This window comes from Xyrauchen texanus, chromosome 44 (assembly GCF_025860055.1).
Source record: "Xyrauchen texanus isolate HMW12.3.18 chromosome 44, RBS_HiC_50CHRs, whole genome shotgun sequence".
In the NCBI taxonomy this organism is placed as follows: Eukaryota; Metazoa; Chordata; class Actinopteri; order Cypriniformes; family Catostomidae; genus Xyrauchen; species Xyrauchen texanus.
The window spans coordinates 19,762,244-20,050,601 of record NC_068319.1 but is presented as its reverse complement, the minus strand read 5'-3'; the positions used below and the strand labels follow the sequence as shown (position 1 = coordinate 20,050,601).

The 288,358-nt window shown below is 39.7% G+C and overlaps 1 protein-coding gene across 1 annotated transcript; it reads right to left on the bottom strand.

Moving 5' to 3' along the window:
• Positions 1 to 47,816: 47,816 nt before the first annotated feature.
• LOC127637129 (protocadherin-1-like) lies at positions 47,817 to 181,400 on the bottom strand. The gene is made up of 5 exons (XM_052118051.1): positions 180,845 to 181,400; positions 174,834 to 175,652; positions 165,094 to 167,280; positions 86,706 to 86,925; positions 47,817 to 51,467 (listed from the first exon to the last, which is right to left on the bottom strand). Exons 2-5 carry the CDS (start codon positions 175,623 to 175,625, stop codon positions 51,097 to 51,099), a joined length of 3,570 nt encoding a protein of 1,189 aa, XP_051974011.1. The 5' UTR covers positions 175,626 to 175,652; positions 180,845 to 181,400; the 3' UTR covers positions 47,817 to 51,096.
• Between the last annotated feature and the right edge of the window lie 106,958 nt (positions 181,401 to 288,358).

Genomic DNA, 288,358 nt, shown 5'->3' with positions numbered 1-288,358 from the left:
CTCATTAGTCATGTTGCACATATTTCCCCTCCTCTGGGGTGTGGGGAACCTAAGGTCTGTACATGACATCTCTTTTGGGGGCGTTGTGCCTCTAGCATGCAGTAGCCTGCTTGCACCAGTCTCAACAGTTCACGTAACAAGGTCAGTGCGTGCCGTTTTTAGAGGGGAACCCTTGTGTCACTTCATTCGACACAACGTCGAGTGAGTGACAGAAGGGGAACTAGTTTCCTGTCCATAGAGTGGCACCAAAAGCACGTTTTTACAGCCAATGTTATTTTAGTTGTAAATGAAGTAATACGGCCAATATGAATGCATATTTTATTGATGCTACCCCATAACTCAAACCCAACCCTAAATCTAAACCTAAGTGGAGTAAAAATGTTACATTAAAGGGAAAATGCAATCTCTGAATTGTGCTCATCATAGATTATGTGAATGTCTTTACAGTACTTCCTAGCTTCCTCGATCAGAACTTTGTGATGCAACGCGCTACCAATCATGCCACAGAAAAAGGTAGACACATTTTAACTGATGCCACTTGTCAGTAACTCAGCAGAAAGGGGTCAATGTCAGGGTACCAGGACTTTCATTAGCAACATGTCGACTTCTTGTGTAATCATGTTGGAGGAAATAAAGACATTTGACCTGTTTAAAACAAGCTTATTTCATGCTAGGTTAATTTTATGTTAGATACTATTCAAACGTATCGAATAGTTCTTACAAAAACATTGAATTTAAGTCATGGGACACCAAAGTGTACCATATTTGTGAAAAGTGGCAACAATGAAGCTTGTCAAAGGTACACACCACTGATGTTTCCTTCTGCTTGGCTGCAAGCTGCTTAATCTTCCAGTCATTGATTTTACCAGAGGAGATCGACAACCCTGACAACCTCAAGCAGGGCCATGGCTTGTTGAAAAGCAACGATGTGCTCATGTGTCCTCTGAAATTTCTATTGCAGCCCAGTAGTAGTCAGGGTCAGCTCCCACAATCCCACCTGCGTCTAAAACTCTGGAGAGAATCGATTCTTTTTTTTTTTTGGCTTTGCAGCTCAGTGGCAGTCTTGCATTACTAACGTGATGCAAATTTACAATTGAGGACTTATATTGGAATGAATTAGTACATTTTAAACACCATATTCAGGGGCACCATTGTCAGGCGCACCCCTGTCGAGTGCGGTGGGGGAGGTATGTGTGTGTGAGTTCTGTTACCTTTATTAGCGTTTGGTTGAGAGCCGTCCCATTTTATGCGGGGGAGGGGGGCTCTGATTGCATCCCCATTAGTGAGCTGCCGGCACCCCCCTTTACACGGCACCCCTATGCTGCATACACTGCATATCGTTTTTGCACCTCTGACCATAGTAAAACGATAATAGAACTTTCCCTTTAATTTATTCATTCTACCGCAGCTTATTCAAAACCAAACAACGGCTTTAGACTAAAAACAGCACCTGGGGAAAGAGCATATTTTCAAGTACATTTGGACTCCATTAAAAAGGCCAAATTCTTAAGAGCATGAGCTCTAAGGGCTTTAGTTCTTACAACTGTGACAGCCAATGCATGTTGCCATGGATTTCTCCCAGCTCCCTTGTTGCCAGTGGCAACAGATCAGTTCAACAGTCACTGTATTGTTTGGAGGTAAGAGAAAAATCCCATTTAAAACCAAGGATCATTCTTTCGAAATTGAATTGACAGTTTGGTTCTGAGCTGTCAATTCTGATCCACCATTTCTATTTTATATGATATACTTTAAGATAAGAATTGTCTAATATAATCATGTTAAAATAACCTCAAATATTGCTTAACTAATAGCTTTTGATACTTCAAGATCCTTGATTGATCTATAACTATTCGGCTGTTCTTTTATCCTATTAAATCACACGTTGAACAAATATCAATCAGGCATAATGTAAAGTGACACTTATTTTGATTCTTTGACTTCTTTTCTAATCATAATATTTTTACAGTCAATTTTTTGTGGAATTAAAATTTAAGTCACCATATGCAACTCTATTGAACTGGATGCAGGGGTAGCTGTTATTCTTTGATAAAGGAGCAATAATTGCCCAACAATGTCTAACCAAATTGTTCAGGCTTGAATAAGCAATTAGGCTAATCTACCAGTATAATGGCAGAAGAATTGCCACAGTCCTCTCCCATTAGTAGCTCCTTTTCCAAGAATCTAACCGAATTGACATCCTCACAATCTTCTGTCTGACTCATGCTGCCTGACACTTTTTCACGCCTTTACATTCTCGTACATTTCCTCCAGTCTCTCGCATTCCTTCCTGCTGCATCAATTGCATTACTAAACCGCTTTCATTCATTTTCTATCACCCCAAAGGCAATTATACTGAAAGTACAGGGCCTGAAGTTGAGAGTCAATGTTACTTTGAGCCAATATATTTCATGCTGGGAAAGAAGCCTTTAATTGGCACACAGTGGCAGGAGAAATAAATGGGAATGTGCTATGAATCCAGTTAAAGATATTTTTTAGTGTCGCAAGGAAAATGTAAACTCCAAGGAAAAGATGTCTTCTATTCCCACATTATTGACTCCTTTTTATTATGGGAGAGACAGACAGAAAATGTCTGTTTGAAGAATTAGAAAGCTTTCTGCTGAATTTTGATGTTTCATCGCATATGAGTGCATCACTAGGGACTATGTGAGATGAATTCATGAAATCAAATGCTCGTTTGCATAATTCCTGCATCAGTCTGCTGTTTTACAGTTCTGACAATCAGAAATGGCTATATTAACCACATCTCGAGATTTAATCTGAAAATGTAGCTTTGTATAATTAACTTGCTTATGAATAAGTAGAGCTGAATAGGACAGTTTTCAGATCTGTTCAGATCTCTTTTCTTAAAACATCTAAGACAGCTCAGATTGTTATGGCAGAGGAAATAATATGTCTGAATTTGTGCTGCAAACTGCTGAATGTTGAATTGAGGTACAGGCATGTGAAAAAAACATTTCTGACTCTTTAATGCCTTGAAATGATGAAAAATTAACTGATAAAAAGGCTTGTTTTTCTATGTTTCTCTATTTCCCACTCTTTGAATCAAAAATAAAATATGCACAAATTTACTTTGAAAAGTCAAGTTTGGACCATCTTAACCATAACTATTTATTATATCAAACAGACAATATCAAAACTTTAACTAATTTAGATGAAGTTAGATTTCATGAAACTGCTTTGTATGCTCAATGATGATGAAAATTTGACTGATGAAAGACTTGATTCTTAATCTCTCTATTTTGAATCAAACATAAATTATGCAAATGTATCCTTTCATAAGGTAGCACTTTAAAAGAGTCTTCCTGTATTTCAATAGTTTGACCCATTTAAGGCATGACTGTATTCTATTCTGCAGTGGTTGGCATTGCAAAACAAAAGTTTATAAAATTCTACTCTATACATTAACTGAAAGACATTCTTCCAAAATTTAAAAACATTAAGGTTTAAAAAAAGGGCCCAATAGTATCAAGAAAGTATACAGTAGGTTTAGGCAAGAACAACCTGAAATAAGTAATTTTTCAGTAAAACTCTTGATGCCCGTTGCATTCTCGTGAGTGCATGAGAGAAGGTGCACAGTAAGCCATGAGACTACAATACATAGATCTTCAAATGATAAAATCACTCAAATGCCAGTAACATAGTTTTCTAAACCAATGTAAAATACGTAATTTATATGCCAAACCTGATATGTGCTCTGGCCGGGCAGGTTTAAATTTTTGTGAGGCGCACGCTAGTATTGCCATGTGTGCTGAGTTACACTGCTGTGGTTAATAATCCTTTTCAGGATGCTTGGATTTTTAAATGTTTGAACATTTAACTTGTGGAATTATTGTATGTCAATCGGCACACCAGAGCAAATGTGAATCAATTGTAAGTCACATGAAGTTTTCTTTGCAATCTGAACTTCAGAACGTAAAATGTCTGTGACACCTGCGCTAAAAAAGCTAGATGCAGTGCAACGTATGAGATAGAATGGAGGTATCTCGAGAATTTTTTTTTTTTTAACTTGACAAGGTGTCTAAAAGACACTGCTATCCTACATCCAGCACATACATCCCTGTCCAGCACATTTATACAGAAAACAATTGAAAAGCAGCAATGATGCATGTAAAAACATGAGTCCACTAACAAATGCCCCTTACTCGCCCAATACTTAAAAAAACGGACACAAACCTGGCCAAATCCTTCAGGTTGGGGATGCTCACCAGATGCATCTGGCAGACGACATGGTGCATTCTAAAATTTTAAACAAATGTTTTCTATGAATGTACGCACACCGCCACCACTCGGCGTCTGTCGGCAGCATCCAACTGTGACTCCGGAGGCTGCAATGGAACTCAGCTCGCATATTTCCCATGAATTATTTACATAGATTATTTACTCTAGCTTTGTTCATTCTTGAAGAAGGAAAAAACCTTGTTAACTTTTGTGTTTACTGTCTGACACCTGAACCGCATCGACATGCGCCCTGTGTTTGATACCTGTGCCGTGTCCTAGCCATGACATGCAGTGGAGCTTCTCTTCTGGTTTGCGACTGCCTTAAGATGGTGAAATTGGAGAAAATTTAACATACTATATACAGGCAAGCAGATGAGCCCAGAATCTCAACCCAAAATGCAAAGAGGCACGTTTTGCATTCTGACCCCATAGAAAATTGTTATGAAGAAAATGCTTAAAGTGGCTTAATATACTAAAACAGTGATATTTGAAGACCAAATTCAGTATGCACCTCATTGTTGATACATACTATATACAGGCAATCAGATGAGCCTAGAATCTCAACTTAACGTTACCCAAAAAAAACTTTATAATGAAAATGCTTATGTGGCTTAATGTACTAAAACAGTGGTATTTGAAGACCAAATTCAGTACGCACCTTATTGATGAGTCATACTATATACAGCCAAGGAGATGCGCCCAGAATCTCAACCCAAAATGCAAAGAGGCACGTTTTGCATTCTGACCCCATAGAAAATTGTTAAGAAGAAAATGCTTAATGTGGCTTAATGTACTAAAACAGTGATATTTGAAGACCAAATTTAGAATGCACCTCTATGCAACGCTGTACATTAAGTGTTTTTCCACATAGAAAACATTATGAAGAAAAAGTTTGAAGTGTTATAATGTACTAAAACAGTGGTAATTGAAGACCATATTCAATATGCACCTTATTGATGATTCATACTATATACAGCCAAGCAGATGAACCCAGAATCACAACATGCAACATTGCACATTAAGCGTTTTCCCAAATAGAAAACGTTATAATGAAAAGCTTAACGTGACTTAATGTACTAAAATAGTGGTATTTGAAGACCAAATTCAGTATGCACCTCATTGTTGATGCATACTATATACAGGCAATCAGATGAGCCTAGAATCTCAACGTAACGTTACCCAATAAAAACGTTGTACTGAAAATGCTTATGTGGCTTAATGTACTAAAACAGTGGTATTTGAAGACCAAATTCAGTATGCATCTTATTGATGATTCATACTATATACAGCCAAGCAGATGAGCCCAGAATCTCAACCCAAAATGCAAAGAGGCACGTTTTGCATTCTGACCCCATAGAAAATTGTTATGAAGAAAATGCTTAATGTGGCTTAATGTACTAAAACAGTGATATTTGAAGACCAAATTTAGAATGCACCTCTATGCAACGCTGTACATTAAGTGTTTTTCCACATAGAAAACATTATGAAGAAAAAGTTTGAAGTGTTATAATGTACTAAAACAGTGGTAATTGAAGACCATATTCAATATGCACCTTATTGATGATTCATACTATATACAGCCAAGCAGATGAACCCAGAATAACAACACGCAACATTGCACATTAAGCGTTTTCCCCAATAGAAAATGTTATAAAGAAAAGCTTAACGTGCCTTAATGTACTAAAATAGTGGTATTAGAAGACCAAATTCAGTATGCACCTCATTGTTGATGCATACTATATACAGGCAATCAGATGAGCCTAGAATCTCAACGTAACGTTACCCAATAAAAACGTTATACTGAAAATGCTTATGTGGCTTAATCTACTAAAACAGTGGTATTTGAAGACCAAATTCAGTACGCACCTTATTGATGATTCATACTATATACAGCCAAGCAGATGAGCCCAGAATGTCAACCCAACTCTCAAAGTTGCACTTTAAGCGTTTCCCCCCCATGGAAAATGTACAGGTTACTTTCATAACCTCCTTTCGCAGATGGAGGGAATGAGAAGTTGTGTCAATGTAGTGACACTAAGGGTTGCCCTTGGGAGCCCCAAACACCACTGATCTTTGAGAAAAGGCCAATGGGAATTGGTGAGTGGAATATGCATGCCACTATGCTGAACATATGGGTATAAATGGAGCTGCCTCTCAACCACTGATTCAGGTTTTGTGCTGAGGAACTGAGACTCAATAGCTGACATTTCAGCGGGTAGTTGTGACAGACAAAATGTCTTGTTCCCTCCATCAGGGAACAGAGGTTGCAAAAGTAAACAGGATGTTCCCTATCTGTCACTCACTCGACATTGTGTCGATGTAGTGACAATAGGCGGCCCTAAACAAATGGCACAACTAGCTGAACGTCTAGGTTACAGTTGTAACCTCCGTTCCCTGATGGAGGGAACGAAACGTTGTGTCGAAGAAGCAACACTAGGGGTCTCTCTTGAGAGCCTCGCGCATCTCTGAACTAGAGAAAAAGCCAATGAGAAATTGGCAGACAGAATTTGCATGTCCCGCCCCCGGACATGTGGGTATAAATGGAGGGAAATGCATCTGTTCATTCAGGATGTGGGCAGGCAGTTGCATGCCAAAGCGACAGACCGTGTCAGACTGTACGTACCCTTCTCCAACGCCCCATTAGATCGTCATAACTTTCTGGCTCCCTACACCCCGATATGGGGGGAACAAGGCGACGAGCCAAGCATGGGATCAAGCCTTTTCTCTCTCAATGTTTCTCGCATACTCCATGAAGTCGCCCAGGATTTGAGTGGCGTACAATGACTTGAGTCACTGCTGGAGCAAGCTGCAGCAGATTGGTGTGATGACTACACGATGTGAGCATCGGCGTCATGCCCATCTCGGGACTCAAGTCTGAAGCCAGTGCTGAAGCGGTCTCATATGCATCAACCCGAGTGGCGTGACCGCCACCGAGGATGCCATATGCACCGGGAGCATCTGAAATTGCTTCAGTGGGACCGTCATTCTCCTACTGAACGACTTTGGGCACGTACTCGCTCGTGAGGCTGAGTTTAACTCCAACCGGAGAAATGTGATGCTCTGGGAGAGCTTGCACTTTTCCCAGTTGACCCGAAGCCCCAACCGGCTTCCGAGCCAGTTGTTGAGATAGTTGAGGATGCGGATGCCCACTTCTCTTAGCGGGACAAGGGCTGCCTCTTCGATTTTCATGAAGACATGAGGCGACAAGGACAGAATGAATGGGAGGATCTTGCACTGGTATACTCAGCCCTTGATGGCGAACTGCAGAAAGGGCCTGTGCCAAGGTAAAATTGAGATGTGGAAGTACGCATCCTTCAGGTCTACTGCTGCGAACCAATCTTGATGCCGGACACTCGCTAAAATGTGTTTCTGCGTCAGCATCTTGAACGGGAATCTGTGCAAGGCCTGGTTCAGTATTTGCAGGTCCAAGATTTTTTGGGTATGATGAAGTAGGGGCTGTAGAACCCCTTCTTCATCTCGGCTGGAGGGACAGGCTCTATCGTGTCCTTCCGCAGGAGGGTCTCGATCTCAGCATGCAGGGTGGCGGCATTCTCGCCCTTCACTGATGTAAAATGGACACCGCTGAACACAGGTGGATGCCTTCTGAACTGAATCTTACCCATAGGTGGTGCTCCTGGACAACCAGGGTGGAAATGGCCTGCCCAAGAGTTCGCACCGTGACCTTCGTCACCCGTAGTTCGAGATCAGTCACCGAGCGCAGCTCCTGGGTCAGAACTTCTTAGTGACTTGGCTTAGTGCAGCTGCAGGAGAGCCATGGCGTGCAGGACGGAGGCGGCCTGTCCAGTGGCACTGTAAGACTTAGTCACCAGTCAACCGGTGCACGAGGGGGAGAAACCGTCGTAATGCACTGTAAATCCAACTACATGCAGAGGTGAATGGACTCACTGAAACACAACTTCTCTGCTCCGAAGAAAAAATTTGAATGAGTGGTTGTGAGCCAGCTCCTTTTATGCCTGTATGTCTGGGGGAGTGGCATGCAAATTCCACTTGCCAATTCCCATTGGCCATTTCTCAAAGATCAGAGGTGTTTGGGGCTCCCAAGGGTGACCCCTAGTTTCACTACATCGACACAACTTCAAGTGAGGGACAGATAAGGAACTTTATGAAGATAATACTTAATGTGGCTTAATGTATTAAAACAGTGGTATTTGAAGACCAAATTCAGTATGCACCTTATTGTAGATGCATAATATATACAGGCAATCAAATGAGCCCAGAATGGCAAACCACGCAAAGTTGCATTTTAAGCATTTATACCCCATAAAAACCATTATGAAGAAAATGCTTAACATGGCTTAATGTACTAAAACAGTGGTATTTGAAGACCAAATTCAGTATGCACCTAACTGGTTATGCATGCTATCTACAGGCAAGCAGTTGAGCCCAGAATCACAATGCACAACATTACACATTAAGCGTTTACCCCATAGAAAACATTATAAAGAAAATGCTTAACGTGGCTTAATGCACTAAAACAGTGGTATTTAAAGACCAAATTGAGTGTTTTTATTGTATTACTCTTTTAGTACTGTAAGAGAAGAATGTTGACACAAAGTTTTATGAGTTTGGATGAGACTCTCGCAGACGTTTACACGAGAGTGAACAGAGGGGAAGAACATTTTTGATCCGGTGAAATGGGTTTTATATGCCTGGGTTTTATTTATATCTGAATGTTTCATAAACGGCTCATGCCTTCAATCATTGTGTCCTACATTGACTGAGGTTCACAGCCGACCGGCAGATAGCCTAGGCAGATAACTCGTGAAATCACGCTCGGTAATAACGGTTAGTGGATCAACGCTAAGCTCACGCAATACCGCAGTATGAAGATGGCAGTTTTACAGTACATTAAACCATGCTAAGCTTTTAATGGGTGCACATACCTAGTTTATATGCACTACAAACAGCTGCAAATTGAGCAACACTTCCAGTGTGAGCCAGAATCCACATATGATCTAGGAAGGCAAAAAGTTTCCTGCTAAAGTCCTCATTTAACAGACTATACTGAAAGATAAAAAACTGCTGGTGTAAAGCAGCTAATGGTAGAACTTTCTATTTCTTTACTGAATTTTCTAAACATAATGAGACCTATTTCTCATGTTGTTGTTCATTAAAGATGAATTTGTCATTTTGACAGCAACAAGGAGTTTCTTTACATCAATAAGTAAACATATGCAAAAGTTTACTTTAAACTACATGCTTTGTTTAAAGTCAGGTCACTGTCTTTTACATTAAACAGCGTAAAATGGTATGCCGACAAACGCATATGCCACGACATCTCAACCAGAGTCTGTTCTGAAATGCTTTATAGAGTAGTTTTATGAAGAATGAGTGTGTTCTGAGCAGAGGCCAGGATGAAAGATGAATCAGAGCTGCACACAACTGCATCGCATCTGAAATGAGGACTCGGTAATGAGGATTAACTTGTGCAGTCAAGCCTGATCCCACCTGGCACCCCTCATTCTCTGACACTGCTCTAAACTCCCTTGTGATTTTCACTCGTATGTTCACTAATATCAGCTCCTACGCTGACTCCTATCTCCACAATTGGAGAACAACTCTCAATCACACATCGCCAATTTCCACCTATGACATTTCGGAGTTTGTTAATTCAGAACCCAAAAACTTTAAAATTCATTATTAGTTTCAAAATAGTAACGGTTGTCTGACACCTAAAATGCATGATTTCAGTTTTAATTAATTTACATCCAAGAAATTAGTCAATTATGCCAAAATTTCATTTTAATTAGCGTAGCGTATGTGAATACAAAGAATTTTTTTTTTCAAGTGTCAAAATTTTGATGTTGATTGTGTGACCTTCGATTATATTTTGGAATATTTCATGAATGCAGGAAGATATGTTTCAAAAGATGGGCTGATTGCACAGAGCCATGAAATGACTTATGCTTTCTACCCTTTGTATGACAAAATTTCAGCACCCCCGCATGACCTCCTCATTTCCAGTGAGTTTTTTCCAACATATTTACTGTAATTAACATGCCAGTGTTTCACTCAGTATCTGAGCAAAAGGGTCACTCCATTTCGGCTACACTCTCAGCAAATGAAATTCAACCTCAATTACTGCTCAGAAATGGCATTTAGCCTTTTAGTTAGACTCTGAGCGTTCCGTTTTGTTAAGCAAACAAAAACATCACAGTTTCCCTATTTTGAAGTCAAAACATGTAACCTAAGCACAGTTGTAAATGTGCTATTTGGCTTTATTTTCTAAATATGAAAAATAAAAAATTTTGAGCAGTGAAATGCGTTTAGTTTTTTAGGGGCTCGGAGCAATAAGGTAATAATGAAAAAGGGTGCAATGTTCTGGGGATGAATGTAATAATAACTTAGAGAATTAATTTAGTAATTAATTGCATAGTATACTGTCTTCTATTCTTGTAAATGTGCCATGCAGTCACAGATATAAAATGTATGTTAGAACTTTATTGCAATCAAAACGGGAAAGTATTGCAAACAATAACTTTTTTAAGCTGTGATAAATGTTTAATTTAAAATACAAGACATACAAACGAGAAGTCATATTTCAGGGTCATTTAAACCATCAAGCTGGTTCATGCTAAAAGTGGAAGGCATATGCAGCTGGGCCACAGAGATTTGTGAGAGATTGTGGCATGACGGTCATTTAAGAGGCAAGGGTGCTCATTCTAGTGGGAAAGCAATTCCTGAACAGAAAAATACATTAATTTCCATGGAATGTTATTTCCAGTGGTTTGTGAGCCCTTTGGAATTATCTGGTTTACTACATAAATGACACTTGACATGTGACCTAATTTGAATGTAAGTCTATTATAGACATTGTAATAGGATATTAAAGATGCACTAGGTCATTTTTACTCATTAAATGATGTTACTCACTAGATATCAGTATGAACAAGTCAGGTGACCAAGGCGACTGCCATATTGACAAAAGCAACATAAACGAAATTACACAAACTAAATACCATCCCAGAAGTGGATGACATTCTTTCTTCTGCAGAACACAGAAGATTTTTGAAGAATATTTTAGTTCTGTAGGTCCTTTTAATGCAATTGAATGGTGACTAGACCTTTCAAACTCCAAAAATCACATAAAGTAAACATAAAAGTAATCCATAAGGCTCAAGTGGTTTAATATATGTCTTCTGAAGCTATGCAATCGTTTTGGGCAAGAAACAGAGCAATATTCACCCGTTGATATGCAATCGCCGGCACGCGGTAGTGACGTCACTCTGATTGCATTTAATATATCATTTACTGTCTATAATTGTAATAAATGTTAACAAATTCTACATCTTTTCAAAGGTCTAAGGGTTCAATATTGATATCCGATCTCTGTTTCACAATAGCAATACTCCACAAACAGCAATTTAGTTATTTGTGCCAGGAGTACAAATGAAAACACGCAATATCAAAACGGGACTTCATAACTTTGTTATGAAAACACGATCGCCAGATGAATCCAGTTCACCACACTTGGGTCAATTGTCCATGACAAGCGTACATTGAAAAACATCCAATAGCACTTTATCCATAAAAGTGATACATTTGAGAAATATTTATATATTCTACATTGTTTACATGAGATCTCGCCAGAAAGAAACAAACTATGCAATCTGAGCAGCATTCATGTTGTAAAACATTGTATTTCTGGGTTGTCTTGGTACATTTATTATTGTTTTTTTAGATTATAAAACATGTTCAGCACAAAATATTTCCATTACTATAAACTTCAGCTTCTCTAACTTTACAAGATATATTAATTCTGGGAAATAAACTTGGGAAACAAAGCCCAAAGTGTCTTCTTTCAAAAGATGCTATAACTTTTTCCATACTCCAAAGGGTTCAGTAAATACAACCATTTAAGTTCAGGTATGCCATTTTCATGGTTTGTGCTCAAAAAGGGGTACAGGTTAAACAGGTTAAAATCCTTTTTTTTAACCATAAATCTCCACTTTCATTTTCACTTTAAAAAGTGGAGATTGATAGTAAAAAAAAGAAAATAAATATTGATCTGTTTCTCACCCAAACATTTCATATCTCTTCTAAAGACATAGATTTAACCACTGGAGTCTTATGGATTACATTTATGCTGCCTTTATGTGATTTTTGGAGCTTTAAAAGTCTGGTCACCATAAACTTGTATTGTATGGACCTAAAGAGATGATACTCTTCTAAAAAATAATTGTTCTGCAGAAGAATTAAAGTTATACACATCTGTGATGGCATGAGAGTGAGTAAATGATGAGAGAATTGCAGTGTTGTTTGCAATACAAGACATTAACAAACAGCTTGCTCTTTTTGGACCAAAAATCATATCTCAATCTCATGCAAATTACATTATTTATCTAAAAAATGAAATTACATTTGCAAATTTAGAATGATTCAGGATTGTTTTGGAAATGTTACTCCCTCACATCACACCCAAGTAAATCGTAGGCTGTTTATTCATTTATGAAACCTTTGCTTTCAAAGTACAAAATACTATGATGTGAATCAATAAACTATTCCTAGTCCCTTTGCAAACTGTTTGATTGCATTGCCGTGTAGCATTTTTTGTGAGATGTTATCAGTTCCTTCAGAGATTTCTGGTACTCATCTGTCACAGATGGTAGCTGGTATCCATCCATCCATCCATCCATCCATCCATCCATCCATCCATGATCTGTCTTTGAACACAGACCTGGTGTTCTAACAAGAAATGTGGTGGGTGTAACACCCACTCACTGTTAGTACAGAGAACAGAGCAGTTTGTTTTTCCTTGTGTCTCATTTTCACCTGTCACTACAGATGTGACCAAACACTAACATCTGTTTGAATGTCTGTACTCAGGGAAACAATATGTCGACAGACACACACCATTGTAAACTGCTCATACTTATTTTGCATGTTTTGCTCTTTTGCTATCTTTTTTTTCTCTGCCAAAGTCCCCCCCAAGAATGCACTTCTATATGGCACAGGAACTGTCTGGTGTTGATTACATGGCAGACTTAATAGTGTTAATCCAATTAAATAGAAAATTGAAGAATCTGCATTTGCAAAATATTCACATGTATGCATAACTTTCCAGTTTTAATTTATCATGAACTAACAATGAACAAAACCTACAGCACTTATAAAGCTTGGTTAATGTTCATTTCAACAAACTCATACATTAAAATAAAATCTATATATTAAAATTAGTAAATGCATTTTAAACTGACATGAACTAACAACGAGCAATTGTATTTTCATAAATTAACATTAACCAAGATGAATAAAAGCTGTAAACACGTACTGCTAATTTTTATTTCATTTTAACTAATACAGTAACTAACGTTAATAAATGCAACCTTATTGTTAAGTGCAACCTGATCTCATGAAAATTTGTACATGTTTTATGAGTTGGCTATTTCATATGATTTCAATTGTATGAATTCATATGATTTCATCACCTGCAAATACCGGCTGTGTAATGGATAAGAAGGAGTCAAGGACATGATTATTAATGTTATGCCCTTACCCAAACCCCTTATCTAAACCTAACTGATCAGTAGAGTGTGTAAACATTATTGGAAGCTGTTGTGTGTGACAGAAGCAAGTAATTGTCACATATTAGATGGAAACGATGTCCAGCAAAGTCATTGGCTGTAGTGAAAGTCGTACGAATTCATACAAATTAGCCGAATTTAGAAAAGTCATACGAAACCTCACGACTTCACTGTGAGAGAGTGTGTTGCAAAGTTTTACCAAAATAACATTGTTGTTATTATCTTATTTTTCAATATTTTTAGATGCGTCGAAGTTTTCATGTAATCTGCTTGAAGATTCTGATCTACAAAGGCTAAGGGGCAGATTCACTAAGAATGAACTGCGTTTTTCTTTTTCTTTTTTCTTTTGCACGTGTTACTTGCGCTGCATTCACTAAAGGAATATGCAGATCAGGCAACGGCGCAAAAGCAACCATAAAATCGCTGCTGAATGCCATTTGCACATGTAATTCTGATCTTGTGGTCTGATTCTGAGTGCAATATATCCGAGGATGCCACAGTCCACCGTATTTGAACCTCCCTGCCGATGAACATCATCACCATGGTCTAGACAGCTGGATCATCTTAAACATGCAGAATATGCACTTGACAACACAGCACATCTGATATATGACAGGTTATAAAGCTCTTCAGCATCATTTGATGAGTATTTGATTCATTACTGCTGAAATTATCATTTGAAAATGTTCACAAACATCTCTTTTGAATAAAATTCATTTGACCGCCTACTTTCGTTTGCAGTTTTGTAAATGAAGTGCAATCTTTAATTAACCCAATTTACATAGAAAGGACTGCTCGGAAAATATGACAATGACTTACATCACACTCACACTTAAAAGTGGCACAACTGTTTAGTGTATCTGCCCCCAAAATGTTGTAGCATGCCAAAACTGAACTGGCTTCAAGTACGATTTCACAGTTTGTTCAACTTAATTTCTAATGTGGATTTTGTAGTTACTCGAATTTTTACTGTTTTATTAGAATCTGAGCATTGACCCTAACAGGACAAGAGACCCGATTTCAATTATACCATAACCTAATGTTGACAAAATGTGCATAGTTAACACTTTTTTACCTTTGAACAACAATAGCCCAGAATGATTAGGTTTTCGAAGGTAACGAAACTCAATAAAGAATCTTTTGTGATGGAAAACAAGCACAGCGTCCTTACAAGATTTCCGGTCTGTTAGCATGATTACAGTGTGTGTTTCAAGCAGAATGAATTTCTAGAGGAAGAATTATGGGATCAATACGAAGCAGCCTCGTTCATAAAACCATTGCCATGAAGTGCTATACAGACGGCTGTCCACTGTCTCTCTGATCCATCTGCAAATGCAATTAGTAATGCACAAAGCAACAAGAGGTCTGATACAATCAATAGCATACTTCCTTTTGTGAAATACTCAGAAAACATTCAGAAAACACGATCCTGACAATGAAAAAAGAAAATGGCTTGCAAGAAATAGTATTATAAATACTATTATAAACAGCAATTCATGGTCATAAAATGAATGTCTGAGTGGACCATACCATTTATGTGTTAGAAACATCTTCACAACACTAATGGACAAAAAAAAAAAAAAACCACAGTCTAATAGGCGCATGATGTAACACGTATACTATGCCAGTACTGAAGAAACATGGCTGTCTGTCAGTCTGTCTGTCTGTGTGTCTGTCCTCTCTTAGATTTGTGGGAATAAACGTAACTTACATTAAATCTTTAGTTCAACAACATTCAACAAAACTTATGGAGAAAAAAAAGAGATGAAACATTTGAACTGGGGCAAAAAATAGCTGCATAAAAAAGTATGAGAACATAAAAAGCACATTCTTCAGAAAAGATTGCAATGTGGTTGTGCAACGTGTGTGTGTGTGTGTGTGTGTGTGTTACTGCCAGATGAATATTTTAAATGGAAATGCTTTAGTTATGGTACTGTTCAGCAAGTGCTAGAGAGTTCAGACATGCAGAGTGCTGGTCCAGCGGGGACTGGCCCGAGAGCAGCAAGCAGCGCTGAGCACTTTGGCTGTGGTGTGGTGTGGCAGTGCTGGGTGTTGAAGAGGAAAGCAGTGGCTTGGGTCCAGCTGAGATAATGGAATTGGTGTGTTCTCCCTGGGCGGTGCTCCCAGCTGGAGTTAATTCTGTTAATAGCGACCGACTCTAGCATCTCCCTTTGGTCCTCTCTCTCTGGCGGAGGCTGCACGCAGCAGGGACTAGGAAGTGTGGCTCAAACGGCCAGTCATGGATGTATAATGAATTAAGCAAAGCTGAAGGCTACTTATAATTGCTCTCTGTGTTGCTAATGTGTCATCACAAAAGTACCGGACCCCGCACACTTCATTCTTAAAGGCCACCATTGCAAGCCAATCAGAGTGATGCGCTGGCCCACGCCACTATGAATGGAAACCTGCCGCTACAGATTCAGTCACCCTGTGAACACTTATTCACTTCAGTTCTACACCTGTTTTGCTTTCATTGTGTACAAAGTATAATTTAACCCACAGGGTTGCAAAAAAAGCTGTCCAGTCACATTGGTGAAATTATAGTTGTTTTTCTTCATAGGCCTTATTCATATGTTGATTTTCCTGAAAAGTCTGTTTGGTCTGTTTGTTTGTGCACCCCAACCAGTCAGACACAACAACACTGGCTAAACCAATGGTGTTATCTGGGGGTGTGACTAACTTTTTGTCTGGCTAATAGAGCATAACAGTCTGATTCCGGAAGTAAAAATCCCATTTATGTATCCCATAGACTTGATTTTCAACGATAACTCATAAACCTTTAAAGATAGACCTATCTTAAGGTCCGACATTGTTTATCGATGGTAAATGCTTCTGTTGAAGTCATCCTTCAGGCGTTATTTCAACTTCATTGTTTAAAACTTATGTTTGATATGGAAATTCATGGTAAAAAACTACAACTACATTCACCAATCAGAGAACCGCGACTAAATAAGCCAACAAAACGTGCTTCAGAGCGACTGCACACTCCCATGATGCACTGTAAATGACATAATCAGGTCGGTGTCTCTTCACCCTTAAATTACATATCTTTCTGTACATATCGGAATATTTTGCGATAAACGTAAAATATGTTGTTTCTATACTTCTAATCAACAACCTAAAATCAATAGTTTTGATTCATGGCTTACAACTCTTTTATGAAGGATTCAATAAAAAGTCTATGTGAACACTGAATGGGAAAAATACTTCTGGAACCCATAATGCTGAATATGTGGGTGGGCACTGTTGCACACTATAGCAGGCGAGGGGAGTGTTCAGGAAAACCTGTTTGAAAACTGTTATTAATTGTGCAATTGCAGTTTGTGGCACATAAATGACTAATTAAATTAATTTAAAGGTCGTTCCAAACACAAATGATTTTCATTCTGATGCGGAACACAAGCAGAGATGTTTTAAGAATATGATTGCGGTGGACAGTGCTTCACTTTAAAGCTTAAAAAAGGACCCAAAAATATAATAAAAGTTGTCCCTGCTAATTACGCAACATTTTCCAAGACGTCTGAAGGCATACGATAGGTTTTAATGAGAAACAATCCCAAATGTAAGTCATTTTCAGTGAAAATCTTGTGCACTTTTAGAGGAGAGAAAAAAACAACATGTGGACCAAGTGCCAAACGGGCTCTCGTTTTGGGTGAACTATTCTTTTAACATGTTTACCTGCTCCATGATTAGACAAAGAAAAGGAAGAGATGGGAACATGAGCCGAACGTGATGATCTAGACTGATTTACACTCTGTCAGCTCTGCAAATTGAACTGGCAATCCTCAGGGCGGCAGCACCCTCGAATAAGAAGGAAGTTATAAAGACTGATGAGATTAAGGATCGTTATGGACAATCATTCTTGCCAACAGGGATTTTGAAGCATGATAGAGACTTGCACAAATAGAATATACAATTATATTTGTCACCAGCAATAACGAGATTGTCTTAATTTTACAGATGTCCAAGTTCATATTTCTCTGGTATGGAGCAAAATGAATAAACTCATGTATATTTATTATGACAAATCACAGAAGCCTTGTCCCACTGTGCTGTCGTCCTAGAGGAAGGAAGCTGCACTTTGAACAATGACACTACAATTATCAAATGACAAGTCACCTTCAGAGTGATTCTTCCACTCATAAGAACAAAAGAGCCTCTCTTTTTTTTCACCAACAGAGTTTCAATAAAACATGTTGTGGCTGAGTGATGCTGTTATTAAATAACTAATGGTCTGATCTCCTCCACTCCTGAAGAACTGTACGTGTACATGCCAGTCTCATGGGAAAGCACCAGGATCACTTTGCGACAGCCTCTCAATGAAACCTTCTCCCCCTGGATGTCCCTGTAGACCGAATGTCCTTTGCTCTAACAGCACTCAGGGGAATAATTTCAGCCTGAATTATTTCTTGCCTCACATCTATGGTGAAATGTCCACTTTACAGTTCAGAAATCAGTTCAATACAACACAATTGCATTAGCAATTAACTTCAGATGACCAAAGGGAGTATTATTTCAGCCGATGGGAGCTCTGGAGGCAGCATGTGGGGGAGCTCTTGAGCTTTGCTGCACATCTATAGCATTTATGTATTGGGAGGCAGTCTCACCACAATCATCTCCCTACCTCCGACCTGTTGATAGTAATTAAATGATAAATGTCTGCAATAGCAATAGAACCATAGATTGTTCCTCTCTCCAACGCGTACAAATGGGGATGCCAAGCTGATGGCTGCTATGCTGTAAATATTGACGGAAAATGCCAGCTGGATAGATTAGTATGCTTTCCTGTATCTGGTCAATCCCATTCTTCAAAAGAGTGGGAAGATGCTGTAAATGCAGCCCATTGTTTTTGCAGCTTAGTGCCACGTTTCGGCATGATTCACTCGTCAGAGGAATCAGCAGTAATCTTCTCCCCCAGTTAATTAAAAAGCCACCAAACAGTCTGTTCCAGAAAACAGACAGAGGCTTTCTAGTGGCTGTGTACTGTGGGATCAGTAAGCCTGAGTTGTCCCTTCTCAGCTCAATTGATTTAAAATGTAAACAATCTTTTCCACACTACAGGCATTTTGCTCCGTAATCAGATTTGTCCTGTCTTTCATATAAAATGGTGTGGATCATACTGGCGCGCATGCATTCACAAATGACATCCATTACTTCCACTGAAGATCTAATAAGTGCTCTCACATTTTCTGGCTTTCCATCTCTCTCTCCACAGCTTTACCACTCTACGACTTTACAAGGCATATTTTTGATTATTGGCAAAGTGGCCTTAATGTTTTCTCTGCATATTTCATCAAAGCAGCAAATCAACGATGATAAACTCCTGCCTGAATTTGTGACCCATATAATTTTGATTCACTGACGCTAACTGTAGCAGCCTACATCCTCCTGATTTGTAATAGGTATGCATTTTAAAGAAACATCAACATTCTACCCTTGAATTTGATGATTCAGTGATCAGCTTTGCTAAAATTAAAGTTCACCCTGGGAGTGTGGTGGCTTGCAGGTTTCCATTGCAGTGTAGGGAGTAACTAACTAAAAATAGCAAAGTTTTACCAGTTATTTTACCTGTAACGGACACTTTTTTTCAATGACTAGCAGTTTTGTGTTTCAAAACACATAGGAGTAATCAAACGCACTCACCTAAATGTAGGGTTGGAAGTCCAAATCATTGGACATGAATTGGTTTATTTTTACAGTTCATATACACTCACTAAACACTTTATTAGGAACAAGGCCTTCAACAAGGCATTTTCGTATGCAGAAATACCGTTCAATGGATTTGTTTGGTTTTTGGCACCATTCTGTGAAAATCCCAGGAGATCAGCAGTTACAACCCATTCATGCCACAGTTGAAATCACATAGATGATATTTTTCCCCATTCTAATGTGAACATGTTGATGTGAACATTAACTGAAACTCTTGACCTGTAGCTGCACGATTTATGCATTGCACTGCTTCCACACAATTGGCTGATTAGAGAATCGTATTCAGAAAATTCATGCAAAGAAATGTCCAGCATCATCCAATCACTGCCAAGCATGTTAACATAAAATGAAACATTATGTTCTGAATCTATGTACTGATTACCATTGTCCCATGTCAGCCAAACATGTTGAGTGGCCCAAAATTCATCTGCAGCCTGAAACTAAATTTTATATAGGAAGTTTGGATTGAATCCTCTTAGCTCCATAGAGAGCTATAGGATTATCCCTTGATCACTATTTAGTGAATGACTTAACCACAAGTGTTCTGTCTGTGGACACTGGTCTCAGAACAGTTCGAAATGCACCATATTTTCATCCTAACTCCATATAAAGCCCCATAAAGCAACATTTTCCAGGTTTTGGATGCATCCATTGATTCTCAATGTGATCATGCACAGTGATTATAGGATATTTTAAATGAAAGTTAAACTAATGTGGTAATTGTGTTTAACAGTGTGCAAAATAGTTCTCAAATTTTTTTAATGTTTAGAGACTAGAAACGAATCTTTTGACACGTTTTAGTGTAAAACCTTAATTAGTTTAGCTACTTTGTAATGAGTAGCTTGTAACTTTGCAAGCCACAGCTTCAAAGGGGCTTCTCTAACACTGTTTCAGTGTAAAAAAAGATGACTAGATTCTGCATCAGAATGACTCAGACTATTCCTTAACCACATTAGTTTTAGAGCCATTGCCATGAGCATTTCCGTGAGGCTAAATGCAACTCTTGGGTCTGTCACCACGTCATCCGTAAAAGGTCCACGGCTACAAGAGCTCATTGGATTGGCAGACCATAACAGAGCAAACAGGATACATTAAACGATACTGCCGGAATCCCCCAACAGCAAAAGTCTGTTGACCACCGCAGACATTACTCTTTAAAACTGCTGACCAAAGCTATCACAGCGTCTAGGATGTCAGACAACACACAACTCCTACCTGCCAGGACAGACAGACAGCAAGAGACAGAGAGAAAGATACAAGAAACAGAAATCAAATGAGGTGTGTAAGAGGAACCGTGGCATAGAGGAGATTGATCATGATTCCACTTCAAGGATAAAGGATGAAGGAGAATGAATCAGATTAATAGGAGTAATGCATGAAATTGCAATTTTATGGGTCCAGGTTCCCTGCTTTTATGAACACAAGCATGATCAATTCAGGTTAATTTCACAGAACTTAGTTAGGAGAGTGTCATTTGCCCTTGGTGGACAAGTTTTTCACCATTCAGGACACCAATAAATAAATAAACTTTATAGTTTCACACCATTAAAATTTAAGTTGAATGATACCCATAATGCACATTAATACTTTAAGAATGGTAGTTAGGTTAGAGTGCTGCTGAATGAAATGCTTTGTATTTGAATTGCTGTCATTCTTCATTTGACAATTTCAGCCCACAGATTTCCCTCTTCAACTATAAAAATCAGAATAAGTATTTATCACAATCAACTGTCATGTGTGGCATTATATATTTTTATGAGAATCATTGTTGTTTGAAAAAAAAAACAGCTGATTCTTACTGGATGCAGGAAATGTATCATTTCCATCCCACCCTTCTCTGATGTCATCCTGGGAACAGATTCAGAAAACCATCAATAATGAAGTAATTTTCATAAAAGCCATTAAAAATGAATGCAGACAATTGCTTTTAAAAGTGTCCCACTGATGACCCAAATTTACGCATCAACATTATATTGGAAATGGCATCACATGAGTGTTGGGGCTCGACGTTTCCATAATAAATTCATAAATCTCTTTAAGACAAAGGAGTGAATTCACTTAACAATAGAACCACTTTTGTACATATTTAAGCACATTAACCACCCACATTCAGGAAGATCAGGAGTTTTGCTGAGCAAATTATTTTAAGTTCTAAATATTTCGGTGTGTTTGTGGCATCACCAGATTTGTTTAATTCTTTTAGTGAACTGGGGGCTAAAACAATGCAATTCATTCTTTGTGAATTCCCTGTGAGGCCAGTTGGGTTTAAGAATATAAGTTTCTTGTCTTAATCGTGCTTGTTTCTAAGATTTATTATGTACACACTCATCATATGCTGTCAGTATCTACACATTATTAGCACAGGCCAGCAACCCAGAAATGATGAACAATGTTTGACAAAAACAGCTCATTAATATGGCCCTGTCAAACATAAGTTAAGTCACTAGGAGACCAAATTTGAAATGCTTGTTTGTATTGCATATATTAATAGGTCCCAGTCAACAGATTGCAACAGCCCCCTTAGAATCCTGCAGCCGCATCTACAGAAAAGGCTTATTTCTGTCGAAACACCTTTGTTAAATCAATTTGTTTGTGTGTGTGAGGGTTGGTGTTTATTTTTGTGATCTGGCTGATCAGCAGGTGAGTTATGTACTGTACAAGCAGAGGAAGAGCAACTGAGAAGCAAAACATTTGTAACAGCACAGAATTCTGACTTAATTCTCCATTCTGCAGGCAGAAAAATGTTCTACTTGGGCTTCACATCTGGAACAATTAAATGGTAGGATGGGAGAACATGCTGAACACTTAATATATTACAAACAAACAAATAACGTAATCTCAATATACCATGTATGGTGTTAAAAATGTGTTGGTCAAAGTTTGAAATTTGGTCATTAGATAAAATAATGTGAGCCTACTTGCTCTGGATGGTGGCTCCAAGATGCAGATGGCTCCAGTGATTCAATGTATTCTTTTATGTCTGTCGCACTATGAGTCCTAGAGACACCACATTTGGTAGGATGGTCCCAAATCCCCCCATTTTTATCATGAGGGTGTCTAGATGATACATGCAAAATTTTGCAAGAGGTGTGCAGGTGTACAGTTGAGGAGTTCGAAAAAGTATTTATTTCAGAAAACTCAAAATGGCGGATGCAATACCAACAACTTAACTAGAGCAACCAACTTGATCACCATCATCGGTCCTCCAGCCCCATGCGGTCTGCAGTAAGCCCCTCCCTGCTCAGCGGCTGGTAGGGGCCTCGTCCACCCCTGGCAGCAGCCCTGACCTCTCCAGACGATCGTTTAGGACCCCCTCCTCCCCTTGCGGTCGGCAGCCGTTCCTCCGCTTTCAGGCTTCCGGGCTCCTCCGTCCCCCGGCAGATGGCTGCGGCTGCTCCATAGGGGTGGATGGTAGTGACGAGAACTCCACTACGGCGTATCCCTCCTCTTTCCCGGGTTTTCTTCACCACTGTAAAGGGAACAATGGAAAGGAGGAGACGAGAACCGGCTTGACAATATAAATCATATTTTTAATAAAGAACTAATACCATAAGACACAAACACACACATAGGATGGACAGCTGCCCGTAAGCGTTCTCTCTCTGTCGCACCACCATACACAGTTAGCCTTTATCCCTCTTGAAGGCTTGATTAGCCTGAAAAGGGGCTGGCTGTGTAAAATCACGACCCAGCCCCGCCCTCTGCCCTGTCACACATTGTTTTGGCAAGTTTTGATAATTTAAAATCAGTCTGGCAGTAGTCTAAAGCAGTCTTTTGACAGTACACTAGGAACAGAAGCCACCTTTATCTATTTATTATCTATATAGCATATTACTATAAATCTTGGTCCCTCTATCTATATAGCTATATAGAGAATGGCTGGTCTTTCCTTCAGGAAAAGCAAATGTTGTTGAATAATTGAATAAATCAAACATTTCTTATTAGTCGATCTTAATAGTTAGTGGTGCTTGCAAAGCATCACTATTGTAATCTCACATAGTTATTAGTGGTGCTTGCAAAGCATCACTATTTTAATCTCACATACTTATTATTATTTTCATTTTTATTATTTTTATATTTTTATATCTCCTTAACAAAACTTCGGCACATAACTTGTCCCACGACCGTTTGGCGTAGACCCACGAATGAGGTGTCAAATCGAACGGCCTATTGATGACACGTGTGCTATGACTTTTATAGCTTATCGGGGTATGGTATTTGCCCCAGGGGCAAAAAAGCGGCCGAAATATCCCATAGACTTAACATTGCGACAAACTTTGACGCGTCACAGCTCCGATCGAGGACTTCACAGAAACGTGTGATTTGCCACATTTGAAGAGGCTGGCAGGCTCTGTAAGAGCATACCTCAATATGGGGTAAAAGTTGCACCCCTGGGGCGCAGGAGCTACCCAAAAATGCCCCAATTGACTTATAATGGTGTAGGACGGCCCATGAAATGAAATGGCATAGGGATTTTGTATTGAACATAGCTCTGGATCACAGTGTCATAGAGACGAGGGGGCAGGCTCATTTTACTCAGACAACCAATTAGTCTCTCAGGATCATTGTTAAAGAGCAACATGCAGGTTGAATTTATAACTGAATTAATACTTTATATTGTCTGCAGAGGTCTTTTAAAAACACATATGTAGAAATTACTAATGAAATCTCATTTGATGTAGAGATTTTGATGAAAATGTGCTAGGCTCTGGAATACGCCTTTCCCGCTATCAATGCGTCATATGACGTAGGGCGAGGCAAACAAAAGAGCTCGCGGTCAGCTCTCATTGTGGGTGTTGATGTAGTTAGAGCAGTACAGAAAGTTTTAGAGAAGCCATAATGGTAAATTATTGTGTTTGTGCTGGTTGCACGAATTCCAGCCTGTCAGGACATCGTGTCCATCATTTTCTTTCTAGAAAAAACAAGGCTTTTCGGTCTTGAGTGCGTTTTGTGCAGGTGAAGAGAGCAGACTTCACTGCCGCGTCTGTTACCACACACTCGGTCGTTTGTGGCGCACATTTCACTCCGGAGAATTATCGACCTGGAGATTTGTTGGAGTCTCGAATGGGATTTCGGAGTAAGGACCACGTGAGGCTGATTACTGATGCTGTTCCCTCAGTGCACTCGATGGAATCAAGTCCACCGTCAAAGTTTACACCGGATTTTGGCGCGGGCTGGACTGGAGGACAAAGTGCTAACGTTAGCAGACATTCTGTGCAACGAAAACGAGGACTTAGCAGAGTAAGTCTTACTTTTAATTATTTTAACTCTTAATTTGCTCATAATTATAGGCCTGTGGGCCATCATAGGCATGTTCGTCCACACCGGAGAACTCGGATTCTTCATTAGCATCCATTGTAACCTGAGCTTGAACTTGACCAGACTCCCTCGCCCATCGTCACTTCCGGTTAGTGCTTTATGGACGCGGAAGTTATTTTATCACAATTTATCTCAAAATATCGTTAATGGCTAAATATATATTACTCCAGTTCAGAAAATCTAGTTGTTTTATCATCAACATACACTATGCTATATAGGGGTGTCCAACCTGCATGTTGCTCTTTAAGCTATCAAGCCACGCCCTAGCAACCATTTACAGCACCTTAGCAACAAGTCCCATAGACTTCTATTGAAACAGATCAAAGGGATATCTCCGGATAGAAGTGTCATAGAAACACAAGGGTGGTCTCGTTTGACTCGGGACAGCAAACAGCCAATCATGAATCACCTCAACGTTTCCTAGCCCCTCCCTAGCAACCATTGTCGAGCACCTTAGCAACCAAAATCCATAGAGGGATATCTTCCATTCTGAATGTCACAGAGGCATGGGAGTTGGTTTATATCATTCATACTGACAAGCAGCCTTTGGAGTTTCATTATTGCCAGCTGCCAAGCCACTCCCTAGCAACTAAACACAGTACCCTAGCAACCGAGTAACAAATCACGTATTTCTGCACCAGAAAATCGTACAGACTTCCGGGTTGATTTATTTCAACCAGGATGGCAAGGACACTTCATTACTATCACTATGGTAACTGCCTAGCAACCAGATGGGGTTACCCTAGCAACCGAGCAACAAATCACATATCTCTGCACCAGAAAACACTACAGACTTCCGGGTTGACTTATTTCACTCAGAATGGAAAGGAGCCATGTATTGTATTACCTTGGTAACTGCATAGCAACCACATGGGCTTACCCTAGCAACCGAGTAACAAATCGCATATTTCTGCACCACAAAATCCTACAGACTTCTGGGTTGATTTATTTATGACCATAATTTTTGCTCTTTTCAAGTTATAACATGCTGTTTGACGAGTTTTGCCACGGCAAGCACCACTCACATTTTCTTCAGGAAATATACCTATCTAGTTCAATATTGATATACAGTCACTGAATAAGAAATGTGCATTGAATCTACTCCAAGTTCTATGGCATACACAGGCCCTGGATTTTTTCCTCTCTCTATTAAAAGAATAGTGAATTTGTTGTCCCATCTTCCAGTCAGAAGCATTTTTGTGTAGGGAGACATGTCCTGTGACAAACTGTCTAATGCGAGAGCACTGGCTGCCCGTAAGTTTACCATCACTCTCATTCCGTCTGTGCCTCACTGCACACTGGGAAATATTTCATGAGCTTTAAGTGACTGAAATAGTGTGCAAGCATTTTTATCGGCTGGTCATTTTAATTAAATGAGGTTGGGAGAGTTTGGAGTTTTAAAGAGGGCCTTTTAGCTGTGTGCTTAGACATTTATAACCTACGTCTCTGTGTCCATTTAGGTCTTATCTGCTTTGACCCATTATGGCTATGTCGCTGCAGACGTACATAGAAAATCTTCAAATAAGTTATCAGCACTGACCCAGACTTGATTATGGAAAGGCAGGAATTTAGAGTCCATATTTCTGCTTTCCCTCAAGGGTACAAGCACAGGAGCTGTGTGGATATCAAAACATAAACAAACCAAGCTGTGCTAGATGGTGGACCATCTTGTGATCAATCTTTAGTCAACTCAGCTGCCCCACTTTCCACTGGAGACTTCTGTTGAGCATGACTCATCGATTTCCTTCCCAAAAGAAGACACCCTGTGTGCTGATTGTACCACATTTGAACAGAATAACTTTTTGCTTTCTGCTCCAGGCAGCAGATATATGGCTGCATAAGGAGATGTTCTGTACCAAAATGTGTAGCGAGCCAGTGTCTTAAGATCTGCACAGGTCTGCTTCACACATGCTGTTATCCAGTATAGCAGACGGCCATTTGGGAAAGGAACAGGAGATATTGAAGGCTTTTTCATGGAGATTATTTACGAACTCTTCTGAGCCTCACTAAGGAATTGTCTGCAAGTAAAAGGGCCTCACAAATGAGGTTCTTTAAGAGCCCTGGAGACTCTCCTCTCCCTTGGAGAGAACTGTCACCTCTGTCTTTTTGGCACTTCAATTACGAGCAAATCATTACCCACAAGCATGAGTCATGTACAGCACATATGTGATGAATGTTAGAGCAACAATAAGATCCTATAAGAGACTGACATTTGCACTCACAGTGTCTCTGTGTCTCTATTTTAATTGGGGATAGACCGATGGTTTTCCAGATTAAACCAGAGTGGTTCTGTAGTTTTTATGATTTGAGAGAATTTTTTAAATGTTGAGGACATTGTGTAAGTTATACAGTGACATTCAGGAGCATAAATATTTAAAACAATTTATGTAGCAAATTTTTTGGTTGAAATGTGTGAAGTTTGACTTGCACAACCCAAATTTCCTTATGGTGTCTCTAGCACAGACTATTGTTTAATGAATAATCAGAGTTCAATACAAGGGTAGCTCAATCGATACTATTTGTTGCATAATGCTGACAACCACAAAAATTATTTTGACTAAACCCTTCTTTTCTTAAAAAAAAAGAGGTTACAGAGAGGTGAGATACTGAAAACTGTGTTGACTTGGTCTATCCACAAAAGAGTACCTGAGGTGTCATACCTTGAAGAATTTACAAGTCAAGACATTAGCGGTTTTTGCTAAACTCTTTTAGTTAAGATGCGATGCCATGAACCTCCCAAACACTTACATATCCAGAAATATTTTTTTCCTCATGATCACCTATTTTTAACAGCCTGCTAACTTCTAAATTAATAATATATAATATTGTGAATTGTACACAATGTGATTTAACTACAGAAAGCTGAAAGGGACTAAAGGAGTGGGGTTTTTTTTTTATCACATTTTAAAGTGTATAGTATTAAAAGCAAAATGTATTCTGCTCTTTGAGCTAATCTGATATCAACAACACCTCATAGATGTAACTTTTATTATACACTCTCAATTGGTTTGATTTTGACAGACATGAAGTTAACTGAAATGCTAATGAGCAAGCATGACATATAAGAGTGGGACATTACATCAATGCAAAATCGAAAGTTGCTTCAAAGATTTTCTGATTCTGTGGTCTGCAATTGTTAAAAGTGACAATAATCTCAGACACATCTGGAACATCGTTTTGGATACAGGTTTCAGAGATGAACAATCGATTCCAAGAGGACATAGACAGTACCATGAAAACATCCGATGCCTGCCTGCCAGGATCCACAGCATTTGGGCACTGAGAACAATTGGAACCAACATGCAGGCTCTATGGACTAGTTATTGAGAATGATGAAATCAGAGTCTTTATTCAGCATTTCAATCTAGCAATTGCTTGTGGAGGTGCTACACTGCAGCCCCATGGACATTTTTCCCAACATAAGTGCAGTGTTGAGAGTGATGGTGCCTTGCCAATGACAACATGCACTATTGAGAGACTTTTTTTCCACAGAGAATAGCATCAAAATGTCAATATGGTTCTCAATGTCCATATTCTGGCACATCAACATGTCTCTATTATCACTGGAATGGGAACTTGCAGACTCTTTGGACAACAAGGAGATAATTGCACTTTTCAATTTCAAGCCCCGGCGTCTCCGACTCATTCTGTAGGTTCATGCTGGCCCAATTGAACTGTAAGTAGGTTGTGTTGATTTTTGTCCTACATGCCATGGTAAATCAGATCTTTCTTGTGTGTTTCTTTAGTGTGGGGAGTGTGGACGGGGTGGTTGCTATCCTAGGCTATGCTGTTGTCAGTGTTGTATTATTTAATTGACAGTTGCTAAAAGTTTGTCTATGTTTTGTATTTGTATTAATTTGTGTGTACTACTGATGAAGTGGCCATATATTTGGTCAGCCCTATTAATACTGGTTGACTTGGGAGATTCTGTTTCCATAGATTTGTTCTGACTTTATAGTTTCAGCATTGTGAACCTACAACAGTAGATAATACTGTGCCCATTGAGATTATATTCTGCATTTTTTATGTGACTAGACATGCATTTTACCTATGGTTAGAAACGTGTGCATGATGGTTAGTGACACTGTAGTTTTTGGTGCAGTGCATATGTTTTAATACGGTTCCCGTTTCAATTAAAACAAAGAATGGAAGATTGAACTGGCCAGGTTATTGAGTATGCTACATGTGTAGGCTAGTGATGGACCCTGAGTTAATGTCGTGCCCACTCGCTTTTGCTGAGGCCCAGCCAAAAATTTTATTCTGCCTACACCGCTGCCTGTTATAGTACAGTAAGTGTATTTTGTATATCAGAAATGATTACTTTGCTTACAATGGATGGAATATAATAGAGTAATTGAAGAAATTTGGTATACTTACTGCATTAACAGATTACATTTATACATCATTGAGATTGCATTAGGTCTATATGGCCCCATTTACACCTTGCATTAACATGCTCTTTCAGTAAATGCTTGACCACATTAAATGCACCCAAGACACATTGTGAACAGATCATGAAAGAATCACTCAAACCAATTTCGGAGGTGATCAGGAACGGATTCTGACCACTTTCAAAAAAGGTGTAAATGCACATGGACTTTCGTGATCTGGATACAACTATGCAACTATGTAATTAATTATGTGATGAGGATATGCTACAGTCATCCATTGTAAAGCACTGTGTTGTGTTTTCTTGTCCTTTTCTGTAAATCCAGCCATTACAATGTGAAGAATCCAAAAGACACTGCTATCTTGCAATCTTGTCACCCAAACAATGAACAAAACCCCATGTATTATTCCATTGGAACACACTTGGAATATCTCATCTCTCTCCTCAAATCCCCACTCTCTAGTGTCTCTCTTATGTCTTCTAATCTCCTGCGACACTGATGTGAAACCAGCATTCGCTCGCTCAGTGCTGAATGCAAGATGAATATCATAAAATGTACTTTAGTGACCTGTAATATTGCTTTGTTGCCCACCAAAACATTTTAAATGAAGGAAAAACTCTGACTGTTAAGTGATATAAAGCATTTGAATTTCAGTGTTTTAAAACTTGCTAAAAAACGAAAACATTTCTGATATTACAGGCTTTAATGTAATATGAAAGTAGTGTTTTTCATTGACTTGTGCTAATTGAGCCTCTTCTGGTCTCAGTATTGACTCAGACTTGCCTCTCTCTGGACTTGGTCTTGACTCAGACTCAACCATCTTTGGTCTCGTGCCCGGATGTGGACTCGTACTCGGATGTGCTAGTCTCCACTACAACATTGATTTAAAGGCAAAAAAAAGGGAAGCTTATGAGTTTATAAAAGCACTTACATTAATTATTCTAGGGTTCACAGCATTATATCATAATGACAATGAAATTGTTAAATTGGCTATAACTTTACACTGAGATTGGCCCCATTAACATCCATTGTAAGTGCCTCACTGTAACCCAGATTCTTTTAAAGAAAACGAGGCGCAAGTCAAAACAAATTTATATGATTATCAATAATATGCCACAAATGCTTTCGATTTAGCTTAACTTGTATTGAACACGGAATATTCCTTTAATGATGGGGGTAAGACCCCCCCAATCCCCCCATAAATCACACCCTGGTTGAGGATTCTTAAAAGCAATGATTTCAAGTAAATTTGATCTAGACATATATTACGATTGGCCCCATTCTCTTCCATTGTATGTGCCTCACTGTAATTTAGAAGCAGACACTGACAACCCAGTGGCAACCCAGAAATTTATAATTTTTATATCTATCCTATTGGGTCTAAAAGTATCACTCTCATAATACTCATAACCTGACATACCATACGTCTGTATACAGTCATGGGAACAATCCAAGAAATTAACCAATTAAAATAACCATGGGAAGGTTCTGTAAACTATAGAGCAGTATTGGTAGACTTTCAGGACCTGGATAGACAAACACTGAACTTGAGATGTTTATATTACCTCTAATCTATAAATTCAGGTTATCAACCATTTCTTATGGGTGGTGAGAAGAATCCTTTCAGTCAAGCATATCTGTTACCATGGTGACAGAGGCCTTCTGGGTTCTTCAATACATGCAACATGTGTTTGACACACTGTGCCATGAGCACAACAAACTCAATTCACATGCAAAGATCCTTACATAGTTGCAATAAGTAGTACACATGCATATGACACCAAAGCAGTCTTTGTACCTCCTTGGTATCATTTGCGCATTGTGTGCATGTACATTTAAGTTTGTGTGTCTGAATGCATCTCTGGGTACCAAGTGTGTGTGTGTGTGTGTGTGTGTGTGTGTGTGTGTGTGTGTGTGTGTGTGTTGTGGCAGAAGCAACTTTGACGTGCTCATCCATCAAAACAGCGAGTTGAGGTCTCCGTCAGAGATACAGTGGACCGCGGGGAGGGGAGGTGTCACTCTTAAACAGGATATATGGCCTCTCAGTGAGACACAAATTACAGAGTAAATACATTATGGTGCTGCAGGACTTCCCCACTGCAACATCTCTTCACTGGCTGCGGCCCAGTCAGCACACGCACTTACGCATTAGACGGCAAGCTCCACACCGCATTCACAATCACATTAGAACGGCCTGCCAACACCACATACAGTCACATTATGCAGAGTTGGGAACTCCTGGGCAATCACTGGCGAATGTGAAATTAACTCGCTGGATCTTAATGCTCATCGACCCACAGTGAGCAAATTTAGCCACCACATTTTGCCCCTGCAGCATACCAGATTGAGGATGGTCTCCAACTAGAAGAATATATATATATCTATTGTATATGATGGCATTTCTAGGCTACAATCTGATCTGTCGAAAGCCTACCGGCATGTGCAACTTGACACGCACACAGTTACTTTTGGATGAAATTGCTTTCCTTCTCCTCCTTTTCCCCCTTGCTTCACTTTTGATCTAATTGAAGAGAAATACGCAAGATTCTTTTCTCCACTTTGTGTTATCAATCTGCCGGCCTCCAACATAAATACACCACACAATCACCAAGCAGGTCAGTGTATCAGTGCATCAAATGCCCACACGTGCTCCATGCTTTCAACATCCTTCATATCTAATGAAGATTGATGACCAATATCAGGCTTTAGATTTCACCACCACCTTTAAAGCAAAAATAGGTCTCTATACATTATTCCAGAAATGTCAAAACAGAGCACCCTCGACAATCAGTAAACAATTCTCCATCTATAGAATATGATATTTTTTAACTTGGAGAGCAGTTTTACATGAATTATGCCCCGTTCGTTTGAAGCACAGCTATAATTTTCATAACTACATCCACTGATAATAAAGTGCCACGGGTGGCTGTCTGTCACTTTGCCGGCATTCTGTGACAGATGACATCCTGCTTGGTTTATTCCCAGCTCTCTGCTCTTGTCTCATACCCTCAGCGAATCACAGCAGCGCCCTGCAAAAGCACAAACATGCTCGACATGAAATTTTTTTTCAGTCAACGCTGTCAGATAATGCTGCAAGGATGACGGTGACTTGTTTTACGACCTTATTTCTCGTTTTGAAACCTGCAGATTCACTCTGTATTTCCCTTCCTTTGTGACTTCACCCATGAGAAAATGCAGGGTAGGGTGCACGGAGCATAGACGAATGGGCTCTTGGTTTCAAGGGGGAGTAGTGTTTATAGCTACTGGAGAGAAATAAAGATGGCCAAAACAAAAAAAAAAGGTTAATATAAACAAGTGTATAAGTACTTTTTTTTAATATTATTTAGAATTACTATACTGCTAGATAGACCACTGTTTGTGTGTGCAGGTTTCTCTCAGGCCGAGCACAGGTAAAAGGACAATTAGATCCACACAAGCTGATCTGTGCAGAGTTTTCCCTCCAATTATCTCTGGTGTAAACCACAGGGAGGGGAGGGGGAGGGGGGTTGGTGGACTAAATAATTTGCTAAACCTAGCTTTTAGCAAATAATGACGTACAAATGAGTGGAGGGAGGGGAAGTGAGGAAAGTGGAGGGGCAGAAATGGGAGTCCAGAGAGGCTCTATGTGAATATAGCCTGTGAGGACTGTCTGTAGGAAAGAAAAATCACAAAGATCTATTTATAATTTCCATTGTTTCTCCTAGACATCAATCAGATGAAAGTGAGAGCAAATTGAGACTCTTGCCTGAAGTCAGCATGATGTGGTTTTTGCAACCCATTTTCTTTCATTGTGTGACATTTCAAAGTGAAATAATATAGTCAATAATAAAAAATAAAAAAGTAGGCTGGCACTTGATTTTTTAACCTTGTTGGTAATACCATTGTTGTTGCCTTGTTTTTGCTGTCAAAAATACTGTTTGTTGCTTGAATAATTAAATTAACACAAACTATAAAAATGTTACTCTAGGCCTTAACCCTAAAGTACGAGGCTTAATATCAAACTGAAGTTGAACTGCAAACTAACTTGTGCAATTCAACTTCAAGTGAAAGTTTTGGTTAGTTTTCACCATTTCATTTAATAATTTTGATTCATTATTTTATTATATGCATTATATTATAGTATCAAAATATTTTTTTATAGATTTCAGTGTTTCCACAAGGATTTATTTCAGCAGCGGTGCTGTTGTGCGTGCATCCATAAGACTGCAACCCCAAACCTGTATTAATGAGTGTTGGTTCAAGAATAGATTAAAACAGGGATGTCAAACTCAATTTCAGCCTCAGTCACATCAGGGCCCTTTGAAAACCTGCTTTGGTAGCACCTATGCAAATAATATTACATGTTATGTGCATTGAAATGCACATTTGCCAGTACAGCATTGATTTTGAGGTTGGGATGCAGATGAAAATTATATTAACAACAGTAACATCTGTGGAAAAAATGAATACCTATTTTTATATGGCTACATTTAAATATTCTGACTAATAGTGGGTCTTCTTTACAGATTCCTTTCATCAGGCTCCTACTGATTAAACTACAGTCATGTCTTGGAATTCCAGAAGGCAATCTTACATTTTCCTACAATCAGAGAGCATTATGAGAGAACAGATTTTACACAGATGGAAAACTGTCCATAATTATGAAAATGCACCATTGTTCTTCCATAGTATCCAAAGTTTTAACAATGATATTTGTAATAGTTCATGGTAACCATAAAACCATGCATGGCTTCTCACTACCATGGTTAGTAACTATGGTTTCTAAACTATGACATTTTTGTAATGAGAAAACAGGAGTCTAAATATATTTAGAAAGTTTTTCTGCCACAACTACCTTAGTAAATACAATACAGTTGGTGTTACTTCAGTAAATCCATCGTAACGTTTTCCAAGCATTGTGATCTGAGACTTGAAAAGCCTTCTAATTTATTTTCTCTCCTGTTTTCTTTGTCAGGGCAGTTTAGAATGTGGGGGCTGTTAGTTTCATAACTGAGACATAAGAGTTTTGCAACAGACAATTCTGTACCACATTCAAACGGGTTTCGCAATCCCCGCCGTGCATCTTACTGCTTCAGAAGACCTGTCTGTGAATAACCGCACCTGCTCTGCCCTCGTGCTCCTATGATTAAGCCGTGTTGATAATTGACCCATGTAGCGCCATTTCATTCCGTTTTTGAAGCGAGCAAAATGTGTTCTGAAATACGAATGACAGGGGAAGGCTCATCTATATTTATGAGGAAAGTGCTAACTTATTATTCAGTGAAACATAGCGCCACTGCAAAATGCATACAGGGGAAACACTGGATTTATTATTTTTACATTCTTTCTATTTAGTTTTGTTGGATGTTGGTAATATACATCAGTTCCACTTTTACTTGTTGCCACTGGGAGTGGGATAAGGGTGACACACTCTCTCGTGAGGTAAACAAATGACAGGAGAATGGAGGAAGAGCACAAGTTTCTGGACTGTACAGGTGCTAATGTTGAAGCTATTTGCTCAGCAATCATTTAATAAAGATGTCTGAATTATACCCCATCTTTTATTCTGCATTATTGTTAAGATACCTGTGCCTGGCAGAGACTGAGATGCTGCTAACACAGATGATAATAAAAACGCTTCATGCAGGATGTGCCGGTTTTAGTGTTAATAAAGTGCGTGGTGCATGTACGCAAAGAGAACTGAACTCTGAGCACTTCTGTTACTCTAAGCATGAGATGGAGTTGTGGGGCACAGTACCCAGGGCTGGACTGGTAATCTGGCATACTGGGCATTTTCCCGGTGGACCGACGCACTTTTAGGCCAATCACGTGCGTAATGGCCATCGGGAGAACAGAGCAGGCAGGTGGTTTGGGCCTCCGCGTTATGCAGAACATACCACAAAACGGCACCGCGATATGCAGAATAAGACAGCGAACACTCATTTTACCCCGGGGACCTTGCTAGTCATAATCCACCCCTGGTGTATATGTTTCATATATACAGTACTCTGTGTAAAGTATTAGGGCAGATATTAAAATTATGACACTCTTGAACATTTGATTTGGTCATGGAGATGATTGAGGTTGGCTCTGTATTTGCTTGATGGAGAGTAATGGACTCCCTTAAAAATCAATTTCTTAGGTGCAAAATGTATGGGTGAAATGGACGTAGCAGGTTGTCTTACTGAAAGCCTTTCATTTATACAGGCCTACAAAATGATAAATTCATCTTATCCCAAACCCGTGGCTTAAGTGGGGGGTTTTCCCCTCAAGATCTCTTCTTTATAAAACCTCTGGGAGAGGGTTAGTACTAGACTGATTTTTTTCTGAGCTTTAAGGTAAGAGAGTGTTCGCCCATGATATGAATCTTATTTGAAGCAGCCGGAAACATTGCTTTGCATGAACAGCCCTATAGCGCCACTGTCACCCAGTACAGTAAACACTCGGTAACCGCCACAAAGCAGCCCAAAACACAACAGGCCATTAAAGTTACCTCACCATGAAAGGAGACTAAACCACCTCCAGAGGAAAAATGTGGAAAGAACAGCCAAAAAAAAAGAGAGAGAGAGAGACTTGTTTAATATTGGTACGTATGTATTATTTGTTTTCTGTCACTACTTTTTTAATTTTCAGACTGCAACCAGACCGCACTCGTCAGCTACTTCAGACACATTATGAGAGAGAGAGAAAGAGAGAGAGAGAGAGAGAGAGAGAGAGAGAGAAAGCTCTCTGCTAGCCGTCTTACATCTCAGAAGAACAAAAAAGAAATACATGTTTAGTCAAGTGTGAAGGAAGTACTCATTATAAAACTGAAACATGTCAGTTCTGGTGTAAGAAAAAAAAAGAGAAGAATTTAATATGCATTTGACTTCCTGCTTTGCTCTGACAATGGAGTACTTTTACATTTAATGATTAGTGTCTGAAAAAAGAAAGCTCATTTTCACACTTTAAAACTCTTTATGACGTCAACATATCCTCTAGAGAATATTCTCCATTCCATCATAAAATCTTTGAGATTGTAGTTGAGAGGTTATCAAGTCTCACTTTACCCCCACTTTCCTTCCCAGAACAAAAGACTTTATGTCTCCTGGCAACAAAAGAACAAATTTATGAAGAGTGGAAGAGAGAAATTTGACTATGTGGTACCCAAAACACATGCTTTCTATTCTTTTTTACAGAGACTATTCAAAGCCCCTCAACCGTTTCTTCAAAAACATCATACACTAAATAATAGCTTTGAGACTCTCCATTATCTTGAATTTAATGTGTTGTTGTTTTGCGGCACTATCATAATTGGACGGCCAGGCCTGCTGTGTGTATTTCTTTTCTGAAAACACAGCAACTCAGGTCTGTGTGTTAGTGAACTGGGAGAGAGACTTCTCATGGGAGATTTGAGTCCAGCACCAAGGACAGAGGAAGAAAACAAGGCAAAAGAAGTGACTCTGTACTCTGAGTTGGAGATGGAACCACTAATTTCACATGGCTTTAGTAGATCCAGTCTGGGTAGAAACAAAGTGGAAGGACTGAAATTGGCTAGATGCCGAGGGAGAGAGGTGTATTGTTAGGGCAATGGAGAAGCCTCACTGCCTGAGGATGGAGACAATGATCTTCAATTACCAACAACTCTCAGTTCAATTTACTGCGGACATGACGAAAGTACAAAAGAATTGTCTTCAGAGGAGAGATGCGGGTAGTAGCAGAGGGTGAAACTTTCAGAGGTGATCTGTAAACAGAGAAAAGGTAAGATTTTGTATGTGTGGTTAAGTGGATCGACATATAGAAAAGTGAATGGGAGCCTTTTAATTTGATGATGGACACAAAGAAAGGGTGGTTTTAATTAGAGGGTAATCGAGTGTGCAAGGAGGAAAGTTTTATTCATAAGGGAGAGAGCAGAAAAAAGTGTGAACTTTAATGAGACTACAAGATCAGAGCTTGAGTGAGAGGGAGGAAAGCACTTTTAAAAAATTTTCTGAGGTAGGTGTCAAGCGACTCTGAGAAGGGCATGCCATTAATGGCTGTGCTTGCCTGTCATTACAGCCTTACTGTATTTTGTTATTTCTCTTTCACTCTAGTAAGTCCAAGACACACATGCTGTAACTCGAATTGCAGTGGATACGGGCGAGAAACTAAATCACAAAGAACACTTCACAAACAAAACATTTCATGGCTGTACTGGTGAAGTAAATGAGAATTGCATTGCATTATACACTGAGACACACACAGTTTTCTCTCTAATCACATGCATCCAACCATATCAGTCAGCAAACAGGTGAGACTCTTCTCTGCATGGCTGAGATATAAAAACAGACTTAGTCCGACAGCAGAGCAATTATACTTTGTTGTGGAAGGATTGAAAGAGCATAAAATGAGCATGAGGGTTTGATCACACACTCCCACGGCTGAGATCAGCTGATACTATCAGCTGCCCAGGTGTGTGCCTAATCAGGAGAGCTTCTCCTTTTGGTTTCAGATCGGACAGAAGGAGCAGGTCCGCCTGGAGACCGCTTGTCAGTATTCATCTTCTAAATGAGAGCCCCCTTCCCCACTCCATCATGTAGCCTGTCTCCTCTTCTATGGGAACTGCCAGTTCTGCTCTCACTGGCAGCTACAACATTTCTCAACAAAAATGCGGTGTTTTCCAACTGTACCATGACTGTCTTTACAAAGCCATCAAGAAAGTGCAGTAGAGCTGCCTCCACACCCTTAGAGGCAGAGGAAACACTATTGCTCACCGTGCCTGTAGGGCTCATTCAGGTGTGAAACAATATCTGACAAACCTCCAAAATAAATGCAGACAATGTTGCTGTGTTTATATACCAGTACATAAAAATGCTTTTGCAATAATACAGCCCTACTTCCAAATCTAAAGATAAATATGTAGAAATGCTGGAACAGTTGCGATTCAACTCTCAACTGATTTCCCTCCAAAACTAACTGCTTCTCTCCACCATTAGCGGTGTGTTTGTACCGACTCCATGTGCCTTCAATAAAATCATTCGGCACAGCTGTAAACATGATGTTTAATTGCACCCCCTGTGTTTAAAATAAAAGATCCATCTTTCCTTTGCTCTCTATTCCTTTCTTTACTCTCTACCTCTTGAGCATCTGCTTCTTTCCACTTTGTCTAAGGTTCCTCAGTGAGTTTCTCATGGGAGATTCTTCTTCTTGTGCTATTGAATCTTCCCTTGATTTAAGAAGTTTTAATTTTCTTTGGAATCCAACTTTCCTTCTAAGCTTAAGTTTCATACTGAAAAATAAACAGGATTGCCTGACTGGGCCTCTTTCCCACAAGACTGGAAATAAACAGCGGCCACCGACGAGAGTAGACATAAAGGAGAAGTCACGAATGCAGAAATAAACAACATGGAACTGGAACTGGAGAGGTATTCTAAAACACAAACTATTATCTTAACAACTAACCATTTAAACAATTATTTGAGTTTGTTGCCTCTTCAGATAAGAATCCAAAAAATTCTCTCTGATGATAAGGAGTCTTAAGAAAGAGAAAAAATGCATAAAAAGGGCAAATAAACGCAATGAATTAATTTGTACTCTTCAAATCACTTTGCAAACCTGTCTAAATAACAGGGTAATTAAAATCAATTTTCACCACCCATGACAAAAGTGTTTACTGACATTCTCAGTGCATTGTTTTGAACTTGTACAAATACTTCCTGGATGATGGAAAACCTTCTCAAGATGCTAACCATTCACCAAATGAGACAACAAGTTACACACTCCCCGACCATGTTATTAGATACCAACTTATTAATGCAACTATCTAATCAGCCAATCGTGTAGCAGCAGTGTAATGTATATAATCATCCTGATACAGGTCAGGCAAACATACAAAAAAAATAGATTATATACTCCTCAGAATGCATCAACACCATGCATTCATAATGAAACAGTTATATCAAATTAGGTAAATGAATGCTTTAACAACGTGCAATATATTCATTTCTAACAGTTGAAGGTGTGGGCATGATGAGAATGGTATAAATGTTAGTATAACTGCAACAGCGCCGCCTACAGTACATGGGTGATATTGTTATTTCATTTTTATTTCTTTCGTCGGATGTTTGTCTCACATAATCGTCACGGATTTGGTGTGAACAGACCTTTAGCGTGGGCTAAACATTTGTCTCTCATGGGCCGGATGTGGCCCACGGGCCGCCTATTGAGGCACCCTGCTCTACAGTATAGAGAATGGTGTCAAAAACAAACAAAGAAAATACAGTGATCTACATTACATCAGACGGAAACACCTTGCTGATGAGAGAGGTCAAAGGAGAATGGCCAGACTGGTCTGAGCTGACATAAAGGCTACGGTAACTCAGATAACCACTCTGTACAATAGTTGGGAACAGAATGTCATCTCAGAATGCACAACATGTTGAACCTTGAGGCTGATGGGCTACAACAGTAGAAGACTATCTATATGACTGAAACATGAAACCTTGGAGATGAACATATATATTCACACATACTGTGTACATAAATACATACTGCAGGTGACATAGGCATTGTAGAATGCAGACAAGACAGCAGTTGAGAAGCTTTTTTAATTCCATTTGGGCAGACACTTACTGCAGATTAGATTAATGTTAAAGTGTCATGTTTCTGGGATTAGAAGATGAATTCAAACAAGTCCCCGGGTGTGTGCAGTGTTTGGCGGGTGGACAGGAAAGTGTTGAGCTCTCTCTCTCTCTTTATGGCACAGTTGATACACCACTCTCTAGCATGTATCTGCGATTTCAGTTCTCCCGCTTTAATGGCCTGCAAAATAAACACAGCAGAAGTCGATAAAATATGGCGGTAATCAGTGTTTCCCATCGAGTGCTAATTAATCTGAATTAAAATTGTAACCGTAAACTCAACATCAATATTTTATGATTATTTTAACTTTCACAACGAAGAAAAAAAAAATGTCAATATAAATGCAACAAAAACACGATTATAAAAAATATGATTAGTATCCTGCTGAACAGACTTCAAAGTGGTTTCAGAATGAAAGCATATGCTTTAGGTGTATGAAGACAAAACTGTCCTTCAACACACTTCTTATTGCTATCTGTTGACATTTCAATTATTTGTTGCTTTTTCCCCTCCCCTCAAACAAAGAATAAAGAAAGTGAAAGATGTGTTATTCTTTACAACCAGAGATTGTTTTTTATTTCTACTTTATTTTCAATATGTCTTTATATTTAGTTTAGTTTTATCTAAAATGATCCCTTTCTAAAGAAATAATATATACAGAGACTTTTTTGTCTCTGTATAATGAATTTAATAATGAATCAACACAGTAGTAATTAGCAATCGCATGACTTGACTACAAATGCTACATCCAAAAACACTGGAAAAGCTCACTGATAATATTACGGCCATTTAACAAGGACATATTTGTTAATTCACGGAAAACGCTGGGCATTTCTGCACACTGCTTGTTCACCTGAAACCCTGATGCGTCCGTGTGTTATTGTTTTAAAAAAATAAGAGGTATCATAAAAATTGATTTAGTACTACCTTGAAGAAGCTATTTGACGACAGATACTCACATATATTCCACAAGACAAAATGGTAACTGAATTTAAACAAATGATCCGGTTGAAACGTTTACATTCCCTTGGTTCTAAAAGGATTAGTTCACCCAAAAATGAAAATTCAGTCATTGTATACTCACCCCTGTGTTGTTAGAACTCCATATGATTTTCTTTCTTATTCTTAACCCAAAGGGAGAAATTGTAAAAAAAAAAAATGAATTGTGCTCAGTGATGTCACACAATGGCAGATTATGGTGACCACTTCTTTAAACTTCAAAATGGCACAAAAGTATAATTCAGAACTCTAAAAAATGATTGTATGTGACTCATGTCTTGTTCTCAAGAAATACTATAAGATTTGGTGAGAAACAAACTGAAATCTGATGTATTATTAAGTGAAACTCTTGACCGACTGTTCATCTCCTGTGCGTGTTCATGAGACAGACTCCACGTGAGCTTTAGAGCTCCTGGCATGAGAGTAAACCCTTTAATATGGTGTGTTGCTTTCTCTATGATTAATGACTGTTTGTGTAAGAATTGTTCACAAGTCCCTGTTTTGTCCTGAGCTGTGAAGCTGTCCACTTTTCTTAATAAAAATACTGTACATTCTTTGGTTTCCCAGCATCTTCTGCACATTTGAGTTCTTCCCAACAGTGACAAAATGATAGAGACATCCAGGTTTTGACACTTAGGACAATTGATGGACACATACAAAACTATTACAAAAGATGCAAATATTCATTGATGCTAAAGAAGGCAACACAAGAACCAAGAACCAAGGGGATGCAAACTATTGAACAGGATGATTTGTGTAAATTACAGTACATTCTTATTAATGTAGATTTTGAAAGGCAGAACTACATAAAATATACATCCTTTTATCTCTTATATCTGCATACATTCTGAAAGGGGTGTGAAAACACATAGGCCTAAAATAAAAGGGGTATGCAAACTTCTGCAATATAGTTTGTGAAAATGCACATTTTATTTTATATTTTGTTTTTCACTATTTAACCACATTTTAGCTTTTTTAATTGACAAATTCCATGTAGCCTATTTTATCCATATAATTTCATATTGCTTGTGTAATTATGAGTAGACTTGTCCTGTCAGGTACATATTTTAACACAAATTTCACAACATTGGAACCTAAAATTAAAAAAACAGTCCCCACATCTCAACATTTAAAGAAATGTTCTGGGTTCAATACAAGTTAAGCTCAATCAACAGCATTTGTGCCATAATATTGATTGTCACATAAATTAATTTTGACTCCTTAAAAAAAGCAAAAATCTGAGTTACAGTGAGGCACTAACAATGGAAGTGAATGGGGAAAATGAAAGTGGCCAATTTTTGGAGGGTTTAAACAAAGAAATGTGAAACTTATAATTTTATAAAAGCACTTACATTAATTCTTCTGTTAAAACTTAAGTATTATTTGAGCTGTAAAGTTGTTTAAATTGTCATTTTTACGGTTGTTTTAGGGTTTGTTGTAAAATTGGCTATAACTTTACAGATGCGGTTAGTAAGTGATTTTATCACACTTAAATATGGTTAACATGCATATTGTTTATGTCTTGTGGCTAAACTTTTGAAACATTATTTTAATGTAAAAAAAATGTCCTTATTCACTTCCAGTGTAAAAGCCACACGTAACAGATTTTTGCTTTTTTTTTAAGAAAATGAGGGACGAGTCAAAATGTATTTTTGTGGTAATCAACATTATGCCACAAATGTTGTCGATTGGCTGAACATGTACTGAACCCGGAATATTCCTTGAAGTGTTTGTACTATGTAAAAAGTGCAGTGTATCTGTCTGAATGTGACCCTTGTCTGATTTATCTCTGTGCTCGTGGGGAAAATGAGCATTCAGAAAACACCCCACTTACGTTTTCACGTGTGGTGTAAAGACATAGATCGGCTTCTTTCAGGTCATTGTTGAAAACATATTTTTTTGCAATATTTTGGGTATTTGCGCTGACTGACAAGACTATAGAAGTGCATGACGTCATTGCCATGATAACCAGACCCATTTCAGCTGATTTGATGAAGAATAGAATAAATGTTTCACCAAATCAACGTGCAATGCAACAAAATTGATTTTCTTCTCTGCAAACGATACCAGAGACAATAGCGAGAAGGACAATGAGCAGATTTAAATCAGTGACCCTTACCAAAAACTGGGACTGTCCTGTGTAATAAATCAGGACGTCTGGTCACCCAATCTATAATTAAAATAACTATGCATTTTACTAGTTGTAGTTTCTAGTGCATTGGATACATACCTGTCTTTATGTGTTCGTCGTGCCAGCCACCTCGTAAACGATGTAATACAGCAGTCTCTGTAGTAACATTCAAGTATATTGGTTGGCTGAGTGTGCGACTCTGCAGGTGTGTATTCTCAACACGGTGAAACAAACTCTGTCTAAGTCTACGACATCAGGGGGGTGCTACAGCTGCTTGCAGACAGAGTGCCCATTTATTTCTGTTTTGTAATTTAAAAAAAAAATTTTTTTCATTACATCACAAATCAAACGCAATTGACTCGGCTGGACTCCCGAGTCCCAAAGGTTGGAGTCCGAGTCAAGTCCGAGTAAAAATGCATCTGAGTCCATGGCAAGTTAAAGTCCATTAAAATTGGACTTGTGACTCAGACTCGAGTACCCCAACTCTAGCGTTGTGTTTTGCACCATTGCTTCAGCAAATTTCTTACTGCATTTCTTACTGCAGTCAGCATCTGAGGAGCAGGTAACCACATATGCTTCATTTCTTTAATGGCTCAAATGTATGCTCTAGTTGATTTTGTGTTTTGACGATTTGTGAACTGCGTTAAACTCTTTCTCATTTATCATGCTTTGTGGGTGTGACTTTTTTGCTGTGTCATCACCATTCACATCTATACAACCAATGTGCTTATGATTACTCTTCTACCAGAGCACAAAGTTCTTCATTGATCTAGCTTCTTAATTTTGCTCACAAAGTGCACCAGATTGATGCATTTAACTTTAAAATGTACAAAATTCAAAGAGCATGACTGTAAATCAGTTAAAGGATGGGCAAGGAGGAGGCGAGAACCGGCTTGTCAATATAAATAATAATTTAATGAAAACTCAAAAACACATAAACACACACACATGACGGACATGCCCGTAATTCGCTCTCTCTCGAACAATCGTCAACGGCCGCCTTTATCCCTTGCACGCCTCATCAGGCCGATTGGGGACTGGGCACGTGATATTCCGACCCGGCCCCGCCCCCTTCCGCTCCACATTCCTCCCGGCGTTATCTCAGGCCGGGGTGCCACCGGCATGACGTACACCCCCCCCCCCCCTATCCCTGGGGCGGGGTGTATCTCGCGTCCCGCGTGGTTATCCCCGCCTTCCTCGCCCTGGGAGGAGACAGGAGGGGAAAAACAACAACAAAATAGGCGAGGGAAAAGGCCAACACGGTGCGAAAGGGAGAGAGAGAGGAGAGAGAGAAAAAGCTCACTCACCGGTTCTCTGATGTACAGTCGCGTGGTCCTCGAACACTCCTCCACACTCAGGCGGACGACAGCCGCTCCGCCCGGGCGAACCGAGTGAAACCGTCGACCCCCAGCGGGCAGAACGCGCCTCCGCTTTTCTGGCGGCAAATGGGGACACTCCTCCGCCCCTGGCAGTGGCTCTACCGCTCCGGGCGGTCGGAGAGTTTCTTCCCTCCTCCCCTCGCGGACGGCGGACTTCCCTCGACCCCTCCGCGTCTCTGGGGACGGCAGGGCACTCCTCCGCCCCCGGCAGCGGCTCCCTCGCTCCAGGCGGTCGGGGTATCCAGTCCCCACTTACCCCGCGGACGACGGCCGTACCCCGCATCCGGGCGGTCGGGCTACTTCGTCACCAGGCAGATGGCAGCGGCGCTCCCCTGGGTGGACGGCAGTGTCGAGGACTCTGCGACGGCCATCCCTCCTCCTTCCCGGCTTTCGGCACCAATGTAAAACAGTTAAAGGATGGGCAAGGAGGAGGCGATAACCGGCTTGTCAATATAAATAATAATTTAATGAAAACTCAAAAACACATAAACAAACACACATGACGGACATGCCCGTAATTCTCTCTCTCTCGAACAATCGTCACCGGCCGCCTTTATCCCTCGCGCGCCTCATCAGGCCAATTGGGGACCGGGCGCGATATTCCGACCCGGCCCCGCCCCCCTCCGCTCCACAATGACATAGTTATTCAAAAAGTGATTTTCCACTTGAACATTCAGGAGAAAGCTCCTGAGGGCTCAGTGACTGAAAGAGAGCATTTAGGCCCATTGAAGAGGTGAGGAGGCAACCTTGAGAGAAGACTGCCATGAGGTGTGGCGTATGGTGGCTGTGTTTGGTGCATGTATATGTGTGCTTGTCAGGACTGATGAATGGCTCTATGCTCTTTCTGGATCATAGATGATTGTAAGATTGAGTTCAGGTGGGATGTAATCGGGTATTAAATGAGACAGAGACATTTCATACTGTAGATACTATTGCACAGCAGAGGACTGTGTCCCTTCTCAACACAAACAAAACGATAGACATGTAATTGTGCATGTGTGGGTGTGAGTGTAAGATAAAAATATTTTTTTTAAATGTTTTTTTATGATGTTGCATGTACCTGTGGTCCAGAGCCATCTCCAGTGCGCTTATTGACTTTGCACATAAACCTTTTTAATGATGATGCTGTTTAAATTGCACCATTGATTTTAATGCACCAATTACGCCTATAGTGTATGAGAGTCGATATGTAGGACAGCAGTACAAATAGCAGAATATGAGAGGGCTTTAGTTCAGCAATTTTCAGAAAGATTCTTAAGTACCTAAAATCTGTAAAACACCTCAATTTCCTGAAAAATGTGCAATCAATACTGTGGAGAAAACCTTTTTAAGCCTTGCCGCTACATGTGTTTTCATCTGAATGTAAAAAATAATCATGTTTTTAGCGCCTCGCAACTACAGGAAAAACAAGATGCCTTTTAGTGTAATTACGGCTGCTGCCTGGAAAAGACCGTAAGACAAGAATCTGAGTATTCATCAATCTACAAGTCTGTTTATTTATACGGACAAGGCAAATTTGGAAGCTATGCTTCTTTAAGAAACAGCGTTATTTGACAGTGTTTAATTGGAGAGTACGTTTGAGAGGCAGCCTTGAAAGCCGCTGGCTTTACTTCTAATTGCCAGCAGCTCTGCGCTTAACGAAGCAAGCAAGAAAGAGCGTGGGTGAGGGAGAGCGAAAGGAACAGAAAGAGAGAGGGGCCAAGTTTCCACGGCAACGGCGGATCAACAGTAGGCAGTAGCCGAGGGGTAGTTTCATCTTGAAGAGAGAGCCTCTCTACTGAGGCTCCCTATGCAACGAGAAACAAATGCCTCAGCCACACATAAACAAAACACCACCACAGCCGCTTCTTTTAAACTCAGCCTGCAGAGCGCGAGGCGAAGTGAAAACTATCCATTAGAAGGAGATTAATGAAAAAACCTCAGTGGGTCCTCCCAATGCAGCCTCGGTTAAATAAACTGCTACGAGCATCCCTGTCTGCAAAATGTGTTTCTATGTGGTCTAAATCCACTATCATCCTGATCTCAATTATTTTTCACACGGCTTAGCTCGTTTCATCTGCTGTCCTTGGGAAACCGTACGCCGTACTGTAGGTGATGTCAACAAGAAGCTGAAGAACACCAGTAGAAAGGAAGGCTATCTGATTCATTAATCCTGACTGTTGAGTATCAGGTATTAAATGCTAATCCTTCACTCAGGGTTTGGTTTATGTTGTAATTCTCCTGACGACCATTAGGGGGCAGTTTGACTCTCTAAATTCAGTCTGCTGTACCAGATACTATTTTTCTCCAACCGTCATCTCTCGACAGTTTAATAAATATTTCTCATATTTGTCTGTTTACTGCTCAGAGTATTTACCTCACTTTTCATCCTGTATGTTTGATATTCTTTTTAAACTTGTTTATATTACTCACTTTTCACAGCGTTTGTTCGCTGGCTCACATCCATTTATTTTTATCTTTGAAAGCTATCATTTCAGAGGTGCGCATATTACGCCGTGCCATATCTATGAAGGGAGCACAGCAAATGAAAGCTGGATTGATTTATTGTCTTTCATCTCAGTGTTATCATCTTTACGACTTCGTCTTTATTGTGTTGTCGAGTGTGGGGAGGTCTTGGGTGTAGCAGTTTAACTCCTTGGAAGCTTGTAGAGCAGAGAATTAGGTTTGCCACACTAATATTAAAATTTAGGATCGCTCATATTTGATCATTCATTTTTTGTGAGGTCAGTCTCCCATTCGGTTTTCTGTTCCATTAAGTTTCCAGGGTTCCCGTGGATCCTTAAAAAGTCTTAAATCAGTTTTCCCAAATGTAAGGTCATAAAAGTCTTAAATATCTTAAATAATACATCAAAAGTCGTAATTTTTATTTAAAGAGGTCTTAAATTTGCATAAAGTGAATTTGGAATTAAATTAAATGTGGACTCTTTTTTTTTTTTATTTAAAAAATGATTGGCCGACTAACTGATTAACTGGTTCCTTTCAACACATTATCAAATCAGCACAATCCAATATCACAATCCAGTGTGTGTGTGTGTGTGTGTGTGTGTGTGTGTGTGAGTGTGTGTGTGAAACATATCTTTCTTGAGTATTTTAAACTTGTATATAGCCTACCCTGTTTTACTGATAAGCAATGTTAAGGCCATGTTGAATGCATGCCCCTGCCTGTTTAGGTGAGAGTCTGTGATACATGATTTATTTTGAGATTGTGTTGGTTTGTTTTGGTATGGGGATACAGTATTAATTTTATTTGTTCAGGTCTCCAAAAAAAAAAAAGGTCTTAAAATGTCTTAAATTTGATTTTAAAATCTCTACAGCAACCCTGATTCCTATCAGTCTGGAGAAACCATAACCTTTTCTTCTCTCTCCGTTTACACAGGCATTCAACGATTCAGCGTATGGGAGAAAAAAAAACAACAATGTGTATCTTTGTCAGATCAGTTTGCTTTATAAATGAAAAAGCTTTATGGAGAGATCACAGTTCTAGATTCATTCTTAAATAAAGACTCACCAAGCAAATGCATTTCTTTCTTTTTTTTCACTAATTTTATTACAAATTTTGCAAGGACTTGTTACAAGGAGTTTGTTTTCAACATGCGGAACAGAACAAAACAAAACACATGGGAATCAAACAAACAAGTCGGATCGGACTATCCACTGTTCACGATAAACATAAAAACTGATAAAGCCCTCGGTGACAGGAGCCAGTGAATGACTACAGTGCAGGCATACAACGACCACATTCACACCGACTCAGCAAAAGATCAATCCATCCAAGGCAAGATGTGCACATCTCAATAAACACTTTACGATTTGTATATGCCATCGGCTTATGTTGTAAGATTTAAAAAGCTTCACTTGCATGTACATAAAACTGTACAAAAACAGATCATCACAAGCATTTTAGTCCTATATAAATATAACCAACAATTAAGGATAACAAGTTTTGAACTCTCCTGCAAAAGACATACTTTCAAGGCAGCTGTCTTTAGTTTGGGGTGAACGGTGAAGATGTGTTTGTGCAGCGAATGTCTATTTTGTTCTCAAGGAAAGGTTTCTGAACTGGCATGAACATCTCAGCAAGAACAGTAAACGGTTTCTACCAATTATCTTTGGAATTCATACTCAACTCTGGGGGGAGATTGTGGAGAGCTATGTACAACACACTTTTTTGACAGATGTTTACCACAAACAACAGTTTTTATTCTATGAAGAAAAGTCTCAATCTAGGGACAATAAAAGACTTATTCATTCATTACGGTCTTGGTCACATCCATAAGTCCTCAGCTAGACATCTAACAGTGAAAGAGCACACTTCTAAACACCAGTTTTAAAAAACTACCACAAGAAGTGGACATTAGTCAGTCTGTCCTCTATGGGGCTCAGAAAACAAAACCAGCGTTTCGGGCAAATGACTCAGAAGAGTCTGTAGCCTTAGAATTACAATGAATAAAAGAGCCAGACTCACAAATTCAAGATGAAGTCAGAGAAGGCGAAACCTGCAATTCAGAGTATCTGACTCAGCCTGGCATCATAGTGTGGTAAGGTCAAAGCCTTCTTCACTCAGAGTTTGAAAAGATGAAAGCCTTTAAGTGGTGGTAGAGTTTTGTGGTCATCTCTATCTTTTAGCTGTGTGAAGTCAGGTCAGCGATCCCACACTTTTGCCTAGGTAGAGCTAAAGCTGAGCGCAGTCGCGGTGAAGAGGAGGGAAATGTGAACTGGGCTAATTGTGCTGGATCATGACTCTCGCTGGATTTTCTATCAGAGTCACTAAATGGCTTTGAAAACAGCATAATGTGCTTTCTTTCCTTAGAGCGGGATAATCATTTGCCTTATTTAACCATGGCTATGTCCGGCAATTTCCATATGTTTTGGCCTTAATTATTTAGCGCAAGGCTCTGAAGGCAGTTTTGATGAGTTAAATGCAGTGAAAAGTGTCCCTCTCTAAACAACTGAAGGCATTTTTTCACTGATTGACCGGGATCTTATCTGTGATCCGTTCTTCCTTTGGGGGCTGAAGTGTTCATGTATGCCAACTGCACCACACTCATTACCCTAATTAAGGAAATGCCCATCACAGAACACCCCATCAACCCCCCCTTCAGACAAAAACTCACGTTTGCCCAAGCACTGGGATCTGGGCAGGTATCGTGCTGCAACAATTGCAGAAAAAGTCAAGATATTAAGCCGCTACACTGTGAGTTATGAAAATGTCCATCAGATATCTGAGTCCTTGAGCACAATAGATAGTCATTATTAAAGTAGTCCCCCAAAGATTTTCTCAAACAAGGAGGGAGACAGCTTTAGAGCAGGTTAGATAGTCAGCACAGTGTCAAAGAAAAAACTAAAACGAGTTAAACCCAAAGAAATTCTCAATCAATGGAGGACAGAACATTCATGTAAAAAAGATGGAGGAAAATAGGCAAAATGTGGTGTGTAAATGTATGTTTTCTAGCATTTGTAATTATTTGATTGTGGAAAAAAATAAACATGCACAATTGACATGCGAAAGACAAGACAGGATTATCAGTCTAATTTGTCCATTGTGATTGTTATATACAACTGTTGTTAAGGCATTAATACATTTGTTCATCAAAACAAAATCTAAATAGGACACAACATTTTTCCCTTTAAAATCAGTCGTAATAAAACAATGTAAACAACAAAAACAGGACTGTGAATATGATCGTGCCAAATTGGATCCATTTGATGGAGGCTCTGCGTGTTTATAGACTCTCAATCACCATTGTTACTACCATTTTTAGTAGTGTAAAAATGGTAAACCTACCGATAATCAGAGGGGAGGCAGACGGTCCCCTCCTCACTGAGGCTGTACTATTTGAGCTGTAAGTGTCTTTGCAAGTGCCAAACAGACTGCACTACACCATGGGAGTTCAGGAGGAAGGGAAGATTCACAGTGCCAAAAAACACAAGTTTTGCTGCATGACACAGAAGTATGCACGTGCATTCTCATCTGTTGAATAGGGTGTTAATACCAGAAGCCACAGGCGTTACTTTGTGACAGTAGGTCCCCTGATGCACAAACACACACACACACATCGATATATGTTAAGCTCTGAGTGTTAATCACTTTTAAAAGCACCCCCCTCAACTAAGACACACCCACTTACATACATACAAACTATACACTGTGTGGCCTAGACCGGGCGCAGCGAGGGTCACAGAGCACCAGTCTATAAGAAATTTGTCCCTTCCAATCCAGTTCTTCTAGTCACCTTCCCGACAAATTATTTCACACATTATGCAGCAGTATCAACACACACTATAGGTGTTCAGGCTGGTTTAGATATACCGTTTTTATTATTTTTCAAATCAAGCCTGATAGTATTATTCATATATATACACACCATACAAATGTATTTACAGCATTTTACATGTATAAAGACTGCTCCCCTCTGAGGACAGGATTAAGTTAAGAGTGTTTAACACTCTATATGTGGCTCAAGACCCTTTACAGCAGTACCTCCTGTCCATGGCACTCAGTAGTTAAACTCGGTTAATCACACCAAAGTATCGTCCATTGTTTTTGATGGTATGGGAAAAAAAAGAAAGCAACAGTTTGGAAGAAATAACAGTAAAAAAAAAAAATTAAGTGATAATAAATAGACAGATGAATAAATGAATGAATGATTAAATAAATAAATCTACTCTTTAACACATTTTTGATGACCAAAAATTGATATTTCATCCTGTTGCAAGTCTGATGTTTGTTTACAAACATCTCTATACGAAACTGTGTCTCTGTAACCTCTGATGTGCATCAATCGAAGATGGTGGGTGTGGTTATCTCACAGGTATATCTCCCTTTTCGAGGCATGTTTGGAGGTGGGACTGGTGGGCGGGAACTCTGTCACACTCAGAGGCACCTCCTCCAGTGGGGCGTGGTCACTGGGGGTGTGGTCACTACTGGAGTAGGCACTACGGGAAGGTGGGAGGCGTGGCCTGTTCTCCTCTCCTCCAAGCCTCACACCCCCATTGGCCAGGCGTCCAAGGCTCCCCCTCTCCTGATAAGGCACAAACGTGGACAGTTTGGGGGGGTTGCGTGTCTTGCGAACAGGTGAAGGCTGACCGGGCATCCAACAGGCATCTGAGTGACCCAGCTCGCTACACTCCTGACTGCAGTTTCCCGTCATGGCAACGTCAGGCAATGAGCGAATATCTGTCAGAGAAAGCACACACAAAACAAGCCTTTAATGGCAGCAGTAATTGACACTAAGACAGCAAATCAAAACTTGTTTTGTTACACTTGAGTTAATCTCTAACTGCAGTTAACCTAGCGTCAACAGCAAGCAACTTACAGGCAGTACACAAAGAGCTTGCCGGTGGTTGCTGTGCACTGTGGTTTGGTTGCTATGTGAGAGACAGTTGTTGCTATGCACGGTGCTGTTGTTATACTCTGCATACTGGGATTTCTTCACTTGCCACTGTGGGTCATTTTTTTAGGGTTTGTTCCTTCAAGTGATGTGAATTGAAATGGATTCTACACAGCTGTATCCACAGGCAGATAACTGTTGATATGTTGATTGTTAGTTGCTTTGCAAGAGTTGTTAGGTGCAGTGCTACAATTGTTTGTTGAATTGAAGGTTAGCTGCCGAATGTCCCTTAGGATCCAAACCCTTGATATACACACATTTATTTATATATACGTGCATACATGTTCCGGCATGCCCCCATTCAGTATCCTACATTCAACACTAAATGAGACATACGAAGGCCCCTGAAGGAAAATTCAGTGATAAGGCTTATTGATTGGCAGGTCTGAAATTAGTGTGCTTCTGATTGCTATCCATTTTCCATTCCACTGTTCCCTAATTAATTAAATCGGGCCGAGACCCAGTGACCTCATTCCAAGAGTGCCTCATGGAGAGCAGCTACATTAAATTGCACTCTTTGTAATCCACCTACCACATGCATTCTATCTCTTTCAGTTCTTGTAAACACAAAGAGCCATCTAATCTCTTCTGTGTACCAGGTTCATCACCCTTGCGCATCAACATGCACTACCTCCCATGTTCCTTCTCACTCCACTTTTAATTCTCTTTGCTACTGCATCTTCCATAGAAAATGAAAAGTAGTGGAAGCCCTTAAATGTGCAAGAGATTTACAGATGGCAGCCCTGAGGCAGACGTCGGGCCCAGGGGATGCACCTCCACTGGCCTTGAACATCCATGCAGCTTTAATGCACTCATTAAAAAGAGCTCTACGAGGCTCCACAGGCACAACATAACTGACGGTTCTCTCCACGTGAAAACACCATGCTGACCCCACCGTGGCGCACAAACATACAGTATGCTTAAAAAAAACTCCCAATAAGCAAGAGCCGACATGGTAAATACATCAAAAAGATCTGGAAGAGTGTAAAAAAAGCAGTTTACTGGAGGAGGAAAGAGGCTTTATATCTCACCAAGCAGAATAGATCGACTCTCCCCTCTGGAACAAACAAATTAAGTCCGGTTTGTGTGTGTTTTGTGATGGTTGGAGTGTGTGGTTAAGTCAAAGTGTAATTTAGAGTGTGTGCATTAATGGCATAACGCGTGTGTGTGTGTGTGTGTGTGTGTGTTTGTGTGTGTGAGAGAGAGAGAGAGAGAGAGAGAGAGAGAGAGAGAGAGAGAGGATAAGGCATGCATAGGATTGGGAGCATGTGGGTTAGAGGCATAGTGTGTGTATGAGGAATACATCCTTCATAAGGCATGCATAGGATTGGGAGCTTCTGTGTTAGATGGGGCTTATGTATATGTGTTTGAGTGGAGTGTGTAGGTGTGTGCTCATGTGCAATACTGTGTGCTACAGATGGTGTGCATGAAAGGTGTGGTGTGGGGAGGTCGATTTGTGTGTTTGTGTGATATTCTTTTTGCTCTACAAAGTGAATGTGAGTAGACATTACTAACTTCAAGACACCATCCCCCACCACTGTAGTGAACCAACATCTGGCTGATAACTTGAATGTGTTTTACAGTAGATTTGAAAAGTCTCACACCCCACACCTGACCTTCACTTCATTTCACACAAACACCTCCTGCAACCCCCACCCCCCTCCCCACTCAAACTGCAATGAAGATCTGTGAAGAGGAGATGTATGGGGTCTTTCGGAAAAACAAAAGACAAGGAAAGCACAGGACCCAGACTGTATTTCAGCCACTTGTGTAAAATCCTGTGCTGGTGAGCTGGCTCCCATCTTAACACAAATTTTCAACAGATCACTGTAGCAGGGTAAAGTTCCCTGCTGCTTCAAATACTCCACAACAATTCCTGTCCCATAGAAACCCAAGATCAAAGGACTTAATGACTACAGACCTGTCACTCTGACCTCTGTGGTCATGAAGTAATTTGAGAGACTGGTGTTTGCCCACCTGAAGGACATCACTGGACCCTTTCTAGATCCACTTTAACTTTCTTATAGAGCAAATAGGTCTGTAGATCATGCAGTCAACATGGGATTGCATCATATCCTGCAACATTTGGACAGACCAGGGACAAATGCAAGGATCCTTTTTGTGGACTTCAGTTCGGCTTTCAACACCATCATCCCAGCTCTCCTATGGAATATATTAATACCAGCTCTCTGTTCCAACATCTATATGCCAGTGGATCACCAGCTTTCCGATGGACAGGCAGCAGCTAGTGAGACTTGGGAAATTCACTTCCAGCACATGTACGATCAGCACTGGTGCCCCTCCCAGGGATGTATGTTCTCCCACTACTCTTCTCCCTGTATCTCCAAGATGACAATGAGTCTGCATACAGAAGGGAGGTTGAACAGCTGGCTCACTGGTGCAGTCATAACAACCTGGATCTCAACACGCTTAAAACAGTGGAGATGATTGTGGACTTTAGGAGGAACACCCCAACATTGACCCCACTCACCATTCTAAACAGCTGTGGAGTATTCTAATCCAGTTCTACTCAGCAGACATTGAGTCTGTCCTCCTCACTTCAATATCTGTCTGGTTTGGTTCAGCTATGAAATCAGACATCAGAAGATTACAAAGGACAGTTCAGATGGCTGAGCAGATTATTGGTTGTCCCTTGCCCTCCCTTAAAGAACTGTACTCTTCCAGAGTGAGGAAAAGGGCTGGTAAAATCACTCTGGACCCCACTCACCCAGCCCACTACCTTTTCGAACAGTTGCCTTCTAGCCGACGCTAAAAAGCACTGAGCTCTAAAATCGTCAGGCACAAGAACAGTTTTTTTTCCATCTGGCTCTCCATCTCATGAACAGTTAAAAACTATACTATAATTACGTGCAATACACAGTCTAGTCAATTATATGATTTAATATATCCTTCATCTGCATTACATTCCCTTGTATATACATATACTGTATATACAGTTAAAGTCAGAAGTTTACATACACTTAGGTTGAAATCATTAAAATGACTTTCTTTTACCACTCCACAGTAGGGTTGTGCCGATGGACGATATCATCGTCCATCGTGATGGCTGACCAACATCACGATGTAGAGCCACCATCGTGATGCCACGCCACCTTTTGCGAGTCTTGCTAGTGTGACTCACTAGTCTCTTCTATAGTTAACCTAAAAACTTTGCAGGGATTGCTCTGTAAATTAAATTGAGAATATAACTAATGCATATATGCTATTTTAAATACTGTAGTATATGCCAGAGACGTGACGTGTTAGTCTGTGAAAATACCGTGTCAGGCAGGCTACACAAATATTGATCTTGACATTGTTAGCTTCTTGTCTATTTTTACATGTCTTACACTGTACATTTAGATTAAAATATTTTATGTTGTAGGCTACAAGAAAATAGCCTTTATTAATTAATTATTAGTAGTTGTAGTGTCTCAGAAAATCTTGCTCATTGTCACATACTCTTGTATACACTGAAGCGGCAGTTTAAGATAAACCCAGACCAGCGAACATCAAATAACTTTTGTCTGGTTAATACTTTTAAAGACAAATTTCCTTGGCCATAAATCCATAATGTCAAATCAAATGAAAGAAACAAGGTGAATATGAATAACACACATTTATTAAAACATAGAAGAACAACAAATAAAGAACAGGAAAACGGGAACAACACTCAGACCGAAACTCGGCATTAACATTTCACTTATAATTAGCAGCACAATTAACTTCAGCACCGGCTACAAAATAAATTATGTTACTGAAATATTGTAAAGTGGTCATATGAACTACACAAATGAACGTTTAAAAAATAATATGCAAAATCGAATAGCTCCGCAACGGATGGCGAAAAATGCGTAAAGAAGTCTAATATCTTTCACCATAGACCATGTTTAAATTTCGATGTCTCTGGCTAGAAATACCAACATATTCACTTTATCTGGTTTTAATAAGCTGCGGATTGGAGTAACTACACTTCCCGCTGTGCTGAAGACCCGCTCTGATGGAGTACTGTTAGCACATATGCACAGATATTTCCGTGCTAATCTTGCCATGAACGGAAACCTTTTGTCGTTCGTTTTCCACCAAGTCAGCGGGTCCTCTTCCCCATCAATGGCCATTTCCTGCAGGTACATGGTCATTTCTGCCTCGACCTTTTGCTCATCAGTGAGTAAAATAACGAAATTATAGTTTTTATATGGAAAATAGTATTTATGTAAAGAGATATATTAAAATAAAATGCACAACTCTTCTTAAGTGACAGCTAAAAAAAAAATGCTTCACGTGTCGTGCAACCTACTGATAAAGCGCCGACGAGTCATTAGTTGGGTTAGTAAAATAACGAAATTATAATTTTTCATATAATTTTTGAAAATTATATGAAATTATATAATCCCCCGCCCCACCCCACCGACGATATCATCGTCCATCGCGATGTTTTACTGTCAACATCGTCAACTGCCAATTTAGGGGACATCGCCCAACCCTACTCCACAGATTTCATATTAGCAAATGATAGTTTTGGAAAGTCGTTTAGGATATTGTTATATTTTATCTTGTAATAGTCACAGCAGAACAGACGAGAGCCACACACTAGAATCAACTTCACTTAAGTCTTTTTTCTTTTTTTTTTTATTCCTCCTCTCTTCTCTTTTTTTGCGTATCATACAGTCCCAGAGAGCTACGTCGCCCTCTACAGGTTACAACCGTAACTCAATACACAACATATTTCCCCTCTTGTTTAGGAGCTTACCAGGTAAAATCAAAATGACTACGTCGTCTCTTAAATCACTTAGACCTCGGTTGTAATATAATACAAACTTAAATGTTTATATATTTTTTTTTTAACCCGGTAGTTGTAACCATTTAACAGTAGGCTATAACATGCAACCTTATGATGATCACACTTCTAACAGAAGCGTTAAACTTAAGTGAATTTAAAACAAACAAATTCACAAGCAAAACAACATTCAGATTATTGTTATTTTTTTTCAGTGACATTTCAATGTCCTTTTTTTTAGATTCCCCCCCCAAAGACCATGAGAAAGATTACTGTACGTAATCATTAAGCCATGCAGGCTTTTTTCTGACCCTGGCAGACATCCGCACATCACCGGAGGATTGTACAGGTCCCGATTCAGGTACCGGAACAGAACTGTCAATGGTATCTTTTACCCTGTCAGGAACCAGTGAAAGATGAGTAGCGTTCCAAGTGCATCCATCTTCCAGCACATACGCATTTGCACCAGCTCTCCGTACCACCCTGGCAGGTCTATGGAACTTTGACAGTCCTTTCTTGACATGGAAGGGTTTCCGTACTCTTACTAGGCTTCCCTCTTTGATCTTTGGTACTTGTGCACCTCTCCTCGCATCTGTGTAAAGTTTTGATGCATTTTGTTTAGAGATGACACGGTTGCGCAGTTGTTTTTCTGTCAGCAGAGTAGCTTTGCTTGCTGGACCGATGTTCACCTTTGTGCGCATTTTCCTATTGAACATGAGTTCATATGGTGACACTCCTGTTGTACTGTGTGGGGTTGCACGGTATGTAAGCAAGAAGTCCTGTATGAATGATTTCCACGGTTTCCTCTCCTGCTCAGCAGTAAGAAGAGTTTCTTTGAGAACGCGGTTCCAGCGTTCAATAGCTCCGTTTGCTTGTGGGTAATACAAAGTCACTTTCCTGTGTGTAATATCTCTCACTGCCAGAAATTCTGTGAACTCGCTGGAGGTAAACTGCGTCCCATTGTCACTAATGAGTTCTGTGGGGTTGCCGAAGCGGGCAAACACAGCAGACAGGAAGGTAGTGACCGCCGTGGTTGTGATTGAATGTGTAAAAGCCACCTCCGGCCACTTTGTATAATAATCAATCAGAGTCACTGCATAGCGGCAGTCCCAGTTCGCTGACTCAAACGGCCCGACTATGTCAATTCCTACTTTCTGCCATGGACCGTCTGGCAGTGGAACTGGCTGAAGTGGAGCATCATGCGTCTTAGCGCTCTTATCATTCATCTGGCAGGTCACACATGCACTAATGCTGTCCTGCATCAACATGTCCATGCCGGGCCACCAGTATAAGTCACGCAGCCTCTGCTTGGTGCGCACAACACCCTGGTGAGTTTCATGTGCCAGGTCCACCAGCTGTTTTCTCAGGGCCACAGGCACTAGCCGTCGGTGAGGGCCCCTGTATATTGTCACATCTTGAACTGAGAGTTCATCTCTAGTAGCTAAGTAGGGTTTGAGCACTGCAGGTAGAGACTTTGCTGTTTTAGGCCACCCCTTTTTCATCTGTGCCCTGATGGCAGTAAGCTCTGGGCATGCTTCACATGCCACAGCGAAGTCCTTCACTGAGAGAGCTTTCAGTTCTGTATCCAGCAGAGCTACAAGTTCGGGTTCAGTCACTGCCTCCGCATTCTCTTCTGATGGTAGAGGCAGACGGGAGAGACAGTCAGCAGCATAGTTTTGTGCTCCTGCACGATACACCACGTCGTACGTGAAGCAAAGGAGTCTGGCTGACCACCGGGCAATACGCATTCCTCGCGCCCAAGTCCTTTTGTGTGTAGCAGTGTAGTCAGAGCCTGGTGGTCTGTACGCAGTGTAAATCTTGTCCCCCATAAAAACGTCCTCCACTTTTCCACAGCCCACACACAGGCTAACGCCTCCTTTTCCACAATGGAGTATTTTCGTTCGGCAGGGGTAAGTGAACGTGAGGCAAAAGCAACTGTGCGCTCCGTGTTATCAGCATGCATTTGTGTCAGTATGGCCCCCAACCCATAATCCGAGGCATCTGTAGACACGATCGTAGTAAGGCTGGGGTCAAAGACGGATAGCGCTGAACTGGTTACAATGCGAGTCTTGACCGTGTCAAAGCTTGACTGTGCTGCTGCCGTCCACTGAAATATGTCGATCACGCAGGCAGTCTCGCATGGGCTCCACCAGAGATGCATAGTTTTGCACAAATTTTGCGTACCAGGCTGTGAGCCCCAGGAATGAGCGCAGTGTGGTGGCGTCGCTAGGCGCTGGAGCCGCTGTAATAGCCTTGAGGTGATCTTTGTCTGGCAGCAAACCCTGAGCTGAGATGGTGTGTCCAAGGAACCGTAAGCTTGTCTGGTTGAAGTGACATTTTTCATTGTTGAGCTGGAGACCAGCTTCCTTTAGCGCAGCAAGCACCATCTGCAGGTTACGATCATGCTCCTCCTTTCCTGTGCCATAGACTATTACATCATCCAAATAATTCTGGACCCCTTGAGGTCTTTCAGGACCAGAGACATCATTTTAGAGAACGCACTTGGAGCTGAACACAGTCCATATGGAACCCGACGAAACCTGAACAGCCCTTCGATGCGTTATAAATGCAGTCATATCTCTGCTTTCCTCTGCCAGTAACACCTGATGATAAGCATTTGCTAAATCAATGGTGGAGAACACAGTCGCTCCACACATTTCAGAGAAGAGATCATCCATATGTGGAAGTGGGTAACTGTCCATCACTACCGCCTTGTTTGGTTCACGTAAGTCCACGCACATTCTCACTGCACCATTCTTTCTTCGTGTGACAACGATGGGTGATACCCATGGAGATGCGTCAATCCTCTCTATTACATCCATTTCTAACAATCTCTCCAATTCAGCAGAAACAGCTTGTTTAACAGAAAGTGGAAGTCTCCGCAGCTTTTGTTGAACAGGTTGGACGTCTTCCCTGACTTTTACACGGTGAATGAAACCTTTAGCAAGTCCTAGCTTCTCCCCAGTCACAGATTCGGCTTTGATCTCTCTGATTTCTGTTACTGGACCCGCGAGGTGAGAGCACGCTGTTGTTGTCAATAGAAAGTCTCAGTGCTCTGAATAAGTCCATTCCCAGCAAAGCCGTGCCTGTCTTTACGATGTACAGTGTAGCTGGTACTGTAATGGTCGCATACTGCACTGTAGTTAACATGCAACCTAGCACTGGAACGTCAGCTTTGGTGTAAGTCACTAACCTTTTTTCTGGCTCAGAAAGCGGAACACCACTGAAGTGCGTTCTGTAGAGGTGCTCAGGAATGATTGACACCGCCGATCCAGTATCCACCACTAACTCCACAGTACGGGAAGTTGCTTTTGCTTTTATGGCTAATGTGCATGTAATTTTGTCATCTCGTTGTCCATTCTCTATCATTCACACCGTATTCATTTCCAGAATAACCACTTCTCCTACTTTGGCTGTGTTTTGTTTGGACTTACATACACGGGCAAAATGTCCAACCTTATTGCAATTTCGGCATGTCACTTTCCTTGCAGGGCAGTCCTGAGCATTTGCCATGTGAGCAGCTGATCCACATCTAAAACAGCTTTGATCCTGTCTCAGTGCTGCTGCAGGCTCTGCGGAGTAACTGCTCTTTGCTCTGGTTCTGAATGGACGTTTCGGTCTTGCCTTCACCACGTGCACTGGAGCATGCGGCTCCGAAGCTAGAGTTTGAGCATGTCCGATAGCTGCTTCCACTTGACACGCCAACTTTACTGCTGTATCCAGAGTGAGGTCTGCCTCAGTTTGTACTAACAGTCTCTCACGTATTTTTACACAGCTAGCGTGCTCAATAAGTTGGTCCCGTATCATCTCATCTGTATTACCAGCAAACCACGCACGTAGTAGCTAACTCACGTAGCGCCCACATACTCAGCTACAGTCTCATGTGGTCTCTGTACTCTTTGCCTGAACTTGTGTCGTTCCACCACGACATTTATTGCTGGACTGAAGTGTGCACGCAGTGCAGCCACTGCTGAATCATAGGTTGTACCTACGTTCGGTGAGTGTATAAAATACACGTTGGCCTCGGTGCCCAAGCAGTGTAGGAGAATTGCACGCTTCCTCGTGATCGGGCCAGTCATCCCCTCCGCGTGAATCGCGAGCAGGTAATTCCGAACATTTTCATCCACATATCGAACGGGATAGTGGGTTGTCCACTGCATGGCAGGAACAACGCAGGAAGAGGCACACCGGCAGTCGCCATCCTCGTCGCCAATTTGTTATATTTTATCTTGCAATAGTCACAGCAGAACAGACGAGAGCCACACACTAGAATCAACTTCACTTAAGTCTTTTTTCTTTTTTTTTTTTATTCCTCCTCTCTTCTCTTTTTTTGCGTATCATACAGTCCCAGAGAGCTACGTCGCCCTCTACAGGTTACAACCGTAACTCAATACACAACAGATATCTACTTTGTGCATGACATGAGTAAGTTTTCCAACAATTGTTTACACACAGATTATTACAATTCCAGTGGGTCAGATATTTACATTCACTAAGTTAACTGTGCCTTTAAGCAGCTTGGAAAATTTCAGAAAATGATGTCAAGCCTTTAGGCACTTTGCCCATTAGCTTCTGATTAAGGTGTACCTGTGGATGTATTTTAAGGCCTACCTTCAAACTCAGTGCCTCTTTGCTTTTCATCATGGGGGAATCAAAAGTAATCAGCTCAAAATCTTGTGGACCTCCACAAGTCTGGTTCATCCTTTGGAGCAATTTCCAAATGCCTGAAGGTACCACATTCATCTGTACATCTGTACAACTATAGCATGCAAGTATAAACACCATAGGACCATGCAGCCATCATACCGCTTAGGAAGCAGATGCATTCTGTCTCCTAGAGATTAACATAGTTTGGTGTGAAAAGTGCACATCAATCCCAGAACAACAGCAAAACTGGTAGACAAGTATCTATATTCACAGTAAAACGATTCCTATATCAACATAACCTCTCTTCTGTTTAGAAAATATTATATATAAATATATATATATAAAAAAAAAAAGAGAGAATGACTGAAAGCTGCAAACGATGCGTGTTCCCCTGTTCTCGCTCTATAGCTGAAGAGGACAGGCATCAGTTTTTGCTCTGTTTGTTTGGGGGAAGAGCACGCTGCTCTCGCGTTGCAGCAGGGCGGGTGCGGGCACTGCGATTTGCTTTCAGGCAAAGTGCTTCGCGCTCCTCTCGCTTGCTTCCGGGAGTCAGCACTCACAAAAAAATTTATTAAAAAAAAAACACTCCTCTGGGAGTGGCTCTCGGAGGTAATCTCTTCCCTCGACGGCTCGCCTTGGGCGATTCCGAACAGGAAGGATCTTCTATCTCAGGCACAGGGCAATATTTCATCCCTGACCCGAATTGTGGAATCTTTCATGTTTGGCCCCTAAGGGTACCAACTGAGGGCTTCACAGGGCTTCACCTAGCCCCCTTGGGTCTGGATGTTAAGACACAGACATGACCCAGAATGTGTCTGTATGCGTTTCTTTCCCCGGTTTCTCTGCTCCCGAGAGTCTTGGCAATGTTCACCAGCAAGGGTCTTGCCTCCTTTTAATGGCGCTGCGCTGGCCGAACAGGATATGTTTCTCGGAGTTAATACCTCTCCTCGACGGCTCGCCTAAGGGTACCAAATGAGGTTCTCAGGGTTTTATCTTGAGGTTATCGAGACCATTTCAAGTGCTAGGGCTCCCTCCACTTGGATCTGATCTGGGTAGATTTTTCAGGGCAGTAGAGGACCTCTTCGCCTCTGTTCTGCCCTACAAAGGCAAAACGCTGTAACATCATGTTTGGTCAAAAATGAGTTATGTAATTTTTGGGGTATTCAAGACCTCCTTTATCATGTGAATAAATATCGTGAGTCAATTTGATTGTTTTAACGAGAAATTAAAGGGCTATGACAACCGTAACATCCAAAATCATTCGAGAAACCACAGCAGAACGCCGTAACAGTTGTTACGGCTCTTAGCCATTGTTCCGGCACTCTGAATTTGAGTTAAGGTGTTCTGACTTTGTTTCGCCTGGCATCAAGAGAGATGTTACGGTGCCGGTGTGATGTTACTGTACTCTGGCTTTGTCATACTGTCAAAGATTACCGCTCTTTTATTGTCACCAAACCGCGTAACATACACACAACACATCTTTGAAATAAAGTGTAGACTGCCGACTGCTTGTTTGTATTATTGCGATGTGATAGGGCGATGGTTCAGATCTGTCAATGTCAGTGACAGCCCGGAGCTAGCTAAATTTAATCTGTGTCACGTAAATTAGCGCTGACACTCGCCTCACATCAGATGCTGAAAACCAAATATTAAATACAGAGGCATCCTACCTTTCCATGCAATCCAATATAATCCATAGAAGATATAATCCATAGCAATGCACGTCATCTGCTGTATCCACAACAATCCACACGTGTTTGAGCCATATTTCCTTCTTGCAGGTGTTACGTCAGATTTTACAGCTAGTTATCGCTAAAGTCCGTACAAAGTAGGCTAACATAAATAGTAAAAGTAATTCCAACTTTTTTTCGGTATACTCTGTCTATATTATCTCAGAATTAAAAAGTAGTAATCCAAGTCGAGTTCGTTGACTGAGGATCTTGAGCAGTTTGGTGGCCCTTAACCCTTTAACTGTCACCCCTCCCCCTTTTTTCGCATAGACATGAAAATCACTATCCAAACTTAAATGGTTGTATTTCAAGAATGCTTTGTCATATATACCTATGGACAAGTTGTGTTCCAAATTTATGATGATATCTGAAAAAAATTAGCTTTCAGTAAGATTTTATTTGGGCGCAGTAAAAAACTTGGAATGAGCAGTCTCTATTCTTTAATGTATTGGTCTAATGTTTAATTAATTATTTCTCTATATCTTGCATTTAAATACATATACCTTTGTATTCAATTCTAATTAAATTATCTTTATTGTGAAAATATTTATTGTATTTATTCAAACTGTACATACTGTACTGCAAAGTAACTTATCTGTTATACTGTTTAACTGTGTTAGTGTTGCCGCACTATCCTGATCATTATAGCACTAAATAGGAACAACCAAAGGTCTTCTATATAATTTAAAACAAATACCATGATGACTAGACCTTGGTTAGGTGTTCTTATAATGGATGTAAGTATGGTGAACAGCAAGTAAATATTGATTATATGTCAGTTACGGCCTTTTGCCTTTGCATGACTCCTGATTTTTGGCACATGATACAAAGGCAGAGTACAGTAACTGCCAAACAAGGGTCAAAGGTCAATTTTGAGCTCAAGATTTTTTGCATACAAATATATCTTCAGTATAGCAACTAGTTGTGAAATTTTGAGTGTCCTACCTATAATACTTTTGTCTGGACAAAACAGAAACTTTAAAGTCATTTTTCTCAGTTTCATACTCTAGTGAGTTAAGGTCTTTTGCTTTTGCAGGGCAGTGTTGATAGCACAATGTCTCCTCTACTTCTCCCCGAGTCGCCCAGTCCCCCCCCCCCCGATCGTGGTGACGCATACATAGCACAAATGCGCCTGCATGCGTTTATGTAATGATTACCCTGTCTTGTCTCTCTGTTGCCCCCTTGTTTTCTGTCTTGTCACTTTTCACTTCTTAAGTTTTCACTTTAGTCCCTTATTTAATTCCATAGTCCACCCTGTCTCGTTTCACTGTTGCCCTCTCGTTTTCCATCTTGTTGTCACTTTAGTCCACTCTACCAGAGAGCTCTCCACCTCTAAAACCTTGGCTAGAGGTCTCCCTCTGCCGCAAGTTTGTGATGCGGCAGGTTGTCCTCTCAGCACACATTCATTAGATTTTTATAGTTTGGATGCTCTTATGCTCTTATGCCATTTTTATAGTCCGGGCTCTTATGCCCTTGAGTCGACATCTCAAGCTCATGTCTGGACAAGTTTGTGATCCGGCAGGCTGGTCCTCTCCGCTCACATTCATCAGTTTTTATGACAAGTTTGTGTTGCGATAGGGTTCTCTTCGCACACATTCATCGAACTTTATGGGTTAGATGCTTTGCTACTCCGGACTCTTATGTCCTTGAGTCGACATCTCAGCCCATGCCAAAACAAGTTTGTGATGCGGCAGGTTGTCCTCTCCGCACACATTCATTGGACTTTTATAGTTTGGATGTTCTGCACTCCGGGCTATTATGCCATTGAATCGACATCTCAGCTCACGCCTGAACAAGTTTGTAATGCGGCAGGCTGGTCCTCTCCGCTCACATTCATCAGTTTTTATGACAAGTTTGTGTTGCGATAGGGTTCTCTTCGCACACATTCATCGAACTTTATGGGATAGATGCTTTGCTACTCTGGACTCTTATGTCCTTGAGTTGACATTTCATTTATTTTTTCTCCCCAATTTGGAATGCCCAATTCCCAATATGCTCTAGGCCCTCGTGGTGGCATAGTGACTCACCTCAATCCAGGTGGTGGAGGCCGAATCTCAGTTGCCTCTGCATCTTAGACCCTCAATCCACGCATCTTATCACGTGGGTTATTGAGCACGTTACTGCGGAGACATAGCGCATGTGGAGGCTTCACGCTATTCTCCGCAGCATCCAAGGACAACTCACCACACACCCCACCGAGAGCGAGAACCACATTATAGTGACCACAAGGAGGTTACCCCATGTGACTCTACCCTCCCTAGCAACCGGGCCAATTTGTTTGCTTAGGAGACCTGGCTGGAGTCACTCAGCACAGCCTGGATTCAATCTCGCAACACCTGGGGTGGTTGTCAGCATCTTTACCCGCTTAGCTACCCACCCACCTACCTATTCAGATTATTATTAATAAATGTTACTATTTATCAAACATTGAGTCTTTTATCATATTGTAGGGCCCTATGAAATCCGTTTTAATTTCTTCCAGAATTTTGTGTTTTCCATTTAATTTTCTCTAAATTCAAAAATTTAAAGTTTAATTACATTCACTCACATTCACTTACGGTTGAAGCGCACATCTCATGCAGACCACAAATTCGATTAATTAGATCTCATCCTTTTGTAGTTTAAGCATAACAATAGAAGATGTCACAATTTTAATTTGATTATTTGTGCATTCATACATTCATTTCATCCCAAATAAGTCAAATTCCCTGATATTCAACATTTATATTTAATTCTGTTTTTATGACTGGATTCCGTGACTCTGTCCATGTTTTCTGCATCATGGAAATCATAGGGCCCTAATATTGCTGTTGCCTACATTAAAACAAGATGAAGCAATAATAATAATTTCTCTGTATGCAACAAAAGCTCGAGTCCATCCAGGTTTACAGCCTTAATCACAGCACACAACCTAAAAGAGAGATAAAAGGAAAATGGAAAAAAAGAAAAAAAGATGAAAGAGCACAAAAAGGTAAACTGCGTGCTGACGATGCTTTGCCATGACCACTTTAGCATACAGATCTTTCTTAAGACACGTGTAAGGTGCCGGGTTTGCAATGTTCTTGCATCAGGGAACCAGTGGGATGACTGGTCTGGTTTATCTGTGGAAGGTCCAAGGGGTATCTCAAGCCCAGGGGTAGTGGGGAGGGGAAATGGGCATGTTGCTCTTCCTGAGATTTCACAGAACACCTCCTGATTGATCCAGCACGCACACTTTCTAACACACTCTCAGCCTCTTGTCCACTTCCTATCTCTCTGATCCTTATTTTTCTACTTTTCTGCTTTTTCCTTATGACTCTCTCTACCTTGCTTTCCCATTTTATTCTCTTAGCCCCTCCCTTTCTCTCCAATCTGCTTCTTTCTCTCTTTCTTTCCCTTTGGTAACCTCCCACCATCTCTTTCTCTCTACCTGCTGCTCCTGAGAGTGCCACTGTGCTCTAATCAGCTGGAAATTACAGTCCAGTTCAGTGGAAAAGCACATTGAACAAAAATAATTTGACTCCCCAATTGTCCACAGTTTTAATCAAATGTGCAAAATGCTAGTGTAATTATAATAATCTTTTATAAAAAAAAAAAATCATATGTCAACCATGAAAAAACGATGATGTCTGTGTTTCAGTAATAAGTTGTGGCAGCCGTCTTGTGGAGGGAAAATGACACAGCTTGTTTTTGCCTCACATGCTGGGGTTATTATCAGACACAGAAGCTCCTCTAACTAGCTGGCACTGCTGAGTAAATCATGTTCCTCTCTAGACCAACAAGGAAAGACAAAGGAAAAGACAAATCAGCTGAGAAAATAACACAAAATATGACACAAGTCATCTCAGAGTTTTTCACATAATGTCAAAGACATCCCGAGAAAGATACATATTTAAGAAGTCATTTTTTAGGTGCTGAAGTATTGGGGACCTCTATTATCTTATTGTTTTAGCTATTTGGATATTTTTGGAGCTGTTCATGAAGGTAGGTCAATTCTCAGTTGCAGGGGAATTACAAAACCACTCAAATTTGATGAATAGAGAGGCTTCTGAAAGCAATAAAAGCTGACAAGCTGCATTTCAACCAACTGATCATTTTTACCCTTGCTTCAATCACCACCACCACAGCATGGGCCTTTTGTTAAGATAATCTTGGCCTCTAAATTTTTCACTCCAGAAAGTGCGAAAAACAAATTTCAAAGAAGATTTAATTCATTATTGAACACAGAACTTCTCTATTTTTGTAGTTGTGAGTGTGTGGATTGCTGCTCCTAGCGTTCCGACTTCATTTCGGTCTACAAGTGCTCTTGTTCTTCTCCAGTGTCCTGCGTGTTCTGACAAGCCTTTATGTTGGAGGATGTAGAATCAATGGGCAGCTTCTTCTAGAACAGTGGTTCACAACCATGGAGTCAGGGCCCACAAAGGGGCTTCAAAACAATTCCAAGGGGGCCTACAAATGACTTCAAATTATTTTAAATATGTTTTATTAAACTAACTTGATCCTACAGTACAGCAAGAAATCAATGTTTCAATGGAAACTGAGCTCTCACTTAGACAATTTTTTTAAGCAAGGATGGGGGCTCTGTTGGGGTCAGTGTGATCATACCCCTTCTTTTTCATTTTATTTTCATCTGACCTTTTTCTCTTGGGCTGTTTCTTGGCCTTCTCTCCTGCTTGTTCAGCAAGTTAGCATTAGCCATATTTACCATCTCCCTTCTTATTCTAATGAATTTCCCTCTTTGCTCACTGGGGGGCAGTCCATAAACATTCAAATGCACTATGTTTCAAATGTATAACCACCAAATGTAGGGACCATTCACACAAACACGCTTTCTCATCTATCTGTGCTGTATTTCAATTGTTGTAATATCTGTGTAAAGTTAAATTCAATATTACAACTTTGCCGACATTATGTTAGATGAAAAATTGTGATCCCAGATACTGTATTTTTATTACACTAAAATCATTATTTAGTGTAGCACTAGACCACATTGGTAACATCACCCCCCTTAAATGCATATGTGGATCAAAAAAGACCCAGGTAATATCTATTATAGATGCTCATTCTTTATAAAATGACTTTAGGGAAAATTAACTCATGATATTTGTATTAGTCATTTACATTTTTAAATAGCTGATGTAGTTTCAGACAGTAAAAATTGAGTAGGACTTTAGGGTGACAGTGTAAAAAAAGCCTGTATAACAGCAATATAGGCAATATCCATGTTTGGTGGTAAAATATTAAATGTCTCAATAACTCTACCCAAATAAACACAAACCATAGACTAGGATACATTTTGTAAAATGACAACCTTATGTATATTGCCGTATAACACTATATTTCTTTATTAATTTGTTGCTATATTTTTGGTTTGGAGTGGTGAGGTGTACTGAAAACATAAAGGTTGCAGATTCAAATACACAAAGCATTGGTCCAGGAACTATGAACTTTGTGTCCTTGCAGTGAACAAAGTATCTAACCTCTGATTGCTCAATGAGCACTGTCCCTATATTAGGTATAATGTCAAGCACTTTGAATATAAGCATCGGCTGAATGACAGCTTTCTATACTTGCATACTACACGTAAATATACGTGAACACTGAAATTAATATATATTTAATTATATAACAGATGGAAATTGAAAACAATTAGTGTATTACAAAAAAATATTAACTGAATACCATAGGAAACGCATATGGGTTATACAGGACTCTCATATGCATTGTAGGTGTAGTGATAAAAATTCTCTTGTGGCAGATCAAAAGACTAGTTCATGTCAAAATTACACCTTAAAACATAGACCAGGGTTATTCAATTAAAGTTCCAAGCAGTCTCGCCAATAAATTTCCTTCCTAGCAAAGGTCTTTATATATAATAATAGCTTACACGGTGTCAGTCGTCATTATGGCTATGAAAGGATATTATATATTATATATATTAGTTATATTATATTATGTTTTATAACTTTCCAAATTGGCAACAATAGTCCTTTGTAAAAAGAAAGAAAGAAAGAAAGAAAGAAAGAAAGAAAGAAAGAGAGAAAAAATAGACTCTTTAAAACTGGGGAGGCATGAGGAAATTTGGGGCCCAGAGACAGCCAAAGTTGTGAGGTCTGAGGGATCTTCTATCAAAAGATTAAAATATTCCATCAAGAGTTCATCAGTCAAGGACACTTGGATATGAATATTAAAAGATAAGATCAACAGTTTGTTTTGAAGCTGCATGACATCAGTCCAGTTTTTGTGTTTGAATGTATTTACATTCAAATGAATGTATTTTGACAGATAAAAAATATAGTATGGGGGTTCAGGGGTGTCCCCCGAGAGAAAATTTTGAAAATGTATAAGTCTGAAATTATAATTTTTATAATCTCCTGGCTGCTTCCATTAGGGGTTGCCACAGCATGATCTGCATATTTGACTTGGCACAGGTTTTATGCCAGATGCCCTTCCTGATGCAACCTGGGGGACACTCACTCACACCTACAGGGCAATTTAGAGTCTCCAATTCACTTAACCTGCATGTTTGTGGACAAAACCGGAGCACCCGGAGAACATGCAAACTACACACAGAAAGGCCCAGTTGAGCTGGGACTCAAACTCAAGACATTCTAGTTGTGAGGCAACAGTGCTAACCACTGAGCCACCCTATGAACATTTTTTATATTTTCCTTAAAGTGAGAATCTACTAACAACAAACAAATAATTTACATAGCAGTACAGCATAATGATATTGTTTTCTTAATTTAAGTATAAATAGGCTGACTATGAAATAATGGAATGTTCTCATCAGCAGAGGACTTTGTTAGGCTAACTAATAATTTCAAAGTTTTGGTTGCCTGTCCTTGACATCCATGCCAGAGATGATGCCAATGTTGATTCATTTCCACAAAATTAGAACAGAAATCTGTTATTTATCATCATGTTATAGTCTAAAGGCACTATGTTAACTTGTTCTATCACAAACCTGGCTTAACTGAACCGACAGAGTCATATATTAGACAGATGAATATAGTTTCACTTTGCTTCCGTCTTGTTTTTTCGCAGTTTGTTTAAGGGAAAGATGGCAGTATTTATTTACACTCAGTTAGCACTTCATTAGGAACACTAAGGTCCTAATAATGTGCCCGATGTGGTCTTCTGCTGTTGTAGCACATCTGCCTCAAGGTTCGACGTGTTGTGCATTCTGAGATGCTATTCTACTCACTACAATTGTACATAGAGGTTATCTGAGTAACTGTAGCCTTTCTGTCAGATTAAACCAGTCCGGCCATTCTCCGTTGTGCCAGCAACTCTAAGGCTTTATGCGGTGCCTGATGTCTTTAGCAGGGGAGAGAGGCAAATCTCGCAGAGTGGCAATAAAGCAATAACGCACGAGAGAAATAGAGCTTAGTGCATTTTGTAGCTCTGTTGTTTTGACGTGCTGCTCACTTAAACTGTAGAAACAGTAAGATGGGGCAACTGTTGTCATAATGTCTCAAGGTCTGGATGAAACCAAGCTGGGGTCCAGACCTGGACTGCGGTCTGATAATTGGTGTTCATTGACCTATATGCTATACCTATAGTCATTTTTAAATCACATTTGCATTCTAGGGTTAAATGACTTGAGGTTATTCATGGAACTTTACATAGCGAAAGCTGCTAGGTTCTTTGAACTATCTGTTATCTGCTCAAATGTGACTTGTTGAGCCTATCGGCTCGAATGGTGTAAGCTTAAAGGTAATTTATGTGTAATCTTTTAGCCAATCAACAAGTGCACTCTAACTTTGGCTAACATTAAACTGCTCAGTTTTTCAAATAAGCCAGTTTCACTGCAGTGTGCAAAGAGAGTTTTTCTCTGAAACCCTCATTGTCCCAAGCACAATGTCTGTGTATGTTCTAGCAGTAAGAAGTCTTCGTACTTGCTCTGCAACAGCAACAGTATCTGCAGCAGCAGTGCAGCAGAACTAGTGCATCAAGACCAAATCCTATCAATATGTCATACCCATTTTTACATGTTAAATTATTCAGAGAGTTGTCATGACTGAACTCGTATTGAACATGGAACATTCCTTTAAGATCCTCTGAGAGGTGACAAAAATAAGGAAAGCCTTTAAGTGTAGGTGGAGAGGTGGTGCTGCCACTCTGATGAACTGATTAGCTACTTTTTTTTGCCAGGCCCTCTTGATGGGCTGCAATTTTTGAACTAGGGATAATTTTCCTCTTGGCGCCTGAGTAGTGCTGCTTGGCTGTAGCGTGTCCTATGTTTTATTATGGTGATTGCTGGCAGTGCGGTCATATGGTTGTATCTGGCCTCTGTGCAACACATTTTGGCACTATCAGTTTGCTGTTGGATTGTAGGGTAACAATTAATGTCTGGCTTGCTGGCTTGTGACTGTATAATCATAAAGCATTAGAGCATGGAGTAAATGGCCATTGGTGTGTACAAATGCAACAATACAGTGTGAGGGAATGAGAGTGTGTTCTGACAGCGGATTTATGGTGCACATGGACAAGCATGGACGGTACTGCCTTTGGCTGGTGAAAGATGGAGAAGATGGAGAGTGTCTGCAGTGGACTCCAATAAGGAAGTACATGTCAGAGCCACACAGCTCTGCTCCCTGTATTGTCATCCATCATGGTAGGCCAGTTCAGTAGTTCGAGAGCGCTTCACTAGCTCATGCTGGCAGTCTGCATGTATGAGTGTGTATGTGGGCGAGATTGAGGTGTGAGCCCCAGGGCCTTTCTTTGCCTGTATGAGCAGCCCAACTGGGGTGGAAGTGGATTTGGCCACAAGCCTGTAGTCTCTCAAAAGTGCCCTTTGTGTTACCTAGTTTAAGAGAACATTTATGGCCAAGACATTGGAGTGCAGAGGTGGTGCATGGTTTTTGGTGGCGCATCACCCCTCCTTGATCATCTAATACAGTTATATGTATATATACATACAGTGTTTCACTGTACACTACACTGAACCCCTACTGAGACTGATAAAATCCAGATTCCACGAGCCTGTGCACAAAGCTGAGCTAATGCAGACTTTGTTCTTCTTTGGTTGTTTTGAGCTAAACCTCTGTCCAGTTTTACCTCATCACAAGGTTTCTAATGCTGAGTTTAGTCTACATGACTTTAGGTCCGAGTTTCACTCGCTGACAATTTTGTGAAGATCACCGACAAAAGCTCCAAATCATAGGCAATTCTGAGCTCGCTCCCATGAGCGATGATTGCAATGTATGAATTATCAAAGATGCAATTTGAGAGAATCGCCGACATGTCGTCGATGTCAGCAAGATAAAGGACATGTCTGTGATTCCAAATCACGCAATGTGAAATAAGTTTTGACTGAATACAACTCCAGCGTTGACCTACAACCAATGAGACAGCAAGAAATGGGGCACGGGAAGTTTCAGTGGGAGGAGTCCTGATGTACCTGCAACAGAACATCAACTAGCATGGCTGCGGTGTCAAGAAAGTCTCATTGGACCGAAGAAATGGAGGAAAACTGAGTGGAACATTGGCAGGAGCACCAGTGAATATTTGATATTTCATCTGAACTGTACCACAACCGAGTGGAGAAAGAGAAGAGTTGGAGAGAAATTGCCAATTCTCTTGGACAGTTAGGTAAGCAAATAGGTAAATTTTTCAGTTGGAGGTACTTTTTCAAATTGTAACCAATAAAATATATGATTAAAAACATACACATCATATTCTGAAATGTGCATTTCAGCACAAAAAGAAGTGTCTTATTCACTAACCACCCACAATCGAGTTTAGGCAGGTGCAATAATTTCAGAAAAAGTCATTGTCATTCCTTTCTGCACAAACATGCCTCCTTTCTATGTATATTATTCTCATTAAAGATGCAATTTGCCTGGCGAAATAAACGTTATGATATTCCTGCCTGAGAGAAGCAGGAGGAAAACTGAATTTTCTGAAAAAAAAACATGCATGTGTAGATTTAGTTTCAACCATGGCATAAGTAATTAATCAAATAATTATCAAATGATGGATTAGAGCATTTAATCTGTCATATAGTCAAGTGCATTTGTGGCATGTTAAAGAGTTGATTCAGTTGTCTAGATCATAGTAGTGGAATGATATGTGATCAAAATCCCATGAAATCTATTTTGGTGGTCATGGATCCAAAAATAATACGTCTCAATCAAAAAATAATACGCTGAAAAATAAATAAAAAGTGCAGATCAAAATAATTAGCGCAGTTCAAAAAATAAATGCATTTAAAATATGCTGCAAAAATAATAAAATAAAACAGAAAAATGTAAGAAAAGTCATCAGAATTTCAAACAAAATCTTGTTTTCCTTGGTTATATTACTATTTTTTGTGCTCTTTGATAATTTTGCTCATATCTTCATTTTTTGTACACTTACTCTGCATTTTTCTTAGCTTTTGTTTCCAAGTGCTGCGTTTGGTTTTCCAAAACTTGTGAGTAGAGTTTCATGTAACTTGGGGCATTTTGCATCCCCATTGGTTTACTAGCTCTTGATCGACAGCTCCTCCTCTAACCAATCATTTGAAGAGGGGAGGTGATGTCACTCCAGTGCGGCTCCGACGGCTGCTGCTCAATCGCACAATGGTCGATGAAGATTGATAACTGTCAGTTGGCAAATCCTGGACAATCTCAATAAATCACAGGTAATTGAATATAACTATATTATTTGTGGTTGATAAATATGCTGCTTGTGTCTGTTTTGAGTATTTTCTGCCAGCTCTAGTAAACAATGTGTTGTCCGAGTAGGCCATTACCATAGTCCTTTAACACATGTATCGAGTCAGCTGAATTCAGTTAGCAGAGTCTTTAGTTTAGGCATTATTTAAGACTTCCTTGTTTGTAGGTTATTGGTTGCAAGGCTGGGTTGGTGTAGATGTTTGATGCATTTATGTTGATGTTTTTACTAGCTGTGCCAATGTAGTTGCGAGTTCAGAACCCGACTTTATCTGCTTTTCCATGTTGTTGAATGTGCCATTATGTACTGATCCTACGTTGGCATCGTTGGCATGGCTACATGTAGTTTCTTTTTCCACGATACTGCAGCGAAATCAGAAAAAAGTGACCAAGCGTCCCCTTGTCAATAAATAATGCAATAAAGTTGGCTTGACGTTGGACATTTTTTATTCACAAATAGTAGCAAATTTAGGGACTGTCTCTAAAGATACAGGCAACATTGGAGCATACATATACAAAACATTTACAAACATTTCAATAACATAGAGTATACAACTTCAATAACATTTGAAGCAAATGACTTACAGTCATACAACCAACCAGATTTTTGATAAAATAAAAAAATAAAAAATTCTAATTATAAATAAGCAATATAAGCATTTCTATATTCATCAGTATTGTAATAGGCCTTGGTGTCATAATTATTATCTTAAGTCAGGAAATACTTTGTGCCTCAACCAAACAAGAGAAGCCTATTAAATTTACATAAATATTCATAAACTTATTGTAAAGGGATCAATGGAAGGAGGAGGCAAGAACCGGCTTGATAATATAAATAATATTTTTTATATAAAACACACATATGACGGACATGTCCGTAAACGATCTCTCGCTCCAGCACGATCCTCTGCAGTCGACCTTTATAGGTCATCCCTGTCTACCTGGATGAGGGAGGGGTGAAGGGGAGGGAAACAGAAATAATTAAACTGGGGGGGGGGGGTACTTCCTTTAACAGTGTAGTACCCCCCAAAAACACTCTAAAATTTAAAAGAGAGGGAAAAGGCCAACACAGAGCAGCAGTGAGAGAGAGAGAGAGCAGAGAGAGATGAAAAAAAAAAAAAACTCTTACTCGCCAGTTCTCCGACACACCGCAGCTTGTTCCTCGGCCACTCCTCCACCCTCTATCGGATGACAGCCGCGCCTCTCAGGGCGGATCAAAGGCAGACCTCCAGCCCCTGGCGGATGGAACATCCCACTGCGTTCTCGGGGAACAGAAGGGGTCTCCCCCGCACCTGGCAGCGGTTCTCCCGCTCCAGGCGGTCGGCAGTGAGCCATTCCCCGCTCGCGGGTCTCAAACCCCGCCGCGTTTCAGCAGCTGGTAGGCGACTCCTGTGCCTCTGACCACTCCAGGCGGTCGGTTAGGAGCCCCTTCTTCCCTCGCAGTCGGCGGCCATCATCCTCTTTCAGGCGGCTGGGCTCCTCGTCCCCCGGCAGATGGCCGTGGCTGCTCCGTTGGGGTGGACGATAGTGGCGAGAACTCTACTACGTCGTATCCCTCCTCCTTCCCGGGTTTCCGGCACCAGTGTAAAGCAGTCAATGGAAAGGAGGAGGCGAAAACTGGCTTGATAATATAAATAATATTTTTAATATAAAACTTAAACACACACATTACGGACATGTCCGTAAACGATCTCTCTCTCCCACACGATCCTCTGCAGTCGACCTTTATCCCTCTCGAATGCTTGATTAGCCTAATACCGGACCGGGTGTGTAGGATCACGACCCGGCCCCGCCCTCTGCCCTGCCACACTTATATACTGTAAACACAGTACTAAAGTACTGAAGTACTAAAGGTTGGAGAAAAAATTGCACTCAATTACAAAAATGTGTTATATCCAAAAGGGTCTTATCTGATGGCCAGCTGACAGAAATAAAATCCAGATCCCGACACCAAGGTCTATTACAATACTGATGAATATAGAAATGCTTACATATTTGGACTTTTTTTTTTTATTGTATAAAAAATCTTAACGTTTTGGAAAACCAAGTGCAGAACTTCAAAACAAAAGTAAAGAAAAATACAGCGTAAGCATGCAAAAAATTGAAAATATGGGCAAAATTGTCAGAGATTACAAAAAACAATAATATCACCAAGGAAAACATGATTTTATTGGTTAAAATAACAAGTCTAGTTCTTTAGGAAAGTGATACTACACATTTACTGAGGAATAATTATTATACATTTACTGTATAATAATGTTCCCAGAAAGCTCACTCAAATCAGTCACTCACAAAAAGAATACTGAATCTATCGAAACCTGCTGAAAATGTTTTTTATACAAGCAGCAACATTACATCAATACTGGTGTTTATGAATTAACTAACATCTCACATCCATTAAATAAATAATGACGGGATAATATATTATTGAACTTTCATGATGGATTGAATGACTTCAGGCTGGCCCAAGTCTGCAAATCAAGATGAAATTTGGATCATAGATTAATTATGTGTGATAAGAAATCTCGCCTCAGCAAGGGTTACTTCCTGAGTTGCTATCTAATGTTATAGTAATTCGCTTTAAAACATTCAGCCAGGCCTGTCAGTCTGCATGATGTAACTTGAAGAAAAACTGAATGTTATGTGGTGGGAAATGTGTGATGAGCAGTCAAGAGGTTTGAAAGGGCTTATTTGTGCTTTATTGTAATGTGACATGATGAGGGTATAATCAGTTTCATTGAGGCGCAAACCGAAGGCTGATGTTGCCGTTCCGTGAAGGCGATAATCATCTCATTTTATCTATGATCAGCTCACATTGCGGCGCTGTACTTTGAGTGATCAACTTTGTCCTAATGACAGATGTTATCTGCTCGACTTGGGCCAGATCGCCTCACAGTCGTTTCAGACAATTTTGAGTAAATGTTGGTGTGATGTGTGGAGGGAGGACTATGTTGAATAAGGGGAAGCTTGGAGAGTATAAGTGTTGCAGTTTTTCACAAGAGATTAAGAGTGTTTCACACCAAAGTTTAAAGTTCTGGGTTCAATACAAGCTCTATCACCAGCATATGTGCCGTAATGTTGAATACCACAAAAAAAAAAAAAACATGAATTTTGGATTATTCATGTTAAGCAAGGATATCTGGTCCAACCTGGTCTGTGTTTGTTGTTCAGGTGCATCTATGCTCTCTTTTCTCTGATCTCGTACTATGGGAGGATTTTTTTTTCTGCAACGGCACTGTAACCGTTAGCATTGAACTGAAGAATGATAAAGGCAGTAGAAAATAAATGATGGCACAATGACCACACTAGCTGTGCTGGAACCTTCTGGCATTAAGGCCACAGCGTCACTGACAGCTCACCTCTGGATGGTAAGCAGAACCAGGACACATTGTTCCCCTCCTACACCTGAAACAACCACCAGGGAACAAAAATACCACCTGAAAATTCAGAGCATCACATGTAGCTTTCTCTTGCAGGGAAGGTTGAACAGACAACAGAGAGGCTGGCTCAGGCCTCTGCAATCAATTCTACTAACAGGCAGGGACTCTGACAAGGCCCAGAGCCATCTGTCTGAGCAGAGCCGTGCCCTGCATCATCACGCCACGCTGGCACCCGGGCAACAGCCCAAGCTGGCACCCACAAGACAAACAAGCCCCCTTAGACTAACACTCTGTTCGTCAGTCTGTCCCTCTCACTTCCTCTCTTTGAACGCATTCACATTGTCACATACAGAACAAACAAAAACATGTCATCTTGCGTACGCCCAACAAACTTGCCAGCGATCTCACACAAACACAGACCACTCATAAACAAGACCAACTTCCAAAACAACCCAGAGATCTGTGTTTGATGTGTGATTGAACAAAAATGAGCTCAGGACACAATGAAAAATTATTTCATTTAAACTGAGCTTGAAAGTTGAAGCTATGAGAGAGACGTTGTCAGAAGAGCTCAAAAGACATGCTGCATTATTAGGACTTCAGAAGGCTCCAGAACATCACAGGGGCGAGAAAAAAATCACACAGTATTGCAAAAGTTCCTCATCATTATGCAAATGCCATTTTATTCTATTTTATCTCTGTCTCTTTTTCCTCTCTGGCCATATGTGCTGTGGCTCATACTGGGTCTTCAAAAGGAGGCTCTCTTCAGAACAGCAAGTCACATGCAAATACCCCCATCTGGGGATCAAGTCCACTCATACCCCCACATCTGCTGCTCCATCCATGCAGGAGGCTTGAACACGTCATGGGCTCTGAGATGTGGTCAAACGTCACCACTGACCTGTGTAAAAGTCCCAGTGAGCCTCAGATGGTGACCCGCACCAGTGACCATAGGTTATGGAATAACACGGCTCTCGGGGAGAAAACCTGTGCACTCGCCTCTCCCAGTGAGACCGTCTACTTGGCTAGTGAATGCTTCTCTTTAAGAGAACAAAAGCAATCTAACATGAGTAAGACCCAATATCAGTACTTTAGAGACCAACTATTGCAACAATCATGTCTAAAAGCATTTCTAAGAGTCAAATCATTCTAGACACATGCAAGACTGGACTGTCATTAGAAAATGGCAATGTTCAATACAAAAAACAAACAAACAAAAAAAACATGCTTGATAGTTCCTTCATAAATGAAAATTAGCAGACCTAATCAGAGTCAAACAACCACTTATCAGGAAGGAATGATTCATTAGTGTCAATCCCTCCTCTCTCGAGAGCAGGGAGCGAATTGGAAGCCACAGTAAAGAGAAAATCAGCATTTGCAAGCATGTCATTGTTCGCTGGCTGCCACTCAGATTGCCTACAGAAATGAGTTCGGTACACCTGGCTCATCCAATCAAATAAGTCCAATTAAGAGAGAAGATTAAAACTCCAAACCTGTTATGGCAGACATGTTCTCAACGCTAGTGCTGCCTGTCTTGAAAAATTATAATCAAACCTCTCAGAATAGGGTGCACCCATATGCATTAATATGGAAATCTCTAATTTGGGTCAGTTCTGTGTTGGCGTACTTATAAAATAGAACATCATCTAGTGTGGAACTTCAGCACAAGATGTAACAGTGCACTGAACTTGTGTCTACCATCTGTATTTATATTTACTGAAAAGCTACTTTGTAATGCATTTATTGTAACTGAAGCAGTTGGGGCTGCATACGTACACACTAACCGTTGAAAACACAAGAGATGAGAGCTGTAAGTAAAATAACTGCCTATTGTACACTGTACACTTTCGACTTGACGTTCATTTGTCATCATAATACTAATATGATACTAATAAGCATTAGCAAGTACTTAAATTAATGACGGTCATCAATTTTAATCATTTCTATGACAGACTTATTGAAAGATTGTGTTCAATATGAATAAAAAGAGTGACACACAATCATTCAGTACGAGGGAAGCGATAACTTTTTTCCTGTTTATTAACTAGGGAAACTAAAATGATCTTTAATAAACATTAATCTAATGATTATAAAGTACTGTATCATTTATTATCTTAGTACATATTGTGATATAGTGATGCAAATTACTCATCGTTACATAAAAATGTATGGCTGCTTGGGCAAATGTTAATTAAAAAAAATCTTGGTTTGAGGGAAGTTTTAAGCAAAGCCCTGAAAGAGGGCACAAAAAAACCTACCGTTCACAAACACACACAGGATGGCATCAGGCAAATACAGTATGGAACAAAAAATGAGAGCTAATGCTAACACCAAAATGAAAAATGTAGAAATCAATAGTAACAGATAATGTTACACGAAAATCAAATTGAGTATCCCAGATCTCAGGAAGCCTATCTAAGCCATTTCTCTAAGGAGAAAGCCTTGAGTGAGAGAGAGAGAGAGAGAAAGAGAGAGAAACTGAGAGAGAAGAAAGGAATACAGAGACATAGAGCGATAGGAAGACAGACCAAAACAAGACGACAACAAGAGGAAGACAGAGCAAGAGAGAGTGAGTCGGTGAGAGATACAACGACTGAGAGACAGGTCTGCACTTCAATCTGATCCAGGATCAAATGGGAATCACGCGGGTGTCATGGTAACCCACTTTAAAGGCTTCCAGTATAACTGACTGGGTTCTGTTGACTTGTTAACAGTAAGAATATGTCTGACAACTGCATGAGCTCAAATTTGATATTTACCGATGAAAAGATATACCACTCCTGTAAACTGCAAGATGAGAAATGCCAAAAGTATAAATTGTTTACATTAAATAATGTTAGTGATATGTATGTATGATTTGTAATTTCGACACATCTTATTAAAAAACAAAAACATATTGTGTTGACCTAAATGTAACACTTTAGCACATACAATAAGTTTTTCCTGAACTGACAGATCCCCCAGCATGAGTTATTTAATTCACGCTGTAATTTTATAAGTCACCTTACACTTAAAAGCAGATGCACAAGAGACAGATGATGTAATGAAAAATATATAATGTCATGGAGGAGCCCAGCCACCTGAGATCGGGGAGGGTCAGGGTATGACACCGCCGCCCGCGAGCGGGGAGGGGCTCCTGGCCGACCGCCTGGAGTGGGAGAACCGCTGCCAGGGGCGCGTCCAGGGAGGCGCGGCTGTTATCTGTTGGAATTTGGAGGAGTGGCTGAAGACCAATCTACGGCGTATCGGAGAACCAGCGAGTAAGTGTTTTTTCTCTCTCTCTCTCTTTCCCACTGTCGCTCCGTGTTGGCCTTTCCCTCTCTTTTTTTGATGTTTTTGTTAATTTGGCACGATCGGCGTTATGGCGTGTAGGAAAGGGGGTGGGGGGGTGTACGTCATGGCGGCCTGAGAGAACGAGGGAGAAATGTGACAGGGCGGAAGGCGGGGCCGGGTCGTGATGCCACTAATCAGGCTAATCAAGCCTCAGAGAGGGATAAAGGTCAACTGGAGACTGCAGTGGGACAGAGAGAGAAATTTACAGGCAGCTGCCCGACACCTTTGTGTGTTTGTCTTTTTGTTTAATTCCTTATCAAAATATTATTTATATTGTCAAGCCATTCTCGCCTCCTGCTTTCCATTAATACCTTTACAACTATTTGAGCAGCTAGTTCATTATGACAACCGCTTCAGTCCCTTTTTGCTGGTAAACTGCAGCACGAATTGAGATCACACCAGTTTGACAGTACACCTTTGAGCCCAGCCTGGTGTACTTACACTGGTTTGACCGTATGTGCAAAAGGATTAATGGCAAAGGTAACTTTCCCGACACTAAAAAAAAATATCTTTTTTTATTGTCCAACCAAATGTAGATTATAAAATATTCTCACTCTGTTTTCTCTGATTCTGAGCATAGATAATTCAGATCTGTCTGTCACAGCACAGATCATAGTCTAAGACTGTGGTTAACAACCCTTTTCCCTTGAAGCCCCCCTACTTAAATATAAAAAATCTGCCCACTCACCCCCCATATGTATACACTGTATAAGAACAAAAAACTGAGGCTGCAATGGGCACAGACTCTTCAAAACTGGACAGTTTAAGACTGGAAAAATAAAGCCTGGTCTGATGAATCTCAATTTCTGCTGAGGCACACAGATGGTAGGCCCACTACAGCCTCAGCTTTCTGTTCTTGACTAACAGAAGTGGAATCGGACGTGGTCTTCTGCTGTTGTAGCCCATACACCTCAAGGTTCGACATGTTGTGCATTCTGATATGCTGTTCTGCTCGCTATAATTGTACAGAGGAGTTATCTGAGTTACTGATGGCTTTGTCAGCTTGAGCCAGTCTGGCCATTCACCATTGACTCAGATTCTTTCGCTCACAGAATGATTTTGGCACCATTCTGAGTAAACTCTAGAGACTGTTGTGTGTGAACATCCCAGGAGATCAGCAGTTACAGAAACACTCAAACCAGCCCATCTGGCAACAACAATCATGCCAAGGTCGAAATCACTGAGATCACATTTTCCCCATTCTGATGGTTGATGTAAACATTAAATGAAGCTTCTGACCCATATCTGCATGATTTCATGCATTACACTGCTGCCACATGATTGGCTGATTAGATAATCACACTAATAATAGGTATACAAGTGTACCTAATAAAGTGCTCAGTGAGTGTATATATATATATAAAAGGTGTTATTCAGTAATTACTAATGTAATTTATTTGTGTGACCACTTCTATCTCTGTGTTTGCGGCAGAACACCAGGTAGAAAATCTTGATGGTTATTGCAAAAGTTACTAAGCGGAGGGCCAGTACCACACCGCAGAATGCAGCTTTTTTTTTTATTAACTAGCTCTTTATAAATATATTCTTGGAATGTAAAATGATTGGAACCAGAGCTTGCATTACCAAGAAATGTTTAATTATTTATAACTTTTTTTTAAATATCTGTCTGTCATTTTTATAGATAAAAAACAAAAACAAAAAATAAGACCTTTTAATCCAAACAAATAGCCTAATGCAAAAGTAATTAATAGATAAAATAATTAGAATATATAATGATTATATTTAGTGCAACCTCTGATTGGAATGTATTCGAAACCATGCAGAGGCATTTTACATAACCACGTAAGGAACTATTTAAAAAAATTCTTGTACTGGTATATTGATTTAACTGGTATATCGCCCACTATGACTCCGAGCCCAGCAGCCGCTTGCTGGTTTCATTATATATTTTTGGTAGATCCAAGGAACGCACAAGCACTTGGCCAAACAACAACCAGTGCACTTTTCTGAGTTGCAGTAAGGGGTGCATGGCTGGATCGACTTTCACTGTAAGCACTTAACACATTTTTGCATTTATTTTTCCAAACTGCGGAGGGGAACGCCATAAGATTTCCATAAACCATAAAGATTTCATTAACACTTATTAGTAAACACCTTTAATACATTTTTATGATCTAACTTTGATGATCACAGTCTATAGACCACGAATATGTTTGACATTTTGCTGTAATCATGACGAGTGGTAGTACCAAAATATCGGTCAGACTGCAACCTTTTGAAATGATTAGTAACAGAAGTGTTAGCACCAGAGGTGGGTAGAGTAGCCAAAAACTGTACTCAAGTAAAAGTATAATTACTTTAAAAAATAATTACTCAAGTAGAAGTAAAAGTACTAATATAAATAATTACTTTAGTAAAAGTAATAAAGTATCCAATTAAAAGAGAACTCAAGTAGTGACTCTTTACTTTCACAAATTACATAACAGATGTTAACTCTATATTCTATTACATAATACACATTTAACATGTATTACAGAATTATTATTATTATTATTAATGAAAATTCTTCCATCATTCATCATCATGTTGTTCCAAACCCATATGACTTTATTTTTTTTATTCAAAAAATCTTCATTTGAGTTCAGCAGATGAATGAAACTCATACACATCTGGGGCATGAGGTTGAGTAAATAATGAGAATTAAAATTTTTGGGTGAACTATCCCTTTAAGAGCTCTTGTCAGATCTGGATAAATTTGTCAATAAGAAGAGAGGTTTGGAAATACTTCTAGTAATTATTATGGTGAAAACGTGAAAATGTCCCACAAGAACATTATATATAATGCTGAAATATAAACCAATGCAAGATCGTGCTTTATTAATGCCTTCTTTTGCTATTTCATAGCTTTTAAAGTCCTGCGTGGATCCTTAGTTCAGTGTAGTTACAGATTTCAGTGTCAAAGAATTTAGATCATTAGTTCTTGTAACACTTTCCACTAAGGAAGGGACAGGAAACAGCGTCAAAGGTAAGGCTTCTTTTAATCTTTTTTTACTTTCACACAATATTATCACAACAATTAGTTTCTCTTGGCTTGGTGTCGGGCTCTCCCTCTCGAGGCTCTCCGTTTGCTGCTTTTTATGCCGCTCTCCTCACGCTACTGCCATTAGACACAGGTGTTAGACATAATTTGGCCCAGGTGTGAGCGCCCTTACCGCTTCTCTCTCCCGGACGGGCGCTTGACCACGCCCCCGCTGCCACAGTTCTATACAGAAGTACCGCCACTCTCTAAATGCAGATGCACCAACTCGCCCCCTATCCACTATATACTCCACTAATTCCGGCATCTGCCATTTTGTAGGAGTGTCTGAATTCTGAGTGAGCCACACATTCCCTACTTTCCCACAATCCACCATGGGGAAGACGTACCAGCTTACTGCTTCCTTCATTCTTGCAATGTTTTATTTCATGCTGCAAGTATTAAATTACCTTTTGACAAATAATTTCTTGATTAAAATAGCATAATAATATAATGTGTTTACTCTTTATATTAACATACAGTATATATTAAAAATGAAAAACAGAATGAAGATTGTTATTGTATTAATATATAATTTAATAAGAATAACAAGTGAGGTCCAAATATTATTAAAGTTTATATGTGACGTTGTTTCTGCAACAGCCTCTACTCTAAAACTCAAAGTATATTTTTTTTCAAAAAGTTACTCAAGGAAATGTAACGGATAAATTATAGTATGTTATTACCAACCTCTGGTTACCACCCCCTTGTATTAGTTCTAAACTCACAAATTTGTTGATGTACAATGCACATATCCTGTAAAATACAACTTAAATTAATTTCAGCAATGTTTGTATGTCTCATTTGCATTGAATTATTAAATTGTATTATATCATATATTTGCAGCCCATGACAGTTTGAGATATTTGTAGTGAAAAGAACACACTTTATGTGCATAATATAAATCACTAGCATCCAAACGGCAGTCTATCCTGTGTGCGGCATGATGCTGTGTCATGATGACACCAATCAATCATCAAACAACCGACAAACGAGATATATAGTGTGACAGGCTGAAACAATAGCGGAGCTCTTGGTATGTCAGTTTGCGGTCTTATGGATGGATTAGAGGTATCATGTATATTGCACTCTGTATTGATAGATGCTAACAATGGTTGTTGTGTCAAATATCCCGTGAAGGGCATGTGAAATATTGCATCTGCCATTTGCTCAGTCTGAAAAATGGACAAAATTCGACACATTGTCTAGGGATGGGGAACTGATTGGTTTCGAGTTGTAGCCAGTCATTCGATCATTCATGGACTGCAGGTATTAACTTTATATCTAAAAGAGGCAAGCGCACAATGCTGCGTGTTCCAGCACTGCCATTGAGAATTGAGAATCTGGAGGGGAGGTAACAAAAGGCAAAGCAAATCATAAAACACTGTCGTTTCCAGCACGAAAGGGCCAAAGTCAACAGAAGAAAAAGGAGACTTTTCATAACCAAAGGCCAAACCGCTTTGGGGATCCACAGCATCATTTCTGCTGTGGACCACAGGTGCACAGGAGCATTGTGTATGAAGTTCAAATATTGCTTTTCATCCAGATTAAACGGAGTGACATACAAGCACTCAGCAGTGCCCCTCCCTCCTCAACCCCCTTTCTTAACTGTCAATCATCCCAACGGCGGTGAACAAAACCCTCCACCGGTCCTGCTTGTCACCCTGTCACACAAATCCTACTGCAAATATAAATAGGGGGCAGGAACCTGTGCTGTGCAGTAGACAGCTTTGGGGGTTGCAGTTTGCAGATGGGGGGGGGGCAACTGCCTTTTTAAATTCATTTTCCCCTCTATTTTCCAACGAGAGATTTCTCTTTAATCTCCCTGAGGTGAGAATCATATTTTAATTAGGTCTACCTCTGGTTAACAGTTGCCCTGTCTGCCTGATCATAATACGTGCCTATCCAGCAGTGCCTGCAGAGCTCTCAGCCTCGCTCCCTTTCAGATCAAACTGGATCAAATCAAAGATGCAACCAATCCATAGTCATCTCATTTGCGTAATGCACCACTGTGACCACAACCATTTCCCCAACAACAAAAAAGCAAGTCTGTGTCACACTAGTCTTAATAGTTTACACAAAAATTTAAATTCTCTCACCCTCATGCCGCTCCAAACCCGCATGAGTTTCTTTAATATGCAAAACAAATAATATTTCGCCCCGTCTTTTTAATACAATAATAGCATTGCAATGCCTTAGTTTAAAGCTTAAAAAAGGACCAAAACGTATCATAAAATTCGACCATGCAACTTGTGTGTTCTGAAAGCATACAATAGGTGTTGGAGAGAAACAATGCAAAATGTAAGTAATTTCTTTGCAAAAATCATGATATCCATTACAATAATTGTTTTTGTGTTCCACACAAGAAAGAAAGTCATGTAGGCTTGGAAAAACATGAGGGTGACTCAATATTGACAGAATTAGCATTTATGGGTATAAAATTCCTTTAAAACTCTTTATTGTACAAAGAGAATAGCAAAATCAAAAATAACGCATCTCACATACTTGAGACTCACATGCAAATGCACAAACATAGGGTCATGTGTTCATTTCCCATAACATTTTCTATGCCGAACACAGAGCCAGTCACACGCGGGGCAGACATTTCGCCTCCGAAATGGTTTCTCTAGATTCCAAAGCATGGAATCTAGAGAAACCATGTGCAGGTTCCCCGTGTGAAATCACATGACGGTGTGTTTCATGGAGCATGTTTAATCTCTAAAATGTTAAAATGTTAACATTAGCTCACCGAGACGTCCAGAGGGATATCAACATGATAATTAGGCACAACAGCACTAATCAAAAGCTGAAGTAGATAGGTGTGGAAATATATAAGTGGTATTATGGAAGCGTTGCCGTGGTAATGGAGATTAAATTGGACTAGACCAAATTTGGGAGGAGAAGGTTTAAAACGGCAGCTGCTGCAAGGATGTTTCTGCTTTTGAGAATGACAATATAATTGAATTACGGGAAGAATGTCTAGTATGTCTCTGGTGGAATTTAGTAATGGCTGAATGAAACTGATGCTAGACTAACTGCTTAGTCTTGGCATTTCTTTTTTTTTTTGAGGGGTTTTGTTTTCCATTTTCTTGTTTTATGACCCTGGCAGCTGCTTTGAGAGCAGTTTGGCCAGAGCAAAGAAGCTGTTTACGATCAGCACACTGCTGGCTGGGCAGACGTCAAAGTGCAGATTTATTTGGAGACCAAAAGCTCCATTAGTTGGAGTTTTTAATTAGCATCCTTGTGTGAGAGGGTCATTAAGAATGATTTGCTGTTGTGATTGAGGGCTTGCTGATAGGCGAGACTCAGACCCTGCTGAGTTTGCTTTTGACCCTGAATGCATAGATCTAGCTTTAGCCAAAACAAAGCAATGTTGACAATATAGAAAGAAAAAAAAAAACTATTTTCTCTGGATTCAACAAAGCTCTCCCTGCCAGCTAAGACATAACAGACTCAAGCTGACAAGACCAAAGCTCCTACCGGTTTCTGGGTGTTCCATCTCGCCAATGCTGCCATCGGGGGTGGTTCGCTCATAGTGGTCCTCAGGCAGTGCGAGGGGCCCAATACGTGGCCCTGAAGAGCTCTTGCTGCTCGGGGTCTCTGACTCCTCCAAGCCACTGTCATAGTAACTCTGCTGGGAGGAGTCCTGCTGATCTTGCAAGGGATTGGCTGTGGAGAATGTCACTCTGCGATGCGGGAGCTGAAATAGAGGGGAAAAGAAAAGCCTTCAGTCACAACAATCTAATTATAACTTTAGGCCCCAAAACTAGGCTAATTGACCACTAACTGTTTAATATCACACTCCAGCAGACGGGCATTTCAATATGAAATTTCCAGAGGGGTGGGAAATGAGAAAACGTTTTGTTCAAATTGAGGGGGAACAGTAAAGAGGGAATCACTTATCAGAGAGTTTCTTGGCAGAGGAGGAAAAGGAAAACATAATTCTCTTCTGATATTACTGCTTAGAGATGGCCACATTGTTTTTCACAAGGCCAATTGAGGGCAAACACTGATGCTGAAATACAGAGACACATAGCTCATAAAACACTAGAAATCAAAGATCCTGCAGAAAAGACTTCATTCCCAATTCTGTGTGAGCTCACAGCTCACGACTGCAGGAAAGGATCGATAGTGCCAGGCTGCAAACACACGTACAAACAGACAGTCTCTCTCTCTCTCTCTCACTCACACACACACACACACACACACACACACACACACACACACACACACACACACACACACACACACACACACACACACACACACACAGCTACCTATTAGAGCCATTAAGAGAGCCATTTCAGTTCATATAAAAAGTCCATTAACACAGCCATTTAAAACATATAGAGAACATTTACATTTACATTTATTCATTTGGCAGACGCTTTTATCCAAAGCGACTTACAAAAGAGGAAGAACATCAGCGAATCATCTTAGGGAGACAGTGGTACAAAAAGTGCCATATTACAAAGTTTCACTATCATCAGAATAGTACACCAAACAGATTTAAGTGCAACAAGATATGTAAATAAATGTATTTTTTTATTTTTTTTTTTATTTTTTTTTTTTAGTGACCGGTTAAGTGCTTTTGGAAAAGATGTGTTTTTAGCCGTTTTTTGAAGATAGAGAGTGAGTTAGCTTCCCGGATTGAGTTGGGAAGGTCATTCCACCACCGTGGTATGATGAAACTGAAAGTCCGGGAAAGTGTTTTGGTGCCTCTTTGTTTTGGTATGACAAGGCGACGTTCCTTAGCCGACCGCAGGCTTCTGGTGGGAACGTAGCTCTGCATAAATGTTTTTAGGTATGCTGGAGCAGACCCAGTGACTGTTTTATATGCCAGCATCAGGCTCTTGAATTGAATACGTGCATGAACCGGCAGCCAGTGGAGAGAGACAAAGAGTGGTGTAACATGTGCTCTCTTAGGCTCATTAAAGACCAGACGTGCTGCTGCATTCTGGATCATTTGCAGGGGTCTAATAGCACATGCAGGAAGGCCTGCAATGAGAGCATTACAGTAGTCCAGTCTAGTTATGACAAGGGACTGAACGAGCAGTTGTGTGGCATGTACAGAGAGGAAGGGTCTTATCTTCCTGATATTGTAGAGTGTAAATCTAAGAGAAGCCATTAACACTATGTATTTGCCATCCCAAACTCATAAGACTTTCTTTTTTCTTTCCAAATTAGCATTTTTATTTATAAGCTCATTCATCAATTTGTTTGCACATTATTTTTCCTTGACTTCCAACCAAAATGTATGTCCAAAGTACACATACACACAGTGGGTGCACAGAGAGTGAGGGAGACAAGCAGTGCAAAGATGATTACTGATACATTAGGTTTAAATGGTAAACACACACAGAATGCATCACATGTATCCATGTATGACTACAGGGAACACTTCAACAGAATAACAGGCAAATACCGGGCATTTTAGGGGATTTTGAAATCCTGGTCTGACTTTTTTTAGGAATCCTCCAAGGGAAAGGACGTGTTGTCACCCTAAAACAAGCAGATATTTCAGCTTTTCCTACTTACTTTGAAACATGTGGAAAGTTTTGCCACGTCCCTTGATGATCGTTGTGCTGAACTGAATGGCTGAACACTGGGAAAGGTGAATGCTCTGACATCACGATCTGCTTATATCTTCTCCCTCATTACGAATATAATCCATAACAAGCAAATTAAACATTAATCATGATTGTTACTAGAGGGCGAATGCAACTTTTGTCAGGAAATCAGAGATGATGAAACGGCTGCTTTATCAGCTGTCAGTCACTGAAACTCTCTGGCAGGTGGGGCACACCAAGATCGCTGCTTGAACACTTCCGATGGCTTCACCTCCTGCTGACAGTTTACCATTGCATCCCGTTCTATATATATATATATATATATATATATATATATATATATATATATGTGGCAGGGCAGAGGGCGGGGCCGGGTCGTGATCATACACACCTGGTCCCGTATTAGGCTAGCCTCGAGAGGGATAAAGGTCGACTGCAGGGGATCGTGCGGGAGAGAGAGCTCGTTTACAGACATGTCCGTAAACGTGTGTGTGTTTGTTTAAGATTTATATAAAAAATATTATTTATATTATCAAGCCGGTTCTCACCTCCTCCTTTCCATTGATCTCTTTACACTGGTACCGAAACCCGGGAAGGAGGAGGGATACGCCGTAGTAGAGTTCTCGCCACTATCGTCCACCCCAATGGAGCAGCCGCGGCCATCTGCCGAGGAACGAGGAGCCCAGCAGCCTGAAAGAGTACGATGGCCGCCGACTGCGAGGGGAGAAGGGGCTCCTAACAGACCGCCTGGAGCAGTCAGGGCCACTGCCAGGGGCGGAGGAGTCCCCTACAAGCCGCTGAAACGCGGTGGGGTTTGAGACCGCCCACCGCGAGCGGCTCGCTACCGACCGCCTGGAGCGGGAGAACCGCTGCCAGGGGCGGGGGAGACCCCTTCTGTTCCCCGAGAACGCAGCGGGGTGTTCCATCCGCCAGGGGCTGGAGGTCTGCCTCTGATCCGCCCGGAGAGGCGCGGCTGTCGTCCGATAGAGGGTGGAGGAGTGGCCGAGGAACAAGCTGCGGTGTGTCGGAGAACTGTCGAGTAAGAGTTTTTTTTTCTTTCTCATCTCTCTCTCCTCTCTCTCTCTCACTGCCGCTCTGCTTTGGCCTTTTCCCTCTCTTTTAAATTTTACAGTGTTTTTTATTAATTTAACTCGTCCAGGTATACGGGGATGACCTGCCAGCAGACGGGGCTTAGGGCACGCCCTCCCCCAGGGAAAGGGGGTATACGTCATGCTGGGGGCTCCCCAGCCTGAGAGAACGAGGGAGGAATGTGGCAGGGCGGAGGGCGGGGCCGGGTCGTGATCAAACACACCCGGTCCGGTATTAGGCTAATCAAGCATTCAAGAGGGATAAAGATCGACTGCAGATGATCGTGCGGGAGAGAGAGATAGTTTATGGACATGCCCGTCATGTGTGTGTTTGTTTAAGTTTTATATAAAAAATATTATTTATATTATCAAGCCGGTTCTCGCCTCCTCCTTTCCATTGATCCCTTTACATTATATATCAGTGGTTAAGACCAAATGTGTTCTTGCTCTAAAAAAGCTTGATGCAGTGCAGCGAAATGTGTTTTTAAAAGTTGAAGTTCTTTTAACATGACACTCCTGTTCAAGAAAACAGCAAAATGCTGCGCATCTTGTACAAATAGTGCATGTTTACATAAAAAACAACACTGCAACTGGACGCAAAGACATGTTTGGTGTGAATAGCCCCTAAAAATAGTAACATATCGCATATCACATCGCTCATTTACATACATACACCCACTCACACATCTTATTATTCCGACACACACTCTTCCACTAAACATCTCACACTTACGAGTCATAGGCTTGTTCTACGTGTGCTCCCTTGTGCCCTGGTATTTATGGTTAGTGAAGCACTGGAGTGCATAGAGGAATATTCTCTCAGCACAGTAATTACATTGACTTCCTTAGCAAACTCAAACATAGACGCACAGCATGAGACCCTCTGTTGTCTATCAAAGCTTTCGCAAAATGTGTGTCTGAAAGACAGAGAGAGATATGGAAGGGAGAACCATGGGGCCTTTTGTATTGGGGCATAAACTTTAAATGTATTTCCTCTTTTAATTTTCTTATTAATTTGTACTCTTTGAAGTACAAGGACCGCATGCTCATCATTTTTCGGGAGGCACACGTTTAAGTCATTGTTTTATCTTTTGTAACATGTGCTTATCGTGCTTTGTAGAAAATGCAAATGACACTGCTTGATCACTGTAAAGGGATGTGGTGATTACAAGGCCACATGTAGTATGCAAATTGCCATGTTTGATCTACAGTAAGGGACTTTGGAAAGAAAAATCCTCAAATGCAGTTTTATTAGAGAGAGTGCATTATTATGGTTATGATATTTTAATCACTAATATTATTGCCATCGCAGGTACCATCATGGGGTAATAGCATTCTCAGTGTCTAGAATTGTGGTTCAAGGCAGACGCCTTACAATTAAAACCTAAGAGAGGCATTTAGTTGTTTAAATATGGATTCTTGCTTAAACTGTTCCTACAGGCGTTGCTCAAGTGTCAGCAGTTTTTTCCCCCTTCAGTGCTGGAAGCTGCAGCTCTGCAGTTCTGCAGATGGGGGATGCTGTATCTTTCTCTTCCTCTAGGGGAAGCATTGTGGAGTCGGGATGGGGGATGTATGGCCAAGATAAAGGAGCAGGGCCTTGGCTCTGGCAGCAACCATTCAAGCCGGCACGAGTTCTGCAGTGATGCTTGGAATAAAGCTATCCCTGATTAAAATCAATGCGAATTGTATAACTGGAGTTGGATATCAAGACGAGACTTGGAAGAGAGAGAGAGAGAGAGAGTTGTAACAGCGGGGGAGAGATTCAGTCTTGGAATGAAGAGGGTCTTGGACTGGAGAGAGAGTCTTGGATTGAGAGGGATCTGGATTGGAGAGTGAGTCTTGGATTGGGGAAAAAGCTTTGGACTGGGTAGAGTGTCTTGGACTTGTGTGAACTGGAATTGGAGAGAGGGACTGTAAGGAGACTAGACTGTGACTAGTAATCTGCTATCTCCAGGACAGATATCGTGGACTGTAGAAGGGTTACTGGGACTGACAGTTAATATTGGACTTGGAAACATAGGAAGGTTCAATTATGCTCCACAAAGAGACATGGACAAAGTAGAGGAGAAAAAGATAAAAAAAAAATAAAAAATAGACAACGGGGCCCTGAAGGAAGAAATGATGAAACTAGAAGAAAATTTTTCGGTAATAAAGTAGATATGGGGCTGTTCTTAGTTTATAAAATATTAGAAAAAATGCAACAGGCAGAGCTAACAAGGAATAATACAAATATGCTATACTAGACAGTGTCGGGTGTAATAATTTTTTTAATCAAAGAGTAATTTAACATTACATTTGAAATTCTTGTAAGCTGGGTACAGTTACTGACTTTATTTACATTACAATTGCATTACTTCAGTTACACATATTTCTAAAATACTGTTATTTATGTGGAATACATTTAAATCATGAATTGCGCTCACACATATATTTATTCACATTTCTGTGACAGCTGAATGGTGTGTGCCCCATAACAAGTCATTGTAGGGAGAAACAGATGGTGCTGAGTGTATAACTTATATACATCAATGAAGGAGGAGTAAAAATGTTTATTATTTTTAATTTGTTGAGTGGAAAAATGTATACTTCTTTTTGAAAATCATTACTGAGGATTGTAGGAGGTAATTTAAAGGAATATTCCAGGTTTAATACAAGTTAAAGGTGCTGCAATAAATTTGTCCTTTTCTCTGAAAGATATCACTGAAACAAGTGTCCTGAGATATCTCACTGGTCTCTGTGACATTACTAGACTGTGTAAACAGCAAACAGAAATGTGACAGTGGGCCCCGGACCAATTCTTTGATCAGCCAATCAAAATAATTTGATGAGCTTTCTGCCTGCCAATCATTTTGAATGTTCTCATAGTGTAGTAGTTTAAGCGGAACATTCAGGTTTAATATCATTTTTTAGGTTCAAAACAGTTGTCAGCTGAGGGTGCTATTTCGCTACTGTTGTGTTTGACAACCATGAGAAGATGCACATCTCTACGGTTCGGTGTCTCAGTGCCATCTTTTGGAGGGTGGTGCTTTGGAAATATTGTCTAATTGTATGTCTCGTGGTAGTAACACAATGACTGAAATCACTTACAGCATTTGTGGCATAATGTTGATTATCACAATAATGCATTTCAACTTTCCCCTCCTTTTCTTTAAAAAAAAAAAAAAAGCAAAAATCTGGGTTCCAGTGAGGCACAATGGAAGTGAATGGGGGCCAATCCATAAACGTTAAAATACTCACTGTTTCAAAAGTATAGCCACAAGATGTAAACAATATGCATGTTAACATGATTTTTGTGTGATAAAATGGCTTATTAACATTTTCTGTGTGAAATGTTTTCCAATTTTACAACTTCATTGCCATGAAGACATAATACAGTAATCTCAGTAATATAGTATTCCACTGCAAAAACAATGATTTAAACAACTTTACAGCTCAAATAATACACCGTTTTAACAGAAGAACTAATGCAAGTGGTTTTATAAAATTATAAGCTTCACATTTCTGCCTCCAATCCCTCCAAAAAATTGGCCCCATTCACTTCCATTGTAAGTGCCGCACTGTAACCTCGATTTTTGGAGGGACAGTAATTAACATTATGCCACAAATTCTGTTGATTGAGCTTAACTAGTATTGAACATGTAATTTTAATTTAAATGTACAATAATTAGTAATGTCATTACTTTTTCTATGAAGAGATCAATAAAATAGATTGGATTACAATCATAAAACACATTGGATTAAAATTGTAAAGAATTAGCAATCTGTAGTGGATATCTTTGTTTGAGCACTGTACCCCAACACACTGATACTGACTATGCAATAGCATTTCACACTTGTGAAATAAAAGCTCACAGCTATAGTAGACTACAATACAGTTTTAAGAAGTCTCAAGAACAGAGACATGGAGAAGATGGCATTTGCAAGGCTGGGGTGTCATGCCTCGGAGCGTATAATGGAGTGCTGCTTGATATCTGTCAATTTATCATGCACAAGGTGTGGTTTGAGATGAAATACTCCACAAATGGATAGCTGATACATGGGGTGCTTTAAGCTGCAGGCAGGGTGTTGGGCCAAAGCTTTTCCTACCAGTGATTCATTCAGCCCATTACTCCTGCATGCTGTCATACCAAATGGCGTGAACTATGAGATTTGTCATTAGAAGTGGCAGCTCGATCCCCTGTACGCCGTGACGACCAATGAAGCCTTTTACTGTGTCAGCGCTGCCGCAGTCCCCAAACATGTACCAGTTTTAAACAGGCTGCTTTAAGAGCCAGAGAGATAACCACTGAGGGAGAAGCTCTCATGTCTCTCAAACACAGAGGGGTTTGTTTCTACCGAGCTTTTGCCAGTGCAATTAGCCACAAGTGAATGCTAAACAGATCTGACAATAGCTTTCTCCTGCCTTCTTTCATTTCAATCACAAGCTCTTCTTCTAATTTCATGTCTTTCATGACCACCTCCTCCATTCTGTTTCTCTCACTAACACACTCCCAGAGTTCCTTCACCCCACCATACTCTCCCATTCACCCTCTCTGTGTCTCTTTGAAACCCTGAGTGTCACACTGCTTGCCTCCAAGCTATTGCACCTACAAAAAAAGGAGAAACAACTCTGGTAGAGGCAAGAGGAAAGAGACGAGGAGGTGAGAGTCGGATGGAAAATAAGAACTGTTCCATATGTGGTGCCACCCCTTCTCAGCTCTCTGTGATTTTATGCTTGCTGCATCTCTTCCGAGGTGCACTCCTTCATTGTCATGTTTGTTTGCGCAGCTCATTTTTCCTCTGCTCTACATGCCTTCTGAAGCAGCGGCTCATTGATTCTTGCACACGCTCGTAGCCCTGCAGCATGAATGCTCACTGAGATCCCCTTTAACTAAAGCACGGCGGCAATAGTTCACCCACTGACTTGCACCAAGCGAGAGCGCCGGGGTTCACACTACATGTCCCACTCAGTGCAGAAAACATCTCTAGATTTAAAAATCTCTAAATTAACCGTGGGACAGCAGCACAGAAAACAACCTCCAATTCTTCCACATAATACATCACTACATACCTTTGCAGACACCAAAGTGTCCTAAAGGTAGTTAGTTTTAAAGTAAAAAAAAATGGTAAAAGTCAAATAAAAACAGAAATGTATTACTTCCATTATCTAGAGCCCCTGGGGTTCTGAAGAGAAGATATATATAACAGAATTTTCTTAAATTAAAATCAGTGAGTACAAATATGATGTATAAATACTTTAAAATTTTAATATTATATAATTGTTTTCACATAATGGTTAGAAGAATATGATAATGTCTTTTTTACGCATTTGGGAAAGAGATTTGGCTGGATAACATTTGCATAACTATTAAAATGTTACAATTTAATGGCCCTAAAATAGGCTTCATTTTCTATATGCAAAATAAATTATTTCATTTGTTCTTTTGATTTTGGAATAAAATAGGACCAGGATATATTCTTGAAGGTTTTGTGAGAATCACCCATTAAAGATCCACAGAACTTCACTTTGTCGTGGACGCGTTGCAAAAGATGCAAAGAATGTGAGCTGCTCTTCAAAGGCAGAGACAAGCAGCATTGAGAAATGCATTATACTATAATTGCAATTGGCGTCATCACGTCTTACTTCATCAATAGTGTATTAATTCCATGGGGACAGGTGAACCCTTTTGATGTAAAACCAAATTAGCAAATATTTCATATCTAAATCTAAACAACATGAGGGTCAGGAAATGATGACAGAATTTCCATTTATGAGTGAACTATCCATTTAAGGAGTGCGTATTTCCTATCTTCCCCTGTATATGGATAATTTGATTAAAGATTATGTTGAGATCAAGACAAATAACATTTCTGGTTGCTGGCGCAGTGCTATCAGACGGTGCAGCTGTCCAATCTACTGCTATGTCCAGACTAGGAAAACACACAGTAGCCGAATCTCCAATCCAGTTTTGGCATGTACTTGTTAGATCACAATAGCTTTCATTGTTGACCTAGTGTTGACCTAGATGTGAACCTTTTACCTTTCAAACTCTTCAACCCCCTGTCCATCAACAGGATGAGATGTGAAACAAACACTCTAATCTACACTCCTTATAACACCTTTCCATCTCACCTTCTCTTTTCACACCATCTAAATTCTAACCTTTCCCTCATCCCAGTTCTTTCACACCCTCTAACTTTCACATTTCTACCTGTCTCTCTACCATACCTTCACCTGGCATCTGTCACTCCATCTCCGGCTACCTCTCCATCTCTGTCTGTCTCCCACCCCACCTCTCAGGAACTGTAGCCCACCATTGGGATTCGGAGGAAAATTATTTGAATTATGAAGGAATTTCTCAGCAGTTCGATTAGCATCATTTCCCCTCTCACAATAGAACATCATTCTCATATCTCTTCGTGTGAGAGAATGAAAATAGGCCGGGCCGCCATTCTCTCCCTCATCCTCTTAAATTGAATTTTTCATATCAGAGGGCACCCGAGACATCTGCTGATTCTTTTAAGGCAGGGGAGAAAAACCCATTTCATATGAGAGGTATATACCTGCAATTTGCCATGTTAAAAAATGTGACTTCCTGCGAAGAGTACGGATCTTTCACAACATCCCATAAAATAATAACACAGGTCTCTTTTCAAACATTCAAAGGTGCAGCCGAGTTGCTGGTGCATAAGTGTGAAGTTTTTTGAATATTAAAATTTAATCTGGGTGGATCAGATGGTTCTATCTCCGCAATAAGGCCATTTCCCTGAGGTATGTACTCTTCAATTCCTTTAGAAAGCGTTTGCGTTTGGCAGTGGGCAAACTTTGAGGCTCGGTGTGCCCCTAAATTGCATTTCATTTGTGTAGTGTTCTGAAAGTCCTTGTTTTGAAAATGTTGAGTGACAGTGCGAGAGCCAGACGGAATATTAAGCCATAATGAGGAGATGGATGGAAGGATGGAGGGGAAAGTAGAGAGGGGGAGAAGGAGAGAGAGAAAAGCACTTGAGAAATTAATCCTCAGTATCCTTTCCCAAGTGGACACCTTTTTCCTTCTTAAACCTCCATTTTCAGAGTTAATATCTCAGTCCCTAAAGCTCCTGGCTGGAAGACATGCATGGAGCTCAGCTTCAAATTGCTTTAAGGACCTGACATATAATGGGATTGTGGGGAGAGATGACAAAGCTCTCAAGCATGCACAAGGCTTGCGGAGCTCCCTCCAGGATTGTTTTTTGCATCACTATTAATAGGCTATGATGGGTAGATGGCTCTTAGTTGATAGTTCACTCTTAAAATGATACTCCAAAGGACTGTATTAGATCGACAATCTATTTTATCTGTATATTCTCCTACCCTCTTATTAAAAAGACAAGAAGAGACTAACCATGCTTTGAATTTTCTCAACATATAAAATAAGAGAGACTGATATCAAATAAATAATGCTTGATTAGAAGCCAGAGAACTCTTTCATCTCCTGCTCAGAGTTCTCTGCCATGGCTGTGGAACTAGGACAAAATTCCTCAATTGATCCATCTGAGTGGACACGTGGTTTGGCAGCCACCTAACTGTGTTCATCCGGGTGTAAAAATTATGCTTATTATTATTTTTTTTTCTGCAGCATGGCCAGCACACTTGTGTGCTTCCTCCCTGAGCTTTTGGAATCAGATGGACGTCTTGTCTAGGGTTCTGTGTGCAAATAAAAAAGGGATTCGAAGGCTTTTTAAACCCCCAAGCAAATGACACGTCGGTGATTCTGTTCACATCTTATTCTCTTCCCCTTTTAGCCAGTGGGTGAGAGACATGACGAAGAGCTTATGAATTCACAGCTCTGTCCTCTTAATGAATTAAAAGCTGATTACAGATGGGTGAGTATAGCCATGACTACAGCTGGGCCTGCAAGTGAGTCGAGACAGGGAGAGAGAGAGAGATGTTTGTCTTTAAAGAATAAAACAGAACGTGATAAAACCACTGCCGTAAGCCAGAAACAAACTATCTTGTGCAGCCTGGTAATCAGAGAGCATTGATCCGACATTTCCAATTAAGTGAGGATGCATGTCGAGTTGAGGAGTTTATGATTACGCATTCATGCGTGTGTGTACGCGGCAAAGTGTTTGTCTGTGCTTAGTGTGGTGTGATAATGTCCTTAAAAGTCGAGGCTTGCTCTCCCTCTCCCTCTTTCTTTTCACCTCCTCACTCTTGTCTTTCTGTGCAACTAAAATAAGCTAACCAAAGTTATTCACTCTACTCTGCTATGGATGGAGTCCATTTGTGGTAGTGCACAGAATCTGTGGCCACATATTTGAATGCCTGTAGTTAATAAAATGTGACTTATAAAATGGTTAGTTCGATTCTGAAATCTGATTGGTTGTCGCATTCAAAGCCACTATGCAAAATTATTTTGGACACCACAACAAACATAATATGATATCATGCTCTAGGCCTTCTGGTTTTAATAACTATTAAATAAGAAATAACAGGTTTTGTTCATTTAAAACTCCATAGAGCAGCCAAGCTGCATATAAAAAAAAACATAAAAAAGCTTTAAAAATCTAATCTTTTTGGGAGAACATTTAACTTAATTTTAGCACTCCTTAGTGGACATTTCACCTCGGCACTAAAACTAATGAACCATGTTATTTAATTTTGCAAACATATTGCCACAGTCACGTACTCTAATTTTCATACCATCAGGCTGAGACATGAACTTTAGTGTACAGCGAAATGCAAAACTTCATAGAATGAGCTTGTGTTTCAGGTCTCCCGTGCTCAGATGCATTTGTATGGGAGCAAATGGAGCACAAAGTATCGTGTGACCAAACTTTGAGGCTTTTGTACTACTAGGCAGAATAATTGTTTATTGTAATTCTTATAACTTATAAGCGTAATTATTCATTCAACACTGGTGCTCTTCATGATCATATTCCTGTTGTCAACATTATATACTTTGCTTCGTACCTAAGAACACGCCTTATCTGTGGTAAAATCACTGTAATACACTGCCTTTTGTGGCTTTATTGATTTAATATCCTCAGCCACTGGTTTGTTTGTTTAATAAATATTTTGGCTAATTTGATAATGCTACCAATTCTTCTACCATTTTAAAAATGTTACCATATTTAAACCAATTCTGTATAATTCCAATGATTCTTTCCCAAAATCATTTTAGAAAATGTGAGAAAGGGGGTCAAGTTACTTGTGGGTTGTGGCATCCATCAAGGGGAAGTTCTGTGGCTGGAAATGCCTTGTTGATGAGAGTTCAACAGAGAATGGCCAGACTGGTTTGAACTGACAAAGTCTATGGTAACTCAGATAACCACTCTGTACAACTGTGTTTAGAAGAATAGCATCTCAGAAAGTTATTCTGAGATGCGGGTTGACACTGTTTTGATTCATGCATCCTTTACAAAGACGAATCTGCCTGATTCCAGCCTTATGTGTCGTTGTAAAGGATGCATGAAATGAAATAAATAAAACAAAAATTTTAATTTCACTGAACCACATACCTATAAATAGTAAATCCAGAAAAACTGATCATCTATCTATCTATCTATCTATCTATCTATCTATCTATCTATCTATCTATCTATCTATCTACATCTCTCTCTCTCTCTCTCTCTCTCTCATATATATATATATATATATATATATATATATATATATATATATACATACAGTATATACAGTTGAAGTCAGATGCTCACATACACCTTAGCCAAATTAATTTAAACTCTGTTTTTCATTTTTCCTTACATTACATCGTAGAAAACATTCCCTGTCTTAGGTCAGTTAGGATCACTACTTTGTTTTAAGAATGTGAAATGTCAGAATAATAGTAGAAAGAATGATTTATTTCAGCAAGTTCTTTCATAACATTCTCAGTGGGTTAGAAGTTTACATACTCTTTGTTAGTATTTGGTACATTGTCAATATAAATAATAATTGAATTAAACTCAGAACAAAACAAAAGCACAAACATAAACACACACACACAACAGACATGCCCGTAATTCTCTCTCTCTCTCAAACCGTCATCACCGTCCGCCTTTATTCCTCGTGCGCCCCATTAGGCTGATTGGGGACCGGGCGTGCGACATTCTAGCCCGGCCCCGCCCCCCTCCGCTCCACAAGCTTCTTCAAACTGGGCATGTTCAGATGGGTGAGGGTGTTTTAAGTGTCTAATTAGGTATGTTGTTCCGAATGTTACTTTAGCCTTAAAATTATTACACATTTAGAACTTTTTGTATTATTCACTCACATTTGAAGAACTTCCACACCAACGACATGTTTACATGCGGCTGTGACGTTGTTGCCTGAGCTGCTGGCAACAAAATGGACCGGCTTGGAATCGGAAAGACGTCAGGCTCTCCGGCCGGTCACCGGTCCGGGCCAAGCATGTGGAAAATCGGCTGATTTCAGTCCCTGCCCGGTCAATCGGTGCATCTCTATTATTAAGAGATTCTTGAATGGGACTTTTATGACAGCGATGAAGTTATGATGAAGTTCATCTGTGCATTCTCACAGATAGTAACACAAGCTGAGTCATTCACTGCTGCAGCATCATACTATTCAAAGTGAAACACATTCTTTGCTCTACACAGTGAAAAAAGAATAGTCATGCAATGCCTTTCAGGGCGATTCTGAAAATATGAGCTATTGTGACATCAGTTTTAAAGAGTAAATTTGATTTAATTTGGCATGCCCAATTCCCAATGCACTAAGTCCTCATGGTGGTGCAGTGACTCGCCTCAATCCGGGTGGCATAGGACAAATCTCAGTTTCTTCCGTGTCTGAGACCATCAATCTACGCATCTTATCACTTGGCTTGTTGAGTGCATTACCGCGGAGACCTAGCAGATATGGAGGCTTCACGCTATTTTCCACGGCATTCATGCACAACTCAACACATGCCCCACCGAGAGCGAGAACCACATTATAGCGACCACGAGGAGGTTAACCCAATGTGACTCTGCCCACCCTAGCAATCGTGCCAATTGGTTGCTTAGGAAGCCCGACTGGATTTTTGTTCCTTCATTTTTGGAACTTGATAGCTTCAGTCACCCTTTACTTTCATTATATGGAAAAGAGTGGCCAGGATAAAAATTAAATAAAATCTAATATCTTGATGTCATGGAAGAAATTAATGTGGCTTTAGAGCAAAATGATGAGTAAATAATGACAGATTTTTCAGTTTGATTTGTTTCTTAAGTAGGGATGCACCGATATGGAATAATCCTTTAACCTGGAATTGCTAGCTAATTAATTAAAATAAAAAACATATTATATTACACTTGCAAAAATTGTGCTCCGGTTTCCCCCACAAGTCCAAAAACATGCAGGTTAAGTGAATTGGAGACTCTAAATTACCCTGTATGTATGAGTGAGAGTCCCCCAGCCACGGGGGTTGCATCAGGAAGGGCATCCAGTGTAAACCTGTGCCAAGTCAAATATGCTGATCATGGATGGTGTGCTGTTGCGACCCCTAACAGGAGCAGCCGAAACAAGAAGAAGACACTTGCACAAATTGTATGGTGCCCATTTACACTGGTGGCCAGAAGTTTGGAATATGTAAATTCATAAGTAAATTGGTACTTTAATTCAACAAAGTGGCATTCTTATGATCATAAAGTACACATTACTTATGTAAAAAACACCATCACTATTTGAAAAAAAAAAAAAATATTTTATAAAATCTAGACAGGCCCCATTTCCAGCAGCCATCACTCGAACACCTCATCCTTGAGTAATCATGATAAATTGCTAATTTGGTACTAGAAAATCACTTGCCATTATATCAAACACAGTTTAAAGCTATTTGGTTCATAAAATGAAGCTTAACATTGTCTTTGTGTTTGTTTTTTGAGTTGCCACAGTATGCAATAGACTGTCATATCAATTTTAGGTCAAAAATGGCAAAAAAGATACAGCTTTCTCTTGAGGAATGAAAGCTATACAATGCTTGAAATTGCCAAAAAACTGAAGATTTCATACAAACGTGTTCACTACAGTCTTCAAATACAAAGGACAACTGGCTTCAACAAAGACAGAAAGAGATGTGGAAGGCCAGATGTACAACTAAACAAGAGGATAACTACATAAGTACAGTAGTTTGAGAAATAGACACCTCACATGTACTAAGCTGACAGCTTCATTAAAATCTACCCGCCAAACACCAGTTTCATGTACAACAGTAAAGAAAAGACTCAGCGGTGCAGGCCTGATGGGAAAAATTGCAAAGAAAAATCCACTTTTGAAACAGAAAAAGAAAAAGAAAAGGTTAGAGAGGGTAAAGAAACCCAGATATTGGACAACAGATAATTGGAAAATAATGTTATGGATCTTAACCCCATTGAGCTTATGTGGGATCAGCTATACTGTAAGGTGCGTGACAAGACTGGAAGTGTGGGGTGAAATGTCATCTGAGTATCTGGGCAAACTGACAGTTAAGATGCCAAGGATCTGCAAAGCTGTCATTGCTGCATGTTGAGGATTTTTTTTGATAAGAACACTTTGAAGTAGTTTAAGTAGTTAAGTAGTTAAATAAATTCAAATTGTACTAGTCATTTTTCATGTTATAAATGTCCTGACTATACTTTTTTTGTGATCAGTTGAATGCCACTTTGCTGAATTAAAGTTCCAATTTCTTTACATAAGAGCAAAATTTTTATATTATTCCAAACTTTTGTCCACCAGTGTATATGAGTGTTATGGTAAACTTGATGACTCGCTAACTTAATATTTTAATAAAGAACTTAATCAAACACACAAAGGTGTCTCTCTCTGTCACACTGCAGTCTCCAGTCAGCCTTTATCCCTCTCTGAGACGTGACTAGCCTCTGCTAAGTCACTTGATTAACCACATTCCTCCCTCGTTCTCTCAGGCCGGGGAGCCCCTGGCATGACGTACACCCCCCCCCCCTTTCCCTGGGGAGGGGTGTGTCTAACGCCCCGTCTGCCGGCAGGTCATCCCCGTATACCTGGATGAGGGAGGGAAAACAAAAAAAAGATGTGGCACCTACATGCCTTAATGGCGATTGTGCCAAAATAACAAAAACTTTTTACAAAGAGATGGAAAGGCCAACACGGAGTGGCAGTGGGAGAGAGAGAGAGAGGAGAGAGAGAGAAAATCTCTCCGATATGCCATAGCTTGGTCCTCGGCCACTCCTCCAACCTCCAACGGATGACAGCCACGCCTCCCTGGACTGATCGGAAGCAGTCTTCCGGCCCCTGGCGGATGGAACACCCCACCACATTCTTGGGAAACAGAGGGGGTCTTCCCCACCCCTGGCAGTGGTTCTCCCGCTCCAGGTGGTCAGCCAGGAGCCCCACCCCGCTTGCGGTCGGCGGTCTCATACCCCGCTGCGTTTCAGCAGCTGGTAGGGGTCTCCTCTGCCCCAGGCAGCGGCCCTGACCACTCCAGGCAGTCGGTTAGGAGCCCCATCTCCCTTCGCTGGCGGTGGCTATTCGTCCACTCTCAGGCGGCCGGGCTCCTCCGTCCTCCGGTGGATGGCCGTGGCTGCTCCATTGGGGTGGATGGTAGTGGTGAGGACTCTACTATGGCGCATCCCTCCTCCTTCCTGGATTTTGGCACCAGTGCAAAGGGATTAATGAAAAGGAGGAGGTGAGAACTGGCTTGGCAATATAATTAATATTTTAATAAGGAACTTAAACAAAAAATACAAACACACAATGGTGTCGGGCAGCTGCCCATAAATCTCTCTCTCTGTCCCACTGCAGTCTCCAGTCGGCCTTTTTCCCTCTCTGAGGCTTGATTAGCCTGATTAGGGGCTGGGTGTCTAGCATCACGACCCGGCACCGCCCTCCGCTCTGTCACAAGGCGATAAACAGCATGTAGCAAAAATTAAACAACAATACAAACACTTAACTCTGTATACATGGTGTAGTATTAATGATAGCAGCCAGACTTCGTGTGTAGCGGTGTTTTGTGTGTGTAACGGGTGTGTATGCATGTACAGCACTCATCTGCGACAGTTCCTCTGTATAACTTAGGAAATGTGAACACAACAATCATAATGGGAATAGGTAACATCATACAGATGAACGTTAGAGTCACAATGTTAGAAAAGTATCAACTCGGAAAATACAACAAGCAGATTTGTTTTACTCACAAACTAATGTTTTTAGCCATCCCAGGTCACTCTGAAACATTTCTCAAGATCTTTGAACTGTGTTAAGTTGTTTTGGGGCTTGTTTTAATCGTAATGCTTTGCTGCAAGTAACTTATCGTAATAATGTGCAATTTCCCACATTCTGTTTATGTTTCATGAAGTATTAAGCAAAAATGATCACCCCAAAGTAACATACATACATGTTTTTGTCTCATTTTTGTTTATTGCCTAATGAAACAAACAGAATATGGGAAATGGCATGTTGTTACTTACAGCATTAAACCCAGACCCAAAACAACTTAACAAGGTGCAGAGATGTTAAAATAATCCACACAGAGCAACATGAGCTTGGCTTTTATTCACACAGACACTTTGTGTGTGCACACGCACTGTCGCTTGCATCTGTCCGAGTCCCTGCCTGAAGGAAAGACACTGCAGCATTCTCAGCCACAAGCAAATAAACTGTAACAAATTATCGGTGAATATATTGGCATTTAATACATTATCGGCGCGATAATAATATTTTGATTTTCCCAGTTATTCCCCGCCGATATATCATGCATCCCTATTCTTAAGTCTCGACTCTGTGCAAATTTCTGTTAAATTTAAGCTGATGGCTTGTTGATAGAGCAAATATATTAAATCAACGTGCTGATTTGGAAGTGATTCAGGGTTCATTTGAAATGACATGTTAGCTTGGTATAGGCATACTGTATAATGACGTTTGTTGAAATTGAATGTAATTTAATGTGAGTTCTTTGTGCATTTGTCCATAATAGGGCAGCATGCACTTACAAGCACTACTGCAGGCTTATTTGGTTGAAGAATGGCAGGCAGGCAGCCCATCCCTTGACCGCCGCTGCCCACGGTCACTGACTCAGAAACAATTAATTATGGGGAACTTTGATGATTTGAAAGTAATTCACATTATACTGGGAATAATGTTTGGCCCATTTGTGTGACCTTAGAACAAGTGGTAGAATTGGGGTTTATAGTGATGCTACCGTGGTGCTTTAAAAACAACATGAAATCAAAATACCATCCCATAATTACATTCTTAATAAATGTTAGTGGTCTTATCATGTATGATTCACCAAGCCATGTTATTCTAAGGAATTTTAATTTTTTTATAAACAAACATCTGTTTTAATGCTACACTATGTAACAGCAAAATGTTATTAATGAGAGAGTGCAACAAAAATCCATCTTCCTTTACTTCTTTTTCTTTACCCAAATACACTTTGATAAACCTATAATAATGATTTATATTTATAGCTGTTGGGATGGAATTCACAGGAAATTGCATACATACTGTATGTCATTCTCCCGTGCATGTCACATCATATTCGAACACAGAGAAAATAAGCTCTGGCTACTGTAGTGCACGTGTGGGAGTAGCTGAAGCTGAAAGTTTATTGTCACAACGAACATGAAAAATTGACCATGGATCATTCAAAATGGAACTTTTCACTTGCTAGCACGCGTGTATTTTTCTTTATAATGGCAATAATTTATATAAATAAATCCTATATTCCTAGGTTTGCCAAGTACATGTGAGCGTTGAAATGATGTTGAGCACTGGTTGGTAACAATGAGAATCTATAAATTAGTTACTACCATGGTCTATTTGGCTACAAATTCCTGCAGTTCTAAAAACTTTACAAAGTTTGACCTTATCAGACAAGAAATCACCTAACCTTTGTAATATCATTTATTTCAAAACATCAATGTTTCCAATTAGTCAAAACAACAGCATAAGATATGGCACTTGCTGTATTCAGATATCAGTCTTTTCCTTTCTTTCGTTATTTATTTGTCCATTCACTCTGATAAGATGTCCTGTATCCAGTGTACACAGGTGCCTCGAACCACATTCATCCACACAGAGGAGCAGAGCGGAAGAACGACTTGCGTCATTTCCAAAACAATTTTCTTCCACAAGACACATGCTGTTTCATTTTTTAACCGCTAGAGGGCAAAAAGTAACAGTGTAGCTTTAATTAAAAAAATCATTGCTTTATCTGCTTCTGAAACAACTTTTCTGGTGATGTAACCACTGCTGTGCAGAAGAGATCATATCATAGCACAATGATCACAATACTTCTGTATTGTGCTTGTGTCATCAATATGTCGCATTATAAATGGTTAATGCGGATACCGTTTCATATTTGATACCGTTACACAACTTGAAATCAAAATTGACTATTTTTACTTTCTTAATGCACTTTCTTGCACTTATTGTGCACAATCCAACAGTGAACATTTTTCCTAAAATAAAAATAAAAAATGTGTCTTGTATCTTTCATCGAAAGGTAGTAAATGTAGTAATGACTTTCTATTTCCAGTGGCGGGAACCAGCTGAACAGTCAAGGTAATATTTACTGTAAAATTAAACAAAAATACACAAACATAAACAGACACACACACGGCAGCTGTGTGTAGCTCTCTCTCTCCTGAACTACCGCAGCTGGCTGCATTTATCCCTCTCCGAGGCTGATTAGCCCGATTGGGGGCCGGGCATGCGTAGTCATGGCCTGGCCCCGCTCTCCTCCTCATCAAAGTCACCTAGACCGTGTGGACTGTTATGTCAGTAGATATAATCAAGTCCAAACCTACATTATTGCCTTCTAAATTGTGTGGTTAAATGCAATACAAATACTATTTTTAAGTTTCACGTCAACATTGGATAAAAATTGACCCGATTTACTTAATACACATTCCTAGTCTTGTTGTCCATGATTCAACAGTGAATATTTTTCCAATGAAAGAAAACGTTAGGTCAGGCTCCATTTAAGTAATGCCCATGATACCATGTTATGCCCCCTATTCACGATCCAATCAATTCCCACCTTACATTTTTTTCCTTGTTAAATATCCCTTTTCACCTGTAAATACATCACATTAAAGAAGTAAAATGAGTTGCAAAGCCTTTTTATGAGAAATGGGCTTTGTATATATGCAGTGGTTCCAGAGATCAGAGATCATCTATAGCGTGCCTTAGAAGAAGTAATATTTGCAGATAGAGTGAGAAAGTGAGAGATTGAAAAGGGATGTTATAGAAGCCCTCAATTGAGATCGTAGAGAGAGTACTCATGCAGGAGATGGAGTCACATCCCAAATGCAGAATAGAGGTCAACTATTTGAGGGGGTGGGGGTAGAATACAGGGGGATATGTCACGGCGAGTGAAGATACAGGGGAGCCTATTGGGCCGGAGACAGCCAAGGTTGCTAGGAGACAGTGGGATGAGAAGAGATGTGCTGAGTGCATACAGAGAGATAGTGTGCCAGTTTGAAGATGGCAAGCTCTGTGCCAGTGATTTCAGAAAGCTGCCATTGTGAAGGTATCAGCCCAAAGAGCACAAGATATACCAAAGCAAGATGCTCAACCAGGCTCCATCACCACCACAGTTACAACGGGCATCTGGGTAAAAACCCTTCTTCCGACTGCAGAATGGCTGGTTCAAACACACAGCGCAGTGTCAAAAGGGGAAAATCGTTACACAAAGCAGCCCAGCCCATTGTATGCATAATTTAGATGGACGATGTATCAGTAATTGGCAGGGTTTAAACATCGTGAGCTGAGGTAATTGAACAGTCTCTCTACTAATGGAAGCATGTCAGGCATGAGCTTCCACCCAGCAGACAGTGAGTGACAGGCACGCTGCAGATCCAAAAGAGAGGAACAGAGAAGGAAGAGAGAGATAACAACTTGGAGGAAGGAAGTGAGTCAGAGAGAGAGTGAAAGACAAGTCACTCTTCTCTTTGAGAGGCTGTTGAGATGAAGATGTCATGATGAGGGAAACAAGTGTTTGGCTAGCTCACAGCCACAAGGCTGCCCAGACAGATTTCTCCCTCTATAGCGTGAGCTTTTGTCTGGGTTGTCATTTTGCAAAGCAGTCCAAGAGAGAAATTAGGAACTCTTACAGTCCTTTCGGCCTTCCTGATGGCACCAATGTTAGAGAAGGCCCCTTTTCCTGTATGACAACTAAGCCCATTTGCGTCATCAGCATTGAAGACATTTGGATTACCAAAAAATTTACTTTAGTTCACACAGTGGCTGTCACAGGCAGGAATCGGCAGTGACATAGTGACTCAATGAGTGAAATGGGAAAGCAAAAAGAGTCAAAGTAACCATCTTGGGTGAGCAAACTCTTGCACCCTGAGATGCTGATGTGCAGTAAAGAGAAGATATGTAAGAGCAATGTGAGAGCTTGGAAGTAATTTACAATTTGACACAGTGAACACTCTCCTCTCTACTCTCATCTCATCTCATCTCTCCTCTTGTCTCCTCTACCCTCCTCTCATCTACTCACCTCTTTTCTCCATTCTCTTCTTATCCCACCTCATCTCCTCGTCTCCTCTCATAATTTTTCTCCTCTCATCTGGTCTCCTCGTATCTCCTCTCACAACCTCTCTCATCTCATCATGTCATCTCGTCTCCTCTCATCACCTCTCTCCTTCTGTCTCCTCTCATCTCCTCTTGTCTCCTCTCATCACCTCTCCCCTCTAATCTTGTCTCTTCTCATCACCTCTCCCCTCTTTTCTTGTCTCATATCATCTCATCTCCTCTGCTAATGTCTCTTCTCCTCTTGTCTTCTCTTTTCTCCTCTCATATCCTCCCCTCTAGTCTCTTCTTGTCTCCTCTCATCTCCTCTCGTCTCCCCTCCTCTTGTTACTTTCTCCTCTCATCTCTGTTTCTGTCTTATCTCCTCTCCTCTAGTCTCCCCTTGTCTCCTCTCATCAATTCTATATTCTCATTTTGTCTCATCTTGTCTCTTATCAACTCTTCTCCACTTGTCTCCTCCCATCTCTCCTCTCATCTTCTATAATCTTCTATCATCTCATCTTCTCTTGTCTCTTCTCGTCTCCTGTCATCTTATCTTATCCTTTATCCTCATCTTTCCTGATGTCTCCTCTCATTACCTCTCTCCTCTCATCTTGTCTCCCCTAATCTGCAATAATTTCCTCTCCTCTTATCTCTTCTCATCTCTTTTTATATTCTCTTTTCTCCTTGTCTCTCCCCCTGTCTTCTCTCCTCTCAACTAGTCTCCTCTTATCTCATCTCCTCATCTCCTCTCATCTGGTCTCCTCGTCATATCTACTTTCGACTCCCATCCTCTCATCTCATCTTGTGTCATCTCATCTCGTCTCACCACCTCACTCCTCTCATCTCTCCTCTCGTCTATTATCATTTCATCTCCTCTCCTCTTGTCTCTTCTCATCTTGTCTTCTTTTATCTCATCATCTCTCCTCCTGTCTCATCTCCTCCCATCTAGTCTTTTCTTGTCTCCACCCCTCTCATTTCTCCTCACGTTTTGTCTCCTCTTGTCTCCTATTATTTCCTCTCCTTTTGCCTCCTCTTGTCTTTCCTCTCGTCTTCTATCATCTCATCTCCTCTTGTCTCTTCTCGTCTCCTCTTCTGTTGTATTCTCCTCATCTTTTCTCGTCTTCTCTCATCACCTCTCTACCCAGATAGCAAAAAATGTCCGCACGGCTTCTTTTTGCCGCCGTCCCCAAGCTGTCGGCTATAGGTGCGTCCCACTGGCGGGGATGAAGCGTTTGCCGGCGAATTCGTCACTCCCATTTCTTGCGAGATGCCGCCGGCGGTTAGACGGCGGGCCGCCCGCTTCATTTTCTCTGGCGGTTGCCTTGCGGCAATCGACCGCGGCCGGCCGGCAGCAATCGACCGCAGCCGGCCGGCGGCAAGCCGCTTTGAAATAGCGGCTTGTAGTAGAAATAATAGCCTACAAGGACAGCTTAGACTCTCAAAATCGACCAGCCATGTTGGCTATTATTATTTTTCCAAAGCATTAGGGTTTATAACAGATACTTGACTCTTGATTCCATGATAAGGTAAGGTTTAGGAAATGACATTTAAATTACTTTGAAACTCTGAAGCGATTATACAGTAATATATGTAAAACATATTGAATTATTTATGCACAGGTGAAAATTGTTTACATTTCTTTGATTGATGCACATTGAGACATGCAATAAACCAAAAATAATTCCTTTTTGTAAAACTTACTTGGCAATAAATATCTTTCTGATTCTGATTAGGTTTTAAAATAGATATTTAATACAGGGTATGAACAATTTAGCAGAATAAATTGATGAAGTTAGACTTTTCACCAATGCCTGTATCAGTGAACAGTGAAAGACATCTGCAACATGGCCAAAATATCAGGTATACTTTAATTATTTTTTATTAATTTGCAACCATGGTGATATCTATCATAAACATGAAAATCCCTGTTTTGACGTGAAGGATAAACTCAATGAAAAAGCGAAATTATCCTCTGGTTTCACAGTTGCGCAGAAATTTCGTTTATGTCTACATTTTTTCCAACCTCGATTTTTTTTGTTATTTTACCTTTTACAGGTTTTGCAATTATGACCTGTACAAATGTTTAAGAAAGTGTTAAAGTCTCTGTAAAGGCAATAAAAAAAATCTAAATGCATTATAAATGTTAAAAATGTATTGCTAAAACACATGACAAAGACTGAACTGTGAAGTTCCGCTGTCGCCATATCTGTTTCCGGTTTACTTGCGCGTCGCCCAAAATGTCTTTTTACTCGATGTCTCCAGAATCTTCCGAAAATACGCGTCAGCGATGTTCATCGCATTGTTGATGCCTGGTCCCCTTCTCCGACAAGCAAGAGGGACAAGGGCTTTAAACTCTACATATCGAGTTATCTGCACAACTACAAGGGTAAGTATTTTAATCTAATGTGGTGTGCCGGCAGATATCGGCTAAGCTAGTTCGCCACGTGTTCATTTTTAATGTAACGTTAGTATAGAAGCTTGTTTTTTCTTAGTTTTAAAGCAGACTGTTTGTTAATTTTTGTGATAATTGTGATATCAATTATATTAACTTGGTCTCCTCTCAGTTTCTAATAAAGATCAGGACACCGGTGAAGTCACTGTCAGGGCATTGTGTTACAGGTCCATGAGAAAATCAGAATCAGCTTTATTGCCAAGTATGCTTACACATACAAGAATTTGTCTAGGTGACAGGAGCTACCAGTCAACAACAATACAAACAATACCAAAAAACAGCAGCAAGACATAGGTAATTAAAAACAAAAAAGAACACAAAATAAATAATTATACATATACGTACATACACTCACCTTCATACATACCCACATACACACACGTAGTGCAAATCTAATACAATCTGTATATAAAGAACAAAAAACAGTATATTATGTACAGAGCAATGTAAGTAAAAGCAGATAAACCTCACAGTTTGAGTGTATGGTGAAGCTAGAATTAATAAGACCGCAGTTATAGGCTTGTTACTTTAATAGCCCGATGTTCCTGGGGACTCGGCTAAGGTTATTCATGTTTAATGTAACTCAAATCAAATGAAAACAGTTATTGTAGGCAGGTAAGTTTCCCTAGCTGGTCCCCTCTGTGTAAAATGCGTTCTTATTCAAGTTTTCAACTCAGTCATTCGTTTAAGATGCAATCTTGTGTTATAAGTATTAGGCTATCATGATTATACAGTGAGCAAGCTATATAAATAAGTATTTAATATAATAAAAGTGTAGAGCAACAACCGAGGGTATAAGGTAAAGGCTGAATATTGTAGATTTATTACAATATGTTGCATGTTTGAATTAAAATACCTGTGGATATGCAACTTCCCACTAATGAAAGTTTTATTCAAAAGGAGCACACACTCTACAAAGGCCTGACTGGAGATTTGCCTGATCTATCCGTCCTTCAGGTGAGTAGGGATATAACAATAGCACATTTCACTGTACAGTATGATATATCAACCAAAATCTGTATACCAATATTTCATTTTCTTTTTCCTCCCTTTTACAAACAAATATTCTGCTTCAAAGAAAAAAATGAAATTGATGTTATCATAAGGGTTCTTCATTATGAACTTGTATGCCATGCATAACATACTGTGGATAGAAATTACAGGGAAAGTTACTGGTATGATAATTGTGGTTATATTATATTACTATTATATTTAGTGTATTGCTAATCAATATATTGTTACTTCCCAGATGACAGCGGCTCGCTTCAAGAGCAGGTGAAGCAAGTTGGGACAATGTTGAAGACATTTGCTCGCACTGGGCAATCGGGTACAACTTGCAAACAACACCTGTGGTTGTTGGTTTAATTCCCACTGGGGCCACCTGTACATGTAGTAGACCTAGATATAAATGTCATAGTTTAGTAGTTGAAGGACCAGGACTGACTACTTTATTCTTTTATTCTGGGAACCCCTGTAGGTGCAGATCAAACCCTAATGCTGCGACGTCTTGGAATTTGGCGATGTTGTGCGTAGCATGGACGACAAAATGCTATGCTGCAACGTTTCAGTGCCAATGTGTCTGTTGGAGAGTTATCCCTGCCAGGGGATCTGTTACTCCCCCCTAGACACCCAGGAAGATTTGGCATTGCTTGACAACAGTTTGAGGCAGGATAAAGAGCTCCAGCAACGATTTGTAAGTGTACCGATTTCGTTTATAACGGTATAGGGTAATCTAAAAAGTACAATTAAGATCATACACTGCATATTCTACAGTCTGAATCCACAGCCTGTCACATTTTAAATTTATGAGAAGCTTCAGAGAAATGTAATTTGTAACATGTTTTTTTTGTATTTTCAGCTTCGTTTTTGGCAATCAAATGTGGGAGGGACCTAAAGACAACCGTGTGGCGAATGCTTCAGAGTATCTTCTCTAATCACCTTTCCATCAATACAACCTGGACTGGTGTAGGGGATAAAGCATGTTTTAGAGACATGTTCCTGAAGACCATTGTTCAAAGTAAGTTGGATTTTTTTTTATATTTAAGTAGATGTGTATGACCTTATGCCATTCAAATGGAATGACAGATCTTTATTTTCTACAGGAGCCATCCGGAAGAACCCGGCAACACAGGATGCCACTGATGAGGCGATCCAGGTTAACGTTACCTGAAAGGAGCATCTGAACATGAAGGTGGAAAAAGGTGCCGCACAGCTGAGAGGGACCCACAGCCGACCCCTTAAACCTAGGCTGACTACTGACACCCCAGCATCACTGACAACTGGAACCCTTTCATTATCCTGCAGTCAGTAACATCAAGACCCCTAAAAAAGCCTGCTAAAAGTGTCAGACTACACTCACCCAATCCACACTGTTCACTGTGGAAATTGCTAATTTTTTTTTCTCGTGACCCTGCTTTGAGGGCAGCTCCTTGGATGAATATGGGATGGTTTGTCCTTTTATACAGGCGCACAAGGAATCACTGAAGATATGCTAATTTGTACTGCCTCATTCTGGAGGTCGGGGAAAACCGGTGATTCTTAGCCCACTAGGCCACACAGTCCCCAACCTCTCCAGACATTCTGATTGGCTGTGTTCTCTACAGCCAGATTTTCTGCTGTTAATTATATTTATTCCCACTTGTTGTCATGTGTAAGTTGAATGTCAAAATGTATATTATACCTGTTATCCTGCACATTCCTTGATACCAAAGATCTAAATTATTTCATATACAATTTGCTGCTTATTTCATTGTTACAGTGCTTAACTATTCTATTTTTAAATATAGCTTGTAAATCCTAGATTATACATCTAATACTTGATATTTGCACATTATCTGGTATCAAATATTCTACTTACCGTGACTTTAGTATTGGCTTATTTCATTCCGTCAGTGCTTAACAATTCTATTATAGTTTGTAAATCCTATTTCATACCTCTGATACTTGATATTGCACATTAACTAGTACCAAAAATTATACTTTCATTCCATCACAGTGCTTAACTGTTATTCTATTGTTACATATAGCTTGTAAATCCTTGTGCCACAGGTCAGCATTGCAGTTATAATGGTATATTCTACTCCAGAGCTTTACTCTAAATTATTACCACTTAACCTATTGTTAGAAATGACTTGTAAATATGATGTTATACCTCAATTTATTTGGTATCCTGCACTTTCTTTAGTACCAAATATCCTCATTGCTTGTGTTTACTGGTAATTCTTTTCATCCCAGAGCTGACCTCTTTATATTATTAACAATTATTGTAAGTGTTACAATAGTGTTTTTAAAAAAAAAGAAATTGGAAACCTGCATGTTCTTTTGTGTGTGTGTGTATATATAATGTTTGTATTTTTCTGTTATTTATATTTCAGTGATCTGACATCTTGTTTCAATGACAGTTACTGTACTTTGAAATGTGGAATTAAAACGCCAAATGGAAATTTGTCTGGTTTGATCAATCATTATTCTTGATAAACTGCATGCTATAAATATATATATATATATATATATATATATATATATATATATATATATATATATACACACAATAAGCTCGAAAAAAGCGTTTGCCTCCGACGGTCCGCCTTCGATATAACGGCGGCGGAGCGGCGGCTGGCCAGCGGGCCGTCCGCGTATCGAAGGCGGTAGGAAGGCGGCTGCCGCCAGCGGACCGCCGACTTATTGCTATCTGGGTACACTCATCTTGTCTGTTCAGTTCCTATCATCTCATCTCCTCTTCTCTTTTCTCCTCTTCTCTCCTCCTGTCTTCTCTTCTCTCCTCTCATCTATCCTCTTTTCTCCTCTCCTCTTGCCTCCTCCCATCATCTTTCACATTTCATCTGGTCTCTTCTCCTCTAGTCTCCTCCCATTTCCTATCATCTTATCTCCTCTCCTTTTGTCTCCTCTTGTCTCCTATCATCTCATCTCTCCTCTTATCACTTCTCCTATCATCTCCTCTCCTTTTTTTCTCCTCTTGTCTCCTATCATCTCATCTCCTCTCCTCTTGTCACTACTCATCTTCTCTTTTCTCATTGTCTCTCCTCCTGTCTCCTCTCTCCTCCTCTCGTCTCCACACATCATCTTTCTCCTCTCATCTGGTCTCATCTCCTCTAGTCTCCTCTTGTATCCTGTTCTCTAATCTCTCCTCTTATCTCCCCTCCTCTCCTCTCTTCTCGTCTCATCTCCGCACCTCTCTGCTCATATTGTCTCTTCTCTTCTCTTCTCTTCTCTTCTCTCTTCTCTTCTCTTCTCTTCTCTTCTCTTCTCTTCCTTCCATGAATGAATCAGAGCCATAAGAGCACCAGCAGACCTCATAAATAAAGCAAGAGGGGAGCATGGAAACCTCTCTCTTCTTCTCTTTTTCCACTTTTTCTTCCTTTCTATTTCCTCTGACTTAGTCACACGGCATCACTCTATCCCTGTTACATAACCGTTGAAAACAAGCCCAGCAAAAACCCTTTGCAAAGGCCCCGAGGAGTGTCCTAAGAGATTCTGCCAAATTATGAACCCCCCTCTTTATTTTCACACATGATCAGAAAGCATACGGGTAGGTACAAATAGTGCAAATGGAGCCTTATGCATCACAATCAATCAGATCTTCTAAGAAGTCTTTTTTTTTTACCTTTTCCTTCATTGGCCACCTGAAGACCAAGCATTGATATTGATCTTTGATGTTTGGCATAACTATAAATGCACAGAGAGAGAGGGAATTTTATCTCTATTGGATTTCACCTCCCCTCTCTCCTGGGACCCTTCACACACTCACATCAAAATGCCACTAAAATGCCAGCAGGGAAATGGAAGCATTATTCACCGGTCCACCATTCATAGCGGCTCTGTGTAAAAATGCTGGCTGTTGCAGCCCTTCTTCACATCCTCTTCATTATCTACCTCACCTGAAAATGCCACTGATTTTCATATGACTTATCTTCACATCAGATGCCCATGCAAATTAAAAACAGAGCCCGATTTGTGTGTGTGTGGGTGTGTGTGTGTGTGTGTGGGGGGTGTTCTCAGGATTGTCATTAAAACAATGCAAAAAGCACAAGCCCAATATAGACAGACGGAGTGGAAGAGGGGGAACAGCACGCTGTATATTTGATGAAGTGAATCAAAGCACTGCCACACTAGCTGCCACCACTGGCGCATCTCCCTTTTTATTTAAATTCAATACATTATTTGTATTTTTTTAGCTTGACAAGTTAATGTGGGGTTCTTTGATTGGAACTCTGGTAAAGCGCAAGGGGCTGTGTCTTTTCATATGTTTGGCTTATATGTTTATGGAGAGCATTGAGAAGAGAAAGACTGTCAGACAGACACGGATGAAAGCAGCTCTGAAAATGTCCCTGAGCCGCCGGAGGTGAGATGGTTCTGCAGACATGCAACATCTTTAACTGGAATGACAGATCACAGAAAACAAAGTGGAAATTAAATCAAGCCTCTCATTTGCATGTGGGTGGCAACAAGGAGAGATAGACAGACCAAATTCACTGCCTCATCAGACATGCACACACACACAATCTTGAAACACCTATAGTCAGCTGAGTAGATCACAAATAGGTCCAGGGAGAATCACTGGGCTCTCTCTCCATCCCTATAAAGATGTTACAGCTGTGACTGCAGGACAAATGATGGAGGAGATTTATGGAGAATTCAGGAAGCCGCAGTTCTTCTAAATTGGTCTGCGTTGTTCTGCACAGGTCCCAAAAAATGTGCTGTTATTAAGAGAGTGTTTGGTGCACATGCCAGGCAGGCCTCATTAATCCGATGTTACTGGAGCTGCGTTATTGAATGCAGTCTTCGGGGAAAGACTTCAACGGGTTATATCCACGAAGATGTTGTGTCTGCACAGTTGGAGGGTTAAAGATAATGGCTCATACTCATTCCTTTTTTAGATGCTCCAGAGACATTGGAGTGCAGTCATGTGATTGTGCAGTCCCTGTTTTCCAGGGAAGCGTGTACTCCCCGACCTCTGAGAAATGACCACTATATTTATTCATTTACACTACATAACTCCTCAAAATGTCAAGCCCCCACCACCACCACATCACTTATGAAGCCACCAGCAAGGCCAGAAGAAATCTCTCAGGATGGCTCTCCTACATGGGAAATCCATCTACTAAGTGTCATTGCGATGAGTTGTCAACCACAGCTGGTTGAGGCTAATGAAACGTGTCCACTGAGGGAAAAACAGAGGGAAAAAAATAAAAAAATAGAAACATTCTCCATCCTTAATGCCAAATACACTTTTCATGGATTACCTGCTCATTCAGAGAATGATCAGGTAATTGAAGAATACAACACTTCAGCTTTCAAATAGTACCATGTCAGTGCTAATACCAAGTTGGCATAACAAGTGGGTCTCAGATTGTCAGGGTGCATTTAGAACTTCATACAGCACCGATATTCTTTTATAATGCCTTCCGAGAGCGATGGCAGAGGCAGAATACGTCAAACGTCTCCTTTATTCCTGCATTTGAAGTGGAATATATCAAATAGATGCTGAAAAATTAGAAACCAAGGTACAGACATGGGCGGTGCATGGAACTAGGTCCAAAATGGGTCTTATTTATTTTTGGCTACCTAGATTTAACACCACGCTGCGTTTGCAAATGCTTGTTTGAAAACTAATAATGAATATCAATAGCATAATTACCACACTGATGAAATAGAAGAGGATGGACACCGAGTGCTGTTTTCCATGAAAAGGGGAAATGGACGAGAGCTCTGTCCATCAGTGTTAATTACATGGAGTTTTATTCAGCTTGTGAACTAATTAATGTTTTTTTTTGTTTTGTTTGTTAGGGAAAATCTAATGGACCACCTGGTCATTTCATTAGATGCCAAAGGCTTTTATGGGATTAAAAGCTAATAAAGCTTGTTCTAATCCAAACCTTCATTACAAACGAATAAATGATACACTCATGAATATGTAAGTTTTAGCCATATATATATATATATATATATATATATATATAAAAAGATAGATAGATAGATAATGAAGCTTTTTGTGAACAATGAGGCATATCCTTGATAGACAGTGATAAGAAGTGTTAATAGTGAAGCATTATAGATTAAAATAAGCTTTGAAACCTTAGATCGACAGGGTACAAGCAAAAGGATCTCAATGTTTGTCAGTTCTTTCAATGACTCTTCCTACAGCAGTTTATACTGGCAGGTAAGACAGCACATCACTTTCAACATGATATTAAACAAGCCTTTAAACAGAATCTACACACTGGCAGCACATTGTGTATGTGTGCATGTGTGTAAGAGAGAGAAAGAGAAAAACGAAGAAATCATGGTCTGTCAGAACCATGTCTGTATGAACCCTTCCAATACTGTGAGCTAATGCTGTTTGATGCATTAACTGTGAAGATGGGGACAGTATGTGTGTGTGTGTGGGCAGGTTTGGGTGGTTTATGAGGACATTTGTTTAAGTTACAAACAAGTAATTGCAAGGGTATTATGTTCTAAAATTTATGAGGACATTTCTAGTGTCTCCATAATTCAAATAGCCTGTTTTGATGTTATGCACTTTAAAAGTGTGTGCATGCCTTCATCACAAGTCCGACTGAATTTCAATCATTCACAAGGTTTGAGTAATGTACTGTAAGCCCTTCATGAAGCTCTACTACAGTTCCATAATGTTTAAGTTGATGTTTGGGCTTCAAAGACGCAGTGGCTGCTATAGACATTTAATGCATTGTAATGCATTAACAGACACTGTGAATGTGTGATCACCCAAGAGCCTACTTTAAGAAACAGCACACACTTACTGCACAATGAAGAATTGTTGCTAACAGCATTTCTGGGAAACTAGCACAAAATAATTTATTTTCACCAGGATAAAATGGTAGCATGTGTATCTTACTTAAACTACATAACCCTACAATCTGGAGACGTCTAAGATGTATAATCCAACATATAAATAATATATACAACAGTTAATTCAGGTCCCCAAATCTGATTGGACGAGAGATGTTCCATGAGCACTGATGGTCTGACAGGATCAACACTTGGACGCTTCACTGTATATATATCACTCCGTTTGTGTTCGTCTTAGGCGAAAGAGCAGTGCATATTTGTTAGGAGTTACTGTCTTTATTTTTTAAATTACGTATGTTAGCCAGCAGGTGGTGGCAAAATAAATGTTTGTGTAATATGAGCCAGTTGGTGACGTAAAGTGAATCTGTTAGTCATTGTTTACATAGAACAGCGCTCTGTGATCACTCGTATTTTACTATTATTTTATTTCTACATTACTTAAGCTAGGACATTGTTTTAAATGGCTTTAAATGAACAAGTTCAGGATTAAGGACCATTGCAGCTGAGAGACACAAAGGACTGATTGATTACAGAACTCGAGGTGCTTACCGAGTTTCCATATTGGATACACACTGTTTAAAAATGGTGGAGGAATTCGCTGTTTCTATAGTGATCGACTCTTGCGTGGCTACCATGAAATAGGGAGAAATACCCCTGCTTGGATGCTACTTTTCCACTGAGAAAGCTGACCTGCAGAAAGCTGACAGCATATCTGCTTGGGAGTGGCAACAGGTGATCACACATACTCAGTCTCTCTCTCTCTTTCTAACACACACACAACAACAACAACAACCGCCATTCACTAAGTGCCGGTGACGTCACCACGACGCTTGTGCCAGGCTATGTGCATGTAAGGCCACGTGAAGTGTCGAACGCCTGCTGGCAGGAGGTCACGGGACAGATCCAACAGGTGACACGGGTCGAATGACTGAGATAACACACACACACACACACACACACACACACACAAATAAAGACACATAGACACGCACACACCCTCAATCCATCCTTGTTTATCCAATAACTTGTTAGAAACAGCACAAGCCGTGATACTATATCTGAAGTGAACTTTTTGAAGTACTAATGGAGGTTTGGACGCATCATTTGTTTTGAACCAGCAACGGCAGATTCTGATCCGTAGCGTAATAAAGTAGTTCCATGCACAAATGCGTTTTTATGACCTTACTTGGTTTTTCCTAATTTATTCAAATGTAATTGTTCATTGAACTGTTGTATATAAGCAATATCACACTCGCAATCATGCTATATGTCCCTACATCAGCACTGCTGTAATTACCTACGGCACTCGGCCTGCGGCCTTGTGCCTGTAGCCGAATCACAGCAGTGCTGATGTAGGGACATATAGCACTCTTGCGATACTTAAAAATTATATATTTTTATCTATTCTGTCTTGTTTTTGGAGGGTTTTAGCAATAGCAATAGATAAGACAAAAATAAATAAATAAATACTCACCCCGATGTCATTCAAAACATAAAAGGAGATATTAGGCAGATATGTCCTGGCCGTTTTACTTCCGCCATAGCTCTCTAATCTATAGATCATCATATGGTATGAAATTACATAAAATCTTGAAGCACCATATTTGAATATAGATAATGGCAAATAAAATTTTAGTCATTTAACAAATGCTTTTATCTGACTTTTTTACAAACTTTTGGTCCGTTTTTCACAAAAATCTATCATGTGGATTCAGAAGTCTTGGAATATTGGGCAAAATTCATTTAAATTACTTCCCATTTACTTTAATTGTATTTAAAATAGCTGCTTGAATACACTTCAGTACATCTCCTTTCTTGTTTAAAAGAAGAAAAAAAACACTTTCAGATTTGAAATAAAATGATGGTAAAAACAAATTCTGTGTGAGCTATTCTTTTAATTGGTTATCTGAATAGGCTGGAAGTGGTTATTATAATTCACATTCTGCTGCCCAGGTTTTCAGAGTGGAAAATATGGCGTGGCCTGCATGTATCCGCAGGGATCGAGAGCAGGTGTCAGGTTCTTTTTCTGTTTTTATACCGTTTTTTCATTTTTTTTTTTCAAAGCCAATTGCGAATATCTGCCATGGTTACAGATCGTCTGTGAGGATCTGTGCACATTTGAGAAGAGTTCAAAGCTCTCTGTTTATTTGGCACGATCACTGCACTGATAAGATCCCTCAAGCATTATAGCCATGGAAGTGTTATGTTACATATAGGCGAAGGGGGGCTCTCTGCTCCCAGCCTGCCTCTGAGTGTGTGGTCAGAGGTATACTGGACTGAGTTGCTTTAACATGGGACTAATGGGTATTTTTGTCTCTCCCCCACTCTGATATCATGCAGTAGTAATGGAGGTCAGTGCATGCTGCAGAGTATCACCTCTGGCTTCCGATTAGTCCACTGACCTACAAACACCCCTATATAAAAAAAAAAAAGCTATTACCTAAAATCCCAACATACCGATTGGCTGGAATTATCTATAATAAACCTAACAAAGATTCAAGTCTACAGCTCGAGAATCCTTCTCTCCCTCCCATCTACTATTCCAATCCCCTAAAAGTTGACTCACTTTTGATTTTTAATGATGAGTAATGATTGGCTGGCTATCTTTGATCAAAAACAGATCATTCAGGGCTCACGACTGAGACTAAAATGATCGCAAATGTGACCAAAAATTATTGAAATTATAAGAAATTATTTGACAATAATTTAAAATCTAGTTGTCATTGGTGACAGTCAGGATTAGAGATCTGCAACCCGACAAGTTTCGGGCCGTTTCTCTCACAGACACGCGCAAATGGACGAGATAGGGGCCGTTCACACCTAATGTGTTTTTGAGCGCGTCTGTTCTGTTTCCCCATTGTTTAAACACATGCTGAACAAATGTCTTTGACATTTGCACCACATCTCGCTTTTTCTTCAGCGTCTCGCGCAGGACCATCATATTTTAAACACCATGACAAGTTAAAAAGAACTTCAAATTGTCAAAAATGCATGTTGAGACACCTTTGCTCTGTTTCATTCTTTGCGCTGCGTCTAGATCGTTTTTAGTGTAGTTGTCACAAAGATTCAACATTCTAAACAAGTTCAGGCTGTAAAAAGGGGACTGTTGCATTGTTTCATATTATTCCAGATTGTTCTGCACCAGGTGAAGTTTCAGTGCATAAACGGTAAGGCAATGCATTTTTTCCCATCTGCTCTGTACTGAGGGGCTGCCTTGCCTTGTTAAAACTGTGTATGTTTACTGTTTCAGTACTATTACTAATGTTGCCTATATGCTTACATAAAATACAGCCTATTGCAACAGCACTTGTTTGGAGAAGAATTAGATAGTAAGCAATTTCAGGGTCAGGCTCTGGCTTAAAATCTGATGGTATCATTTGAGCCGGGTAGGGTCGGGCCACACAGTTTTGGGAATGGGTCAGGTTTCATTTTAAGGCCCGTGCAGACTTCTAGTCAGGATGTGTGCTTTCATATGCGGTTTCGTCAGATATCATTTTGTGAGTTATTGAATACATCTTTAGAGCACCACTGTGTCTCGCACTGCTTTTCACCCATCTATCTATCCATCTATCCATCTATCTATCTATCTATCTATCTATCTATCTATCTATCTATCTATCTATCTATCTATCTAAATGATTGTTCCAACTATTGGTGAGTTGTGTGAGATAACATGGATGCTAGATGACCGAAGTGGCTGTGGGGGAAAGATCAAGTAAGATCAATGAGATCCATCCAGATCCATCAAAAGAAGGAAATCAAATATTCATCAAATTTCATCAAATATTTAGTCCAAAATATTGCATTTGTGTGTATTATAATATACACCGAATCCATCATTGTGATTCCAAAACACCAGTTAAAACATATTCCTGATGGAATTTGAACTGACTCAAATGAGTACTGTGAGTAAAAACTGCAGCACTTAAAAAAAAACGAATATAAAGAGATATAAACCAAACCCATGTTTTTTGGAGATGTGTTAAGATACAAGAATTTTGGTTGAGGTTTCAGAGATATATGTGTGACGTATTGGACACACAATTTCATTTTGCCACTGTGGCAGGGTGGAGGGTGGGGCCGGGTCGTGATTCTGCACACCCGGTCCCTTATCAGGCTAATCAAGCCTCCGAGAGGGATAAAGGCTGACTGCGGAGGATGGTGCGGGAGAGAGAGATCTTTTACGGACATGTCTGTCGTGTGTGTGTAACGCAGTTCGATGGAAAGGAGGAGGCGAGAACCGGCTTGACAATATAAAAAATATTTTAATGATCAATTTAAACAAAAGACAAACACACACGTAACGGACATGTCCGTAAATGATCTCTCTCTCCCGCACCATCCTCTGCAGTCGGCCTTTATCCCTCTCGGAGGCTTGATAATGGGGCGGTCTGGGGAGATGTGCGGGGTGGCAGCATTTGAGGAGGCAATCTTTAGAAGGTTGGGAAAATGGATAGTGGGTGGATATATGGCTTTTAGGGAGGGTTCTCAGGGAGGGGCAGTAGAGAGGGATTTTTAACTTTTAGTTTGATGTGTATGTGCATTTTTGTTTTTGAAAGTACATTTTTTTAGGTTTTTTAAATGTTTATGTTATAATTGTAAGTGATGTTCGGGGGGAGGGGCTTAATTTATATAACTGATTCCATATTTTAATTTGTGTTTATCTGTCTTGTGATGGAATCAATAAAAAAAAAATTATAACAAAAAGAGAAATACACCACATTCTTGCAAAGCCTATTCTATAAAAACAAGACAAAAAAACATTATTAACATGTACAAAGACAGTGGCCCTAAAAGGCTAAATGTATTTTTAGTTATACAATTTTAGCATATTAGTCAATTACTATAAACGCATGAGCCCAATTTTAAACGGAAAGTGCTTTTCGTTGAACTTTAAAAACGGAAAAGGCATATTCATTACAGGGAAGAAAACCCTTAACGTAAAACATAGCCTACTTGCTCTATTGAGTCTTTCTTTTGGGAAAGGTAGTGTTTATTAGAAGGAAACATGGATATATATTTGTTCTTTCTCAATGTTCATATAGCCTTTTCCATTAGGCCTATTTGTTGGGGCTGTTCACAACAAACGTGTATTTGAGTCCGTCAGTGCTGTTTTTTTCTAGTTGGATCTCTTTGACAGCTGACAGCTTGTCAGTTCAACAATTTGTCTCGATACACCTGATTTCTGCTTGTTGCGTCTTACATTGTTTTAGATCAAGGGTGCGTTTGGCACCAAGACCATTATCGGAATGAATGGATGTATGATTCCCATAAAAGAGTGACATCTGTGGAAAGCCAACGAGCTGCGTTAACTTAAGGGAAAACTTGGTAATTTGGCCCAAAATATCCATGCATTTGCACAACAAGCACAGCGTCTGAAACTGTGCGGAATGAAGATCACTGCTGTCTGTGTTATGCTGGGTGTGGAGGCAGGACAAGATGGACAAGAGGTGCGGATCCAGACGCGGTTTTTATTGAGATAAACACATAAGAAATAAAAGGTAAACACAAAGGAAAGTCCACGATGGGAAAACAGGAAACTTAAGCACAACAAAACAGATTTAAACACGATGAAACAAAACTCGATCAAAACTAAGAACTCTGGTAGGGAACACAGACCAGGCTTGACAACATTCCAGAAACGAACATTCACAAACAACGACCGACAGAGAGTGAACAAACAGACAGGGTTTAAATACATGGACAAAGGAAGACGGGAACCAATGAACAAACAGAACTCAAACAAGATAACAAGGTGATAAACTAAAACCAAGGACAACTAACGAGGGCAGGTGAAAACAATGAACGAAGGCTGACAAGAAGACTATGGAAGTACAAGGGGGACAAAAGTGAAAAACTAAGGAGTAGAAAAGTGACAAAAATGACAAACAAAGGGCAACAGTGAGACAAGACATGGTAATCATTACAGTCTGCAAGTCTGAAAAGGTTGACATTCTCTGTCTTAACAAAAACATTTACATGACTAGTGTACATATGTATTGTTTGGCATGTTCGTTTTGTACAAGGCATAAGTTTGCGGCGTGGCGAGTTGGTTGAGGTTTGTTGAACAACACATCATTTATTCAGATTGCACCTTTGTGTGTGTGTGACTTTTTGTTTAAGTTTATAATTAAAATATTATTTATATTGTTAAGCCGGTTCTCGCCTCCTCCTTTCTATTGAACTTTGTTACATTGGTGCCGCAACCCATGAAGTAGGAGAGATGCGCTGTAGTAGAGTCCTCGCCACTACCATCCACACCAACGGAGCAGCCACGGCCATCCACTGGGGGACGGAGGTGCCTGGCCACCTGAGAGCAGAGGAACGGCCGCTGACTATGAGGGGAGACCGCCTGGAACAGTCAGGGCCGCTACCAGGGGTAGAGGAGACCCCTAGCAGCTGCTAAAATGCGGCGGGGTCAGAGAACCGCCGACCACGAGCGGGGAGGGGCTCCTGGCCGTCCTCCTGGAGCGGGAGGATGCTGGCAGGGGTGGGAAAGACCCCTTCTGTCCACCAAAAACGCAGCAGGGCATTCCGTCCGCCAGGGGCCAGAGGACTGCTTCCAATCTGCCTGGGGAGATGCGGCTGTCCTCCACTCGAGGGTGGAGGAGTGGCCTAGGACCAGGCTACAGCATTTCGGAGAACCGGCGTGTACATTTTTTTTTAATATATTTTTTTCTCCCTCTCTCCTCTCTCTCTCTCCTTGTTGGCCTTTCCCTCTCTTTTATAATATTATTATTGTGTTTTGGTTGGTATTATCACTGTTACAGTGTGTAAATACCACATAGTTGTTTTTGTTTTGTTATTATTATTGTCCCCTCCCAGATCCAGGAAAACGGAGATGACCGGAAAAGTTGGGGGGTGTACGGGGGCTCCCCAACCTGAGAGAAAGAGGGAGTAATGTTGCAGGGCGGAGGGTGGGGCCGGGCTGTGATTCCACACACCCGGCCCCTAATTAGCCTGATTAAGCCAGAGAAGAATAAAGGCAACTGGAGACAACAGTGTGACAGAGAGAGAGAGTTACGGGCGGCAGCCCAATACCTGTGCGTTACACCGGTTTTGAACGCAGATACGCACCAGTATGAAAATTATGATATCATGGCTAACGGGTCTAAAGGTATATATCGACATAAGGGTGAGTAATAAACAACATAATTCTATTTTGGGGTAAAATTATCCCTTTAAGGATCAGTTACTCTGGTTTAGAAAAAGTCCACCTGAAAACGTAAGTCAAAAGCACAAGTGAGCGAGAATAAAACACAAAGGCTTGTGTGAAGAGGAGGGCATGGTCGAGCGCCTGTCTGGGGAGAGTAAAAGCAGTAAGGTCATCCACCTGAGATGAATTGTGACTAATTACGATTTCTATGTTCACAGTGAGAGTCGTGGGAGATAAAAAATTGCCCAGTCCACCAAAAGATAGGGAGACTGGCACACACCAGAGACTGCGTATTATTATTACTTGGCTGAAATGCTAAACTGTGTTTGTTTTATGCTGAAAAGCGGTACTTTGATTTCCTGGCATTTAAGTTGGAGTTTAATAAATCGGTCTCACCTGACTATTGAAACCGGCTCCCACTTCCTCCTTTTGATCCAAATACGACCATCTGTTACAGCTTGCAACCCTCAAGGCTCTGATGCTGGCATACAGAACAGTCACTGGGTCTGCGCCAGTCTACCTACAATTATTCCTACAGAGCTACGTTTCCACCAGAAGGCTGTGGTCTGCAAATGAGTGGCTACATCAAAGAGGTACCAAATCACTTTCCCAGACTTTTGGCTTAACTGTACCTCAATGGTCAAACAACCTTCCCAACTCCATATGTAAAGCCCCTCTCTGTCTTCAAACAAATGGCTAAAGACAACATTTTCATGAGCACTTGACTCTACACTAATAAAAAAAGAAAGAAAAGAAAAAGTGTTGCACTCAAGTCTATTCTTGGCTTGTACCTTTCTAATACAACAGACACTTTGTAACAGAGCACTTAAATTTGCTTGTGTTGTATGCATCCTCGCTTTGGATAAAAGTGTCTGGTAAATGAATAAATGTAAATTTAACCCACACAGAAAGCTGTTAGAATGAAAGTTCAGTGAACTTTGTTAGAACACAGTTATTATCAAATAAATAACCACTTTTACTCTGAATATTATGTTTAAATCAAATTAACTTCTTTCTGTTTGTGCATTCAATATGACATTACAGAACCAAGAGAGACTTTTCCATTTTTCTGGGAGAAAATAGGAAATGAAAACATTTCAATCCATGAGATAATTCTAAAAAAACAGACTGTGGGCATGATCTTCATAGACACACAGTCCATTTCTGGGTTCATCAACTAATAAATCACTGAAACTGTATTGGGAGATTGAATTCGGGTGGGTAAGAGGGGGTTTGAGACAGGGTGGTTGGTCCATAAATTGCTTACAGGGGACATAGAATAAATGGTGGCTGAAGGTCAGAGATCCAGCAAACAGAAGGCAAATTTGAAATTTTGACCATGTCTGGAAGAATCAAACCATATTAATTTCACTTTAAAAAAGTCTTACTATTTTTTTTGTGTTGTAGCGAAAAACAACAGTTGCAAATAAATATTTTTTCTCCACAAGCAATGCTTTGAAGAGAGCAGAGATTAAGATGGAAAGCTCATTTCATATGCTGTGTTTGAGTTTCTCAGTCACACTTGATTCAGGCCGAATGCCTTAAGACTTGTGGAGGCTCAAGCTGTGATGCTCTGGCAGTGTTGCAGCAGAGGCCTGCATCCTTTTCCCAGCTGTGCTTCCATAAAGATGGTGAATGTAGAACACAGCCAAAGCAGGCTGGTTTGGATGCAAGCTGTGCTGCAACAGCATACAGAAATCAGAACAAAAGCATTTAATTCTTTATTTTTACCCCAGCTGGGTAGCCAGGGTGAGACCAGAAAACAGGATGGTCCTAGCACACACCATTGTGGAACCCCAGCTGTGCTGTGTGGGCGATGAAAGCAAAAAGCTGAGGGGTGATACAGATGCACCCCCCACCTCCACCCCCACCCCTTGCCTTGCACGCCAAAACTAGAATGCAGGGTGCAGGGATCCCCTGCACTGGAGCCCATCCATGCCTTTGTAATGGTGCCATCGAGAACATCAGAGCTCCAACACATAAAAGTGGGGCAGAGCTGTATTTTGTTAATGTATCATTAATATGCTCCTTTTTATCTTCACATAAACCAGCACAGACAGGCTTTTAGACAAACACAGCCAATGAGTTGAAGCTAATAATCAGCTTTATCACACAATGACATGGGTTATCCAGGAGGTCACATCTCTCTCTGGTGAACAATATGTAAGGTATGGCGGAGGATCAGTGCCTTAACAGATTCCCGAACAAACAAGAACTTACTGTTAAAAACCCCCCTAATTACTGAAATAGAGCCAACCAGCCTCCACAAGCACAATAAATGTATTGACAAAGAGACAATGAACTATTGACAGAGAACCGCATGTGACATCCGCATGCTCACCACGTGCTTATCATGTGGACAGGAAGGGGGAAACTTTGAACGTAAAAATGTGTGTGTGTGTGTGTTTTCCAGTTAAACACAGAACTGCATATTGCTAATGAAATACGTGTAATCCCTGTATGTTGTGTATTTCTGAGGTATATCAAACTCGTTAGAACTGTTTCGTGTGTGTTTTAAACTCTGAGGCCTCATATTTAATAGCCTCAGTGTATATTCCCTTTCTAAGTGTACTAAATATACTTTTCTTGGTATCAAATTAAACCTTACGATTTGGCCTAGCTAAATTCGAATATAAGATCTTCAGTAGAATGATATTACGTTATGTTTTGCCATCTTTTGAGTCATTCAGCCCAAAATCTCTTACCGTCATAAACCCAGCCAGAAACATGCAAATGAGCCGTGACGAACAAAGGAATCATTCTCCTGCCCAGAGTAATGGAGGCCTTTACGACCTCCAAAGGAATGTTCAGAGAAGTGCTGACCCTCCCTTCATTCTCTTACTGAGAAAGAGAAATGAACCCTGTTAATCCTATATATATATTCTATATATCCATGTGATAAATATTGACATATATCTAGTGTGCCATCTCACATTTTCCCTTAAATGTGCTTGATCTATGTTTTCTTGCAAACTAATGGGTTAATGTTTCAGACTTTGCATACTATGGTTAACCAAAATCATATGTGTGGCATATTTGGTCTCTATAACTTGGTATTTTGAAGATCGAAATGACTGTGTACATGATATGTCGATAACAACAACATATTAGTATTAAAAGTATATTTCCTATTTTCTTTCTTGCACATGCAATGGGCAATTTTACAACAAAGAGCAATAAACCAAATTCCCGCCTGGAACCCAAACCCTTCTCATTGGTCGAGCCAATGAGAGGTGGGACCTGTTTCCCGAGGGTATAAAATTGCTGTGCCCACTTCCTCTTTTTCTCTCTCTTATCTTACCAACTCTTATCCTCTTCGCTGCTCTTAGCCTCTCTTGCTCTCTGAGCCTTGTGCTCTCTCACTCTCTCGCTGAATGATGCCAAACTAAAGGCCCCAAGGACTCCCAAGCGTGCGCCAGGCTACCTACGGCCTTGACTGCCCATTCACCAAGATCCTCTGACTCTCACTGGTTCTCTCTCTCATCAAGACAACATCAAAGATCAACTGGAGCCTCAACAAATTGCATCAGGACAGTTTATTTCAAATGGGACATGCAAGTATCAAACTTAGTCTCATTATTTGATACATTAAGTATCCTTAACCCCTTTCTAAAAGGACGTGTCAGAACTAATATGATGGTTTGCTCAGGCTGTTGATCTGCTGAACTTCAAACAATGCTATAACTTCTTGCCTTCCTGTATTCTGCTTCAGCCCTCTTTCCCTTGGTAAACTGTATGAATGTATGTATATGTATGTTAGATTAGTTTAAATGTTTAGTCTAGTTAATAAAGTCTTGTTCATGTCACATGTAAAGTTGTCTGTGTCTCAAGCTCATATCTAAAGTCACTAATCATAGATTTTGACTACTTGCTCTTAATACTTAGTAAGAAAGACATTTCCCTTGCCCGGAAATGTACATTTCTATTAATTAATTAATTAATTAATAACCAAAATTGAGTGTTCACGGGATGAACCGAGTATTTGGTTGTAATGTTAATGTAGCTACATCAAGTTAACCCGATTAACTGATCCAAATATTCATAATTGATTATAACAAGTTATGATTGATTATTAATATTTCATAGAACTGATTCACTACCTAACGGTGGAAGAATATAGAGCTGATTCAGCTACATAATGGTGGAGAATGTGCGGGCATGATTAAACAAAGGTTATGAGCTTTAACCACTGTCAACTTAAAAGTGTGCATTGAATAATTCCGGTCAGAATAGGACATGACATGCGAAACGGCATTTGCTTCACTAGTTGCTGGCTTGTTTGGATCGCGGATAAAGTGATGGCTTGAATTGACATCTCTACTGTAATTGAAAGAGTCTTAACACATTTAAGCATATTTTCAAAAGGTATCAGTGTACGAGTAATATGATTTTAGCGAAGAAACCCTAATTTCAGTATTAAAGTGTAAGTCTGTTTTGATGAAGGAATCTCAGCTCAGCGGCATGTAAACTGTACCAGAATTGATTGCTTAACCTGTTTCTGAGGAAGAAATCTCAGTACAGTGTTATATAAATGTAGATTTGGGCGATGCTCCCCTTTTCACAGTATAAAGGCCTTACAAATTATAGTTAGATTGATGTCCTTCATCTAAACTTTATCTGTGCATCTGAAAGGCTTAGCTTCCTGGTGGTCAAAACTGTGTTTCACTCACTGAAACTCTGAAGTGCAGTGGTTCCCATGACAACGACTTGTCACAGGAAGTGCTCACTCCAGATAGCACATGTGTTTCCTTCCGACGCCATTTTGTAAACAAACCAGCCTAGGTGGCTAAGCTAACCCAACTTAGCAGCCCCTTAGCTTAGGCTAAGCTAACTAATAGCTTCAACAGTTAGCTGCTAGCATAATTTACATGAAGCCTTTATCTACAGCTTGTGTGCATGCAGAGTGAAGTGATCTAAACTATTTTCCTTTAAACCCATTTCTGGTTTCTGAATTCTCACTTTCTCTTTCATTAACTTTAATTCTTCTCATCTAACTTCACCTGCACCTTTCAGGTGCATCCCTTACTGAACGCTGTTCAGCTAAATTTGCAGTTACTTTGTTAATTAAATCTAAAAACTTAATTACATGTAAACTGTTTAGATAGAGAATAATTTTTATAGTTATTGGGAACTTTCAATGGCACGTTGACTAAACTTTATAGAGGGACAAACACATTGTGTGGTCTTGAACACGTAACAGCTGTGACCAACTATAGAATGATGTCCAAAGCAAATCTAATTGTTAATCATAAGTGCTATTGATTATTCCCAATACAAGGTTATTCTGCTATTTTAATCACTTCTTCAAGTCTTTTTATTATTTTTACTAATAATAGAAGTCAGCTATTCATTTTCCCATTTAACCCTCTTGGTCTAGTGTGGTTTTATTTCCCCATAAAACTGCAAAGTAACTAGACATACTTTTCTTCTCGATTGTGTGTTTATTTGCAACAAGTTGCTTAAATTTTATGAGCCAGCTACACTAGTAATCTAGACGATTTCTATGGCATAATTTTGAGCAACACTAATAGACACAATCTAATAGGAAAGCTCTTTTCTTCCTCTTTCTTTCTCCTCTTCATGTGTTCAAAGATCAAGCCTGTTGTATGCTATCAGTAAGTGCTGATAAATAATTTGACCCAAAGAAACATCTTAAGTCATTTATTAAATCTAGGCTTACGCTCTTTTAGCAAAGCCACTCAGATCCACACAAATCTGAGCATCCTGCTATTTGCAGCTAAGATAGTAATAATCAGGAACACATTTCAATTGTTAACCACACCTAGCAAAACCTAGCTGTACATTATACACCTTGCTGTCTCACTTTGCCTTTAGCTTCAAATTCTGTTTGATCTTGCATTAGTCTCTTGCCCTTACTCTCACCAGAAGTGTGCCAAAAATGTTGCAGATGCTTAGCCTAACTGCCCAGATGGCAGGCCAAAAGGACTGGCTAGGTGTTTTGAGGAACACCCTTTTATCCATGGCTGCTGACGACCTTCAGCAACAGAACAAAAAGCAACTGGAAAGCGAGGGAAAAGAACTAACGACAGGCGACTCAAACCAGAGGTATGAGCACAAATATCTGACTGAGGTTATCGTCCTGGCCCACAACCTCACAGGTTTGAAACAGGAGGTAAACAACCTCAAGCGCCAGATCACTGAGTCCCAAACGGAGCTGACACATGCTAAAAGCCGCATAGACCAGCTAGAGATGGAGGCTCAGGACAGACACAAGGACCCTGGCAGAAGGGAGTCACAGGAGGTAATCCACAGACTTCAAGCGGCTCTGACAGCTGCTAAACAACAAGAGCAGTTGGAAAAGACAGCTAGAGAGCACCTGGAAAAGGTACTTTTTCACAAAGATTCACTGTTAAAAACAGCAAATTCTGAACTCTTGGACAAAGATGCCAGAATCATGGCCTGTGAAGGTCAACTGAATGTGTCCAGAGCTGAAGTTAAAGTGCTGACTCAGCAGCTGGACAACACCAAAGATGAACTTGACATGGTCCAACGAGAACTGAGACACTCTTACCTGCTGCAAAAGGAACCACAGCAGGAGAGACATCTCACTTCCCCACTTGCAATCAGCAGAGAAACCTCCCCAGACAAGCACAGATTTACAAAGGGGAGACAAACCCCTCTGCTTAACACGTCATCGGACAGTTTCCTTAAAGCTTCTGCAGCAGCGGAAGGAAAAGGATTGATTCAGGCGAATCTTGAAGCGACACGTGTAGCGACACTCAAAGACCTCAACCGAATGGCCAGACATATCCCTGCATTTACACCAGAGCTTGCAGGAGACCACGACGTCCACGCTTACCTGCGAGACATTGACTTTCACCTGCAGTCTTTGATGAGTGTGAACCATCAAGATAGACTCTATCTGATCTGGATCACGTCCAGCCCAGAGTTGCGACGCTTTCTGGCTCGACAGCCACAAAACATCCAGTCTAACTACCAGCAGCTGAAACAAGCCATCATAAGGGAATTCTCAGAGTCTAACAATGGACTGATCGCTGCCCTAGACACCAAACAGGGTCGGCATGAAACTCCCTATGTTTACTACCACAGACTCAGGCGAGCTTACTCGGAGCTCGCAACAAACCTGGGATGGAGGAGGACACCAGCTTCAAGAGCCTTTTCCTCCGAAACCTCCATCCTATGGTAAGTCACCATTTAGGCATTATGGCCTGCCCCACACAATGCCTATCCAACAACTGCGTGACCTGACACAGAAGGCCTTTAACAAACACAAGGCCTCACCCAGCAAACACCACAGGGCGTCCCACAGCAGTCTACAACAACATCCTCCTGTACACCTTTCAAACAGGTGCCAAACAGAGGCTGCACAAAGACAGCTAGAAACGCCTGTTTCTGAGTTACAAGAGCTGCTAGCACTAGCAAAAGAGCTCCTGGAACAGAACTCCCCTGAGGAGTACTGGGAAGAACAAACCTCTGACTCTTGCCCAACACCACTCAGGCAAGCTCAAGTCAGCACTGCTGCCAGAGCAGAGTAACACTGCAGACTTCAGACACCTGGTGACTGGGTGCCGAACCGAGGGCGAACGGCCACCTGCTGCCCTTTTGCTACCAGTACTAGGTCAGTCTGAAACTCTCTCCACACTACGCAACGCCCATAACCACTCCCTGCAGCCACAAACAAGCACCTGCCTCAAATGAACTGACTTCATAATGACAGGTGACACACTGTCAAGGCACCTGCTGCCTCTGCACCTGCTGCCTCTGCACCTGCTGCAGAGACCTGGATGTGGCTACTGTCTACATCACCCACCGTGGAACAACCACCTGCTACAAAACCCTCATGATTCACCTGCCATCCGCCATTGTGATGATTGTCGTCCGATGATGTCTCCAACAGGGACACCACCTGGCAAAAAGGGGGACTGTAAGGTATGGCGGAGGATCAGTGCCTTAACAGATTCCCGAACAAACAAGAACTTACTGTTAAAAACCCCTAATTACTGAAATAAGCCAACCAGCCTCCACAAGCACAATAAATGTATTGACAAAGAGACAATGAACTATTGACAGAGAACCGCATGTGACATCCGCATGCTCACCACGTGCTTATCATGTGGACAGGAAGGGAAACTTTGAGCGTAAAAATGTGTGTGTGTGTGTGTTTTCCAGTTAAACACAGAACTGCATATTGCTAATGAAATACGTGTAATCCCTGTATGTTGTGTATTTCTGAGGTATATCAAACTCGTTAGAACTGTTTAGGTGTGTGTTTTAAACTCTGAGGCCTCATATTTAATAGCCTCAGTGTATATTCCCTTTCTAAGTGTACTAAATATACTTTTCTTGGTATCAAATTAAACCTTACGATTTGGCCTAGCTAAATTCGAATATAAGATCTTCAGTAGAATGATATTACGTTATGTTTTGCCATCTTTTGAGTCATTCAGCCCAAAATCTCTTACCGTCATAAACCCAGCCAGAAACATGCAAATGAGCCGTGGCGGAACAAAGGAATCATTCTCCTGCCCAGAGTAATGGAGGCCTTCACGACCTCCAAAGGAATGTTCAGAGAAGTGCTGACCCTCCCTTCATTCTCTTACTGAGAAAGAGAAATGAACCCTGTTAATCCTATATATATATTCTATATATCCATGTGATAAATATTGACATATATCTAGTGTGCCATCTCACATTTTCCCTTAAATGTGCTTGATCTATGTTTTCTTGCAAACTAATGGGTTAATGTTTCAGACTTTGCATACTATGGTTAACCAAAATCATATGTGTGGCATATTTGGTCTCTATAACTTGGTATTTTGAAGATCGAAATGACTGTGTACATGATATGTCGATAACAACAACATATTAGTATTAAAAGTATATTTCCTATTTTCTTTCTTGCACATGCAATGGGCAATTTTACAACAAAGAGCAATAAACCAAATTCCGCCTGGAACCCAAACCCTTCTCATTGGTCGAGCCAATGAGAGGTGGGACCTGTTTCCGAGGGTATAAAATTGCTGTGCCCACTTCCTCTTTTCTCTCTCTTATCTTACCAACTCTTATCCTCTTCGCTGCTCTTAGCCTCTCTTGCTCTCTGAGCCTTGTGCTCTCTCACTCTCTCGCTGAATGATGCCAAACTAAAGGCCCCAAGGACTCCCAAGCGTGCGCCAGGCTACCTCACGGCCTTGACTGCCCATTCACCAAGATCCTCTGACTCTCACTGGTTCTCTCTCTCATCAAGACAACATCAAAGATCAACTGGAGCCTCAACAAATTGCATCAGGACAGTTTATTTCAAATGGGACATGCAAGTATCAAACTTAGTCTCATTATTTGATACATTAAGTATCCTTAACCCCTTTCTAAAAGGGCGTGTCAGAACTAATATGATGGTTTGCTCAGGCTGTTGATCTGCTGAACTTCAAACAATGCTATAACTTCTTGCCTTCCTGTATTCTGCTTCAGCCCTCTTTCCCTTGGTAAACTGTATGAATGTATGTATATGTATGTTAGATTAGTTTAAATGTTTAGTCTAGTTAATAAAGTCTTGTTCATGTCACATGTAAAGTTGTCTGTGTCTCAAGCTCATATCTAAAGTCACTAATCATAGATTTTGACTACTTGCTCTTAATACTTAGTAAGAAAGACATTTCCCTTGCCCGGAAATGTACATTTCTATTAATTAATTAATTAATTAATAACCAAAATTGAGTGTTCACGGGATGAACCGAGTATTTGGTTGTAATGTTAATGTAGCTACATCAAGTTAACCCGATTAACTGATCCAAATATTCATAATTGATTATAACAAGTTATGATTGATTATTAATATTTCATAGAACTGATTCACTACCTAACGGTGGAAGAATATAGAGCTGATTCGCTACAAATAGCAGACAATATGTTTCGGCTCAGGAGAAATCTCCAGCAGGGATTGCCTGCTTCATATAATACTTGTCAAATACCAGTTGACACTGGACTGACACTTCCTATGGACTGCTAATCTGAGACAATCCATCCCTGGGCAAGACCCTGCAGTTTGTGTAAATCTTTTTTTTTTATTATGAGCACAAAACCACAGCACTGCAGTTTGGACGTCATATTGCTGGTCTTTTGTTTGCACTGACATTAATCTGAAAAGGAAATGGGAGAAAAAAAAAACTGAATTTCTAAACAGGTATTCAGTTCAAAAAGGCTAAATGACTGTTGAAAGGGTCAGTGATTGCCAACAAGGATAACAAAAGTATGCAAAACTGATAAATAAAACTAATGGAAATAGACTATTTCCAGGGTTGGTGCTCTGGAGACTCATGCCTCCGCAAGCTCTCTAGTCTGATATTTTTAGATGGAAATTGGAGTGTGAGTATGTAATTGTTTCTCACCTAACAATTATGCCTTGGAAAGTTTGCCACCCAGTTAAGGTGTATGTAGTTCTTCAGCTCCTGGTAAGCTTTTTAAAAAGTCATCCTTAAGAAAAAATAAATATGTGCAGAAAAGTAGCAGGAGCAAGATTCAACTTGACATGGACGTTTTCTGTGGTCCTGGTTCACAAAATGCTAGGGTTTGTGATGTGAAAATTTGAACCTCAGCAGCATTTTGTAAAGATGAATAGGGTAGCAGCTGGAAAATAAGGGGGCTCTGGTGGAATCCTAACCAACCAAAAGTATAAGAATGTGATTACATAAGTATAGCAATTCAAAGCAATTTTGCACGAAATGTTCACGTATTAGCAAAGTAATGAAAACATCTGCCTCTCCAAGGTCTTTGAATGCTGTAATAAATTCTGAAGGACCATGATAGTCCTACAAACAATCTAACACATAATTGCACACCACAGTGAACACTAGATAATTTTTAAAGCTTGTTGAAACCCCTCTCGAAGGGACCGAATCCAATCTCAAAAACTCTCTCATTTCATGCTATACTGCATTACGGTACTGTTAATTACCTTCTATCATCCCTTTTGAAAACAGCCAATATTTCTCCCCATTCTTGTCATTATCAGAGGCTACCTTTAGCTATACTGCACTCTCTTGGGCTAAACTGGTGTGGCGGTTTTGTTCAGTATCCAATGTTATTGGAGCAGATAAAGTGACTGAGCTGTGGTGCAGTGTCATGTGTCCCTGGTTATGAAGTGTACAGGCCCATTGTATTAGCATAGCCACAGTGAGCATGGAGAGGGGGAGATAGACAGGCTCAGTAAGCATCAGGGTGGTCCTGCTCTTCTCTTCTTATCAGCATGCAGTGCTTGACATCCATTACAAAGAAACAAGTGATGGAATGAAAAACGGAGAGTGCGAGAAACAAATACAGAGATATCCAAACAATTAACAGTCTTGCCTAGGCCTGTCACGATTATGAAATTTGGCTGCCGATTAATTGTCAAACAAATAATTGCGATTGTGCCGATTAATTGTCTGTTTTAGGGCTGTGACAATTAATTGTCTCATTAAGGGCTTTCACGAATATTTGTCATATAAATTTATATATTTTTCGCTTCATAATAAATAATAGTAAAATATTTATTTCCTAATTTCATCTCTTTCACACATTATTTTACTGCTCTGATTCAAAGATACATCCTAGAATGCGCTCGGTCACATCCTCAGTGATGTTCCTGAGGTCATAGGGTGTTTTGGGACTTTCAACATCATACACCCTTGCTCTGATTATTAAACCCACAAGCCCTTATTTTTCATGAAGCAAACCTTTGAGATTTAATTTTATAATTTTATCACTCCACAGAAATAGAGTAAGCGAGCGTCTCCTCCTCTTTGTCACTGCGTGTCAACAGCTCGTCTGAATCAGGAACATTTGCCATTACAGGACCATTTAAAGTGAAACCGGAGTGCTTTGCATTCACTATATAAAAGTTTATACTTGTTAGTTTATATTTTCGTGGGACTTTGGCTTCACGTGCTCTTCCGGACAGGTTCTGGTTGATGTCCGCCTGTCAGTGGCGCTCTGAGTTCAACTGAATGATGTACAAACGTGGCGTACTTGGCATCTATACAGTATATTCACTTACAATTCACTTATTTGGGCATTAAAACATGCTTGGAATTTGAATGCCCAAAAATTGCGGTTGTCTTAAATATCCACGATCAGACGGTTATTTAATAATCGTGACAGGCCTAGTCTTGGCATTTTATTACCAAGTCAAGCAAAACAATATTACAAAGACAGTAATAATAGATAGAAAGGAGCTTCTTCACTCTTTTACTCTGAATCTTAAAATAAAATATGGACTAGACTATAGTATTTTAAATGAACATTCACCCCAAAATAGAAATTCTGTCATTTACACACCCATATATTGTTTCAGACCCATATTACTTTCTCCTTAGAACACAAAAGGAGATGCTAGGCAGTATGTTAGTTTCAGTCATTATTCATATTTATTGCATATTTTATTCCATACAATGAAATTTAATAAGACTAACATAACTGTGAGACGTATGTGAATCAAACATACCAACTAAAATTTCCTTTCGATTTCTGAAGAAGCATAAAGTCAAACAGGTTTGGAATGACATGAGGGTAAGTAAACTCAGATTTTTCATTTTTGGGTGAACTGTCTGTTTAAATACACATTAATTTTTTTATAAAATTTGGAGCATGGAAAAAAGTGTGAAATTCAGAGCTATTTCTGAATTAAGTGTTTGATATGCATGCCACACATCGAGACCTTGCCTTAGGTCTTTCCTTCAGAGACAAACTAAGCAAAAAGACATTTCAATATAAGCAGACAAAGACAATATAAGCAGGGGACAGAGGGAAAAGAGTGAGCAAGTGGGTAGCAGTTGGAGCAGAAAAGGGCATGGTTCATTTGTCACTGTCCGATTTGTGTTCTTCTTCCACATAACAGGAAGGATGTATCCTGCCCTAAAACCACTTCAGAGTCCCTTCGCTACGCACTCATCTACACACACACAGATTCACGCACACTATCTTTGCCTGAGGAAGAGCTTTGTAGGATATCTTCAATCCTGTTCTACAGAACTTCTGAGGGATCCTTTTGATTGTCTTTATCCAGGCCAAAGAATGTATTTTTACTCTACAAAATGGAAAAGATCTTTGTTTTAGACTTTAGGCTAAATGCCTATCCAACATTCTCAAACATACTGAGCAGGACACATGATCCTACCCTAAGTAAGTACAGAGCAAGGTGTTTTTTTCTGCAAAACAGAGGTGGCAACAACAGCTTAAAAACCCTAGTTCTCCCTCTCTTACACTGGTGGCCAAAGGTTTTGAATAATGTACAGATTTTGCTCTAATGGAAAGAAACTGGAACTTTTATTCACCAAAGTGGCATTCAACTGATCACAATGTTTAGTCAGGACATTAATAGCATGATAAATTACTATTACAATTTGAAAATAATGTTCAGAACTTCTTAAACTACTTCAAAGAGTTATCATAAAAACAAGTCCTCCATGTGCAGTAAGGACAGCTTTGCAGATCTGCCTAGTATGTCCAGATACTCAGGTGGCATTTCACCCCACACTTCCTGTAGCACTTGCCATAGATGTGGCTGTCTTGTCGTGCACTTCTCACTCACCTTACAGTCTAGCCGATCCCATAAATCCTCAATGGTGTTAAGATCCATAACGCTCTTTTCCAATTATCTGTTGTCCAATGTCTGTTTCTCTGATGTACTTATCCACTTTTTTATTTGTACATCTAGCCTTCCACATATCTTTCTGTCCTTGTTAGAGCCAGTTGGCCTTTGTCTTTGTAGACTGTAGTGTTCACCTTTGTATGAAACATTTTGTATAGCCTTCATTCCTCAAAACAATGATTGACTGACAAGTTTCTAGAGAAAGCTGTTTCTTTTTTGCCATTTTTGACCTAATATTGACCTAATATTGACCTTAAGGCATGCCAGTCTATTGCATGCTGTGGCAAAAAAAAAACAAAAAACACAAAGACAATGTTAAGCTTCATTTAATTTAAATTAATAAGCTTTCAACTGTGTTTGATATAATGGCAAGTGATTTTCTAGTACCAAATTAGCAATTTAGCATGATTACTCAAGGATAAGGTGTTGGAGTGATGGCTGCTGGAAATGGGGCCTGTCTAGATTTTGATAAAAAAAATGACTTTTTTCAAATAGTGATGGGGCTGTTTTTACATCAGTAATGTCCTGAATATACTTTGCGATCAGTTGAATGCAACTTTGGTGAAATAAAGTACAGATTTCCTTCTGAAATCTGTACATTATTCCAAACGTTTGGCCACCAGTGTATGTCCTCTCATTATCTCTCCCCACCCTGCCAGGACTGATATGACAAAGGTTGCAGCTGAGGTAGCAGTCCAGAATTCATTGCCGGCAGAATTGGATAAACTAATTTATTGGTATTGTGTGTACACCCAGAAACCACTGGTGTGTAATGAATGGCAGAGCAAATCTACAGCAGTAAACTTTCTCTCTCTCTCTCTGTGTCTTTCAAATTCAAATGCAATAGAGCTTTTAATGACATGAATATACAAAATACAATATCGCCAAATAAACGTAGAGCAATTTCCAAATATAACACAATACCTCTCTTCCTCTCTGTCATGGTGCATGGTCAAGCAGTTGACCCAGTGTCTACTGGTTCAAATCCCAATGGGAAATGGATGGAGTGTTTTCCAGCAGCTAGATAATTAACCTGAATTCTTCTGTGCATCCAAGTGCATAATGGATAACTGAGCCATGCCAGTGGCTGTAGATAAGGGCATCTGCTCTGCATTCTGATAACAGTCATACTGTAGATATAACACTGATAATGATGTGTTATTATCATCAATTATCTTTCTCGTATTATGGAAACAGAAAAACATGAGTGAAAGTGATCGGATGTTTGTGTAATCCATGATGACAGAGCAGTAACTGTTGTGTGCCTGTGGTTAATAGCCAAGGTGCAGGGTTTGAGTCTCAACTTTGAAACAGAGGGCAAGAAAAATGTAAACAAAACATGTCTGTTAAGGTCCAACGGCAAGAAATTTAAGCTAATGACCAAGCTCCTCCTTTCGCTAGCAGGCCACCCTCCACTCATTGTTGTTTATCACGTTTTTAAAAAAAAAAAAAAATTTTATCCCATTTTCTGGCTTTTAAAGAACATTAATTGGATTTCATCATCCAGACAAGTGCTTTTGGACAGATAATTATCAGCGGTACATTGTCCAGTGCTATCTCTCCCTCTCTCCTTAGTGGCCTTTGTGTTTTAACATACTTTGTATCCAAATAAGAGTGTGAGACTGCCATTCAAATAATCATCTCTAAACACGCTTTAGAACACTCACCCAAAGAATCTCTTACCACAGTAAATGGACGGATTAGACTGCAGTGGACTCTCTCAGCATGTGTCTCTCGTTTTCTTTCTTGCTCTCTTTCACACTAGGGCATTTTTATTTGTCTGAAAAGGGATTCCCACATGGTGGAAAATATTGGATCAGGATCAAGTTCAGCAATGTTATTCAATGCCAGTGACCATTTCTACAGCGAGGAAAAAAGCTTCCAGAAATCAATGTTGTAAGAAATATCATCCATTTAAAATCAACACCGCGTACACAGTCTGATATTAAATTGCATTACGCCACACGGTTGACTTAAACCTAAAAAGTTTACAACTACAACTGAAGACAGATTCAGCAGGGCACTTGAAGCACCGGCTTTTGTCAGAACACATTCAAAACTCCTTTCTTTTTCCCCTAATCCTGGAATACATTCGCCTTGACGCTCTTGCGTTTGAGACTAATACATGGAGGCACATCAGAACAATTCTCATTGTCAGAACCCTCTCCTCTCTCTCCCCATTTTATAAACTTAGCCAATTAAGCCTTGTTCTCTTTTAGTGCCAACATGAAATAGCAGAGAACATTCAACCACTGCCAAAAAGCCAGAGAAAGCTCAATTTTCATGAAATATTCTAATATCGTACCTTCCCAGTGGGGTGAAGACAGCGAGAGAAATAATGATCACTGCTCATGTCAGCCAGTGAAAGCAGGGGAGAGAATTATGCAATATCTCCCAGGCACTTTTTGTGGTTTCTCACTTCTTGTTTTTTTGCAGGATTTTCAGTTAAGTGGATTATTCTCCAATCCAGGACACAAGATAAATGTTGTTTTCCATCACTACTGCGAATAGTTGTGAAGCATCACATATTAAACTAGGCCTTCAACATGCTTGCCGCAGAAAATGTGGGTTGAACAATTTAAACATAATTGTTTTGCTGGTTTCCCCCCAAAACTGCAATGTAGCATTTCCTCAGGGGTGGATATAAAGAGCGGTGATCTTATTAGGACTTGTTTTTGATGGGTCAGGAGTTGAGTCTGTGTTTTGACATCTCTGTATAAGGGGTGTCGAGAGGGTTTGACTGACAAGCCTCTGACGATGACTGTTGTTTTGAAGGATTGATTTAGTTGTATTTCCTTGTTTACTTGTGCCAGGGTGTGATGCATGATTGAGTCAGAGTCAGCTCAAAGCTGGAGAATTAGAGCTGCATGCCACTGCTGCAGGACTGTTGCATGATTTCCTGTCATCCGTCTTGTATAAAAATAAAGTGTGCTCTCCACCATTTCTAATGCAGAGTGTGCTCATGATCAGTGTATGCTCACAGTAAGTGATATTAACAGTAGGTTTGTAAAAGTAAAGCATTGCCGAGTCTGCCCCTGGGCTTCATTTCTGCAGCGACACATATCGTAGTCAAATATAAAACCGTGTTTTCTCTTGGTAGTTTGTAACTTGCATTATGTATGAATGAAGCGCCTGAATAATGAAACTTGATTGTAAGTGTAACAACACACCACTGCAAGGCTGTGAAGGTGTGTGAGAACGTATACCTCCCTAATGGAGCTTAATGGATTGCAAGCAGCTCTCTACCACTCTAATGGGGTGTGCTGTCTGGGCCTTTGTCCTCGTTTCACTCTCTGTGACTCAAACTTTCCCACTGACCCAAAGGCAAGACCAGTGTCCACTAAACGGATCAAGTGGATACAGTGTCTCAGAGTCAAATTTCTATTTGATTATGCTGTAGAATGGCTGACATTTTGTTTGGGATTCCCTTCTTTCTGACAAAACCAGGCTAGTTCAAGCTGGTTTAAATTGTGGACCAGTATAGCCATGCTCTTCACATATATGGTGAAAGGAATAGTTCACCCAAAAATAATAATTCACTGAAGGTGATTACGAGAGTTTAACAGGGCGCGGTGTCGCTGGGTAAATCCCCGCGGACCACCCTTTCCCCAGCACACTCATCTGCTCCCGTCCGGTACCGAGATGAGACCGGCTCACCTTACGGTCTCTTTCGGAGCCCCCGAGCTGGATGAGAGTTTTGCCGCTACATCGGAGAGTGTCTTGGCGGACTCCGACGCTGAGGACTCGACTGGGCTAGCATCTTCGGGTGTGCAAGATGAGCTGATGAAGTCGTGGAGGGCACTTTTCGCTGCCCGAAACCAACTTCCTCAGCCGAGGGCGCCCCCCCAGCGGCGGTGAAACCCCAGGCAGCTCCGCAGCAGCCAGGCCCAGCTCTCAGTCCCAGAGTAGAGCTCCCCGAAGGAGGTGGACGCCCCTGTCTCACGAACCACCTCCCGGACCCGGAAGGCTCCCAAGCGCTCCTGAGACGGGCAACCTAAGGAGAGTGACGTCTGTCACAGAGCTGGTGTTCAGACCACTCCATCCCCCAGTGGAGGGCCTGGTGGAGAATCTTTTGTTTCCTTTTCTTTGTTTGTCACATTCCCAATGGGCTGCTGTACCCACATTGTCACAAAAAAGCAGTTTCCTCACTCCCTGTATTGATCCGCTCAGACAACACAGTGACAGTAGCGTATATAAATCACCAAGGTGGCGTTCGCTCTCAACACATGTTGCAACTCGCCCGCCATCTTCTCCTTTATAGTCAGCAGCGGCTTAGGTCGCTGCGAACCACTCATGTCCCAGGCAACCTCAACGCCACAGCAGATGCACTGTCATGGCAGGTAACACTCAGCGGAGAGTGGAGACTCCACCCTCAGGTGGTACAGCTGATTGGGGTGGATTCGGCAGAGCACAGGTAGATCTGTTTGCCTCCCAAGAATCCACCCACTGCCCGCTCTGGTACTCTCTGACCGAAGCCCCTCTTGGCACAGACGCGCTGGCACACAGCTGGCCCAGGGGCTGCGCAAGAACGCATTTCCCCCAGTGAGCCTACTTGCACAAGTGCTGTGCAAGATAAGTGAGGATGAGGAACAAGTCATTCTCATGGCCCCTAACTGGCCCACTAGGACTTGGTTCTTGGATCTCACGCTCCCCACGACAGCACCTCCCAGGCAGATTCCCCTGTTTCTCAGGGACGGGGCATTCTCTGGCATCTGCATCCCGACCTCTGGAACCAGAGCTCCCTCTACAAGGCAGCTTTATGCCCAAAAGTGGTGCTTATTTGAAAATTGGTGTTCTTCCCGATCTGAAGACCCACAGAGGTGCTCGGTCAGGTCAGTGCTCTCATTCCGGCTCTAGGGGTGGCTGTCCCCCTCCACCTTGAAGGTTTATGTAGCCTCCATAGTGGCTCACCATGACGCAGTGGACGGTAAGTCCTTAGGGAAGCACGACCTGATTATCAGGTTCCTTAGAGGTGCCCGGAGGCTGAACCCTCCTAGGCCATGCCTGTTACCCTCATAGGATCTATTCACAGTCCTGTCGGGCCTTCGGAGATCCCCATTTGAGCCGCTACAGTCAGTCGAACTAAAGGCCTCTCCTTCAAGACTGCCCTCCTGATTGCGCTCACTTCCATCTTGAGGATCAAGTGTCAGCGACACTTGCCTGGAGTTCGGTTTGGCAGATTCTCATGTCATCCTGAGACCCTGACTGGGCTACATGTCCAAGGTTCCTACGACCCCTTTCAGGGATCAGGTAGTGAACCTGCAAGTGCTGCCCCGGGAAGACGCAGACACAGCCTTAGCATTGCTGTGTCTGGCACGTGCTTTGTGCACCTATTTGGATTGCACGCATGCTCTGAGCAGCACTTTGTCTGCTTTGTTGGACAGCAGAAAGGGAACAATGTCTCCAAACAGAGGCTTGCCCACTGGATCGTGGACGCCATTGCGTTGACCTACCAGACCTAGGCCATGCCAGCCCCTTGCAAGTTCATGTTCAATCTACGAGAAGTTTGCCATCCTCGTGGGCACTGACCTATGGCACCTCTCTAGCAGACATCTTCAGAGCGGCGGGCTGGGCAACACCCAATACCTTTGTGAGATTTTACAATCTCCGGGTTGAGCCGGTCTCGTCCAGTGTTTTGTCAGGTCCGGAACAGCTGGCCGGGTGTATCGCTTGCGCATAGCGCCTTTCCCCTCTCCTGAGGCGAAAACGTGTGCTCTACTCCCCAGGTCAAGTCCACAAGCCACTGACCCTGGATGTCTTTCCTCCATAGCCCTCTGGCTCCGAATTCAGTGGAGGAGTTCGCAGCCAGACCCACTGCTGGCACCGAGTTACCTGTATTGGGAAAGGTGCTCCACAGGTACTTATTACTCCGGTCACCTCTTGTGATGTATTTTCCCCTGTCGGCAGACCCGTGTCTCCCTTGGGCAGAGTTCCCTCTGCCCCCCGGTCGCTGTGTTTGTAGCGTTCCTCCCTATCGTGGCAGGACCAACCACCTCCATATGTGGCTGGTAAGCCCATGTGACATATTTTGCCACATATTAACTTCCCCTACTGGGCAGAATGTAGTCTCTGCGAGGTCTTTTATCCCTGAAAGTATAGGATAGAAAAAGAACACCTTCCCCAGCTGCATCTAACACTCTATGGAGAGAAATATAGAGAGAGAAGAGGCCGCGGCTGGCATGGCCTGCTCCCATTGTATTTACGTCACTTCCCCCTCTCAGGGATGTGGATCACTACATGACATCTTTTGGGGCATTGGGGAAGGTTACATGTAGTCTGATGCACCTGCTATTTTTGCACGTAGCAGCCTGCTTGCACCTGCATCAGCAGTCCATGTAATACGGTTCAGCGTTTTTCTATAGGTACCCCTAGTGTCACTACATGACTCACTACATGAGTGAGTGAGAGAAGGGGAACTTCTTGGTTACTGTCGTAACCTCCGTTACCTGATGGAGGGAACAAGACTTTGTGTCTATCTTGCCACAACACTGTACTAGATGCTGAAATGGCCGGGACCATACGCTCGGCTCCTCAGCTCAAATCCTGTCTGAACAGACACACGCTTCCCTCTTTTTATACCCGTATGTCCAGGGGAGGGGCATGCAAATTCTGTTCGCCAATTCTCCTTGGCCTTTTCTCAAAGATAAGAGGTAACAGAGGCTCTCAAGAGAGACCCCTAGTGTCACTACATTGACACAATGTCTCGTTCCCTCCATCAGGCAACAGAGGTTATGACAGTAACCAAGAAGTTATGTGTAGCTTAATATGTGTTTGACAGCTAGTTGTTTCTCTTGAAATTCCAGCAAGAAAGTAATGAATCCTGCTCTAGATTTGTCCTGATTTGTTGCATGATATCTTATATGATATTAATATATGAAAAATAAAACATAAAAATACTGTATGTAAAAAGATATTTTATTTTATTATTTTCTAATTGTTTTGAAAATAATTCTGAAAATGTTTTACACTATCTGTGCATTTTGTAGATCCATTTTTGATAAATATACATGCAGGGTCTCTAAAGACCAGAATATGGAAGAGAGTTTGGTGAAATTGCCATGCATTTAAGTGTTAAACATCAAGAGTTGCTATCAAATGCCATCGCATTGAAAAACAGACTGGGATATTCATCAAAACATCTACTTTTTTTTGTTCCACATAAAAATGTGAAATTACATGAGAGTGAATGAGTTATAACTGATTTTTCATTTTTTGGTTAACTTTTCCTTTAAGCTGGTGGTGAAGCTGGCTGAGCAAGGAAGTATGTTTTGAAGCCTGGTGGGGGCTCACAAAAAGAAAATAAAGTACTAATGATGAGATGACAAAACAAGATCTCTCAGTCTCTCAAATTTGAGAATCATATTAAGGAAATGAAAATGGATGGTTCAGGGAATCTTCAGTCCTCAGGAGCTTGTTTTCTTCTTTATATGTCTTCAGTTTTAATATCATCAATATTTCCAAATAAGCATCAGCAGCTAATGCAGAGCTGTTGCCTGTTTCTCCATGGCAACACACTCAATGGAGAAATGTGCCTCCCAGTTAACATTCAAAGCCCATGATGAGGCATCATGCAAAGTTGATTTTCTGAGAGAATGAACCACTTCATCACTGACACCTGACAAATCTGATTGGCCTTGTTTGTCTTTGAATGAGAAAAATAACAATTCATATTTGCATTGTGAAAGAGAAAGCGAGACAAAGAGAGAGAGAAAGAACACAGAAGACAGATGAAAAACTGAGAGAAGAGTACACTACCAAAGTAGCAAGTAAACAAGCAAAACAGCTCAGAGAGGGGGAAAGATGGAAAAAGGGCATCTATGAGTTAAAGCAGTGAGAGAGAAATGGCATAGCATATTATTGAGAGAAGCATTGGCGCTAAGCTGCTTATTGATAAAAGCACTAATCTGCCTGGTGGAAGGTAAAGGAGGCTGGAATGAGTAGTGATAAAATATTTGAGCTAAAGGCAATGCCATCAGGGAGCTGATCCTCAACACAGCTTTACCTAAAGGAGCTTCTCATTTTTCATTAAGTGTGGCTCTGACTGCCGGTGGCTCACGGAATGCATTCTCCCCAGTGGTGAAATGAGACAGGGGCACTGTATACAATCGCCACAGTCTTTCATCTGCTCAGGAAAACAGATAGAGAAAGAGAATGTCACTGTCTATATTAATACTTTCCGTGGCATCCTCATTTCATAAGCAAAAAGGTAATTTGATGATATCAGCGATGCTTCTGGCACCATGAAAAAAAATGACATGACTTTGTAAACACGCATGAAGAAAAATGCTTCTAAGACAACATTGCCATAAATCAAGCTACTTGTGGTTGTGTGCACAAATTTATTTGGGAGGAAATGAATCTGACTGCAAACACTCAGATATTACCATAATCATTATCATTATTGTCATCCTTGTCTGCAACGACACTATCATTAGTTGCACATCTGTTGCTGCTGTGGTGTGCTGTGCTTCGCTGTCGAAGAGCTCAACAACATCAGCCATCTTTCGTGACAGAGAAACTGTCTCCTGCCATGGGTAGTGGCTCTAATCCCACTTAACAAGTAATCATTGGGATGTTAGATCGAAATCGACAACCTTGCACACAGGGACCAGACCAGAGGCGTGAAGATTTACAAAGGCATTTCCACTACTTGAGCCCAAGTTTCTGTTTCTGAGTTTGTCCTTTTAAAATGAAGCAAAAGGGAGAGAGATGATCCAGTTCTACTGTGTCGGTTCTGCAAGGCCCATACCAGCATGCTTGTCAAGATCATGAGAATCGATAAGCCAAGACTCAAAATGTCACGTCGGCCTCATTTATTTGAAGTAGAGATCCAACAGCATGCTGATATCGAGTGAATCATTTTGGCAAAAGAACCAGCAGTTTGGACATACTAAGTTGGTTGCTGGCCAAAATGTGGTTTGACTACAAATGGCTATGAAGAAACTCAAAACTCTCCTTATTGGCTACACCGTCTTATTGCTTCTGCTGCCCTGGATGAGATTACTCTTTTGTAATATGTCTGTCCAGTGCACTAAATCCCTGAGCACTTGTCCAGGTCAATCGATTCTGAAGTGTCTGCCAAGACCAGTCAGTCCGTATGTGTCTGTAGAGACCTGTTAGTCCCAGGGAGACCCCCTAGAGAGACTATGTACAAAACAAGAATGCATATCTGACTAACCCTGTTGTCTTCATGGCATTCACTGTGTTGACACAAGCATAATTCCCTGGTTTATTGTCCACTGAATGGCACTTAAACCAAGTTAAATTTCTCCCAAACAACAAGGTTTTTAAGGTTAATGCTCTATCAAGTTTTAAATTAACAAATTAAATTGTAAATTAACAGAACCTACCTACCTACCATAAACCATAAACTTTACATGAACCTAACCAATGGTGTCATAATAAGCAATTGTGAAATGAAAAAAGCAACTGCTGAAGCAGCCACGTCATTTTGTGGTGCTTCTATGACACTTTTGGCTCACGTGTCGACTTCATTGTCTCCTCATTGTGCTAATTTCTCATTTTGAGTGATCCCCACAGTATATTATTGCAAAGTATTTTTTTGATAATTACTAAAGTGTTCTTTCCTGCAGGCTGAGAGAGTGCCTTGATCTCTCAAATTCCTGTAAGTGCAGGAGTTGTCTTCACACCATGTATGAGCCTGTGAGGCCTTCGCACCTGACAGTATATTGGTCCGCAGAGAGAGAGCTGAGTGCCTGCAGTATTGTGCTCTAATGAGGAGCAGTCTGAGAGTATAATGGACTGTATTCACTGAGGGGAGATCTGAGAGGGTGGGCGCCAGGTTTGAGGTTTACGGCTGCATTTTGTTATGGATATTAGCCAGCCCATAAGCTGGGCTGAACAGATGCACAAAATATGGGATTCTGGGAAGGGCCTTGAGGCAGCCTTCACAAAAACAGGGCTGCCTCTTATAGAGAATTACAGAATGGGTTAGGAACCGTATAAAGTGCATGGAGCTCCAAAGGTACTGAATATTTAGTCTTTTAGCCTCTCTCTTTGCATGGGTTGATTTATGGCTGTGTTCGATTAGTTATATAGGGTGCATATTTTACTAAACTAAAAGAAAAAAGGATTGTCAGAGAAAGGTAGAATGTTCTGAAGAAAGGCAGAATTTTAATGATAGATATCCTTATCTTAAAGATTCACATGCCAGAGTATACGAGGAGCATGTGGTTGATATGGAAATAAGAGATAGAGTGGATATATCAGGAAAATGTTTGGCTTGGAGCGATTTTTCAGCTACATCGCTTTGCTAGCAGGTGCTCCAATGCTTTTACTTGATTTTGCCCTCCTGGAAGGCTCCATTTGATGGTCATAGCAAGCTAACAAATGATTTTGGGAAATAACTTCGCACAGGATTGTGGGTATTGGGCACAATTGTAATTATTCCTGCAAGTTCCACATTCATAATGCGGAGAATTCCCATACGTGCACATTTATTCATGTTAACATGCACAGTAATTGATCATTTGAAAACAAAACCACACAGATGTACAAATCAAATCAATAATTTGCCTTTCTACTTTAATTCCATAATCAGTGCTCGTAATCGGCACTACTGCATCTCTCTCTTGCGCATTATTCTGCTGCTCACTAGATGTGTGTGTTTAGTGTGACCGTGCAGAAGCACAGAAAGTGCCTTGGTGCAAATTTTCTGAACTTTAAGAGGTATGAAGCTGTTAATCTACATACAAATGGCGTCATACCATGGAGGCGACAACTATGTCTGCACTATCAACTTCTGATAGTACTTCAGGCGCCTACCATGATATCCATAGGTTACGGGGAATCAGGCTTGATAAACGGCTACCACGTCCAAGGAAGGCAGCATGCGTGCAAATTATTTATTTCCACTTCAAGCACTGCCTTCTGGACCACACACACAATCTGAACCTGTTGTCTGAGAGACACAGATAAATGCTCCTGCATAAGCAGCGCTCCAAGCACACCATCAGTTCATCCAACATCTACAGTGGTGCTTACTGTATTATAAAATCTGTCTAAATTGTAATGCTGTACTGCACTGAAAGAAGCGCATTTGAATGCACAGCTGCATTCACCACAAGCACTCTATAGACCATTTTCTCGTGCCCATTTACTTATGAAAATCCTTGTATGTGACCATTTATTTGGATTCACAGTAATCCTAACAGATGTAATAATGCATTAGGGGTGTCCAAATTTCCAGATCCAAAGAGACATAAGGTGTCGAGGGCTGCATCATTGTACTACTAATGTAAAAAATATGTCACTATTGCATTATCTTTATATTATATGCTTAATACAAGTTTTGGGTGTGACATAACAATAATCAGAATAAGTTACATTTTCCTGCTATGATGTGATTCAATGAATTACTGTTTATTTATCAGTTCATATCAATCATAGTTTCTGTTCTGCTGATACTTGTGTTACAAATACGATTTTTATTTGATAAAAATGATTGAACTCCCTTTTATTTGGTTATGCAAGTGCAAGCTGAGGCAGCGGAGTACAGGACAAGATGCGCAAATGTTTTGAGTGCTCTCTCTTATGTCCTAACTCACAAATGGTGCTGAGAAGTCTGTGACTCATGTTTCAATGAAATATCAGAATTAACCAAATCACTACAATTAATTAAACTTTCCTGCACTGCAGAAGACATTCTAGGACAGACATGGGCAACTTACAGCCCATGGGCTTGATCTGGCCCTTCACATGGTTTAAACTGACCTGCGGCTCATTTATCCTAAAAGCGTTTTTTTTTTCATTGGATATTTGAGTTATCTTGCATTGGGACTTCACTCCTCTTTAAGCGTTTAACATGCAGATAAGAGATGCAAACCCCCCAATTAGAGATTTATAGTTGCACAAATTGGAAATATTCTGCCTAATAATATACTTATTTTGTGCAATCTGGCAACCATGCATGGGAGTGTGCTCTTTCTAGCTCTTGCTTTCCAATTTGAACAAACTAAGCGATCTCTAGTGCAATATTTTGCTCGAGGAAAAGTGTTATACAACTTGTGCTGTTTGGTGCTACTAAGTTTCTGAGCAAACATTCTCAGTGATGAACTTGAATAAAATATAAACATAGATATCTACATCATTGACACGCTAGCAAGAGTAAGAAAGAGATGAATATGATTTTTTTTTATTTTTGCAATGTAGAAATTTTGAAGTCCCTTTGTTTTAATTTAACTCTTGCAGTAATAATTTATCATAGTCATGCAGGGTGTTTTATTCAGTTGTGTACTGAATGAAAAGCCTACAAACTAATGACGATACCTGCATCATGACACTTATAGCACTTAAAAAAGGTAATGTTTTGAGAAAATTGGCCTGCTTTGTAACAAACATTAAAAGTTATATAATTTTCATGGGGTCTGGGTAGCTCAGTGAGTATTGACCCTGACTACCACCCCTGGAGTTGCGAGTTCAAATCCAGGGTGTGCTGAGTGACTCCAGCCAGGTCTTCTAAGCAACCAAATTGGCCTGGTTGCTATGGAAGGTAGAGTCACATGGGGTAACTTCCTTGTGGTCCTGATTAGGGGTTCTCACTCTCAATTGGGTGTGTGGTAAATTGTACGTGGATCGCAGAGAGTAGCATGAGTCTCCACATGCTGTCAGTCTCTGCGGTTTCATTCAGTGAGCCAAGTGATAAGATGCATGGAGAAGCGGAGACAACTGCGACTTGTACTCCACACCTGGATTAAGGTGTGTAACCACGCAACCACGAGGACCTACAAAGTAGTGGGAATTGGGCATACCAAATTGGTAAAAAAGGGATAAAAAATGTGATATTATTTTTGATTTTCTTTATTTTTATTAAAACACATCCCTGATATAGAAAGCGTTAAACTGAATAATAAATTACCAGGGAAGTAGACATGATAAAATAAATAATTTTTAATTAAGCTTTGCCTTCAGTATTTATTTTTATGCCAGATAGAAAAGTATCTACCTATGTAGAGCAATACAATACTTTAGGCAATTGCAGAATAGTCCCATTAGTCACATATACACTTCATAAAATTAAGTACACAACTATTTCTGGGCTTAAAAGTTACAAGAAACAAATTAATGCAGAACACTGTATCTCAAGGAGTACAATGTGTCACTCCATGCACTACTTACTAAATAAACCCAATGTGGCATTTGTACCAAAATAGTTGCCACACCTGTTCTAGGAGAATGTGCTTGGCTCGCGCGTCTCTGTGCGTGCTCAATAAACATGGTACAGCAAAGTATCTAACCTAATAAAAGTCCTATAACAAACGCATCATTCTTTTTGAGTGGCACTTCATCCGTGGAAATCTGGAGGATTCCAAACTCTTGAACATTTGGATGAAGCTGGGCACCATTTGGACACCCCTAAATTAAACATAAATGAGACAACAAATTATAAGCATTTAACAAGCATTAAACAACAAAATACAATACAAAACCTAATCTCTGTATATATTATATACAGATACAGTTTTCCATGGATGTAAGATGTTTAATAATTTTCAAATGCAATGTGAAAACTGTAATGGATTTACAACAAAATGGGGAATTTTTTTAGTCAGTGACACAATTTACTTCTGGCATCATCTGACAATGATAGCAAACATGGCTACTCAGATCTGACTTTGTTTTTGCTGCATTACAGAACATTGTTAAAAAACATGGCAAGATACACAGAATGAATTAAAATTTAAGTGCACAAAAAACAGGTCTAACTCTTAATTTTTATAATAATCGGACAGGAATTGCTTTTCCTAGCTGCACTGTTGGCTATAATGTACAAACCTTTTTTATATATACATAAACTTAGACTATACCTTATATATATATACAGTATATATACCTTACATACACTCACTGCCCACTTTATTAGGTACACCTGTACATCTACTTATTAATGTGACTATTTAATCAGCCAATCATGTGGCAGCAATGTAATATATAATCACACAGATATGGGTCGGGAGTTTCAGTTAATGTTCACATCAACCATCAGAATCGGTACAAATGTGATATCAGTAAAATTTTGTGATTCAGTGGTTATGATGGTATATTGGGCGGTAAGTTGTTAGCGATGGTACCATACACTGAACAAAAACACTGTACGAACTAGGGGGTGCACCGATCGATCGCTTTGAGCTTTTAGCTTTACTCTCTTTAACATGAGTGCTCTCTGTGTCAATCAAGCATGCGGGCTCTCCAGGTGCTCTCAATATCTCAGCGCTATTCTGTCAGGATCCCAATTTAAATCAGACTAATGTTGGACACAATAACACTAATAACAGATGTAACTGTTTAACCTTCAATAATGGCACCACGTCTTCACGCATCTGCTTAATAATTAGTTATTTGTGTTACAACAAGATGCAAAAGACAGTAAAGCAATCATAGATATTAATGATTTCTCACTGGAGCAGTTTAAGATCTTGTAATGGATATATTTATTTTTATTTTTAAAAGTATCTCTGCTGTGTGTGATGCTCTCATGGTTTTTGGTTGCCAGTATGTCACAATGACCTTTTGATATTGACAACAGAACTACTCATAACTGTTTTCAATACAAATAAATGTTAGCAATTCACAATTAATGTAATTTTTATGTAATTTTGGTAACACTTAATAAAAAGGTTTAATTTCTTTAACATTAGTTAATGCAACTGGCGACCTGTCCAGGGTGTCCCCCGCCTTTCGCCCAATGTTAGCTGGGATAGGCTCCAGCCCCCCGCGACCCTGTACACAGGATAAGCGGTTGACGATGGATGGATGGATGGATTAGTTAATGCATTAGGTATCATGAGCAAACAATGAACAATATATTTTTACAGTATTTATTAATCATTATAATGTTAATAAAATAAAATTAGTTAATAAAAATACAATTGTTCATTGTAAGTTCATGTTAACTAATACAACCTTTTGATTTAAATGCATTAAGTTCATTAGTTCAAGTTAACTACAGTAATGTTGTTAAATAATGGAACCTTTTTGTACAGTTTTACCATAATTTTACTGTGTGGGGCATAAGCTTATACTGTAACTGTAGCATATAACTTGCAAAAGTGTGGCAAATGGCACAAGAAAAAATCGGAGAATGGTATCAGCCTCAAATTTCCTGATCGGTGCACCACTAGTACGAACACACTTTCAGTCCGGAGAGGCTGCAGCGCTAAACACTCTGTTTGGAGATGATTAAGGGGCATACACACAGGACACATTCTTGCATTCAAAAACAGCTAGATGGTGCACAGCTGATAAAATGGAATGGAAGAAAATGAAGGGGTGAATGATGGATTTAATGTTACAATTATTTTGGTAACACTTTACAATTAGGTTCTATTCGGTAACATTACATGAGCAGGTGTTCTTCGATAACATTACTTCATTAGGTGTCATGATCTAACCTTTTTTTTTCTATACAGCATTTATTAATCTTGGTTAAAGCCAACCTATAGAAATATTATCATTCAATGTTTGTGTTACTTCATAATGCATTAACTAATGTTAATATATACAGCTTTTAATGTAAATGTTTTAAATTATTGTTTTAACTGATGCTAATCAACACAATCTTATTGTAAAGTGTTACTATATCTGTAACTTGACAATGCATTAATGAAAAAATGCAACACTCGTGGCACAAGATCGAGACACGATGCAACAGCAACAGACGTCTGTCTGATGCATATGTAAATAGATCCACATTTAAAAAAAACTGAACTCACTCCATCACCCATCCTCCACTTCCTTAATACTCAAGTACTTGGCTGATTTATCTGTCGAGTAATTCAGCAGTCAAAATGACCAAAATGCACACCCCTAGTTAAGAGATGTGTTCCACTAATTAAAGTCCACCCCAAAATCACGACTCCCAATCCGCCTCCTACCATTGAGTTGGAAGCAAATGAAGGGCAGTCCATGGGGAGGGGGGACAACCAAGTGCTATCACTGTCTAATAAGCTATTTTAATTGTATGGATTTAATTTAAGCACAGATTTACAGCTCCACAAGCACTCATCACGCCCACTTAAAAATAACCGTGAAGGTTTCTCCCTTGATCCCTCTCTGTCTGTTAATGTCCCTCACTCAAGACTGTTCCGGAGAGGGAAGAACACTTCATAAAAAAGGGGGTGTTAGATCTTTGCCATGACCAAGCTAATTATCAGCACTGTACTTGATAAGCCCATGCATTCCCCTTACTAACTGTCACCTAGTCTAATACATTTAGAGGTTATACAGAGAGTTTTGGGAACATTCATGATCTCTGAAAGGCACAAATGGTCACACTTAAAAGCAAGCCACACATTCAAGCAAATCTCTCCTAATGGAGTCAGACCATGCCATTTTGAATTGAGCATTAAGGATTTTGTCACACCTCAGGATAAGTCTTTTCAAACAAACAAACTCTTCTTAATCATTTTTTTTACAGACCAGGAATGGGAGCAGTGAAGCCAGTCATCACGCTCAAACCTCACTGGCAATAAATGGCAAACAAAGCCACTGTGTTTACACTCATCAGAGCTTAAACTGGGAGAGCTTGAGCCAAGGCTGTCACACGCACCTGAGCACATTGCCACGCACACTGAGTCATCGGTGACCGTTTTCCCATTCGCTCTGCCATGCTTCAGTCTCCACATCTGTCACTCAGCTTGGCTGAGATTTTAATTATATATTTTGGTCAATCTGCTCAAGTCTGATGTTGGGCTGGGTTAGGTGGGGAAATAGAGGGGATAGAGGGGATCCCTCATAAGTTCACATCTGCCTGGAGATGTTGCATGAGTCAACATCTGTCCCTTTTTTATACGCCTATCAGTCAACTTGCTGATACAAATATCTATTTATGTAACATATGTTCTTGTCCGAGATTGTGATCAGATATTTGACAAAACCAGGCCAAACGAGAACCTTACCCCCACAAGATCACATGAGTGTATGCAGAGGGCTGAAATTACACACACAAAAACAACACACGATACAACACACTCTCCATAGCTGGAATCTATTGTCACTTCCATGCCATATGCTGTCCATCACAGTGTGGGAGCTGCTGTGGGTAACTGTTCTCCCTAGTCAGTGAGTCTGGAAGGCCTGCATTCACCCTGACTGTCATCTAGCATCTGCTGGGTTTATTAAACTGCAGACTGGTACTGACAGAGTCAGGACCAATGCACCCTTGTTCTCCGTCATGTGCCTCGGCCCAGTAAACTTTACTACAACTATCTCTGGAGATTATAATCAATCTACCACAAACATGCACATATCACTGCAGCTGGTGCTTTGCTGTTTACCTCATTGGCATCAATCTGACGTGAGCATACAATATTAAATTGACATATAAGTGGAGCTGGTTGAATTGCCATCTGAGTCAAATCTAAGACTAATAAATTAAATACTGGCAGTGGATTTAAAAAGTGGCAGAAGGTCAGATAGGCCCCTCTCACAAGATTACAGGACCACAGAGACAGCATGCCTAGAAACCGACTGAAATGTTTTTCTCCACTAATGGGTATGTTTAAGTTTATAGGTACAATTAATAAAATATTAGAGCAGTCAAAATGCATTAGTTTAATTTAAAAATATATATCAGCTTCTGCTGATGTCGCTGCAGTTCGCTTCATGCGTGCGCTTGTAAAATGTATATTCTAAATGCTCATTTTTAAGGTTTAGTATTTCTCTGTAATGTCGAACAGTGTTAGCAATGTTACTTTTAAAAATTATTTCTCAGCCCTAGAACTCAAACCATTTTCTGATGCCCCCCAAAACATAATACCATAAACATGCGATAACTAGATTACTAATGGCTTAATCTAACAACTACTAGTCAACTAGGAATATCTTTGGTTGGGGACAGCCCAATTTTTTACCCTTTGCCATCTTTTTTTTTTTTAAGCATCAGCCAGCGCCAAATGATGAACAAAATATTGGCTGTTTACTGCATGGCATACATAGATATGACAGAAGCAGTAAGAGTAGTAAGGGTAGTATGCCATTCCGGACATGGTCACTGTCTGCAGCGATTTTCATGAGTGAGTTCAAAGCAACGTTTGACTCCCAGATGCAAATCATATATATAAAAAAGCATATTGTCACGAACTCCAGTTCCCGAATCCACCCCACCCCTTCCAACTCTCACGCTCGTTCCCAATCACCCGATTATTAGTTTCACCTGTACTGTTTGTGTTCTCTATTTATACCCTGCCCTTTCACGTTAGCTTGGTTGGTTATTGCTTTATTATTACTTAGCTTTGCTAACTCTAGTGTTTTTGCTTGTATTTTCTCGTTAGTCCTTTCTCGTGTTTGTTTTGTTTATCTGATCTCCTGGCTTTGACTTTTGCTTTCGTCTCGACTACGCTCCTCTGGATTTGCCCCTTTGTACCTTCACCAGTCTGTGAATAAAGCTGTTTTCTGCTACTGAATCCATCTCGTCCAGTTTCGTCACACATATATATTCAAATTTAAGCACTTTCCATATCTGTGATTAGTTGTGATTAACTATGAAAAATTATGCGTTAAATCATGATTCAAATTTTTAATCGACTGACAGCACTATAAAATATGCATTCAACTAACAATTTTTAGAGCTAAAAGCAACTCCCTTTAAAACTTTTGGTACCCCTCTGTGGTGATTTCACCCAGAAAAATGGATCTCATACCTGCCCTTTACTAGGGACAGGGTTGGGGAGTAACGGAATACATTAAAATACAAAATATAAGTAACTGTATTCCTCTACAGTTACAATTTAACCCTCTGGGGTCTGAGGGTGTTTTGGGCCCTGGAAACGTTTTGACATGCCTTGACATTTGTGGTTTTTTCAGTTGCTTAAAAAAATATTACTGTATTCAGCACAAACTGGCCTACAATAATATGTGAGCAACATGTATGTACAGGTTTGTATATTTGAGAAAATAACGGTTATGCATGGTTTTTGAAAAAACTAAAATTTGAAGTCATTGAAATAAGGCCATGTAACACATACTAAACAGTTGTACATAAGACTTTTGAGAACTGGATCTTGTAGCCTAGAGTTTTTGCTGCAAAATGATGTGAAAACCATCCTCATTCATACAAAACAATATACTAATTTAACTTTTGTAAGACAATTTTAGTGTTAGAAAGGTCATATGCGAGGAGGCGTGCATGATCATGAATATTGAGGTAATTCACACCTGAGGAGACAAAAGACCACTCCCCTGTGCCTATCAATGAGGAATGTGACAGAAAGAGAATGAATGTGAGGAGACTTAATGATCAAAACAAGTTTTAAGTTAAAATAAATAATCTGACTATACATTTTCTTTACATAAAGAATTTACTTAATTTTTACAAAATGTAAAAACATTGTGTGAACTCATTTTACAATTTAAAAGAACAGTTTTCTATTTGAATATATTGTAAAATGAGTTTTCAGCATCATTACTGCAGTCTTCAGTGTTACATGATCCTTCAGAAATCATTATATGATGGTGGTTTTCTAATATGGGCATATTTAAAGTGCATTTTACTCATTTACACCTGAACAGATATTTGCAAGCACAAGCATTGATGATAATGAGGCAGCATAAACACTAGATCAAATATATTCTAAACATTCATATAATTTTATATCATATTACATACACAGCATGCAATTTAAATACCTGATTTAGCCAAAACAGCATTTAAATGTAACTAAAACTTGCTTATTAGGAGTCATATTTCAAATGTCAATACTCTGAATCCTGGCTGGCAAGTCTGTAAACAGTCCCACTAGTAAAATATGAAAGTTTATATAAAATAGCATGTCCACTAATGAAAACTAAATTACTTACTCGTCCGAAATTGCATCCTCAGCTGCATCAAGTCTCTCTTCAAAATACAAACGTTCAGTAAAGAGTCCCGCACTTCTTCTGAGGAAAATGTTAACTCTTCCTTACTATCCAGGAGTTTCCTCTCCTGTGTATCATTACAAACGTGCAGTAAAGTGAATGAATTGTGTTTACATCAAACCTCACTGTCAGGGGCGTTTACCATTTGCCTTGATCGCTTCAGCACATTAGCGTAAGAATGGAGTGCTCTGCTGGTGGGTGTGATCACATTAGCTACAATTAGATGAACCAGTAAAAACTGTACATCGCTTTGTTTCATACAGATTACATTGCAGGAGAATATTTGTTTTAAATTTGAATTGTTTTAATTAAAAGTAGAAATCTTAAGCTTTCTTTTAACATATGTTTCATGTTTTTGTGATAAGTATTCACGGAGTTTCAGTTCATTTTTGAGACGTCTTTAAGAAATATGCTCGTGAACACAGAGACTCTAATGATGTCTTATAATTATATATATGCCCCAAAATGACAGACATCTTACAAGCAGACAGAGAAGTACGTTTGACGTAAGTTTGGAGTAGAAGAAATATAAATCAATCTTGTGTAAATTGTCAGCTTTATGCTAAGCTAAAATGCTATTTCTAGCAATTTTACATGCACGATACCAGGTACAATCATATTTTTTTTATCAAGAAAATTCACGTTGGATCATAATTTCTTTTTTTCTAGAAAGACCTTTGATATTAGCGCAAAAATCGTATTCTTCATAATATTTTTTTTATTGTTTTCCTGTAAAAATATCAAAAAATCTTTAAAACAAGATCAATTTGATTCATCTTGTTTTTGAAACAACACTGCATAAGATATTTAGGTTTTTCAGAGAATGTATTTTTAACATGTGTATTTTGTCTTACAAGTGAAAACTCTACCAGTGCTGAAGAAGTAATCCACCCAACCCTGACTAGGGATATGCAAAACTACCAATTTTCATAATTGAGTAGTCAGTCGGTTGTTTGAATGATTATTTGACTAGTTAGTATTAAGGATAATAGCTTTGAATTATGATCTGTAATGTTCATGTAACTCAGACAGAGGGATTTACATATGGTAAGTGCAGTACTTCAACATGGTGACACTGATATTCAACAAATAAATAGGCTAAATAACATCTATAACATCAATAACATCTTATTGCACAAAGCTATCAAAGTAAGAAATAAAAGATATAAGAAAGGCTCCAATACAGAGCAGCACAAAAACTGCATCAATGTAGCCGGAGTGACGATCCTTGCTGCACATTCAAAAGTGTAGAACAGCAATGTAATATTGCAGGTACATATATGGTTTATGACATCAAGATGACAAATTTATGACAAACCTTTTTTACTGCAAATATTTATTTAAGCAGTGTCAGACAGAATTAGCAAAAGACTTTAATCTTTCCACAGCACCTTTCAAATATGGTAATATTACTTTCAGCAGAGGCTTTCATGTCCGACAGTGATCGTCTTGAAATGTATTGTTGATGCATTGCTTTGCTTTAACAACAGTGCATAAAAAGACCTTAACATAAAGCATTAAAGAGATGAAACACAGGGTTTTACTCTGCTGACTGTTATTCACTGTTAAGGACAGCAAGCTATCATCACACAAAAAGAAGTTGCGACTCTCAGTGTGAGAAAAGTTGACCTCTGTTGATATATATTTAAGCTGACATTTCACAGCTAGTACATAGTTCCTATTTTCATAGTGTGTGTGTGTGTGTGTGTGTGTGTGTGTGTGTGTGTGTGTGTGTGTGTGTGTCAGTATACTATATACCTGAACACTCATACTGTGGTGACATTATGGGACAGGAGATAGGCTGTCCTTTACTGGAGGAAACACCAAAACAATGGATGTTTCTTAATTGTCAAGGTTATAATACCGAGCCGTATATCAGTAATTTGGCTGGGTGAAAAAAAAAACACAATTAGATCCGTATCCTAGAGACGGCTCATTTGAAGATCGATATATGAGCGAGGCCAAATCGATGGTAAAAGGCAGGTAGGAAGATCCACAATGGGATTTCCGACTAAACCTTACCCAACCCCAATAATGGCATGAGTCATTCAAGGTAAGAACGATAGAAATTGCTATTACTGTGGCAAGCCGGGACACTTTAAGCTTGAGTGTCAAAAGAAACAATGTGATCTAAAACAGTGCAAAAGCGGGCACAATCACCGATAGAAAGACCATGGAAATCGCAATGACAACCGAAATTACCTAATTGCTCAGCATAATTGACCCTCAGAGTGCTCTGCACCTGCTTACCCAACAGAGTGGACCCCACACTAGGAATGCCTGCCGATTACTGAGCCCTTGTTATATTTTCTACCTTCTGTTTTGCATTTTGACGATTCTACCTTGACCTTTCTTGAGTTGTATGTTGATTGTAAACCCTATACGTTCTTGGTAGACACTGGTGCTTCTAAAACTTCCCAGGCAGGGCATTGTTATGAAGGCTCGATTACGGGACGGACCATAAACTCTGTAGGAATTAATGGCATTCCTGTGAAATGTCAAATGACACAAAAATTGCCCAATACCTCCCCAGACAACCAAACATGATTTTGTCATTTTACCAGACTCTCCATTCTGCTTATTGGGGCGTGATCTGATGCACAAAATTGGTGCCAAGATATCATTTGATCTAATCTAACTCTTTGAAATTCATGCTCCCCTCAGCATTCTCAGTCTGTGTGTACAGGAACTTGTGGTGAAGTGCTCAGATAAACGTCTGTGAAGTCTTCTGATGTGAAACAGGAACTACTCATTGTCAACCCAGCATTTTGGGCTACACACAAAGATGAGGCTGGCCTAATTGTCGTTAGGCCATACGTGGCTAAACTTCGGTCTAACATACCAGTATACTGCAAACAGTACCCACTCTCAAAAGAAAAGGAAAAAGGTATTGTTCCAGTAATACAACAGTTGCTGTCACAAGGTATATGAAACCAATCAATTCACCATATAACACACCAATTAATCCTGTCAAAAAGGCTAATGGTACGTGGCGAATAACACAATAATTTTGGAAAATTAATTATTTAATTATTCCATTGTCTCCTGTGGTGCAAGATGTGTGCATAATTATTAATTCTGTTCCAGCAGACCACATTTATTTTAGTGTTATTGATCTGTAGTCTGCTTTTTCAGTGTGCCAGTCTCGCCTGTCATGCAGACCCTGTTCATGTTCACGTACAGAGGCTTACAATACACGTGGACAAGAATTCCCCAGGGATTTAGAGACTCATCTGCTGTGTTCTCTGCTATAGTGCATGCTACTTTGAAAGACAACAAGCTGCCACCACACACCAGTCTACTGCAATATGCTGACGACATCCTGGTTTCAAGGCGTCAAAAGATGCTCATTGGGTGAAATTGAGACTTGAATATATGGGTTATGAGCTGCAGAAAGGAACAGTTCGTCTCTCAACAGATAGAGTCAAAACAATAACCACCTTTCAGCATCCGACAACAAAGACTCAAATGCAATGTTTTCTGGGCTTGTTTAATTATTGTGGAGCCTGGGTACCAAACTGCTCATTGTATGAAAATATATTGAGAGGCCACATTCTTTGGACTCAATGGACTGCTAAAATGGACATGGCTTTCAAGCACTTGCGTAACAGTCTAAGTTCCCCACCAGCTCTAGGTCTGAGAAACAATAGTGAAACTTTTCATCTGTACGTGCATGAGGCTGGAGGCACAGCAGCAGAGACCCTCGCCCAGTGCCATGGTGGAACATATAGACCAATGGTGCACTTGTCGAAGACTTTAGATTAAGTCGCCAAAGGCCTCGCATTGTTCTTTCACACCCTATGACTGTGCACACCTCACATAGGTAGGAGCATTTATGCATAATATTACTACACAACACATGACAGCAAAACATCGATCAGGGTATGAGGCTATTTTTTTGGCTACTGCTAATCTGACTATTAATCCAACATCTGTTGTGCATGATCCAACTTTGTCATTGCATAAGTTTTTAACCAGTTGCCAGTTTTCTGATGATTCACATGATTGATTGGATCATCTGCATGCATCCACCTCTTGCAGGCCTGACATTTCCTCATCCGCCCTGGAGGAGGGGGATCACTCATATATAGATGGGTCATGCTCAAAACCGAATTATGCTGTATACTGGTGTGGTTATGCCGTAACTGATCTTCCAAATCATATTATTGAAGCATATTCGCTTCAATACAAATCTGCACAAGCAGCTGAGCTGTTTGCATTGATTAGAGCATGCCAATTGGCAAAAGACAATCAATAAATAAATACACTGACTCAAAATATGCATATGGGGTGGTACCCGATTTTGCTCGTATGTGGGAAGAAAGAGATTTTAAGACAGCCGAGGGCAAACCAATATCCCATCATAACCTAGTAGCAGCGCTTCTGAGAGTTATACTGGCTGTAATAAAAGTTGCAGGACACATGACAGGAGAGTCTGAGGAGGCAAAGGGAAAACAGATTAGCTGATGAGGTTGCAAAATGGCCAGCAAAGGAAGTTGTGGTAAACCCTGGACTAAATGAAGCTGATGAAACTGTTTCGATGATGCAATCTACTTTAGTCAGATATATTGACATCAAATTGTTGCAGGCTAATCTATCTGAATCTGATCTCCAACACTGGGCCTCTAATGAAGTAAAACCAGATCAAAACAGCATGTTACAAGACAAACAAGGGCACCTAATTTTAACAAAAACAGCAATAGTAGTACTTTGCCAACATTATCATGGTATTTCTCATGTGTCAAAAGAAAAGGTAATCCAGTCGATTAATCAAACTTATTGCATAAACCAGGTAGGGAATGCTGTACATTTAAACCTGGATTCATGTTTAATGTATGCACAGAATAACAGACATAAGCCTATAAAACACGACTCATTACCACATCTGGAACTACCATTAAAACATCTCCAAATAAATTTTACCCACATGCCACCATGTCGAAACAATAAACTCTTATTAGTCATTATGGACCACTTCTCCAAGTGGACGGTAGCCTTCCTGTGTGCAAGAGAAAATGCTAAGACCGTGGTTAAAATTTTAGCTGAAGAAATAATACCAAGGTTCTATATACTGTCAGTCAATGAAAGTAATAATGGCACAAGAATGGCAAAAAACGAAGAAAAAAAAACTGCCATTTTAACAAACCATATCATCCACTGTCAGCTGGTGTGGTGGAGAGAACTAACCACTCTGAAAGAATGCCTACACAAGGCCTGTACTGGAACAGGAAGAACATGGGTGCATGTATTGCCGGCTGTGTTGACTGAGCTCAGAATGTCACCATACTCTACCTAAGCTTTTTCCATTTGAAATACTAATGGGTAGGCCTTTCCTGACCCCATGGCTCTCATTCCACAGGTGACATGGAAGTGGTGATCGCAGAATATGTGGATTCCCTCATTAAGACATTAAGTGACATGGTAATGTCTCCCTCTCTGCCTGCAGATAGCCCTACTCACCTATTTGTCAACAGGTCAGTGATCAAGTTGGGGAAGTCAAAGTATCTGGGCCCACCTACTATCCTGGTGGTGACCAGAACTGGAGTGCTAACAGATCATCAACCACAGTGAATACATGCAAGCCACATGAAACCTGCACCTGAGGAGAGTCCGACTAATTCGAAAGCAAACAGTGAAAGTACTGGAGGAGATTTTACATCGATCAAGCAGATTAATTTATGCCAATATGTACTGCCTTGAATGTTCTCACATGTTTGGGCTTGATTGGGAATTCAACAAAAACACAATAAACATTTTTGAAAACAATATAATCTCTAAATTAAAATATAGTCAAGTATAAACACCCACTATTTTAGCACCATGCTGGACAACAGTGGAATGATATCAGAAATAATAATCTGTACCGTTTTTGTGCTGTATTTTGGTTGATTGGTCTTGTAGCTGTAATCCGAGTACTGGTCTGAGCCTGTGGAGTTGTCATCACCTCCTGTTCCCACAAAGGTGTTGGCAGCAGGGAGCTCCTGGACAGCCTGGTGCTTTTGGGAGGCAGATGGGGACTGGGCCTGGAGCTGGATGGAGGGCAATGGGGAATTGGAACGGTAGTGCCTGCCTAGGTCAGGACTTCCAGGCGGATATGTCAGAGGTAAATGGATCCTGGGGCTGTCATTGACCCCATCAAGGTTAAATTTGAGACTCTTTTGAAGACTGACTTCTTCTTCCTCTCCAAGAGGTTTGGGTGACTTTGGTGGCTTAACCTTTTTACCTTTTCTCCCTTTGCCACTTTTTGGCCCTTGCTTGGGAGCATACAGATCTTTGGTCTCCTTCTTTCCAGCTTGGTAACCACTTTTAGCTTCTCTCTGAAGGCGATGCCTGATGAAGACCACCACAACAATCACAGTGACCACCCCTGCCACTCCAGCCAAACTGCCATACACAATGTTGCTTCTTTGGGCAGCCAAACCATAATCAGGGTCTCCTGCAATGTCCATGTCCAGTGGGGTGTACAAACTGTGACCTACAAGTGCCTCAACATGACTTACATTAGCAATGGTCTCATTTACATAAATGTGTACCAAGGCAATGGCATGGCGGGATGGCTTCCCCCTGTCACTCACTTTTACCACCAGTCGATGCAAACCACTATGTTTTCGAGTGAGTTCCTTAGTTAGCGTGATCTTTCCATCAGATGGAGCAATGTAAAAAAGATCATGTGGGTTTCCCCCAGCAATGCTATATACCAGCTCAGCATTGGACCCTGAATCAATGTCCTCCCCTTCAACTACTTCCACAACACTTTCTGGAGCAGCCATTGGAGACAGTCGTCTAAAGGATGAGTTAGATGGTTTGGTGACAACAGGTGCATTATCATTCTCGTCAAGGACGTTAATTGTCACGCCAACGTAGGATGACCTGGGTGGGTCCCCTCCATCCACAGCTTTCAATCGGAATGTGTAACTGCTTTCCTTCTCTCGGTCAAATGAGATACTGGACAGGATAGTCCCTGTGCCATTCTGGATCACAAATTTCCCCACATCTGGTTCTACGGAAAGTTGCACTTGAGCATTCTCACCTTCATCCATGTCCTGTACAGTTACCATACCAACAGGGCTAAGAGGTGGCATGTTCTCCAAGACTGAGAAGCTGTAGCCACTCAGCATGAACTTGGGATCATTGTCGTTCCGATCGAGCACCTTGATTTCAACTGTGGCTGTTCCCCTGTGACTAGGAACCCCTTTATCAGCCGCAGTAACACGGAACTCATATCTTTCCTTGTGCTCACGATCTAGAGGGCTCCGAGCACGTACTTCACCTGAGCTGGGGTCAATCTCAAAAAGCCCCCTTGTTGAAGAGTCTGCAAGAATGCTGTAGACAAGCTCTGCATTAGTGCCACTGTCTGCATCTGAGGCGATTACATCTACTACTTTTTCTCCTGGCTGGTTCTCTTCAGCAAACTCCACTTCAAATAGAGTTGGTGAGAAAATGGGAGAATTGTCATTTGTGTCAGTCACTTGGACTTTCAGTGAGTTAGTGCTGGACAGAGCTGGGTTGCCTGAATCCACTGCCACAATCTCCACCCTGTAGTCTCTAATTCTTTCATAGTCTAGAGGTGTTGTGGTCTGCAGGAAGTACTTCCTCTTGTTATCCACTGAGGACTCGCTGGCTGGCCGAAGCTGAAAAGGAACATCACCCGCAACTACACAGGTAACCACAGCATTCTCCCCTTCATCCTTGTCTGAAACCTGCACCAGTGCCACTGCAGTGCCAACTGGCATGTCCTCTGATATGTTTGCTACCCCATCATTATGGGTCACAAGTCCAATACCACGAATCTCCACTGCTGGTGCATTGTCATTCTGGTCTGTCACATCAATAGAAACATATGTTTTGGAACTTTTGGGTGAGGGGCCTTTGTCTCGTGCAACAACATAAAACTTCAGATTGTTGATCTCCTCACGATCCAACAGGCCTTTCACATATATGATACCAGTGGAATGGTCTATCCGGAGTAGTTTGGGCACAGGATCAATTGCCTGATGTAACGTGTATTCAATCTCACCATTAGGACCCAAGTCTGAATCATTAGCCTTTACCTACAATAGAAAAGACAAAAAATAATTACAACTCAACCTGAATTTAAATCAAATGACAATGACTAAATACTAAGACATGATACGTAAAACTGATTTTACACATGTTCAAGACATAAAGCATATGCTAATGTGCAAAGATGAGCTACTTCTTATTTATACCTCTACCATACACTATACATCTCAACCACTGTATGACCACTATTTAAATTCAAAAAAATATATAATATGAAGACTAACATAAAAGTTATTAAAATATTAAAATGATTAATTTTAAACAATATATCAAATTATTCTGAGAATTCTTGGAAGGGATTCACAGTGGAATTCTTGGGGAGTCTTGTGTGTTTCTGACAATAATTATTCAGTTTAAACGGGGTAGACACTCTGGTAGGGCTGCTCGATTATGGAAAAAAATCATAATACAATTATTTTGGTCAATATTGAGATCACACTTATTTTTGACTTTGGAAACATCATGCATTTATTGAACTTTTAAAAAACCTGTCTTTTTAACAGTGGATTTCCTTGAACTTGAAATGCAAATTGCACTGGTAGGAGGCTATCACCATTTGATCATTAGTTTATGTTATGTATGGTAGTCAAATAAAGAAAAGACTCCATCGCCATCAGTAACAGGGTGGAGGGCGGGGCCGGGTGGTGATTCTGCACACCCGGTCCCTTATCAGGCTAATTAAGCCACCGAGAGGGATAAAGGCCTACTGCGGATGGTGGTGCAACAGAGAGAAATTGTTTATGGGCAGCTGTCCATCGTGTGTGTTTGTGTCTTTTTGTTCAGTTTTATATTAAAACTATTATTTATATTGTCAAGCCAGTTCTCGCCTCCTCCTTTCCCTTATATCCTTTACACCATAATTTACAGCAGGTATGCTCATAGTTCTATGGAATGAGATCTACTTTTTCTTCATGTTATTGCAATTGCAATTGTATTGTCTACCATGTACAATAAAGGCGATACCAAAATTTCAGTAGTGGGTAGTGAAATTTGACGATTCTCAATACCACAACAAATAATAAAACTAACTAATATGTTAATTATGGAAGAATGGTTTCAAGTTTTTAAGTAATTATTCAAGACTAGTAAACAGTCAGTAATAAAATAACAATAAAAAGCAGCAAGGAATTAAAATAGATAAAGAATAATAGAACGAAAAATACAAATGAAGAAAATTCTGTGCTTTTTAACAGCTTTAGAAGTTTTTAATAGCAATAAGCTATCAAGTATTCAAGTAAAATTCTGAATGAAATGCAACATAAAACTACTACTGGTCAAGAGCAGTGAGCGTCTTCTCGGTTTCTTGTTACAGTTGTTTGATTATTGTGACACCTGGGACTTTTGCCCTAGCGGCCACCAGAGGTTGCTAGGAGTTTAGAGACTTTTACTTTGTAGTTCTGTGTATTCCTTGTATTATCAAGTGATATGGTTCCCTCATGCTCACGTATCTTGTTCTCAATGGTTTATTGTTTTGTTAACTTGTTGTCAGTTCTGTTTTGTTATTGGTTCCTGTTTAGGACTCTTGTCATTTGTTTCCTTTGTCAGGCATTTCCCTTGTCAGTGTATTTAAGCACTCTTATTTGCATTAGTCCCTGGTCGTGTATTGTCGGTTGTAACTCTGTTTCTATGTCTAGTCAAGTAAAGCCAAGTCATTTATGTTTGTTTTGTTTATTAGCACTGTAAATTAAACTGCACTTGGGTTCACACTTCAGTTACTTCGTCTCCATCTGTTCCTGTCTTCAGCCTGCCAGAATTTTACAATTATGACACACTACACTAGACGGCAGCAGGTCTATTAACTTACATTTATACTTACAACTCCGACATTTTAATAAAAATCCACTTTTTTCTACACTGTTTATGTTGACTTTACACATCTCTGTGTTTACATGAATACCTCACCAAGACGGGCATTTTGGCAGAATTTTGCAATGTATTTGACCATTGAGGCACGCATTAGAGAAACCATTTTCGGAACACGCGCATGTTCAACACACACACATACGCCACCTGTCATTAAAAACAGGGTGTAGCTGTTACTAGATCACTAGTGAATGATAAAATTACGTACTCTGGATTATTTTCAACACCAGAATAAGAATATTATCTTTCTAATAAGTGACATAGGCCTAGGCTATCACAAATATAGCCAGTTATTTTTTCGTTATTGACGTTTTAATCAGTCTGCTTGTCTGGTCGGGTAAGTTTCACTTGTACCTTCAAAAATCCACTTCCGGAATCCGGAAAAGCATTAATGTTGAGCCCTGATTAAATATTAAATTCAATATTCTACGATAACAATTTTTTCTTCTGCAGCATAGCTCCTAAAGTAAATGTACATTGTTTTAAAGGAGTTCGAGTTTCTTTTTGGACTTACTGTCCAACTGACACCTAGGGGCATAGATGTAGCATCTGTGCCCCTTTTTTTGACCACAAGCGTAAAAATTACACACTCAAAATTCAATGGCTGTAGTTCATCACTCCATTTTATCACAGGCATAATTGTAGTCAAAGTAGACACTTGTAAATGTTTTGTCCAAAAGAAACACAATGGAGCTAAAGCCACAAGTCTTATAATGTTCTATTTCAAATTTGAGCGTAATGACTGAAATATTTTTTTTTTTAATGAAACAATTAAACATTTTCCAAGACAATTTTATGTGATTATGGCAACACATAGCATTAGCCTATAACATTAGTTAAATGAATGCAGAATGGTAAACATGACAATTACACATTATCTAGTGCATACTGTATATCTTCTAGTCATAATCGAGTTGTTATAACAGTGTCTTTTGCTAATATCATGTGGTTTACATTCATAAAATCAGCCAGAAAGCAGATTATGTATAGAATAACCGGCGTGCACCTGATAGCAGATGCGCAGCTCTTCTGCAGTGACAGCTCCAGAACTATAAATAAACATATACAAATATCAGAGACCGCATGAAATTAGAGACAAATTATATATTTTTGTAATCGTCTATTTATTTACAACATGTCTCATCAGTCAAATCAATAGTTTTAGCCTTAATACAGAGTTTCTAAGGCTAATATCCTAATGTGGTCTGATGTGCGGAAGTCCCTGTCATGTGGGCACTGAAATTCACACTCAGTCACGGGCGGATCTAGGGGAAGGGCCACAGGGGCAATGGTCCCAGCTGAAATCTGATTGGCCCTTTCAGTGCCCCTGTCCTGAAAAAGCATTTGTCAAAACAAAAAAAAATATTAATGTTGCTTATTTGCATACTCCTGTAGCTAAACCGAAATGTCCAAGCAACATCATGTATGCAGGTACAGCATACTGTTTTGATAGAAACATTTGTGTGAATTACAGTAGACCTCGGGCCAGGAGTGCTACGTTAAAAGAAGTTCAACTTATACATCTCAAAATATGTCTCGAGACCCCTGTGTATTGCCTGTTTCTCATCGCAAGCAAAAGCATCAACATGCAGTGACACAGAAGTGAAGCACACATCTGAAGCACAGTTAAACAGGTACTGCACTAAAATGTTGCATTTGTGCTTAGATTAAAAATCAAATGTATCTGGGAGACACAACGTGCCATCCTTTCTTTACGCACTTTATTATGTTTTATTATTATGCAGTGACACACTAGTCAGTCACAATTAGTGATTGACGTATGTTCTCATGAAAACTTCCCTTGAAATCTAAACACAAGTGATCACAGGAGACACATTTGAGCAACCAGGTTTCTGTCGGACAACACAGTTAGTTGACTACATGGGTCTTCCTGCTTCTTTGACACGCGCAACACTTACGCGGTGAACTTAACAAAAGCACTTTGAAATGCATTAGAATTCTATTTATCAACACAACTGTTTGCAAAATAGCCATTAATAAAGCAATGGAAAACAATGTAGTTAAAAAAATTTTTTTTAGGTATTTGGAAGTTCCACATGCAGTCATAGTTTCCATCCAAGTTACAAATGACATTTTTGCAAAAATTTAGAATATCGCAAAACAACATCACGTCACATAATTCTGTGAATGCTATGCACATTCCTCATTCTTTTGTCTTGTGGATCTATAAGATATTTTCCAAAAGTGTCAATTAACCTGCTCTTCCACATAGTTCACATTTGTATTCAACTTCAGACCAGAGCAAAAGCATTGATTTCGGTATGCCGGTTAGTCCAGTTATGAATTGATTATTTAGTCAAATTACTTTTTGATGTGCATCTTGTATTCCTATTTAAATGATAGGAGTTTATTTGGTAAATGTGTTTCCATCAATATAAGAAGGTTATATTCTGCAAATTGTGGTTTGGGTTTTGTTCTATGTTAATTATGCCTTTTGAATGCAAATGTGGCATTCCTCCTCATGCAAAATAGACTTACTTATAGTTAAGTTTGAAATGGTCCACAGTGCCTCACTCCATTTTATAATGTATGGCCGTTATCACAGGAAAAAACATAATTTAGTTTATTTTATTGTACAGAACCGCAGCTCTGCTATGCTGTCAGTCTATGTGAGCCAGTAAGCATCTCTCTCCCCGCAGATGCAGAATGAAACAGGCTTTACTGATGGAGTAACCTGTGTTTGTCACCTGGAATTATTGTTATTATTACAATATAGATATCTGCATTGGGTGTCTGATACCTTAAAGGGATAATTCACCCAAAAATGAAAATTCTTTCATCATATATTCATCAGTGACGTGCGGTGATGTCTTAAAGAGGCTAGGCACTGAGTTATGAAAGCCAGATTACCTGATTTATTGTTTAAGCTAATAATACGTAATAACAGTGAACGTTACACACAAGCGCGGCATATCAAGAAATGTACAAATCAGGATGTATATCGTGTACTCTCTCTCTCTCTCTCTCTCTCTCTCTCTCTCACGCACACACACACACACACACACACACACACACAAGTGCGTAAACAGTGAACGTTATGCATTTATCAGATCCTTCAAAACCTCTCGGTTTTCCTTTACCTTTTCATTGTGGTAGGTTATATTCAGCTTCCTTTGCTCGTCAAGTGCAAGGTCGATCCAAGATTTTCCAAAGGTTTTCAGTGTAATTTGACACTGGATGTGAGCTGACGACTTTTCATGCTTGGTTAAAGCTGCGGGCAGGTTGTTCAAATCACAATATCCCGCTGAAGTCCAAACAGTCTGACTGGTTGAAAAAAGCAGGCAGGGATAGCAGTACAGCCGCTGATTGTTAGCGCAGCCACATAGCCAATCTTTTCTTACATACCAATCAGTTTGAAATGATCGGATAATTTTTGGGCCCTTTTGCTGTACTAGTCCATCTAAGGCTGGCGTAGACCTCCCTCTTGCAATTAACTCCTATTTGGAATTAAAATCGAGCTTGGAAAAATTTCTTAATTCCGTGATTACGGCTTGTGCTGTCATTTTGAATTTTGCGGGATTAGGCATGTACGCTAGCTGTGGTGTAATGACGTTAGCTACGCAAATGTCCAGGAATATCTCGATTTTAATTGGTCCATGTCTGATACGTAACGGAGATGATTACGGGCATAACATATTTACGTCAAAAGGCACAGCAGATTTGTGCTTTTTGCCGTACATGTTAAAGAATACAGGATCGAAGTGCGCATGCGCAACATGGGTTTTCCGCTTGTCGTCTGCAATGAATGGACCGTAAAAGCACTGCTTATTCTACCATTTGTTTTTAGTTGATTATGCGTAACTGCTACATTTGTCATCATAAAGTCTAAACAACTGGAATAACACACATATTGCATGTATAAATCACAAGAATAAAAAGTAAAAATCCAAATACAAGTTTATTATTAAACATTTTATTTTTGAATTTTGGCAGGGTAGGCAGTGCCTAGTTTGCCTACCCAGACCGCACGTCAGTGATATTCATCCTCGCGCCATCCCAGATGTGTATGACTTACTTTCTTCCGTAGAACAAAAACAAAGATTTTTAGAAGAACATTTTAGCTCTGTAGGTCCTTACAATGCAAGATTTGTTAATATAGATTCATTATTAGTTTATATTTTGCAATTTGAGGTTTGGATTCTGTTCCGTGTACATTTATTATAATTTGGATTTAAATGTGATCATTTAAAATACAATTTTATTATAAACATTTTTCATTTGTTGTCAAAGAACCTCTGTAGAATTGATGGTTATTAAATGAGTTTATCAGAGCATGTAAAATAATGTAACAAAATTATGCAAGTATTGATAAGTTTGTTTTTACATTCCTTGGGTATTAGGTCATTTATTCAGATTTCAAGAGCATAGACTCATGTTGAAGCATTACACATTTGGCCCCTCTCTGCACACTGTGGCCCCCTCTTTTAAAAATGTCTAGATCTACCCCTGCACTCAGTCATGATTCATTTAATCCATGAGTGACAAATAAATGAGAAGTATTCGGCTGGTCATGTGATCCTAACATGGCAGCCCCCATTAGGGGACCTTCTTCATGTAGAACAGTAGTTCTCAACCTTTTTTTGATGAACACCCCCCTTCTTCATTCCCTTAACCCCCCACCCCTCCCCCCTCCCCCCTCCCCCTCCACACACACACTAATTCTGTGACATAATTTTAAAAGCTGAAAATTTGTGTTACAAAAAAAGAAGAAAAAACAAACACAAAACTCAATATTTGTATTATTTGCTTAATTTGCTCGATGCAACTTCATAATTTTAATGTTTTGTTAATAAATTCAGTAGGCTCATGCATCATGAATGTGAGACCAAATATTGCATTTCTTAAATTTATGCAGATGGAGGGCTATATCCATGCCTACATTTTTTTAATGCAAATACTGAAACTAATAATAAAAGGGGTATTGTTATTATATTTAAAAAATAATTGAAAAGACCAATAATATTGCATATTTTGTCCACTGAAATGCTCATTCTACATTACAGCATTGATTTTGAGTTGGATGTAGATGTCGATTTACCGGTATCAACATCAGTATGGTTATCTATAACATCTATAAAAAATAAAAAAAATTTAACACCTAATTTATGTCAATAAATTATTCTAACAGTGTGACTAAGTTTCATCAGGTTCTTATTGATTCAAATGAATCATCTTTTGAAATTTCTGAAAGTTATAAAAATGTAAAAGTTGTAACAAAAAATGTGTATATTCCCTCACTCCCCTAATGTAGCCTATGAAAATTTTTATAGAGCTGAAGTAGTAATATGATCATATGTATTATTAATATTTTAGAATATGGTGTCGCCCCTGTTATAGGCTATTCAGATTATTTCAGTTGTTTTCACATTTTAAAAGTTTAAGGCTAAATTACTTACTTTTTATACATTAGGCTTCTTTAACTAAATTAATATGAATGCAGTGATCAATTTGGATTTTTCTAGTAATTACAAAATGCCAATTTGGTAAGCCAGGCTCTGCTCCACTGATGAATGGCATCAAAGTACAGAGCAGAGGGTTGGGAGGTTGGGACAGCAGCGCTCATTAAAATTTCACACTTCAAGATGATGCAATAGACAATTTATCTTGCATTGTTTGGATCTAAGATTGACATCACTTAGTATGCAAGCCATTTTACCTGCAACACAGAGTGTCCGATTGGGCTGTTCTCTGCAACTTCTGCATCGTAGGATGATTTTTCAAATTTGGGAGCATTGTCGTTGGCATCAGCGATCACAACCCTCAGCAAGGCACTGCTGTAGCGAGGTGGATTGCCACCATCTACAGCTTTGATGGTGAGGTCATAGGAGTCTTTCAGCTCTCGATCAAGGCTTCCCAATACAATCAGCTGAGGCAATTTTTCACCACGGTCTTCTGCAACCTGCAGACCAAAGGGTGCTACAGCCTCTGGTCCTGCTGTTAAGGTGTAGTCAGCTACTCCATTCCTCTCCGTGTCTTTGTCAGTGGCCAGCGGAATTGAGAAGAGTGCCCCCATGTGGGTGTTCTCTGGAACTGAGAGGGTGAGGACAGGTGAGGGAAACTGTGGTGTGTTATCATTGATATCCTGTACCTCAATCCTTCCCTCTATCAGCCGTGGACTCTGATTTTGAATAAGGTCTGTGACCGACACCTCAAACTCTAGAAAGCAAGGCTTGCCTTTATTGCGACAATCCTTCAGTGTCTCTCTGTCTATGGGGATCTCAGTGGTAAAGATATCCCCAGTCTTGCCATCCACCCGCAAGTAGGGAGCGCCCACCTCTAGTTTGTACAGGTGTCCAGTGTCTGGTAGGCCCTGGTCTGCCGCCAGGCTGCCAATGAGCGTGCTGGGAGGCTGTTCCTCATGCACATGGTAGAGAATGCCACCCACTGCACCACTCAACAAGTCCAGTAGCAGTCCCCACAGCAGAAATGACACCACAGGGAGATCCATGAGCCCTCGGAGAGGTAACACCTCAGCCTGCAAAACAGTGTGAAAAACAGGTTATATCATAAACAAGTGCGTCAAGCAGTATTCTCTTCAGTAAACATAGAGAAACAAACTTTGTTGTATTTTCTTTTACTTTACAGTGAGGGACTAGCTGAGGGTGAAACAGAATTCACAAACTGCACACTGTTTTGTGAGCACATTATGAACACTAAATCCAAGGCTAAGAGTTGTAAAAGCTCTCCGGAAAATGCTTCTTCCCCAGACACCACTTAATGCCTCCTCTCTCGTTATCCTACATTATTTATCATCCTCATTTTTGAGAAGATGATTACTTGTACATAAAAAACGGAAAAGCAGACCTACTATACCACGTTCATTCAAAAAGGTGTTTGCTACCATGACAAACTGATTTATCTTCCTCTGACATTTTGCTAAATCATAATGTTTTCAACTTCAGTTAATGATTCAGAAGCACACTGTTCCAAAAAGGATTTTTTTCCCCACCTTAAATATGGAAGTTCAATAATCCCTGTTAATATCGTACAGGAAAATGATAATTATCACCATTTTGAATGCATGTCCAAGCTAAGCTGCTTTTGAAAATTAATGAGTTAGAACAAGCAATAAGACACTTCTTAATGGGCTTTTTAATAAGAAGGTATAGGTTACTGTTAGGCTCAAAAACAACAGCTCAGCAAGCTTTGTACTATTTATTACATTTAAACCCTTCTTATAAGCAGTTTATAAAATACATTCGTCAACGTATGCTTAATCCAATGCATATTCACTGCCAGTGATGGGGCTATTATGCTGGATGACTTCCCTTTAATGAAGGTTACACTCATTTGATTGGCCCATAACATAAAATTAGCAGTTTCTCAATGCAAGTTGCTGATGAGACAAAAGGTAGGAAGAATGCTAACATAGCAAAGGAACCATTCAGCATAACAGGATGTAAAATATCCCCACTCTCTAAAACTCTGGTATAATAAGAAGCTGTACTCCCAGGTCACAGTGCACCTGCAGGCCAGCCCTTATCTTAAAGTACAGATTTACTCAAGACAGATGATAAATCTCTGTCCCATCAAGGCTCAGAAATGTCAGGCTAATTTACACACTGTAATGCTCATGTTTGATTTTCAACCTGCTAGGCCTCCTCATTAATCACTAGCCTCACTATTTTAGCATCTGCTTTGATCCATGTTCCCCTGGCTCACAGTTTTTTCTCTTTTAAGCATCACATGGTTTTAGAGTTTAATTGTTTCCTGAGCGAGAATATCTATTGTTGTGACTTTAAAGAGCAGTGGACAGTTTATTGAGCAGTACCACATAACGCAGTGGTCTTTGAAGAACCCTGTATGTTTATGTATGCAAAACATCCATGTAACATCTAGAATGGAGCATGAGTCAAACCCGAATCAATACAGGCTATGCAAGTGGCCATGATTCAAAGGAAAGTAAATAAGTTTTATACAAAATAGCTAAACACAAGAATGCATAGAAATCCAATCAGAAATTCAATTCCTCCATATCTGTTAAGATTGGGAGTGCAGCGTATTGATGCACTAATTGCCCAGGTATTGATGTGTCCTCTTTTTTTGCATTTGCAGGGCAGCTTCCTGTCGATTTGGCTGTGCTGATATTGTGTAGGGTAAAAACATGATTAGGGACTGTGGCATAAAGCACAGTTTCTTAAAACCTAGGCAATAACTTTCACTCAAGGCAGTGGGGAGGTGAACCCTACAGTAATTCAGTTACACTGGAATAGTGGAGCTAATAGGATATTTGAAACTACTCATAACGTTGAGGATATGTTGGCCTATGAAGAAGACATGAATTATGTCCTAATGGAGAAAATTACATTAAGTGACTTTTTTGTTCTTGGAACCTTTAGGTTTTTCGCAAAATTTTGTAGGCTTTTAGGGCTTTAAGAGACGGTCATAAATTTGTCGAAGGAATGGTTTGTGTTGATAACCCAAACAAAAACTGCACACGACCAAGGGACTTTAGGCTAGTTTTAGTGAATTTACACCCCAAAAACTGTTCACAGAGAAGTAAAACTAGTTCTGTTTGTTGAGGAAACAAGTGTAAGGGTAATGTTTTCTTGCTTAAAAAAAAAAAAAAAAACAATTTAAAGCCACTTGACAGATTGTAAGAGCCATTCTGTTTTTTGTTTTTTTTTGCATTCTCTCAGCAGCCATAACAAATTGACATGGATTCATCCATTGATCCAACAGATCGTAATAATAGTAATACAAATTTAAAACACAGCCACACTCTTTAGATAAGGGACTCTTCAAACAACCCAAGAGCATAAGTTCTTCAACTCATCTTGATAAGACAAACACTTAAACTATTTATGTGCTGTTGATTTTAAACTATTCAGAGTGCCTGACGAAAAAAGGGTTATTGTAATAGCTGTGAACTAAAGTGTAAGCTTCAGAAAATATGTGGATGAAAACATTAAATACATCAGTTGGTTGCATGCTGTGAAGAGGCAACACAGAGAACATATGTTCACTATGGACTGCCTCGCTAGTGAATGGTGGTAACAACCTAGAATTTCTAAATGAATCAAGCAGATACGCTGGCAGTCAAAAGTTTGGAATAATGTACTGATTTTGCTCTTATGTAAAGTAATTGATACTTTCATTCACCAAAGTGGCATTCAACTGATCACAATGTATAGTCAGCACATTAATAACATGACAAATTACTATTACAATTTGAAAAACAATTTCAGAACTTCTTAAAAAAATCCTCCATGTGCAGCAATGACAGTTTAGCAGATTATTGCCATTCTAGCTGTCTGTTTGCCCAGATACTCAGGTGACATTTCACCCCACACTTCCTGTAACACTTGCCGTAGATGTGGCTGTCTTATCGGGCACTTCTCACTCACTTTACAGTCTAGCTTATCCCACAAAAGTTATTTTGTTATCTGTTCCAATATCTGTGTTTCTTTGACCACTCTTTTTGTTTTTCTGTTTCAAAATTTGCTTTTTCTTTGCAATTGTTCCCATAAGGCTGCACCCCTGAGTCTTCTCTTTACTTTTGTACATTAAACTGGTGTTGAGCGGGTAGAATTCAATGAAGCTGTCAGCTGAGGACATGTGAGGTGTCTATTTCTCAAACTAGAGACTCTGATGTACTTATCCTCTTGTTTAGGTGTACATCTAGGCCACATCTGTTTCTGTCCTTATTAGAGTCAGTTGTCCTTTGTATTTGAAGACTGTAGTGTACACCTGTGTATGAAATCTTCAGTTTTTTGGTAATTTCAAGCATTGTATAGCCTTCATTCCTCAAAACAATGATTAACAGATGAGTTTCTAGAGAAAGCTTTTTCTTGATGGCCATTTTTTACCTAATATTAACCTTAAGACATGCCAGTCTATTTCATAATGTGGCAACTCAAAAGAAATAAAATAATAAAAAATAAAGACAATGTTAAGCTTAATTTAACAAACCAAATAGCTTTCAACTGTGTTTGATATAATGGTAAGTGATTTTTCTATTCCTAAATTAGCAATTTAGCATGATTACTCAAGGATAGGGTGTTGTGATGATGGCTGCTGGTCTAGATTTGATCAAAAACTACTTTTTCAAATAGTGATGGGTCTGTATTTTACATCAGTAATGTCCTGACTATAATTTGTGATCAGTTGAATGCCACTTTGGTGAATTAAAGTACCGATTTCCTTCCGAAACAGCAAAATTTGTACATTATTCCAAACTTTTGGCCTCCAGTTTAAGTGTTTCATTCTTATACCGCTCTGAAAATATTCAGTAGGCTGTTGAAATAAACACAAGAACTTTCAGATAGAAACCTCAGTTGTACATGGCAAGCATCGCTTCCACTGCACAAGATGTCTGCAACAATTAAAAAAATGAGCAAGCATGAAATCAAGCCTAAAGTTCTTAAGTCATTTTTGCTCTGCTCTTGAGACTAATAGTTCATGCAGACATTTTATTTTCCCTGAAGTATTGTGACCTTTTATTTTTCTGCAGTGCTGTAAATCATCTGTTATCACATTCATTCAGGTTCAACAGGTTTAGCATTTCGGCTCAGCCTAATTATATCATTTACCCATATTATTACCATCACTCTATGGACAAACCCTTTGTAATATTACAGGTAAATAAATGAATGCAGCGACTGGAATGCATGGCTATTTAAGACTTTGAGGTGAGAGTCCTGGACTAACAGAAATTTTTACATAAACTTATTAAGAATGCTATCATGAGACATACAGTAAGTAAAAGATGTGTGTGTGTGTGTGTGTGTGTGTGTGTGTGTGTGTGTGTGTGTGTGTGTGTGTGTGTGTGTGAAAGCTTTATTATTGTTATTATTATTATTGATATATTATTTACTAAAACATAACTACAATTGTTATCATGCATCTGCCTTGGAGGTAAAATGTTAAACTAATATTTAAAGATGTTTTAGTATCTTAAATCTCACTTTATATGTGTACATCACTTTCCCCTGTAGCTCAGAGGGGTTTGTGGGTGGAGATGGTAGATGGGGGAATCCTGTAATCAGCCTTACAGGGATTTGACCAAACATTGATCCTGCTGTTGACCCAGCCAACCCAGATAGGCGCTCCACTGCGATTTCGTTTATGTCTGCTATATCTACAGCACAGTAGAACAAAATCCGCCGCTGGGAAGCGAGATATTAGCGAAAATTATATTTGATATATTACATGACGTAGGCTACAGTAACGCCGGTTCGCGGCATACATTCAACTGGTCGTTGATCACCTGTCTTTATTGCAGCGAAATCCTTACGAGTGAATGTTTGGCACTTCACAAAATACGTGCAAGCATCTCTGCAGAATGCGTATAGCTACTTATTTGACATACTAATATCATTCAGTAAGAATCTGAAATTCGCATCGCACAGAAAGAATTTAAGAGCTGCGACAAACAAGTGTCTTTTTTTTTTGTTTGTTTTTTTGTCATTTGTAAACTAATATGCCCAATCGATCCTGGACCACATTAATAAACCCCATCCGAATTTGGGCATTTCATACATAATTTCGGAATAATAAAGGACTGAGACCCAATTCACAATCATAATAAAATAAAAACCTAGTTTCTGCAATGGCACAGAAGCGTGTATCGAATATTTAAATGTGACCCAATCGGCATATGGAGCATTCCATTCCGTTTTATTCATTTTTTTTCCCCCAGTCACTTCAATAAAGTTCGTTGCCTACCTTCGTCGATCACTCTTTTTGTCTGCTCTCCAGATCCCTGCGTCTCAACCGAGACCGAGGCTTCTTGTCTGGGTACTACAGATGATGTTCGAGGTAACACAGACCCCCTACACCCCTTGTTTAAAGAATCCAGACATCAAGAAAACATAAAATCCTTTCGTTGGAAAATAGTCCATAAGTGGCCGCGCTATTTCTCCACGCCATTCCCACGACTCCGCGTCAGTTTGATAACGTCGACACTCATTTAACTGATAATAAATGAGAAATTCCGGCTGCAGAAAGGAATTAAAATGTCACTGGTTGTTTTTCAATATAAACTGTTCTACAACGGACAACATCCCCAGTTTTCAGTCCATAAATCCTCAACTCATACGACGTATTTTTAGACAAGGGTTAGGGGTTCTCAGAATTTGATAGTGCTCCTCGTTACTCAGTTATTGGCAGAATTATATCTTAATTAACCGGAAATAATCCAGTACACGGCAGAACGTGTGGACTGATTGGTGTCCCCTTCGTTTTCCTCAGAAGTAGACTATTAACGCAGTTTTGGCACCGAATCTTCTCCGCACAGGGTTAATCCTGCGTGCATTTCTATGCATGTAAGAGAGTGAGTGATGTGATTTTTCAGCACCGCGCGCTGTTCCTCTCTTGCTGCGCGTGCAGACGGACGCGGGAAGCGCGAGGAGGTGGGGCTCTCAAACCCGCGAGCCACAGGCTGTTTGACGGAAGGCGCGATTAGGTTAAGAAAACACTAAACACTGTTTAAAATATAAATGACCCATATCTTCTTTTATTGTTTTCATCGTGCTTCATTTTGTGTAGGCTATGTACTTGCATCCCTCAGCAGAGCTTATTTTTGCAAAACCTTTTGTCATCTTTTTTTGTTTTATCAGTTATGGTTGAAATTATAAGGAGGACATCAAGTATTTATTGCATCAGATTATTCCAAGAGGTCGCCTCGCCTGTAGAGCTCTGCTCGTTGTGTCGTTACTTTGTCGTGCATGGATCATAATCCTGAGCATTTGGGTCGTAAAATGTGACGAGTATTGATCGTGTTGGAATCGCATCCAATGAGCAAACACACTGTCGCATTCAACAGTTAAGAGCCGAATGGGGTATGCTATATGTAGGGCGCTCTTTGCTCTTTTGGCGCCACCCACGGGCGATTGGAGGCACAAACGTCTGGCGTGTTCACGTTGCCTCTAATCCAGTGTCTCCCAAACCACTGTGCCGCGGCAGACTGGTGTGCTGTGGAAAATTATTAAATTCCACAAAATAAATAAATGCATGAAAAAAAAAAAATATATATATATAAAATCAGGGATCCAAACACCTCACCTTTCGGAGAAATTCGTTTTTAAACCACAATCGGGCACTTTTGTGATTGTGAAGAGCAGTGATTTATGTGCAAAAGTGACTGATATTTATATGCATTTAGAGTCTTGAACAAGACTCGCGTCAGCGCTGCAGAATACATTGAAGTCTATGAAGTGACGTCACACCAAAGTATTTTTCCACACACACGTTTTTGCTTCATCGTTAATGTCTTTGAGAGAACATAGCAACAATAAATATTTTAAAACTTTCCAAATTTGTGAAGAGACATTGAATGTCTCATAATTTAGTTTGATTAAATGTTACCTTATCATTTAAGAATAGACCCCAGTTATTGAACTCATTTAAATTCACCAAGAAAACGAACTTTACAAGGATGAACGAACATTATTAAAACTCAAAATTATTATTATTTGTCTGTTATTGTAGTCTTTTCTGATAAAAGCCATGCTCATCAGTTTAAATAGGCTACTGTAGGAAAATGATTCCATAGATCTGCTTTGTGTTTATCATTCTTATATTGAAGTAAGTAGATTTGTATCCATGCAAGTTTTAATAAAGGAGAAGGTAAGGACATTATTGAAACTCACAATTACTAGATTGTATAGAATAATAGTATTATACTATAGTATTATATAGTATTATAATATTAGTATTGTTGTCTTTTTGGATGAAAAATAATACTCAGGTCATGAACGACTCAAAATGATTCACTGACTCACTCATAGCACATAAGACACTCATTTGTTGCCACCTAGTGACATTTCCAGAAGGGGTTACTGAACTAATCAACAAATAAAATTGAACAAATTTGTAAAACAGAAGCAAGCCTCACCAAAGTATTCTTTATTTTGCAGCTAAATCTGCACAATTGTAAATTGAAAGTAATTTGAATCACTAAAATAGCTGGAATTTGTGTTTTTAGCTTATTCTTTAAAAAATATCCCTAGAAAAATGTTTCATGGACCAGTGATTGTCATACCTTTTTGCCCCTCATGAGTTTGCATCCTTGTTTTTTGTTGTAGCATTGCAAGAACAAATCTACAAATTAGAAAATAAGCACATTTGTTGTTTTTTTTTTCATTACCCAATTAGCGCTCTTGTCACCTGTGACCTCACACAGCGTAGCCCAGCTTGACTTGTTTTTCTTTTTTTTTTTTTGCATAGCCAAATTTTAAAGACAGAAAAAATGGACAAGTTCATGAAAAGGAAACATATTGACGATGGTTAGCCTAAGTAGGATAGTGGTGTGCCGTAGAATGTTATATTTGTAAAAAGTGTGCCGTGGCATAAAAAAGGTTGGGAAACACTGCTCTAATCTACCCCATAAATCCACTTCCCTTCACCCACGCATGATACATATACAAATATGCACTCAAAGGGCTAGTGTTGCAGTTCTCATTCTGAAGGATGCTAAATTGGATAACAATTGGTGTGAAGAGCAAGACCTCATCCCTGACCTCTAACACACTATAAAACGAGAGTATCATGAATGAATGGAGATGTATAATGCTCAGTAGCATGAATGAAAACATTTGCAAAAAAAGGCTGCTGTTCAACATCTACATCATGTAGATTAATTTAATGTTTAAATGTGGGTAGATGGGCCCAAAACATGACAAAAGGGATCAAGAAGAATATAAATAAGCATTTTTGTCTTGTGTCACAATGTCTAAAACTACTCATTCTGGCTCAGTACAAGTTAAGCTCAATCGACAGCATTTGTGGCATAATGTTGATTACCACAAAAAATTAGTTGGACTCATTCCTTCTTTTCTTCCAAAACAAAGAAGAAAAAATCTGGCTTCCAGTGAGGCACTTACAATGGAAGTGAATGGGGGCCAATCTGTGAACATTAAAATACTCACTATTTCAAAATATAGCCACAAGGCATAAACAATATGCATGTTAACGTGATTTTAGTGTGATAAAATCACTTACTAACCTTTTCTGTTTAAAGTTATAGCAAATTTTACAACTTCGTTGCATGATGATGTAATTTCAACAAACACTAAAATGACTGTAACAATGACGATTTAAGCAACTTAACAATTCAGTTAATACATGAATTTTAACAGAAGAATTAATGTAAATGCTTTTATAAAATTATAAGCTTCATGTTTCTACCTTTAAACCGTCCAATAATTGACCCAATTCACTTCCACTATAAGTGCCTCGCTGTAACTCAGATTTGTGCTTTTTAGTCAAAACTATTTTTTGTGGTAAACAACATTATGCCACAAATGCTGATAATTGAGCTTAACTTGTATTGAACCTGGAATATTCCTTTAAGAGTCATGAAAATAATAGGATGTCATTAAAACATTTGAACTGTCTTGATTGTATATTGAGATTTAGTTATTCTGTCATCATGGAGTTAGGCTATAAACTAAAGTTCAGGAGAATGTTCATCAATTATAACACACGTGTTTATAAAAGGCTGCTTATCACACAATTCTTCTGGTATTCCTCCACCATCCCAACTCCACTGCTATTTCTATTCATTTCTATTGTAGTTTGCCTATATCAAATAAGTAGTTCAGGGGGCAATTCAGCGCTTGTGTTTTGAAAATCAGTTTACCTTCATCTCAATCATGGTTTGACATAAACTTGAGATCCACTCTTGTGAAAATATTTAACCAATCTGTAATGTTTAAAAATAATGCAACTGTGATGTTAAGGTAAAAAATGACCCATATAGAATACAATAGATTTGTGGTAGATTTACAGCAGGCTCATCTATTAATTCTGAACAGGAAACCACATTGAAATTCAGCATTATTTACACCCAGATCAGATTTGACTGCACATAAAAGATGCAAAAAAAGTTTGACATTGCATATACATAGATAAGTATTATACAAATCTTTTAACATATTCAATTAGTCAATTCTGAAGAGAACCAAAAGGCCTTTTGAGCAAACTAAAGATTAAGGTTAGTTTTTCACTGTTTGTAACTCTTAAACGGGTCAAAATGACCCAAAAATAACAGGAGGGTTAAAGATTCTTCAGCGTGTTTATCTTGAGACGCTGCTTCTTTTGCAACATATCTTGTGAATAAATACTCTAGTACCTTAAAAATTGTTCTGCCAAGGCTTTTATTGACTGTCTTGTGATCAATAGAGCAGAAAGTAGAGGCTGCTATGCTTAATTCGGTGTTTATGTTCCAAAACGGAAGATTCAACCTGATATTTTTAGCCTTGTAGTTGCCAATACTGTAGATGTTTCCTGCACTGGATGTAACAGCATGGCACCTGATGTTGACTGTTAAATGCATGCAGCTACCACCAGCCAAGAAGAGGCCTGTATAAAAGAAAAAGAGCAGGCAGTTTGTCCTTTGGAAAGAGCGCAAAAGATACTTGAGATTTTTTTGGGTTTGAAACCACACATTTTATTATTTCCACCATTCTCTAGGTGCTTTATACAAGCTCAATAAAAGTAGAATTCTGTATAGCTTAATCAGAAGCAATAACCTGGACATTATTATAAAATGCACATCAGTATGTATAATGTTGTATCATTTTTTTATCAAAGTCCATCTTTATGTAGTCATATTTTATAATAAATCGACCTAATTATCAGAGAGACAGATACGCTTTTTCAAGCCACATCTACCTGGTCTCTGTGCAGACATCAAATCTGATCTCTGGCGAACAGTGGTGGCAGAACCCAGGAGCTTCTAGAGCGGCACACTGCAACAGAGCCCAGAGCCCGGCCCTCAGGGACTTCTGCCTTTCTGCCAGGCACTCTGAAGGCAGCCTCTTTCAAAAAGTTCCAGTGTGTGAGTCTTTCTCTTTCCTCCACCAGTCTCTCATTAGCAGCAAACAAACAGCTGTCGGGTTACCTCTCCTGGGCTCTCATTAAGCAGTGCCAATCATTCCCAAGCCCGTTGCGAGCAAATCAAAGTGCAGCTACTGCCAAAGTAGTGCCCGCCTCCATGCAACAGGGCAAGGGTCAGAGGTCAGCTTTATATGAGAGAACTCTATTTTGCTACATACTGGTGTCTCAAAAGCATTTTTAGCCAAACAAACAAAAAACACTCTTAGCATTGTGCTTTCTTACATTGTTCAGCCATCTTGTGCAACTGACAGTGCTAGACACCCAAACAATGGTTTAAAAAAAACATGGACCACATCTTTTACGAACTCAGTTAAACACTCCAGACAATGGCACCTTGTCTCCTAAAAGAGGTCTACATACAAATTTTGTAGAGCATGAAACCTGCTCTAAAAAAAGGTGAGAGACTCTAAAAGCACCAGTCTTTTGTTCTTTGATTGTGTAATAGCGGTGACTCATTCTTCACACAGTTTACAATAATGACACCCCCCTCTGTCAATCAGCATATTTAGAAATATTCAGAGAGGATAAAATCGCATAATGGCACTGAAATCTCTGAGGGGGGTGCAGATGAGTTGCTTTGGTGAGTGCTCTATTTCACAGACCAAGCAGTTTGATTATTCTCCTTTTTAGAGTAGGAGATGGTTTTGACATTTCCTTACTTCACAGAATATGCATGTGGATGACATAATCATTGTTGTACTGCTGCTGAAATTCAGTCTGTTTTTCTCTTTTTCCCTATTTTTCTCATGCTGGTAATTTTAGTCACAAATGGAGAGGACAATGCATGTGGGCACTTTTTCATAGACTTACATTTACACATGAGAACAACTGAGTTTCAGAGAAACTCATGTGAATTAATGCTTCAACCCTGAGGCTGATTCATGTGACAAGACCTCAGGGAACAATTAGCTGGGCTTAGGAACAAAACCCAGGCAGGAACCTTTTCTACACATTTCAGGGTCAACAGCTTTATGACAGCATAGAGCCAGTGCATAGAGAACAAGACATTCCAGCCCAAGGAACCTGTTAACATTCCTCATCTCAAGCACAGCGGTGAATCCAGCCTTGAACAAGGTACCAGAGAGTAATGTTAAAAGAAGGCCAAACACATCCAGTTAGTAGAGCTCCTGGAATCACAAAAAATAAGGCCACATTCTTATTCTGATGTTTTTACAATGTTTGACCCACCAAACTGTTAGATTGATACCATCTAACAGGCTGCAGCTATTGCCCTACTATAATACTGTAAATAATAAAACACACTGCAGAATACATTTACATTTACGCATTTGGCAGACACTTTTATCCAAAGCGACTTACAGTGCACTTATTACAGGGACAATCCCCCTGGAGCAACCTGGAGTTAAGTGCCTTGCTCAAGGGCCCAACAGTGACATCTTGGTGGTGCTTGGGCTTGAACCCCCAACCTTCTGGTCAGTAACCCTGAGCCTCAACCACTGAGCCACCACTGCCGAACACATACTGAGGTTTCATCACTTCAGAACCTATGATCTTCACCTGAACCCCAGACTAAAACAGAGTAAGTATAATGATTCAAACTCAGTGAGACACTGAACAATTTCTGTCTGCTTTCCAAGCCGAATTGCTTTGTTCAAGGAAACTTAATATGGTACACTTTCAACACTTCCAATAATACCATCAAATACCTATCATCCAGAGCCTTGAAAGTACAGTATAGAGATTGTATAAAGTAAAAAAAAGAAAATATAATATATAAGTAAATTATGTCTTTTTGTGTCAATAGAGGACTAATTACAGCAGCTCAATGCGGATGAATGCATGTGCTGAAGGAATGCTTGTAAATTGTAAATGAATAAATAATAATAATGACTATAAACCTTTAGTTTTGTAGTAAACGCTAAGACAATGATTAATGTTAATGGCAGTGATCCAAAGAAACATTAGCTAACACAATGTAAAAATGCATATTCTTGTCTAGAGAGAGAGGAACCTAAAATTAATTATTTTTCATTATAGAACCAGACAATGCTGCTTGAAAAAAGAAGATTGTGCTTCTGGCGTTGTTCTTTTACTATTAGCGAGAAGATATTGGAGTTATCTTTCACCCTCCTTTCCTAAGAAGCCCAATTCTTATCATTATAGCTGCATTCGGTGCTCTTTGCTCATGCCAGACGCAATGGCATCTCCTTCCTCTGATGCAATTTTCTGAACAGGAACTGGGGCATCATCCTTGGAAGAGATTGTATGCACAATGCAGGTAGTGCAGCATTACTGAATAATCAGGCTGTTTTCTCAGATTTCACTCTATTACACACAAGTAATGTCAATTATTTCTCCTGGCACAAGGGCTAAACTTGCTACACAGAGGAATGGACCAAAGGCTTTGGATCTGGGGAGAGCGCTATGAAATAATTTTTTGCTCAGAATTGCAGCCATTCTCTCTGACCTTTTTTTCTCATAAACTATGGATTAATTGAGCTTCAAGACTGGGGTCGAATGTGTTCCTATAAAGCCAAGCAAACACGATAAGACTAAAATTAGTTGTTACTGAACACTTAAAGACTCACAAACTCGAGTTTTCTGTCATGCTGGTGCGCACATTTCACAACTGACCGCAAACTTGTTGCGAGAATGACAAGATCATCCCTCACTGACTTAAGCCTCGATCAAGGAATTAGTTCATACACAAACAGGTTTGAAATATGTTTTAGCGTGTCTCAGAAATGCGCACACTACAAGACCGTCTGCATCGGGCCAACATAATTTCACAGGAAATCGACATGTTGCTACCGAATGTTCCGTTACCTTGAAATTGACTCCATTCTGCCGAATTACTGACAAACACCATCAGGCATTTTTACATTGATTCAAATGTTTTTTTTCTTGTGGCACTTCTAGCCTCCGAGACATGGGTTCTGATCGCATGGAAACCAGGGATTAGATTATGTTTTTACTCCACTGACAGTTAGGTTTAGGGTTGGGGTTTGGGTTTAGAGTGTAGAGTTATTAAAATATGCACTCATGTTGACTATTACAAAATTTACATTTACATTTATTCATTTAGCGGACACTTTTATCCAAAGTGATTTACAAATGAGGAGTACAATAGAAGTGATTCATCCTAAAGAGGCAGTAATACGAGAAGTGCTGTAATACAAAGTTGCAAATTGCTTAGAGAAGCACAAGTAGAGAGGAAGGTGAGAGACAGTTATCAACAAGCATGAATTTAGATTTTTTTATCTAGAAGACAGTAATAGCATTAGTAGGATTGGGTCAAGTGCTTGCAAGAAATATATCTTTAGATTTTTCTAAAGCATCAATGCCTTCAATTTGATTCAAGCAACCACTGGCAACCAGTACAGTTTGATTAAAAGAGGCTTGACGTGCACTCTCTTGGGCTCTTTAAAGACCAATCATGCCACTGCGTTCTAGATCAGTTGCAGGGGTTTGACTGTACATGACTGTAGAGGTTTGACTGTACATTCAGGATGTCCTGCCGGAAGATAATTAAAGTTGTCCAGTCTACATAAAACAAGAGCCTGGGCAAGGAGTTGTGTAGCATGCTCAGATAGAAAGGGTCATCCTAATCTCATCTTCCTAATGTTTTACAGAGCAAATCTGTATGATCGGGCTGTTCTTGCAATGTGGTCTGTGAAGTTCATCAGATCATCAAACATAACCCTGAGAGTTCTGGCTGTCCTGGATGTCACTTCCAGCTTCGGCCACTGGGGGCAGTGGTTTACATTTCAGTAAGCACAGACCAATTAGCAGCAGAGATGTAACCTCCTGTTGGCAAATTCACAGAGTGATTATTCTGCTACAAGACCTTCGGCGTTGGGGGCACACTATGATCTGAGGCTTCTTGCCGCAGACTAGTCGCCGACTGAACATGGCGAATGTGACAAGCTTAAATTGTGTAGTGTGCGATTGGCTTTAGTAGTCAATTTTGTTATGTGACAGGTCATTGGAAGATTGGTTTCGGATTCTCTAGCTTCTCCAGCAGCAAACTAGCTTTAAGCAAGGAGAGTCTGCTTTTAGCTATTATGCCAGCCGCAGCTGGAACCAGCTTCCAGTAGAGATCAGATGTGCTCCTACATTAGTCACATTCAAATCCAGACTCAAAACACATCTGTTTAGCTGTGCATTTACTGAATGAGCACTGTGCCACTGTGTGTCCGACTGTTTTACTGGATTTTATTTTATTTTATTTTATTCTAAACTGTTTCAATTATTCTTATTTTTTTTATTCTTATTTTAATCTCTTCTATGTAAAGCACTTTGAATTACCATTGTGTATGAAATGTGCTATATAAATAAACTTGCCTTGCCTTGCCTTGCCTTTTGTAATTTGCCAGTTTTGCCAAAGCCCAGTTTTTGTCTCCACTTGTACCCCTTTGTAGGTAAAAACTAATCTGAGCATTCTCCAGTTATAGATCTGGAAATGTTTTTGAGCATGCTTTGTATTGGAGTATGCTTTGTATTTGTTATGAGCATTATCCCCTTGACTTCATATTATTGAGGGCAAGCCCGCAGTTTCTGTGATCTACACCAGTGAGACACAGAAATTCTAAAAGCAAACACTAAAAAAACGTATTTGGCCATCGAATGGCCTTGAAGACTCCATAATGCATTACTCTCTCTAATGAGAGGTCTCTTAACGAGAACCCCCGCAGGTCTTTTTCAGCTCAGACTGACCAGACACTGCACAAACAGGTCTAAATTAAGTCCTTCATCAAAGGTCTGTCACACCTCAATGCTCAGAGGCAGCGACCGCCCCCACAGATTGTCACAGAGGTAGATGACGTGGAGGCCTTTTATCGTATTATACTGCTCAATATGGTATAATGACCCCCATATATCACACAGTAATTATAACTGGCTTCTATGTCATTGTAAATCAGTGGGTTCCAATCTGTTATGGGAACGATTAGAAATTTCACAATAACAATGGTGTACTGGAGATGAGTGATTATGTCTATTCTTGTAGCAAACTACCAAAAGAGAAATTGATGAAACAACATGCATTATTGTCATCATTGTCTTTGTTTTGGTCACAACGGGATCTTGGAAACAGAAGAGCTCATTTGCATTGGAAGTGCTGCTGATTGCACCTAAAGTGTCTTATAGTTTATAAGTCCGAACAATAGAATTGAATGTTGGATGAGCATCAAGAACATGTGAGATAGTCAGATAATGTCTTTTAATTGCGTTGTCATGCTTGCAGGTTTATTATTGAAGGCTACATAAAACACTACATACATATGAAACCACGTAATAAATCATATACACATTTTACACAATGAAACATTATTGTTTATTGCATATTTTAAATCACCAAATCCAATTCTGTACTCAAATAAAGGAAGGCATCAAATAAGGGCAAAATTCCAGCCATGATAATCAAACACTGTAGTAAAAAACAAACAAACAAACACACAAACAAACAAACACACAAACAAATAAGCAAACAGTACATTAAAAAACAATATCATAGGTCAGAGAATGAAAATGCTCAGGTATAGAGTCGCAATGGAGAATTTATGATTTTTGAGAATTGAGATTGAGATTTGCAAATTACTTTTCGATTCGTTTGTTTGTTTGTTTTTGCTTTTTACCTTATCTATCATTTTAAAGGTGAAATTAACTTAAGAATGTAAAGAAGTCATCAGAGGTACGCATTTTCATCTGAAGTAAGAAATTGCAATTTGATTACAGTTACTTCAACATCATTGTAGTTTTTGATTTGTGTAATATAATTGCTTTCTCTTGGTTAGTCTCCACTGACATATATTAGATAGTTGCTCATGTGGTTCTGTCAGTTCTTATTGTATGTGATTTTGTGTTGATAATTGCGTTTGTCCTTTACATCTCACTGCAGCAAAACTAAAAATGGTGTTTAATAGATTTTTTTCCTGTTTAAGAGACATCAGCATCTTCATTGGTTTGTGATGCTATTTACACATCGATGGGACTATAAGCTATCCAGTCTGAAATCTCAGATAGGTTTGTGTGTGTGTGTGCGTGTGTGTGTGTGTGTGTGTGTGTGTGTGTGTGTGTGTGTGTGTGTGAGCGTGTATTTATCACTTTGTGGGGACCAAATGTCCCCATAAGGATAGTAAAACCCGAAATGTTTGACCTTGTGGGGACATTTTGTTGGTCCCCATGAGGAAAACAGCTTATAAATCATACTAAATTATGTTTTTTGAAAATTTAAAAATGCAGAAAGTTTTCTGTGAGGGTTAGGTTTAGGGGTAGGGTTAGGTTTAGGGGATAGAATATAAAGTTTGTACAGTATAAAAACCATTATGTCTATGGAAAGTCCCCATAAAACATGGAAACACAACATGTGTGTGTGTGTGTGTGTGTGTGTGTGTTTGTGAACCTGACTGACAGCTCAAAGATTCTGGTGTTTTGGCTCACACAGTGTTATCAACTGATGTCAACCTCCTTATCACATGTAACCCCCACATCTTTACTGGCCTTTCACTTCCTCTGTACACATACACACAGGTAAAAAACAGCAACAATAACAAAAAAACTGGCAGCTGTGGTTGCCAGGACCTTACCGCAAAAAATGTATAATGTTTCAAGCATTATGGTTTGCCATTTAGGTGCCTGTATATTTTACAAATCACTACCATTTACATTGTTAAATTGTATAATGTTCCTTCACCAACCTACTGGAATGATAAAAATCATCTTTGTATTTTTTATATACTGTTAATTACCATAGTAATATATAGTACATATGTATTACTATGTATACGTACACATGGTAAAACAGAGGTGAAGGGTGGCCCTTCCAGGAACAATGGCCAATTACATGAATAGACACTGCAGAGTTTTACACGCAAAGACAAAACACAATCAGGGTAACACACTTGACACTAAAGTAATGCAATAAACAATAACTAAACAACATAATATTTAACACAAAACACGCTAATGTACATAAGGGATATAAAAAATAAGAAGAAACAACTATTTCAATAAAATATAATTAGATGTGATGGTCAAGAAGGGAATTCTTTTCACAGTAACTTTTACAATAATTGTGTACCATTAACTTTAATACTTTTATCATCTAAAAACCTAATTTTAACAATATTTAACAGTAAAATGACACGTATTGTCTTGTTAAAGAAATGTCATTGTTTTGATAAAACATACATTTTCACCATGATAATTATAATTTTCACATCTAAAAAGCATAATTGTAATAATATTTCACAGTAAAAATACATTTATTGTGAAATAATTTTCAAAGTCTTATTTTTGTATTGAATTTTTTTTCTTCCACTTTCATACCAAGTTGCAACGGCCAATTCCCTATGCACTCTAAATATTCGTGGTGGCAAAGTGACTCGCCTCAATTCGGGTGGTGGAGGACGAATCTCAATCGCCTCCATGTCTGACACGTCAATCCGCGCATCTTATCACATGGCTTACCGTGGAACTGTAGTGTGTGTGGAGGCCCAATCTATTCTCTGCGGCATCCACACACAACTCACCACATGCCCCACCGAGAGCGAGAACCACACATTATAGCGACCACAAGGAGGTTACCCCATGTGACTCTACCCTCTCTAGCTACTGGGCCAATTTGGTTCACTCAGCACGTGCTGGATTCAAACTTGCGACTCCAGAGGTGGTAGTCCGCATCAATACTCTTATAATACAAACTTCTTCTTAAACACTTTCACAATTACCTATAGGGTCATTCATTTTTTACATTTAAAAAACATAATTTAACAATATTTTACAGTAAAATTACATGTATTGTTTTGTTAAATCTTATTCACCTTTTTGTAAAACTTAATATAAAATTTCACCATTAACTATAAGGCAATTCATATTTTTATTTTATCATAAAACATAACTGTAATAATATTTTACAGTAAAATTATACATGTATTGTCTGTACATTTTATTTATGTATTTCTTTGCAGTCAGGGCCAACACATCAAAAATCTGTTTACAAGATAATGGAATAAATCTCAATATTTTTCTCCTTCTACACAGCAGCTAAATTTACAGTGTAAACCTTGTCAGTAACATGTGCAGTAAATGTATATACTCTTTCTATTATAGCGTCCAGAGCGAGCATCTGCCAGGGCATTCATGTTGTAGGCAGGTGTGTGTAGGCGCTGCCAAAGGCAGCTGGGCAAGAGAGGTGATGAAGGGTTTAGAGAAAAATATAGAATGCCGAGATGGCTAAAAGACGAGAGATACTGTAGGGAAAGAAACAGGGTGCGCTTTATGAAATAGCTTGTGTGAGCAGACCTGTGCAGAACTTTTTCTCTTAGCTTTGTAATATCTATTAAGTAAGTTTCCCCTGGTTGCTGGTGAAGCATCTACAGCAAGCTGACTACTCCTGCCATTTGTCTTGTTGAGTAACGCCATGCCAGCCCGGCCAGATGAGCTTTTAAATGACTGTCACTTCACTCTCTATTTCAAACAGCCTCATGTTATGGCATCCTATAGCAATTTACTTTATTTACGCTTCCTGCCTCTGGGTGCTTTCATTTATGGGCCGGATAAAAGTTTGGTCAAAAACAGTGAAAAAAGGTTTGGTCTTGTGTTTTTTCAGCTAAAATATGGGAGTTGTTTAACTCATGGAAGAAGAAAAACAGCCCATTGGAGATAAACATCACATATGAGGTCTCTTTAATACAGTATCTCTATTGTTTCTCCAAGACAACAATACATTTAAATGAAGAGGAATTTTATTTACGGTGATGTGTGTAGTTTTTTCTATGTTAAAATACTTTCTCCTATCCCAGAGTAAAATGCAGACAAATATAAATAAGCCATTTATAGGTTGATTTCCCCGGAAAGTGTAGCATTGTGGTACTTTCAAAACACACTGTTTGTTTGAGCATCCTGACCAGCTGGACAGAGCAAGAATGGCAGAAAGGGGGAGTACTCATTGTTTTTGCAATTCCATTTGATAAGAGAAATTCTACACACTTTAAAGGAAATTCTAAACTTAACCTTCAAGTCTCCTGATTCTTCATTTCATCTCCTGAGAAAAACACCATAGTAATATCATACTGAATGCATCTCAGGTAGAGTTTCAGAAAATATCTCAATAATTTAATAAACTGCACTCAGATATATTTGCCAAGATACCAAAGTCTGCAATTGAAAGTCAGAGATTTCAATAGTATTAAATTAATCAAATTCTTCCAAAAGTCAATTATCTGAGCTATACTCCACAATTGTTTAGCTCTAAATTCTTAATGCATGCCAACAATTGTCTCATATATTTCTATTTTTATTTCTCCAAATGAATTGTAACAGAAATACAATATTGACACTTACTGTATATGACACATATTTGAGAACTCCTTTATATCCCCTGAGATATGGGAAAGAGCAATCTTTGAGAAATGTTTCTCTGGTAGGTAAGCTGAAGTCATCTTCACATATCTGTTCCAGATGTGATGAGCTGATTAAAACGCCATTATAATTCAATGAGCACAGGGAGTGAAGTAAAAGGGAGGGTTTTCAGATATGAGGAGGAGGGGCAATGTACCATGTTTTAAATTGAGTGAATTAATTTGAAGAGAAAGAGAGATTACTTAATTTAGAGAGAGAACAAAGAAAGAGTTTTTTGGCGACAATTACCAACTCCTGCGCAACACAAGCTGTCGGCCCCTCTGGAGCACAGCAGGTCAAACAGAACATCCTGTGAGTTAATTAAAGAAGAGCTAGTCTTGATGTAAGCTGGGTAGTCAGTGCATATATACCCTGTAAAGGTTCGTAAAACATGTCAATAGAGACAGAGTGCAAAGCGAAAACAGAGGCAGAGGGAGACTCATTCTTCTCACCGACATCCATTCTGACATTTCAGCCAAAAATGTAAGCTCTATAAATTCAATACAAATTCCAAACCTTTTTTATTATTTATAATCCACTGTGTAAAATATGCATTAAATCCCTAGGTTTTTTGGACTTCAGCCTTTAAGCTTTGATGCTTGGGGATCCAAGCAGATGCCTGACCCTCCTCAGGCCAGATTCAGGGTGAGTGACCCACCCTTGTGGCCCACTAGGGGGATAACAGGGCAGAAACTGTTTGTAGGTTGTAGAACAGAGAGTGGAGCATCATACTTGAAAGAGGTGACTTATGAATACTGTATGTCGCACCTTTATGCTTTAGGCAGTTGGCAATGTTTGGAGGAATTTGACTGCAGACAGAGGATCTGCAGTGACATTACAATGTTGGGGAAAATTATGTTTAAAACATGCCATTATTGTGCTTTGGCCCACTATGTTGCCATTTGTGTTTGTCGGTAAATACAATAAATAAATAGAAGTAATTAGCATTGCCTATTTTAGCAATGAAAAAGGTAACTCTGGAATAATGTTGTAAATTCAAAAAGTAATGCTTTACTTGTTAATTCCAAAATGTAATCTGATTGTCTAATGCGCAAATACACAATAAGGGGCCATTCGGACTGAACTCACTTTTGTGTGAAAAAAGGTAGTGGCACAACAAATACTGTATAACATAACGCTGGTGTCTCGTTCCTTTAACTTAACACAGCATAAACAAACACACCTCTTCTGTGTAAGAATCTGTAAAAGCAGAAGGACATGGCAGAATGGGGGCCTGGGTAGCTCAGCAAGTATTGATGCTGACTACCATCCATGGAGTCACGAGTTGGCACAATGGTCAAAAGTGTCCGACTACTGCATCTTTATATATAAAAAAAACAATTGGAAAAAACAGCGCTGACAAACGTAAGAATGCATTGGCCATGAATGGCCCCTTGTGTGACTGTGTTGACATTTTTGCAAAATGAAATGAAGTGTCTCCTTACACATATCCCAGCAGTTCCAAGGTGAGATGTCCATTGAGTGGAACTTTATCTCCAAAACAGATGAGGTTTTTAATGTTAATGCTCTATCTCTTATTTTAAATCAAATGTACTCCCTATCCTAAACTTTAAACCTAAACGTAACCGACTGTGTCAAATCTGAGATGAAAAACACATCACTTCGTGGTGTTTTAATGACACTTTTCATTTATGTGTCGACTCATATGCTCTTTGGAACATATGCTCATATATTATTACATATACTCGTTTTTTTGCATCTGAAGCACAACACACTTATTAGTTGAGCAATGACACAATTTGATTGTGTACAAACAACCTTACAATGTGTCCTCTTACAGGTTATGTGCTATAGTAAAAGTGTTAAGATGTCATAAGGCAGCATTGTTTGAGAAGCAAGGTGAAAAGTAAGTGTTTTTGAACTGATAATCTGCCCTTATACTTGTGTGAATGAAAATAAAATTCATTGTTGTATTCCATCTAGTTTTCATTTCAGCAGGAAGCTGTCACGATACAGGCATGTAAAAATAATTTAGCAAAAATGTATGTATAGTAACTGTTTTTATCACTTGTGGCTCATGTCGACTATACAGCAATTACCACAGTGTAAACAGGAAAAATATGGCATGTCATAACTGTCTTCACTTTTATTTCAAAGTGGTTTGTGTTCAAATTAATCACCTTACTTAGTTTTGAAATCTCACTCTCTCTCTCTCTATTTCTCATGGATATGTTTAATATCTTTGTACATGCTCCTAGCCACGTTTCACCTCTTTCCCTGCCATGCTGTTTACTCCTCCAACAGATGTTTGTTTTCTACCATCTAGGCTATCTGCCATCGGGTTGTTTAGTGGGATTGCATCTGTGTGGGTCTACGGTGGGGCTCTCGTCAGACCAACATGGCCAACAGTGATAGGGCTCTGCTTTGTGTCTCTCACACTCATTTTTTGTTTTACCCATGCACCAAACACAAGGCAAACGGGCGTTAAAGACAAAATATATTAATCCTATTTAATGATACAGTGGTCTAATAAAATAGTTTGTCATAAAAAAAAGGAAAAAAATATTATTTTGAAACAATGTCGGACGTGGGTGGATTAGCAAAGCAGTGTCTATTTGCACATTTCTCCAGTTTTTGTATCATTAGTCTAGTTAAGCTGCTTTTTTAACCATTTAGGATTATTTCTGCCCCTTGGAATGCTATTAATTTATGATCCTGGTATCATCACTCAATGTCTGTAATTAGTTGCTAAACAACTGCCTATTTCTACAAATCCTCAGCTATGTTGATTTGTTTGGCATTGTTATCCTTTTGTCTTTCGCAAACATGTCACACCTAGTTTGCAGAATATTAAATTTGCGTACGTGTTTCTGTGTGGGAGCGACTAAAATCCACCGCTTACATCTCATTTGCCATCTTATCACACACACACACACACACACACGCAAAAATAGCTGAATGTCATTCTAGACCAGCTTTGAAGATATCTTCTGATTTAACTGCTGGAACATCCTGATAATATATGCAGTCACTGGCTTCAAATTTGGACAGTGCATGCTCACGTGTGTGAGGCATACGTTTATCTCAGGCTCTAATATACGATACATGTGTATCTGTTTGCAGGTGCATGTGGTTCTTCACAGGTTTCTGAATGCAGCTTATTTGGTTGAGATGTTCTGCTGCTTGTTTGTGTTTGTGCTATTTCACCCAAAAATGAAATTATATAATTATGTGCTCACCCTCAGTGTTGCTACAAACCCATATGACTCACTTTCTCCCATAGAACACAAACGGTGATGCTAGACAGAATGTTTAGGGCATAAGTTATAGCCTCAAGGCCTCAATATACTTCTGGATAAGTTCTTATACATTCTTCGTTCAGGGGTAAAAATAAATTCTAAACAGCCAAGCAATGTTATACTGTTTGCGAACATTTAGACATCCGCCACACCGCTATTGGAAACATTTAAAGGAGAATCTAAATGAGGACGCTACATGTATAACCCAGCCACGGCCCATGCATTTTAAGTCTAGGCCTTCAGTGTGATTCATGCCATTAAGAAAACACAGTTTCACTATGAATAAGACACTGCGTGCCTTATACATTATGTGGCAGTCAACTAATAATACCAATTGAACTTTTAAGAACATGTCCACGCAAGAAAGCCAGAACCAAGGAGGTCTAATACCAAGAAAAAGCTCTCTAATACTATTTTAATTTTGCTTGCAATAAATTTTGTTTCGTAAGGTTACATGGCTACTTTTCAAAACTTAATCGACACTGAATACTCAAGCAGCCTAATTTACAATTTGAAAACTCCTGATGTTGCTATAACCATTTAAAAAGCATTTACTAATTTGCTTCAAGTGAAAATCAGTCCTCATTTCCTGTTTAATAAATCAATCGCTCGATCATGCAGAACATCTCAGGTTTTTAAATCCATAAGTATCTCTTTCTGATGATGATGAGGCAGTGATGACAGCTGTCTCGTCACCAACATATCGAGCTCTTCACTTTCAAATTACGTACATCACTTAAAGCGTGATTGCGTCACTCAAGGCCAGCAAGAAGGCCTGGACTGGAACATCTCCTAAAGACCACACACACCAAGAACAAATAAATTGATATGATTGGCTGCTGAATCTGACAATATGACTTTAGATGCCTATTCACTTACACTGTTGAGGGATTCTGTGGAAATTCTGAAGGCCTGACTTTGTGGAGTTCAGACTCACGTGCTGCATCAGCTTAGGAGCATGGCTTCGGGCATACGATTTGTGAAAAAGTTGTCACACTTGACACTTGAAGCATCAAGGAATAAATTCTGACTGGATAAACTTTTTGTTTTTTGCTATTGGTGTTTAGATGAATTAGGAGTGGAAGGAGTTGAAAATGCATAGGCAAAAAGGTCAATGAGAATGAAAGGGTGAAAAAATATGTATTTATTAGGCATGTTATGCCAGCAGAGAAGGCTTTGCTGGCCCTGAGAAATCACCACTGGACAAATCTTAACTAATGTGTCATTAAAATGTGTTATCAATGACTTTATGCCTCATTCTATGAGTAGAATTCACATTATGTCAGTAGAAGAAGCAGTTTTAACCACTTGATGATGATTTAAAGTAATATATATGCAGTAGAAAATGTTTAATTTATAGTGATTACATTTGAAATGCATGGGGCTAATGTGCTAACATGCTATATGTGTTTATACTATGTGCTAGTTACACTCTGTTATTGTAATGTATGATGACATTGATACTACTGCAAAGATCAGTGTATAAAAGTGTTGCACAGAATAATGACAAAAGAATAATGATAGGCTTACTTTGGGCAGATGTGTAAATGGCTTTTACTGCAAGTGGCACTTGAGTGAATGGACACTTAAGAGTATTTGAGTAGATTTGATTCCTTTTGTAGACTACTTAAAAATAAAAATAAAAAATCGCAAGACATGGTCTTGGAAAATGTTTTCTACATAAATGTTCGTACAGATGTAGGTCAGCTTGTTATTAAAGATACATGCCGGTGTGTTGTTGTTGACTATTTTGACTGACTGAATAACATAAACAGAATGAGCTGTTGAGTCAAGGTAGGTGGTGTTATGATCCCTTGTTGTCTGTCCCGTGTTTTCTGTTTCTCCCGTCTCTGTTCACAGTCCATGTCACGTTTTCCTTGTTGTCCGCCCCGTGTTTCACTGTCTTCGTGTTAAAACTACATTTCCCATGATCTCCAGCACTCATCACTGCCAGCCGTGTGTCATTGTGCTCACCTGATTGTAATTTGTCATCTGTGAAGCGGACCAAGGAAGGGACGGAAACCGATGTCAGCTTAAGGGGTAAGCTTTATTATTACAGTTAATTCGCTGTATCACACACAACTATTCTTGGCTTTGTGTCAGGCTCTCTCCCCATGCTCTGTGGCTGCTGGCTTTTTATCCGCTCTCCTCATGCTACTGCAATTAGAGACAGGTGTTAGACATAATTTAGCTCAGGTGTGAGCGCCCTTACCGCTTTTCTCTCCCGGACGGGCGCTTGACCACGCCCCTGCTGCCACATAACCCCACCGCCCGACTCAGGCCAGGGCGTCATCCGGCCTGCCTACCACTCCCCCCCCCATTTCTGGAGAGGAAGTCAGCGGCAGCCATCTGCACCCCCGGTCTGTGGACCACCTTGAACTTAAAAGGCTGGAGGGCCAGATACCAACGGGTGATCCGGGCGTTAGTATCTTTCATGCGGTGGAGCCACTGCAGTGGGGCATGATCCGAGCAGAGGGTGAAGGCCCGCCCCAGCAGGTAGTATCGGAGGGTGAGGACCGCCCACTTGATGGCCAGACACTCCTTCTCTACGGTGCTGTACTTAGTCTCCCTTAAGGAGAGCTTCTGGCTAATGTACAGCACTGGGCGCTCCTCTCCCTCCACCACCTGCAAGAGTACGGACCCCAGCCCTCTGTCTGAAGCGTCCGTCTGCAAAACAAAAGGGAGAGAGAAGTCAGGTGCATGCAAAAGCGGCCCCCCACAAAGTGCAGCTTTAATCTGTGTAAACGCCTGTTGGCACTGCTCTGACCATTGGACCGGATCTGGAGCCCCCTTTTTAGTGAGGTCAGTCAGCGGGCTGGTGACGTCCGAATAATTAGGCACAAATCTTCTGTACTAGCCAGCCAGCCCCAGGAACTGCCTCACCCCCTTTTTGGTCTTAGGTCTAGGGCAAGTCGCAATCGCCGCGGTCTTATCAATTTGGGGACGCACCTGGCCATGACTCAAGTGGAATCCCAGATACCGTACCTCCACACGTCAATCGCGACTTCTTAGGGTTTGCTGTGAGCCCCGCCACGCAGCGATCTCAGGCCCTCAGATGTTGCATGTGCCGCTGCCAATCATTGCTATAAATGATAATATCATCTAAATAGGCAGCGGCGACGCGGTGTGCGGTCTGAGGATCCGATCCATGAGTCGCTGAAACGTGGCCGGAGCCCCAAACAAACCGAAAGGAAGCGCCACAAATTGGTGTAATCCAAACGGCATAGTGAAGACTGTTTTCTCACGGGACATTGGTGTCAAGGGATCTGCCAATAACCCTTTGTTAAATCCAAGGTCGAATAAAATCGAGCAGTACCTAACCGATCGAGCAGTTCATCAACACGGGCATTGGGTACGCGTCAAATTTAGACACCGAGTTAACTTTTCTGTAATCCACACAGAATCGAACAGACCCATCACTCTTGGGAACAAGAACAACCGGGCTGGACCAATCACTGTGGGATTCCTCTATTATGCCCATATCAAGCATTGCATCTAATTCCTCCCGCATTATTTTCTTTTTATGTTAAGGTAGCTGATAGGGCGGCAATGCACCACCGCCACCGGCTCGGTCTCGATGTGGTGCTGTATGATGGTTGTACGGCCCGGTAGAGGGAAAACACATCCGCAAATTCCTTTTGTAATCCAGAAACCTCTGTGAGTTGCCGCGTGAGAGTTGGTCTCCACAAGTAACCGGAGTGTTAAGATTGTAGTTTTTGTTTACCTCCGGTCCGAGCTCCGCCTCTCCGAACTACCGTGGCCAACGCCACAGAGGCCGCCTCTCTCCATAATTTCAGGAGGTTGAGGTGATAAATTTGACGTGCGCCTCTATCGGTACGCTTAACTTCATAATCGAGATCCCCTACCCGCCGTGGTGACCTCAAAGGGTCCATGTCACTTGGCGAGTAATTTAGAGCTCAGTGTTGGGAGTAATACGAGTACCTTATCTCCCGGTGCAAATTCCCGTGAGTCGAGCACCCCTGTCATACAGCCGGGCATTGCCGTTCTTGAGCTTGGAGCAAATTCTCCTGTGTTAGTCGCCCCAGTGTGTGGAGTTTTGCTCTAAGATCAAGAACGAACTGAATTTCATTTTTGCTATTAGAAGGTCCTCCTCCCACGCTCACGGATGACGCCAAGGACACCGCGGGGCGTCGCCTGCACAGTAGCTCAAACGGGAGAATCCTGTGGAGGCTTGTGGGACCTCTCATACCGCAAACAACAGGGGTCTAGCCACTTATCCCAATTTCTAGCGTCATCGGTACGCAATTTACTTAATCATGTTCTTGAGCTGCTTTATTAAATCGCTCCACTAGGCCATCAGTCTGCGGGTGGTAAACGCTAGTGTGAATCGATTTAATGCCCAAGAGCTCGTAAAGTTTGGCGAGTGTTCGTGACATAAAAGTCGAGCCTTGATCGGTGAGGATTTCTTTCGAATCCCCACCGGAGATTATCTTGAAGAGTGCCCCTGCAACACTACGTGCTGAGATGTTGCTCAGAGGCACTGCTTCCGGATATCACGCCGCGTAATCCACTAGGACTAACACGAGCTGATGTCCGCGTGCTGACCGCTCTAATGGCCCGACGAGGTCCATCCCAATTCTTTCGAAGGGGACCTCGATTAATGGTAGCGGGGCAATGGCGCTTTGGGGTGGCCGGTGGGTTTACCAGCTGACATTCACGCACGCCGCGACACCACCTGCGGACGCCACCGCCAATGCCCGGCCAATAGAAACGGGCTATTAGACGGAGAAGTGTTTTCCGTTCCCCTAGGTGACCGGCCATAGGATTATAGTGTACCGCCTGGAAGACCATTTCCCGGCGGCTCTGTGGAATCAACAATTGCGTTACTTCCTCCTTTGTTTGAGCATCCTGCGTCACTCTATATAACCGATCTCTAATCATGGCAAAATATGGGTATGAAATGGCGATGCCCGGCCGGAGCTGTTGACCATCAATTACTCTCACTTGTTCAAGAGCATGTTTAAGGGATTCGTCCCGCGAATGCTCCAGAGGAAAGTCCCCCTCAGGGAATTCCCTGAGAGGAGGGGCGGCCACCTCGCCCCTTCCCTCGTCATTCAGAGCAGCCGAGGATGGCCCCGGCTCCGCCTCCCCTGCCAAAGCATCGCACACTGCACACCTCTTTATGCAGGACCCATCCGCACAAACACCCTCTAAAATATCTTTAAAATTCGGCCAATCGGTACCCAAGATTAGCGGATGGGTGAGGCGGGAACTAACCGCTGCCTCCACACTATGGTTTCTTTCCCCTGAATTTAATCGCCAAGGTCACCATGGGATACTTGTGAACATCCCCATGCACACACCTCACCCTCACCAGTTTAGCTACACCCAAAGCCCCGAGTTGAACCAAGCGTTGGTGGATGGTGGTCTGGTTACAGCCGGTATCCAACAATGCTTGGTATGTACCCCCTGGATCCTTACCGAACACGGCACGCTCCAGCCCGATCGGGGCAGCCTGCGGAAGTCGGAGACCCGCACCACCGTCCCTATTTCCATCAGCGGACACTGATCCCGAAAGTGGTCCGGGTCTCCGCGACCTCCAGCAGACCGCCCAGGCACCACGGCCGCACCCGTGCTGGCGGGCACCCCCACCTGAGGAGGAGAGCGGCTGAAGGACGGGAAGGGGTAGGCGGGTTTTCCCACGGCCGGGAAGCTGGTCTCGTGAATCCTCCGCGCCTGCGGGGGCAGGAACGGACCCTGGGGAGAGAGCAGAACGAGAGGGAAGAGGGGAGGGGAGAAAACAGGGAAGACACAGGGAAGGGGAGAGAGAGAGAGAGGGCTCATCCGCCCTGGGAATCGCCGCCATGTGGTCCTCCGCGAGCTGTACGGCTTCCTCCAGCGATGCCGGGCGGTGGCACTGGACCCACTCCGCCATTTTCCGGGGCAAGCGCTGGACAAACTGCTCCAGTACCACCTGATCGACCAGCTCCTCGACGTCGCAGTCCTCCGCCAACAGCCACCTCGGACAGGCATCACGGAGCCGCTGGGCGAACGCAAACGGGCGGTCGGATTTATCCAGTTTCAAGGCCCGGAAGAGCTGGCGACTTTCTTCCGGACTCCGACCAACCCGTTGCAGGATGGCTCTCCTCAGGTCGGTATAAGAAAGGAGGCTTGCTGCTGGAAGCTGTTGTGCCGTGAGCTGTGCTTCCCCGGACAAGAGAGGGACGAGGCGGGCTGCCCACTGGTCGCGCGGCCAACCGGCAAATTTCCGCCGTGCGTTCAAAGAGGTCCAGGAACGCCTCTGGATCATCTGCCGGCCCCATCTTCTGTAGCGAGGGTGGGGGCAGTGTGGCGCGGGGGTCGGGGTCGCGGCTGCATCTGGAGCAGCCTCCTGGCTGAGGAGGCTCCGGATGGCCAGCCGGTCTTCTGCTTGAGCCCGCATTATTTCAAAGAACCGGCGATCCTGGTCCTGTCGGAGCTCCACCAGAGCCTGTTGGTGTCCCTGATGGAGAGTAGCGCGGGACTGGAGGACTTCCGCCAGCTGGGAGGACTCTATGGGGCAACTCTGCTCCATAACTTGGAAAAAAAAGATGTTCCTTCTATTCCCGGGTTTTGGCACCAGTGTGAAGCGGACCAAGGAATGGACCAAGGAATGGCTCCACCCTCGGAGCCTCCAGAGCCTCCTACGGCTCTTCTCCCCGAGCCTCCCAGAGCTTCGCCTCTGGAGCCTCCTGCGGTGCCACTGCCCTCGGCTCCACCTCCTGAGCCATCCTCGGCTCCGTCTCCTGGGCCCTCCTCAGCTTTGTCTCCTGAGCCTCCTACGGCTTCGCCTCCTGAGCCTCCAGAGCCTCCCTCAGCTCTGCCTCCTGAGCCTCCAGAGCCTCCCTCAGCTCTGCCTCCTGAGCCTCCAGAGCCTCCCTCAGCTCTGCCTCCTGAGCTCCCAGAGCCTCCCTCAGCTCTGTCCCCTGCTCCTCCAGAGCTTTCCATGGGTCCGCCTCCTGGGCCTCCAGAACCTCCCACAGCTTCGTCTCCAGAGCCCCTCTCAGCTCTGCCTCCGGGACCTGGCCCTGTCCTGAGGCTGCCTCCCAGGCCTCCTGGGTCTGTCCCTGTCCGATGGCCACCTCCCAGGTCCCCTGAACCGGCCTTTGCCTTGTGGCCAGCTCCCGGGCCACCCAAACCTGTCCCCTTAGTGTGGCCTTCTCCCCGGACCCCTGACCTAGTCCCTGTCCTGTGGCCTCCTCCCAGGCCTCCTGACCCAGTCCCTGTCCTGTGGCCTCCTCTCGGGCCTCCTGACCCTGTTCCCGTCCTGTGGCCTCTTCCCAGATCTCTTGACCCAGTCCCTGTCCTGTGGCCTCTTCCCAGACCTCCTGACCCAGTCCCTGTCCTGTGGCCTCCTCCCAGGCCTCCTGATCCTGTTCTCGTCCTGTGGCCTCCCCCCAGACCTCCTGACCCAGTCCCAGTCCTGTGGCCTCTTCCCAGGCCCCCTGACCCAGTCCCTGTCTGGTGGCCTCCTCCCAGGCCCCCTAAACCTGTCCTTGCCCGGTGGCCAGCTCCCAGACCACCTGAACCTGTCCTTGCCCTCTGTGCCCCCTTGGACTTCCTACCTGCCCTTTGTACCCCATTGGACTTCCTGCTTGCCCTCTGTGCCCCCTTGGACTTCCTGCCTGCCCCTCGTTGCCCCCCGGACTGTCTATCTGCCCCACGTTGCCCCCTGGGATTGCCTGTCTTGCCTCCCTTTGGTCTGTCTAATTGTCCCTTGTATCTCCTTGGTCTGTCTCTGTGTCCCTTGTGCCCCCTTCATCTGTCTGGAATCCGGTCCTTTTGAGGGGGGCCTATGTTATGATCCCTTGTCGTCTGTCCCGTGTTTTCTGTTTCTCCCGTCTCTGTTCACAGTCCATGTCACGTTTTCCTTGTTGTCCGCCTCGTGTTTCACTGTCTTCATGTTAAAACTACATTTCCCATGATCCCCAGCACTCATCACTGCCAGCCGTGTGTCATTGTGGTCACCTGATTGTAGTTTGTCATCATCTTGTATCCAGTGTATATATACCCTGTTTGTTCTCCATTCCCTTGTCTATCGTTGATGTTTGTGGACGCCTGTCTTCGTGCTCTTCCTCGTGTTCATCCTGCCGGTTCTGCCTTTCATGTTTTCCGTGTTTGCGTTTTGTTTCCCCATCGCGGGTATTTCCTTTGTTTGTGTTTTGTCCGTTAGTTTTCAACGTTGTTAAATAAAGTCACTGCATTTGGATCCAACTCCTTGTCTGCCTCCTCCTGCATCGTAACAGGTGGAGCTCCAGTCCACACCTAACGATGACATGGACCAATGGCAGTAAGAAGGTGTTAAGTTTTCCTAAAAGTTCACCCAGGCAAGCTGTTACGAAACACCGAAACTAATGCAAAAACACTGTCTTTTTGGACAGATTTTGTTCTTAATGATGTCACATTCATTCTTTCATCGATTATATATGAAGTATATTTGGGCCTTCAGTCACTATTTACTTTCATTGCATTTTCCATACAATGAAAGTGAATGTAGATTGGGACTGACCATTCTGTCTACACTGCAAAATATTTTGTTTTGTTGTCTGGGAAAATTAACTAAACAAACAAAATTTACCTTAAAAGCATGACATAAGGTATTTTGTCTTGTTTTCAGAGAAATGTAACAACATTTGTGGAGTCTATGCTTAAAACTAGAAAAACTATTTGCCAGTGGGTTAAGAAAAATAAAGTTATTTTCCATTTGAATACATTTTTTTTCTTTTATGATTTGGTAAATACTATTTTTTAGTTATAAACAAAAATCATTTCTATATTTGTTACAATTCTCTAAAAATAAGACATAATATCTTATATAATGTCATTTTGCTTTTCAAGTAAAGTCAAGTAAATTTTTCAAAAATGTTTCGATATTTTCACTGGAATACCGGACAAAAATTCTCAGAAGTGCAGTGCACACTGTAAAATCTAATTAGGTGACCGTTCATACTTTGCATGTTTGTTTGTTTTGATAAAATACTTATTTGGCTCAATTAAATTTAACTTAATTTTTTTTAAAGTAATGCTAACTTGTTCAATTAAACAACTCAACTGTGATTAAAGTATCATTGTTTTTATTCGCCTTTTTTGCCAATGTGTGAATGACTTGTAACACAACTTAAAAAATTAGCCCTTCGCGGACTTCCTAGGTTGCCTATAGACTGATTTTCATGCGAAGGGAGCGGGTCGGTTTTGCTGGGAAAATCCAAAGGATGTGACGTTTATGCTCGCTCCCGAGAGATTCTCTTCCGCTATTCAACAGCGACAACAAACTGCAACATTAGGTAATGTTATCTTAGAGATAGAATCCAGAAAATGTCTGGCTTTCAGCACAACACCGACTCCTTCACAAACTCAGAGTACGTAAAAAAAAAAGTAAAAAAAAACATTTATCTACTTAATCCCATCTGGCGAAGCGGGAACGTGATCGTGATTGAGGTCGAGTGAAAACTAGAGTGAACATCAGCAGGGCATTTGATTCCTGGAGGGATCTTCATTCGTTTTTGGGGATACAGGATACATTTAAGCAAACACGCTGGTTTCTTGATCGTAGTAAAACATATGACATACAAAACATACAATATAACTGCAGTGCAACAGTAAACTGTCTAGTATAGTTCTGTAGTATGTAGCTGTATGTGTGTATCAGTATGCTATGTTAGCTGATAATTCGTTTTAGTTTAGTCTCTTTAGTAAAACAATCATTACTGTGTAATTTTAATAATGTTACCTCATCAGTCAGCATGATGCTGGTGGATCAAGTTTTAAGCTACTGTATGTTACATCATTGTTTTGGCCGATGCTCGCTCGCTCGCATCCCTATGGAGTGTGCCTGCGATCATGAGCAACAGGTTGCTGGCTGCAGTTCACTTAACGGCCACAGGTGTCATTAATAACAAGGGTTTCTGAATCTTACATACTGCACATTTAATTATTTAAATTGAGTTATAGTACATCTTATACAATATAAGGAAAATTGTAACTGGAATCTCAGTTAGCCATTTTGAACATTGGATTTTTCTCAGTACTACTTAATGCACATAAATATGCACTTTTGTAAAGTAAAATTAATTAAAAGTTGAGTGGCTTCAATTAAACAGTCTACAAGTTCATCAGAGGTAACTCTAATCACCATAATGGTGACTTCACACAAATAACAATTATCAACCAACTACAAAAACAACAACAACAATAGTCATAAGAAATAAAACTATATACATTTTTAAATAACAATTATTATTTTTCTACATAAATTCCCTTGTTTTGACCAAACATACAGAATTTATTCAAGTGCAAGGGCTTATGGGTATTTCACATAGCAGCTATTGTATTCTTGATAATTTTGAGTTAGTAGTACTCAAAGCCAGATTTTAAAGAATGTATATATTTGAGTTATGATTCCAAAATGTGACATTTTAAGTTCTGTTTAATTAGGACCACTTAATGTTTTAATTAATGATAACTTTAGAGTTTAGAGAGTAACAGTAACTTAATTAAAACTTTTTAAAAACTATTAGTATTTACAGTGCAACATCTCCTTTTGTGATCCACAGAATAAAGAAAGTCATATGGGTTTGTAACAACATCGAGTGTAAATAATGACAGAATTAAATTTTTGGGTGAGCAAATGCATTTGAAGCAGATTAAAATACAGTTAAAGAAATTTCATTGGCATCTAGCTGAAAAAAGAAAGAAAATGTTTCAACATCAGATCAAATAGTCTTCTGAAACTAGAAAAATAAAAAAAATACTCAGAACAAAAAGCTAGCATAGCTAGCATAGCTGGCCATGTTTGCGATTTAAAATGCAGGAATGTCACAGTATTTGAGAAATAGAGAAAGAGAGAGGGGTGTTGGCAGGTATAAACAAGAAGTCTTCTGCTTTGATGTAATGTGTTTTGTGTTTACATGATCTGTTCCTTTTTGATGTTGTAACTGAAAGTGTCGGGAGCACAGTGTTGGGGTATTATCTGCTGCCGAAAGCATTGCCTTCACCTCACCACAAGCAGCTCCCTTAAAACAAAAGACATCCTGTTTAATATGGAGACAAAATTTTACCTGAACACTGAGCCTTGGCCTGTTGGTTAACGCACATGCTTAGAGACATTAATCCTTGGTGCTTATGTGGCAACATGAGATTTAATCTGGCTGGCACATTTCCCGATGCTTTTCCGCCTTTTTCCCCGTCATTTCCTGTCCTTACTTTTAACTATTCCTATAAGATAAAAAAGTAGCACGAGTAGTGAGTAGTAGTTAACCACCACAACCCTTCTCTGACGTCACTGGACTTCCTGTTGCTGACGGCACGCTGCACGAGAGTTTGTTTGTAGCCTGCTTAGGCTGCTTAGCATTGCTTATTCTTATTCTGAAACGTTCATCGTTATATTCATTGTTATATCCTTTGTCATTTTACCACGTTTTAGGTTTTTCCTCTTTTCTACTGTTTCATCTGCATGTATTTTACCTGTTGCTGCTGGCACCTAGCTAGCTAGTGTTTGTAGCCTGCGAGTTATTTTAGCATCGCTTATATATCTGTTTTCAGCCTTTAATACTTAGCATCTGCCATTTTTAAGCATGTATCGGGTTTTTCCTCATATTATTCTCTTATCGCGATTCAACTGCGTGCATTTTTTTCAGCGCACACCCGTTTTTTCTCCTCTGCAATACACAGATTATTGCATCGATCTCAAAGCACCGCTTATCAAGAAAAAGCAACAACAACAAACAATTTTGTGAGGGATTCACATCAATCTCAAACCCTCACCGCTCAGGAACAACCAACAATTTGTGGTAAGTTATGGCATCCGCTCATGTTATTTCTTCCTGCATTGCATGTCACATGTTTACAATAGTCTCCGCCATCAGCAGTGAGGGATTCACATATGATAAATGTAAGGGATTAGTCAGGCTGACGGAGACGGTTAATGAGTTTCGGAGACTCGCATCCGAAAGCTAGTGGAGGTCAATGAGAAAGAGAAGGTTGCGAGTAGTTTCAGATGCGAGTAGTACATAGAGCAACATACCCACTTTGGTTCCGGCTGTAGAGCCCCTGCAGCAGGGCATTTGGGTGACGTCTCGGCAGCATACTCACTCAGCAAAGAAACACCACTCTCTCATTACTGTTAGGGTTTCCAATCGATTCTCCCCACTCAGTGATAGACCCACTGAGAATCATGTTGAAAGAGCCCTTGTTATTGGCGATTCTATTGTAAGGAACATGGAAATAGAGACTCCAGCCACTATTGTTAATTGCATTTTGGGGGCCAGAGAGTCTGACATCAAATCAAATTTACAAGTGCTGGCTAATGCTAAACGTAGATTTTCTAAAATTGTTATCCATGTCGGCACTAACAATGTCTGGCTTCGCCAGTCGGGGATCAATAAAGACAATGTTAAAGAGATGTGTGAATTTGCAAAAACGATGTCAGACACTGTAATAAGCTCTGGCCCCCTCCCTGCTCGTCATGCTGACGAGGTTTATAGTAGATTAGTGTCACTGCATGGCTGGATGTCTGAGTGGTATCTGAAGAATAAAATAGGATTTATAGACAATTGGAAGAGTTTTTGGGGTAGACCTGATCTGCTAAAGAGAGACAACTCTATCCCTCCAGGGAAGGTGCTGCTCACCTCTCTAGTAATTTGGCTCATAGTCTTAATAATGATAGTATTTGACTAACTGGGACCCAGGTCAGGAAGCAGATAAACTGGTTAATCCGAACATCTGCTAGCTGCCTTCAGACGTCACACAGGTCACATAAACTACAACACATAGAGACTGTATCACCTAGATATCTCATAGAGACTGTGTCTGTTCCCCGAACTACCAAACACAATACCCTCACTAAATCATTAAGAAAAATGTATTAAGGTCAAACTTGAACAAAACAAACAAATTACAAATCATATAAAAATAGGGCTACTAAACATTAGATCTCTTTCTACCAAAGCACTAATTGTTAATGAAATTATTACTGATCATAGATTGGATACGCTCTGTTTGACTGAATCCTGGCTTAAACCGGATGAATATTTTCGTTTAAATGAATATACTCCCCCAGGTTATTGTTATAAACATGAGCCTCGTCTGAAGGGTCGAGGAGGAGATGTTGCTACAATTTACAGTGAAGTTTTTGGTGTTACTCAGAGGACAGGATATAAATGTAAGTCTTTTGAACTAATAATGCTTAATGTGACACCGTCAGATATAAATAAAAAATCTCTGTCATCTTTTGTCCTTTCTACAATGTATATAGATCACCCGGGCATTATTCTGATTTCTTTGGTGAATTTGCAAATTTTTTATCAGATCTAGTAGTTACTGTAGATATAGCTTTAATTGTTGGTGACTTCATCATTCATATAGATAATGAAAATGATACATTGGGATTAGCATTTATTGATATTCTCAACTCTCTTGGAGTCAGGCAAAATGTAACAGGACCAACTCATTGCCATAATCATACGCCAGATTTAATTCTGTCATATGGATTTGATGTTGATAATATAGAAATTCTGCAGCAGAGCGATGAAATCTCAGATCATTACCTCGTCTCTTGTACGATGCAATCAGCTAATGTTACTCAATCTACACAATCGTTCAGGTAGAACTATTCTTTCGACCACTAAAGATAGCTTCACTAATAATCTTCCAGATCTATCTCAATAATCCCCAAAACCCAGAAAACTTGATGAAATAACAAAAAATATAAATGCAGTCTTTAGCACTCTCGATATTGTCGCCCCACTTCGATTAAAGAAAATTAAAGAAATAAGCCCTGCACCATGGTACAATGATCACACTCATGCTCTCAAGAGAGCAGCTCTGAAAATGGAGCGCATGTGGAAAAATACAAAACTAGACGTATTTCGTGGTGCATGAGAGTATAGTGTCTGTAGATGTCAGCATATTTTAGTAAACTCATAGAAAATAACCACAACAATCCTAGATGTTTATTCAGTACTGTGGCTAAATTGATTAGGAATAAAGCCTCAACAGAACCAGATATTACATTACAGCACAAGAATATCTGAATTTCTTTACAGATAAAATTGAAATTATCAGAAATAAAATTGGAATTATGCAATCATCTGTCATAGCACCTCAGAAAGCAGTGTCTAATAATTTTCCTAACATGCAACTTCAATCCTTCGATTGAAGAGGTCATGAAGAGCAAACAAAACTTATCAAAACATCAAAAGCCACAACATGTTTGTTAGATCCTATACCAACTAAGCTCTTAAAAAAGGTATCTCCTGTAATTTCAGAACCTCTTCTTAATATTATTAACTCCTCGCTATGCTTAGGACATGTCCCAAGAAACTTTAAAATTGCAGTTATCAAACCGCCACAACTTGATCCTGGAGAACTGGCTAATTATAGACCGATTTCAAATCACCTGTTTATGTCAAAAATACTAGAAAAGGTAGTATCCTCCCAAATATGTTCATTTCTACAGAGAAATAGTATATAAGAAGAATTTCAGTCAGGATTTAGTCCTCATCACAGTACAGAGACTACACTTATCAGAGTTACAAATTACTTGCTCTTATCATCTGATCGCGGCTGCATTTCTCTTCTAGTGCTTTTAGATCTTAGTGCTGCATTCGACACGATAGATCACGACATTCTCTTGAATAGGCAAGAGAATTATGTTGGTGTTTGTGGAGTTGCATTACCATGGTTTAGATCATATTTAGCAGACCGCTACCACTTTGTCTATGTAAATGAGGAATTGTCAAACCAAAAAAAAGTGAAATATGGAGTGCCACAGGGATCAGTTTTAGGGGCTCTGCTTTTCTCCATGTATATGCTTCCCCTGGGAGATATTATCAGGAATCGTGGAATAAGTTTCCACTGCTATGCCGACGATACACAACTTTATATTTTTTCAAAACCTGATGAGATTTCACAATTCTCAAAATTAGCAGAGTGTATCAATGAAATAAAAGATTGGATGGCCAGAAACGTCCTTCTACTCAATTCTGACAAAACAGAGGTACTAATTATTGGACCAAAAAACTCCAAAAATAAGCCACTACAATATAATTTGACACTCGATGGATGTACTGTTACATCATCTTCAACAGCGAAGAACTTAGGCCTTATATTTGATACCAGTCTGTCCTTTGAAAATCAAATTACCAATGTTTGTAGAACAGCATTCTTCCACCTAAGAAATATTACTAAATCAATGCTCTCTGTTGCTGATGCCGAAAAACTAATTCATGCGTTCATGACCTCAAGACTAGATTATTGTAATGCATTACTGGGAGGATGTCCAGCAAGTTCAATAAATTAACTTCAAATGGTTCAAAATGCAGCAGCCAGAGTGCTAACTAGAACCAAAAAATATGATCATATTAGCCCCATTTTATCGTCGTTACATTGGCTACCTGTTAAATTCCGTATTAATTAAAAAATTCTGTTAACTACGTACAAAGCTTTGAATGGTCTAGCTCCGCAGTACTTAAGTGACCTTCTACCATGCTATATTCCATCACGTTCATTTTGATTGCAAAATTCTGGCCTGTTAATAGTTTCTAGAATATCAAAATCCACAAAAGGAGGTAGATCATTTTCATATTTGGCTCCTAAACTATGGAATAGTCTCCCTAACACTGTTCGAGATGCAGACACACTCCCTCAGTTTAAGTCTAGACTAAAGACTCATCTATTTAGCCAGGCATACACCTAATTTATCCTTAGTTGGGTCTGCCGGAACCTGAAACATTGATCATGATTTATAAATCTGCAATAAATTGAATGGCATCTATGCTAATATTTATTTATTTGTTTCCCTGTCTCAACCTCGGGACTCCTATCCTGAGGTCACCAGAACTGGCTGGATCCAGCACTATTCCTGCTTCATGTTGGACTCCACTGCTACGTGTCGCTGAATGATGATGACTAATAGCAGCCGGTGCCAGCCAAACATCACTTCAGTCTATTATGATGGACTTCAGAGGATAAACTTATGCCAACTACAACCATAAGACATGGTATACTTCATATGCCATTGTCTGAACCTTGGATTTAGGATGGACCACACCAAACCTCACCGAAATTACCAGCCAGGTTGAACTGCATTTCACATCCCTGATCTCTGCCTGCATCACCTCGGTCTATTGATGGACTACGATCTTAAAATGGAATGCATAGACTAATAATTGCCAACAAAAGCCTTCATCAGCCAATTAACAAGGACAATTGCATCTATGTGAACTTCTGCAGTTAATCCAGGATGGACTTCAAAGACATTGGTCATTATTCTTACAGTTCAAACAAAATCAACATTTAAACACTTACTTAGTTTAAGAATTTTAAACCATGACTTTAACTATACATAAGTAATATTTACATTATAGTCATGATGTTAGCCAGAGGGGAACTGGCCCCCACAGTGAGTCTGGTTTCTCCAAAAAGGTTATGTTTCTCCATTAATCAACATCTTATGGAGTTTTGTGTTCCTTGCCACAGTCGTTTTCAGCTTGCTCACTGGGGTAATTAATACAATTATTATTTAATTACTTATTTTTAAACATGATTAACAATCTTATTTTATCTAATTACACAATGATGATTCATCAACATTATAGACATTATATCGTCCATTAATGCCTGATCTTCTGTAAAGCTGCTTTGAAACGATGTGTGTTGTGAAAGACGCTATACAAATAGAATTGACTTGACTTGACTTGACAACCCATTCTTTTGCATATCTACATTTTTATTCCAAAAGCTTACATAATACTAACATAATACTAACTTCCAGATGACAGAGACTAAAGTACCCATGTTCTTACCCTCACCTTCCTGCAGCAATTTCAACCCATGCAGAACATGTCCAGATGTTCATTGAGTCTCGTCAGACACACCCGGCAGCCCCACGGCTGTGCAATATTGGGTGGATGTACAGGCAGCAGAAATGAGAGGTGGACAGACCTTACAGTGAACTGAGGAAATGTCCTTTTTAAGGCACTGGTTTACAGAGGAAGAGGATGTATAAATGTTACATTTGTTTATGGTTGGAGAAAAGGCCATTAAGGATTGGCAGGGGTTGGGGGTCAAGAGAGGCTCGGAGCTACAAAGACCAAATATGGAAGCTGTTTTGACATTTAAAAAGAGACTGTTGTTTACAGAGAATATTTGTAGCACTGGAAAAAACTGAGTCGCATCTTGCCTCATAATTACTCATGACTAAAAGTAAGAAAAATTATCTAACGGTTTGTAAGAACACCACTTTAATGGAAATAAAATTGAATATTTTCAAATAAGCCTTAGACATCACACATTGAGCACTTTATTAGGAACTCTATGGTCCTAATAAAGTGCCCGATGTGGTCTTCTGCTGTTATACCCCATCCATCTCAAGGTTCAACATGTTGTGCATTCTGAGATGCTATTCTGCTCACTACAATTGTACAGAGTGGTTATCTGAGTTACTATAGCCTCTCTGTCAGCTCAGCCTCTGATGTACATTGCATCATTCTGTGCTCCTTTTCAATGGTTTTTCTATGTAAACATGCTCTAGACTATGTATTTATCTGTTGCGCTGTCTCGCTGGTTTTTCAGTGTCTCGTCCAAGAGTGCCATGTTTAGATGCTGTGTTAAAAAAAAAGTGCCTCGAGAAACCTGCATTCTGTTCCATTTGTTGCGCTACATCAAGCTTTTTTTTAACGCAAGATCATGTTCTGTCTGAACAGCCTCTTAAAACCTCTCAAGAATAAAGAGAGCTGGCTTAAAAATAATTATACGACAATATTATGGATTTCGATGGGTATTTGGGACTCATTTGAAGGTAAATGACAGATGTTTTTCAATTTAAAATGTGGGATTCTGACAAAATAATGAACACATGTCTGACCATCTAACTGTTTCAAATGGGAGAGGATTCCAATTATGCTGGGTTTTGAGAATGTAGAGTATTCATTTCAGACTTTTTTAGACTTTAAGGAAGTTTCAACATTGCTGAACTTTTTAAAACACAATAAACCATTTAGTAATTTCTTTATTGGGGAGAACACTTGATTTCCTGTTGGAGCAGATTCAAGTTTTGAAGCCAGTGCTTCAAGTCTAAAGTGACATAATGAAACACTTTTCTGATGGCTGTCGATTTTAATCAGTATTTTGAGAACTCATCAATGGCACTCATCGAGTTAAGTATAATCAGGACCAACAAGGAGCTGTTGTGTCAGCCTTATAATTTCATACATTAAAAGTCCATTGGATGCAATAGGAGTGTATCAGTAGATACTAAACCACTCTGAAACACTTTATATTACAGAGCCCATGTTGTTTATACTAATTAATTAATTTTAATTCATATAATTAATGGCAACAACAACAAAGTGTAATTATAGGCTGTTCCACAACATAATTACATAAAAGTGCATGTTGTTCATTATAGTTACTGGTAACTTCCATATATAATTGCACAGTACATACTGAAAAAAAAAAAAAAAACTCAGCCTGGCCATGGGCACTCAACACTTATCATCAAGAAGGCAGGAAAAAAAATTTCTCAAATCTTTGATGGAGGAGGCTATATAAGCAATAGGTCACAGTGAGACACGTAACCCGGGTGCCAGGTTATCACCCTCACTTTTCAGCAAGAAGCGCCCTAGAGGTTTTAATGATGACAGAGAGTCAAGATAGATTTTTCCAATTCGTCTATGTCCACACTTTGTAGTTCTTGCCATCACGTTCTCCGCCTACATTTTATGCTTTTAGTCTGATAAACTAAGATGATTTACTTCTTATTAAGCAGCTAATGAAGCTTATTACACAAATGCATAAATATACAATGTATTCTGTAAAATCAGAATACTGAACTCAATTAAATGTATATTATTTATCCTTTGATATACAGATAAATAAGATTAATATCATTATTTGGCTGTAAAGTGAGTATATGGAACCATAGAATGTATTTATTAGTGCTCAAAATACATTTGATATTTTCATGAAAATCATCTAATAAATCATTTCTGAGCAGTAAAAAAAACTCTTCTAAACCCAAAAATGTTAACTGAAGGAAAACTATGTTGTTATAATTATTATTTCTGCATGCCTGCAATACCGTTTTTTTTTTTCAATGCAAGAGCTTTGATTTATGAGCTGTATTCAAGTGTACGAATTGCTGCTTCTCAGTTGGGGAGCACTTTTCTAGACCCTTAAAACTTTTTCCTAGTAGTCACTTCAACCACTAACAATGTGTTCCACCTGGATAATCCATCATGCAAAAAAAAAACCTAGCTAATTTTATAATAGGATTTCATAACCTCAGTATTTTATCACTCAATTCGGCAGAGGAAAATGAATCGAAAAACTGAATGGAATTGTAATGGAATTGAACTAATTGAACTGAATTCAATGCATCAGTTCCATGTGAGTGTTACAGTATACCACATTTGTAATAAAATATTGCTAGGTAGGTATAATATAAATACATTAAACACATCCCCATTTTTTCAGCAATTGATTTTCACTTTGTTCATCCATCATGAAATCGACGCCATTCTGCCAAATTAATGACAAGCACTACCCCATCAGACATTTTTGCTCTAAAATTAAATTTTAACTTACTGATGGTTAAGATTAGGGTAGGGGTTTGGCTTAAGGTATATGGTTAATAAAATATGCATTCCTGCTGACTGTATCATTATTTATATAATTAACAACTAAAAATATTACTTGCTTTTAGCAGCACTCAGTGGACATTTCACCCATAAGCTGAAGCTGACGCATCAACTGGGGGCAGTAAATTCCGGTATCAGTAAGCACAGACTGATTTCAACAACTTCGACCAACTGTTACCAAATTCACAGAGTAATCTGTCTGATTATACACTGAAAACCCTAATAAATTAACTCAATTCAATTGAGAGAACAAGTTTACCTTATCAAATGAGTAGTGTAATAGCGTCGATAAAACTTAATGTAATTATGTTCAATTAACTTGGTGTCCATATAGAATGAACTTGAGGTACTGATCACCCTAATTGTGACTTCACACGAAGCAACTATTTGCAACAAAACAGCATAAATAATACTACAAATGAACTAAAACCTCTATAAATTCTTAATTACAACAACTTAAATGTCCCATAACTTCCCTTTGACCAAGAAAACATAATTAAATAATTAAAGAGCAAAGTATTATGGGTATTCCCCATAGTCTTAATTTTTATTCAAAAGTTTGAGTTATTGACACTTAACATATAAAGTCTATGGATTTTTGAGACAGATAAGTTCAATGAACTTAAATACTTGAGTTATGAGCCCAAAACCTGACATTTCAAGTAATACTACTTGATATTTCCAGTAATGACAATAAGGATTGACAATCTTAATGTCCGAACCTGATGTGATATGCAATAAAAAGAACCTCCATGTTAATTAGAATTTTTGTACTAGCCAACCGCGACAAGCAACTGGACATTCTTTCGATCACTTGGTTATTGTTTCTGTGGCATCATGTGAGGTAACCTCGGCCACTGTAAAATCTGATCCAAAGTATAGCTTCTCACAACAGTACATTGAACATAAAATATGTTCTGATTGGCTGTGACTACTGTGCTGCACAGCATTTTTGAGTTCAGTGTGGACAGAGAGATATTGTATCTATGGATACAGTGTTATACCGCTTATATGTTATGTGCTTGAAGACCAACAATATTAACAGCTTTCAGTCATGCAGACTATCTGGAATATTGATTCCAGACACATGACCTAAAGTTCATATCTTTATTGGTTGGCTGAGCTCTTGGTGAAAATAGGCCTTGAGTTATCAAGTCAGTCTAAGCCAGACCCTCTGTCTGGTTATGTCAGGAACCTTCCCATCCAGACTTAACTCCAAACCTTAATGGTGAGCGAAAATTTAGTAATGTCTCAATCTCGAATTGTGGCCTTGTTTCATTGCGAGCCTGATTGGCATTTCACATTCACACTCAGCTGCTTGTTTCGGGATATGACATCTTCTTTTCAAGCAGAGAAGTAGACAACTTAACTGGCTGCTTCATAGCGCAAGTGCAAAAGGTGCAAGAGCGAAACGTCTCAAGTACATGTGATAAAGCCATCCACAGTGCCCGAAGGATATACGACAACCTGAGGCAAAAACCCAATCATGGCGATGCTGCACTTACAGCAAGCAGACGAGGATTCCTTCCTCCCTCCGTCGCTTTGTTTGCGCTAAGTACAGTGTGACAGGCAAATAAGCTTAATAAAAAGCAAGGCAGATTGAGGTAATGACAGACCTGACAGGAGTTAATGGGCTGGTGATAAAAAGAAATGTAGAGCAGAAACAAACTGTCATTGTAACCTAATTTAAATGTACATCTTCTCTTTCACTGTTATTCCCAAAGGGGTCACAAACGCACCAACTCGGTTGCTTGGTTACACTGCGGAGCAGATTCTGGCAACAAAAATGATTGTGTACAAAATAAGAAAATCACTCAAACTGATTTGTGATATTAATTTAATGCATGTCAGACTTGATTCCGTTTGGAAAAGGTCACATTCATTCCTATGCTTTTCAATATTGTTACTCCTTGTTTATTTCTCTAAATAAAGATCTCTGAGCAAGCAAGGAATTGTAAACGTATCGGCCCACGTTGGCGGCGGCTCCTTGTCTCAGCAAATTTAGAATGTCAAACACTGACCTGTGATAAATAGAAGCTTGATGAGAATTGCTCACTCTTTTTTCTATATTTTCTGAAGGGTAGTGTTTTCTCCTCCAGATACTCTCTCAAATGTTTGAATGTCGATTGGTTGTTTGTTGTTTCAATTTGTTCATCAATGCAAATAAAACATGACTAATATATACTATGATGAATTACTTCTTCATATAAAAGGTAAGGTAACGTATTGAAGCCAATCAGACTTAACATGCTGTAAAAATGTGCAATTAAAGAGCTATTTTTATTTGACTGGACTCATAAACATTATTTGTTGGTGTGACCTGATGTAATAAAGTTGATAGCTGTATTATTATTAAATAATGTTTTTCACTTGAATAAAAACAGTTCATTTAGATGTTACCACTTGAAGCATGTTTTTAAGCTTACCATTTTGAATCACTAAGACAGAGCTGAAACAGTCCAAGAATAACTTTATTCAAACTAATCTTGTTAGGTTTAAAAGTCATTATTGAATTATGTGCATGCATTCATGCTTTCATATCTCGCTACAGTAAAATATTCACAAAGTTTAGCAGAAAATCTGATTACCATGACTGATAATGCAATCTCTCTCTCTCTTTCCTAGCGTTTGTCCCACGTAGGTGCAGGGTCCACTTCGTGATTGTCTGCATATGTATATATTTGATTTGGCACAAGTTTTCGCCGGATGTCCTTCCTGACACAACACCCAGTGGCTGGGGGACTCTCACTCACACACATACGGGGCAATTTAGAGTCTCCAATTCACTTAACATACATGCTTTTGGACTTGCTGTGGACTTGCTGTGAGGCGACAGTGCTAACCACTTTTATTTCAGCTACAATAGCCAGAGGGGATTTAAAATATTCCATTTTAAGCTGGCAGAAATTCTACATGTAGCTGAACAGTCTACAAATAACTATAGATTCTAAAAGAGAGAATGAGCAAGAGAGAAAGAAAAATAGCAGTTCACATGTGTTCCTTCAGTCCATTTAAGACATGTTGGGCAAACCGCACTGCTCTTTCAAGCCTGCCTCGCATTACCATGGCAACACACAAACCGTGCTGGTCTCTGCCAGACTTGCTGTCCATGTAAGGGAGTGCAAGAAAGACATGCTCTCTCTCTCTCTCTCTCTCTCTCTCTCTCTCTCTCTCTCTTTATCTCCCCCTTTCACACACACCCAAACATGCATGAGCACACACACACACACACACACACACACACACACACACTACACTTCACACTATATACACATACCTCACATGTTTTGTCACACCACACCTTGTGCACGTTATATTGTGCAAAAGAATGTCAAATTATCATTCAGGTGAAGAAGCTACAATATAGTGGCACCAAATGGAATTGCAAATATAATCACTGTTTTCAAGAGCTTGATTTCATGAAAATTACGTGACTGTGGGAACATTTTTGCAAAAACACATTATCTGTTTCCTAACCCATATTGCGGCAGTTCTGAGGTGAAATGTCTACTGTGTGGCGCTATAAGTGAGTTTAATTTTCTATAAAACAGAGCAGGTTTTTAAGGTTAATGCTCTAATAAGTTTTAAATGAACAAAACCTACCTCCTTACCCTAAACTTTAAACCTAAACCTAAACGACAGTGTCCTAAAAATGTGTAATGAAAAACACAATTTCTGAACCTACTATGTTATTTTGTGGTGCTTTTTGACACTTTCGACTCATGTGTCCACTTATGTGCTCTTCAGGACTCATACCCCAGTCTTTTGCATTACAAGTGCAACATTCTATCAGTTGAGCTACTGCGCAATTTGATTGCACTTAAATAAGATTGTAGTTGGTCATGTAAAGCAAATGTTATTGCTTTGGTGTATTGCCTTACATGCCATGCACTATAAGTGCTTTGATTTCATAAGAGAGCATTGTGTGACAAACAAGACAAAAATTTAATATTTCTTAACCCTTATGACTTGTTTTTAATTGCTATGACAGAAATGTAACAACTTTAACTTCAATCATGTAAAAGGATTAGAGGTGTGTATTTTGAGTGGGCTTTTGGGTAAAAATTAATAAATAAAAAAAAATGGGACTTTTTAATGAATATTTTCACAAATATTCTCAAATACTGAACCAATCCTCATTCCATTTCTGAAAATATAAAAATATATGAAAACCAGATGTAATTTCAAGTATAAACACTAGGTGGCTGCAGAGAGCGGCTTATTCATCCCTGGTTGAAGAGAAGATAATTTCTAGATTTTGTCAAGTTCAGCATTTAGATATATATTTAAACATTATTAAAGACTACTTTAGTCTAAGTTTAGCATTTTTTTTTGGTTTGTTTTAGGCTATTTTTAGTAATTTTTTGCAATAATGCCACATTATTATTACAGTCAACCCTGAACATGGTGTTACAAAGAGTATAAACTTTCCCTTTGATCTGTGTGTCTTTGATCTATATGACATTTCTAGTGTTCCCATAATTCAAATAGCCTAAAAAAAAAAAACATAATAAACAATGTTTTTATGAGGGTTAGGTTTAGGGGTAGGGTTAGGGGATAGAATCTATAGTTCGTACAGTATAAAAGTAATTATGTCTATGGAGTCCTCATAAGGATAGCCGCACCAATGTGTGTGTGTGTAAGAGTAAGCACGCGTGTGCATGTGGTGCTCTTTTTTATAATCTGGCTATTTAGGCTTTGTGTGTGTGTGTGTGTGTGTGCGTGTGTGTGTGTGTGTGAATGTGTGTTTTGCACTCTTGATGTGTAGTATTATCACCCCTTCTTGTCCATGTCTGTTTTTTCAGAATTTTGGCTGTTTTTTTTTTATTTTATATAATTAATTATGCAAAAATGTTTTGTGTTTCCCATTCATTTCCTATGGCGGTCACTTTTGACTGGGAGCTCTAAAAGTGTACAGTTAGAATGAACAAATCAACTTTGTGTGTGTTCAGATATGAAATATAAAACAGGATTTTCAAAATGTTTTATTCTCAAGCATGGATCAGTACCAACTGTTTGTGTTCCAGCTTTACATCCTGAAGATGTAAGTATCGCACTTTATATTTTGTGAATGTTTGCAAATCACCTTTCCGAATGTGCTTGTTAGCTGTTTCCAAGGCTAATGTAGCTAAATTTACCATTGTCTCTGATTGTATTCACAGAGACCAGATATACATATTCATACATATATGGCTTAGCAGAGTCCGGTATTTACGCTGCCAGTCATATTGGTTCTGATTTGTTGTTGCTGTAGTATCCAAGCACGAGCTGTAAAGGAACAGCCCTTTTCTGGAAAGGGGCCGGGGAGCAGCAGCTCATTTGCATTTAAAGAGACACAAGTGTTTTTGATTCCACCCAAAAAGAGGCATTTATTAGGTGGTATAATAAGTGATCCATGGGGTATTTTGAGCTGAAACTTCACAGACACATTCTTATATTACATCTTGTAAAAAGGGGCATAATAGGTCTCCTTTAAAGCGAATAAAAGTCATTGTTGTTTTAGAGCCTATTGTGTTCATTTCACCAGGAAATTGCCACGATATGTACAACGAGCCATGTGAAAAAAATCACTTTGCTAAAATAAAGGTGTAGTAATGTGTTTCTGAGAGACCAGCTTGGTTTTAAAACAGGTTTCCTGAACCCAGTCTTCCATCAGTCGGACTAATAGATATTGCTGCCCCAAACTAAGGACATTGGTTGAGCCAATCTTGCTATTTGGGGCTGGTTGTGATACTCAAACAAACATGCTACAGTAAGTGACAACACACTTCACACTATATACACACACAACTCACACATTTTGCCACACCACTAGTGGTGCAAATGGCATTCCGTGCTAAAAGTTTAATTATCATTCAAGTGAAGGAAGCTTTATATATTACCAACAACACACTTATGCCACAGTGATAAGCTGCATTAATTCCAGGGAAAGCCGAAACCTTGGAGTCATGTGTATCTGCCTTCCCTACAGGGTGTAAAAGCATTTTCCACAGATGAGCTGGGCTGTCAGTGCACTTTTCGGGAAGCCGAGAGAAGGAAAGCGCAGTCTACCACATTCTTCAATCGAGGAGCAAACTGTGAACTGCCATGCTACCATCAGATTTTTACCCAATATGCAATACTGTAGCTAGGCACGTAAGGGAATAGAAAATGAGTCAAAGTTGGAAAGGGACAAGGTATATATGTTCTGTTTACACAGACAGATTACTGTATGTGGAGAAAAAAGTTGAAAGGATGGAAATGAAAACAAATGAAGTGTTGGCGGCACTAGTGGCACTTAACGGAATTGAAAAAATAATTGTACTTTCAGTGTATCTAGAGATAATAAATAAAACAAAAATAAATAAAACAAAATGCAGATGTCTCCAGGTGTGTTTTTATAAGTTGACTTTTTTTTTACTTGACACAGCATTTAAAAATATGGCGCTCCTGTGCAAGATAATGATTAATAATAAAAAAATAAAAAAACGGGGAAGCATGCAATGGTTGTATGCTTACATTGGAAAAACTGTTCAGGCAGAAGCAAAAATGCAACTGGTTTGAACAGCCCCCAACAACAACCACAAATAAATGTACTCTAGTGTTGTAAAACAAGTACAATTGAACCATGAAAAACAACTTTCTTTATATCTATAGCACTAGTAGTGTCCATGTATATACTGCATTTTCAGACATCCTACTCATTCGATACACCGCTTGTTGCATACAGTATAGTATGAAAGTACACATATTCAGATGCAGGGAATGACAAAAAGGTTCCCAAACACTTCCTGTCCCACCACAAACTCACGCCATTAGTTGAGACAATGTTGCCATGCCGGGCTTGACGGGATGCCCAAACAAACAAATCAATGTTGAAAGAACCATAGAGTGAAAGTGTTTACACATTCCAACAAAAAATGGCTTACTTATACAGTGGCAAGAAAAGTATGTGTACCCTTTGGAATTAGATCTCATCTTCATCACAGTCACAGTGTATAGACAAACACAATGTGCTTAAGCTAACAACACACAAACAATTACAATCTGTCTGTCAATATCTTTATTGAATACATCCCATTAAACATTCACAGTGCTGTGGAAAATGTAAGTGAACCCTTGGATTTAATAACTGATCGGTCCTCTTCTGGCAGCAATAACCTCAACCAAGCATTTCTGGTAGCTGCAAATTAAACCTGCACAACATTTAGAAGGAATTTTGGGCTATTTATCCTTACAGAACTTCTTCAACTCAGCCATATTCTTAGTATGTCTTTTGTGAATGGCTCTCTTTAGGTCATTACAGCATATATATTGGGTTAAGGACTTAGCATTTACTGGACCACTCCAAAAGGTAGATTTTCTTTTTTTCTGAAGCCATTCTGTAGTGGATTTTCCTTGATATTTAGGGTTATTGTCCTGCTGCATCACCCAACTTCTACAAAGCTTCAGCTGGCACACAGCCACCCTGACATTATCCTGTAGAATATCTTGATAAACTTCTGAACTAATTTTACCCTTGATGATGGCAAATGATCCAGACCCCGAAGCAGCAAAGTAGCCTCAAATCATGATGCTCGCTCCACAGTACTTTGCCGTTGGGATGATGTTTTCACGTTGTATGCGGTGCCCTTTTTACGCCATTCGTAGTGCTGCATGTTCTTCATAAACAATTCAACCTTAGTTACATCAGTCCACAAAACATTTTCCCAGTAGTGTAGTAGAGTGTCACTGTGGCCTATGGAAAACTTCAGGCAAGCAGCATTGGTTTTGCTGGAAATCAGCAACTACCTTTGCCTGTTTAATGTTTTCTGTATAGTAGACTCATGAACAGAGATGTTAAGCAGTTTCTATGATTCCATCAATTCTTTAGCTGTCACTCTAGGGTTCTTTTTACCTCATTGAGCATTCTGTGGTATGCCCTTAGGCTTAGAGTCATCGTGGCTGGACGTCCACTTCTAGAGAGAGTAGCCACAGTACTAAATCTTCTCCATTTGTAGAAATATTTTATAACAGTGGACAGATGAATATCTAAGCTCTTTGAGATAACAGCTTTATACAAAGCAACCATTCTTGATTGTAGGTCTTTTGAGATCTTTTTTTGGGAGGCATGGTCCATATCACCAGCACATCATGCTTCTTGTGAATAGCAAAATTAAAATGTTTAAGTGATTTTTATAATTCAAAGTATCTCTAACCCACACCTACAATCGTTTCATTAATTGGGTGCCAGGTTTGCCAACTAATTAGATTTTGTTGACATCATTAGCTATAGGAATTCACATACTTTTCCCAACCTACACTGTGTTTGAATGATGTATTCAATATGTACAATAAAAATAGAATAATTGGTGTGTTATTAGTTAAAACAGATTGTGTATGGTCATTATTGTAACTTAGGTGAAGATCAAACCAAATTTAAGACAAATTATACATAAAAATGAAGGTAATTCCAAAGGGTTCACATACTTTTTCTTGTTACTGTAGTTGTCTCTGTATATTAAGTTAGGACAGAAGAATATATATATATATATATATATATATATATATATATATATATATATATATATATATATATATAAGCCACCTATCACCTTCATCACAGATGGTTGGACATGCAGCTGGCTGTGGTACTGTCTTCCGGTCCACTCTTTGGAACTTGCACTCATCATAGACATACTCTCTCTCATATATATAGTTTTGCCCCCACACATCAGATTAAAATGATGTGAGCTCGTTAAATTAACAGTCCCCAGTGCAGTCTAATTAGCATGTAATAGGACACCAAATCCAGTGCAGGAGGCTTGTTATTTAAGGACAAAGCTCATCTCTCATTTGAATGCATTTTTCATTAGCCATGCTAATTAAGTTTCATTAGCATTATTAATTAAACATGAAAAGTTCCTCATCCCCTCACTATGATTATGTCTGCATTAGAGTGGGTCTGAGTGACAGCCCTCGATGGGGTGGAGAAGGAATCGTTAGTCCCAACACTCAACATTTGACCTGGTAAAAAAGGCCCAGTGGCTTTGGGTTTAACATTTACACCCCTATGCGATGACTCAGTTTTCTTGCCAAGTAAAATTAATAATCTTGTCAAAATCTGCAACATTCCTGTCTTATGAATGTATTTAGATGGTTTGAAGATTGATTTGACTCTCATATATAAATATAAAAGTTACGCAGGTTGAAAGGCCTGTTGATACAGACACACTAAGTGCTTACAAGGATCCAGCAACAAAACAAGCCATAATAGGATTCCCAGAATTCATATGGTGGATTATAAGAAAGTGTAAATCAAAAAGACGCCCGCTTTGTGCGCAGAGGTTTTATCGAGAGCAGGCCTGACACCCATGATTACTCACTCTCAATCACAAGGGCCGGTGTCATCACCCATAGCCACTAGAAATAAAACCTCCCACCAACCCCAGAAGGGGCTCGCTGCTTTTCCTCCTTCTTAAAAATAAAAACCTGGCTCTCGGTTCTGGTTAAGCAGAGTAGGAGTGTGGCTCTGTGGAAATTGAGGTGAGTTTCTCAGTGGGAGAGTTGTTCTGAATCTGTTATGGATACCCCCAAACTCATCTCTCACCAGACTCTGATAAGTGAAACCAAATCGATTTTACATCTCCCTGGGCTAAGTGTCTTCCCAATGGTCATGCGCCCCCCATCCCAGAATCCCATACTCTGTGGTTTGCTCCAGTTGCCCTTGGAACAGGGCAGGGTTACTAGTCTGAGTGTGCTTCAAGTTGGATAGGTTTTGGAGTGGTCTTCAGGCAGTGATTTGCAAAGTAACTGGCAATGAATAGAAGAACAGAAATTTGGCATATATGGCACATGGATAGCAGTTAACGGCAAACCAAACACATTTACATGGCAGAGACACTGCATCCTAGTCAAAAATATTACTTAGTATGACTGATTCAACCTAACTACATTGTGTTACACCAAAATGTTATCATAAAATGATTAACAACTTAAATTGTGTTCTGTTTATTGCACAAAGTGATCGTATGTCTTCAGAAGACTTGGAATTTTGTGCATTGTTGTATCAATTAATGTAACTCTGGTTTTATGGTGTGTTTTTTTGTCCTTTTTCATCCTTTTTTCCTGACAAATATGTTGATATTGTTTTGTGGCTATACTTTTGAAACTGGGTATTTTTACATTTACAGATTGACCCCATTCACTTCCATTGTAAGTGATTCACTGACCCAAATATTTGCTTTTTTTAAAAGGAGGGAGAAATTGAAATTACACCTCAAATGCTCTAGGTTGAGTGTAAAAATGACTGAACCTGGAATATTCCTTTAAATATCTTCTTATTTATTATTTTCTTAAACTGTCAAAGTTTATACTGTAGCTACATTTTTACAAACTTCTTTTTTAATCAAATACCTTTTTTTTTTTAAGAACATATTTGTGAATGTAGAAATATGTAAAAATTGTTATTTAATGGTACCTTGCAGTAAATCTCCATTTGTATTCTACAGTGTTTCATCTACAAAGCAAGAGATGAAAACAAAAATCATTGAACATTTGCACTATTTATCTCACTCTGTAACACATACACACACAGGTGCTGCTGCATTGTTGTTAGGTGGTCCACAAGGAGGTGAAATCCCTTACTACCAGAATTAAAAATAATCCCAGAGGTGAACAGGCTTTAATTAAAAACCAGAGGCCATATGTTTTGCCTTCTCTGTATCTTTTCTCAAAAAGCTTCCCTTTGGCACCCAAGGACTCCTTTTGCTCTAGCAGAAGCACACAGATTTGGATGCTCAATAAAGCAACATAACCTGCTTTTATACCCAGCCAAACTGATAGTGTGTTTGGGTTTGTTCTGCCACTGATAGCGAAACATGTGCTTTCTCCCCAAAATAAGTTGATTTTGAATGCAGCGTGCATTTTATCATTTTAACACAGGATATTATTGGAGCTTGTCCAAGCATGCAACAGCACACCCATGAATCTTCTAAGATCCAATCACATAATAAATAAGGTGATCTAATTATACCCATGGTCAGAATTTTTTCCTTCTCTAAAATAGAACTATATAAATCTGCCTTCCCTCGATAAACTCCAAGTAAAAAATCAATGTTCTAGATTTCACCCCATATGAATAAACAGTGGCATGAATTAATAAAGAGATTTGAAAATGTAACTGTATCTGGGAGGGGTTTTGGCATGGCTGTTTTTTTCAGTTCCCCTGGGATTTTGGGATACACAAGATGAGTACGTGAGCTATTACCAACTAAAGGGCTATAAGAGGACTTTTCCTGGAAATTCATTTTAATTCTGTATTCCTGCTTGTCTGCGGTGATGAGCTGCACTGATGGCTTACTTTTGATTGGGTTTTGAGAGAGAGAGTCAAGAGACCATGGGGAAATGCAAGGAGATGTGTGGAGAATTATAGATTGAGCTGTTTAGATGCTGAATTGGGAGTCCCTGTCTTAATCAGACAAGTGAATCACATAAAAAAAACTCCCTGATCACAGCTGACAGCATTGTCACTGAAGCCTCATATGAAGTGCTATGACAAATGATCAATGTTGCTGGTATAAATGGCTTATGTAGCTTCCTATGGGGGTGGCCGAGGGCACGAAAGTCACCTTTTCACTCACTTATGCTGTAATCCATACTCATATTATAAATATTGCATAATGCTTATTCAATGCTCTGAAGACACACACATGAAAAAAGGCTTTGGCTCAGGCTCAAACATCAGTCACCTTCACCTGTGCTAACTCCATGCTGGGTTCTCTGGGTGAATGTTCTTAGTCACAGCGTGTGACTTGTGACATCCTGTGAAGTGACCTGGCTTTGAACTCACACATGCTCAGTTGCTGCCCATCTGAATGGATTTTTTAATTATAATATATTTTTTTTATTATTATTTTCCATTAATTGACACTGTACACTCAGACTGACAGACTGGCTGGATGGAGCAGGGTTATCTCGGTAAGATATTTAACATATGTTTTTACACATTTGGATAGACCGTAAAACTCTATTATATATATATATATATTAGTGTTAGGTTCGAGTCCACCTTAGTCGAGTCAGAGTCGAGTCCATGTCCGAATTAATCTGTTTATGAATCCGAATGAAATTTGTAAAAGCAAACTCAACATCAATATATTAAGCTTATTTTAAACTTCCCAACTTAGAAAAACAATTTGTCAGTATAAATGTAACAAAAACACATCTGTTGCATTTCATATATATTCACAGTATATTATGACTTGTATCCTGCTGAACAGACTTCAAAAACACTGGAAAAGCCCACTGATAATATTAGGGCCATGTTGTCACGGACATGATTTTCTAGATTTTTGCGGGAAACTGCACAATGCATGGCAGTTCTGCGTGTTGCTCGTGCACCTAAATCCCTGATGCGTCCATGTGCTTCTCGCAGCAGCTGCCACAGAAGATAAAAAAAGAACAATAATAATTTATATTTGCTGGAGTGGCAGCCACATTTGTCTGCAATCAGTCTGAAATCTTTAAATACCAACCAAAGAAAATTTAACTGCGCTCTTCTTTAACAACAAACATGGAGAATAATAATTTGGAGTCATAAATTTAGCAGAATTGTCCAGAGATATAAGCTAAACAAATATGTGCATAAGTTACTTAGTGGTTTACAATAAAAATAAAATAAATATTTAAAATGAAAATCTCATAACCAACTAAATTCACCTCGTAGCATGAAGTTTAGCTTCATACACACTCTGGCATCGAATAACACATTTATTATAAAGTCTATAATTAAATTATAAACAAAACATTTCAATGCCCAAAATATCCTGATATTTTATTGTGCATGGATGAATGTTGTGAATGGTGGACAAATGCTGTAAAATAATGTATTTTAAGCAGCTCGTCACTGCTTTGAAAATAGTCAGTCAATAATAAATAGGTGCTGTTTATCTGTTTAGAGCTGCTGTCTGCTTTAGCAATAACACTATTTCCCCCCGAATATTTAAAAAGTTACCCAGTTAATTCATCAAGCTATTATGGACCAGTTGAAGCTGTCAACACTGCGTGGACCACGAGACAACAGAAGCCTACACATGTAGATACTTTATACCTAAAAATAATTAATAGCCCAATATTACTATTATTTGTATGTATTTTTATTTATTTATTTTTATTTCAATATGCTGTTTTTAGTAAACTGTGTGACACATGATGTGGGTAACTTGACTCAATGAAGTTCTTGATTTTAAGTTTTTAACCACGATGAAACTGCAATGCGAGCACTGGCTTGGCTGCACAAAACGCCAAATGCAATTTTACTAGTTGTCAGGTCCCGTGTTATGTGAAACTGACTTGTTTAGTTTCTATTACATTGGATAAATACCCATCTTTATGTTTTCATTGTGCCAGCCACCTTGGTAATCGATGTTATAAAGTAGTATCTGTTGTAACATTCAAGTGTATTGGCTGACTGATGAGAGTGCCTGTGCATGTGTGTGTTTGCTTAAACAGTGAAACAACTCTGGCTACGTCTATGACTACAGGGGCTAATACAGTTGCATACAGACAGAGATGTGTTCATTAATTTCTTTTGTTATTTTATTTAATTTTTTTCATTGCATCACAAATGTCATGGACACAAAAATCCAGAAAGAAAATCCAGAATCCCAAAGGCTCGAGTCAGAGTCAAGTCCGAGTAAAATTGGACTTGTAACTCATGACTCTGACTCAAGTCAGAGTCCAAACTCGAATACCCCAACTCTATCATATATCTTTAGGGATGTAAAAATTAAGGATGGGCATTTTCGAGTAATTTTTTAGTACTCTAACCAAAAAAAAACAAGTAATCGATTACTCATAAATTAAAATGTATAAATAATAAAAAGTTACAAATAAAAAGCATGATACATGCGAAAATTTACATTTTGTTTTATTCACTGAAGTTACAAAAATATAAGATAACATCAACAAACTGTGCTTTAATATAAAAAAATAAATAACAATATGCCTTATTTAAAAAAAAAGTTTCAAAATAACAGTCAAAAATTCTCGGTTACTATTGTAACCTCCTTTCCCTGATGGAGGGAACGAGACATTGTGCCAATGTAGTGACACTAGGGTTCTCTCTCTTGAGAGCCTCGATTACCTCTTATCATTGAGAAAAGGCCAATGAGAATTGGTGAAGAGAATTTGCATGCCCCTCCCCCGGACATACAGGTATAAAAGCAGGGAAGAGTGAGACCACATCCTGCCCAGCAGGGGAGGTTAACATGTGGCAAATACGCCACATGGGCTTACTAGCCACATATGAATGTGGCGCGGTGGTAGGTCCTGCCTCGACGGGGTGAGCTCTACAAACACAGCGACCGGGGAGGCAGACGGAACTCTGCCTCCACCGACAGGGGATCCACACAACACTATTCCAGCATGCATGAATTTTAGCTGAGTTAAAATATCAAAAGACCTCACCGCGGAAAATACATCACAGGAGGTTACCGGCGTAATCAATACCTGTGGAGCACCTTTTCCAGTACAGACAACTCGGTGCCTGCAGTGGGTCTGGCTGCGAACTCCACTGAATTCGGAGCAAAAGGGCTAGGGAGGAAAGTCATCCAGTATCCATGACTTGTGGACTTGACTGGGGGAGTAGTGCGCACGTCTTTGCCTCAGGAGAGGGGAAAGGCGTTATACGCAAGCGATACACCCGGCCAGCTGTTCCGTATTACTGAATTGTGCGTGTTTGGACCTGACAAAACAGGAGATTGAAATATCTCGCAAAGGAATTGGTGTTGCCCAGCCTGCCGCTCTGCAGATGTCTGCTAGATAGGTGCCATTGGCCAGTGCCCACGAGGATGCCACACTCCTCGTAAAGTGTGCTCGAACCTGCAAGTGTGCGGGCACGGCCTGGGTCTGGTAGGCCAACGCAATGGTGTCCACGATCCATTGGGAAAGCCTCTGTTTAGAGACAGTGTTCCCTTTCCGCTGTACATCAAAGCAGGCAAAGAGCTGATCAGAGCATCTAAAGATCTGCGTGCAATCCAAATTGGTGTGCAAAGCACGCACCAGACAAAGCAACACTGAGACCAGGTCTGCCTTCTCCCGGGGTAGGTTCACTACCTGATCCCTGAAAGGGGTTGTAGGAACCTTTGGCATGTAGCCTAGTCAGGGTCTCAGGATGACATGAGAATCTGCTGGACCGAACTCCAGGCAAGTGTCACTGATAGAGTACGCTTGCAGGTCCCCAACCCTCTTGATGGAAGTGAGCTCAATCAGGAGGGCTGTCTTCAAGGAGAGGACCTTTAGTTCGACTGACTCTAGCAGCTCATACAGGGCTCTCTGAAGGCCCGAGAGGACCACGGAGAGATCCCATGAGGGGAACAGGCATGGCCTAGGAGGGTTCAGCCTCTGGGCACCGCTAAGCAACCCGATGATCAGGTTGTGCTTCCCTAAAGACTTAACGTCCACTGTGTCATGGTGAGCCACTATGGCAGCTACATAAACCTTCAAGGTGGAGGGGGACAGCCATCCCTCCAGCCTCTGGCTGTCCCGCGAGTTGTGACATGCGACAAGAGCGAACGCCACATTGGCAATTTATATAAGCTACTGTTGCTGTGTTGTCTGAGTGAATCAATAAGTGCTTGCAGCGGATCAGCGGCAGGAATCTGGGCAGGGCAAGCAATAAAGCCATCAACTCTAGGCAGTTGATGTGCCAACCCAGCCGCGGCCCTATCCAGGAGCCAGCAGCTGCGTGCCCGTTGCACAAGGCGCCCAAGCCCGACTGGGAAGCGTCTGTAGTAACTACAATGCATCTGAACACCTGCTGTAAAGAACCATACTTATACTAGAATTTTGCTATATATATCTACAGTGAGGAAAATAAGTATTTGAACACCCTGCTATTTTGCAAGTTCTCCCACTTAGAAATCATGGAGGGGTCTGAAATTGTCATCGTAGGTGCATGTCCACTGTGAGAGACATAATCTAAAAAAAAAATCCAGAAATCACAATGTATGATTTTTTAACTATTTATTTGTATGATACAGCTGCAAATAAGTATTTGAACACCTGAGAAAATCAATGTTAATATTTGGTACAGTAGCCTTTGTTTGCAATTACAGAGGTCAAACGTTTCCTGTAGTTTTTCACCAGGTTTGCACACACTGCAGGAGGGATTTTGGCCCACTCCTCCACACAGATCTTCTCTAGATCAGTCAGGTTTCTGGGCTGTCGCTGAGAAACACAGAGTTTGAGCTCCCTCCAAAGATTCTCTATTGGGTATAGGTCTGGAGACTGGCTAGGCCACGCCAGAACCTTGATATGCTTCTTACAGAGCCACTCCTTGGTTATCCTGGCTGTGTGCTTCGGGTCATTGTCATGTTGGAAGACCCAGCCTCGACCCATCTTCAATGCTCTAACTGAGGGAAGGAGGTTGTTCCCCAAAATCTCGCAATACATGGCCCCGGTCATCCTCTCCTTAATACAGTGCAGTCAGCCCTGTCCCATGTGCAAAAAAACACCCCCAAAGCATGATGCTACCACCCCCATGCTTCACAGTAGGGATGGTGTTCTTGGGATGGTACTCATCATTCTTCTTCCTCCAAACACGGTTAGTGGAATTATGACCAAAAAGTTCTATTTTGGTCTCATCTGACCACATGACTTTCTCCCATGACTCCTCTGGATCATCCAAATGGTCATTGGCAAACTTAAGACGGGCCTTGACATGTGCTGGTTTAAGCAGGGGAACCTTCCTTGCCATGCATGATTTCAAACCATGACGTCTTAGTGTATTACCAACAGTAACCTTGGAAACGGTGGTCCCAGCTCTTTTCAGGTCATTGACCAGCTCCTTCCGTGTAGTTCTGGGCTGATTTCTCACCTTTCTTAGGATCATTGAGACCCCACGAGGTGAGATCTTGCATGGAGCCCCAGTCCGAGGGAGATTGACAGTCATGTTTAGCTTCTTCCATTTTCTAATGATTGCTCCAACAGTGGACCTTTTTTCACCAAGCTGCTTGGCAATTTCCCCGTAGCCCTTTCCAGCCTTGTGGAGGTGTACAATTTTGTCTCTAGTGTCTTTGGACAGCTCTTTGGTCTTGGTCATGTTAGTAGTTGGATTCTTACTGATTGTATGGGGTGGACAGGTGTCTTTATGCACCTAATGACCTCAAATAGGTGCATCTAATTTAGGATAATAAATGGAGTGGAGGTGGACATTTTAAAGGCAGACTAACAGGTCTTTGAGGGTCAGAATTCTAGCTGATAGACAGGTGTTCAAATACTTATTTGCAGCTGTATCATACAAATAAATAGTTAAAAAATCATACATTGTGATTTCTGGATTTTTTTTTTTAGATTATGTCTCTCACAGTGGACATGCACCTACGATGACAATTTTAGACCCCTCCATGTTTTCTAAGTGGGAGAACTTGCAAAATAGCAGGGTGTTCAAATACTTATTTTCCTCACTGTACATATTATGTTTTATTTTACTTGTGTTAATTACATGAGTCCATGTAAATGTGTCGAGCCTATATGCTCTTAAATAGCATATAGCATAGTCTGCTCACCTCATTAATATAAAAAGTAATTTAAATGTTTTAAAAAAAATAAAAAAAGAGTGCAGCCCTTGGGGCTAAATGGATGTAGCTTCAATATTCTACAGACATCAAATGATTTGTTTAGATTTCTATCTCTAAAGTTGTTTAAAACTGTGAACATTTTAGATGTTGATGTACATGTGCTAGAACAACGAATACTTATAATTACTGTGATATTTAGACAGACAGACAGACAGATAGATGATAGATAGATAGATAGATAGATAGATAGATAGATAGATAGATAGATAGATAGATAGATAGATAGATAGATAGATAGATAGATAGATAGATAGATAGATAGATAGATTTTCATCATTTTGAGGCATTCTGGATAGAGTTTATCCTTTGATAATTAGCCTCTCTCAGTGAGAAGCTAAAAAATAAACAGAGGTGTTACATATGTGTGAAGATATAATTCCATGCTTTTATAACAACAGCACACCCTCCAGCACAGAAAGAGTAGGGAAGCTACAGCTAATTAAGGGAGGATTTGGCTGCAAAGCCAGGTTGTTTTTCCACATTACACATGGATTTATTTATAAGGGTGTGGACCGAATTGAGAGTTGTGGGCCAAAACATTGTTTGGTGTGAGTCACATACAAAGTGTCTCATTTTTGTTATAAAGTGATAATAACCTTTGAAACAACCCCTTATAGAATAAATAACAAATGAGTTGCAGGGCTCAGAGCTGCTATCAGCCGCTTGCTGCTGCATTTAGATTGGTTACCCTCTGTCTGACATTAGCAGGCCTTTTGATGGTGTCTATTTAGATTAGCTAAACAGCACAGAGGGAGATTATTTTTGCACTATGCCACGTAGTAAATGTGAAAATATAAACATTATGTTTCAGGGACAGAATTAGATTGCATGTTGTATTACAATACCCATATTACATATAGTAGATGTACAGATAAATAAATATCATTATAAATGTGGATGGATGGATGGATACAGTAGATAGATTCATAGATAGACTAAATGTAAATAGACTAGGTAAATAGTCTATATAACACTGCAAATGTAATTAGATAGTGTTCTAGTCTACCTATCTATTTTATTAATTGAGTAATTTATTGAAATATTGAATACAATTATATTAAAGACATTAAATAAAAATCATTGCAGGGCTTCCTGCATGTGCTATTAGACCCCTGCAAATGATCCAGAATGCAGCAGCACGTCTGGTCTTTAATGAACCTAAGAGAGCACATGTTACACCACTCTTTGTCTCTCTCCACTGGCTGCCGGTTCATGCACGTATTAAATTCAAGGCCCTGATGCTGGCATATAAAACAGTCACTGGGTCTGCTCTAGCATACCTAAAAACATTTATGCAGAGCTACGTTCCCACCAGAAGCCTGCGGTCGGCTAAGGAACGTCGCCTTGTCGTACCAAAACAAAGAGGCACCAAAACACTTTCCCGGACTTTCAGTTTCATCATACCACGGTGGTGGAATGACCTTCCCAACTCAATCCGGGAAGCTAACTCACTCTCTATCTTCAAAAAACGGCTAGAAACACATCTTTTCCAAAAGCACTTAACCGGTCACTAAAAATAAAATAATAAAAAAAAAAATTTACATTTCTTGTTGCACTTAAATCTGTTTTGTATACTATTCTGATGATAGAGAAACTTTGTAATATGGCACTTTTTGTACCACTGTCTCCCTAAGATGATTCGCTGATGTTCTTCCTCTTTTGTAAGTCACATAAAAGCGTCTGCCAAATGAATAAATGTAAAATGTAAATGTAAATAAAGTTATATTAAAGACAAATACCAGTCAATGTATTAAAATATATGTATTTTTTTGCAGGGAAATTGATCTTGAGTCTTCAGTACTCACATGGGCATATTGATTCCTTCAATGTCTGTAACATCATTTCTGGCTCACAATGCAGAACAAATCCATGTAGTTATACTTAGAGATACACCTGCACACACACACACACACACACACACACACACACACACACACACACACACACACACTTTCAGCATTTTTTAATTTTCAAAAACACATGGTTTAGGATGTTTTTTAAGCGATTTGTATTATGGGGATACTAGAAATGTCCTCATAAACCACATTTATAGCATAATACCCTTGTAATTACCAGTTTGTAGCTGGTAAATTACCAGCTACAATATAAATTACCCCCCACACACACACACACACACACACACTCACACACACACCTACACCTCAGAGCTATTAATGTAGTTCGGCATTTACAAGGAGATTAAACATCTATACGGAGATCGCACATCCACCAGCTAAAATACTCTGAAATTTGTTGTATCCACTCCTCATCTATTGTCGCATCTCTGACAGTGATGGTATTTAACATTTTAGCAATATGCGTTTCATTTAGCAACTAACTAAGGTAAATGAGAATTGCTTATCCAGTTTAAATTGACAGCAGCTGAAGCAATTTGACAATAAAAAAATCTAGTTTTTCCAAAAACTGCCCAATGCGCCTTAGGACTCATTTTGATGGAGCATGTTTTAATTATAATCTTTAATTAGAGTATATAACCTCCCATGCAAAAGTTCTCATAAAAGATATGTTTATCATTCTGAATGGTTATGGGCTCAGCAAACCATCACATTTGAAAACAGACAGTCTAATCTCTCCACTCTTTATAAAAGACTAGCCCCGCGTCACGCGCCAACAGTCTTGCACTCAATAACAGGAGTAGGAGATGGGCTTTTCAGTCAATCTCGAATGGAAATCAAGAAAGGCAGTTTAATGCTACAGCACGTTTCCCCATAACCACAAACAAGAACATTGTCTCCCATCAAGGTCCCAATGAGCAGGTGTGCTACTTCAGTGAAGCAGGACTGGAGGACTGAAAGCTCAAGTGCCTACTTAGATTGCCCCCCCACACACACCTCCCCCCTCCCCCCAGCTATTTTCTCTCAGGCGCCGAGTCATTTTTATTTTTTTGTCTGGGGGATCTGGTTTTCAGGTTTGTGCTCTTGTGTGGGCACCGAGACCAACCATTAATCACATACTGCTCGCCTCACACGCTCCATTGGGAACGAACAAGTAATGAATACTTTCAGCTTGCCTAAAAATGAATCAGTATTATATTAAAAAAGGCGAGCAGCACATCCATTCTTATCTTTTTTAACAATACTACGTAGAACCGATTTAAAACAGTGTGAAAATGCAGAACTTTTTTGAATAAGTTCATAATTTACACTTAAGCCCCGTGTCTATTGGATTAGCATATATTAGCAATGCAACGCACTTTAGCCACACAGCAACACTCCATGCACGGATGGACCGAGGAGTGTTGGACCCTCCCAACACTACATTATCTCACAATAATGAAGAGTACTCAAGCACACAGGGCTCACATACTCAGGCTAGAATAAATCTAAGATGCTGCCCAGGGAGAGAGTTTACAGTACATTAGCGCAAGCAATATGTAGACCTTTCCGAATTGCAGTCATTACCTTGCACAGGTATCATCATATTTAATAAAATAACAATTGGAGAGATGTACCCAGATGGCTGGAATTAAATTTAGTTTGCGATGGTGATGAACTGCATTAGGTAGTGAGTGCATGTAGCCTTCAGCAAGTGTGAACGTCATGGTTTCTTGGCTCTAAATAATGTATCTTTTAGAAAAATGGCGAATTTATTGTCTGTTTAATAGAAAACACTTTAAAAGCTGTCACTATACATCTATCTTCAATGACACAATTCAATATGTATCATGATATTGATATCTTGAGAACAACCGTCCTCCATATTCACTCATACTATCTGATACAATCTCTCGGCATGAGCGGCCACAGAGAGTTCAGGCGATATCATCTAACAATCGATAACCATCTTCTTAGCACACAAACACGTCACACACTTTTGATATTGCTATTAACTGATAGAAGCAAAGTTAATGAAATTGCCTCTGCTGCAGTCCTGACACTCAAACCTGGGCCTGATCTGTCAGAGTTTTATCAGTGTAATGTTCAGGCATCATGCCTGATCTAGTAAGGGAAAGCAGTGACTCATGAGAAAGGAGTAGATGGCTCCAGACCAGCATCTGCATTTTGTCTCAGCAAAATGCATTTGATTAGCAGAGCCTACACTTAAGAAAGTAAACACAATACATATAAATGATCTATAATCACTCGGCCGCCACACAAGGGTAGTAATCGATCAGGGCTGTTGACCCGCCTGTTGATTGCCTCTTGCTCTCCCCAGGCTCAGATGTGTTTAGTCAGCAAAAACACAACAGGAGCTGGGAATGGGGATAATAGCTAACTATGTGCAACATAAACAAAGATGTCTGATGGGAGATGGTGCTTGTCTGTAACTCAGCAGTATTAAATCGATATCAGGATACCGTAACATTCGTAGCAACATGTCGAGTTCCTGTCTGATTATGTTTGACTACTATTGGCAAATTGCAGCTTTTTTGGTGGAAGAACCACTCAATTAGACATGTTATTATAATGATATTGAGCCAGAGAAGAGGTGCACATAAAACTGCAATATTCAAAGTAATGTAACATTTTCTATTAGATTTTACACACCATTTATAAGCGTTTTTGTTTTGTTTTTTGTTTTTTACAGACCAGGGTGAAAAAAGTGAATCTAAATAATGGTGCGTCAGTCTTTACGAACAGAAAAAAGCTTGAAAAATGTCTCTGATCAGAATTTCTACCTATCCATAAGTGAAAATGATTGATTATTTCACAGATATATCTTAAAAATACATCAGAATATAACATATTTTATGTGGATATCTAGTTAACTTGCTTTAAGACTTTACACAAGTATGCACACACAGATGCAAGTGCTTTGTCAACGCATTTCCAATGTGCAGTCCAGTTTAACATATTAACATGCGTTCATTCTTTACTGTGACAATAACAAACCTCAGAACTAAGAGTTACATTCAAAAGTCCCTGCTATTAAACCGAATGTGTAATTATTCAGGCTATAAATATATTGACTTCTTATTAGTGCTGTCAGTTGTTATTTTTTTAATCGCGATTAATCTGATAATTTTTTGTAGTTAATCACCATTAATCGCAGATTTTGAAAATGCTGAAATTTGACACCATATATACATCTTTCCCTGCTACAATGTAACTATTTCCATCTTAAGAAAGAAAACAAAACAATATGTAACAATATAATGCTTCAATACCATTTACCAAACAAAGCCTTCCACAGAATAAAGATAGAAATGCTCTAAAATAGAACCATTTCAAGTAAGATGAAACGTTTCCCAAAGTCTAAGTGGGAGTTTGACTAATTGAAAGAAATAGTCTCTCCATAGGTTGCATATTAATTGCAATGAGCATTAAATCTGTTAAACTCTCATCCTCAACCATTTTAATCTGCTTCTGTGGTAATTAAAATATGCCTTACATAGGTCCCATTTGGGCTTAATTTGTACATTGAATAGCACTAAAAGGTAATTTCTCCATAATTTTATCACTGACAGGGAAGCGCTGTTGTATGTGTCTGTGGTGTGTGTGTCAGAGTAATGACTCCGGGCAAACACTTTACAATGGTTCTGCCCTCCCAACAAGTGTTTATATTCGTTTGTGTGGTATTAACGGTTAATCGCGATTAAGAAAATGTTATGTTAAAATTTTGTAATTAATTGCAACATGTTTATTATGACATCTCTACTTCTTATATATATATATATATATATTGACAACTTACTTACTCAGCAATATTCTCTTCAAACTGTTGCTCAGCCATTACAGCACACAGTTTACACTAATGTCCGCAATAGCACCCTGTGTGGCAACGCTGAGAATGCAACATGTACTTGTGTTGTATATTGTGGTCCAAAAACTGTTAGAACACAATAACGGACGAAATCAAGCTTGCATAGCTAGAAGTGTCTGCATTCATGTACTTGCGTAGAGTAAGATTCTGCTTTGAAGCTGAGACTACACAATCCCCAACCCCATTCATCCCATGGCCCTCTACAGATGACACAAAACACCTAATCTGACCTTGAACTTCTTAAATTTGAGAGTAAAACTGTGGTTTACCTTCATGAATTGTTCATTCACAAGGTTGCCAGTGGTCAGGGAAGGCCGTAAACCAATGACTCTGCAAAACAATGTGATCCAAACGTTGGACAGAAACAAATCAGTGCTCTGCAAAACAACCTCAGGACACTCCTTAATTTGTAATGTTGCAAGATTTTCTGCAACATGAGGAAAAATGAATTTCTGACTCAATCCATCACAGTTGGCAGTTTTGTGAGATGGTGGTCCAGGGAGGAAATGAATTAGATTTGCAATGTTGCCTGACGTGGTGAAATGAGCATCCGGACACAAGTCCTGTATCTCCTGTCAATATTCATGATCTCTGCGTTGTGAGTGTCTGGCTAGCGAGATGAGAGCTGAGATGATTGTATGTGTGTCGGTTAACAATGCCAGCCTGATGCTGGTGGGTTAATAAACGGGCGGTGTGTTGGTGTGGCACAACAGTAGAAGTTCACATAAAGGATAGAATGTGTCCATAGAAACGAATGGCCCTATTTAGAGGGGAAAATAGCCTTTAAATGTTCCTGTTTGATAAAATCGTTGTGGCTCCAAAGGACTCTGAAACATTCCAAAGCCCATTCCATTGCCTTTCCAAATAAAATTAACCCTATAATGCACATGCAACTTCTCCCCCTTAAAATGCTTTTGTGGGTCAAAAAAGACCCTGAGGAAATCTAGATGTTTATTCTTCATAAGACTACTTACTTTTTTTTAGGAAAATGTATTATAATAAACATTTTTAAATGGCTGACATATCTTTTATTAAATTCTGAAGAGTTGCAAACACATTGAAAATTGAGTTGGAGATTTGGGCAACAGTTTGGGTAATTTCCATGTTTGGTGGTAAAATATGAAATGTCTCACTCTACCCATACAACCACATAGAGTTGTCATAGAGAATGACAACCTTATGTAATATATATTTCTATATTACCCTATATTGCTATATTACTTAATGTAGTGGCAGTATATTTGTTGTTCAGAATGGTTAGTTATTTTAGAAAAAAGAAAAGTTGCAGGTTCAAAAACATTCAAAAGTGGTCCAGGCATTATAACCATTGTGCCCTTGCCATGGGAATTAGACATCTAACATCAGGTTGCTCCATGGTAACTGTAATAGGCAACATGTCAAGCATTTTGAATAAAAGCATTGGCTGAATGACAACTATCTATACTTGCATCCTACACAGAAATGAACATGGTGTGTAACATTTATTACACAAAAAATGTACAGTGAAAAAAATCCATGTATTACAAAAGTAATATCAGTATGCATTGTATACTGTAGGTGGTGATGCAAACTTTGTTCTACATTTAAAAAAAATCAGTTCACATGATTACATGACATCTTAATTGAGGAATACATGGAGTTTCAGATAAAAAAAGCCACTTAATGTAAAAAAATAAATAATTATATATATATATATTCAAATACTAGATGCTGGATTAGTTTTGGCCCACATATGTGTTTTAGGTTTAATCTGTTTCAAAATTTGTGTAAAAAGAGAACATAAGATGTTGGAGTGGTGGTGGCATAACTCTTAATCAGAAGCATGCTGGTTCGATCCCCACAGCCACCACCATTGTGTCCTTGAGCAAGGCACTTAACTCCAGGTTGCTCCGGGGGGGATTGTCCCTGTAATAAGGGCTCTGTAAGTCGCTTTGGATAAAAGCATCTGCCAAATGCATAAATGTAAATATAAATGTAAATGTTGACAAATGCACTGGAAAAATCTGTTATATTTACTGTATGTTTCCCCAGCAAAGGCTGTACAAATAATCTGAATATTTGTCTGATTGTTTGTATATATTCCAAGTGCATGTGTCTGTAGGGGTAAGTAAATAAGTGACTGTGTGGGAGTGTTTATACACTTGTCAAGCATAAAATAATTTTCCATCACAGAGGTGACTGATGCTTGTGTTCTGTTAGTTTCAGAAAAGACCCACATTAGTGAAATGAAAAACATGGTTTTTAAGAGAGCTTAAGAGCATGTAAAGGTCAGCGAAAGACAGATTACACTAACTTAAAAACCTCTGCTTATTAGGAGATGTTATTTTCCACAGTCTGAATTTGTTTTATCTGCCATAAATGCGACCTACACTCATGACATCCAACATCTCTAATGGAGCTCTAGTATACTGAATTGACTGTGGAGTTAGTAGAAATTAGGTTGCACTAGGGTGTGTGTGTGTGTTTGCACAGATGTCTCGACAGTGAAGTGTGTGTGTGTGTGTTGGTGGGTGAGTGGATCGATGTGTGAGTGCTTGTTAAAAGGTGTTTGTGTCTTACAATGTATTAGGCCAGGGTATATGTGTATTTGACTATGTATTCTGACGGGTTTGTGTGTGTGTGTATGTGTGTGTGTGAGTGTATGTATGTTTGTGAGTGTGTGTGTGTGCGAGAGAGAAATAGAGAGAGAGAGAGAGAGAGAGAGAGAGAGAGATAGAGGGAGAGAGAGACAAGTGTGTATATGTGTGCTAGTTCAGCTGAAGCAGAAAGGGGCATCAGGGGGGAGATGCATAGCTACAAATCTGTCTGTCTAATTAAATAGTCTGAGCGCCACATGCAGCGCTAGCTCTAAACCTGAAAGAACTTTAGGTTGGCTTTGTGCTTTGGTAATTTCTGAGCCAGTCCTCTCTTGTTCTGAGTTTTAAGGAGCCACAGCTTTCAAATGACTGAGCTCATTTCCTCTGTGCTAGGCTAGCCTATGTCACTTGTACCGTGAGTAGGAAGAAGTCAGTGAGTGTGTAATATTTAGTCGAGTCTGTATGTGTGTGTGTGAGAGTGTGTGTGAGAGAGAGAGAGAGAGAGAGAGAGAGAGAGAGGTGCACAAAAAAAATATTTTTGGATGCTGTTCACTTTACTTAAATAAATTAATTTAGATTTAACACCTTTGTATCAGGTTTTTTGTTCAAACATGAATGTATCATGTTAAATTGACTTGAATGGGTGACTCTTTGGCTCTACTCGATGTGTTGATTTTGAAAGAGCTTGTTTCAATCAAGCTCATTCAAAAAGGGCAATTGGAAGTACACAGATGGGACACAGTCAGCAGCAGACATCAAGTGTTTACATTTGAAGAGGTACATTTGATGTTAAAAGTGCAATATGTAACAATGTTCATGTAATATTCGCCATTTTTTTGCCAATGTGTGAACGGCTTGAAATGCAACTTAAAAAATTTGCCTTTCCCGAACTTCCTAGGTTGCCTATTAAAGCTTGTAGAATGATTTTCATGCGAAGGGAGCGGGTCAGTTTGGCCGGGAATATCAAAAGGATGTGACATTCATGAGCGCTCTCAAGAACCTTGCCTCAGTAATAGCTTCTCTTCCGCTATCCAACAGCAACAACAAATTGCAACATTAGGTAACGTTATCTTAGAGATGGAATCCAGCAAACGTCCGGCTTTCAGCACAACACCGACTCCTACACCAAAAAGTAAGCCAACATTTTTTTTTAAATGTCTCTACCGAATCCCATCTGGCTAAGCAGGAACGTGTTCATGGTTGAGCGAAGACTAGAGTGAACATCAGCAGGGCATTTGATTCCTGGAGGGACCTTCATTCGGTTTTGGTGATCAAAAATGACCCTGAATTGCCGTTCTTCTTATTGGACATGCTTACATAACTGCAAAGCATGTGAAATATAGTGCTATAAGGATTGATCTGCGTAATTTTAGCTAAGTTGATCTTGCCTGCTAAAGCTGATGAATTTCAAGCTACCTTGCTTCGTAACTTTCAAACAATTTCAATTATCTTCTCTTTATACTTACTAAAAGTCAGGTATACAGGATCGCTGGTTTCTTGATCGTAGTACAACATATGACATAAAAAACATATAAAAGTGCAACATAACTGCAGTGCAATAGTAAACTGTCTGGTATAGTTCGGTTGCATTTAATTATGCTAGCTCATCTGTCAGCATAATGCCAGTGAATCACATTTAGTCTCTTTGTATGTTATGTCATTGTTTTGGATGCTCACTCACATGCATCCCTATGGCGTGTGAGCACGAGTGCAAGAACGAGCAACAGGTAGCTGGCTGAATCTTACATACTGCACCTTTAAGTAATTAAAATGGCATTTATATAGATTGAGTTTGTTAACTATTTTAAAGTTTTGACAGGAGCACTGCAGGATTATTTGAGTTAATTTGACTTACAAATAATTTATTTACTTTATTAAATGGATTTGCATGACTCCTTAGAACTTGACCAGATTGCGTTCTTTTATAAGTACAAACAATGGTTATAGTTTTTTTAATTCTGTTGTTTGTCTTGCATTGCACTATATTGTCAAAATACAAAGTATAAATCAAATTAATAAGGATTTGGTGTTAATGAACAAAATTAACTTACTGTGTATTGAAAGAATCAATAAAATTTTTTATATGATGTGCAAATTAAAGAAAATACATTTAAAACGTTAAAATATTGAGCTGGAACACCTTTATTGATATGCATATTAATTTGGACATAATAGCTACTATTTATTCAACCATACGTGAAAAACTGGGTTTGTGCATTCAAGGTTTACATGCATGTAGCTTCTAAATAGAGGACTTTTATTTTGGAGAAGGAATATACTTCTACTCAAACACATGCTTCTGATTGGATGCAGCCTCTGAGCACTTTTCCTCCATCAAGATGTTCGCTGCTGTCTGAGTGGATTCAAAAGTAAGTAATTTCAAGTTCAATCACAACTTCTATTATTATTTTTTAATACGGGAACTACAAAAATATTACACTGACACTGTATTTACATAAATATCCCAAACAGTACTTGATGTTGGAAGGAGACATACAGCAAGTTGCTGGTTTAGGTAACTTAAATAATCTCTTAATTTAACTTCAGTTTAATGATGATATTTTAGGTTCCCTTACAACTCAGTACACTTGACATTCTGTCAGGAAGCTGCCGCTATGGGGAGTGTCCTTCTACACAAGCTAGTTGAAACCTTTGTACAATAACGGCAATTCTAAAATTGGCTATGGTGTTTAAGCCCCGCCCTTTCAGGCGCAAGCTGTATGGTATAAATGCGGGCTCGCAAACACCATTCCTCAGAATTTTCTTCCTTCAAGACAGCAATTCATCTCTCATCTAGAAGCCTTCTACTACTTCGCCATCAATATACACGAGTCAGCAGGCGGGATCTTCATGGCAACAAGAAGACTGTCCGCTCCCCTTCAGTGTTCCAGCGAATATCACTAGAAGAGCATTTTACCAATTTTTAAAGATGGTGTTCTGTATGTGTTTCTTATGCGAGGGACACATCCTGCCGTCAGATCAGCATGAGAGCTGCATTCACTGTCTGTGCTGCGCCCATGCAGAGACAGCTCCCATGGAGACAGACTGCCCTCACTTTGAGGGCATGAGTCTCAAGACGCTTCGCTTGATACCTGAGGAATCACACGAGGAGGCATGGTGGGGCCACGAGGTCGAGTAGGATGAATTTGAGGTGGACCTCATGTGGCACATGCCTCGAGAACCCCTCAATCTCCATATACTGCGCATTTTCTGATACATTATGTGTAACGAGCTTCAGCCCTCTGCAGGAGTGCACGGTCTCATCATGTTTGGTGGTTCTATTGCTGCGGATGATGTTATGTCTCTCGCTGCATCTGGCGAGTGGTCGCCAGTGAAGGCGAGGAACGTGCACGCACCACTGACAAGGAGATGCTTTGCGTCCTTTCAAGGGTGGTTGAAAATCTTGGTCTTGAGTGATCTCCTCCAGAAGAACCTGAAAAATCTCACCTAAATGAATGGTTCTTGCAGTCCGGAAGGCGTCAAGCGACCGCGTTCCACAGATGTACCCCGTTCTTCCCAGAAGCTCATAACGAATGGACAAAATCCTGGCGCATGCCCTATTCAGCTCATTCAACAGTGATTTCACTCTCCTCACTAAAATGGACCACAGCGAAGACAAAATTGTGCCCAAATACCCCCTGTGGAAGAGGCGGTAGCAGCACATCTCTGCCCCCATTTATCCTTTCAAGCCTTGTCAACTTAAGTCCGAACTGGCTGGAAAAGCATACTCAGAGGTGTGCCAAGCTGGTTCAGCACTACACGCAATGGTTATTCTCCAAGTTTTCCAAGCCAAGCTTCTCAAGCAAATAGATGAACAAGGCTACAATCAAGAGATGTTTAAATAATTCCGCACCATTACGGACTTAGCAGTGTGAGCCACAAAAATCACTGCACAGGCCACTGGCAAGTCAATGAGCAACCTGGTGGCTTTGGATCGTCACATCTGGCTGACACGATGTGGCAAAAGACATTCTATTTGATGCTCCGGTGTCTCCAGCCGGCCTTTTCGGCGACTCTGTGGATAGATTTGCTGAGCGCTACATCATGACTTCTTGTCAACCATCTTGCTCCCACTCTATCTAGGGCCAGCACCTGGTTAAAAACCCCAAGCCTGCTGCCTCAGCAGAGCCAAATTTTGCAGCAGAGCTGCCGGTAAAACACGCAAGCCATGGCCAAAATTAAGGCAGTTTCGGGGCTAGTGCAAGCCCCGCTCCAAAGGGAAAACCCCCCCGTGCAGCAAAAGTGCTCCTGTCACACAATGCTGTTTCCCTCTTCCCTACTGCTGGGAAGGAATATTGTTGTTCAAAATTTTGTTTGATATGTTGTTTCTGTGTCTCACACTCAGTCACATGCAATAAAGAATCCCAAAAATAGTACAGTGTGAGTTGCACATGCACAAGACACTTTTTCAATAAAGAGCTTTCCCATTTCAAACCCCACACATTATGCAAAACTGCTTCCCAATGGTGAGCAGTGCATTATATCATTCAATGAACAAACCAAATTGCACTTTGTCCCTCTATGCAGACGTGTGGTGAGCCCTTATGGGTATTTATGGCTGGGTGCTTAAAATGATCGAACACTGTTATACAATCCAATTTGCTTGTCGGCTGCCCCATTTTAACGGTGTTCTGTCTTCCACAGTTCCATCCGAAGAAGCGCCAGTGTTACGAGCTGAAATATAAACTTTTTCGCAAAGAACGCAATGGAGGTTGTTTCAGATTAATTATTAAGCCTGCGGTCCCGCTGCGTGAATGCGTGGCAAGTCCTCTCTGGCTTGACAGAACTGGTTGTTTGAAACAATCAAGCACGGTCATAAGACTCAGTTTTTACGCCAGCCACTTCACTTTGCAATCTGTGGTCCGACCACAGGATGTCCCATGTTGCACGCAGATATTCACAGTTTCTTCACAAACAAGCGTGATAGAGACTGCCCCAGACCGCGACACACACACAATGTTATTTATAGCCGTTTTTTCGTTCTGGAGAAGGACGTCGGGCTTCGGCACATTCTATTTCTTAGACGCTTGAATGATGTGCTTGCACATTCTAAATGTAAATTCAGAAACAGATCTTATCACACATCTGTCCTGAGAACTGGTTTGTGTCAATAGATCTGAAGGACACACACTTCATGTATCAATTGCATCGTGTAACAGGCTGCTTTTTAGATTCGTGTTCAAGGGAACTGCATATCAATTTAAAGTCCTTCATTTCAGTCTGTCTCTGGCTGTATCGATGCAGTGCTCACCTCAATGAAAATGAGCGGTGTGCGCTTTTGAATTACCTCAGTGATTGGTTATTACTAGCCAATGAGAGGCACTACTGAGCAAACATAGAGACTTGCTGCTTTGCCATATGAAAAATCGGTCTAATGTCAACTGGGCGAAAAGGACACTTTTCCCCAGCCTGTAAATCTCCATTTTAGGAGTTTGTCTTGACTCTGTGAGCATGCGTGCGCACCTCATGAATGAGCACATACAGACCATTCTTCAGTGTCTGACTCAATTCAAACTGAAAAAACATTACCATTTCATTAATTTCAGAGAATGACGAGACCTCTCCAGTACTGACACAAGTGATGTTTCACTTTGTGCATGGAGACTCGGGCGCATGTGCATCGTGGTGACTCTCCACTGTCTGGCTGCTCTAGTACCATGGACAGTGCCGACCTTTTACCAACAGGTTTTATGCTGGGTCAAATTTTCAGAGGGAAAGTGTTGGAGATTGGAGGGTTGTATGTGATGGACACCTGACTTTCAACACCTGGACAGGTGCGAAACGGCGTGGCATGTCAACCGCCTAGAGCTACTGGCTGTCTTTCTAGCTTTAAGAGCTTGTCATTCCGACAACGTGAATCATCACATTCTGATTCGTTCGGAAAACACAACAGTAGTGGTGTATATAAGTTGCTGGCCCATGTATAACTGACGTGTATGCGTTTCCCCTGGTGTGCCTCCTTCCTTCTGACTTTTGTAAATTCAGAGTGGACTTGGAAACCAAAATGCCAAAACAGCCCAATCAGTCATGGTTTCTGGAGATGGTAGAAATACTGGACGTGCCTCCATGGAATATACCACTGAAGAGAGACCTTCTCTCTCAAACACAAGGCACAATTTGGTATCCCCAGCCAGAGCTGTGAAGTGTACACATGTAGCCTTTGATTGCCAGATTACCGCCCACAAGACACCTTTACATGGATAATGTTCTCTAATTGGTGCTTTTCACAAGGCAAAGACCCAGTGAACTGACCCATAACTGAAATTTGTAAATTTCTTTAAGAGCGATTGGACGCAGGGCTCTCTCCGTCAATGCTAAAAGTTTATGTGGCGACTATATCGGCATATCACTCACCTCAAGCCGGCACCTCTATAGGCAAACATGATTTAATCATAATTCCTTCAGGGGCAGGGTGGCTAAATCCCCCTTGCCCAGCTACAGTCCTGACTTGGGACATAACTTTGGTCCTAAAAGTGCTTGCGGTGCATCCCTTGTGTGTGCTTTCTCTTAAGACCACATTACTGCTGGCTTTGGCCTCAGTAAAACGGGTTCTGAGATTTACAAGCACTTACAATTCAGTTAACAATTCATGTCTGGAGTTTTGTCCGGGTCTTTCAAAAACCACTATCAAACCCAGAAGGTTCTAACCAAACCCTTCAGAGTGCAGGTGGTTCACCACCTCATATAGAGGTGCAATGGGAATCTGTTTCACATAGCATCAGGTTCCTGATGCAAAGTCAAGTGTACTGTGTCATACGGGAACGTCTTGTTTACGTATGTAAACTCAGTTCCCTTAGACGAAAGAAACAAGACATTGTGTAAGCTGGCCGCACTACAGACTCAGAGTTCTTTGAGGTGCAAGCGATGCGCTCTTGTTCCTCAGTCCAAAAATTCAGAGGAATGTGTTTGCTCAACTGCTTTTATACCAACAACTTTGTGCCTAAAAGGGTGGGGTTTATACACCAAATCCAATTTTAGAATTGCTGTTATTGTAGAAAGGATTCAACTAGGTTGTACAGGAGTGTTAGCTTCCTGATGCAATGTGTCGTTCCTTTCATTTCAGGGAACCGAGATACATGCGTAACCGAGATAATATGTAGAATACAAAATGAACAGCAACATCTAAAGAGCATTTTCATCCATCTACAGGATAGTATTATAAATGATGCAGCACATGCTTAACTAATCAGCTCCTCTGTGTATCGACAGAGGTACAATTTCTACATTTTATAAGCATTTTAACATTGAGGATTTTTTGTTTAGCCTTTTTGTTTTTTGTTTAGCCTGTAATTCTTTTGATTAAATTACGTTTTTAAGGTTACAGTTGTCATTTAATTGATAGGCTTATATGCTATTAGTTTTTCTCCACATTCCATAGAATATTGAGAGCTCAAAGGACTTGTTTGGACTAGTTTCCTGCCCTAGATTGAATGAGGTGGATGTATTTTGTTGGTCGCATGGTACAAGTTTCTGAGGTAATTAACAAGTTTATGTGTGTGTTTACTGTAAAATAGCCATATTTCTTTATTTGATCTAAATTGGCAACATTGGAATGAATTGGTTTCCCCCTTTTTTATGACTTAGATATAATTTGACCGCTAAGCTGAAGAGAAATAAAAATGGCCAAGTAAAACTGTTGTGTACATGCACAAGTTTGATAATTTGCAGGGATGCAAAGGACTGTCTTTCAATCCATTGTGAATATAACTAGCCTTTCTTATCTCTCTGTTTCAGGTGTTTGCTGAGTTTGCTGAGTATTGCTTTACAAACTAGAATCTACCAAACACACGTATGCAGAACTTGATCGGCACAGTCTTCACTGATGACTTTATATCTTGTCAGAAGGCATTGAAGACAGAAAAGACTTCTGATGCACTTGCTGAGATTCTCTTGATTTGTTACTTAAAGGTATTATGGTCTTAGTTTAATATTGTTCTGTGGTTTTACACAGAATAATTTGAGCCTGTCCCAAACATAAAAAAATTGTTCACTGTAGGACTGTGTGGGACTTTCTACTCCTGAATTCAAGAATATATCAGCTCTGTCGGTCTATACAATGCAAGTGAATGGATACCAAAATGTAAAAAAAGCACATAAAGGCAGCATAAAATTAATCCATAAGACTCCAGTGGTTAAATCCATATCTTCAGAAGCAATATGATTAGTGTGGGGGAGAAACAGATACATATTTAAAAATTATACTACCTGCCCAGTAGGTGGCGATAAGCACAAAGAATGCAAATCACCACAACACAAGAAGAAATTGAAAATGATTTTGAATCAGCACAATCCAATATCGGTCAACCTCAAATTTGTATTTATTTATATAATGGTACATAAACCAATTTCAAAGTGATATACAGTGAGGAAAATAAGTATTTGAACACCCTGCTATTTTGCAAGTTCTCCCACTTAGAAATCATGGAGGGGTCTGAAACTGTCATCGTAGGTGCATGTCCACTGTGAGAGACATAATCTAAAAAAAAAAATCCAGAAATCACAATGTATGATTTTTTAACTATTTATTTGTATGATACAGCTGCAAATAAGTATTTGAACACCTGAGAAAATCAATGTTAATATTTGGTACAGTAGCCTTTGTTTGCAATTACAGAGGTCAAACGTTTCCTGTAGTTTTTCACCAGGTTTGCACACACTGCAGGAGGGATTTTGGCCCACTCCTCCACACAGATCTTCTCTAGATCAGTCAGGTTTCTGGGCTGTCGCTGAGAAACACGGAGTTTGAGCTCCCTCCAAAGATTCTCTATTGGGTTTAGGTCTGGAGACTGGCTAGGCCACGCCAGAACCTTGATATGCTTCTTACAGAGCCACTCCTTGGTTATCCTGGCTGTGTGCTTCGGGTCATTGTCATGTTGGAAGACCCAGACTCGATCCATCTTCAATGCTCTAACTGAGGGAAGGAGGTTGTTCCCCAAAATCTCGCAATACATGGCCCCGGTCATCCTCTCCTTAATACAGTGCAGTCGCCCTGTCCCATGTGCAGAAAAACACCCCCAAAGCATGATGCTACCACCCCCATGCTTCACAGTAGGGATGGTGTTCTTGGGATGGTACTCATCATTCTTCTTCCTCCAAACACGGTTAGTGGAATTATGACCAAAAAGTTCTATTTTGGTCTCATCTGACCACATGACTTTCTCCCATGACTCCTCTGGATCATCCAAATGGTCATTGGCAAACTTAAGACGGGCCTTGACATGTGCTGGTTTAAGCAGAGGAACCTTCCGTGCCATGCATGATTTCAAACCATGACGTCTTAGTGTATTACCAACAGTAACCTTGGAAACGGTGGTCCCAGCTCTTTTCAGGTCATTGACCAGCTCCTCCCGTGTAGTTCTGGGCTGATTTCTCACCTTTCTTAGGATCATTGAGACCCCACGAGGTGAGATCTTGCATGGAGCCCCAGTCCGAGGGAGATTGACAGTCATGTTTAGCGTCTTCCATTTTCTAATGATTACTCCAACAGTGGACCTTTTTTCACCAAGCTGCTTGGCAATTTCCCCGTAGCCCTTTCCAGCCTCGTGGAGGTGTACAATTTTGTCTCTAGTGTCTTTGGACAGCTCTTTGGTCTTGGCCATGTTAGTAGTTGGATTCTTACTGATTGTATGGGGTGGACAGGTGTCTTTATGCAGCTATCGACCTCAAACAGGTGCATCTAATTTAGGATAATAAATGGAGTGGAGGTGGACATTTTAAAGGCAGACTAACAGGTCTTTGAGGGTCAGAATTCTAGCTGATAGACAGGTGTTCAAATACTTATTTGCAGCTGTATCATACAAATAAATAGTTAAAAAATCATACATTGTGATTTCTGGATTTTTTTTTAGATTATGTCTCTCACATTGGACATGCACCTACGATGGCAATTTCAGACCCCTCCATGATTTCCAAGTGGGAGAACTTGCAAAATAGCAGGGTGTTCAAATACTTATTTTCCTCACTGTATGTGGAAAACATGTCTTGAGTATTTTAAACTGCAAATATCCTACCCTGTGTTATCCTACCCATGTGCTCAGATAGGAGAAAAAAGCAGGCATACACTCAGTCATGAGCAAAGACTGACTGAGGTCTGTAGGAACACTCAAAGCCTGATAACACAATAACAACCCCAAAATCAAACAAAGGGAGTCCAAACAGACTGCAGATCCCATCAAGCCTTGCTCACTTTACACCTAGGTATGAAATTCTGAAAGCTCGAACTCTCAACTCATATTGGATGAAATGCATGACAGAACACATCCCTCAACCATGATGTCATCGAGAGTGTAAAACCCTGGAGATTCCTCCTAAGCCTTGCTTCCAGCAACAGTATTTGCTATGTCTAGTTGCATCCCTGCTGTGCACAGGTGTAGCCTCGCTGCCCAAGGAAATAACATACGCATCTCACCCTTTTGCCTGAAGAAGTGATGAAAGAAGATTTCTCTTCCTTCTTCAACTGAATCGTCTTCGTCGATATCTCCATCAACCCGCCGATAATCAGCCACCGTACTGCCCGCCGACAGAGCAAGGAAATGGCCTCCTGTCATTTGGAACCGAGTTGGAGTCAAATAACGGAGGAACACACATTCTACCCACGTCCTCATGTGACTCAAGTAAGAAGTTTATTTTAATGAATTGTTCCTTATTTTTGCCACTTTTTTCTATTTCTGCATTTCAGGACTGAAGATTCAGAAGAGCCAAATGTTGTATATTCACCAATTGCCCTGTTAACAGCGGTCAGAGAACTCACAGATGCTGCAATTCACTACAATCTGGTCAGAAATGTCATTGTTCTTGAAAGTGAAGTCATCACCCACCTGCCCAGGCTATTCAGAATTCTTTTTACATTTGGACTGATTTATGCATTTGAGCTGAGTTACCCAAAATAATTTTAAAGACAGGTGGCTTTATAAGGTTTTAACACTAATGTCCAACACTAATTAGACAATTTATCCTGTCACTATCGAATGTGGGATTTTTTTTTCAGTGTTGTGCCTCATGTTTTGTCAATAATTATACCATGTCTTTTTATATTCAATATGTTTACTACATGCAGTTTGCTTAGTTTTTATTATGTTTAAGTTGCAGTATTTTCACATTTAAATTAAACTAGCAGTTGCAAAACATTTTTAAGTAAAACTACTAACACATTTGAAGTCACATAAAATTATATAGTTTAATTTTTAAAATAACATGGCTTTAAAATATAAGTTAATACAAAGCATATTCATGGTTTCGAAATTATATAATTTTTTAAGTTGTATAAATAATAAAGTAAAATAATTAAGTTAGCAGAACTTTTTTGAGATGTGATTAATTAAAATAAACATTAGCAATTTCATATATTGATTGGACCAATATCATTTCTTTTAATTTATAGTTTCTGAGAAAAACAAGTTATGCATATATGAGAGTTTTGAAAGTAAAGGCAATCAGCTGCCTCACATTTTTTTAAGTTAGAAGAACTTATATGGGTTTACAGTGTTTTTAAATCCTCCAAAAACTGGCCCCATTTGCTTCCATTGTAAGTGACTCACTTAAAGAAAAGGAAGGACAAAAAATAGTACCACAAAATAATTGTGGTAATCAATACTGACACAAATGCTTTCGATTGAGCTTAACTTGTATTGAACCTGTATTCTCTGGAGCTTTGAAAGTGGTATGTAGAACTGACTTCAGAACTTTTTTTTCCAATAAATGGATTAGTTTCATACTGTCTGCTACCTCTGTAGTCTTGTTTGAGAGTCACTGAAGAATGAGAAAATAGGACAGATAACTGGCATTGTACCTAGTTCTTGACCAAATCATCTTCATCTGACATGATATAAACATGTAGGCTAAACAAGACAATAAGGCATAAATGTAGGACAACATAACTGATTCATGTTAAACGAACACCATTCATTCAAGTTAAATGAACACCATTCATGCTAAGGGAACACCATTCATTCAAGTTAAAGGAACACCATTCGTGTTAAGGGAACAACATTCACTCATATTAAACTAACAACATTCATGTTAAACGAACACCATTCATTCAAGTTAAAGGAACACCATTTATTCAAGTTAAAGGAACACCATTCATTCAAGTAAAACAAACAACATTCATTCTAGTTCTAGTACATGGTCCGTTTTATTGGGTTTAAATTGATTCAGTTTTGTTAAAAGAACTTGTTTCAATCACATGGAACCACTGTCCATGACTGAATCATGTTTAGCCAAAGTGCTATTTTTTTTAGTGATACATTGTATGAATACTTTTTGTGTCTGTATTGAATTACTGAGAAAGGAGCACGAAAAAAAAGACCTTAGAAGCTTTTAATATATGTGTAGGAGTATGTGTAATTGTATGCACTTGGATATGTGTGCATTTCTTTATGCATTTCTGTACGTGCAGCAGTATGATTAAGTGTGTATGTATCCGTGTACGTGGGTGGAGGTTTTGACTCCACAGGAACGTGGCTGGTAATTAGTTTCTTCTACCATTAATGGCTGGCAGTCCAAACACAAGCCCAAACTCCAACATTTACAATATCCAGAAGTTAATTACTGAAATGACACAACATTTATGAAGAAAAGAGGATCCACAAAAAGTACAAATCAATATATTCTGTATGTAATTGAGATTAACACAGTGTCAAAGGGTTAAGGAGAAGCAGAGAAAATAAAAAATTTGAGTAATACATATTTTAAAAACTAACCATGTCTTAATTAAATAAACACTGTAATCCTCCATAAAGTTATCTCAAATTTATATCCCAATACCTGAACCCTAGACAGGCTTCATTTTAGTACACAGACAAAAAACCCTTCAAGGCTGTAGGGATTCCAAACCACAGACTGTGCAAAATCTGAACTGGTGTGTTAAAGGAACAGGTCACTCTCGTGTTTTTACACACCTTTATGACTTACTTTCTTCTGTGAAACACAAAATCTGTTGTTTTGAAAAATGTCCACACTGCCCTTTTCCGTAAAATTAAAGTGAATTGGGACAAGTGTGTGGCAGCGGGGGCATGGTCAAGCGCCCGTCCGGGGGAGAAAGCGGTAAGGGCGCTTGCACCTGAGCCAAATTATGTCTAACACCTGTCTCTAATTTCAGTGAGCATGGGGAGAGTGGCATAAAGACGGTCACAGAACCTCCAGACGCCAGAAAAAGAGCAGACGCGTCAGTCTAGTGTTGGCATGCACAGAGGTCCTGCATGTTGATTAAGAAGTTTGTTGAATGCTGTAAAAAGATACAAGTTGTGAAGTCTGCTCTACGTCTTCGTTTCCTCCTTACCCGTCTTAACTCCTTCTACAAAGTGCTATCCAGCTCTAAAATTAATTAAAAGTAGTCCATACAATGTGCATGTTTTATTCAATGTCTATGAAAACATATTATATATTTGTGTGAGGACCAAACTTTAAGTCGTTATTCACTGAAAATCTTGCCCTCTGCCAGAGCTTTTAAATCTCATTAGCGTACCTTAAAATATGACTCGCCAAGACATGTCGCACCAGGTTTGATATCAATGATATCATTGATTCTCATCTGTGTCTTAAGTGAATGCAATGCAGCAAGTTTGAATATGCAAACCCAATGAAATCCTTGAAATGTTACTTCCAAAATTCATGTGCCCTGAAATGTGCCCCATTGAGCTGAGCATCATCCCCCATCAGACATTTCTGCATCAAATTCAAGTGTGAACTTCCTTTTCTTAACACACTAAAAAAAACTAAGAGACATGGGTTCTGGTTCCATGAGAACTAGGAAATGTATCGACTTAACATAAACAATGATGAGCGTAATTCGGAGGTTGCATTTTTGCTCTGAAATGACATTTTTACTAACTGTTAGGTTTAGAGTTGTGGTTTTAGTTAAGGGGTAGAGTTTATCAAATATGCATTCCTGTTGACACTTACATCTAGAGCTGTCAAAAAGAAAGTTTTAACGAATTCGATTAACTAAAAAGTTTAACACGTTAATTGTTCTTAATCACCATTAATGCATTTACCGTTAATACAGCATTAACCAGCATAAACATTGGTTGGAAGGGTGGAACCTTTGTAATGCGTCTGTCCAGAGTCATTACACTGACGCACATTTCACAACACACAAACACAATGTTTTCATGTACAAAACAAGCCCATATGTTACTTGTGAGTATTTTTGAGCCTATGTAAGGTGCATTTTAATTACCACAGAAGCACATCAAGTCTTAAATATCACCAAAACAAGGAATAACACGATTTTGTCCACAAGCGCTTTTCATGTGGAGTTCAAAGTGGCGCTTGACGCTGGTGCTGATGCCCTCACGCAAATCATGGATGCGGTATCGCGATTCATGTTATAGGAAAGCAGATAGCCACATTCTACCAGAAGATTAATAGGTGGATGAGAGTTTAAGAGATTTAATGCCCATTGCAATGAAAATGCAACCTATGGGGAGACTAGTTTTTTCAGTTAGTCAACCTCCCAATAGGCTTTGTATGGAAATTGTTAATAAAGCACTATATTGATATATAGTTTGTTTTTCTATACTAAGGTGTTAAATAAAAGCATTTTGACAGGATACGAAGAATGTATATTATCAAATGTTGGCACTTTCAAAATCTGCAATTAATCTGCATCAACTAAAAATATATCAAATTAATCAAGATTATAACAAATTTAATCCACTGACACCACTAAATGACATAATTTACGAAAAAGATAAAAAATAAACAATTTGGTTTTGGCACCACTCTGTGGACATTTCACCCAGAGACCGAAGCTCACACATGCCGAAATTTCATTAAAAAGAGAGATTTTATCAGCAATACTTTCTACCTATAGTTGTGGATTTAACAATATGATCTAGGGCTAGGCGATATGGACAAACAAATTTATCACGATATTTGTTTCATATCGTTCGATATCGATATTTATCACGATATACATTTCATACCATTTATGGGGGCAGAACTGCATTCCACATGTTTGTTAGACCTCAAGAATGAATTGAACATAACTTGTTTGTTTGCAAGTAAACTCTAGATGGTAAGATAACTTTAAAGTACACTCAGTTTAGGATATAATCCTACATAATGTGAGTGACCTTTTTTGATGAAATTTCACCAATTTCATCATTTTCAGCTGACGTTTGACTCCAAAGAAAGACTTTGTGTCACTCTACAGTCCACTTCAGAATGTGGTGGCAGTGCACCATAAGATGAATTGCCAACCGCCAAAAAAACATCACAAGAAGAAGAAACACTTTCTTGCCTGTGACAGAGCTGTGGATCATGAAAAATTGTTTATCTAAATAGTACATAAATAAACACCAATGGTGTTGATATCTGAGTTGTTGTGTTCAGTTGATAGCTATTTACAATGTTGTCTTGTTCGGTACACAGCGATGTAAAATTAGCCAGATAGCTAGCTGTTAGCTAGCGACTACGGTTTCCATGACATTAGGGCTGCCTGCTAATACTTCCTAACATACTGATTTCATGACTGTGATTTAGTTAGCTAGTTGTGTGAATAACTTTGCCGAACTGCTTGTGTTTTTTTAGCAACATGTCTAGATCGTCTAGATGTAGAACATACGCTAAATATCGAATTACTTAAAGTCTGTCATCAATATGGATTTTTTTTTTTATAAATTTCAATATTGTTTTATCGCTTCCCCCATTGGCATTCATTTTAATGAAGAAAAGAACAGTGTAAACAGTTATGCAGAAGACAGAAAGTCATGCGGGTTGGAAAAACATAAGGGTGAATAAATGATGACAGAATTTTCAAATTGGGTGAACTAATGCTTTAACAATGTATATATATCATTGGTACACATATAGTTCAGCACCATGGACAGCACTGCAGAGCTTACCAGAAAAGATCAACAAAGGAAACATGACTTAAGTATGCTGATATGAGAACTGTAAGACCAGAAAACTTACATATCTGTACACAGTTGACAACACTGCAGCTGTTAAATACGCAAAATTGTCAAATTTTTCTTTACAGTATTCATCTTTTCTATTCCAAAGAGAGTGCGCCGAGAGCCTGAGTGCTCAGCCATCCTGACAATAGCAACTGCTAATGCGGCATTGTGACATGTTTTGGCTTACTATGTGAATAATGAGCTAATTACGTTTCCTCCATTGTGCATGGAGATAATCCTTCGTGAATAGGTGGAAATGATTGTGTTGTCATTTCAAATTGTAAAGTTATATTCAGCTAAACCAACTCCAGCAGTCTGAATTCCTCTTTTGAGCACCTGCCCCAGTGATCATCCACTCTGGAGATCAGCGGCGCTGACAGTCGCCAGTGATATCTGCACACTTTGTCTCCAACACTATCGGGTCGGGGACATCATCTCTCAGTAAATGGAAAATAGTCTAGTGCCGAGTGGCATTCTCAGAGGCATAGTGCGTGTTTAACTGCCAGCGCAGTTGCGACAAGCTCTCTGTAAACCTCCTTTATGAGAAATCTCCTTGTGACGAACCATCACAGCATCAGAATCGTCTTACAACTGTGACCCACAGAACAGCCCTGAGGATGGCTGTTTGTTTGGCTTATTAGCACTTTGTGAATTAAATCAATCATTTAGACCAATGGACAGCATTCCCTCGAGTCTCCGACACTGCCTGTCCCCAGGACACTGTTCCCAGAAAGGCAAAGTGGGAAGCACTAGTCTGGCTCTGATTTGGAAAAGGGGGGGATTGGTGATGTGAGAAATCAAGTGCCCAGTTTCATATCGCTGACAGCTCATTACCACAGAAACAGCTCTGTCCTGACATCAGCAATCCAGCCCCATCTTGGAAAGAAAAATAGAGTGAATGAAAGTGGTAGGGGAGTTTCAATTCGCTCCCACTCTTCCTTTTTCACTAATTAAGATATCAAACCAAAGCGTAAGGACGTCTGAGCTGGATTAGGCATTTTCACAGGATAATCAAACACTGGGACTCTAATTAGAGAGAAAAAGTGTGTGTGTAAGAGAGAGAAAGAGAGAGAGAGAGAGCGAGAGAGCGATGTGGTGGTGGCATTGCTGGCATTGCATCATAACTGCATTACATGGATATTGTTCATAAGTGGCATGCTGCAAAACATTATTAAAACTTGTATTCAGGAATGTTATTGAGCCAGAGGATCAGAGATTCTCATAAAACTGCATTAGTCAAAGTCAAGTCAAAGTTTTAATTGTCAAATATTTTCTACAAGCTCCAATTTAAGATAACATTTGAAATTAAAAAACTAATTATTTAATTAGTAGTGTAAGTAATTTTTTTCTGTTTGGCACTTTCAGATTGAATTCTCACAAGTAAACATGCTATATACATTTAATTTATCATTAACATATTCATATAAATAATATATTCTGTAATTTTAAATCATAATACATTATAATAATAATTATAATTATTAATAATACAGTTAAAAATGTAAGTAATTATTTAAAATTTAAAATCATTTCAATAGAATAAGTTGTAACAAGATTTCTCTTTAGCACATTGAGAGTGATTTTTCGCAATCAAAAGTGATAAATAATTATATATCAGAAGTGATACATAAAAATAATATATATAATAAGTGATATATAATAATAATTATCATTCATATTATTATTATAAATTATTATTATAATTATTAAATTAAAAGGTTTCAAAAAGCTATAAAACTTGTTACGAAAGCAGGAGGAGCCGTAGAATGCCCTGGAGACGGAGCCATGGCAGGCTCAGGAGGCGGAGCCGAGGATGGCTCAGGAGGCAGAGCCGTGGTAGGCGGAACCGAGGAAGGCTCTGGAGGCGGAGCCAACAGGGGATCGTGACAAAACTATTAAAATATACAATTATAAAGTGGTATGTGCTTGTGCCGTAAATGAGAACAAGTTTTTCACTCAATGTGAGTGGTATTGTGGAGTTTGATCAGCCATCTTTAAAGCTCTTTTCTAAGTGGTTGGTACTGTTGCAATGGATACTGAAAGTTGTGTTTACACGGTACAACTCGACTCAACTCGCATTTTTGGGGTTTTCCACTGTGGATAGAACCTGGTACCTGATACTTTTTTTAGTACCACCTCAGCCGAGGTTCCAAGCAAGTCGAGCCGATACTAATTGTGATATAAAAGATCACCGATTAGTCAGGGAGAATCGTCACTACCAGCATCACTGGATTTCTGACACGAGACATCAACCCGCTACTTTTAAAGTTTTATTAACAGTGATAGCAGTATAATTTTTTTAATGCGACTTTCGAATTGTGAAAAAAGAAATGGCTGTGCACAAAACCACACCATGGTCAATAAACAAGTTTCAGATGGTCCACTCGTTAGCGATGAAAGAAACGAAAAAGTCTCTCTGGAAGTGTATCAGTTGTTGGCTGCACACGGCTACTACCGGACCTACCAACAGTGTAGGGAAAAGTAAAAAAAAATTAAAAGTGACTACAGAACCATCAAGGAAAAGTGGAAGTGGTTCAACCAAATGGATGCTATCTCAATGGGAGGGAGAGTGCCCTAGACTCTCTCTGGAGGTTTTGTTATGTTAACTATGAGTGGTGGTGGCGTAGTGGCTAAAGCACAGGGCTGTTAATTAGAAGGTTACAGGTTCTAACCCCATGGCCACCACCATTGTGAGCAAGGCACTTAACTCCAGGTTGTTCCGGGGGGGATTGTCCCTGTAATAATTGCACTTTAAGTCACTTTGGATAAAAGCGTCTGTCAAATGTATAAATGTAAATGTAACTATACTCTGCTTGAAAGCTTCACTTTATTTAGTTTACCAGCAAATTTAACTGTTACACTTGTGTAAAATCACCATGCAACAACTTATTTATGTAGCACAATGAGCTAGTAGCTAACAGCTAGCGGTTGTGTTATTGTTTTGGTCAGTTTGTGTCCCACACACGCAAGCTCCGAAAAGTAAAGCAAGTCGAGCTGAGGTGAGTCGAACCGTAACGTGCATTGGAAAAGTGCCATATAAACCATTATGGTTGTGAAGTCTAAAATAATGGTTAATTTTCAGTCTAAAATAATGGTTAATTTTCAGTCTAAAATAATGGTTAATTTTCACTCTGTCACACCCTGGATACTGCAGTAACCAAACCTAAAAGGATGTGAATTTAGCACATTAACAGTACATTTAAAAGTCTCTAATTAATAAATTGATTAATTAAGTGATAGATTAAATAACTTGTTATTTCTTGGCATGCACTTAAGTGCTTAAAGTGAGTCTTTCAGATCCCACTGTCCCACAGAGTGAATCTGGTAATTAATGGTCTCACAGCAGGGAGCGCTGAGCATGGCAGATGGCATGGGTTACTCAGAGTGAAAGCAGCACTGCTGAGCTCACATCCAAAACAGCAGAAGAGTGATGAGATTTCATTCCAAACATTAATCAGCGTTTTTGATTAGACCCCCACTATATGAATGAAACTATGGCAGGCTCGTTTCTCAGTCAGCGTACACCTTGCACCTTACAAACCCCATGTTTTAAATTTTAAAGCTGTTTTTGAGACAGGACATATGGCTATATATTATTTAATAATAATAATAATGACTTACAGCTTTTTTTCAATAAAAAATAGAGGGCATTTTTATTCCAGTTGTCATAAAGCAAAAATAAGAAACTTTTGAAAAAATTAGCACACAGAAATCGACATGTTGCTTCCAAAAGTTCATGTGCCCTGATATCAACACCATTCAGACGAATTACTGACAAGGGCCATCCCCCATCAGCTCAATTCAACCATGATCACCTTTTCCTCTAGTGCTACTGATAGCATGATGGGTGAGCAACCTCCAAGAGACAGGTTCTAATCCCATGGAAACCATTAAGTAATCATGTTCACATAAAAAATGAGCATGATTCAGAGACAGCTTTGGACAATTGGGGAATGTGGTTTGAATTTTGGTTTAACATTTTGGAATGTGAATTCTTTTTTTTATGTATATACAAGTCTAAAATTTGGAGCTACAGCTACTTATTCCTTATTATTATAAGTTTGCACATTTTATAATAACTGTTAAACTATGAAATAACACAAATAGAAATCAACCAACATCATTCAACATCATGGCGTATCTACCTGGTATGCTTCTAAACCATTTAAGCCTGGATTGTCCCGCCAAGAAAAAAATGATTATCAAAATATAAATAACTACAGTCTTGACAACACAAAACAGGTATCATTTGAAAGCATAGAAGCTGTACATTACAATGCATGTAGGCAATATGACTAAAACTGAACAAATGCTTTGAAATATGCAGACAAATCAGAAGTGTTCGGTTTTGATAATTGATTAATCATTTTGCACTGTACATATTATTGTATTCAGTAAAAACACATGTTGTTGCAAAGCTCTCAAAGAGTAGAGTACAACCAATATATTTGTTTTACTCTCAGGCAAAAATATAGTGAGTAATAGACAAGTATATGTCTATACTATATGTCTTTGACATACATGTTTAATGTAAACAGGTGTAGCTTAAAAGCCATGTATTCGCTTATAACTTAATCCATACACAACATAATAGGATGCGTAGATAAACACATTTTACCTACATTCTCATATATAATCCATATGAAGCACAATGTGCACACAGCACATTATGTGCTATCAGGCTAAAAATATGTTATTTTTTCTGGATCAGATGACTTTATCGTAAGTTATGTAGTACGTTGTCCAGCATCATGGAATGCTAAAATAATCAGAAGTGGAAGGATTCCAAATATGGGCAGAGAGGATTCTTCAATTTAATTATACATCGCCATCAAGAGATGGTGCCAAGTACATTACACAGACTCGATGGCTCAAATGGCACAGAATGAAACTGAATGAGATCTTGTTACTCATGAAAAAGCATACCTTTAGTCATTGTTGTATTTTCATGTGTAATTAGTTCTTATGTATGATTATTATTTTCTATATGTTTGGAGAGGCTTTTGGACACTTGGAGAGGTTTTTGGACACTAGATTCAATTATTGTTATAATGATTTACCTTTTGCTTGCTTCGTATCGACACAAAATTTTACTCAGTTACAGGTGACATGATGGGGAACAAAACAAAAGCCACCTAATTTACACACTGAGACATGTAATGTAAAATCAGAAAATTAAAAAACATAATTATTTTTGGCACAGTTTGTGCAGTTGTGTGTGTGCACGGGGAGGTTAGGGTGGTTTACAGGGACATATTTTTAGGTTACAAACTGGTAATTACAAGGGTATTATTCTATAAATGTTTATGAGGACATTTCTTGTGTCCCCATAATTCAAATCCTGATTATATTTGAAAATGTAAAAATGCGAGAGGGTTCGGTTTAGGGTATAGAATCTATAGTTTGTACAGTGTAAAAATCATTATGTCTATGGAGAGTCCTCATAAGGAAAGCTGCGTGCGTGTGTGTGTGTGTGTGTGTGTGTGTGTGTGTGTGTGTGTGTGTGTGTGTGTGTGTGTGATTTTTTTGTAGATTCTTATGCTGAGAGTCTCATAATTTATCATAATATATATAATTAAAAATGTGAAAAGTTTTATTTAAAATTATACCAAACAATTGACCCTCTTTGGATTTTCATAAAGTTATAAGCCTTTAATTTTGGGGATGCCACTGAAACAGGAAATCTTTATATATATATATATATATATAGATATATGTAAAATCTTCAGAGCTTAAAAGGTTAGGGCTTAAAGTTTCCCGAGAAGTATACTACTTGTTGACTGTTTTCATTCACTCTCCAGTCTCTTGTGTTGAAAATGTTTAGTTTTATACAGAAATGTATACATAGACACAATTTATATTTGTCTATATAACTAATTTCTAGCATTTGAGCATAAGCATTTAGACCAAAAGGTTTTTAAGATCATGAGAAACATAAATACAGTCAAGTGTGTCCAAGCCTTTGACTGGCTATGTATGTCTAGATGAACAATTTCTCTTTTAAATCTTTGGCTTTGGATTTGAAAGTTTCCAACAAGTCAACTGTACAAATCACTGTCGTCTTGCTCCATTATGTAAATTTGCCATCAGTTTGCAGCATTATGTGATGAACTCCATACGTTTGAAAAACCCTTGCGTGGATCACTGTTCAGACTTTGACACTGTCATATTCTCCATGAAATTTTCAAGCATCTTACTCTGCAGTGCACAGTTTAAAACCAATAATATCACTTTAATGAACTTCTAAAAACTGCTTCTCATTGGCATAAAAGCCTTAAATGCCAAAGAGATAGTTTGAGATAGGAAACTGAAGAGGCAAAACATCTGCACACCAATTTTTGATTAGACTTGGCTTCTGCTCGGCCGTTTCTTGTTGAGCCAGTGCAGGCTTTCTGGCCCTGATGACCAAATGTGTTTCTTTCAGACCTAAATGAGAATTAAGATCACCAAAGCAGGCCAGTGGATCACAAAAAGTCTTTGTGTGTATGCATAAGCATGACTGCTGCCTCTTGCATGTATAGAAATGACCTATATGATGGTTTAAATTGAAAATGATTGTGGAGTTAGTTAGTTTGCAGCAGTAATTATGAAATAAACATCAAATATGTTTATGATACGTTTTTTAAGCATTCAACCAATTACAGCACATAACCTACATTTCTCACTTGGGAAGCAAGAGTGCAATTTGCTTTAATTAAAGCTAATTTGTTTACTGCTGAAGTAAACATATCCATCAACCCTGCAATCAGGTTTAAAGGGATAGTTCACCTAAAAAAGTTTAATTCTGTCATCAATTGCTCACTCTTATACTGTTCCAAACACTTAGGGCTTCTTTCATGGGAAACAAACGATGTTAGGCAGAACTGATAACCTCAGTCACCATAACCTCGGTCACATTCATTGAATGTTTTTGACATGCTGCCAAACACATTATTTTGTGTTCCAAAGATGAAAGTAAGGCTATGTCCACACTATTATGTTTTTGTTTGAAAGTGCATTAACTTCGCTATTTCCCGCCTCTCATCCAGACAATAACAATGTTTTCCTCCGCTGAAAATGGAGCATTTAAAAAATGCTCTCCATTACTTCATAAGCTGGAAAACTCTTCATTAGGAAACAAAAAACTGACGTTTTTAAACTGAATCAGTGTATAGCCTAAGTCATATGGGTTTGGAACAACATGAGTAAATTATGACAGAATTAGCATTTTTGCACTATCCATTTAGTTGATGTCTATTGAGGGAATAGGATGTGATTTTTTTAATAAATGCCTCTTTGCATTAAGTTTGCCACATTCACATATTTTGCACATCAGACTGTGCAAAACGGAAGGAAGAAAGCCCACAGTTGTCTTTCATATTTAAACATCTGAGCCTTTTAAAGAACTGAAAATTAAATATTACAAATCCTGACGTATCCAAAAACCACTGAGCGGGAAAATGGCAAATCCAGAGGTTCTCCAAGACTAGAAAGCTGTCAGAGTGATTACTGCCCGAGGCGGCACTCATCCCTACAAAGAACAAAGTCAGAGGCTGACAATAGTTCTGTGGTCCTGTGAGAAAAATAGCGAGATTACAGTTCCTACTCCCTGTCCATGTCAGGCAATAACAGCAAGCATTATAGGGGATATTTTGAACTGAGAAGACACTGTGCCTCAATAATTTCAGCTTCATAAATCTCTGTTACATTCGAGCGTGGTGAATACAAGAGCTGGGCTGCCTCGTGACAGAGCTGAGCTCTTGAAACTCTGAATAGTTCAGCTGGAAACAAAGCACAATTAACTTTTTTAACTGTAAGACATTAGAAAGAGTGAAGGAGAAATGGGGAAAAAAGTGAGAGAATGAGAGGTGTGGTAATGGTGACATGGTTATGGAACGACATGGTGTCGTTCACACAAGAAGTGTGAACGACACCCCCGTCACACCCCTTACAAACATACAACCTGCATCCATGTGGCTGATGAGATTTTAAGCCAGAACTGTAACATTGCTTCATTTGCTGTATGTGTCTCTGTGTGCATGTGTTTGTGTTTACATCCTACCCATCATGCCTCAACATTGATATTCACGTTATTGTGCATTTCTTTTCAATTTCTTTCACGTCTCTTCCTTTTCTCAGGGCAAGCCTTCAAGTCAGAGCCGCAGATGGGGCGAGCGCATATGCGGTCACAACGCTTTCTGTCTGGCCCCCATCAGGAGCCGTAATAATAAAAAAAATAAAACATGGACTCTTTGTCTGCATTTAATGAGAAACTGTAAGCCCAGAGGGCAGATGTACAGGAGTGTATCTGAGCAGAACACCCTTTTCTGTCTCTCTCCCTCTGTTTTGGTCTGTGGGAGACATGAGCCACACACAGAGCAACTTCTGCCATCCTATTCTGCTTGATAATGCATCACTTTAGATACCATCATTGCCAATCACTTGTAAGCAATATCTGCACAGCACAGAACTAGTGTCATTCATGTGTGCCCGATGAACTCCAGTGTGAAATAATAGCTTGTAAATAATTTAATAGTCTAGTACAATTTTACTGGACTGGCACAGGAATAGGCGCTTTTAGAGACTCCCAAACTAGATAATATGCTTGAACCGTTTAGATGGAGTTCTAAAAGCTTAGATCTTGTAGATAAAACCCTAAACGCATCTGATGGTATTTCGGTTGTTTTACAGGACTTTAGAAAGTCATTATTTGATAAAATGATGCAGTACCACTCCTCCCATATTCTACCTCACTGAGGCAAAAAGTGAATTACATCAAGGAGAGTGACAATGAAATTAAATCAGATTCTCTTCCTCGGCTAACGTTACGAGCCCACCATTGCCAGTCTCTCAATGAAATGTTACCTTCCTGGCTGGCTGAATTCTGAATGTGTAGGCTCAACTTGAACATTTTTAGGCACGACTGACTGCATTTGATGTCATTTTCAAAGATGCAAATAATTGGAACGATAATGTACTGTGTGCTTGACTATTTAGTTAGAGGGGATTTAATACCATACAGATATTTCAAGCCAACTTAAAAGCCAACCAAGTCTGACAAAATCACATTAATTACCTAGATGTTTCTAAATACATTTTACGTGGGCTGTTTTATACCATTTTTATTCCCTTTCATACAAAAACGGCAGATAATCAGTTCACAAAACTTTTTTGCTCAGTTCCTCACAATGCTAACTTATGATATCAAAACACTTTTATTATAGCACATTAATTGTAAGGTGGTGCATTTTAATACATTACATTACTAACATTTACAAGCTTATTTGAGTGGGATCAAATTGCTCAACTGAAAGAGTGTTGCACTTGCATTAGATAGAACCGGGGTAGAGTCGTGAAGAGCAAGTCGACACATGAGGTGAAAGTGTCATAGAAACATCACAAAATGAATTGGTTGCTCCAGCAATTGCATTTTTCATCTCACATTTGCTTTTTATGACACTATCGATTAGGTTGACATTTAAGGTTTAGGGTAGGTAGCTCAGTTTTGTTGATTAAAAACTCGATAGAGCACTAACTGTAGAAACCTTATCTGTTTGGGAGAAAATTCTCATTTTAGAAAAAACCTGCATTTAGCACCACTTTCACCTAAAAACTGCCATGATATCTGTACCGAACCACGTGTAATATAATTTTGCTAAAATGTCACCATAGTCAGGATCCCATCCACACATGCATCATCAAACAACAAAACTTATTAAACCTTGACAATGTTTTACTATAGTGATCCTATGGGCTGAGGAAAGATAATTTACAGACTAATCAACTAACTTGACCTATAGTCAGAGAGTCTTGTTTTGACAGTTCTGTCTGAAATCAGCAAATATTGCAAGAAGGGTACGGAATAAAATCAGTCATTCCCAGTGGTGATGCAACTTTACTGTGCGAGAACCTCACTAAACTACTTTCTTCGCAGTTAGTTCCGATACAAAAATTTTGGGCTCGTTTATTAAAATTTAAACTTGTGGTGTCTTTGTTTCCAGTAATTTTTAAGAAAAACTAAAATGTTTTCCTGCAACAGTGATACATTATTTTTACATGAGCATGGTGGTTTTCCTCAATTCAGACTGGGAGGTTTTCCCCTCTTTTCTTCTTTTTTACTGGTAGAGACAGAACTCCACCAAAGAGCTTTGTTTTCTCAGAGCCACCCAGGCATTTTCAGAAGAGGGCTCGCATTACCTGATAGTGTCAGTGTCATTATGTCAGTGCCAGCCAGCCAATTTCATAAACATATGCACCAATTAAGAAATCCATTAATATCCATCATGTCCTGTCATAAATCATACAGCTCTGCAGCGGGTCTGACTATGTAATTATTGTTGAGCAAAAAGCGGAAGTCCTTGATTAGGTTGACTCATTATTTCTCTCCAAATGCTCCAACTCGGCCCTGAAATAATGAAAAAGTAAAATGAACCCACTCTGCTTCAGCGTGTTTATAACTGCACATTGCGGCTCTTTGAAAATGTCAGCTGGAAGGACCTGCGTTTCCCCGAGGGCTGATGAATTCAACCAACACATTTATCCCTGAGCATTCTCAGACTTCTGTGCAAACTTGCATCTTCAACCCAGAGCAAAGAATCAGATTAAACTAGGAGAGATGCTTCCATCACAATATGTGCCAATGAATAAAAGTAAATGTAGAATTGTTAACCGAGCATTAGCAATACGTCCAATTTGTAAATAATTACAGTTAAAGTTTCAGTTGAGCCACTGGAGTAAAATTCAAGAGAGATTCAGAGAAACTGAATTAATTTGTCTGACATTGCTGAGTATCTTACTTTCATAATCACTCACTCTGTAAATCTGATGTGTTCTTACATCAAATAATTAAACTGGTAGCAATTAGTAGTACATTTTGCTTTTATTGAGCACAACAGTCTAGTTCCGGAAGGAAAAATCCCATTCATTTTCTGCATTGACAAATAGATTTTCACCTATAAATTTTAAACCTTAAAAGACAGGCCTCCTGAGATCTCCAAAGTGGAGGCAATTTGTGGAAAATGACAGGCTGTGTTCGCCAGGTAAATCCCCGCGAACCACTCGCCTTCCCGGCACGCTTGCTTGCTCCCATCTGAGCTCGGGATGAGTGCGGCCCGCTTCGTGGCCGGCCTTCCGGTCCCTTGAGCTCCCGGAATTGGATGACGATAATCACCGCTGCATCGGAGAGCATTACAGCGGCATCTGATGTTAATGGCTCATGTGCGCCGCCACCTTCGGGTCTGCACGCCCAGTTTGAGCCTGATGCACAGAGGTCCGCTATGCTTCCCCGGGTACTGCGAGCGTGAGGTTGGACCGGAAAATCCCTTCCCCCTCACCCTCACGGCTATTTGATTGATTCCACGGGCATGTGCGCCGCTCACAGCCACGCCCCCCCGGTTCCTTTCTTCACGGGCGTGCATGACGAGCTGAGCAAGCCAAGCTCCCCCCCTGCATGCCATGGCCCCCTCCTGCAAGTCCACCGGGCAAAGGCACTCCAAAATTTGCACTTGGGTAGTCCTGTTCTTGATGTGCCGCAGAAACTGCACTCGAACAGGGGATGGCCACCCTCGTGGTCTGGAAACGCAACACATGGACCGGACCTGGTCGCAGTAGAGGAGGTAGACAAAGCACGGTTTCTCAAACGCTCCCATCTCCCAGCCCCGTCCATTTGGCGACACCACCTGAAGACTCCACCCAGCAGTCCTCAGTGGTGAAGAAACAGACGGAGGCTATTTCACACATCCTGCCCTGCCGCAAACCTGCCACCAGGGGCCATGCTCTGTCTGCTCACCGAGGGCGTCCTCCTGTGGCTTTCAAGAAAGAAAGAAAAGCGGTGCTCCGCCTCAACAAACATGGGCCCAGCTCTCAGCCCCGGAGTCGAGCTCCCCGCAGAAGATGGACGCCCCCTCATCTCACGGACCCCCTCGAGGACCCGGAAGGCTCCCAGGCGCTCCTGAGATGACCGACCCAGAGACCGAGACATTAGCTCTGGAGCTGGTAAGACCACTCTGTCCCCCAGTGGGGGGCCGGGAGGAGAATATTTTGTTTAATTAATTTCATTGGCCGCACCCCCTAACGGGAGCTGCGGTACTCAAATTTTCAATAATAGAGCCTTTTTTGTCTCTTAATTTCCTTTTTTGTCTCTTGGTCACTTGGCCCGCAAATGCTGTTCTCACAGAACTCTGCCGCCAGACCTCAACAGTCCCGGCATGCTGGACATGGCCACAGTCCGCCTTCAGCCCCATGACTGTCCCCAGGCCGGCCGGTTCTGATGAGTCTAGAGGACGCCTGCACCAAACCTCCTCCTCAGTCACGAACCCGCCCCCTGCTGGGCGCAGAGCAAGGTAAGTGCTTTGAGTTTGTTCTCAGCAGCAAAGCCTCGGGATGCACCTTTGCCTCAAGAGAGACTATCTCGTTCCCTCCATCGGGGAACGGAGGTTACATTCATAACCTAGACGATCTGAATAGTCTATACTTGTAATCAGCAGATTTATATAATTAGTTTAATATTTCTCCATAGTTTTAATTCTATTATATGACTCACAATGCTTTATGGGATTGTAGTTAATTCCCTTTAAGACTTTAAAAGAATAGTTCACCCAACATTCTCTCATCCTTTACTCACTCTAATGCCTTCTCAAACTCATATGACTTTCTTCTGTGGAACACAAACGAATATATTTTGATAACTGACTTGCATTGTATAGACAAGAACACTTAATATCTCTATCAAAATACCTTAATTTATGTTCTGCAGAAGAAAGAAAGTAATATGAGTTTGAGACGGCATAAGGGTGAATAAATTAGTAAAAAGTGTAGAATGTTGACAAATCCCTGGTTGGTTTGGTTCATGGCTTAGAAATATTTTATGAAATTCACTTTGAAAAAAATTACTTGGTAAAACTACTGCAATTTTCTAATTCTGCATTTCAGTTTCCACTTAAAGTAGTCCAACTGTGCAGACCAAATACAGTTACCTCATTATTGCCACTGGTTGTATATCTTTAACCCTACTGATCTTGTGGTGCAGCAATTTCTCTTAATTATGAAAATAACCAGATTTATAGTGGCTGCATATACAAGATGAAAAATATACTTTAACCTGAATGCAACATGTCAGACCCTCAGTTATGTAGACTAGTTGGCGGCTGGCCAGAGCTGACTAATGTCTCCTTGCTAGTGGCGGTTTGAAGAGAATCGATCGCCCAATAACCAGTTCTTCCTGTTCTCTCCCTCTAGGAGAGCAATGAATGCATATCCCTCATTGAGCAAACCCTATTAACAAAGATACCGCAAAGGCATACATTATTTAAAGGATCCAGTTTCATGAAGCCAAATCAAAACAAAAATTAATTATACATCCTTTCCAGGGCAATCTTTTTTATTTTTGCCAAAGGAAATGTCCATAAGTAAATGCTGTTATGGTAATAATACAGAATTACTATATGTTTGGATTGTAAGTTTAAAGCACAGCAATGCACCTGGGGCCGGTTGCACCAGCTAAATGTACGTTACAACTTAGCCTAGTTGTGGTGTAAAAGGGCACTAATTCACCATTTATGCACTACTAAAGGTTTGAGCATTGCACCATTAAACTTAGAGGTTGGAATAAAAAAGCAGACTGACTAAATGACATCAATGAGCTCATGTTTTGGTTGACAGGCTTCAGTCCTTTCGACATGTCTGATGATGTTGGCATTTACGCTCATTATATTTACAGGAGAACATATTATGTAAAAAAACGTACCTCCTCAGCATGAAACCAATCTAACGGTGCACTTTTCTGTATACGCTGCCCAGTGTCAAGTTTCAACAAATGAAATATAGAAAATATTAAAACGAATAAATGTCTGTTTTTCCAGCCAGTTGTATTAGTATTTATTTATTGTCCCTTACTCATTTTAGATACAGTTATTGAATATTGTTATTTACATAAGCTAAATAGACTACATCACTAATTCAATCTTGTTTTATTACATATCGTATATTAATGGGGATATAATTTATTACAGCTGACAGTTACATGAGCAAACAAGGATTGAACATCAACCTTAACAAGATCAAACTGAAATTCACAGCTTATTAACACTTCTGTTTACAAATTTGAAGGCTGCTTATTGGATCAATACAAGTAAACATCATAATATGTGACTATGCATTTACAGAGAGCTTACGACCTTCTAGTTAAGTCATGCCTTAAGAACAGTTTGTGCAACCAAATTAAGCACTGCCTTAGTTACATACTAACTAGTAGTTACTAAGCCCTTAGTGTGAACTTTACGTCCCAACTTAAGTGAGAACATACGCACAGCTGGTGCAAACCTACCCTGGTCAATGAAGGCTCTCTGAAGGCAGGAAGGTGATCCACTCTGCACAGATCAAAGTTAATGGGGGTTCGGCATCGTGGCCAGGCCACATTAGTGAAGGCTCTCACGGTGTATCGATTAGAGCCCAAGGAAAAAGTTTGGCCATTATGTGAAAGCGGTGATGGGATGGACCAGCTCACTGAGAGATCAATGATGTGCCCACAGTAGTAATCACCAGCCACCTGATGATGTTTTTATTGGCCTAGCAAGTACTGGGAGAATGTGTTTGCAGTTTTCTGTTGTCTGTATCGTGTCAACAGACCGAATAGTTTGTAATAGGACTGGGAGTGAAAGTAGGGTTTAAAGTCAACAATTATTTACATTATACTACAATAATTTAGCCTTTGAGATTTAAACTATTAAAGTAAATTCTACATAATGCACTCGGAGACCAATGTTTTGCATTCATCTTCTTAAGACTGTCTAAAAAACAAATTGACAGAGTTTGTTTGCTTTGTGAACAAAATACCAGGGGTCTGATGGTGCTTTAAGGTTTACATCCAGTAAATTGAAAACCATTAAATAGAAAATGTTTTTGTTCCTTCAAGACATCGTAAGTTTAAACGGCGGGCAATGTATTTCACATTTGTTTTGACAGCACTCTGCTGTACTAAAATCATTGCTGAGCTGATTAATTAAAAGTCCTCCAGCACTCTCAGTATCTTCTATTCTGTGCCTTCAAAGCCCTTTTTTTTTAGCCAAAATATTAAGCAACATCTCTTGCATTCTTTACAGATATGCCTATCATGTTATGGTTTCCGATGAGCTCGGTTTCTGTCATTTATTTACTCAACCTAATGTTGCTCCAAACTCACATGACATTCTTTCTTCTGTGGAACACAAAAGGTTAATTCTAAAGTCTTCTCACCATTTATTTGCAGAATGCAAATACAAAAAGAACACTTTAAAACCATAGTAAAAGTAATCAACATGACTTATGCACTTATATTCAAAGCCATTTGAAGCTAAATGATCACTTTGTACAATGAACAGAACCAAATTTAAGTCATTATTCACTCTGAAATAAAATCTAAACATTAATATATACCTTATATCAAATACTGTATGGAGGCTACCCATATGTTCATAACATCTAACCTTAATGGTTTGCATCGCCTTTCAAGGCCAGACATCACAACGTCATATCACACATTTGGGTGAATATATAATGAAAGCATTTTCATTTTTGGGTGAACTATTCTTTAAAAATGCCCATCTTCAATAGCAGACAAAGCTGAAGAACATGTAAGTATATTTTTAGCCAGTACTGACAAGTATTAATAGGAATAGTTTAAAATGTGTAGCCTATTAATGCATTAACATAGCCATATGCTAACACTAGGAATAACTGTGTTAGTCAGTCTCTCTTGCTTTCAAACAAAGAGTACAATTTGTGCCACACATGCAGTTGACAGTTAATGCTGATGAGTTTTAAAAGTGTCTTAAATCAGTTTCCTATGTTTCCATTTCAGTTATAAAGCTGTATATGCAGACAACTGCCCACGTAGCACCAGCTCACTAGGTTTTCAAACAGCCATTGTCTTTATATAATGATGTTTTCATAAAAAGAAAAAGGAACTTTTCACACTTTGTCAATTCAGTTGCAAATTCAAAGAAGCACAAGGCTTTGAGACCAAAATCCAAGATTATACATTTTACTGAAGAGTTATGTGGAATTTATATGTGATATATATATTAGAGCTGTCAAAATTAACACGTTTGTGTACCCATTGTAGATGCTTTCAATGGTGAACAGGGGTCATCATGGGCACTCTATCTGGCCTGGTACTACACAGACCCATACGAAGCAGAGTGCAATGCACTGTGTGTTGTGACACATCCCTCCCATAACCGTAATAAAACTTTTCTATGACTTGTGCCACAGTAGACCTTCTGTCAGTTAGGACCAGACGGGATAGCCTTCATTGCCCTCGTGCATCTATGAGCCTTGGGCGCACAACACCCTGTCGCCGGTTTGTAGTTTGACCCTCTTCGGACCACTGTTGGTATGTAATCACCACTGCTGACCGGAAGCACCTCACAAGCCTTGTTGTTTCAGAGATGCTCTGACCCAGTCATTTGGACATAACAATTTGACCCTTGTAAAAGTCGCTCATGTCTTTGACTACGAGAACGGATTGTTCACTTACCATCTAATCTACCCAGACCTTGACTTGTGGTCTTGTTAGGAAATGATTATTAGAACATTATTCACTTCACCTGTGAGTGGTCATAATGTTTTGCCTCATCAGCGTGTATATATGTACACATGCATGTGTGTGTATATACACTCACCGGTACACCTGTACATCTACTTATTCATGCGATTATCTAATCAGCCAGTAATGTGGCAGCAGAGTAATGTATAAAATCACACAGATATGGGTCAGGAGCTTTAGTTAATGTTCACATCAAATGATCTCAGTGATTTAGACTGTGGAATGATTGTTGGTGCCAGACAGGCTGGTTTGAGTATTTCTGTAACTGCTGATCTCTAGGTTTTCTCTAGAGTGTAAAGAGAATGGTGCAAAAAAAAAAAAAAAAACACCCAGCGATTGGCAGTTCTGTGTGCGAAAACGGCTTGTTAATGAGAGAGGTCAGAGGAAAATGGCCAGACAGGTCAAGCTGAAAGGAAGGTGACAGTAACCCAAATAAACATGTGTTACAACAGTGCTATGCTGAAAATAATAACTGAACGTACAACACATCGAACATTGAGGCGGATGGGCTATAGCAGCAGAAGACCCCTCTGGGTACCACTACTGTCAGCTTAGAACAGGAAACTGAGTCTGCAGTGGGCACAGTCTCACTAAAACTTGAGCGTAGATGATTGGAAAAACATCGGAAAACTGGTCTGACAAATCTGGATTTCTGCTCAGGTATACAAATGGTAGGCCATTTGTTTTCTGCTGTTGTAGCCCATCCGCCTCAAGTTTCGACATGTTGTGCATTCTGAGATGATATTCTGCTCACTACAATTATACTTAGGGGTTATCTGAATTACCGTAGCCATTCTGTCAGCTCGAGCCAGTCTTCCCATTCTCCTTTGACCTCTCTCATCAACAAAGTTTTTTTGCCCATAGAACTGCCACTCAATGGTTGTTGTTTTTTTCCGCACCATTCTCAATACACTTTAGAGAAAACCTAGAGAGCAGCAGTTACAGAAATACTAAAACCAGCCTGTCTGGCACCAACTATCATGCCACAGTTGAAATCAATGAGATCACATTTTTTAAACCATTCTGATAGTTGATGTGACCATTAACTGAAGCTCCTAACCCATGTATGCATGATTGTATACATTCCAATGCTGCCACACGATTGGCTGATTAGATCAATTTACATTCCCTGTATAAGACAAATCTTTTTTTTGTCACATCCAATTGATAATATCACTCACAACTCTTTCTTAACACGATCAGCATTTACTTTCCAGAGCAAAAGTGACCCTTTCTATTTAAAATTGAATATGCCTTTGTCCACACCTCAGGGACCCACATCTGCACCTTCACACCAGCAGAAAGCTCTGACCTCTGTGATCTTTCTACAGACTGATTTTAACCTTCACTCCAAAAAGAAATCTCCAAAACATTCTCGTTTCAATCACAAGAAGTCTGATTCAGAGCGCTGGTGTCGACACAACGAGATGTGGGGTGTGTTATACTGCTGAGAATGTAAGAGGATAGTGAGAAAGAGTTCATTTTTCAAAGTGCTAAGAGGCAAGTGATGGTCCCTCAGCCATTGCCTTGGTGTAGGGCAGATGAATGGGACAATATGGGGGAAGAAAAGATTAAAACTGAAAAGCAGAAGACAACAAAGAGAGTAGAGTTGAGAAAGAAAGGAACTAGACAACAGCATTAAAAAATCAGCACCTCCTTTTCGTTCTCTAGCTCTCTATGTCATATCATATGCAATTCATCCTTCTACACGGGCCTCGTGGGAAGATCCATTCCTTTTTAAGGTAACACTCTAAATTGCTATAGGCCTTCTCCTTACACACTGTAAAGTTTCACAGTTATTTCTGAATAAAAAAGATCTGACAGCCATTCAAGATTATAACATGTGTGATATTTTGAAGGAATGAATGCGTTGACAGATCTGTCAGACAGAAGTGAGAAACTAAACACAAATATGTCAATTTATTGAGTGCTCTTTCTGTAAAGGACGGCCCACCGATCTGTCATTGCATTATTTTAAAAGGGATTCAATGATTTTAGGGTCAATAGAACACTGTTAGTGACTTGTCTGTCAGAGCTGTCTGCTTGTAAGGGTGTCGAATGAAAATGTCAACTGATGTATCTTCATATCTCTGTCTGATACTTCCTGATTGCTGTGCATAGTCAGGAAGGCTGTGTGATGTGTGTTGCATAATTCTCTCAAATAATTTATAAGTAGTCTTGAATTTTAGATGAAAAATTGGACTTCAGTGCATTATCCTCCCATGTGGCAGCCAGACATACAGTGCTGGCGTGCACAGTTAAAAAATACTGCAGCTGACTTTGTGAAGTTTTCAACACTGAGCATCCTACATTCATCTTGCATTCTGTTGACTGTCTCAATCAGACAAAACATGGCAACTATGAGAAATGCCACCAAGATTGTAAAATATTTCATGGCATTACAGCTGTGGAAATGTCACAACCCGCTGGCTAAAGCCACAGTGCATCCCAGTGTGCTCAGGGGCTGCTCCTTTTCATAACTCACATTCACAACTGATTGAATATACGTATATGCATTATAAAAAAGGAGAAGATAAAACAGATTCAATTCATGCTACAAAATGTCTAGATATATTCTCCAAGAGCTTTCTGAGCCAGAGTATTTATCTAGCCAATTGAAGCAATATTACCATAATTGGTTTGAAACCAAACCACCAGTAATGATGGTGAAAGTCAGTTTAATGCTAAATAATGTAGAGAATATGAACCAAATTTCTGTGCAATAAATGAATAAATCTTTGCATTTAAATTTCAGTTTCAATGGAACAACATCAAAGTGCATTGAAAGTGGTATTTCATCAGCACTAAATGAAGGTATAGCAGTATGATACTCAAATTCATCCCCAGTAAATCAAATTGCAAATATTAGAGATAGTCTTACAATATATATAAAAAAAAAATATATTAACAATTTTAAATCTGTTTAGATTAGTTCAATCATCCTCCACAATGATAAAATAAAACAATGGGAGTGAAAGCGGTCCTTTGAAAGATACGATATTCTAAAGAAATTCTTAGAAATGTTGTCCAAATTCTGCAGAGCCCAGATCCTAATTATTCTATATGAAGGCTAAAACAGAATGCAAGCTCCAGTAAAAGCTCCTCTCTAGTTTTTGGGGCTGACAATACTTAATGTATTCATTATTATGCTTTGAAGTGTGAAAATGCCTTGATCATACAGTTATTGTTAATGGTGAAATGCTGTGTATTTAATGCATGGCACTGGAACAAGACCCCCCCCTGTGTTTTCAGATAAGCAATTAATATAAGTGGGTCACCCGTTGTTGAACAAGTACTTGAACCCAGAGGCACAGAGGTTTCATATTTGATTTTAACACTGATGCCTCCATCTTTTAAATCACCAGATCTATTGGCTCTGATAGTGGGAGAGAGCAAAAATGAGAGAGAGAGAGAGAGAGAGAGAGAGAGAGAGAGAGAGAGAGAGAGAGAGAGAGAGAGATTATACTGATGAAAGCCCTGAATCTGTTATTTACCTAAAGTCAAATCTGCACATACAATGCGATTTTATCATTGATATGTTGGAGTACCCCTGAGAACACTCTGCTATCCGAGGCGCTGTTCTCCACAATTTGCTCACCCCATGCAAATGAAAGCATAGCAGCAACAGGCTTCCCCCACCGCACCCCTCGGAAGCCAGTTGTCATGATCGACGGTCACAAAGACCTGTAAAATATCCCCAAGCCAGCGTGTCTCTCCCACATCCATCCACAGAACTGTCACTGATATTGAGAGACTGTCACGCTCCTTCTACATCCAAATCAACAGTAAATATTAGTCTAATATGGCCTCTGGGAGCTCAGTAACATCCCCTTTATTAACCTTGAAGCCTAGATGTTTGATGTTAAACAATTACTCTGGCAGCTCTCAGGGGAAAAACGCAGCACACATCTCTTTCCGTCCCTTAGCCATGCCGCTGCTCAAGGTGCTTTGCGATATGCTCATATTACACGCCTAGCACACATCCTGGGTCCAATTGCAAACATTAACACTTCATCATAATCACATGAGTCTATATTGGTTTGCTTGGATTAGTAAGATCTGCAAGGAATGCAAGAAAATCACCACATGGTTTGGGGTAAGAAGAATGTGTTACAGTATCACAGATCTAATTATGGGAGGAGGGGGTGTAAATAAGGCACCAGAGACATTCAATCTTCAAACATATTTTTGCTACAACAGATGAATTATTTATTGAGCCTGTTATTTGTGACCTTACACAGCTGGGCTGTGGAAACACGGGCCTGTCATGTTGACATCAAAACTCACACTGTTTTCCACCACGCAGCAAACACGGCTCCTGTGCAAACATCACACCCCTTTCGGCCCCACGTACCCTGCCTCAACAAAGTACAGTCTGGACTCCGAGCAGCATCTTCACTCTTATTCAAACAAACAGGGGCTTACTCTAATCCTTGCTTGCTGTCTCCCCAGCTTGTTTCCAAGGTAACGTGTCAGAAGAGACAAGAGCAGTGCCGACTGCCTCCACAGGGCCAGTTCCTCTCCTCTGCCCAAGTTCGTCTGACTTTTGCTCACATGACACCTGTTCCTATGACAACCAGGTTGAGGACAACCAGAGAGCACGCAAGTGAGGGGAGCACCGCACATTCCGATGAGATCTGACGAAAATGAGGATAGTGGATTGTGATCAGCCTCACTCCCTGAAGTCCTCCGATATTACACACCATTTAATTGCACCAGCAGCTGGTTGGATCTCAGTTGCCCTTGTTAAACGGTGAACAAAAATTGGTATTTTAGACAATACAAAAATCACTCAATAGTGTGATGGGCCTGAAACTGCTTTAAATATGTACCCTCTCCAAAATGAAAATAGCTTATTGGAACTATTATGTAATACAGGTCTCATCTTCAGAAACTTAGGCACATATTTTCTTGCTTTCCTGTTGCATTATTCAGAATGACAGCATTTGAATAAAGGTTTTGATGCTAATTTAAAGGAAAATCACTTCGCTTAACCTGTCCAGGGGGATAGGCGATGCATTCCATTTCCTCACCTCTCAATTTCTTCACAAGGCTAATCATTTGTGATTGTACACTTGAGAGTCTAAATGTCTCCACTACAATACTAAAATATGAACAGCTGCCTACAATTATCATCAATTGTAATTTATATGAATGTATTAAAACTCAGATTACCATGCCACAGACTTTATCATGTTATCTTTCACATCAGTGATGTATTCTTGGCTACGCAAGGCATAGAATTTCTGAGCCCTTAAGTTTAGATGTGAAGATAAGCACATGACCTTCTTTCAGTCACTGTAAACCTGCACAGTCCCCAAGCATTCTAGCCTGTATAAAGATCAGCCCAGCTGGAGCAGAGCCATCAGACTGCAGGAGGGGCCCATGGGCATTTTCCAAATGAGAAGTGAGAGACAGTGTGGCCTCAGACACCTGTCCCTGTGAGAGTGCAACTTAAACCGTCTACCTTCCTCTCTTGAGTCTGGACTGATCCAGCAGCATTGATCCATGCTGGGATGTGGAAGCCGGTTCGTGACCGATGGCCATCGACTCGCACAGGAGGCTCTGAAAGAATGTCTCCATAAGCTCCCCACACACATCCAGTATCCAATGCCATCCAAGACCTTCATGGCCTATTAGACTTAGACAACTAGGAGTTTGTGTCAGCTGGGTTGTGGTCTGGCTGTGACAAGAGTATTAAGGTCACATCTGGATTTGAGACAGTAAATGGAACAGACAGTGATGTCAAACTTAAATCCAGGCAGCTTCTGTCACCCACTATATATGATCGGGATAAGCTCATTCGTCTTCGGCTGGAATCCTCACAATTCCATCTGCTTTCCAACCTGAAATGCGCTACATCTGACAGTCCATCAGGGCTATGTATCCCTGCTGTTACTATGTGAGTAGTAGCGTTGGCTGACGACTTCATGCATTTCCCACCACTGTGACTTCACAGGAACACAAATCACCTCATGCGCCTATTAAAAACCAGTGAATAGAATTCCAGAATCCTCTGATATCCCCTCCAACCAATCGTGCTGATTTATTGTCCTCCAAACACCCAGAGAACCAGCAATAGATCAGAAAGATTCACGCCTACCTCACTAGAGCAATATGAAATGCTACACTCGTCTGAATCAGTGCGGTTATCCCCAGATCGAGGAAATCCTCGGAAACCCTACTTGTTACTCAGCATCCACCCCTACATGAGGGGTTCATCCATATCTTTTCCTTCTCCTCCCTCAATCCTCAATCATCTCTCTTCATCCTCCGTATTCTACTAATAAATCACCACAGTAGAGGCCTTGGCTGCCAAGCTCAACCCCGCAGTGCACAGAAAACCTGATTAGTGCCATTTACCCAAATGATTTACGCAAAACAATTGCCTCAACTAATTCAAGCTGCTTAATTTCATTTCTTCTTGTATCCTAAATTCATTGCATGAGATACACAAGAAAATTATGTACGGTAACTGAAATGACTCAAGGCGATCATTTTCCATAAACCGTTTGACTATATTCTGCTATTTTGCTTTATCGTGTGACTGTGTGTGTGTGTTCTGTCTGGCCAGAAGTGGCTTGGTATGGTCTCTGTGTCACATTATGAGAGTTATTAAGAAAGAAATGCAAATTACGAAGTCACACAAAGTCTGAATTTCATCCTGCTGATTGGCTTTGAAGGTTCTGACCCTGCTAATATCTCTATTTCACCTGTCTCATTTCACGCTTGCCTTTCAGACCATGAGGAGACGACAGGGAAATTATATGGTAATATATTAGCCCATAATATTAAAGCTGTTTGAGAAAATCTACCAATGCAGAGCATTTAACTATGTAGCAATGCTTTTTTCTGGCTGTACAGGCGCCTGTTTTGATTTTTGCAGACTCACACTGACCAACTGTGTGAATGGCAAATAACAAAAACTGACACCAAATGACTGGGGATCACACACAACCCAACAGTAAATTTGATCTGATCCTAAAAATACAATCACTCTTCTGTTAAAGGATTAGTTCACCCAAAAATGAAAATTCTCTCATCATTTACTCACCCTCATTCCATCTAAGATGTGTATGACTTTATTTCTTCTGCAGAACACAAACAAAGATGTTTCGAAGTATATCTCAACTGTATTTTCCAAAACAATCACTGTTAATACTAGTCATGATTTCTGTCTCAGTCAGGGCCATAACCACAATATACTTTGAGGGGGAGAAGTCCCCTCCAATAATCAGATATGGCCAAATTGTCAATTGTCAGCAAGCAGTTCAAGTTAAGAGTGTCTGTGTCATGTGAGATGTAAGTATCTAACTAAACATGCAGTATTTGACCTCTGTTTGCACTGTGTGCAAACTATATTCACCATTTGGCAAAATTCGCCATCTTGAATTTAAAATGTCGTATACAGTGTGTGTTTGTGTGCGTGCACAAATGTGTGTATTTTGTAAATTAATTGAATGTGGTTATCTGGCAAGCTTTTAAACCAACTTTTAGAAACTTCATATTGAAAATGATTGATAAAACACAAAGTAGAGCGTTTTCACCCTTAGATTAGAACTAGAACATTAGACCTGTGATTTGAGGCTTACATTGAGTTTTTAGGTTGTGACAAGGACAGTATCTTATATTTGTAGTGCAAATAGTATTAGGAAATTTTCTAAATAATTTCTTTATGTCTTAAATTAATTCTGAATTTCGTACAGCTCCACCAGAGAGTCTTATTTTATAAGAGAGACCATTTTATTTTGAGCATGTCTTGTCAGGTCTGTGCTCAAAAAATGAGCCACCAGTTAAAAAAGTTCACCTAAAAATGGAAAATGTATTCACTCATTTATTCACCCTAATGTTGATCAAAACCCATAAGCTGTTACTTTTTCTTGAAACATAAAAATAGATATTTTAAGCAGCTTTATTCCACAGAATAACAGTTTATAGTGAGCAGGAGCTTTCAGTATTCAGAAAGGACAAATACTGTAAAGCATAATTAAAGGTTCACAATAAAGACATCATAGCAGTTGTCCCTATGACTTGTGCACTTTATTCCAAGCTTCCTGTGGCCATAGAAAAGCTTAGTGTTTTATGGGCTACTTTTCTGGTCTTTTAATTATTCTTTTCTCTTGGACCTTGAGAGCAGTGGTCAATATGAAGTGTTTTTGTATGTAAAAGAGCAGTAAATAATTTTGTGTATTTTCATTTTGCAATCCAGCTGATGTAATGTCATTTTACAGATACATCAGTGATTAAAAGAAATGCAATTATATTATATTTTGCCAAACCCCATTACACCTAGAATTATTGCATGCTTGCATGAAAATTCAAACTTCATGGCCATGCCCACTGACATTGCATGTATTACTTATGGCATCGCAATGTGCTCACTGCTAGCACTCTTAAAATAGGGCCCTTCACCCGTCCTATGACTAGATGTAATCATAGTCTAAAGGCAAGAAATCAGAATCTGTGTCAATAATTTGCTATGGGATATTCTGTAAAATATGTGAACTGACTGTCCTCAAATTTTGCTGACAAGCACCGACTCGCCCTGACTGTGAATCAGGGGAAAAATCTGTGTTAAAGTCATGTTGTGTAATCCAGCTTTAAGGACCAATTCACACATATGCGCTGTTATATAATTGTTTTTCTATGTAAACATCCGCTAGACAGATGTCTTTAAAAGTCAAGTTAAAAATAACTTTTGACCCTAGAATGCTTATCCCAAAAAACTTACACAAATGCATAAAGAGGGTCAAAATTACCCCTATTGTTTTCAAAGGATTTATTCCAAAAAAGGAATCGAACTTTATCTTTAAGAATTTTAGAATAAGATAGTTCACAACAGTTTTACTGTTTAATTCATGTTCTTTTGTTTGTTTTTGATAAATACAAAAATTCTGTATTCTTTAAAATAATTGAAACTTTTCCTGAACTGACTCTTTCTGAGCCTTTGTCACAAACATATTCAAAACATCTACGGTAATAGTGCAGACAGCATTCTACACTGGAATGTTCTAAACCTCATCTGCTTCATATTAAAACACCAAGCTACTACACAAAAATTTGTCAAAATGGCAGTCATCTCCAACATAACCTGGTTTGTAGTCTAGATCATCATCATCTGAGTACTCCTATTTTGACTCCTAAGCGATTATGTGTGTCCATAATTTCCAAAACCTTCTCTGCTGTATATGCAAGCATGTTTAGCTAATAGTTAACCTGTTAATAGTTTTCTTGCTAGCTGATTTGGATTATTTGAATTTCTACACTTCAAAATCTGTTTAAAAATTTAAAAGTATTCGCTCTAGTAGTTTGCTAGCTAGCTGATTTAAAATATAATTCATCAATTTTAAAAAGTAAAAAAAAAGTCAAAATTCCATAGGAAATGCCAGTCTTGGTGTAGTGATAGATTTGTTGTTGTTTTTTATTTGATCTATGACCAAGATATATGAAAATAGCATTTTTGAGGCTTTTATTGAAGATCATGGAAATAAATATTTTTACTGATAAAATCTTCCAAACATCAGTCCCCTTCGGGTCAATTTGACCCCCTTTTTGCATTCTAGGGTTAAAAGTGCCTCTCAAAACACCATGTATAGCTTTTTTGGCACAAGAACATGTTTGGTCTGTGCGGCCACTTGCTTAGGCTTTAATTTGTGTTTTGGTCTTTTATTCTGTATTGACTTTAGGGATGTACAAAGTATAATTAAGTACTGAAAATTGTACTCAATTAGAAGCCAAGTATCTAGCCAAAAACAAACTTGAGTGCAAGTAAAAAGTATTCACATCAAATTGTACTTAAGTATTAAAAAAGTCAGAGAGGAGATTGTGTGAGAGAGGATGTTGTTTAATTTGATTGGTTTAAGTTGCCTTCTTACTGTTTCCTACGACATGTCATATTTCTCACCCAGTGGCATTCGCAACCTGGTCATAGAATCATGTAAAAATGAATACATGTTTTCAAAATTAGTTTTATGTGGCCTGTTATACGTCACACAGCAATTTCCTGGTGGAATGATCACTTGAGATGCTAAAACAACAAAGATTTCTATCCCCTTTCACTCAAATCAAGAGTAAAACAGCAGATTATCAGTTCATAAACACTTACTTTTCACTTTGTTCCTCACACAATGCTATCTTATGACATATAAACACTTTTACTATAGAGTATGATGCATTTTAATGTTTGAATTACATAAACAACTACATTTACAAGCTTGTTTAAGTTGTTAAAATGAAATTGCATGGTAGCTCATGTACTTGTGAAACAAAGGACCGGAGTACGAGTCCTGAAGAGCACGTGAGTCGACACGTGAACGAAAGTGTCATAGAAGCACCATCAAATTATGAATGGTCTTTTTCATCTCACATTTGCATTTTACATTTGCAAGGTTTAGGTTAAAGTTTTAGGGTAGGGAGGTTGGTTTTGTTGATTTAAATCTCAATAGAACATTATCCTTAAAAACCTCATTCATTCTGGAGAAAATTACACTCGCTTTTAGTGCCACACAGTGGACATTTCACGACGGAACTGCCCTGAGATGTGTAATGAATCTAATTAAATGAATGCTTAATATTTACACAGATATGTACAGTCACATACGGTCTAGTCGCACAAATAATTCAATGTATCCGAAGCTCAAATCAAATTCGAAATTCCACCTCTGCAGATGGTCGGAACTCCAGACCTCTCTCATTTGTCGGATGCAGTGAAAAGGTGGCTTCAGTCCTATACGACTGCAATAATGTAGTGAGTACTTTTCAAGTTTAAATAAAATTGTAAGGAGTACTATTTTTTTGTTGGAAATATAATTAAGTAAAAATACAAGTATTCCATTTAAATTGCACCCAAGTAAAGTACAAATCCCAAAAATTAATAGTTAAGTAGATTTACTCAATTTCTCAATGTTGTTTAACATGATTTACACAACTAGGACTAGTTCCTGGAATAACATTCCTATCAACCAATCACTGCCTTTTGATTTTATGGGTAGCGTTAGGGCTATGATTGGTTGACAGGAATGTTGTTCCAGGAGCAACAAAGTGTTTTGATCCATCAAAACTCTTGTGTAAATTACTTTTGTGCTACTGGTGTTAAAATTAGCATCATAAAAGCAATCAAGGTTTTCTCTAAGTATAAGAGAATGATAGAGAAAATGATATATGAAGATTTCTCATGTACCAAAATAATTCCCCCAAGAAAGACCTCTAATGTTATTCATGCTGCAAATGTGCCCATTTAGCATGTAGAACAGGTCTAGATCTGTGTCTAGCACACAGCTAAGCTTTAGGAACATAGATTAACAGATGTAGGAAACTTAAGTCTTTTGAAATGTCCTTATGGTTTGCTAGGACCAAATTGCTGATATGTTAATATACCCAGAGGACTGAACGATAAGAGGTAATGAAGTCATGTAACACATGGATGGTAGGCTATGTAGATATGTAAAAGTATATCAAGAACATGATGTGTTATTATGGTAATGAATGGCAATAAATCACTTTCACAATATCCAAATGATTCAGTTTTAACATGCGGATAAATCTGTGCACCCTGAGCTCTAACAGGCAAATGTGTGAAATTCAAAGTGAAGTGGAGCTCCGGTCTTTAACACTAATACGACGACTGCTATCCATATTGACTCTCAAACAGTCAGAATAATTCAAATCTACATCACAGGATATTACTTTGCATATTTACTGAAGGATTTGCATAGAG

Coding starts and splice junctions, on each gene's coding strand:
- LOC127637129 (XM_052118051.1), bottom strand. CDS start 175,625: ATGGATCTCCCTGTGGTGTCATTTCTGCTGTGGGGACTGCTACTGGAC. Junction 167,281..174,833: donor TCGGACACTCTGTGTTGCAG/GTAAAATGGCTT, acceptor TTTCTATTGTAG/GTAAAGGCTAATGATTCAGA. Junction 86,926..165,093: donor CAAAATACAGCACAAAAACG/GTACAGATTATT, acceptor CCTCTATTTCAG/CTCCCGCATCGCAGAGTGAC.